Genomic DNA, 244,770 nt, shown 5'->3' with positions numbered 1-244,770 from the left:
CTCCAGTACTCCATCCACTGCACCATCTAGCTGTCCCTTATCCTTCATTTTTGAAGAATATCATGACATCAGGGAGTTGATGTCATGACAAGCATGTAAATTGGATTTGAATGAAGGTTTGCTGTGCTAAGTGACTAGCTTCACTTTCTCCTCCAGAATTATCTGGGTCCAATGGCAATATATGAATCAGGATGACTGGAGACAGCCCTGGATGCAAGGCAATCAGGATTAAATGACTTGCCCAAGGTCACACACCTAGTAAGAGTCAAGTGTCTGAGGGGGGATTTGCACTACTGTCCTCCTGACTCCTAAGCCAGTGCTCTATCCACAGAGCCACCTAGATGCTTCACAGGTGAAATAGAAAGAACTACTAAAGGAAAATAGTACTTAGGGGAAAATAGTAAGGTATTTTTTAAAGAGAGGAAAATAAACAATTATGAACCAAATTTCAGTTGTCATCCTGTGAATCATTTGTTGTTATGTACCTGCAAGGACTGTGCTGGAGATTTATAAAAACAGGTTGGCAAAACAGTACCTGCTTTCAGAGACCATATTCTAATGAAGAAGACAATCTGGAAGCAATCAAATACATAGAAGATTTGGGAAAAGAACTTTACAGAGGGGGGATGTGATCTGAGGTGGGGAACAGTCTGTGCAAAGGCAGGAGAAAAAAAAATATCCAAAGGTCATAGGATGCATGGAGGAGGATAAAGAATAGGAAGACTGAAAAGATAGGAAGGATCAAAGTCCAAAGAGCTTTAGATGCCACATGGGAGACTAGTGTTAATTGGGAATAGAGCAGGATTGGCACCTGGGCAGAAGGTGCTGATGCCACACCCCTTCAGATCCTGTGATAGCAATGCCTTAGAGAGTCTCTGGAGCATGTGTAGGTATTCTGTAACCGCTTCCGATCTTCTAGCAACCTAACAGACAGCAGTCTCTGACTGAAGTTGGGCTCACTTTCAAAAGACCTTAGTCAGCCTTAGCCTCTTTCTCCTTCTTGGTGGGCCTCTGTTCTTGGTTTGACTCTGAGTTTAGTGAGTTACAATGCTGTTAAGACAAGAAACTTCAATCTCTCACCAATGCCTGATCCTTGGCTCTTGAATAAAATAACTTGTTTGCCTCTGTATATTTTTTGAGGGGTTTTGATGTTTTTGTTTTTTGCTTTAGAGGGAGGAAAGTAATCTGAAGGATACAACCTTGTGACTTTCAAAAGAGCAAGCTATTGGGAATACATAGTTCATGATAGATTTTGTGGCCAGTCTTGTATTGATAGGCTAGAAAGTCCAATAGTTCTAAGATGGGAACTCAGCTGATCATTGATACCACTTTTGGATCTGGACATGGCTCATCAGTGCTATGCAGAAACTGTGCTCAGTTGGAACCCACTCAAAGAGTTTGCCCTCAATTTATTAAAAAAATAAATAATCCTCTTAAAAAAGCTAATTGATGTTGTGATTAGTTAAATGAAACTAGAATCTAGTTATTTACTCTAATAGCTTATAATGGGAGAGGACTCAAACAGAAACATTAGAACAGTCATTCTAAACCTCTCAGGGTATCCCCAAGACTCAAAAGAGAGAAATGTAGTGTCTTATCTCTGGGACAGTGAATTGGAGCTTTTTTGCTCCAGAACCACTAAAGTTTATTAAATAGGGAAGATGACACAGTCATATCACTATATTATACCACTATGTTTTGCTTGGTAGTTGACTGGAGGGTCGTTTGGAATGGAGATAGAATTGGCTGCAGGGAGATGGGTGAGAGGTGATGAAGATCTTCAGTATTGTGTTAATGATAATAATAACTTTCTATGAAGCAGTGTGACAAAGGGTATATGAGACCAACCTTGGAGTACAGAAGGAACCTCTGTGTGACTATGGGTAAATAGCTTAGCCTCTCAGTGCCCCTAGAATCTTTTTTTTTTTAAATTTAAGGCAATGGGGTTAGGTGACTTGCCCAAGGTCACACAGCTAGGCAATTATTGTCTGAGGTCACGTTTGAACTCAGGTCCTCTTGACTCCAGAGCCAGTGCTATATCCACTAAGTCACTTAGTTGTCCCACCCCTAGAATCTTAAAAGATTACTAGTTAGAGATGAACTGCTGATCTGAATCAATGGAGATTGTTTCTACACCAGGAGTTCTTCAAATCAATGAAATTACAGATCTATACCTAAATAAATAAATAATGATATATGATTTTGACTTTTTTTAAAGTCTGTATAGTTTATTACTTTAGTTTTCAAGCAACAAGTCATTTTTAAATTAATGCTTCTTCCACTGTTCATAATCTTCCTTAATGAGCAAAATAAAACTCAAATCTCTTGATATAGAACTGTATAATCTGGTAAAACAAATTCCCACTTTGGCAATTTCTGAAAATGCCTCTTTCTGCATTTTCTATTCATCATTTCTCTGTCTAGTGTTTAGCAGAATGTTAAATTTATTTTAAAATAATATTTTTCATGAGAAATCCAAAACCAAAACCATCTGGAGTTTATATAAACTTCAAGATTTTATTTTCATTAAAATTCATGTTAACCATCTTCAAGATTTCATTAATACTACTGTCTCTTCATTCAATTCTATAAGGTGTTCTCAAAGGGGTAAAAGAATTTCTGTCTTTATGGTATAGCATTCACATTGAGGTTTTTTATGTCAAAATGCAATGTAAGATTATTGTTATTCCCCAAGATTGATTTCATTAGAGTAATCAATTGCCAAGGGGAAACCTTTCTCTACAGAGACAAGCAACTACTCTGCAATTTAGAGTTGCTCAGAGCTTCAATAGGTTAAATAATTTGCCCAAGCCCTCCCATTCTGCGGTGTTTTCCCTCTTCAATCCTTCCTCCCCTCAAAAACTCAAATAGATCCATGAACTATTAATTTGGGAGTTTCCTCCAACAGTGCAATTTGTTACTTATGCATGCTTTCCTATCTTGTGAAACTCTTGCTCATGTCATCCTATAAATTCATCACAAAGGGTTCATGCTAGATACCTTCTTATCTCCTAACATTTTGAGGGGACCAATGGAGTACTTGGATTGGCTACCTGTCATCTCTTGTTTTCACCACACTATTAATCTTTCTTCTTTTCCTATCAAACACCCAATGAGATCTTTTACTCCAGTTGTTTGAAGTCCTCATTGGATATATGTTGTAGTCTGCTGATACTTCCTACACTTCTCCATGGCCCTCTGAGTGATATTAATTTTTAATTTTTTAGGAAACTTGCATTCTATTATCTGATGTCATAAAGCAACCTTGAAAGTATGTCAGCATTGTAAAAGACCAACCTTTTATTCCATGGGAACTTTAGAGGTCATTAAAAGAGTTTCATAATTTTCCCAAAATAGTTTAGTCCATTCTGGTCCCTCAAGTGCAACTCTAGGTTCAACTCATTGTCCATTTGTACTGTTTAAGCCAGATTTCCAGGCTGATGGACCAGCAGGATAGATTGTACATTCGTTTATATGGTATTATTTGGTAAGTAAACATTTTTCATCCATTTGGCATTTCCAATACTGATATTCAGACCAAACTGTTTTGAATGTTATAGATCTCTTCCGGAAGGCTCTGCAGTAATTCTAGAGCTTGATGAAATCTGTATATAATGTGAAGAAAGAGCTTTGGAGTGCTTCAATACTGAAGAGAAATCCTCAACATATTTCAAATTGAATCTCCATCACAGTGCCAAATACCTTGGACAAGGACATCTCCTTCTGTTTATGCCTCCCCTGATAGTTATGATCAAAGTGGTACTGAACAGAGAAATTGCCAATACTGGCTCTCTTCTAGACTTCCAACCCTGCAATGATTACTTTTCTAATAATAAATAATAATAACTCATATTTGTATAGTATTGAAATATCAACAAAGCACATTCCTTTTAATCATGTAAAGTATATTGAACAAGTATGATTATACCAATTTTTTCACAGGAACCTTAGAGGTCATCAAGATAACTCTAGTCAGTTAAATTGGCCTTCTCTTTGTTCCTCACCTATTGCAATTCATTTCCTCTTTTCATGACTTATCCATCTTCCACACTATGCCTCATGGTATTCCTCTCTTCCTTCAAAACTCAAGTGTTAAATTATACACAGACTTTCTTGATTTCCCAGCTGTTAGTGAACTTCTTTCTAACTCTCTTGCATTTAACTTCTTTTTTTTTTTCAGAGCCTTCTTAGCAGTCTTAAGGAATCTCTCCTCTTCAGTTGCCTTCATAGTACCAGACTCATCCCAGAGACTTTTAGGTCAGAGTTAGTCAGTCTCTTTCCCTAGCACCTTGCAGCAACCTGGGATTCCAGTCACAGGACCTTTCCAGTGCTAAACAGAAAATATCCCCTCCTCCCTTCATCCAAAAGCCTTTCCCACTGCTTTTGAATTCATTCCCACCAATTTACCAGTCTCCCCAGTTTCTTAATAGCTAGAAATAATAATAGCATTTATATAATACTTTAATATTTACAAAATATTTTCCAAATATTTCATTTTATTCTCACAACAACCCTTCTGCCTAACATTTTTAAAGCTTGATTCCTAATCTGACTTCTCCTAGCCATACCTTCATTTATTCCTGCTTTCTGTCACCCAGGGCTTCAATTATCAATCACGAATTAGATAAGACCTTCACAGCCTAATTCCCTGCTTCCTTCAACAGACCTGTCTCCAACTACTAATATTCTGCCTGGCTTCATTCTCCAGTAGCTAACCAACTTTTAGCCCTTCACACCCTTTCCATCCCAATGATCTAACTCTTCACCCTCTGATGAAGCATAAATTCTGTTCCTCAAATTTAACTATCCACCTACTCTATCACTCCCATTCCTTTTAAGCCTGTCCCATACTCCTCACAATTTGTCTATCCCTACTCCAGATCTGTCTTACCCTTTCCACTGAGTCATCTGGAATGCCTGCTCTATAATTAAAAAATAAATAAAAATTTACTTTTCATCATAAACATTTTTTTCCCCTTCCATTTTTGTACCAAGACCTATCTTCTTCCTAAATGAAATGAAAAGGCTATCCTTTCCAAGCTTGGTTGGATTTTTCACCTCATATCTCTGACTTACTGTTATTAACTGGTATGGCCATCAGAATACTCCTTATTTCTCTACTGCTACACCCACTCAGCATTCAGAAAACTTTTCTTTGAGATTCATGCTTTCTAAATAGATTTCCCAATCTAAATTCTTATTTTCTCTCAAACTCTAGGATATTCTATTTCCTTTTTCAATGAGGGCAGTGTCTGGATCAGTATCTTTCTCTCTAGTAGAACTCCTGCTTTCATACTAGGAGACTTCAACATTCATTCTGTGCTCCCAAAACTACTTCAATTTCCCAGTTCCTCAATCTCCTCAATTTTCAGTTCTGTACTCTTCCATTCCATCTCAGTTAAACTCAACAATGGTTAGACCCTTGATTTGCCTTTGCCCATAAATATTCCCTTTCCATGTCCAAAGTTCCTTCATCTGATCATAATCTCTTATCATTTCATATATCTCAGTGTCTTGAGACCCTTAATCTTGTTCTTTAACATCATCATGATCTTCAATTCATCTACTGCCTATTTCCCAGGACATCATCCCTGCCTAGTTATGTTCTCTCTCCTTTTTTTTTAGATTTTTGCAAGGCAAATAGGGTTAAGTGACTTGCCCAAGGCCACACAGCTAGGTAATTATTAAATGTCTGAGACCAGATTTGAACCCAGGTACTCCTGACTCCAGGGCCAGTGCTTTATCCACTGTGCCACCTAGCCACCCCCTTCTCTCTCCTTTATCTCAAACTCTTGATGAAATCCATTGAACGCTACACAGTACTCTCCATTCCAAACAAAACCTTGCTCCCTTAGCAAACCTATATATACTAGATGCTTCCATTTCCTCTCTTCTCATTCATTTCTAAACCCTTGGTAGTCTGACTTCTTAGCTCATCATTCAACTGAAACTGTTCCCTGCAAAGTTAACAATGATCTCACATTTGTCAAATCTAAAGGCCTCTTTTCTTAATCCTGTCTTTCTTGACATCTCTCTACAACATTTCACACTATTTCTCATCTTTTCCTTTTCCTTCTCTGTGTATATGTAAAGTTAGTCTCATCTAGCTCTATTTGTCTGACTCTCCTTCATTTTCTTTGCTAGATCTTCATTCAGGTCATGGATATCTCCCACAGTTTTGCCTTCTATTCTTTTCTCTTTTCCTTCCCATACTATCTCAGTGATCTCACCAGCTCTCATTCTTTTAATTATTATCTCTTTGCAAATTATGCTCAGACCTAGATATACAGTCACAGTCTCTATCCTGTCTTTTACACATCTCAAATTGGATTTTTCATAGGCATCTCAAACTCAATATGACTAAAACACACCATATTATCATCTTCCTCAAAACATCTCTCTCCAATTTCCCTATTACTCTCCAGGTTTCTCATATCCTTCCAGCTACACAGGCTCATAATCTCAAGGTTATCCTGTCATCATCAGGGTTCAACCAGTAGAGTAAATCTGTTATCAGATCCTGTTATTTCTACCTCCATATCTCACTGATTATTTTTGTGGGAGTCTTTTTTTTTGTTTATGCTTTAGTGAACACTGCAAGGTGAGATGACCATGAAATTATGTTCCTGGTTGCTATGGGGACTTCACAAAACTGAAGATGATTTTGTATAATTATTTCTTGAGTTGCCATGATCAATGAATGTTTTACTTGACTGCCAACCTACCGAAGATGAACTTCTGTTTTTAAGCTAGGTTGGTGTTCAGGATGTAGATAAAGTCTATCCCTATGACTATGATCAGAATGTTTCTAGCATGTAAAGCTTGCTAGATCGTGATTTCCACTGACACAAATTTCCAGAATTTTGCATTACTGGCATACCATAGTAAGGTATTAGAACTGTATTTTTGTGGAGAGACTATACATCTCAGGGATCATCAATATGTGATACAGTGGTACAGTGAATAACTGTCCTGGTAGTCATGAAGACATGGGTTCAAGTTCTGGCATACTAGTTGTGTAACTGTGTACAAATCATAACTTCTCAGTGATCTAGGCAACACGATAAATGCTGAATGCAGACAATGTCTTAATCTCTTTTGATCTGAAGTAGTTTCCTCACCTGAGAATTACCTAGGCCAATGAAATCAGAGGTTCATTCCCTATGCATATAATTTAATATGCATCTATAATTTTGTATCATTTATATTTTTCATAGTACTCTTTTAAAAATATTTATAAAACTGTTTTTGAAAGTCCAATTATATTGCTGTTTAACAAATGAGCATGACTGTTCAAACATTATTTAAAATGACCCTCATTTATTTTAAAAATGCTTAATTTTATGTTAATTCTATTCTAGCATAGAATTAATCTCTGGATCTGGGAAAGGTCTTAGTATCTTCCAATTAAGGACCAGTTTGCTTAAGTTCTGAGAGAGTCATCACTTCTATTTCCACAAGGAAATAGATTTTTAACTTTTTTTTTCCCCTTCAAGGCAATGGGGTTAAGTTACTTGCCTCAGATCTGCACAATTAGGTAAGTATTAAGTGTCTGAGGTCACATTTGAACCCAGGTCCTCCTGATTCCAGGGTCAGTGCTCTGTCCCCTATGCCATCTAGCAGCCTCCCCCCAAACTGTCCCCAGGTAATAGAATTTTGTGGACACAAGAATTCATGATGGTCCCAGACAAAGTATGAAATAGTTGCTCTGTAATTCCACTGATTATTGGAACACTTATATTTAAGCTGAAATTGATTTTTTTGAAGTATCAAAGTCAAAAGAATGCCATAGATTCTAGACAGGATCAGTCATGATCTTTTTAAGTTTGTCCTTGCTTCTGTTAGTTGAAACAAATTGGTTAACCAGTTTAACAATTCAATACATAAATTGTTGAATAATGTTATAACCTGCTTAGTAGATAACTATAATAACTCATATTAATATAGTGGTTTATACTATAAAGTCCTTTCCTAATGATACTCCTATGAGATGAATAATATTCCCATTTTATAGATGAGAAAAATAAGTTTAAGAGAGGTGAAGTGAAGGCCGGCTAGGTGGTGCAGTAGATAGAGCACCAGCCCTGAAGTCAAATCCGGCCTCAGACACTTAATAATTACCTAGCTGTGTGGCCTTGGGCAAGCCACTTAACCCAAATAGTAAACTAAAACCCAGGTTTTTGATTTTCATTACAGTCTTGTTTTAAATTTGGGATTTTGATAGAATATCTTTTTTCCTTTTAAAAACTATGCCTCTTCTTTAAAGTTGCTAATGCCACTTTTCTATCACTGATTTATCTATCTATCTATCTATCTATCTATCTATCTATCTATCTATACATATCTATTATATCTATAGCACTTTTTAAATATCAAATATATCTTTAACAAGTTTTTTTTTTAGGTTTTTGGAAGGCAAATGAGGTTAAGTGGCTTGCCCAAGGCCACACAGCTAGGTAATTATTAAGTGTCTGAGGCCGGATTTGAACTCAAGCACTCCTGACTCCAGGGCCGGTGCTCTATTCACTGTGCCACCTAACTGCCCCTCAAATATACCGTTAAAAGAACAAATTTACCTCTCCCCTTTCAGATCATTTACTACAGTATAAATTATTATATAAACACTTTCTTCTTACATAATATTTATTGAAATACAAGTTCCGAATTAGTAGTATGGCAGTTGGCAACATGCTAGAGAGACAAATCAGACAATTCTTAAAAATAGGGTAGAAGAAGAACTAGGCATTCCCAGTTCACCTAACAGAAAGGCACCTTCAGGGGACCTTTGAAGCACCTTCAGATCTTCTACCTAGGAAGTCTTTGTGTCTCCTATCATGTGGATGAGGATAGCCTCCTATAATTAACTTCCTGAATCTTTGAAACTGCCAAGACTGCTACAATCACCCTTCTCGTTCTTCTTTTTTTCTGTTGCACCCAGAGGGTGAAGGTCCCAATTCACCCACAACATTGGTGCCCTGAACAATTCAGTTCAGATGAGAGGAGAAGGACTTTTTCTTCCTCTGCTTTCTTTTCTTTTAGCCTAATCTGAGGTGGTGAAAGGGGAGAAGCAATATTATGTCTTCCACATGCTGAGAGAGTAAATTTATATGTCTATGATTTTAAATTGAAGTAAACATTTCTGTGTCAAGTTAATCTTACTGTTATAGTAGTTAAATGGAGTGAAAAGGACTCCAACTATTGGAGGATCATTGGTGAGTACTGAACCGTCTGTAGTCAACCTCCCCATTCCCCTTCAAAAATACCAAACAACCCTGAGGGAGGAGTAAAATTTAACCTACCTGACCAGCTGGGCAGTGAAGGATGAGTAGCCAGTGTTAGAATTATGTGTAATAAAAATTTAAGGAGTCAAAATGGCAAGAAAAAAGACTATCCCTTCTCCCTCTACACAATTCTTCCCCAAAGGTATAGAAAATACATTGAGCACTGTTGGTTGGAGTTGTGAGCTAATCCAACCATTCTGGAGAGCAATTTGGAACTATGCCTCAAGGGTAGGAAAACTGTGCAAAACCTTTGATCCAGCAATATCATTACTAGGTGTGTTACCCAGGGAGATCATAAAAAAGGGGGAATGAATCACATGTGCAAAATGATCTATAGCATCTCTTTTTGTAGTGACCAAGAATTGGGAATTGAGGGGATGCCCATTAATTGGGGAATGGCTGAACAAATTGTGGTATATGAATGTGATGGAGTACTTTTGTTCTATAAGAAATCATGAACAGAGAAAATTCAGAAAAGTCTGGAAAGACTTACATGAACTGAAGCTGAATGAAGTGAGCAGAACCAGAACATTATACACATTAACAGCAACATTATATGATTATCAGCTATGCAAGATTCAGCTCTCCTCAAAAGTACAATGATTAAAGATAATTCTAAAGAACTTGTGATAGACTTTCACATCCAGAGAAAGAACAATGGAGTCTGAATATAGACCAAAGGATACTATTTTCTATTTATAATTTTTATTTTGTGCTTTATGTTTTTCCCCTTTCATAGATTTTTTATCTTTTGTTATGAATCTTCTTTCATAGCATGATTAATACAGAAACATGTTTAATCTAGCTATACATATCTAGCTATGTTTAACATGTATAACCTATACCAGATTACTTGCTATCAAAGGGAAGGGAGAGGGAAGGAAGGGAGGGACAAAAATGTGGCAACTCAAAAATCTTACAAAAAGGTGAATGTTGAAAAATATATTTGCATGTAGTTGGAAAAATAAATTTATTTATTTAAAGAGAAAAAGAAAGAAAGAAAGAAAGAAAGAAAGAAAGAAAGAAACAAAAAGGAAGGAAGGAAGGAAGGAAGGAAGGAAGGAAAGAAAGTGCATCATAGTGCATTGTAAATCCAAGTTAAAAATCACTGTGAGTATTTTCTACTCCAAGTTGGTAATAGGAGGATGAAAGGCCCTGTGGACCCTGGGGATAGGGTCTGACCCAAAGCATGTTGCTGGGATCATTCCAGTGCCAATAGACTGACCAAGGCTACTACAAACAAGTAGGAAGAGGCTCTCGAGGCTTCCCTAAACTAGTGTGGAGTATGGGAACAAGTACAAAGTAACAGATCTGCTACTCACTATTCAGTTTTCTAAGAAAAGTTCGTAATAAATTTGAAAAAAATTTATAAGAAAAATTAATTGAGGAGGAGGCCAATTGTACCTAGTGGTAGAATTTGGTACCAGGCCATAGGCTGTGTCCTAGCCTGAGATGGAAGCTAGTATTAAGTTTCTGCCCTAAACCTGCAGTGGCTTCATGGCAGGAACCCTAGTTCAAAAGGGGAAGTCTAAAGTTCTGTTACTTTAAAAAATTTTTTTATTTATTTAAGACAATGGGGTTAAGTGACTTACCCAAGGTCACATAGCTAGGCAGTTATTAAGTGTCTGAGGTCAAATTTGAACTCAGATCCATCTGACTACAGGGCTGGTGCTCTATCCACTGCACCACCTAGCTGCCCAGGTCTGTTACTTTTAAAAGTTACTTTCCTGTTGGCTGACAGTGGCAGCAGCTAATGAAGCTTCCAACCAAGGATAAACATATTACCCATGAATAACCATAAATATGTCACTCAGATTGAAATCTGGGTCAGGAATTTACAGAACCCATGAGACTGTCAACATGGGAAAAAAAGAAAAGTGACAAATGCCAAAAGCCCATAGGATAACAGGTAGAGTAATGAATTCTTGGGGAAACTGAACTAGTCCAGCAATTCTGGAAAGCAATTTGGAAATATGCGCAAAATTAAGCTATTAAACTGTGCCTGCTCTTTGAACCAAAGTATTACTACTAGTTCTATACTCCAAAGAAATCAAAGAAAGAAGAAAAGGACCCATATGTATAAAAGTATTTATAGCAGCTTTTTTGTGGTTGCAAAGAATTGGAAACTGAGGGAATATCCTAACTGGTCAATGACTGAACGAGTTATGGCATATGAATGTGAAGGAATATTACTGTCTTATAAGAAATGATGAGTGATGGAATTGAGATGGTATGGGGAATTGAGTTGGTGGGAAGGAGAAAATATGAATGTGAAAATAAAACAATTAAAAAAACCTAAAATTATAAAATCAATGGTTGAATAAGCAAAGACACCATTCATAGAAACTACCTTAAAGTTTAGTTCATGAAGTCAGTGTATAGCTCTATGTAAAAATAAGGCACATCATTCATTAGGTTACTTCTAGAAAGAGATGGTGGCTCTTTCTTTTTTTTTTTTGAGTGAAAATTTAGTTTATTTTAATTATTGCACTAATCTTGTTGTGAGAGCAAACATAAAAGCCCTCCTCCCCCCCAAAATAGAGAAGCCTCAAAAATAGTGAGAGGGAAAAAAAATGCACTTCAGTTTGTGTTCAGATTCCATCAGCTCTGTCTCTGAGATGTGCTGCCTTCTTTATCATAAGTCCACCAGAGAAAGTGCTTCAATATCTTTTCCTACAGTCACTATTACTAGCTATATTTACCTCCATTCTATTCCTCTCCACTTTCATTTATTCTATCCTCTTTCTCCTTTCACCTTGTCCCTGCTCAGAAGTGTGTTGTATCTGATTATCTCTCCCACAATCTTCCCTCTTTTCTATCATCTACTCTCCCTTCCCATCCCCATCCCCCTTATCCCATCCCTTTCCTTTCATTTTTCTATAGGGTATGATAGATTTCTATACCCTATTAAGTGTGTGTGTGTTATTTACTCTCTGAGCCATTTCTGATGAGAATGAAGGTTCTCACTCATCCCCCCCAGCTTTCCCCCATTCCACTCCATTGCAAAAGCTTTTTCTTGAACTTCTATGTGAAACATCTTAGACGCTTCTTCTCCTTCCCCTTCCTCCCAATACTTCCTTTATCACCCATTGACTCCATCTTTTTTTTTTTAGGTTTTTTCAAGGCAAATGGGGTTAAGTGGCTTGCCCAAGGCCACACAGCTAGGTAATTAGTAAGTGTCTGAGACCAGATTTGAACTCAGGTACTCCTGACTCCAAGGCTGGTGCTTTATCCACTACACCACCTAGCCACCCCTGACTCCATCTTTATGCTATATTATATTATATCATTATATTCAACTCCTCCTGTATCTTGTCTATATATATTTTCCTTCTAATTGCTCTCATAAGGTTCATATGAGTTATCAGTATCTTCTTCTCATGGAGGAATACAAACAGTTCCGCATCATTAAGGTCCTTATATTTAGTCCTTCTCATCCACCCCCTCTATGCTTCACCTGAATCCTTTACTTGGAGATCAAACTTTCTCTTCAACTCTGGTCATTTCAACAGGAAAGTTTGAAAGTCTCCTGTTTCATTGAAAGTTCATCTTTTCCCCAGAAAGAGGATGTTCAGTTTTGCTCGGTGGTTGATTCTTGGTTGTAATCCAAGATCTTTTCCCTTCCAGAATATAATATTCCAAGCCCAAGAGCCCTTAATATAGATGCTGTCAGATCCTGTGTGATCCTGACTGTAGAACCATGGTAATTGAATTGTTTATGGCAACTTTTAGTATTTTCTCTTTGTCTTGGGGGTTTTGGAATTTGGCTATAATACTCCTGGAAGTTTTTATTTTGGGACCTCTTTCAGGAGGTGATTGGTGGATTACTTCAATTTCTCTGTTTCTAGGATCTCAGGGCAATTCTGATGCATTATTTCTTGGAAAATGAACTCTAGGCTTTTTTTACTGGTCATGACTTTCAGGTAACTCAATAATTTTAAAATTATTTCTCCTGGATCTAGTTTTGAGGTCGGTTGTTTTTCCAATGAGATATTTCACATTTTCTTCTAATTTTTTGTTCTTTGGTATTTATTGTTTCTTGATTTCTTGCGAAGGCATTGGCTTCCTTTAGTTCCATTCTGCATTTGAAGGAATTATTTCCTTCAGATAACTTTTTTATCTCCTTTTCCAGCTGGCCAATTCTGCTTTTTAAGACATTCTTCTCATTTGCCTTTTGTGTTGCTTTTTCACATTTAGCCTAAACTGTTTTTCAACATTAATTTTCTTCAGTTTTTTTGTATTTTACCAAGTTGCTGACTTGGTTTTCATGATTTATCTGCATCTCTCTCATTTCTCCTCCCAATTTTTCCTCTACCTCCCTTAATTGCTTTTCAAAGTCTTTTTTTTTTTTAACTCATCCATAACCTGAGCCCATTTTCTATTTTTCTTGGAGGCTTTGGATACAGAAACTTTGATTTTTTCATCTTCTAAGTGTGCATTTTTGTCCTTCATGGAACCAACGTAATTTTCTGTGGTCAGATTCTTCTTTTTCTATTGTTTGCTCATTTCTTCATCCCATGACTGATTTACCATACTTCCAAGGTTTGGGGACACCCCAGAGGGACCTTAATTCCTTCAAGGTCTTATGAGAGGCTCTAACTGCTCTCCTGCCTGTGTTCAGGCCCTCCCTTCTGCTCTGGAATTATGAATATGGTCCCTACTCGGTTATGGTGGTGTGGGAGCCCAAACTGCAAGCTGGATCTGAGTGTAGGCAAACAGCTGAGTTCTGCTCCAAGGACAGCAGAGGGACTTCTGCAATCTCCCCCAACCCCCTTATCATCTGTGGGCTGCACTCTGGAAGTACTGGGTTGCTCTGCCAACTCCCACTGCAGGTTCCCACCACAGGGATGCTCTGAGGCCGGTGCTCTGCACTCACTCTGGTGTGGCAGAGTTCTTTCATCACCCTTCAAGCTGTCCCTAGTGTTTCCTGGGCCAAGAGCTCTGGAAACCACCCCCTCTGCCATGGACCCAGGTACTCACAGGGGTCCAGCCCCATGGGCTGTTCCTGGAAGACTGGAGCTGGTTTGCTCCAGACCCATTGCCCTGCAGCTCTTTCCAACCCCCAGTCTGGTGAAACACACCTTTCCCATGGATCTTCCAAGTTGTCTTGAACTGGGAAACTGTGTCACTTAGTCTTTCTGTGGGTTCTGCCTGTCTAAATTTTGATAAAAAAATATATTTAAAAGTTTTAGGAAAGAGGTAAATAGGTTCACTCTACATATTTCTAACTTTTTTCTTGTGTATAGCTTTTTGTTTCTCCAAACAAATTCCTTGAGATCTAAAAAAAAGCAATTTTTTTTCTGCTTATGGAAACCAAGTGTCCACTTGCTATGGATTTATTATGAGATCAATAAATAATCAACAAACATCTATTAAATGTTAACAATGTACCAGTCATTGTACTAGTCCCTAGGAATAATTTTAAAAAAATGAAGTCCTTGCTTTCAGGGATTTTATTGGGGCAGCATGTATATCTTTAATAAATACAAAATATACACACACAATGTAAATGCAAGGTAATTTTTGTGGGGAAAGCACTTGGGGGTAATCAGAAAGATTTCATGCTGGAGATGAAATTTGTGGTGAATTTTAAAGGAAACTGGAGACTTTTAAAATGTGGGACTCAAGGAAAGAGTACATCCCAGCCATGAGAAAAGACTTTAAACACCAAAGATTACTTTTCCCTCCCCACAAAATAGTATCAAGAGTTCAAGAATAATAATTTTAATTTAATTTAAGGCTAAATTCTTCATAAAAACAGCAAAAAATCCCAAAATTTTTTTAAGGAGAAAACAAAAGCTAACTGTAGTAGATATCACCAAAGCTGTAGTGAGACTGACCTCTAGTGGCCACAAGCAAGATAGGAAATAATAGCATCTTTTACAATGTGAATAGGCCTTAGCAACTCTGACTCCAGTGCCCTGTCCACTCTATCACCAAATCTTTCAATAACATATGGAAATATTAAGTCTAAAAATTTTGAGAAAATTTAAGTAGGAGCATGGGTGGAAGCTGAAGGAACAAATTTATGTTTTATTTAAAGAAAAACTTCCAAAAAATTTAAAGCTACACTAAAGTGAAATGGATTGACTCACAAGGTGGTAAATTCCCCCTTTCTCAAGTTGGTCATTCAATAAAGGTTGGTTAGCCACTCATCTTGTTTGTAGAGGGAATTCTTGTTCAGATATAGCTTGGACTGGATGGCCCCTGAGTTCTCTTAAAACTGGTTCTTTGGCAGTCAGGATTTAAACCCGGGCCTTCTGTCTTCAGTAGAGCATTATATGGGGGAGACATGGTTAAAACAGCAGTTATTCTAAAAATGATCTGGGAATTTAGTGGACCGAAAGCTCAGAATGTGTCAGCAGCATGAGAGAGCAGCCAAATAAGTGATACTGAATTAAAAGGAATTAAATGAGGTGTCATGGTGTTCTGCCTTCATTATAACTCATCTGAAGTACTGACTTCAATTCCTGACACTCCAGTTAAAGAACATTGCTAAGTAAGAGAATGTTCAGGGAATAACCAGTCCATGAAATATGAGGGGAGGAATGGACATAATAGCTTAGTGTAGATTTTTGAAACCCTGTGATATGGAGGATCCATCAGATTTTAGCCCCTAAGGGAAAATCCAGCAAGCAGTAGGTAGAAATTGTGAAGGAGTTAATTTGGAAGAACTTTCTAACAGTGAGAGCTGATCAAAAATGGGATGGGCTGCTTGAGGGTTGGTGGGTCTCCCTTGGAGGTCTTCTACAGAAGCTAGTTGACCACTTTGTCATATACATTATAAAGCAGATTCCCTAGCATATGGGCTGGACTTGGATAGCTGCAAGTTCCTTCCAACTTTAAATTCTATAATTCTTTGAGTTCAGTGCACTAATCTGTCCTAGCCCAGTTAGAGCATTATTATGTATGTACTCACAGAATGTTGGAGGTGGAAAGAACTTTACAACTCATCCAGTTATAGATTCATGGATTATTAGAACTGGAAGGCAAAAGAGATCACCTAATAGAAGGATCATATAAAGCTGGAAGTGACCCAGAGGTCAATAAGTCATTTAAGAGCCATTAAAGTCATTTTACAGATGAGGAAACCAAGGCCCAGATGTTAAATGACTTCCTCAGGGATACAAAGTTCTCTCTCTTGAGAATATTTGTAGAGTTCCAGGGCTCTATTCTTCCCATCAGTATCACCCCTCACAGTTTAGAAATATAACTACCAGGAGTTTAATGACTTAAATAAGGTCCCAGGGTCATAGTTGGGACTAGAAGTTACCAAAATCCTAGGTTATTGTTCTTTCTGTTATGCTCTTCAGTTTATCTTCCTTCACAGGGTCTTAAAAAGGTCCATATAAATGCTCAATTTAAATATCTGAATGAATATGTATATGTGAAAAAGCTCTGAAAATGATGTTAAACAAATGAAAGATATTACTTTTATAGTGTTCAAATTTTCCCTCTTTCTCTTTTTATAGACAAGGAAACTGATGACCAGATCCAATGATGTAATTCAAGGTTACAGCAACTTGCAAACATCAGAGCCAAGCCCTCTACCTTCCAAACACCTCTATCATACTAGGCCACTTTACATTTCTGACTTATATGCAGTAGCAGGACTCAGTGTAGAATTTAATTTTTTTGGCAAGGTAATGGGGTTAAAGTGACTTGCCTAAGATCACACAACTAAGTAAGTAGTTTGAGGCTGGATGTGGACTCAGGTCCTCCTGAATCTAGGGCTGTGCCACCTGTTGAATCAAACTGAATAATCAAATCTTGCCACAGCCTTGGCCAAAATATTTCAATTCTGAGAATATTTTATTCAGTATTTAATAGTTTCAGAAAAACAAAGATTTAATTCTGGTTCACCAAAGTTTATTAACTGATTTAAACAACAAAATTTAAACCTGCAGTTTAATTCAAAAACAAGGTATTCTTCCCCTCAACTAGCCAAGGAGATTTGTGATTTTTTTTTTTGATAGTGTGATTTCACTGGTATAGGGAACTCCCTTTGAGAAAATTTCTCTGCTGATTAGCAACTATTCTGATTATTTTTTTTTAACTATTCTGATTATTGAGCCAATCTTGCATTCCTGTTATAAATCCCTCCTGGTCATAGTATATATTAACTCTGTGATATAGTGCTGAAAGCTTTTTGCTAGTATTCTATTTAAAATTTTTATGACATTCATCTAGAAAATTGTTCTATAGTTATTTTTTTCTATCCTTGGTTTAGTTATCAAAACCCATATTTGTATCATAGAAGGAATTTGGTAGGATTCCTTAACCTATTTAAAAATTTCTCTCTCTCTCTCTCTCTCTCTCTCTCTATATATATATATATATATATATACATATATAACTTATTTAATATTGGCCTTGTAATTTAAATTAAATTTGAAAGAGTTTACTTGAAAATTCATCTGGTCCTGGGGATTTTTTTTTTACTTAAAATTTTGAGTTTTACAATTTTCCCCCTAATTTTACTTCCCTCCCCCCCACTCCCCACAGAAGGCAATTTGTCAGTCTTTACATTGTTTTCATGGTATACATTGATCCAAATTGAATGTGATGAGAGAGAAATCATATCCTTAAGGAAGAAACAAAGTATAAGAGATAGTAAGATCACACAAGATATCAGTTTTTTTTTCTAAATTAAAGGTAATAGTCCTTGGTCTTTGTTCAAATTCCACAATTCTTTCTCTGGTTACAGATGGTATTCTCCATTGCAGAGAGCCCCAAATTGTCCCTGGTTGTTGCACTGATGGAATGAGTGAGTCCATCAAGGTTGAGCATTGCCCCTGTGCTGCTGTTAGGGTTTACTGTGTTTTTCTGGTTTTGCTCATCTTACTCAACATCAGTTCATGTGAACTGGGGATTTTTTTTTAGTGAGCTCAATTTTTGATTTGTTCATTTTCTTTTTTGAAAGTGGGGGAGTGGGCAGCACCAGCCCTGGAGTAGGGAGGATTCTAGTTCAAATCTGTCCTCGGATACTTAATAATGACCTAGCTGTGTGATCTTGGGCAAGCCACTTAACCCCATTGCCTTGCAAAAAACCTAAAAAAAGGGAAAAGAAAAAGAAAGTACAGTGGGGCATCTAGATGGAGCATTGGACAGAATACCAGTCCTGAGTTCAATTCCAGTCTCAGATACTTGATACTAACTGCCTGACCTTGGGCAAGTCACTTAACCCTACTCACTGCCTTAAAAAAAGTACAGGGTTATTTAAGTCTTCTATTTTCTCTTTTGCCAATTGGGCAACATACTTTTACATTCATCCATTTCTCTGAGATTTGATTGGCATAGAGTTGGGTAAAATAGATCCTAGCAATTGCTTTCTTTCATCATTTACCCTCTCCCGATGGAGCTCCTGGCTTCACCCCTGATTTTATTGGGAAGCCTCTGGTTCATCCTCATTCAGGGAACGCTTCCTCTTGGTTTTGATGCCCATCCTTTTAAGCTCAGTTCCACTTTATTTTATATTTTTAGGGTTTTTTTTAGGTTTTTGCAAGGCAGTGGGCTCAGTGGCTTGCCCAAGGCCACACAGCTGGGCCATTCTGAAGTGTCCGAGGCCGCACTTGACCGTGATCCTCCCGGCTCCAGGTTAAACCCTGTTTCCCAGTGGTTTTGGTCCGAACGGGGCTGCTTTTGTTCAGGGCTTTTCCTGCCTCGGTTCGGACGGGCCATCTCACTGAAAAGGTCCAGTTCAGTCCGGGTTCGGCTCACCTCAGAGGCGGGGGGGCAGCGCGGAGGCGCCCCTCCCCCGGCCGCACCCCGGGCCCCGCCTCGGGGGCTCCCGGGCTGCTGCGATGCTGGCTTTGGACCAAGGGCCGCGGGGGCCGGGCGGCCCGCCGGCCTGGAGGCCTCGACAGCGGCCTGCCCCGGCCCGGCCTTCCCGGCGCTCCCCCAAGTTCTGGCTGCCGCCGGGGAGGCGCGTCTCGGTGGCCCTCCCGGGGCAGAGCCCCTCGGTCCGCCCAAAATGGAGGGTCTGGGGGTCCGGGTCCGCGGGGCGGGATGCGAGGAGCCGGCGGAGTTTTGGCGCCAACAAGCGGCGCTCCTCCGGCCACCCACGGCGGGGACCGCGGCCGGTTCCCATGGAAACCCCGGGGCAGAGGGACGACTGAGCATGCGCGCACACCGCCGGGGCGGGCTCCGCGGCCCGCCGGCCCCGGCTCTCGCGAGAGGTTGCCCGAGTGCGGGAAGAATTTGAAATCCAGACGTTCGGGAGCGGCGCGAGCGGCTGCCGCGGGCCGAGCCGGGGCCGAGCCGGGGCCGAGCCGGGGCCGAGCCGGGGCCGAGCCGGGGCCGAGCCGGGCCGAGCCGGGGCCGAGCCGAGCCGGGCCGAGCCCGCCGCCATGGGGGCGGAGAAGAAGCTGCTGCAGGTGAAGGAGGCCTTTCAGCTGGCCCAGCTGCCGCACCAGAACCACGCCAAGCTGGCGGCGGCCTTGAGCCGGACGTACGGCACGGTGAGCGGGGCGCGGGCGCGGGGCCACGGACGCGAGTCTCCCCCCAGTGTCTGCGCGCGGATAGGGGGGACCCGAGATCAGATCCGGCCTCGCGCGGGCAAAGCCGCCCGAGCCCGTCTGTACAGTGAGCTGGAAGAGACAGACAGACAGACCCCAAGGGCTGAGGCAGCGGCCGCCCGCCTCCCTCCTCCTCCTCCTCCTCCTCCCCCCCTCCTCCCCCCTCCTCCTTCCTCCCTCCTCCTCCCCCCTCCTTCCTCCCTCCTTCCCTCCTTCCCTCCCTCCTCCTCCCTCCTTCTTCCCTCCCCCCTCCTCCCTCCTCCTCCCTCCTTCTTCCCTCCCCCCTCCTCCTCCCTCCTTCCTCCCTCCTTCCCTCCTCCTCCCTCCTTCCCTCCTCCCCTCTTCCTCCCTCCTCCCTCCTCCTCCCTCCTTCCCTCCTCCCTCCTTCCCTCCTCCTCCCTCCTCCTCCCTCCTTCCCTCCTTCCTCCCTCCTCCCTCCTTCCCTCCTTTCTTCCTCTCTCCTTCCTCCCTCCCCCTCTCCCTCCTTCCCTCCCTCCTTCCTTTTTATTTTGCAAGGTAAATGGGGTTAAGTGACTTGCCCAAGGCCACTCAGCTAGGGAATTAAGTGTCTGAGGCTGAATTTGTACTCAGGTCCTCCTGACGCCAGGGCTGGTGCTCTATCCACTGCCCCACCTAGCCACCCCTCTTTCTTCTTTCTTTCCTTCTTTCTTTCTTCTCCTTCCTTCTTTCTTTCTTTTCTCTTCATACCTCTTTTCCCTTCTTCCTTTCTTTTTCCTTTTTCTTTCTCTCTCCCTTCCTTTCCTCTTCCTTTTTCTCTTTCTTCTATTCTTTCATTCTTTCTGTCTGTCTTTCTTCCTTCCTTTTTTGTTTTGCTTGTTTGGTTTTGCAAAGAAAAACAGATGATGGGAGCAGTCTAAGGTTGGGGTTTTGCATCTGGATGGTCCAGTTGACCTGATTGGGCAGGGGAAGAGATGGTGTCAGCCTTGGAGTCATGTTGACCTGGGAAAGAACTGAGGTGTCACAATGAGGATGACAGACCCTATCAGAGAGATGGAGCATAACGGATTTATGATCAGCGAGGAATGGTAGATCATGAACGTACACCGAGGTGATGACCAGGTCTAGGGCAGCTAGGTGGTGCAGTGGACAGAGCACTGGCCTTGAGGTTAGGAGGACAGGAATTCAAACCCAACCTCAGACACTTGATACTCCTTGGTTGTCGGATCTTGGGCATGTCGCCTAACTCTGACTGCCTCGCATCCAGGGCCATCTCCAGTCATCCTGATTCCTATCAGGCTACTGGGACCCTGATGGTTCTGGAGGAGAAATGATGACTTAGCACGGCACCCCCTCACTCAAATCCAGTTCATGCACTTGTCATGTTGTGTTCTTCAAAAATGGACCTTACCTGGAGGAGAGCATGATGGGGATGGGAGCTGTGAGATACAGGGAGTTTTCTAACTTCTTGGTCCCTGAGTGAGTGAAAGGACAAGCTGCCCCAGGGTGGAGGGCAGGCATGCATGAAGATGTAGTGATGGAAAGAGTGAGGAGGAGAAAAGGTTTAAGCTTAAATCAAGTGTGTTCATTTTGGAGCCATTGTGTGGAAGGAGGAGTGGGCAGACCTGGAGTGGGACTCTGAAGCCCAGAGGTGGGAGAATGGGAGGGAGGGAGCAGGGGAAGAGGAGGAACAGGGTTTATGTGTGGTGCTTGGGGTTCAGAATCCTTGGGTGGGGAGGGTATTTGGGAGCAAGAGTAGACTAACCTGGGAGATAAATTCAGACAGAATACCAGGGATTGGGAAAAGGATGATTGAGGGGATCAGGGAATAAGATTTGTCTATCCCTTTTCTCTCTGTCCAGATCCAGGGATGGTGCTGGACTCTTGTGCTTAAATATACCAACAGTCCTCAATGATTAATTTTATTCATTTTTAGACTGTTTTTCAAGTTAAAATCATCTCTGAGCCCCTCAAATTAAAACATCAGGATAAGAAAATAAAAAATAGACTTGTACAAATCAATGAAAACCCTAATGGCAAAAACGGATTGTGACAGTGAAAATTCATTCTAGACAAAATCTTTGGATAAGTAAACAAAAGCACCCTCCAACAGGATTATTTCTTTTAAAAGAACATGAACAGCAGTTCCTTTTAATATTAGATGGTATCTTACATAGATTGATTGGTTTTTGAAATAGCAGCCTACAGTCTTGCTCCCAGGACTTCTTAGCCCCCTGCAAAAAGTGTTTATATGTATATTTATAAATAAGTGTGAAATCATATTTAAGCAAAAGTGATTAGTTGTAATTTGTTCAGTTCTGATTTCACCAGTTGAAGATGTTTGGTATAAAAGGTTTGTCTCTGTATGTTGAGGAGGTTGGATTCCATGACCTCTAAGGTCCCTTCTAGCTCCAGATCCAAGACCATTTATTCCAAACCTATCATCAACTGCAGTGGATCTTTTGATTCTCAGTTTAATATTTTGCTCTATATCATGTTGCCTGCAAGTTTTGTGGAGGTTTTCCTTTATCTGTACCTTGGGCCCACCAAGAAAGAAAAAGAGAAGAAATAATAAGAGCTCATTTTACTGAGAGGAGTCTAAAGCTTAGTGAGGTTGACAGACTATTAAAAAGGAGAGGTTTGGCCCTCTCAGGTGTCTTCCAGGTCTAGATCTGGGATCCTTGTTCTTTTTCTTGACCAGGGTTAGATGTTTGTGATGTTATTAGAATGGGATGTGGGAAGGCAAGGGAGGGCTGAAACTCCAATAATGACTGTTGTAGTGGAGGATGATTTGAATAGGAAAGCTTAGAATGATGATAATAACTTAGATCTACTCATTCCAGAGTGTGATTGAGAGCCTCTGGGATCTACTTAAGTCTGGCCTCTTACTGGGGCAAGTTTTGTGACCCGCTGCAAAGTCTCCCCTATCAGTAATACTGAAGAACAGTTGCTGCTATATGTTATTTCAGGTCAGGATATTGTATATACAGCATTTTACCAAATGTTTTCCTCACAACTCGGTGAGGTGGAGTCATTCTGACATACCCCATTTTTACATATGAGGAAACTATTTTTGTGATTTTGCCAACACAATAAGCATCATGACTGGGATCCAAACCCACATTTTCTTACACTAAGACTAAGATTTTTTTCATTGTACTTTTCATTGCCTCATGTGGTGATAAATGACATATCAAAAATAAGTTTTTATGATAGAAATGAGACTCCTACCCTCTTTACAGTGAGTTCATTGATTTCCAATACTTTAGTTTTGGAAAAATATGGGTTTTTTTAAAGATTTTTTGAATTTTGAATTTTACAGTTTTCCCCCTTCTCTTACTCCCTCCCACCCCCAACAGAAGGCAATTTGTCAGTCTTTACATTGTTTCCATAATCCAATTGAATGTGATGAGAAATAAATAATATCCTTAAGGAAGAAACAAAGTATAAGAGAGAGCAAGATCAGACAATAAGATATCAGTTTTTTTCTCTAAATTAAAGGTAATAGTCCTTGGTCTTTGTTCAGACTCCATAGTTCTTTCTCTGGATACAGATGGCACTCTCCATTGCAGACAGCCCCAAATTGTCCCTGATTGTTGCACTGATGGAATGAGCAAGTCCATCAGGGTTGATCATCGCCCCCATGTTTCTGTTAGGGTGTACAGTGTTTTTCTGGTTCTACTCATCTCACTCAGCATCAGTTCATGCAAATCCCTCCAGGCTTCCCTGAATTCCCATCCCTCCTGGTTTCTAATAGAACAATAGTGTTCCATGACATACATATACCACAGTTTGCTAAGCCATTCCCCAATTGAAAGACATTTACTTGATTTCCAATTCTTTGCCACCACAAACAGGGCTGCTATGAATACTTTTGTACAAGTGGTGTTTTTACCCTTTTTCATCATCTCTTCAGGGTATAGACCCAGTAGTGGTATTGCTGGATCAAAGGGTATGCTCATTTTTGTTGCCCTTTTGGGCATAGTTCCAAATTTCTCTCCAGAAAGGTTGGATGAGTTCACAGCTCCACCAGCAGTGTAATAGTGTCCCAGATTTCCCACAACCCTTCCAACGATTGCTATCCTTTTTGGTCATATTGGCCAGTCTGAGAGGTGTGAGGTGGTACCTCAGAGAAGCTTTAATTTGCATTTCTCTAATAAGTAATGATTAAGAGCAATTTTTGATATGACTATGGATTGCTTTGATCTCCTCATCTGTAAATTGCCTTTGCATATCCTTTGACCATTTGTCAATTGGGGAATGGGCTTTTTAAAAAAAAATTTGACTCTGTTCTCTGTATATTTTAGAAATGAGTCTTTTGTCAGAAATGTTAGTTGTAAAGATTGTTTCCCAGTTTAATATGTTTCTTTTGATCTTGGTTACAGTGGTTTTGTCTGTGCAAAAGCTGGAAAAATATGTTCTGAGTAACTTGTTTTCAAGCCTTGTTCATCCTGTAGCAAATATGTTATCATCCTGTCTGAAGTCTCCTCTGGCCTGCTAAATCCAGGTGCCCCCTCACCACATCCTTGTATCCTGCCTAAAGCCTCCTCAAGGGTCCTAAGTCCATACATGCTCCTTCCTACATCCTTGCACCTCTCAAAAACATTTTTGTTTACCTCTCCTTATTTGAGGACCCTACCCTTACCTCACCCCCCCCCCCAGTGCCCATTGTGCTTCAGTGTCCAACCTGCCTCTCACCCTTGGGGCTAGAGCCCTTCCCTAACCCGCTTTACCTCAGCCTAAAAGTAATTCAGAACATAAATAGGTTGTTGATATATTTTAAGAGGGATTTATTTTTGTTTTTCAGGTAGAAGATAAAACAGTTTTTTTTAAGGAGTTCATTCACTACCTTAAATATGCTATGGTAATCTATAAGCGAGAACCAGCTGTGGAGCGAGTGATAGATTTTGCTGTTAAGTTTGTTACTTCCTTTCATCAATCAGAGAAAGAAGATGATGAAGATGATGAAGAAAATTCCCTTATAAATTATTTGTTCACTTTTCTCCTGGAGGTATTATATAATTCATTATTAAGATGTTTCAGGAATGTGTTTATTGAGGAAATTTCCTGAATCAATGTGGTCTTTAGATAGGTACCATTTAGAAAATGGAACATGATTTAGGAAATATATGTAAACATTTGGAAGAATATTAGTTTCCTAAAACATATAATCATCTATGTAGAATATTAATAATATGGCCATTTAAGATAAAAATTTGTTTCTCCTCTAGTATATATAAGTATATATGTTCTCCTCTAGTATATTTCTAATGAGAAAACTAATGTTCTAGTTTAATGTAAATATTGTTTAAATAAATAGAGTTTTGCTATGAAGAATCAGTTGTTGAAGAATCAATTCTTTAGACTAGTTTTATTTGGACAAGGTCTAAAGTGTATCTAGAAGGGCACATAGATAAGGCAGTTATAGCTTTTTATAAAGTGTCCTTCATATTTTCAGAAACTAAGAGATAAATTTCTGAAACGTATTTGTGGACTTTTTCTTAGAGAAAAAATGAAAAAAAAGTGACTTCTATAATGTATCCATTGATTAAAATTCTTGATTTCTTTTTGTTTTAGTCTCATGAAGCAAATAGCAATGCAGTTAGATTTAGAGTGTGTCATCTTATAAATAAACTTTTGGGAAGTATGCCGGAAAATGCCCAGATTGATGATGATTTGTTTGATAAAATTAATGAAGCCATGCTTATTAGAGTGAAAGATAAAATTCCAAATGTGAGGATTCAGGCAGTTCTGGCTCTTGCTAGACTTCAGGATCCCAAGGATGATGACTGTCCTGTAGTTAATGGTATGTGCAATGTCTTGATTCATCTCCAACTTCACTATTATCATGTATTTTTAAAGTTAATTGATGTTGTAGAAGCCTAAAGTGTTTGAAATGTGGGAATATATGTTTGTTTCCCAGATAACAACTTTGAGACATTTTTTGAGAACTCTTCTGGATAACCCTTTAAAAGCTTTTAAAATGGACTTTTGATATTACTTGAATTTGTCCAAAATCTAAGCCACCTTTATAATCCTAACATCTTTAGAATAATTTCTTTTCAACAATTTGGAGTCAAAGGATCTGAGTTTGAATCCTAGCAATTTCATTTAGTTTCTGTATAACCTTGGTCAAGAAACTTACTTGGAGCCGCAGTTTCCTTGTCTGTATAGTGAGCATTGGTCCAGTGTAAACTCCATGACCTCTGCAACTCTAGATGACCTGTTTGTAATCTTAACTGTGACTAGTTTTTAACCACATTCCTTTGTGTTGACTTAGGAAATCGGCTTATTGAAAAAATAACTTAAACCTAATTAAATGTGACCTTTTATGCTTCACTATTTGACTTGCTTCTAAATTTTATTTATCAAATATTTTTGTAGGCTTGACTCTTTACTAAAAATGTTTTTTGATATCTTTTGTTTTTACATTCCTAAAATTCCCTCCCCGCTCCCTTCCAGAGGGCCATATAACAAATTTTTGGGTCTTTATTCCTTTAAAAAAATTTAATATGTAATTTGTACTGATTTTTAAAAATTATTTCAATTATAATGATGTTGTGGACTGTCAGTGTTAGTAAGATATGTGTTGGCCTCTGTATAGAAATTGAATTTAATTATTTAAATTTATTGAACATGGCAATATTTCATGTAAGTATCTATTTTGAGTCTTCTACTTAAGTAATACGAACAATTTTTTAAGCATACCTCTTTCCTTTATTGTCTTTCTTCTTTATTATCACACTTTATTCTGAGGTTACCTTTCCTTTATAGTGCATGTAATAGCTTCCACTATAATGTGAATGTTTTGAAAGCGTGGACTATTTTTATCCTTTTTTTTTGTATCCCTCTGCATAGTATGTGTTTAAGTATAGGTTTATTGACTTTTTTATCCAAGTTTGAAATTATCATTTCAGTAATATTCAATTAATATTTTTAGACATAATTTTCAATATTACATATTGATTGCATTAAGAAATATTTAATTTTATTGCTCACTCCTTGTAATAAATAATAGCTGACATGAAGTTCTTTGCACTTTTTAAAGTGCTTCATAAACTTTTTTTTTTAGGTTTTTGCAAGGCAATGGGGTTAAGTGGCTTGCCCAAGGTCACACAGCTAGGCAATTATTAAATGTCCAAGGCCGGATTTGAACTCTGGTACTCCTGACTCCAGGGTCGGTGCTCTTATCCACTGCACCACCTAGCCGCCCCTTCATAAACTTCTTATTTGATACTTGGGCCAATCCTATGATATCACACTCACAAAAAAAAACCCAATGAAAATATGATTATTTCTATTTACAGATGAGATAAATAAATTCATTTAGGTGAAGTGATTTAAGGTAATACAAGCTAGATTGGAACTCTGATCATCCTCTAAATCCCTTGATCTTTCTTCTTCCTCCAGAGGAAGAGATCAATGACCTATGAAGATCAAAAGAACTTGTATAGGTTGCTAAGGTGCCCTTTACTATTTGGTGACCCATTATAGTCATCAATTGTACAAATATGCTTTCTTTACTGAAACTATATTCATTTTGCATGATTTTGAAGTATTTTTATAATACTTGCAATTTTGTTAAGTTCTTTACATTGCCTTCATATGAATAAATAAAATAATTGCTCTAGTAATTCAAATGATGAAAAAATCTGAAAATAGCTAAAATATTTTTTGCTTTTTATTTTAAAGCATATAGTGTCTTGCTTGAAAATGATTCCAATTCAGAAGTGAGGCGTGCGGTATTATCTTGTATTGCTCCATCAGCAAAGACTTTATCAAAAATTGTTGGGCGGACCAGGGATGTGAAAGAGGCTGTCAGGAAGTTGGCATATCAGGTATTTGAAATTTAAATATATTGTGTATGGATATTTTTAAAATAAAGAGTCCTACTTTAAAGTGGAAATTTAACTTGAAAACTATTTAGCAATATAATGAAGATCTTCCCACCTACATGTTCACAAAATAATTAAATTTCACATAAATCTATTATTTTGCCAATTTAATTGATAGCAGTCAGTTTATAGAGGTGTGCTTATTTTTTGTTTGAGACAAGGGAGTTAATATAAAATTCATTTGTATAGTAAACAAAAGTAGAGTGAATTTTTATATTTCCAGATTAATGAAACTTAACTTTTGTCTGTCAATTATTTTTTAAGGTTTTAGCTGAAAAGGTTCATATGAGAGCTTTGTCTATAGCTCAGAGAGTAAACCTTCTTCAACAAGGGCTTAATGACAGATCAGGTAAGCAATGTATATGAGAGTTTAGAAGAGTTGATGCTAGTTTTTGGATTAGCATACCTTGAGGGTAAAAGTCATGCTTTGTAAATCTTAACATCTCCCTTAGCATTTAGTACATTTCTTTGCCTATAATAATTGACAATTGTGCACTGTTTTAAAGTTTGAAAAGTGTTTGTATTATCTCTTATGAACAAACCCATGAGGTAGAAAACAAAATATATGTTAACTAAAAGAATCCATCTATATTTGCTGATTCTGTAAAATTCTTATCTCTTACAAAAAATAAATTAAAAGAGTCTACCTAACAATCTGGATGCCTTCCTTGATTTGCCCTGTCATTGCGAGGGTACCAGTGGAATACCCTGGCTAACCCTGGCTATTTTCTTTTGCCCACAACACTTGAAGAGCCCACTTTTTTTTTGTTTACATTTCCTTGATTAAGTGTCTAAGTCTTGTTCTTTCAAATTCTTTAATTAGACGTTGTAACCTGCACAAACCCGCCATGAACCTCTCCATTGCCCTCTGTATAAGATAAAGTTTAAGTTCTCTGGAAGGCAGTAGCTTTCTATATCTCTCTGCCATTTAGCTTTATTGGAAATATGAGCCTTTGTTTTCATGGGAGCTTGGAGTGGGTAAAGAGCTCTGAAGTTTCCTGAAGGAAATTTAGCTCACTCTTCTCTGGTTTGATCTTGGCCCAACTCATTACTCTGTACTGACTATCACAGATAAATGAACTATGGAACACACTTTATAGGATGTTAATCTATTATATGTTGTCAGAAGTTTTCATCTATTTGTTCTTTTCTTTGTGATATACAAGTCAGCTACTTTGAGTGATTATAGATCTCTTCCAGGAGACTACAATATTCTTTGATTTAGAGCATTTAACCCACCAATACAAAACTAGCAAATGGAAAACCTCACTAACTAAAAGACTCTCCACTGGATGTTTTTTTGGCAAGACTATATCTCTGTTTTAAGCTTCTTGATGTTTATGATTAAAAGTACTTTGAATAGTGTTATTTTTGTTGTTATATCTTACAAAGAGTGTTGAATGATCTCACAATATTAATAGGAGATATCTTTTAAATAATCTGTAGGTGACTTTGCTCTCCATATTTTTCCAAAATCAAAAAATAGTGAACACAATATTTTTTATTTCCTATATCTTTTATTGAGTTTTGAAATATATAGCTCTTCTTTTTGAATATAACTCTTGAAAGCCTGCTTATTCTTTGCTAATACTGTTATCAAGAATGCTCTTGATTAATATATAAATTTTGTATACTTTGGAGAGCATGTATATAAGTCAATAGTTAATAGTTAATAATATTCCCTCAGTTGTTCTTTTGTTATTAATGATCACCTGAACATTAAATTTTGTATACTTTAGAGAGCATGTACATAAGTCAATAGTTATTAATATTCTCTCAAGTTGATTTTTGTTATTAATGATTACCTGTTAACATTAATAGTTAATATTCATTAAAAAATTTTTTTCTACATTTTCTCATTTGTAAAAGCTTTGTACCTTGATCCCTCAATGTCTTCACAATGTCTTCACTACCTCCAGTAGTAATCTCTATATACACTTGGCCTTCTCTGCCTCTTTTTCCTATTTTTGTTCTCTTTAAATGTCATTTTTACATTTCCTATAAACAGATCTGGAACTGTAATGTGTAAGTGTAGTAGTTCAACTCTTGATGGAAAAAAAAACAATTATAATAATTTTTAAATCTTTTTACATATTTTTCTAATATCCAGATTTTTTATTATGTGTTGATGATTGCAATGGGGATAGTTGAAATTGTGACTTTCTATCATCATCCTGGGAAGAAATTCAGAGTACAAGTCCTAGGTTCAGGGATAGCCTATATTTTTATTATAGTATCAATTTTTGTTGTATATTTTTTTGTATTGTACATTTTTATCCTTAGGAAATTTTCCTCACTTCTCCCATTTTGATTTTTTCTATGTTCATTTCACTGAAATGAAAAAATTTCCCCTGTCTTACTGAATACAACAAAGACAGGAAGGAAGCTGCTTCCTTGAAGGTTGCATACCCTATTTTAACATACCTCTATAATCCAAATTCTATTTTAAACTACTCCTTAACTCTTTCAGATATGGAAACCAGATCTAAGTGGTTCAACTACAAACAGGATAACTTGAAAATCAGGGCAGTAGACTGAAGAAAGGAAGCAGACTAATATTTTTTGTCCAGCTTAATATTAACATTTTCTTATTATTTTATAAATACGTTGCTTAATGAATATTTTGGCTTCTAATACATTATTCAAATTCGTTTTCCTAGACTTCTTCCAAGTCCCAAAAGTCAAGGGTAAAAATTTATATTCTTTTTATTATATTCCTGGCATTGAGACCTAGGCCCTTGATTCTCAAGGCAATTCATAATTTTTCTTTGTGCTCAGAAGAATATTTTTTACTTGACTTTGTTGTTATCAGAAACCTTTAGGGAATTTCCAAGTACTAAAAGGAAAGTAAGTAATTTAGTTTCTTTTCAACTTTAAAGAGTTTTTAAGTCATAAGAAAAATATGTAAAAGACTGAAAGATGTTAGATGATGGTATTTTCCATATTATTAAGAGGTTTATATATTAGAGGTTTTTATTTTCCACAATGGTATTTTGTTCCCTTTAGACTTAAAATGATTTTTTTCTGATCAGTTGCTATGCAAATTTTTATCTAAATTTTTATAGAAATAAACATAACAGTTAATCCTTAAAATAATAAAGTTGAATTGTGAGGAAATAACCCTCTTTATTTTAAGAAGCTGAGAAAATTAAGAGACTAATTCATAGAAAATAGATTTACAAGCACATAAACACTTTGTTGAGGGAAGTATGAATCAGTATAGATGCTCTGGAAAGCTATTTGGAATTATGCAAATAAAATAAGTTAAAATATCTATACCCTTTGACCAAAAGTTTTCACTATTAGCCATCTGTCCTAAAGAGGGTATTGAAAAAAAAAACTCCATATATACTTCAATATTTTTTATAGCTACATTTTTTTGGTAGCTTTCTGGATATCTGGAAGCAAAATAGTTGTCTATTGAGAAGGGAATGACTAAACAAAATGTAATATGGGAATGAAGTAGAATATTACTATAAGGTTAGAAATGACAATTGTGATGAATGAAGAAAACAGAATTACATAACTGATGCAAAGTGAAGCAAGCAGAACCAGGAAAGAGATATAAATGGTTACTACAATAATGTAAATAGAACAGTAATCACTAGGAAATAAATGGAAAAAATAACAAAGCAAATCATGACACCCAAAGAACAATTTTGCTTTTTTCCTTTTTTTAAAAAAAAATAAAAAACAAATCTTTGTTATAAGGGATGGCTCTTTGAGGGAAGGGAGAAGAATACAAGGGAAAATATAGATAACCTAAAAACAAAATATTAATAAAGATCGTTTTAAAATAAATTTACATAATCTCCCTCTATTTTGGCCTCTTCCTACCTATAAACATGTTTAGTGCTACTCTTTCCTGAAAGAAAAATCAGGAATAAACTATTATCCATTATCTTTTCTCATTTTCATTACCAAGATACTTGGAAGTCATTTATATCTATTGTCACTCTCTGAATTTTTAAAAATTTGTTTTCTAAACATTTTTCTTTCTTAGCTTTTACAGATTTCTAGGTGACAGTGTATAGAGCACCAGACCTGGAGTCAGAAGACTTGAAATACATTTCAAATTTGGCCTCAGACACTAGCTATATGCCTTGGGCAAGTCATTTAACCTATTTGCCTCAGTTTTCTCATCTGTAAATAAGGTGAAAAAGAAAATGGCAAACTACTCCAGTATCTTTGCCAAGAAAATCCTAAATGGGGTCACAGAGAGTTGGACAAGACTAAATAACGATATTGACTTTTTCTTAAGTTCCTATTACATCTATTATATATTGTCAATCATTTTTTCCTGGTTTAGAATTGTATCCAAAATACTGATTATCCTGTTGCTACTTCCATCTTCTGAAAGTTTTTCACTAATAAAATTAGTGCCCTGCTTATATCAGAATAAGACTTTAAATGTAATTATTGGGAGTTCCTTTTATCTCCTGGTTTTTGTTAGCAGTATAGAGAAATGCTAATTGGGATTATTTTATATCCTGATAACTTTACTGTAGTTAGTAAATAAATCATATCATATCCTTATTCCTTCAATTTATTTTTCTTACCATTGCTTAGTTAGTATTTCTAGAATTAATACAACAAAATAGAATCAGTTTTTTGATAGCTCCTCTTTAAGAAAAGGTCATTTTATTCCTGTTCTTTCTCATGGTGTTTTTTAAAAAAATAAACATATTTTATCAAAAGCTTTTTTCTGCTTCTATGATAGTTATTAATATCTTGTTAGTATAGTTTCCCAAATGTTTTTGATGATAAGATAATAAAAATAATTTTAAAAGAGAATAGTGAATTTGATGAGAAGACCAGTTTGAGCTAGCTTGTTTTTGTGTGACTTTGGGCAAATCACTCAAACTCCTAGAATCTCAATTTCTTCATCTGTTAAATGAACACAATATTTATTTGTTTCTGCCCTCCTCATATAGTCAATTGTCAGCATTTAGTTCAAATCACCTTTGATAAAGTCTACTGTGGGCCAAACACTGGGGATACAAAGAGAAAGATAAAATCCTGTCAGCTCTCAAGGTTCTGATGTTTTGTTGTGGGGAGGAAGAGGGGTGATAATAGATGGAAAGGAATAGATACAAAAGGAAGGGGAGAGCACTAGCCCCCATAGTTACCATTTAACATGGTAACTGCTCAACAAATAACAGAAAATGTAAGTCTAGAGTTTAGGAAAGAACTCAGGGCTATAGATACTAGGTGGGGGGTCATTAATGGAGAAATGAAGAGTGAACCCTTGGAAGTAAATAAAATTACTCAAGATTAAAAATGGTCCAAAAATAAAAAATACATTTATTTGCTGTATAGCTTACCTTTATTAGGTGTAGTGGGTTTTTTTTGGTTGTCTTTTATTGGTTTGTTTTTCTAGTCTCCCCTCACTTTTATTAGAAATAAATAAATAAAAGGAGACTTAATTTCTAGATCTAACATTTAATTGTTTTCTTGGGAATGTTATTTTACTTCTGAGTCTCATTTATCTCATTTACAAAATGAAGGGATCATTCTTGGTAGTCTCTGTGACTTTGAGGATAATGAATTGACTAAACTAAACTGTGTTCAAAATATAGACAAGTAAAAACCAATTGGAGATTATGTGATATTTTTAAATGTCTCTATGAACAGAGGCTGTGAAAGAAGTTATGAAGAAGAAACTTCTTCAGACTTGGTTACATTTTACTGAAGGAGATATCTTACAGTTTCTTCATCGACTGGATGTTGAAAACTGCCCTGATTTGGCCGACTCAGTTCTGAAGGCCATGTTTGCCACCATTCCTCTTGGTGAACTGATGGAAGTCTGTAAAACCAACGATGGCAGGTACTGGAGGATCCTTCTTTTTTGACTGTCTCTCTCTCTTCCTCCTTCCCCCACTGAGTGGAGTCATGAGCTTCTTGACAGAGAGGGAGATGCAATTAAAACGTGGAATGGGGGAAGGGCTCTGTTTCTGGCTAGATCACTATATGGCTATGATTAGTGGAGTACTATATTTAGTTTTATTTTCCACCACTTTCAAGATGAGATTCTGATTTTGCTTTGTCTTTTGTTTTTCTAAAGTTGTGTGACTTTTTATTCTTTTCTACATAGAATTTCTGTTAGATGTGTAGTATAGTTTATTCACTTTTCCTTTTTCCTGTTTACTGCTTTGGTTTTATACTAGCCAACTACTTGCTCCAGTACTGTGGAGCATTGATCATTTGACCTTTTTTATCTTAAATTTATCAGTTCCATTCTTAAGGGTGGGGATGGGAGAGGATAAATAAATTAAAGTGAATTTATAGTTTAAAAAAAATCAGTTTGGGGGCAGCTAGGTGGTGCAGTGGATAGAGCACTGACCCTGGAGTCAGGAGTACCTGAGTTCAAATCTGGCCTCAGACACTTAATAATTGCCCAGCTGCATGACCTTAGGCAAGTCACTTAACCCCATTGCCTTGCAAAAACCAAAACAAATCAGGTTAGATTTTTACTTTTCAACTATAAATTAATTGCCTTTCTCCTTTTTTCTTTAATCAAGGAAATTAATCCCTGTGGAAACACTAACTCCTGAACTTTCTTTGTATTGGAGAGTACTCTGTGAATATCTGAAATCTAAAGGAGATGAAGGGGAAGCTTTCTTAGAGCAGATTTTGCCAGAAGCTGCCATCTATGCAGAATACCTGCTAAGGTAAAAATTTCCTTCCTTTTTTCCTACTATCATCAAAATATTGGTCCTAGGAATAAAATATAAAGCTTTCTCAAATGCCAATAGGCTTTGAAAAAAGAAGAGAATATTTTTGTAGTAACACTATTTAATATGTTATGCTTGAGCATTTATATCTGGATACACTTGTAGGGAAAAGTATCATGAATGGCCCTGGTCCAGTAACTGATGTTAAAAACCAGCCTTTTGTTAAACTTTCAAATGAAAACAGCTGAGGTTTACCTAAAATGTAGCACTTACATCCATCTCTTGAGTCTTGCATCAACCCTGGACCTGGGGTACTGCCAGTATTTTTATCATCTCTGTCAGCTCAGTGAGAAAACTGAGACTCAGAAAGGTGCCCTTGGCCATCCATTATCTCCACTAACAGCTAAGGGGACAGTTTTTAAACATGGGACTTAATGGTTCCAAGTTTAGCACCCACAGTTGGACTACATGACCTCAATGGCTATGGTTCTGTGTTTTTTTATTTTGGTAATGTCCATAGTTCCTAGTGAAGTAATATAGCCATAGTCCTTCTTGGTCTATATTTGTCCAACATTTTGAACTGGTGGTGCTCTGGGAGCAGATGGTCTGTGAGCTCCCTCTTTGAAAGTCTCTTCAAGGTGAGCCCAGCTGCTCATCTGTCTCTTTTTCAGTTCTTAACACTTTCTCTGCATATTCCACTCCAATGACTCACCTCCCTGACTTTCTTTAGGTGCCAACTAACATCCTGTCTTCTATAGGATTTTTACTGGAATGATAGAATTATGAAAAAGAAAGTTGAGTGAATTAGAGAATCCCTTTTCAGGAGACATTCTAAGATCCCGGAACTCTTAAATGATTGAAAATTGTTGATTTCATGGTTACTAAATTTTACTATATATACCAGTCATTATGTTTATATAATTAGGGGTTTGATGCCACATTCTTTTACTTTGTTGACTTTGTTCTTTTATTAAAAGTAAATGCAAATTTTCATATTATGTCAAAAAGAAAACCAGCATTAAGTGGGTAGCAAATGCTTAGTAAACATCTGATGATTTGACTTGAGGGCAAGGTGGTGTGTGCTTGATAATTTTGCCCTTCTTATCTTATTTGATTTTTACAACCCCGTGAAGTAGGTGCTTTTATCATTTTTCGAATGAGGAAACAGAGGTTGACTTATCATTTTTCGAATGAGGAAACGGAGGTTGACAGGTTGAGTGACTTAATCAAGTCACAAACCTGGTAAATATCTTAAACTTGGATTATCCTGGCTATGAGTCCAATACTCTACATTTATCAATCATCTGTTTTCTTCTTTTGGTCTTCAACTAGAGGGGTCATTGAGTGTGAAGTTTAAATGTCTCTATAGGGGGAGTTTGACTTTTTCCACTCCATAGAAAGATTTCTGAATGGGAGGAATATTTTTTAATTGATATTTTATTTATTTTTCTAATTACATGTTAAAGTTTTTCAAAATTCATCTACTTGTATTTTTATCTTGCTCATTTTTCTACCATCCTCCCTTTCCACTCCTCTTTACAGTAGTGAACAGATTAGTAAAAGTTGTACAGGTTTGTTTTTTATAACATATTTACATATTAGTCTTTTTGTGTATGAGGAATTTGGACTAAGGGAAAAGAAAGAAAACTGGAATAGGGAGGGAAAACATAAGAGAAGTTTTTAAAGAGTGAATCCATTCAGATTCTTGGGATGGTTTTTTTGTGTGTGTGTGTCTTTTTGTTTTCTTCTCGATGTGGATGGTGTTATCCATGAGATCTCCCAGGGTTGTCCTAAATGGGAGGAATGTCTTTTAAAGTAACCTCCAGAAATAGGCAGTGATTAGTAGTGTTGTAGCAAATTTTCATGGACTTGTATGTAGGAGATGGTGTTTGAAGTAGGAAAATAGTAATTGGTTCGAAAATCTGGCTTCCATCTAATTACTAAATGACAAGTTGTGAATTTACATTTCTATTAACTTAGTAGAACTTGACAGTTTTCAAAAATTAATTTTAAAACCATTGATTTCTTTCACCTCCTAAAAAAACCATTGGGATATCAAGAAATCCTTACCTTACTAGTATTCCTTAAAGAAATTATATTCCTTTCCTTACATATCCAAATTGTGTGTATATTTTATCTTCTGAAATGAATGTAAGTTTCAACTCCAGGAACTTTTTTTTTTCCTTTTCTAACTTTCTTACAACTCCTCTAGTGCTTTGTAGGTAGTAAATGTTTAGTAAACATCTGATGCTTTGACTTGAGGGCAAGGTGGTGTGTGCTTGATAGTTTTGCCTATGTATTATCTTAATTGATTTTTACAACACCCCCATGAAGTAGGTGCTTTTATCCTTACTTTTTGGGTGATGAAACTGAGGCTGAGAGGTTGAGTGACTTAATCAAGTCACAAACCTAGTAAATATCTTAAACTTGGATTATCTTGTCTACAAGTCCAATATTCTATCCATGACACCAGATTGTATTTTGTGCTAATATTTCCTCATTTTAAATTGAAAGCTGAGTCTCAAATTAATTTAAACATTTCTGAATCATTTATTATTTTTTTAAATCTTGTGATGATGATAATAATCTTTCCAGTAAATGGCTTCATTATAAGTTTATCTATGTAAGTTCAATAATATAAATTTAAAAAGAGACTGGACTTTTTCCATGACCTTTTAGTGGTTTAAAAAAATATATTCTTGATGTATTTTAAAAGATTTTCCCCTTTATTCAATTCTTTTTAATTTAGTTATATTCAGGGCATTCCAGTTGTTACTGAAGTAAATAAAGGAGATTTTGCCTATATTGAAAATTTGATGACAAAAGAGTTTATAGGTCAGCAGTTGATTCTAATGATCAAATCCTTGGATACTGATGAAGAGGGAGGAAGGTAAGTCTAAATATATATCATTCATATTTATTTTGATCCACTTGTTTCTTGTTCCTCTTCCCCTCTCCAAAAGGAAAGTACATTTTCCTATTTTATTAATGAATTAACTTTATTTTTATTCAGTTTGCTTTTAGCATAGACTTTTCTAAGAAACAGTCAGATTCTCCAAACAAAATACATTTTCTAAAAATAGTTAAATGAAACCACCTGGATAGGATAGTATGTTCATTTCAAATTTAATTTTATAGATATAAAAAAATACAATTTATCTAGTTAAAACATTACTGTAAATAGTTGTTTTTATTCATGATGTTCTTTTCTTATTCAGCAATAGTACATCTTTTTAAAAATTTTCCATCTTTGAAAAAATCATTCCAGCAACTTGTCATATTTTAAAAATAGTGATTTAACTATAGGATTTTGTCAGTCTTCCCATTTAACTTAATGTAAACAAATGGTCTCCTTTAAAAATTATTTTACATAAGGTAGAAGTTTGCTTTTTGTTTTCATAATTTTTTTCTATAATTGTGTGTTCTGGAAGAGGATACAGATGAATGTAATTAAGAAAAGAGATGACACTTACAAATCAAGTATATTTATACTGTCCTAATCAAGTTAACAATTTTTTTTAATGCAGAAAGCAATTATTGGCTATCCTGCAGGATATTCTTACCCTACCAACTCTCTCGATTTCCTTTGTTTCTTCCCTGGTTGAGAGACTGCTTCATCTCCTTAATGATGATATTAAGAAGACACAAATTGTAAGCAATTTTCCTTTCTGTAAGAGTATTATAAATATTTTAGACAGTGTAGTGTCATGGAGAAAGTAATGAACTCAGTGTAGGGAGGATCTGCCTCTGACACAGTTCAGTGACCCTGGGCAGGTCACAACCCTTTGTTTGTTGCTCAGGCAACTCCCCAAAACTTATCTTTTAATTGAGGGAGAACTTACCATCCCTGGAGTGGTCCCTTGTAGCTAGTACCTGTGAATGGAGAGTTGTTTGTGCTGCCTTTATCATGTTGAAATTGGAACTTGATTATGGGTCTGTGCTCTGATAGCTTTGTGTGAATTAGTTTGGTCTCCTCAGCCAAATTGTAAGGATCTTGATGATAGTGCCTGTTGCTTTTTTTTTAATTGCCCATAGTTCCTAGTGAAGCACTACAACCATAGTCACTCTTAGTCTATATTTGTCAAAATATTTTCCACTGGTGTTGACTTGGGAGAGCAGGTGGTCTGTAGGCTCCCTCTTTGAAAGGCTCGTCAAGGTGAGTTCAGCTGCCTGGCTGTCTCTTTTTCAGCGTTTGGTACTTTCTCTTACTGCCTGTTCCAACAGCTGACCTCCTTTTAAGTGCCAGTGCCTTCTATAGGAAGCCTTCCTACACCTTCCCTCTATTATGATTTCCTGTTGTTCCTGAATGTAGTTGTCTCCTCCATTAGTTGTTAAGCTCCTTGAAGACAAAGGCTGTCTTTTGACTTTGGTATACACAGAACCTTGAAGTGTCTAATTTCTGTTTGCTGATTGATTGAATGAGAGAGACTGAAAATGAGAGTCACAGCTTTTACTTTTAGTTCTTATATCTTGTTTTGTAAGACAATATAAAAGGACATTCTCATCTTCACTTTTCATGGAATTAACAGGAGATGAAGTCTAGATAACTCAAGGACAAGAAAATTATGTAGAAAAGAAGCAAAATTTAGCTTTAAATTGTTTAATCTTTAGCACTACTAGTAACTTTAATTTTTCAAGCCTTGACTATGAAGAGCAATAAACCCTTTTCAGATGTTCTTTACAAATGTGTGAGTGTATATATAGTCTTCAAAGAATTTTTGAGATATTCTATTATATTAGTTCTTTCTCTGTCCTCCCTCCCCCCAGTGATCTAAAAATAGTATAGTTTTAAACAGCAATGTTTTTGTTTCATTTTTCTTTGAAATCTGGATAGGACATTTTTTTGTGAAGTAGTTTTATATATTTGAATGCAACAAATCTTTGTTAAGCAACTGTTGTATACAGAATAATGTGTTAGGCACCAGGACACAAAAATAAATTCAATCCAAAGTGAGAAGATATATTTACCCAAAAAGTCATATTACAAGTGATAATTTTATAAATATTAAAGTAGGGTCTGACAAAGCTCCATGAAAAATTTAAGAATGGGGAGAATGTTTTCATCTTAAGCAGAAAGAAATTTCATAGATCAGTGGGTCTTAGATTTATGTTACCTGGTTTTCCTATTATTTAATACATGAAGAAATTCATAGGGGTGAAATGGACTTGCCTTAGACAAAATAGTAATTAATTGTAGAGCAGGGATTCAAACCTAGAATCCTGGGCAAGGGAGGGCAAGAATCATCCTGAAGATGTTAAAAGTAAGTATTAGAATCAAGTAGATAAAATCTTGCTGTATCAGATTAGAGAAATCCAAATATATCAATAAACATTTAAAAACATATATGAATATTCCAAAGATCTATACTAAAATAATTTTAAAAATTTAAAACTCTCACATCTTCATAATATTACTTGGGAAGCAAACATTTCTCTTCCTGCATTTTTATATACTTTACATAAGTTACAAAAAAATCTTGATTTGTTATCTTTAAAAGACCAGTTACTGAGAATTAAATAAATCCAGTGAAAGTGGAAATGAATGCTGTGCATACCATTTACTACAGGGCAGTTAAGTTTAGCATCCTGAAATCTAACAGGAACCAGAATAGCATAGTTTCTTACATTTTGAACTTTATCTTATAGTTTAATAAGCATATTAATTGTTATTATGCAAATCTGGGCATTTTCTACCATAGTTTCCAAATTATTATTTATAAGATATACTCTAAATCTAACTACATTTCTGTTTGCTTCATAAAAACATTTAGAACAAATAATAAGAGGCATTATAGATTAATCATCTCATTTGATTTTTCTTTACAATATGTAAGCAAGTACACTTGACCAGTTTAGAATATTATATTTCTTTATGAAAAATGTTCAATTCATTTTGTAAAATATAACCAGGTAATGATTGACTTTAAATAAATACCTTGTCTTTTCCCATCTTTAGTATGACTTTAAGCATCTTTCCATAGCCATTGTAGGCATTAGAGATAGCGTGACAAAGGCATGGAAGCAGGAACCAGCAGGATGAAAATGTCATAGTATAGTTTATGTGGACTATAGGCCAAGTAAAGCAAGTAGTTTCAGGTGAAGTGATAGATATGTTGGATTGAGATGGTGGAAAGTTTTGGATGCCAGGATCAGGAGTTTGTACTTTATTTTTAGGCAGGAAGGATCTAGTTTACTAAATACTTAGTGATTTTTTAAAAAATATAGTAAGTAATTTGGACAGAACATTATTTTAGACAAACTATTCTGGCAGGATAGAGGATGTATAAAAGGAGAAGTTAGATAAGAACTAGATGATATAGAATAAGAACTAAACTGGCCTGTTTGTGATAAAAGTGAAAAGGAAAGAACAGATGAGAGATTGATTGCTACTGTACAGTTAGAACTTGTCTAGTAAATGGATTTACAGAATGGGGAAGAATTAAAAATGATCATCTTATTAGCCTGTGTCACTTGGAAAATGGTCAACAAAAATAAATAAAAGGGAGAAATAAATTTTGAATATACAGTACTGATATGATAATGCTAAAATGTGTTAGTAGATAGTTCAAAGTTATGGCCTAGAGTTCTGGGGAAAAGTTGGGAATAGGATTATAGATTTTGAAGTAATTTGCACAGAAGAGATCAATTGAGAGTCAATGAGACCATCAATGGAGAGGAAGCAGAGAAGAGAATCAAGAAGAGAACAGGAAAATAGGAGAAAACTTGGAGAAAAATAGGAGACCCTTGAAAGAAAATAACCACTCTGATTTCTATGTTCAAATCAGGTTACAGAAATTATTTCAGAGATTCGGGAGCCCATAGTCACTGCTGATGTTTCTGAAGATTCTGCTGAAGCACGTAGAAAAGAACTGAAAGTAAGTTCATTTCTAACTGAATAAAATAAATAGTAAAGGCCGGTATAATTTTTTAACTTCTGAATTTTGTCCTAAACATGATCTAAAAACTGTGTTTTGAGGGGAAATAGAAAAAAATTATAGCATACCTAGAAATTCACATTTAGTGGTTAAATACCATAAGATCAGAATCTTGATCAAATTATGTTTTTAAAAATGAATCATATATTTTTTCCTTTTCAAAATTGGTGTCTTTCTGCTTGATGTGATTTTTCTACATTTTTTCTTTGAATTGTTTAGCATAGGAAGCCTACCAATGTCACTTTACAAATTTAATAAATGTGTATTTTTTTTAATCCTTATATCTTTAGCTGGCAGAAGTAAAAGTAAAGCTTATCGAAGCCAAGGAAGCTTTGGAAGAATGCATTACTCTACAGGATTTTAATCATGCATCCCTGTTAAAAGAGAAAATAAAAGAACTAGAAGATACCAAAATGGACCTAATAAAAGAAACAGAACAACTTGAAATTAAGGAAGTTCACACAGAGAAGGTACAAATTGGAAGCTGTTCTCATATTAAATTTCAATTACTGTTAATCACTTTAACTAAACCTTCATTTTCCTTAATTAAAGCCAGAAATCTTGCAGCTTGTGTTTTGGACTTGGAGAGTTTCAGCAGCATTGTGGTTTAGCCATAAGACCTGCCATTCTGGCTTGCTTTCCTGGTTCAGAATTGGAAAGCTTTTATTCAGCTGCTTATCCTAATTAGCTTATATGTTATAAATTTATTTATCCTACTAATCATAATGATCTAAGTCTTTGTCATTTTATTGCCTTCTCATGACTTCTTCCTTTTTTTCCATAATAAAATGGGAGGGTGGATGGGGTGAGAGGTTGAAGGGCAGTCCTCTTTTCCTACCCCTTCCTGCCTTTGCAAAAGAGATCTGGTTATTCTCTTTCAAATCAGGTGTAGGTCATCATGGCAGTGGAGCTTCTAATGTCATTCCCTCTAGCTAATGAATTCTTCATATCAGGTCAGCTTTAGTGCAGAAGTAATTTTACATAAAAGAGCTAGATTATCCTTTAACAATTTTAGCTGTCTATTAATATTTTTAAAAACTATTCCTTAAACAAGCTATATTCTTGCCTTGTGAGAGTGTTAAGCACCTTTGAACAAATCTTTTTTAAATAAGGTTCCAAATTGGTTTCTTCATGCCATTTAACACTAAAATTTAATCAATATAATATATTCTTTCTTGTATTGAGGTGCCCTAGGACCTTTTAGTATTCTAGTACAATTGTTTTGAAAGTCTATTGTTGTTTCAGAGACATGGAAATGCTTGTTAAGAATATTTTTGTAAATTCTAGATGAAGTTACCATACTTGAATTGCCTTAAGTCATGTTTTCTTTTAGATTAAATTTTAAGTACATGCTTCACTATCTAATGCATGGCTTGGAATTTGATTTTCACAGAATTTCATGATCTTTATTTTCTTCAGGTTCAAAAAGTCTTAAAGTATCAGTATGTGAAATACTTGAAACATGATTTTCAAAGTTCTTACTGAAAAGGATATGGTAATTTAAAAATGCTATCAACTGCTGGTTATAATTGGGAAAATATTGGTATCTGCCTTATGAGCAGAATCTCCTTTATTCTTTAACTGTATTTTAGCCATGATATTTATTAATTCACGTCCATTTTGCTAATTCATTATAAATGGTGTTCATAGGATTACATCAATATGTCTTTTATTTTTTTCTTTATCAAGTGCTTGAATTAGATAACTACTCAGTGCATCATCTACTTATTTATCATAGTTTGATTTTTGAATTTCAAAGCCTTTTTAAATTTAATTTAAACTTATTTTTGTTAAATGTTTCCTAACTGCATGTTAAAAAATTTTAGTAATCATTTTTTTCAATATTGAGTTCCAAATTCTCCACCTCTGCCATCCTTTCCCCTTCCTTGAGAAGACAAGTATTTTGATATTGGTTGTACAAGCAAAGTAAAACAAAACAGTTCTATAACAGCTGAGTTGCAAAAGAAAGCACAAAATAAAACAATAAAACTAAAGTTTAAAAAAATTGCTTCAATCTACAGTCATAATTTTTTCAGTTTTCTGGAGGTAGATAGCATTTTTTTAGTGTGGGTCTTTAGGAACTACCTTGGATCATTGTCTTGATCAGAATAGCTGATTCTTTCACAATCATTTGTCTTAAGGGGGCAGCTAGGTGACACAGTGGATAGAGCACCGGCCCTGGAGCCAGGAGTACCTGAGTTCAAATCTGGCCTCAGACCTTAATAATTACCTAGCTGTGTGGTCTTGGGCAAAGCACTTAACCCCATTTGCCTTGCAAAAACCCAGATAAATAAGTAATTAAATAAACAAGCAAATAAATAAGCAAGCAAGCAAATAAATAAATAAATAGTTATTTGTCTTGAAATATTGCTGTTGCAGTATACAATAGTATCCTGATTCACTCACTTCACTTTGTATCAGTTCATATAAGTCTTCCTAGTTTTTTCAGAAATCATCTTGTTTGTCATCATAGCAGAATAGTATTCCATCACAATTATATATCACACCTGTTCAGCCATTCCTAATATATGGGCACCTCCATTTCTAATTCTTTGCCAAAAAGAGCTACTATAAATATTTTTGTTCAAATACTTTATCCTCACTTTGGGGGATATAATGCTAAACCATAAGGTATGCACAATTTTGTAGCTGAATTAGTTAGAAATTGTTCTCTAGACTGCTTGGAATAGTTAATCAATAGTACATTATTATCCCAATTTTTCCATGTTTTTCCTAGCATTAGTCATTTTCCTTTACGGTCATCTGAAAAGTTTGAAGTAATAATCTTAAGGCTATGTTAATTTGCATTTCCTATTTAGTGATTTAGAGCGTTTTTTCATGTGACTATTGATAGTTTTGATTTTCTTCTGAAAATTGCCTGTTCCCATCCTTTGACCATTTATCAACAGGGAAGTGGCTCTTATTTTTATAACTTGGACTTATATGTTTGAGAAATGAGGTTTATATCAGAGAAATTTGTAAAACTTTTTTTCCCCATTTCTTATTTTCCTTCTAATTTTGGTTGTGTATTAGTTTTGGTTTTGGAAAACTTTTTAGGTAATTAATTTCCTCTTCATTTAATCTGGGCAATTTATATTTTTGTAAATAATTATCCATTTCCCTTAAATTGTCAAATTTATTGGCATACAGTTGGGCAAAATAATTCCGAATTATTACTTTAATTTTCTCCTCATTGATGGTGAGTTCACCTTTTCATTTATGATACTAGTAATTTGTCTTTCTTTTTTTTTTTAATCAAATTGACCAGAGGTTTATCAATTTTATTGTTTTTTTTTTCATAAAACCAGCTCTTGGCTTTATATATAAGTTCAATAGTTTTCTTGCTTTCAATTTTATTAATTTCTCCTTTAATTTTTAGAATTTCTAATCTGGTATTTAATTGGGGGGGGTTAGGTTTGTTTTGTATTTTTTGCAAGGCAAATGGAGTTAAGTGGCTTGCTCAAGCCTACACAGCTAGGTAATTTGCTCAAGCCCACACAGCTAGGTAATTATTAAGTGTCTGAGGCCAGATTTGAATTCAGGTACTCCTGACTCCAGGACTAAGCACTCTACCCACTGCACCACCTAGCCGCCCCTAATTGGGGGTTTTTAATTTGTTCTTTCTCTAATTTTTTTAGTTGCATGCTTAGTTCATTGATTTCCTCTTTCTCTAATTTATTCATGTAAACATTTAAAGATATAATATATCCCCTGACAACTGCCTTGATTGTATCCCATGGGTTTGGTTATATTGTTTCATTATTGTCATTATCTAGGATGAAATAATTAATTCTTTCTATAATTTGTTGTTTGATTTGGAAAACTTTTTAATTATCAAATTTAATTTAATCTAATTATCAAAATTATCCATTTTACTTCTGTAATCCTTTCTGACTTTTATTTGATCATAATCTCTTCCCTTTTCTTTAAATCTTACAGGTATAGTTTGCCATACTTCTCTAATTTGTTTATATTCTTTCTGTATAAATCATTTATCTGTTTTGATATTATCTTACTGTACTATGTGAGATGTATCTGATGTATGCTTGGTTTCTACCTAACTACTTTCCTGTTTTCCTGGCAATTTTTATCATATGTTGAGAGATCTTTCCCCAAAAGCTTAGATCTTTAGGTTGTCATTTACTTTCTATTGTATATCTGATCTATTCCATTGATATACAGCTGTATTTCTTAGGCAATGCCAGATTGTTTTGATAATTGCCACTTTGTAATATAGTTTGAAATCTGGAACTCTGGGCCACCTTCCTTCACAATTTTTATTGATCCTTTTGATATTCTTGACTTCTTCCTCTTCCAAATGAATTTTATTACTATTTTTCCTAGTTCTTTAATGAAATTCTTTGTAGTTTGATTGGTATGGCAAACTACAAAGAATTTCATTTGTCATTTTAATTTTCATTGTGATTGTTATGGCACTAAATTAGTAAATTTAGTTAAGCAGAATTGTTTTCATTTTTATTATATTGGATTAGCTTACCTATGAGCAGTTAGTTAATTTCTCTGTTTAGATCTGTTTTGGAAAAGTCTTTTGTTATTTGTAAATAAACTTTCTGGATTTGTCTTGGCAGATAGACTTCCAAGCATTTTATGTTGCCTGCAGTTATTTTAAATGCAATTTCTTTATCTCTTCCTGCTGAATTTTTGGTAATGCTGATGATTTATGTGGTTTTTATGTCCTGCAAATTTGCTGAAATTGCTAATTGTTTAAACCTTTTTTTTTGTAGACTCTAGCATTCTCTAAGTAAATCATCATATGACCTGCAAAAAGTGATGGTTTTTGTTTGTTAGTTATTTTAATATCTTCAATTTCTTTTTCTTCTCTTATTGCTATAGCTAACCTTTCTAGTACAATGTTGTATAATATGGTGATAATGTACATTCTTGCTTTATCCTTGATACTGGGATATTACTGGAAGGCTGCAAGTTTTTCCCCCTTACAGATAATAATTGTTTTTGATTTAGATTGATACTGCTTTTTATTATGAGAAAGGCTATATGCTGTCTGGCCTCAGATTCGGAGGGGGTGACATCTTGAGGCCCCCTGGGGCAGGGAGAGAAAAGGACAGAAGCAGTGGCAGACAGGAGGTCCTGGTAAAAACTCATTTCTCCTCATCCAAAGAGTTCTTTTTCCGGATTGTTGCACGAACATCAGGTGACTTTTGAAAGCTTCCCCTTTGGTCCAGTTGGAGCCAGAGAGGAGAGACCTGAAGGTGGGAAGGCCCAAGTGGAGTGGAGGAGTCGCTAGAATGAGTCCTAAGAAAAACAGCAAAAGGGCAAAAGCCACTGTCAAAGGAGAGCAAGCTACTGGAGGGGCTTTAAAATTTGATCAGATGGAAGAGAAGCAAATACAAATAGTAGTGGAGCAATTAATATCCTTAACTATTCACAAGTGGGGTCTCCAGGGAGCTGAAGGGGTGGATGAGGTAGGAACTTAGACCTCGGGGTGGGGGGAGTGCCAGCCTATCTGTTGCCCAGGAGGCTGAGCCAGGGACAGGCAGTGGCATAGGCAAGAGAGAAAGGAGGAAATATGACCAGAAGGGCAGGCTGCTTAGCAGTGGGGTAGTCCTATGTGACTGCTTCAAAGGACAGTGTCCAGTCTGCTTCTACTTATACCCCATGTGCAGCTCCAAGAGATTTGGAGTCAAATATTGCAGGAACCGGGGCTGCCTCTACAGGAAGACCAAAAATCAATTTGGCAACCCACTCAACACCTTAGCATTCACCTATCCTGACTGTGAGGCCTAGCAACCATGGGCCACATCTGCCTCCCTTTTCTTGGGAGAACCCAAAGGGTTGCTTTGTTAGTGAGTTGAGCTGACCTGGCCCTGGGGAGTGGCAAACCTTCCAGTGCCCCTGCCAGGTCAGGGCTGAGCAAGCTCAGCTGCCATTGTTTTAGGGCTTTGGTGCATAGGAAGCAGAAGTCATTCCTGCCCTGTCATCCTCCCTGGAGCCAGTTCAGTTTCTGAAGCCACCAGGGGCTGCCTCTATTTTTTTGTTTCAATTAGCACCTGGCAGTTAACAAACAAGCAAACCAACCAAACCAAACCTGGGGATTTATTTTCTGTCTAGTTGTAGCACTTCGGAGTCTTTCTGTCTTTTTTTCTACCATTAGCCCAAATGCTCATACTGGGTTCTCATTGATAAATTCTTTAGCTAGTGAGATTTTTCAGAGATGAAGTAGATAAAGATTGTTTAAGTAATAGCATTTAAAGAACTAAATAAAATCCATTTACAAATGCAAAAAAAATTGCTTTTCTTTTTTAGTGTATTTAATAGGAGTGGATGTTGTATTTTGTCAAACGCTTTTTCTGTATCTATGTAATAATGATTTTTTTTGTTATTAATATGGTCAATTATACTGATAGTTTTCCTAATATAGAACCAGCCCTGCAATCCTGATATAAACACCTGTCCATAGTGTGTGATCTTTCTGATATATTGCTGTACTTTCCTTGCTATAGTTTATTTAGAATTTTTGTATTGATATTCAGTAAGGAAATTGGATTATAGTTTTCTTTCTTTTGGGGGTTTTTTTTTTTTGGTTTAGGTATTAGGATCATATTTGTGTCATAAAAGAAATTTGATAGGACATCTTTATTTTAAATTCAAATAGTTTATATAATATTAGAATTGTTCCTTAAATTGTTTGGTAAAATTCACTTGTAAATCTACCTGGTTCTAGAGATTTTTTGCTCAATTTCTTTTTCTAAGGAAAGGTTATTTAATTATTTTATTTTCTCTTCTCTTAATCTGGGGAGTTTATATTTTTTGTAAATACTCTTACATTTCACTAAGATGATCATTTTTACTAGTTTGTAACTGGGCAAAATAATTCCTAATAATTGCTTTAATTTCATCTTCATTGGTGGGGCATTCACTCTTTTCATTTTTGATAATAGTAATTTGGTTTTTCTTTTTTCTAATCAAATTAATCAATAGGTTATATATTTTGTTGGATTTTTCTATAATATTACCTTCTAGTGTTTTTTATTCTTTAATTTTATTCTTTTGATTTTTAGGATTTCTATTTTGTTGTTTAATTGTGGATTTTTAATTTGTTTTAATTTAGATTTTTTTAGTTGCAGGCCCAATTAATTCATTAATCTGCTCTTTCTCTTTTACTGATGTACACAATAAAAGAAATAAATTTTCCCCAAGTACTGTTTTGGCTGAATCGCACAAATTTTGGAACATTGTCTCATTGTTGTTTTTCTCTATAATAAAATTCATGATTTTTCTTATGATTTGCTCTCTGAACCATGAAGTCTTTAGGATTTGATTGTTTAGTTTCCAATTACCTTTTTATTTTATTTTATTTTATTTCATTTTATTTTATTTTTTTAGGTTTTTGCAAGGCAAATGGGGTTAAGTGGCTTGCCCAAGGCCACACAGCTAGGTAATTATTAAGTGTCTGAGACCGGATTTGAACCCAGGTACTCCTGACTCTAGGGCCGGTGCTTTATCTACTGTGCCACCTAGCTGCCCCCCGCCAATTATCTTTTAATCTATGCTTCTATGACCCTTTATTAAATGTAATTTTTATTGTATTATGATTTGAAAGGGGTGCATTTTATATATTTGCTTTTGGTTGTGAGGTTTTTTTTTTTGTAAAGGTGCCATGTATATCTGAGAAAGTCCTTTCTATTCCCATTCTGTTTCCTGTTGAGGAATATTATTTCTAACATTATATTCATCTTGAATTCTTTTTTATTTATTTTAACTGGGTCTGTATGTATTGGGGAACTGATAGAGGAAAGGGAGAATTGGGGGAGATGGTGGTAGGAAGTAAAACCCTTGTGTGAAGGGATGCAGGGAGGGAGGGAGGGAGGGAGAGAGAGAGAGAGAGAGAGAGAATAAAATAGAATAGATAAGAAATATACTATCTGTAAATTTGAATTGTATGAACTCAACTATAAAACAGAATAAAATAGCATAGTGTATCAAAAACCCAAATCTCACAGTATGCTATTTACAAGAAACATTTTTGAAATGCACATGGAGTGAAGGTAAGTGACAGGAATAGAATCTCTTATGCTTCAACGGAAGTTACAAAAACAGTGGGGATAACAATTCTGATCTTAGACAAAGCAAAAAATAGATCTAATTAAAAGAGATAAGGAAACTTTCAATTGCTGAGTATCATAGACAACGAAGTGATAATAATGATAAAACATATATGCACTAAACAGTACAGCATCTAAATTTTTAAAAGAGAAGGTAAATGAGTTATAGGAGGAAATTGACAGTGAAGCTACACTAATGAGTAACCTCAACTTTTTCCTTTCAGAACTAGAAAAATCTAACCAAAAAAATAAAGAAGAAGTTAAGTTGGGTGAATAGAATTTTAGAAAAGTGAGACATGATAGGCCTCTGAAGAAAACTGAATGGAAACAGAAAGGAATATACCTTTCTTTTTTAAGCAGTCTATGGCACCTGCATAAAAATTGACTATGTATTTGGGCATAAATACCTTACAACCAAATGCAGAAAAGTAGAAAAACATCTTTCAGATCATAATGCAATAAAAAGTTCATTCAGTAAAAATCTGTGGTGGTAGACTAAAAATAGAACTAATTTTATAAATATATTAGAAAATTGATTATTAATAGGGCAAAAGTTTTTGAAACCTAGAGGTTTTAAGTTTCTAACATTGCCATTAAAAATATTTTTTTAATGTAATTTGCATTGCAAATTCTCTGGTATCAGCTTAGAATTTAGCACTTCCATTTGAGCTCTGGCTAGATATAAATGACTTCTTGTATAACTTTATATATGTGTATAATGAAACATTCTCTTTTATTCTGAATATTTTTATTTTCTTTGATTTCAGAATGATCCTGAAACATTACAGAAATGTCTGATTTTATGTTATGAGCTTCTGAAACAGATCTCTATTTCTACAGGCATAAGTGCAACCATGAATGTTATTATTGACTCTTTGGTAAGTTTGCAATACTTTCTAAAGTTTTATTTTAGAATTTTTCTTTCCTCTTCTCCCCTTTTATAACAGTATATTATTTAATATTGAAAAAGTATGGGAATCATCAATACTTTTTGAGTATAAAATGTATCCTTGGCAAAATATTAACTATGAAAACCAGTGATTTGGAGGAAGGGAATGTCTTTCAAGTTAGAAATGAATGTGAGAGGGGCAGCTAGGTAGTGCAGTAGATAGAGCACCGGCCCTGGAGTAAGGAGTACCTGGGTTCAAATCTGGTCTCAGACATTTGATAATTACCTAGCTGTGTGGCCTTGGGCAAGCCACTTAACCCCATTTGCCTTGCAAAAACCTTAAAAAAAAAGATAAAAAAAAAGAAATGAATGTGAGGTTTATTGAGCCTTGCATAGTTAGAGCTGAAGATGTTCAAACAGATCAGAGTATATTAGCTTCTTTAATCTTGGGTTCAAAAGGAGTTTGTTACAGAAATACAAACAATCTATTTATGAAATAATTACACCTATGAAATGGGAGTTGTTAACCTTGTGTCATGGACCCTTTTGACAATCTGTTGAAGCCTATAGACTGCTCAGAATAATAGTATAAAAGAAAATGTAATGAACCAATTTAGGTCAGTTTGATTATTGTGTTAATGTTTTAATGAGTTTATATGGAACTGCATTTATATATATATATGTGTGTGTATATATATATACACACACATATATATGTTTTCAAGTGATTATTATTTGTTAAAAATTCATTATATTCATCTCGGTCGTTTTAATATCTTTTGATTTCTTTTAGATTCTTCCTGGAATAACAAGTGTTCATCCTGCAGTGAGAAATATGGCTGTTTTATGCTTAGGTTGCTGTGGTCTACAGAACCAAGATTTTGCCAGTAAACATTTTGCATTGTTATTACAGGTAAAATTTAATTTTTGTCAAGATTTCCTTTATACGCTTTTGGGACAGAAATGTGTATCTGTTGTAATCATACTATGTAGATATTCTTTAGTTTGGTTTCTGTTCATTGAAATTCTTGCCCTTTTTCCCCCCTAGATGGTTTCAGGGCTTTCATTAGAATGAGAAGATCTGTGCTTGTGCTTCCTTTAGAGTTACAATCCAGACCCACTACCTTACTCACATTTTGGGTGTTATTGTTTCACTTTGATGATTTTCTTTACTGAGTAATTGTTGAGTCCCTTTCTGGACTCATAAGTTGAGTCTCACTTCTAGATTCCCTCAAGATCTCCAAGTGCTTCGTTTATTCACCAAAACACCAGTGCCTAAATACCTTTCTGGTCTCTAATCCACTCCCACTCCTGTGGCACTTAGTAAGATAAGACTCTGGTGTTCAGGGACACCAGGTAAAGATAATTCACAATGCTCCCATATACAGTGGTTCCCAACATATCCCCCTTCTTATTTTTGAAACAAAATTATTGCATAATGAATGCCACATAAATTGTAAACAAAAGTTCAAAAATAGTATACACAGATGTCAATTTAACAAAACCAATATTCCCAAATTCCTTGAAATACATTTTATCCCCAATTTACAAAGATTACAAAGTTTTTCTTTTGCCAACAAAAAACTTTTCAAAGCAATCAAATTCAAAATCTAAACTAAAAGGAGTAACTTTTAACTTTACCTAACTATTTCAGAGTTTAGACACTAACACAAACGCAGAAAACAATTCTTTTGTATTTCAAACTCACCCAAGTGAGATTGTTGGACACCCTGGCCAGTACCAAAATCTGAAAATATAGAAACATTTTCCCACTTCTCCAGGCCAGTAGAGAGATCTAAAAACATCCTATTGATGATTAAATACACATATACAGGTGACACACCAGTTAAGACCGGTCAACAGAAATACAAGTCATAGGCACAGGCTTCATTTGAAAGACAAAATCCAAATTTCCCAGTCCCAGAAAAAAAGTCTTCTTCCCCCCCTTTTCTTAACTAATTGAACCACAAAGTTTCCCAATCAATAACTTATTGAAAAATATAGTCATTGCCCCGCTCCCCCTTCCTCCCCAAACCAGGAAGAAGGCATGGGGGTCCCTTGATTTCTAAAATAAGCTTTTTGAGACATGGGTTTGAGTTTTGAAGTTCCAAAAAGAAAGATTTCCCTTCTCCCTCCCCCTCCCTCTGCAGAGTGTGGGAATGGCAGAGAATGAGAGAGAGCATTTGAAATTACTTAAGATGTTGACAGTACAATCTGGAGTTGTTGCATTTTGTAAACAGTAGTCAACACCATTACAAACTGTCCAATAGCATGTGACACCTTCACTCTCAACAGAGTAAGTGTGTGATTCACAGCCTTCTGCTGGGGGAGCAGCGCTCTTGGTCTCAAAGCCCCCAGCTATAGGCTGAAGAAGTGAATTGTCCTCAGGCTCTAAGTCAGGGTCTTCGGCAACAACGTGAAGTCTCTAAAGTTGCCCATAGGTTTAGGGTTTGGATCAGGTGTAATCAGGCTGGCAGCTGTAGCCAAAAGGAGGACTCCTGCTGAGCAAGAAGCTTCACCTGGGGCACTGCCTCAGAGACTCTACTTCTTGACTCCTCAATGTTAAATACTCAATTCTTTTCTCAATTTCCCTGGTACCACTTTGTTTAAAATCAGCCCCTTAAATAACAAATCAACTGTTACTTTCTCCAGAGTCCTCTACTCTGGGATGTTGCCTGGTTCTCTTGCTTGTATCTGCTATGTCCTTATTCTGGACTTTACTCAGATAACACTGCCTTTATGTGTCTTTATGTCCCTTTACGGGTGCCATAGTTTAGTCCCTGTTGGGTGCCATATGTTGAGTTCCATTTCTGAACTCCCTCAATCTTCCCCAGGTGAGTGTTGGAGGGTTGGAAAACAAGTTTTTCCCTCAAGATTTCCAGGTGCTCCATTTATTCACCAAAACACCAGTGCCTAAATATATTTCTGGTCTCTAATCCACTCCCACTCCCCTGATGTTTAGTAAGATAAGACTCTGGTGTTCAGGAACACCAGGTGAAGATAATTCACAATGCTCCCATACACAATGTAATGTTATCTAGAATAGTTGTTGGTCAGTAGAAATTAGAGAAGTTTAGGAAGGCCAATTATTGAAGTTGCACTGTGTTTAGAATTAGAGTTGGATATATTAACGCAATTGCATGCACTAGGATATATGGTTGATCTTTTCCAATTCTTGCCATCAGAAAGTTAAACAGGATGTACTTAAAGATCTACAAAAGTCATATTTATATAAAGTAAGTTATGAGATCCTTTTTCTTTTTGTCATTTTTTGAATGCTTTTCTTGTTTTTGATTATCATTGGCTCTTAACAGGTAGCTTTAATTTTTCTAATATATTCTTGTGTTCCTAATAGTCATCTGTAAAGACTTCAATAATACACTGGATCCATGATCTCATTGAGGAGGGAATTCCTGACTTTTCTCAATCTGTGCATTTCTGGACTTCATAAATTTAATAAATCTTCCACTTCTAGAGGTTCTACCCTACATACTCAAATCCTGTCTAACTCTATTGATATTCTATGGGTACAGTACTTGGCCTATCATCCTCTTATCCCTTGCATTCAGTAACTGTCAAACTTCACTCTTTTTCTTATCATAAATACAAAAGAGCAATAGAAGAAATTTCAAATGTTTGTCCTGAAAGAGGGGAGCGACCCATGTGAACATATTGGGAGGTCTGTTGTGGAAGGGAGACTAGGCTTAGGCCCAAGTCCTTGAGTAGTGATAGAGATTGATTTGGATTTGTAATTTTGGTCAGTTGTAGCTTTAGATTTGTAATGTAATGAAAACTTCCCAGTAATTTGAACTACTAAGCAGTTAATGGATTACTTTAAGAAGTAGTAGTTTTCCTTTCTTTGAGTCTTTCAGCCTTGGTAACTATTTGTTGAGGATGTGTTGTAGAGAGTATGATTGGTGAGGTACTCCTAGATAAGAGACCTTAAGAAGTCCCTTTCTTCTCTGAATCTGTCCTGACTACCAGATATCTCTGGCTTTATGTCTTGCCAACTCCTCAAACTCGGCATGTTCAAAAGGGAATTTGGCATCTTTTCCCCTAAGATTACTTTTCTTCTAGTTTCTTGCATTTTTATATCAAGCACATTGCTATCCTATTGCTCATCTAGGCTCTAATTCTGGATATCCTGACTTAATTTTTCCTCATTCTCCAACACCAGAATGAAATTATTTGCAAGGTACTCTTGATTCTCCCTACATAAAATATTTTGTTATTTATTTCTCTGCTCCAGCTGCTTGCACCCTGGTTTGTATGATCATCCCCTTTTACCTGTTATAGTTTCCTGACTACTCTCTCTCTCCCCTCTTTTATCCCTCTTTTACATAGCTGCCACAGTAATCATCTGTAATGCTCAGAGATGACAATATTAATGCTGCTCAAAAACTTTCAATATATATTGTTTAATGTAGACTCCTTAGCTTGGCATATCTAAGACTTTCTGTACTTTGGTTCCACCTTACCCTTTTCAGCCTTATTTCACATTCTTTCTCTTCATGTACTCCAAAGTCTCACTATTCCTTAGGATTATTCTACTAGTTCTTAACTTCCTTTTTTTAGTATAGTCCATTTCCTTTTCCTGGAATGTCTGCTGATCTCTTCCTGCCAAAGCCTCTTAGATGCCACCTCCTCTGGAAAGCCTTCCCTAATTCTTTCCCTTTTCTCTGGATCCCCCAACTTGAAGTCATCTCTTTCTCTTCAGATTTTTCTAGAGCACTTTATTTACACCTTATCTTTGTCCCATTTGCACCTTCTGTTGTATCCTTGTGTGCTCCATCACTTCTAGCCCTAACCTACTCAACCCTCCTACCAGGTGTCTCCTGGGATGTGATTTGTTGGGGGGTTTTTTTAATCCCACCATTTATCATACTTCCTGCACACAATTACTTAATCATTGTTTGAAGCATTGATTCTTTTTTTTTGAGATATCCCAATAGACTTCTTTTGTTGAAGTGAGAATCATTAGTGATTTTTGACAGAATTACATTCCTTTTCCTTTGCTTTGACTTAGGTTTTGCAAATTGATGATGTCACAATAAAAATAAGTGCTCTCAAGGCAGTTTTTGACCAGCTAATGTTGTTTGGGACTGAGCCATTTAAATCCAAAAAAGTCAAGGACCTTGAGAGTGGAGAAGCAAAGATAACTGAAGGCAGTGATCCTGACCATGAGCTAAAAATAAAAGCAGAGGAAGAAGAGACTGCCACTGCTAAGAACATCCTGAAGCTTCTGGCTAGTTTTTTAGACAGCGAGGTAAGGAATAGTTGTCATTCTGTTATTGTTATTTTTGTTTATATTTATACATGAATTCTCTAAGTATTTATCATATACTTTTACTACATTGTAGAGTGTCTCTTAAACCAAATATTGATAATTACTTCTAATATTTGTGTGCTCTTATTTTCAGAGGAATAAATACTATTTAGGGATTTCTTTGGGTTTTTGGGGGGCGCTTGGGGGGTTGGAGTTGTCGGAGAATGCTGCCTTCATGCCACCATCTTGACTCCACCCCTGTACTTAGGGATTTCTTTATTTTACTTTCTCTTTTCATATGTAACTTAAAAATTTTAGGACACATTTAGGATTTCTTCCATATTCTTTAAATTACTTTAGAAACATTTCTTATTGTTTTCGGCATGTGTGCATTGTTTCTTTTCTCCCAGAAGAATTATAAGTTCTTGAGGGCCAGCAATTATGTCAGATGGTCTTATATCTCACTCAAAACTAGAAAAGAGTTGTACATACTACAAACACTTAAGAAGTACTTAATGATTGAATGACTTATTCTTATTAATGACTTAATACTAATAAATCCTGGATATTAAACATTTTGTTCTTTTTTCTTCTAAGAGAATTTGAAGAAACTTTAGATTGATTCATGAATATTTCTGCCAAAGGATTATATTTTATGGTCATCATTCATTTTGCAAACATTTCTTTAGAACTTACCATATACGAGATATTGTGTTAAGACAATGGAGAATTATAAAAATGAAACAGTTCCTACTCTTGAGGAGCACATATAGATAGATACAGAGTAAATACATATAGAAGAAAGAAAAAAATAATTTCTATGGCTGATTTAATGAATATTTTAGATTAAAAAAATTATATTATTTAGGAACTAAGGGAAAAAACTAGCTTTTAAAAACTTCTTACTGTAAGTTCTTTGGTTGTAGGGATCCTTGTTGCTTACATGATATTCCTGAGCACTCAGCAAAACCTGGTGAAAGTCCAAGCCGTCCAGAGGCTCAGTTAATTTTTGTTACATTTTCCAGTACTCTTTGTTAGTGAAGCAATAAAGGCTGGAGATCTGGTTAGTGGAGACTGTTTGCCCAGAGGATATTATAAAAAAAAAAAACCATACTGTAATAGAAAAGATATAGTTGGAAGGCCTGAAGACGACTATTGCCTCTGGCACTTAGCAGCTGAGACTTTAGGACAAATCATTGACCTCACTCTGCAAAGTGCAGACTTGACTGACATCGAGGTTTCATCCACCTCTTCTCTTTAAACCCCAACTTTTTTTTTTTTAAGATTTTTTTGCAAGGCAGTGGGGTTAAGTAGCTTGCCCAAGGCCACACAACTAGGTAATTATTAAATGTCTGAGGCTGGATTTGAACTCAGGTACCCCTAACTCTAGGGCCAGTGCTCTTATCTACTACGCCACCTAGCTGCCCCTAAACCCCAACTTCACGAAATCTTATTTTCTAACCTTTCCCCTAAACTAACTTGTATTTATCTTGTATATGTTACGTATATTCTTCTTTAAGTCCGTGTCTCTCCCAAGGTGTACATTTTTAGACCAAAGGCAGTTTGATTTTTGCCTTTGAATCCTTATGTTGCACAGGGTCCAGCACATAGTGAACCCCTAATAAATACTTGTTGATTTGGTTAATTGACAAAGAGGTTCATTGGAACAAGTTGAAGAGTCGATCAGAGAATCCTAGAGTTAGAGCTAAAATCTAATACAGGTCACCTAGTCCAACCCCATTGCTTTATAGATGAGGGAAGGAAGGCCCAGAGAAGGTGCACAAGGGCACACAGTAAGTAGCATCATCAGTAAGCACTGTCTTCTTTGCACTAAACTACGTGCTGCCTTATACCCCTGGTCTGTCAAGCCTTGTTTGGAAGACCCTTTAGTTTAGTGGTTTATTTCTTCTGTGCTAAGACTTAAGAAGCAAACCAGCTTTTCCAGAGGAAAAAAAAAAGCTTCATGACATTGAAAAGAAAAACTCCTGTAGTGCACAAGTTAGATTATAGAGATTTTACTAAAGTTCCAAAGACTTCCTAAACTAAAAAATGGTTGGAAATTACTCAGTAGCTTCTGAAATCAATTCTATCTCAAGAGAATCTAGAATCTAGTTCTATTCCAAAGTAGGAAACTGAAAATCCTTAGATATTGTGTGTGTGTGTGTGTGTGTGTGCATACATACATACATACACATATAAGCATGCATGTATTTAAATATGATTATATACATTTTTCATAATTTATACAGCTTTAAATATTGTTGTGTAATTTGGATAGATTTTAATGTATGAATTCACTTCTCAAATGACTTTGACTTCTTTGAGCTGTCAAAGGGCTGTTGCAGAGTTAGGAAACTACTTCATTTTAAAAATGAGAATAATGATATTCTTCTTAGTGATATGAAGAAAACACTTTGTAAACTTAGACTCTGGAACCAGTTTATATACAGCTGATCTAAGGTTAAATTATGAATTAGGCAAAATTTATTTTTTCTGCTCTCTTTTTACATTCTACTTCCATAGCATGGTCTTTTTTTTCTTTATAGTTTTTGCTAGGCAATGGGGTTAAGTGGCTTGCCCAAGGCCACACAGCTAGGTAATTATTAAGTGTCTGGGGCCGGATTTGAACTCAGGTCCTCCTGACTCCAGGGCCAGTGTTCTATCCACTGTGCTACCTAGCTGCCCCATTATAGCATGGTCTTTTAAAAAACTAGGTTAGGTGGATTTTGAGTATTGTCTTTGGGCAGTAACAGTTAAAAATGCTAGGGCTGTCTCCTTGTTTTTCTGAGAAGTTAAGAAATAATTGTACCATTATCCTTTCTGTCATTATCCAAACCTGTTTCAGATTTCCGAGCTCCGGACAGCTGCTGCAGAAGGACTAGCCAAACTGATGTTCTCTGGGCGATTAGTTAGTAGCAGACTTCTTTCTCGTCTTGTCTTATTGTGGTACAATCCTGTGACTGAAGAGGATGTTCAACTGCGACATTGTCTAGGGGTCTTCTTCCCTATATTTGCTTATGCAAGCAGGTGTTTGAATCATATTAATATATTAAAATGTATTTTTAAAAATTGCTTAATTCATCACTTGAATTGTAGACGAGTGAAGACAAAGAAGCAAGAAGATATCAGAAGCACTTAAGTATTTCTAACTTTATAGAATAAATACATTTCAGCAGAGGCTATTTTAGTCAATTTCTATGAAATAAGTCTTCTTCCCCCACCCTTCATTTCCCCAGTAAAATTAAATATATGCTGACAAAAATTATCACTAAATGGAATAAGTTAGAAATTTTGTTGTTGTTTTTGCAAGGCAATGGGGTTAAGTGACTTGCCCAAGGTCACACAGGTAAATTATTAAGTGTCTGAGGCCAAATTTGAACTCGGGTCCTCCTGATTCTAGGGCCAGTACTCTATGTATGCCACCTAGCTACCCTAGAAGTTAGAAATTTTAAGTCAGAAGAGTCTTGAAATAGCTTAATAAGAATTCTTTAATTATAAGTTCATTTTTTTCTTTTCTTTTTTTTTTTTTTTGCAAGGCAATGGGGTTAAGTGGCTTGTCCAAGGCCACACAGCTAGGTAATTATTAAGTGTCTGAGGCCAGATTTGCACTCAGGTACTCCTGACTCCAGGGCCGGTGCTCTATCCACTGTGCTACCTAACTGCCCCCATTTTTTTCTTAAATGTTAATTTTTCCTACTTAACATTTTGCTAAAACTCATTTAAATAAACTTGGTGAGACTAGTCAGTTATCTCAAGACATTTAAGGACAAAAAAAATGGAAGGTAGAAAACAGAAAAGAAAAATAGTTACGAAAATTATTATATCAAATCACTTTCTCCATTATGGAACCAGCACCCTTGAACCCCTAACATCATGGTCAAAGATGTTTTTTATGAGGGAATAGAGATGGCATTTAAGAGAACAAAGATGGGAAAAGTATCTTGATTAAACTAATTAAACAATTGTGAGGGCATCAAGGGCTCAGTGAAAAGAATCAAAAAGAAGAAATACCAAAAATATTGGGAGAAAAAATTCAGAACATTTGAATCATCTGTACGTGAATAAGAGGATTCTTGAGTTAGTAGGGAGCAGGCAGACTTTTCCAAGCTATTTTCAGCAGACAAGGACATCTTTGCCATTTCAGTCTCCTGAAAGAAGTAGAAAATATAAGATCCTAATCTGCTTATTGTTTGTTGATTATTAATAAGCATTTATTTTGGCAGAGCAAAAAATTATGGTATCAGGTTTTAAAAACGAAGTGTCTCCTTTACAAACACTAAAATGACTAGATTATTAGTTAAATAATAGCTGTTATATAGAGCATTTTAAGATTGACAGAATAATTTACATGTGTGTCCATATTTTGCTTTCACAGCCTCTTAGGAGGTGTAGGTACTATTGTTCTTAAAAAAGATCAAATTGGCCCAGTTTGAAATGGATTAGGTCAGAAGCCCCGATGGTAATCAGCAGTAATGAGCAGTGGATCCACTAATGCCTTCTGCATTTCCTACTTGTCTAAGATAGGGAAATCTAGTCAAAAACAAAACAAAACAAAACAAGGACATGTATGGGAGAAGGGATTAAAAGAATACTTGCATAACTGTTAATTTTGTATAAGTAGTTGCTGTCTACATTAATGATAAATGCAATCATAGTTAGTTTTCCTTTTTAAAAAAATCCTTTTTTGCTACTCTTAGAAAAATATTTTTGTAACCTTTGGGGAGTAATTTCTCATCTAATTTTTCTTAGTTGAATTCATTTGAGATCTATGACTAAAAAGATTTAGATTTGAAAAAGACATTGGAGATTATCTGATCCAAATTATTCACTTTACAGTTGAGAAACTAGTCCCAGAGAATTTAAGAGCTTACCTGAGGTTACTGAGTAAATTATAGAACTGAGATTCAGCTTCAGATTCCAAATTTTGTTCTCATTGTTCTTCACTGTTCATTTTACATGCTTCATAAAACTCTGCCAACTTCAGGTAGCTGTCCACTTTTGTTGAGGTGTGATGGGCTCGCATGAAACTTCTCTGCCCAGGATATTTAGCTGTCAGGCTAATCTATACATTACTGGAGTGAGCTTTGTAGGTTTTATTTGTGAATGTTCTTGGTTTTCTTCTGTTCTTAAAAAACTTGAATTTCATAACATTTTAACTCACAATTTTCTGAAACAGGACTAATCAGGATTGCTTTGAAGAAGCTTTTTTCCCAACTCTGAAAACACTTCTCAATGCACCTGCATCTTCTCCTTTAGCTGAAATAGATATTGCTAATGTAGCTGAACTACTTGTAGACTTGACAAGACCAAGTGGATTGAATCCTCAAGCTAGAAATTCCCAGGACTACCAGGTAACTCTATTAGCCCAAAGGGGAGGAGATAAAGGGCTATTCCAGGGGTGTGTTAGGGCTTAGCTGTGATATTCCAGAGCCAGAGCTGAGAGAAGACCTGAGTTGGTGTCCAGGTGGCATGCAAGCTCTCATGTTTGCAGCAGTCACATTTGGTTTTATATTGAGTCCTTTGAAGGGATAAAAGTCATAGCTCTCTCACTTTTCAGGAACATATAACCAGTCTCACAAAACATAGGCCCTTGGAGATTCTCTACACTAAGCACTTGCCCAGTGACTCTGGGAGCTAGGTGAATTTTTTTTAACCATTTTACTGGTGAGAAAACTGAGGCATCAGTAGTCACAGGGTCACAGAACCAAGAACTGAATCTTGGATTTCTGACTTTCAGGCCAGTTATCTTTTCACTCTTCCACACTGATTCATTAATTCATCTTGAGAGTTCCAAAGTTAAACAAAATCACTCAATTCCTTTTATGGTTATCATGAAACAAGGAAAGTTAGATGTTAAATGTTGAAGTGGTTAAGATGAAATGAAGAATCCAGTTTCATAAGTAATCAAGTATTTATTTAGAGCCCGCTTTTGTTTGTAAGACATCGTGCCAGGAGGCATTGGGCACTAAATTTATGTGGGGAGAGAACAATGATAGATTCTCAGAATTCAAAGGACCTGAAAGGACATTCTTTAAATCCTATACATTGCCCCTTTACAAATGGAAGCACCTTCCTAAAGGAGTCAGTTTAGTCTTACATAACTATAATTGTTAGAAAGTTTTTCGTTAAACTGAACTGAAATCTGTTTTTCACTTCCAATTCATTGCTCCTAGTTTCTCTTTTCCTAAATATTCCTAATTCTAAAATTCATCCTTTTATGGAATGTTTCTGATTGCTTCATTGTCCTGGTTGCCCTCCTTGGGGTCCACCTTCACTATTCTTCCTAGAACGAAAAGGCCCAAACAGAATACATTCTTCCAGGTATGACTAGGGCAGAGTAATAATATGTCACTTCTCTTAATTTTGGATATAATGCTTCTATTAACATAGCTTATGATATCTAATAAAAGGTGCTAATAAAAGGCAGTGTAGGATCTGGAGACCTAAGTGATCCTATGTAGTCCTGTAGGAATTCAGACAGTGAGCGAGATCATTGTAGCCAAGATGATAAATGCAAGTCTCTTGGAGGAGGGCATAGCATTCAGTCTGGGATTTGAAGGACAATTATTTCTCATATAAATGGAAAGAGAAGAGTGTCATTCTAAAAGGAAATATGCAAAGGAATAGTGGTAAGAATGAACAAGTTATTTTTTGGAAACTTTGGGATTAATTTGAGGGAATAATGGGAAATATTGAAAAATTGGAAAATTAAGTGGGGTATAATATACCTACTAAAGGAATTTGATCTTGAGCTTGTGGGCAGAAAAAAAAAAGTTGATGAGAGTTATAGTAAATCAGTATTTTAAAGAAATTAATCTTCCTACACATTGTAAAACAAGTTGCATCATTAAGACATTAGAAGAGTTTAGAGATTTATGAGGATCTGAACTAGATAGACCAGTGAAGGAATGGATAAAGCCTTTGTAAAGAAAGACTTGGTCACTAACCATATACAAGGGATCAGGGAAGAAAAGAAGAGTAAAAAGTGATTCCCAAGTTTACAGTTTGTGGACGATAAAGCAAGATGGCTGTTGACAAAGTAAATCAGGATATGTGGCATTTAGAGTGAAAGCATAGCATACAAGAGTATTCCGTGATCAGTTAAAGATTTGGATTAGATATTGTAAGAGCTTCTCAGTCAAATCAATCATTACTGCATCTGATGTTCACATGCACTTTTCTTTTCCTTTTCTAGGCTTCAACAGTACATGATAATTTAGCAATAAAAATTTGCAATGAAATCTTAATAAATCCATGTGCACCAGAGATTCGCATTTATATAAAAACCTTGAATTCTTTAGAACTCAGTAGTAGTTCTACAAAAGAACTTTCTGTATTATTGGATGAGATTCTTGAGGTGTGTAAGTAAATTAAAATATCCCTTGTTGTAGCAAGTGTAGACATTTAACTGGAAAATGAAATGTTTATCTTTAAGGAATGTGTTATTAGAACCCTTTTAACCAATGGAATTTTTTTTTAGCTTTTTTTTTAACAAAGCAGTGGGGTTAATGACTTGCTCAAGGTCACACAGCTGGATAATTATTATGTGTCTGAGATCACATTTGAACTCAGGTCCTCCTGACTCCAGGGCCAGCGCTCTACCCACTGTGCCACCTAGCTGCTCCATACAATAGAATTCTTAACCAAATTTTGTTTTTGTTTTTGAGAAGCAAATTTGTTTCTCTGTAAAGGCATTTGGTTAAATTTGATATCATTTGGAAATATGATCACATACCCTGATGTCAATTTAATGCTCTTTTTTGAAGGGAGATTTAAGAATTTCAGCTAAATTATATTATAATCATCTTCTCAATTACAGGAAGTAAAAGATAGAACATGTTTGAGAGCCTTAGAGAAAATCAAGATGCAGTTGAGAAATATCGGACGTGGTGACCAATCTCTAATAGCACAGGACACTGATAGCACCACCAAGGCCATAAATCGAAATGAGGAAGGTAATCATGAAAATAAAAAAAAAAACTATAGCAATTTCTGTCTTCTCAAATATGGTTTGGCTTAAGAAGTAAATGGAAATATTTTTCTAATTGGCTCATGTAAATACAATATCTGTAAGAATGTCCTAAAGAATGGAAAGAACTTTAAGATGATCTAGAATAATTAATTCATTTTATAAAAGAAGAAACTAAGACCCAGATAGGGCAAGTAATGTCTTGCCCTAAAGTATATCCATCTCCAGTTGCTTTTCTCTATTTCTAATTTGTACATCCTTGTCGGCATTGTTTTTTCTGTTAATCCAAGCTCCCTGAGAACAGGTGCTTGATTAATACTAATGCAATGGTAACAGAAGAAATAAATATAAAGTGAACAAATACATGGTTGCTAACAGTGAGGCTAGAAGTGGAGAGCAGCGACATGTGGAGTTATTTCTTAGAAGAGGTTCACAAAGGAAGTGGTGCTGGCAGAATAGAGCATTGGGCTGCCCCTAATAAGGAATTCACTGTGGGGACAAAAGATCAGTCTCACAAGAATAGGAAAAGAGATCTGAGTTGAGTGGACTGCAAAACATGCCCAGGTCCAAGGTCCTTTATCCTTGTCAGAACTTATGGAGCATTGGGTTCAATTTTCACTGCCAAGATTTAAGTCAGATCTTAATAAGCTAGAGAGTAGTCAGAGAAGGCAACTAGGATGGTGGAAGCCCTGAGTCTGAGTCATCTGAGGGTTACATGACAGACCTGGACATGTATAATTGAAAAGATCAGGGGAGGCACAATAGTGGTCTCCATGTAGTTGAAGACTATCATATGGAGCAGAGATTATTAGTCTTGGGTGGTTTTCGTTGTTTTGATCATGATGGTTGGAAATTGTGAAGAAGCCAGTTTAGATTTGATGTCAAGAGAATCTTCCTAACAATCAGAACTGTCCAAAAGAGGAACAGGCTGCCCAGAGGACTTTGACTGGAAGCTGGGTGTGTTGTAATGGATTGGATTATTCTGTGTTTCAAAACCTAGGCAACACCCTCAGCTCCCACCTCTTCCCTCAACCTTTGTCATTGCCGCCATCACATTTCTCTCTCCTTCTCTATTCACTCACATAACTGCCTCTGGCCACACTGTGCAGAAGTTTCCTTTCTTTGCCTCTAACTCCTTCCTTTTGGCAATATATAAGGGGTTTTCTAAAGCAAAGATTCACCCGAATCATCGACCATCCTGTCCAACACAAATGCTCTTCTTGCCCTGTAAGTCCAGACAGCCTGGTTGCCAGTTGTCCTGTCCAGCCTCATTCTGTTTGACCTCCCTTCACACTCTGTGTTCTAGCCCAACCTCACTTCCTGCTGGTCTTCCCTCTCCATGGCTGGAGGCTGCCCCTTCTCTTCTCTGCCTCCGTATTCATGGATCAGGCCTCCCCTTGGGCCACCCCTGCTCCAAAACTACATTCTGCTTATCATTTGATCATTTTATCTCTTTGTGGCCTCTAACTGTGTGTTCTCTAGTATTCAACATATGTTGTGTCATATAGTGGACCCTTAAGAAATATTGGTTGATTCTGTATGAGATTCTGTCAGACAGCATTGAGGATAATTTGATGTTATCTTGAAGAGTACCATCACTATGTAGAGGCATCCAGCAGGCTCCAGCTGTCTGAAATCAAAGGACTAAAAAAACACCCGTGCTTAGAAGTGATAACTTTTCAGTATAAATTATAGTTAGCATGTCATTTCTAGTTGATAAAGCCAAGCAAAGTAAGCACATTAGAAGAATTTGATTTGTTATTTGTGTTTTTTAACAGAAAAGAATAAAGATATGTTCCAGACTCCTTTTATAACTAAAAGTAAAGGTGTTGAGGCACTTAAAACCACTGTATCCAAGACTAACAAAGGTACTGTAGAAATTGTTTTCTCTGATTTACTTTGAAATAAAACATGAGTTGTTTTTTAGGTACAAATTATATCAAATATAATGTCATTTAATTTAATATTTATTTTGAAATGTTGCAAAACATTTTAATTGCTCTTTAGGAATAAGGATTAGAAAATGTCACTGAAATAACTCCATTTTTTCCTCTTTGTTCCTATAGCCAGTATTAGTTTTTCTTAGTTCTAAAATCATATGAGGTGAAAATACCTTTCATGCTATGCTTTGCTCTTCTTATCAGGAATGATGAAAAATTATACATTGCCAAAAGTTCATAGATGTTTAAGCATCTTAACCTAAGTTTTAAAAGATGTCAGCCAGCAGAATTCTTGATTTTAATTTAAAGAATAACTAATTTCTAGTTAACAGTGAAATGAGGTTCTGCTTTCTTGCATTAAATAACTTTGTCTCCCTCATGCACAATCTGGCTCCTCAGGTGCTGGTGAGCTTGTGTCTTGAGAACCTCATACGCTCTTTAAAGAATTGCGAACTCAGGGCTTCCCTTTGAAGCAGTAACATGTGGAGGTGGCTCCTGGCCTCCTCTTTAGCCAGGCCTGGGCCACTCTGCATGGGGAGGAGCTGGAGGTAGGGTGGGGGGGAGAGCATTTGGAATCAAAAATTAAAAAAAAAAACAAAATCCTTCACAATGATGAGTTTGCCCCTATTCTCACTGTCGGAGAATTATGCATGCTTTCCTGGTCTTTAGTGATCTATACTGATGGACTGGTTAGGAAGATAGAGCCTCTTCTGTTCGAGGTCTCCTTTTCTACTAATGTTCACAGAATCTTGAGAATTGGGAGGCCCTTGGACTTTGGGGTCCCCAGTCGTCCCTTCCTCCTCTCTTCCTCAGGCATTAGATTCTGTTTGTGTACAGGCTTCTGCTCCATAAGGTTTAGGGGAATGGGGACAAGACAGAGACTTGGCTGTAAGACAAATATTATTTAGTGCATTCTGGAGGGTACCGGGTGAGGCCGATGTGAGATGAGCAGAAGAAGCATGGTCCTGGGACAGGAGATCCAGGAAGGCTGTTTGGAGGGGGCCCATCGAGTTGAGTTTTATAGAAATTGGTAGGAATTTAAAAGGGGACGGAGGGTACTGCATATGTAGGAAACAACATGAGCAAAGAAACATCAGGAGTCTGGAAAGCAAAGGATATATTCAAAGTGAGAAAGCCCAAGGAAGCCAGAGGGAGGGACAGCAGATTGCGCCAGACAAGTGGATCTCAATGGTACCTGTAATGTAAGGTGCATTTTCCTGTGAGTAAACTATTCTTGACTTTTCTTAAAGGGCGGAGAAAAGTCACAGCTACTTCAAGATCTGTAAACAGAAGACGTCGGAATGCTGAGACAAATTCTGAAAGGTATATATGGAACAGACCTTTTAACTAAGCTTAGTCTGTCCATCTTTCTTTTTTGTTTTTAATAGTTGTGGATCAAGCATTGTAATTCCTGCTTCATTTTCTATATAAGACATACACATGTCAGGATAATTAGAAAAAACCCAATACCCAACAATGGGGGAGGGAGTATATGGGACAGACCTTTTAACTAGGCTTAGTCCCATCTTTCTTTTTCTGTTTCTAATAGTTGTGGATCAAGCATTGTAATTCTTCCTTCATTCTCTATATAAGACATACACATCAGGATAATTGGAAAAAAACCCAATACCCAACAATTGAGGTGGGGGAGTGTGGCATAAGGAGCCAGAGCCCTAGATGTGGGGGCCAGAAGGCCTAGTTCACACCCTGCCTTGGACATTTGCTAGAGGGTTAGGGGGCGGTGAGGAGGGACAGGAGATTATATTTTCAAATTGCTTTACAAACTTTAAAGTACTATATTATCATTAAACATCCTATATTCAAGTTCAGTAGACTCTACTGTCCCTCTCCTTCCCCATTACCTCCCAGGTGGCTCAGGTTCTTGGCCTAGTTAGCAGCATTTTCTGTAAGGTTGTGTGTTGAGCTACTGTTCTTTGGTTTGGTGTTTATTGTCGTATCTTCATCTAACTATATATATATATATATATATATATATATATATATATATATATTCCAAAATTAATCATCAAAAATTACAAACTCACTTTTCCTGAATTGGTTGGATTCTATCAATAACATTAGCTATCACTTATATAACTCTTTAAGATTTGTGGAGTTCTTTGATACATGATTTCATTTGACACAATAATTCTGAGAAATAGGTACCACAACTATCACCATTTTCCAGATGAGGAAAATGGTAAAATAACTGGAAAAGAGACTTGGTCTGTGTAAAAAGATTGCATCATCTTATTTCAACTAAAAGTTAGTTATAATAGTCAATTCTGCTGTTTGTGCTTTCAGAAAATCGTTTTCTTGTCGATGTTGGCTAAGCTCAGGTGAAAAGGGGCTTTCTTCAGATCCTGATAATTAGAATAATGTAAAATATATGAGATAAGAATATTTAGAATTTCTAATTTACCTTTTGAAATTGTCCTTTTGAATAGCTATTAATAATGATATTTCTTTGCTGATGGTAGCTACTTTTGATTTTTGAGACTTTTTAAAATGAAATTGAATCCATATCCCTTTTGATGTAAAGGCAACATTGAGCTGTTTCCACCAACACATCTAAGTTTTTTTGTATTTAGTAGAATACTGTTGGGTAACAAAAGATTAAGGATAGTGTCTGTGTTATTTCACTAGTATTCCAGAGGCTTTAGCCCTAGTGCTAAATTAATTGCATTAAACTGAAATGAGTTATAGAAAGGTACTTTGTGGTAGCAAGAGGTTTAGAAATTTTAAATATGAATGAAGCATTTTAAGTTTATAATTAATTGTATTGATGGATTTTAAATTCATTTTTAGTGACCATGAAGTACCAGAACCAGTTACAGAGACGAAGGTGAGACTCCCAAGACGAGCTAAAACAGCAGCTTTGGAAAAAACAAAATTAAATCTTATACCTCTTCTCGGTGAAGAGGACAACTAATAAATGAGACATAGTGTGTTCTTTTAAAATTTTACATTCTTTTCTGTTTTAATGGCTTTTACAATTTTTGGCAGAAACATGATTTAATTGCTTTTATATTTGTTGTAATAAAAATTATTACTTGTATTTTTAATTGACCTGTAAACAAATTTTCATTATTTTAATTCTTTAGTATTCTGTTCTATACCATCTTCCTTCAGAGTTCTATTCATTCTTTGACTTAACTCCTTCCCTTTTCTAGACATTGCTTTTTTCCCTAGATATTATATTGTTAATTATATCTATCAAAATTTTTAAATGGAAAAACTCTACTTAAATGCTGTTGTTCAAGGTAATTACTGACAGTTTTCTCATTTATAAAATTCAAAGAATTTCACTTTCTATTGTCTGTGTAACTTATTTTCTCAACAATTGACTCAAAGTAGAAAAATATGAAAAGCCATACATACCCTATTAAAAAAAATTGACACCATGTACAGGTTTTGTCTTAAGGCAAGATTGCAAATCCTATGTCTCTTAATCTATCTGCCTCCTGTCAGTCTTCTCACCTGTAAAATGTGGATAATATTTGTTCTGTTTTGGCAAGGAGCTGTGCCTATCCAGTGAAAGAATTCATGAGAAGTGTTTTATAAAATGTCAAGTCCTAGAAAATTAGCATTAACTGTTGGGAAATTTATGGGGAGGGAAGCTCTGAAAAGCCGGAGTGAGATGCTGTTCTACTTTAATCATTGGTAGCAGCAGGAAGCCACTGCCTTCTGGTTCTAGAAACCAAAGCACGTGAAATTGGAGATGGTTCTAGTTATGTCTCAGGAGTGATCTAGGTTAGAATTATTAAAAGTCCCAAAGCTCCTCATCTAGGAAGCTTCAGACACCAAATTGGAGTCAGTAACTCTGTCCCCTCCTCCAGTTCTCTTCTCTCCTCTCTTTAGCAGTTTCTTCAGAACTGCTGCTGATAGCAATGAAGAAACTGATGTGAGGGCTCAGAGTGTCCAGCAAAATGAGAGAAAGCAAAAAAAAGCAAGCAGGGCTGGAGTGTTGATGATGGAAACCGAGGGTTCCATCCTAACCCCATTGTGAGCTTGGCATTGCCAGGGCTGCCTTTGTGCTAAAGGAGGAAGCATCGGGGCTCAGGTGAAGGGTAGATGGCGGGAGGGTTGACTCCCAAACCTATAGTGTCCCTACAATTCCAAACATGGAGCAGCATTCCCTTTTAAAAGGATGGTTTTTAAGGATAAAATATTTACAGTAGAAACCAAGATCATTTGAAAAGGAGGGAAAATGATAACCAGAAGGGGAAAAAAGCTCAATATACTGAAATAATAGGATGTAATTTGTGGGGAGAGCACTGGATATGAAGTCAAAAGATGGGTGTGAATCTTACCTTCACTACATGTGTGCTCTTGCACAAATCACTTGACCCTCTGGTTCTATTTCCTTGTTTGTAAAATGAGATATTAGGTTAGGTGACATTAACATTAAGGAACTGAATGTCTTGTATATCTAAATCTTGAATAGAATGCCAAAAATAAAATGTTCAGTGATAAAAATTTTTTATATGCCCTATTATTGCTTTTTACCATAACCCCCCAAGCCTTTGACCCCATTTAAGCTAAGGTGTCCAAAATTATTGTAATAGCATCTTCACAAAAATCGGATCAGTTAGTCTTCAAATTGTTTTGTTATTTTCAAGGTTTTGTTTTCCCATTTTTCCCAAATCAGAATTAGGCTCTCCAAATCACCAGATCACAAGATGATGGGGGCTGGGGCCTGGGAGTGGCATTATATTTAATTCTTGGAGGCAGGGCCCTGTGGAAGTTATCAGGCACAAAACACTGATAGGATAAATCACTAACTGATCCAATAGAAATTGAATAAATACTATGGGGATATGGGTTGCAGTGGCAAATAATAGTATGAGTGTAGAAGAAAGCTGCTTGGAGTGGTTCAGGTAGGAGAGACCCACGGGTTAGTTTAATCGGCGACCAATGGGAGAAGTGCCTCCCAAGTGGAGTGAGATGAATTTTTGAATAGGAAATTGGTATAAAGTCCTGGGTACTTTATATTGTCAGAATAGGTATTCATCGTGAGTTAGAGTTGAGGTGGAGAGGTAGTTACTATAGAAAATGTGAGGTGGAAAGAAGAGATGAGATCCTAGAATGCTAACTGAGGGATTAGAATTTAATTTAATGAAATGGGAAATCTCTGTTGGGTTTTTTGAGCTAGGGAATAATGTGGCAAAGGAAGAAGGTAGCTGAGGGGAAAAGTGGCCTATTTAATCTCCATAGATCACACTTTATCTCTTATCTTTCTGCACATATGCAGAGTGTCTCCATCAAGACCCATCTCTGTTAGACTCTGAGATATAAAAACAACTCACGAAACCTCGATTCTGTTGCGGGGGAGAACATGTTTGTATTCAAGAATGTGTAGAATAGAAGTTTGGTGACAACCAGGGGAAATGGAGAAAGGCTTCTTGTGGAAGGAGTGCTACTGCTGACTCCGGAAGGAAATGGGGTTTTGAAGAACTGGAGAGGAAAGGGAAAGCATTCTAGGCAAAGATAAAAGGTGGAGTGTTCTAGGTAAGGAACCGCGAGAAAGGCATCCCTTGCCACCTATGCAATATAGAACCCCTACTTTAATGAATCAAATTCATCGATTTAGCACCTGCTCTTTGCCAAATATCAAATACAAACACCAATGACGACCCTTGCTCTCAAGTTTACATGATGATAGAGATCTCACTTGGGAGAGGAAGGGTCTGATCTGAGACTTCGTTAAGTGGGACAGTTGACACCCCTTTTCTGGAGGCACTGGTGGTTTGATCTGATCATGGTTCTTGAAAGAATAATGAGTAACTACCTCTTGGTCTCTAGAGGTCCAATTTTGAGGGTAGCTCTGAAGATTCAGAAACCTTTCCAGCTTCCAAAATGTTTCCTAAATTGTTTGATAAATTTTAATGCACATCCTTAGTCAGATGGTATGATGTGCCCATCCCATTGCTAATGAACTGCTTGACTCCTTTGAGTATTGTCAAGTCTACCACTCCCAGTTTTCTCATCCCTGACCAGTTATTCCTCCACCCACTTTCCCCCTCCACTAGAATTGTGTCCTATTTAGAATTCCTGCCAGCTTGTATTACAACGTTAATACTCCTTCCTGTCTTTTTGCATTCACAGAAACCTAGATTCTTCCCTGGAAGATAAACATTCCCGACCTCCCTCCCCACCACTTGATAGTCTTTCTTGTCTTGACACTAGACCTAGAGGAGTAGGCACAACCTCCTTCCTCTCAGTCACCTTCAGACCTCTTGTCATCATTCAGCAGCTGTTCCACCCAGACTTATACATCCTTGTGGTTCCTTGGTTTTTTCCCTTGGCTTCCTCAAGGAACCATATATCTGGTTCAATCTTCTTTTCCATCCCAACTCCTTGTTCTGATGTTAGGAGGCTTAAATGTGCATGTTGATGTCCATTTGTACATCTATTCTGGTCTCCCTTGTTTATACTTTCTGAGACCTCAAAAAAGGAAAGAGGAGTGAAATTTGGGATGCTAAATTGAGGAAAAAGGGAATTTCTAAAGAATGTTTTCAATCCTTTCATTGAGGTATGTGATGAGATTCTCCTGATTATTCAAGAAGAGAATTATGGAGTACCTTCCTATGCCATTTATTTTTTATTAAAGTTTTACTGTATTTTAATGCATCCCCTCTCCTAAAGCCCACTACTCTGGGGCCTGCTCCTTATTGGTAAAGATAGATGCCCTGCCCTGGGCCTTTTGAATGACCGAGTCTGGACCTTCTGAAACTAGCTGTCTCCTTCATGTCTTCCTTCTGCTTCCTGAAGTGGGGGTTGGCCTCATCCACCTTCAGTCTTGAAGCTGGAAGCCAGAAGGCCCTGAAGAGAATTGGCAAATGGAGGATTTGAAGAAATCTGGTAATAACTGTAAGTTATTAGAACCTCTCTGACAATGGCCAGTCCCAGCCTGCTCTTTGCCTGGATGCTGGCATGCCCTCTAGGGTAGCAAAAATCCTGTCTAAAAAAATTCCATCATGGAGAGTTCCTAAAGAAATACACAGTGATAGAGATCCGTCTCTCACAGGAGCTTCATTAGCTAAACTGCAGCACCTCCGTCGTGCCCATCACTTCCAGCAGCTCAGGAATGGTTGAGAGAGGTAATGGGGTCCTTAAGACCACCCCTGCTAAATTCTCTGAGTAGCTTGGTGTTCCCTGACCAAAACCCTCCCTTTAGCTTTGCTAGGCCTTAGATCCGACCATTTGGTTCTCAAGCTCAGTCCTTGTGAGACTAACAGGGACCCAATCCCACTGTACCCGTGGGGGGGGGCAAAGACTTCCTCCTGCACTACCGTATTGGGTCAGCACAGAACGGATCAGACTTACCAACTTGTCTCAATCTCCTTCTTTAGAAATCCCAGTTGAGCCTCAGCTCTAAGATCACTCATTGGAGCCGAGGCAGAAAGTTTTCTTTGAAGTCCTGCTTCAGTCAATCCACAGTGGAGTCCTGGATCCGCCTGAACCCCCTTAAAAGGGCAGTGCCACCCACTTGGATTGTGGAGCCCACCCAGCTGAGGTAGACCATGGCTCCAAGAAACTGGACCTGCGCCGAGGTTGGCAGTTATACCATCTAGGAACTTTTGTTTTCCCCTCCTTGCTACTTTCACCCAATTGCAATGGTTTGTGGAAGCAGCAATTTTTCTTTCCTAAATGCCTAAATATATTCAAGCTTTTTAAGTTGTGGTTAGTGATGACCTTTTGCTCTTTGAGGATAAAATTCCTGGGACTGTATTTGTTTTGAGTTTTACTTACCAGGTTAGATGTCTGAATTGACCTAAAGCCAATAATAAAGCATGTGTGACAGTTTAAGGACTGCTAAGGTGGTGGCACGACCTTGGTAGGATTCTCTTGACTCTATTTCCCCCTTATGCTTATTTCCCTTTTGGCAAAGAAAAATCCCCCACCTGGTGTATCTTGAGCCTCGCCTTTAACATCTTGTGACTTATAAAACTGGCAGAGAAGACCTGGAATCAAACACAGCTAAGGAAGCTGTCCCCTGCTCCTGGTCTCTGCACTTACTGACTGAAGGGAGGGAATATTGAGAATTGTGATTTTCATTTTGGTTAGCATAATATCTGTAATTTCACAGTAATAATTTAGTTTGTAGAGATCCTTTTCAGAGGCAGGTTCTGAGTCTGGGAAAACAGAAAACCAAGGAGCCGGCATAATTTGTTTTAATCAGGATGACTCCTGCATTCTTTTGCCTGGATTAACTTGTACTCGAACCCAGCAATAACGTACCCCCAAGACTATACAGTTAACTCGGCCGCTCCCGAAGAGCTGGAGGATGCCGTGTAGTCCTGCATGGAGGCTTGTCCTGGGAAGATCACTCAGGCCCCAGAGCTGATTGGATTGTTCTATCAGATAGTCTATCATCTCTGCTCCCCAGGAGGAGTAATCCCACGATCTGCATTCAGTTCCTTTACCCGTGCTCCATCATGTCCAGGAGATGGCACAGTAAAGCTGGTTAACGGGGCTGGGCACGACCCAGCTACAGTTGGCCATCCCCTCAAGAATCAGGGAAATGGATGGGGAGTCCCTGGTGGCCCAGCCACGTCTTGGTGACTGATTCCCCAGCATGTGTGTGACTGGCATTAGGCCAAGGGGTTCAGGCTGACAGAGGAGGAAGGACAGATTACGGTCTCTACCTGTGCCTTTGTACAGACTGTCCTAGAAGATAATAGCAACTAACATTTATATGGGGGCAGTTAAGTGGTTGGAGCACCGGCCCTGAAATCAGGAGGAGCTGGGTTCACATCCAGCCTCGCTGTGACCTTGGGCAAGTCACTTCACCCTGACCGCCTCCCCTCCAGGGCCATCTCCAGTCATTCTGATTCCTATCTGTCCACCGGACCCAGATGTCCCCGGATGAGAAAGTGAGGCTGTGACTTAGCACCCCCCCTCCCATCCAGTTCAGTTGTTGGTCATGACACCACCTCTCTGGTCACAGACTTCGAAAACAAAGGACAAACATCTTCATTGCTGTGTTAAGCATTTCATCCTCACAACCTGGGGAGGTGGGCACCATTTTTATCCCCATTTCACAGATAAAGTAACTGAGGCAAACAGTGTCCCAAAGATCACAGAACTATTGCCTTGATTAGAGATTTGAACTCGAGTCTTCCTAACTCCAGATTTGGGTGCTCTTATGCACTGTTCATCTTGCTACCTATTTTTTAGCCTCTAGTAGAGAAGGGGAACCTCTGGCCCAGCCAAAGTGATCTGGAGCTGCCAAGGTCACCACTGGCTGGGATTCAAAATTCAATAAATCTTGCAACTTTTTAGGGGTGAACTAATTAAGTGTTTGACCAGATATAACCTGTGAATGATATTATCAATATATGGCCCCTGGTCCCTCAGTCTTGCCACTTCTTAGAATACAACCCTCCCTCCAAGAACTGCTCGTGCGCCACTTCCTTCCTTCCGTGAGCTCTCCCTGATCTCCTAGTTGTCAGTACTATTTTCCAAAGGCGTACCTGCTTGTGGATGGGCATCAACCTAAGCTCCTCAAGGGCAGGGGCTGACCAGGTTGTCTTGTCTTGGGTTCTGCAGCATCTACAGAGAATGATGCTTGTTGGCATGCACTGAAAAAGGACAGATGCAGGTGTGAGACTCAGGACACTGGATGGTGCTGTGAGGGGACTGAGACTAACTGCCCCGTTAGGGAAAGGTGTGTTTTGTTTTCCTTGGGATTGTGGAACTTTCAAGACATGTGCAGCCTCCATCTCTAGATAAACGAGAGAAATGGTCGAGGGGTGGGGGCATCTAGGTGGCACAGTGGACACAGACAGCACTGGCCCTGGAGTCAGGAGGACCTGAGTTCAAATTCAGCTTGCCTAGCTGTGTGATCTTGGGCAAGTCACTTAACTCCATTGCCTTAAATTTTTTTTTAAATTTTTAAAAAATCAAGGGGGACAAGGTGGCAGATTCTTCAGAGGAAAGAAGAATGATGCAAAAGCAGGTAGAAAACCAAATATAGAATCCATCACATATAAATTAGTGACTACCATTTGGCTGGTTTTGTAATTCATGCTTCAAAATAAAATTCCTTATGGTGGGCAGCAAATCTGCGAAACTGACTTAATAATATAAAACTATGAAATCCTCACGAATAAAGCAACTGGGAACAATTAGGTGGTGCAGTGGATAGAACACCGGCCCTGGAGTCAAGGACCTGAGTTCAAATCTGGCCTCAGACACTTAATCATTACCTAGTTGTGTGGCCTTGGGCAAGCCACTTAACCCCATTGCCTTGCAAAAAACAACAACAACAAAAAAACCCCAAACAAAACCAAAGTGACTGAAATGTCTGCATTTGGAATGCTTCTGTAAAAGTTTTTTTACTTAGTCTGATATGTAACATACAGTATCTAAACTGGTTTCTTTAGCTTTGTTAATGTTAACTATTTGATTTTTCTGTGAGAAAATATACTTGACAACCATCTAGTCCCTTACGTGACACCACAATTTTTAAAAATATGATAATTTCATCACTAGGTATGAGAGTCCTGGAGCTGACATCAGGAAAGCCTGGGTTCACATCCTCAGACAATTGCTGGTTGTAGAACCATGGTCTGGTTCAGGGACTGGGCAACACTTGAAGCTGTAGGCAGATTGAAGTTTCTTTGGGCCTAAGGAACTCTCTTACCAACGAGATCACTGAACTTCTGTGAACAGAATTCCCACCAGCAATGGGAACTAAACCAATGGTTTTCTGAAATTGCCACTCACCAGAATTCTAAAATTGAATACACTAAATTGGAATTCCTTTCCACAATTATAGCTAACATTTAAAATAAATATAAATTACTCAGAGAGCTTTTCCACCCCCCCACATACACAATTATCAAAATTTCTTTTATTCCCAGGACAGAAAACTGATGAGTAAATTTCCAACATATTGAACCTTTGTTTCAACCAAAAATTATGCATCAAGGACCAAAAGTATATACACTTTATTTTGATGGTTTTTTGTTTAATGTGATGTTTCTGAGAAGAAAAAAAGTACCATAAAGACATCACTGAAGGAATTGTACTCTATAAACCAAAGAATCATTTGCCATGAAACACTAGATTCCTACCATACAGTCACTAGAGAAACCAGAAACACGGGGTATCTGAATGGATGTGGAGCTGAAAGAGATGATTGCATGAAAGATATAAAATGAAAAATTGAGAAGCAATTTGTAAGGGATCATAGATTTAGGGCTGGAAGGGACTGATGAAGTCATCTAGTCTAAACCTTACATTTTTAATATAGAAACTGAGGCCCAGAGTGAAGCGAGTCGACCCAGTTCATATAGGTACTAAACAGCAGAGGCTAGATTTGAACCCATACCTTCTGACTCCAAATTTACTACTCTGTTTCCACTGCTTCATGCACACAGATGTGCCTCAAATTCCTTCCAGAAATCATTCAAAACAATTACAATTGCACCCTAGTGGAAGGTTTTATAATTTCCTGGGGGGTGGGGTGGGGAGTACTAATAAGAAACCTTCAAATGTACCATGACAAATCACCTTGATTTAAAAGGCATTTGAAATATACTGTTGTGTTTTGTTTTCCAAATGTCTATGTTTTTGTTTGTTTTGATTTCACCCCCAATCATCTAGTTGCCAGACTGTCCAAATGGAAAGAATCCATGGTTGGCTACCAGCTCCAATGCTTTTCCTTGGTCTAGGTCAACCAGACACTTTTGTAAAACAAAGTCAAGCAGTTCTTCCTCTGGCCATACTAGCTGTATGATCGTAACTTCTCAGTGGCCTGGCAGCAATCTAAGATGGATTATTAATTCAAAATCTGTATGTAGATTTTAAGGGATCTATGAAATTATACATGGGGAAAAATACATCTTTATTTCAATATAATTGTTTTTCTTTGTAATCCTATGTATTTTATTTTGTGCATTTAGAAACATTATTCAATAACCTGCCAAAGGTTAAGAACAACAAAAGGAATAGAGCCCCTGCTCTAAGTGTTGTTATAAAGCTGGTCTCTGCCTTGGTTTAATGGTTCTTTCTATACCCAAAATTTTCAATATTGATGAAATCTGAGGTCTGGACCAAAAACAAAGCCCAAACCAAATAATCATTGCAGAGGCAGCATTTGGGCTTTGGGAGGAGAGTTAACAAAAACCACTGCTTTGTTTTAGGAAGACCACCTTTTATATGCTGCCAATCTTCATTTAGAAAGGTCAGAGGTCTTCAGAGAAACCATGTGGAATGTATCTTCTAAATAGTGACAATGATCCATCTACCTGCATGAAGGGCAGCTAGAAGTTGGCTGAATGACAACCTTGAGACTGAATCCATAGAATTTTTTTTTCAGATTTGCCATTTTCAGAACATAAGCAAAAACTCAAGGAAGAAGATCAAGTGGCTGAAATCAAATGAGCTAAATCCACTTCTAAAAGGAACTAGGTGAATGGAAGCTATATCATGAATGACTTTCCCAAACATGTGAAATGAAGGAGTTTTCTTGGGGAGACAGCTTTGTCTTGCCTTTTACTGCTTTGCTCCGAGGTAGTTGGCAGGCAATCCGATGAAATAACATGTAAAGCACTTTGCAAACCTTAAAGCGCTTTATAAATGTAAGTCATTATTATTGTCATCATCATCATCATCATCATCATCATCATCATTATTGGCATCCAATTGCTACAAAATCATGTACGGATCAGGTCATCAGCACAAACCTTTAAAATATTTGCTCTCCAAGTCACATATTACATTATATATTAAAACTTTGTGCACAAAACAGAACAGAGACAAAATCATATATTTAAACTCAAAAAGACATACAAAAGTCACAAAATACTATTAAAAGAGAAACATCAAGTTCCATTTGTACTGCAAAATTCCACGATGATCAGGTGCAAAACATATAAAAATATACAAAGAGTAAATCAAATGAATAATGCTAGTGATTTAATATAAAGACAAATCACGAGATTGGAAATATTTCAAGAACAAGAAATGCTTATCGTTCATCAGAAACAATGTCGATGTACAAAAGGGGGTAGTGCAAGAACGCTGCTGCAGCCTAGTTGTTCTCCTCGCTGGGGAGCTGGCAGCTCCGAGCCGGCCGGCTGGCCACAGGGGGAGCTGGGAGGCCCAGGTTCCACTCAGTGGGCTGAGTAAGGCACGTCTTAATGGGCTTCAAAGGGCTACTTGCTGGGTTCATGTCAGACAAACCCTGATTTTCATCAGTTTTCATTTGTAGCATGCTGGAAAAAGAAATGTAATGCAATTTAGTTTCATTTTTATATCAGAGTGAGCAAATGAACTTTCTGAACACAAGTTGGTTATTTGGCTTGTTTTCTGAACCAACCTAGTATGGAACAGTAAAAAAATAGAAAAATTATTCTACTAAAATGGCATTTGCTTTTCCAGTGCCAGATGTTTTTATCAAACTGAAGGAATTCAATTCAGTGAAATTTATTAAATACCTATTAGCTATCAGGCACTGAGGAATACAGAGACAAAAACCCAGAAGTCTGCTCTCCAGGAGCTTACATTCTATTAGGGAGAGGACAATGGGGACTTTGGGGGGTTGGCATTTGCAAAGAGAATCAAGTACAAAATATAGACAAAGAAGGGAGAATTGGAGTGGAGTTATGAAGGAAGCTTGGGATTCTTTGAGACAGAAGTGAGGCATTTCCATCGCAGACCTCAGATTTTTTTTTTTCCCAGGGAGGATATAGAACAGCCCCAGCATGCAGGCCCCATGGGCCGGGGGTCAGAGCCAGACAACTGAGACATCCTAGATTTTATTCTATTTTATTTGTATTCATTCTCTTCTCAACAAAGAATGACTCAAAGCTTCTCGAGCGGGGTTGAATGGTGGAGGGACATAACAAACCTGTGGGAATATCAATTTGGCAGCAGTGTGGAGGATGAGGTGCCGAGAAGAGCCGCCGGAAGCAGGGAGACCAATTAGGAGTATTGGGACTATTGCAAAGGTCCAGGCAGGAGAGGATGAGGACCTGACTGACCTAGGTGGGCAGAGAGAAGGGCAGGGACATGAGACATGTTGTGGAAGGATAACTGACAACCCTTGGTACCATCTATGGAGGGCTGCAGGCTGGCTTACTGTGGGGGAGTTACACCAGGCGCCTACTCAAATGATGAGAATGAGGTGTCTTTCCATAGAGGGCTTCCCATCACAGGGTAGAGCTGAAAAGCAATCTTAGAGATCAGAATATGACTCCCACATGAAGACCACAAAAGTGAAATGACTTGTCCCAGGTCACACCTTCAAGAGGTGGAGCTCAAGTTCAAAACTGGGTCTTCTGACTTAAAATCCAATGTTCTTTCCACTAAACCATGTTCATGGTCTGGCTTCCTGGCCAGATCTAACTGGGACTGGAGAAGGGAAAGTCATTTCATTTCTCCACTAGCAGGGTGAGAGGTGGGGGAAGGGCAGAGGCCTGAGGCTCAGCTGGCCCTTCCAAGAATCACCTCAATCTCTTCCCTGGGCAGGGTCTCTTTTATTCCAATTGTCTTCCCCCAATCACCTATAATCCGCAATGTTCCAGAATGTTCATGTGTCCAACAGCTGTAGGATGATATAACAAAACAACATTATAATAAGGAAAATCCTAAGGATTGTAGTTACGGTTCAAGGTTAAACTTTATCTTATCCTTCAATAACCAAGAAGTGATTAGCCTGATAAATGTGATCAGTGGTAGACTCTTCTGTTTTGATGGCAACCCCCCCCCAAAAAAAAATCCCCAAATCCTAGACTATTCTGAAAGAAAGAAAATGCTCATAATTATATTCTAGATTTTCTGATGCCTTCTAAATGATGAAAGGATTCTGTTGCACTTCTGGCCAAGTTCAGGACCGCCAGACTCTGCAGGTGCTGGACAATGCCCTTTCATCACCATCACGTTGCTTTTCCTCCATCGAAGATGATCTGGCAACCTGGCACTGGCATCTCCCTCCAGCCCTACACCCGCAGACCACGGGCCCTGGCCACCAAAGAGGCACCTGTCCTCAGGGCCCAACCTAGGCTGGGCCCTGTGCTAAGCATCCTCACACCACCTGGAGAGGCAGGTGCTGTCATTACCCCCCTTTTACAATCGAAGAAACTAAGGCAGCTTGCCCTTGCCCATAGTCACCCCCAGGCTTCTCTTTCTTCATATTTCCCCTTCCTCAGTAAAACAAGCTACTTGAGGGCAGGGAGTAGCCTCAATTTTTATCCCACCCTTGGCTCTGGAGTCTCCTGACAGTTTTCAGGGGTTAGGGTTAGTGCTCGGGGACCGGTGCTGCATTTCATGCCATCACCAACATTTATTATTAATAAGCTGAAGTTCAACAGGTATCATCAAGCATCCAAAGTAAGAGAGCTTCCACCAGGGCTTCATGTACCTTCTAATAGCAGCTTCAGAACTGAACTGAGAAACAGGATGACCCACAAAAGGGGGAAAAAAATCCCTGTTATAAGCTGGTCTTCTTTTATTAACATAAATGGTCTGATTTAGAACAGGAGAGAAAATCAGTGATCATTCAATCCAAGTCCCTTGTTTTACAGATGAGTATAATGAGGTCCAGAGAACAAGACTTGGGGCAACTGGCTTTCACTTAACTCTCACAGTACCACAAGATGCTGGTTCCTTTTTACTTTTATTTTTGGACTATGGCTTAAGACATAGGAATGAAAGACTCCTGGCCATGGAGAGAATACACTTATGGGCTGGTGAGAATGTCTGGATTTTGCAACCTAGTCCAAAGAGTTTTAGTTTGAAAGGGATGCCTAGAGCATTCCCCATTCTAGATGACATAGAAAGTAACAGGAAAGACAACCTCAAAATATTACCAGACAAAAATTCAAGACAGGATCTAGCAATAAAATCACTTTGAACACTGATATTAAGAAAACACAAATCCTGGGTAACAAAGAAAGTGGACTAGAGATGCTAACACAAGAAGGAGGCATGTTTGACTTCCAAAGAATCCCTGAAAGGTGGTTGGAGACCCAGAACTGAAATTTGGTCATGGGAAGTTATACGTTATTCAAAAAGTATTAACAGCAAAAAGGAGAGTGGGCAGAATTGCTCATTAAGAAAACATACTCATGTGCAGAAGTTCACAACCCAGAGAGTAAATTCCACAAGCTAATGAACATTTGGGTGAAAAACAGAAACAGATACAAATGATATTTGTATTGGCATATATTACAAACCAACAAAAACATAGATGGTAAGCTTAGAAAAGCCACAGGCCTGACACATAGTCAAGGGGAGGATTTCATTTATTATAAAATCTGGAGCTTTCTGCCCAAAGCTGAGTAGCTAAGAATTTCTTGACTAGTTTAAATAAAAATAATTTAATCCTTCAAAATGTGAAGGAATCAGCAAAGGAAAATTATATTCTGTATCTGATTCTCACAAGGAGGAACTGGAAGCCAAGGTGAAAATAATTGTGAGAAAGTGACTGACTACACTATATTAGCATTTGGGATAGAGGAAAACCAGGCATGGCCTCACATGTACCCCAGATTTTATAACACTTTTAAGTGGTCCAGAGAAATAAAAGATAGGACCCCATGATCCAAAATTCTGCAGTAGTCCAACAAAGTAGGATGGAAAGTTTCTAGAATTAAAGTTTTGAAGACAAAACAAACAATGTAATTTTGTTTAGAAAGAAAAGGTATGGGGGAAGTTATCTAAACAAATCAGTATGAATGGATATATAGGGGAATCATCAAATTAAATGTACAAAATATAGAAGGGCAAATAATGGAGGACCAATATGAAAGCATGATCTATTCTAAGAATTAACAGACAAAATTTGTTGTTAAAGACAAAATAATTTTTAAAAATTTATCCTGGAGAAAATGATTTAAAAAAAAAAGAACAACTGCTTGGAATGGATGAAAAAATAATAGATGATAAAGAGAAAGCAGAGCTTCTCAATTCCCATTTTGCTTCTGTTTTCTCAAAGAAAATGATTTTTGGATGAAAGTGAACTAAAACAATTGATTAATGAGTTCATAAAGAAGACTAAGGAGGCAGTAAAAAAGTTCTCTCAAATATCTAGCAGCCTTTAATGGTTTCAAGTCACTCAGCCTAGGAAGAACTACATCACAGATTATTGTAAGAACTGGCAAATATATCTAGTGAAGTCATTGTTTTTTGGGAAAGATCACAGACAACAGAAGTGAAAAAAGAATAAATGTTAGGAATTTTTTTTAAGAAAATGTAGTTTTAGATTGGCTTAGATTCCTAGAAAAATTCTAGAACATTTATACATTTAGAACTGGAAAGGAAGTTAGAGGTCCAAGTCCAACTCCCTTATTTTATAGATAAGGAATAAAGCTAAGAGAAGTTAATGTTTTACTCATGATCACCCACAGCTTTTAAATGTCTGAGACAGGACTGTCTCCAAATGCATCACTTTATTCCATTTCTATCAAGCTGGGAAAGGCTTAATTTGTGTCAGTGACAGACTGTTATTCAAGGAACAGTCCAGTTAAGGTCATATTGGGTTAGCCACAGAATGATCAATTTTTCAACCACAGTAATTCTTGAAGAATATCTAGTACATTGTACTGGGGTTTCTAGTTTATTTGGCTGGTGATGCACTTGAACTGATGAAATCATAGATCCTAAAATAATGAAGTAAACACATACATATATTTGTTCAAAAGTACAAATATATATGTCTATATATCTATATCTATCTATCTATCTATCTATCTATCTATCTATCTATCTATCTATCTATCTATACACACATACATAGAGGACAAATAAAAACATCAAGACCATGGACCAGAGTTGAGATCCAGTCTAAAAGAACTTTTGTTCCAAACTTTGGTGTTTCTATATATATGGTTGTTAAGACAAAAGGATTCAGAGAAGGCAATCAAAGATGTTAACATCCACAGAATTATAGCAGGCTGGTATATGATCCTTTCCAGACCACCAGAAGCTCACTCATCACCTTTCCAAACTCTCCACCTGACAACCCTTCTTTCATGGTCTCTTTGGTTCTTGCCTATACCATCAAGTCCAATGACTAGAATTTCACGATTCAGCCGTATAGCAGGATCAAAGTCAGTAAGCAATTATCAAGTACTTGTGTACAAATACAAGTGCTGCACACGAAGTGTTCAGAGAAAGAAAGACCTTCCGATGAGGCCAAGTACTTGAATCGAAGGGAATTCCTGACCTAGGGGGGAGGCCAGAACACAAGCTTGCTTTATTCAACAAATATGGAGAATATAATATGAAATTTCTTAACCTGAGATCTACAGATCCTTAGACGATGAACTAGGATGGAAAAAAATTTGATAAGTATAATTCTATATAACTGATCTTTTTAGTAATCCTAAACATTTTACATATTTAAACCGTATTTTGAGAAGGGTTCCATAGGTTTCACCAAACAGTTAAAGGGATTCACGATATTAAAAAAAAAACATTAAGAAGCCTTGGCATGTTGGAAAAAGCATTGTATTATGAACGGAAACCTAGAATCAAGTCTAAGATTCTTTAATTATTAATTGTATGAAACTAGCTAAGTTGTTTTTGGAGAGTATGGTACATAAAGTGTATTTGCTATGGAGTCAGAAGACCTCTGATCAAATTCTGTCATCATAAATTGTGATCTCTGTCACCTTGGGCAAGTAATGGAGCCTTTCTAGGTCTTCTATTTTGCATTTGTAAAAGGAAGACATTAGTCCAAAGTGGCTATTGAGTTGCTTCCCAGCTCTGAATCTATGACAGTATGATTAACTGTGTAGTGGAAAGTGAACTTAAAATGAGGAGACAGACTTATATTCAAGGTTCCATCCCTGAGCAGTTGTAACTGGGCAAGTCAATTAATCTGAGCTTTATTTTCCTCAGCTGTGAAATGGAATAATATCAACACAAAAAAATTTAAACACTTAAATGATTATCAACCTCATAGGGCAGTAGGGGTGTTTTGTAACATGTATGTTACTTCATCTGTTAGAGAGATGGAAGGATGCATTAGTGTAAGACTTATGAACTAACAGTTTATGATGGTCAGGTTCAGGTTCACAAATCAGTATGAACAAAGTATGTGCCAGTTACCAGTGCAAAATGATATGGGAATTCAGAAATATTTCATAAAGTTGATGCCATCTGAAGTAAGTCTTTAAATGGTCTAGTTTCAAGAGAAGAGATGGAGGAAAGGGAACATTCAAGCAAAGGGAACATTCTGAATAAGGAAAAAAAGGCAGAAAATTCAAAAGTGTGTTCAATAAATGTTAAATGATTCAATTTGGTTGGAGAACAAGCTAAGAGAATAATGGGACACTAAAACCATAGATTTAGAGGTGGGAGAGGTCTAAGGTCATCTAGTCCAATACTCCATTGCCCCCAACTCCTTTAATATGCAGATAAGGAAACTGAGGTTGAAGGACATCCATAAACAGTGGAAAAAATCAGGTCTAATGAATCTAGAATTATGGCTTTCTTCTATATTATGCTACCTCAGATAACTGGGCAACTTTTAAGCCAGCTAAGACATTAGAGAAACATCATGTGGAAATAAAATTGAAAGATTCTTTAGTCTAATTTTCTTATTTTGTAAATGTGGGAAATGAGCCACAAGATGAATTATTGGCTCAATTCCTCACACACAGAGCTTAAGTGTATGAGCCCCTCAGATCTATACCTCACTGCTTTTGATTTCACTTGGCAAAGGGAGGGGTGCTATCAGCTGGTGAACAGTAAGGATGACACGACCAGAGCAATGCTTCAGTAATGGACTAGAAAGAGCAGACACTGATCAGGCTATTGCAAAGGGCGGGAGGAGAAAGGAACTATGATAGGGCCAGTGTAATTAGAATGGAATGGAAAGAAGACACTCAAGTGGCACAAGTATCAGGATTTGTCCACTAGATGTAAGAGGGCCAAGGGACAGGAAGACAAGAGCAATATGCCTAATGTTTCAAGGCTCATTGATAAAAGAGAATGGTGGTGTTATTAATAGAAAAAAATGAAGTCAAAGATAATCAGTTATTTTGGAATTTGATTTTGCCCTCTGCTATACTTCAGAGGATTGTTGAGAAGAAAACATGCTGAAAATCTCAGAGTTCTGGCATATGAGATCACCCTATGAAGCATTTTTTGCAGTAATCAACATTCAAAGTATTCTGGAGATTTGTGCTAATAGTCGCATTTTTTTTACAGGTATAGGGCAAATGAATGTAACTACATCATATTCTCATCTATTTAGATAATGATGCCATTCCTGAAGTAGCAAATTGAATTTTGGATAAATGTTTTCATTGACTGGACTATGGGGAACTATGCATTTCATACACTTGCCTAAAATTTCCTTGGAAAGGGGCTGGTTAGGTTTGGTATGGGGTATCAGGGTAAAGGCTCAAGAACTCTATTCTTATGGTCTTTCATAATTTCATTGTTTATGTAGGGGTAAGACACTCGGGATTTGGTAATAAAGCAAAGCCACAGTAACTGCTAAGAATGCTATAAAGACAATCATGGCAGATAGGTCGTCAAAACATGACAATTAAAAATGACATGAGTCTTCTGAATCTTATAAAAGGCACCCATTCTTCAGGTCAATGTTCTCAACCAAACTCTTCATGAACCCTTCTAGGCTGTCTTGATAGATATACTGAAGTGGTTTGTCATTTCCTTCTCCAGCTCATTTTACAGAAGAGGAAACTAAGGCATACTGTGTGAAGTGATTTGCCTAGGGTGGTCACCTAGCTAGAAGAGTCTGATTCCAGGTCCAGTGATCTATTCACTATTATTCCTAATTGTTATCCTCAGGAAACTGAGGAAAATAGAGGTGAAGTGACTCCTCACATGGCTAGTCACTGAGCTAGATCGGAAATTGGATATTCCTGACCGGGTCACCCAGCTGAAGCTGACCTGAGGGGTACAATCTTAAACATTTTTGAACTTTAGAGATTGTGAACCAAAGAGATAATGAAAGTAGAAGTTTGACATTTTTTAGATCTTAATTACTTAGTAAAGATGAACTTAATTGGGTAAGGTTTAGTTTCTGAATTTATATTAGATGAGAGCAGAGATAAATACAGTAATATCTTCATGGCAAATATCCAAAAAATGTGGACAGTACAGATTCACAACTTTTTGTATAATCATTCTTTCTAGAGCCAGACCAAAGAGAAAGAAATGTATGGATTCTAATAAACTTGGAGAACATTTGAGGGTTGGCTTTTGGCAGCCCAAATTCCCTACACAGTGTCCTAAAAACTTTCACTTTAGTACCAATGTTTTTGATTTGTTCTGATTTACCTTTTTTTCCTCCTTTAGCCATCACCAAGTAATGTTATAATGGCTAATTCTGCTAACTGGAGAAATCAATGGGAAACTAGAACTAGGTCAAAAAATATCCTTTGCTGAGAAGTTCTTTGCTCTTCCTAGATAAATCGTATATTCAAACAGACTTTTTTTTTTTTGGCACTTTAATTCCATGATCCTAAGTTTTTTATTTGGATTTACAATGCCACATCATTTGTTAAAAAAAAAAAGCATATGTAAAGGAAGAAATAATTATAAGATTTAACAGAGTAGGAGAAATGGACCTGTCAGTTCACAGATTGCAAGGGGGTAAAATAGCTGGTCAAATTTACAGGGGACCTTTTGTTGGCATTGGATGCAGGAATCTGTTGCACTGTACACACAGATCTGGTTCACTGTCCCAGAGTAAGAAAGAGCACTAGTGTACCACAGTTTGTGGCCCCAGGAGAATGGGGACCCTGGTCAAAGTTTCAGGGTAGAAAAGCTCACAGACTTTCACTCACAGACCAGAGCACAGGCCACTTGTGCTTATACTCATAAACCAGAGCAAAGGGCAGAAAAGGAGCAAATACACTTCTTGGATCACATCGCCTTAGAAGAAATGAAAACTTACAGACCCCTCAGATGTAGCTCTGAAAATAGTTATGGTCTTTCATAATTTCATTGTTTATGTAGGGATTTGGTAATAAAGCAAAGCCTCAGTAACTGCTAAGAATTCTATAAAGACAATCATGGCATATTAGTAAGTCAAAACATGACAAAGAAAAATGACAAGAGCAGAGGCCAACTTTAACATTAAGATAGACAAGGAATAGGCTAGGAAAAAAAGAGCTAACAACAACAAAAAAAGGAATCTGACCATGGAAATTTACTATGACAAGGAAGGAAGATCAAAACACAAACTCAGAAGATAACAAAGTCAAAATTACTACATCCAAAAACTCAAAAGAAAGCCGTGAATTGGTCTCAGAACAAAAAAGAATTCTTGAAAAGACTCAGAAAGGATTATAAAAATCAGAGAGGAAGAGGAAAAAATTTTTTTTGGGGGGGAAATGATAGATGAACAAAAAAATCATGAAAAAAAAGAATAGTTTGGTAAGAGGTCAAAAAATGATTTTTATCCTTCATTCTTAAGGAAGTCCATGACATGAGGAAGGTAATGCTATGACAAGCAAGTGAATTGGAATTGAGTGAGGGGGGTACTGTGCTAAGTCACCAGTCTCACTGTCACCAACAAAGCTATCTGGGTCCAGTGGCTAGAAATGACTGGAGATGGCCCTAAACCAGTTGGTAAGGTGGATAGAGCACCTAATCTGGAGTCAGAAAGATCTCAGTTCGAATCCAGTCTCAGACACTTACCTGTGACCTGGATAAGTCATTTAACTCTTATTTGCCTCAGTTTCTCAGTAAAATGGGTGACACAGTAGAGAATGAAACGGCAAACTACTTCAACTACAATGTTCTAGGTAAATGTGCTACATTGCTGGGGGGGGGAAGGCACAAAAATGCTTAAGACAACAATATAAAAAAAAACAATACACCAACTGCTTAAAAGAGGAACAAAAATTCAATGAAGAGAATAACTTCTTAAAAATCTGATTGAACCAAATGGAAAAACATATGAATTAAAAATTCACTGAAGAAAAGAACTTAAAAAGTTGAATTGGCCAAATGGAAAGGGAGATAAAAAAATAATTCCTTAAAAAATGATATTTGGGCATGATTCATTAGAAAGCAATAAAACAAAATCAAAGGAGTTAAAAAAGGGAAAGATGTGGATTCCTTATTAGGAAAACTGACCTGGAAATTGATTAAAGAGAGATAATTTAAGAATTATTGAACTACCTGAAAGTCATGATCAAAAAAGAACCTAGACATGATGTTTTAAAGAAATTATTAAGAAAAACTCCTCTGGTATTCTAGAACCCAAGAGTAATTTAGAAATGGGAAGATTCCACTAATACCTTCTTGAAGAGAGATCCCAAAATGGAAACACCAGGGACAGTCAAAATCCAGAGTTCTCAGGTTAAGAAAAAATATTGCAAGCAGCTAGAAAGAAACAATTCAAATATTATGGAACTACATTCAAGGTAACAAAAGCTTTAGCACTTTTTATACTGAAGAATTAGAGGGCTTGGAATATCATATTCCAGTGGGCAAATGAGCTAGGATCACAACTAAAAATTACCTACCAAGCAAAACTGGGAAAAAAAAACAGGAGGGGGAAAGGATATTTAATGAAATAGAAGACTTCTAAGTATCTCTGTTGAAAAGACCAGAGCTGAATAGAAAAATCTGACATTCAAATACAAAATTCAAGAGAAGCATAAAAAGGGATACAGGGAAGAGAAATCATATAGGATTCAATATCGTTAAACTGTTTAAATTCCTACATGGGAAGGTGATATTTGTAGCTTCTAAGAACTTTATAATTATTAGTAAGGGTTTGAATTCAATATGATGGGATATCTAAAAAAATAATGGAGAAAAAGGCACACATTGGGAGAAGGGTGAAGAGATAGATTTGAGGTAAATCTCACATAAAAGAGGCATGAAAGAGCTTTTACAGTGCTGGGGAAGATAAGAAAAGTATGGGGAGCGCTCTCATGAGACTTGGCATAAAGAGGAAATGACATACATACTCAATTTGGATATAGAAATCTATTTACAGGAAAGCAGGAGAGGAAGAAGATAAGAGAAGGGGAGGGGCTGATAGATCAAGAAAGACATTGTCAAACACAAAATAGGATGAATGTGGTAAAAGGAGAGAGTGGAACAAATGGGGAAAAAATAGGATAAAGGGAAATAAATACACAGTAATCATAACTGAAAATTTTTTTTACAAGTTTCTCTGATGAGACTTTTCTCAAATATATAGCAAACTGAGTCAAATATACAGGAAAAAAAGAGCCATTTCCCAAGTGATGCACGATCAGAAGATATAAACAGGCAATGTTCAGATGATATAATAAAAACTATCTATAGTCATATGGCAAAAAATGCTTTAAATCACTGATTAGAGAAATGCAAATTACAGCAACTGAGCTACCACCTCACACCTATTTAGATTGAGTAAAATGACAAATGCTGGGAGGAGATGTGAGAAAATTGAGACATTACTGAATTGATGTGAACTGATTCAACCATTCTGGAGAACAATTTTTGGCATTATCCCTAAAGGGCTTAAAAATTCATGCATGCCCTTTGACCTGACAATACCTCTATTAGGTCTATATCTCTATGTACAATAATTTTTATAGCAGAACTTTTTGTGGTAAAACTGGAAATGTAGGGAATCCCTGTCACCTGGGAAGTGGTTGAAGAAGTTGTGGTATATGATTATGATGGAACACTTTTCTATCATAAGAAATGATAAGCAAGATGCTCTCAGAAAAATGTGGGAAGATTTACATGAATTGATGCAAAAGTAAGCAAAACGAGAAAAACATTTACAAATAACAGCAATATTAAACAGATGATCAAATGTGAAAGATTTAAGTTATTTTAATTAAGACAATGTTCCAAGACAGTTCTGAAGGATTCATGATGAAAAATGCTATACAACTCCTAAAGAACAGATTTAGTATGAATACTGATTAAAGTAACCTTTTTCGAACTTTCTTTTTCATATTTTTTGGGGTTGCATTCTCTTTTACAACCTAATATGGAAATACATTTTGTATGACTACACATGAATATTCTATGTCAAACTGCTTGCCTTCCCAATGAAAGGGAGAGGAGGAAAGACAAGAAAAGAATTTTGAACTCGAATTCAAAAAATAAATCTTAAAAATTATTTTTCCTGTAAGTGGGGGAAATTAAAATATTAAAAAAAAAGAAGAAATGCATTCTCCAATTTCCAGATTACTTTGTCTGGGAGCAGTGAAGATGGTGAGAAAAAGAGGAAAATGTCATACCATTCACTCCCAATATCCCCTACCAGGATGCAAATGGCTTAATTTTTTATTTTTATGAACAATGAACTGGCATCCTTTAAGTTCTAGATAAAAAAGTAAAGAAAGTAAGCTTGTACCAAAGAAATCTGGGAAAAGTACACACTAAAAGAACTAGAAAATCTGGAAACTCATACTCAAGGAGTAGCAGTTTGGCTTTTTTTTTAAGTCAGCTAAGAAAGAGGAGCTTGGTGACTCTGAGTACTTACTTATGAGAGAAAAAGCTAATCTGGAGTCTACAGTGATTAAGAGGAACTGGAGACTGGTACTCATAGGACTTCCAATAGCAACTCCAGCGTCTTAGTAGATCATATTCTAAAGACTCACAAAGCAAAAAAGCTTTCAAGAACTTTAGGTGAGGTGAAAGAGAGAAAACAACTGACATTTAACATTCTAACAAGAAAAAACTGACTTAAAAATTCAAGTATAACAGCATGGATAATCCATCATGCTATATGCAGAATGTACTGACTGCATTAAAATGACCTCATCTTCTAGGAAAGGATCTTTTGTTGACCTAAGAGTTCTCAATTCAATGACCATTTTTCAATTATTGAAAAAATAGCTATATAAATTTGAAAAACAGTAACAAAAACAATAAAATCAAACATTAAAAGTACAAATTTGAAACATTAGAATAAATAAATTACCAAAATACAATTTTGATGTTACTATAGAATTTTTGAAAAAAGAATATTTTAATACAAATATATCTTCTCTTTACTTAATAGATGAATAAGCTCAGAGATTGAAACATGCCTAACTAATCAATAGTTAGTAAGAGAATGTATGATAACTTATTTTCATGTTACAAATCTCACATTCTGCCCTCTACCTAAGGTATACTAAGGTTTACCACTTAATTCCAAAAAAATAGATGTTTTGAGTAGACATCTACACTATATACATAAACACACATAACACATACATATGCAAACATATGAACACATACTTAAATATAGACATGTAGACATAAGTATTTCTGAAGACTGGAAATGGAGGGTTAACAGTGCTCATTTTATTGTCCATTAAGTTGGCAAAATGAACAGAGATGACATACAGGAAGCAGTTAGGTGATAAATGGATAGAGTGCTGGACCTAAAGTCAGGAAGAACCGAGTTCAAATTCCACTTCAGGTACTTCCTAGCTAGGTGATGCAGTTGTTTTCCTTTGTTCCAGAAAGAGACCACTGCATCCATGGTGGTGATGCCAGGGTATATATGTGGATTGGATTTGAGTGAGAATGTGCTGTGCTAAGTCAACAGCCTCACTTTCTCCTCTAGAACCATCCAGGTTCAGTGGCCAGATATGAATCAGTATGACTGGAGATGGACCTTGATGTGAAACAATCAGGGTTAAGTGACTTGCCCAAGGTCACACAGCTAGGAAGTGTCAAGTATCTCAGGCTGCATTTGAACTCGGGTTCTTCTGATTCCAGGACAAGTCATTTAGCCTCTGACTGTCTCAGTTTCTTCAACTGTAAAATAGGGGTAATAATTGTATCTATCATCCAGGGTAATTGTGAGGATTAAATGCCCATAGTAAATGCTATAGAATTATAAGAACTTGCTTTTATAAACTCTCCACAAATTATTTTGAAAACCTAATTTGTTAAATTGGATTTTTAAATTTTTAAATGAAAGGGGTTACAGCTTCTTTGTTCTTTTTCCAGAGAAATGAAACACATACTTGAACAACATAATGTCTCATTGAGGCAGCATGGCCTACTGATAGTGCGTTGGGTACAGAAGTAGGAACTGGATCTAGACTTTTTTGACTTTTACATTTAACAGTTATATGACTAAGGGCAAGTCATAACCTCCAAATTCCTAAGAACTTTACCAATTCTACAACAGATGAGTTCCAATATGAGCTAATAAAGTAAATTTCCATTCTGAGAGCTCCCTATTTGGAAGAAATCACAGAGCACTTGTGTAAAAATAATGCCTTACATTTAACTTCTAATTAAGAGAGCAGTGTGTTTTGCTTTTTAAAAAAAAGTCTAGCTATTAAAAAAGGATTATAAAACATCTAAGAGTTTTCCTTGACAGGATTTGACAATGACAGAACCACAGACTTAATAATTAGAAGGGACCTTAAATTATATTTAGTCTAAACCCTCTCATTTACAGATAAGGAAACTGAGTCAGGGATATTAAATGGTTTGTCCATGTTTTCACAAATAATGACTCCAAATTGGGCATTTTTCATTGACCATGAAGAATTGAGAGAAGATAGAATGGTCTTTTGGTCTCTTTGCTAAGGAGAATGATACTTGGGCTAAGAAGCATAAAATGAAAAAACTAGACAGGGAAGTGAAACCCAAGATAAATAAAGATTTAATAATTTTCACTAAGTTCAAAGTCACTAGTCCCAAATGAACTACTACATACTAGTTTTCCTGAACTACTGCGTGAACTTTGAAAGGTCATAGTAAATGGGAGAAGTGCCCTAGGACTAGATCTAAGTAAATGTCCATATTTTCAAAAAAGTAAAGAACTAAATGCCTGCAAACTATGAACATGTGAACCTAATGAACAATAAAAAATACTAAGGTTTTATTACGAAACACATTATCCAAAACAGGCATTCTGAATTTGGGATTCATCATCTTGTTTTTAAAAATATCTTAACTATATTTCAACTGGTTTCCTTTATATAATCACATGTATTTTATTTTTTGCATTTAAACATTTTTTTTTGAGAAGGGGCTCAAGGTCTTCACCAGACTGCTCAAAGGGTCCATGATATTAAAAAAGGTTAACAACTTCTGATTTCAAGAATAATCAATTCTCATTGTGATCATAAGGAAACTCAGCTGGAGAAACTAGAGATGTTTCATCTGGAGAAGATTTAGAAGGGATATAATTTTGACTGTCATGAAGAATGGTACTAAACATATAGGATTAACAGTCAGGTTCCCCTTCTTCCCCTGATATTAGGCTAGATCCTTTAGATCAAACAGAGTAAGATGGGTTAAAAAACTAAATTCATTTAAAAAAGGGGAGGTAAGATTATAAATTTGTTTAAAAATGGTATGGGAGATTTGGAGGACTACAAGATTGCTCTAATTGAAGAGGATGATATAGCACTCATAAAGGTTAATTTAATCTTAGGTTGCATTCAGAAAGGTAGAGTATATATTAGTTCTTTTGTTCCCTCCCCCACATTCTTTGACATAAATTTGCTCTTTTATATGTGGCAAATATTCACCCTATCTCTTATATTTGTGTTCTCAGGATTATTTTTTGACATGACAATTTAGGAAAAGAACAGCACAGTTGGTTATCAAGACCTACTCATTTTACTTCCATAACATCTCATTTTATCATTTTCCCTTCTCCCTGGTTCTGCTTCTCCCACCTTCATACAGGTTCTCTTTACCACTAAGTCAGGGCTATTCCAATAGCCTCCAATTAGTGTCCTTCCCCCTCTTAACTCATTACTCATACCCCTTCTATCGTAATCGTCTTTAACTCTTCTTTGAATCTGCAGTTCTGTTGGGTTTCAACTTCAGGGAACAACGTAGCTCCCCTCCTCATCGTGCTCCTAATTCAAGCCCTGGATCTCTTAACCTCCTCTCTCTGATGAAGGGATTAAAGGGTAACATTCTGAACTTCTAAAGCCTTCCTTTATGGAGGATAAAAGTATTTGTAGCTTACTTAATTTCCCATCTGTAACTCTGCAACTCCATGGAACAAGATGACCCACCTTGGATACTGCCCCTTCCTTTCCAGCTTCTTTTTGTCTTCCATTGCACTATAAGCTCTCTCTAGACTCTAGCTCAACTGAGAATAGACACTATCATTCTTTTTCTAATTTGTATCCCCAGTACTTAGCATAGTGCCTGGCACATATTAGGCACTTGTAAAGTCTAAGCCCATTATAATCTTACATCATCTTGTTCTTCCATCAATTTATGCTTTGCCATTCTTCTTCAAGCACTAGAAGTTCCAAGAAAACGGACTGATTCTCCTTATTCTTGCCTGGGCTTTCCTACTTGCAAGCCTTTATTCATTCTCTTCCCAATATGTGGAATGCTTGCATATTACATAACTCAATTAAAATGCTGCCTTTGCTTTAACCCCATGTCATTAAATGAACTTCCTAACTAAGACTTCACATAGTACTTTCTCATCAATTTGTCAGGTAATATAATGTATTATAGTTATCTCTATTTGGTTCTTAATCTTTTATTGCTGATAAACCAAAGCAGGGACATGCCTTATCTATTAAAACTTGTCAGAAAGCACATAAATGGTGAATGAAAAATATTTCTAGTTAAAGAGATCATTTTTTGAATTTTGAAATCCATTAATACCATTTATTGGTACTTCATTATATGTCAATGTCTTATTACTTACCTTTTTCCATTGTATATTTTTTCTCTCTAGGACATTTTTAAAGGACAAAGGCTCTGCTTTTATATTGTTTTGCATCTCTCAATGACACTAAAATATCTGCCGAGTCCTATAAATATATATGTATATCTATCTACAAATAAATACATACATACATATGTCAAGTATATATGTGTATATATATATATGTATATATGAAATTTAACATGTGGTCTGTACCACAATAAAAGTATATTAAAAATTCAAACCAAATATATTAAACTATGTCTCAAATTTTATGAAACCAAGATTCATGATAATTCAAAAACAACAAAAAACCCAAATTCCTAAACAAATATTTCATCAATAGAATTCTTTCTTAATTTATTAAACATGAGTTCCAAATTTTTCTGACAATGTTTTGTTTATCCCCAAGACTCTGGTCACATATTATGCTATGGTAAAGAGTAATGAAAACAAATCTAATAATACAGTTAAAAATAATTTCAATGAAGAGAATAAAATGGAGAATACTAAGAAGGATGAAAAAAATCTGAAATAATGAAGCTTAAGGAAACACTTAAAAATCAGAAGCTAATGTAAAAATGGTACTTTTTAAAACAAAACAAAACTAAAATGTCTTACAGAAAAAATAAGGAAGGAAAGTTATCAGCAAAAGGTAAATAAAAGTCTAAGTATAACAGGAAGTTCTGGAAAGAGAAATGAATATTTGTATATATCATTTTAAAATGAGAAAACAGTATGAAGAACAATTCTATTAAAAAATACCAATTTGAAAAAAAAAGCTGAAATGCAAAAGGTCTTTCTATATCCATTAAAGAAAAAGCACTGAGACAGTTTTCATTTTATTTTTTTCTGTAATGACCTCATATTTGCTGAGGTATAGCCATGTCCAAAGAAATTTCATGTTCTTTGCTTGAGAAGATATGCTAATTAGGCTTTAAGGATCAAACATGATATCATATTAAAACTTTATGCAGAATATTTTACCTCTGGAAACTGACTGTATGAAATGAGGATGCTGTATTAAAAGTTGTGGGGAGAATTAAGCTTAATTATTCTATTTCTTTATAGATTTCCCCTTTTATTGGTTATTTACAAAAATTGACATGGTTGTTCATAATTATTGGATATTCATATTTTTTCAAAATTTATTGCAATCCTGTCCTTGCCTATGCTGAAAAACAGAAAACATATTTTAAGTTCAATTTCTTTATTATAATAACACAGATATTATTTAAAAGACTAGTTTAACTTATTAGTTAGCATATTACTAAAATAAGTATTTTAAAATTTTGGTTTCCAAATAGTTAACTATCCTGTTTTACTATGTTAAAGCCCCAAAGTTCACTATATTTCCACATTTATGCTTTCTTTTAAATAAGTTATTATGCCTGTTTTTATTATACAATAACAAAGTTTAAGTCCTCAGTTTTAAATTTTATAGCACAGTTATATAATAATAACACATAGTATCAACTTGTTCATTCTCAAATTTACAATCGCACTATTTCTTGTTAATGAGACAATAGGAATCACACCAAAATATCTTGTACTGCTTGGCTTCATTGCGTAAATAAAACAAATTTTGCCAAAGGTTAGACCAACACTGAAAATCAAACTTTAGCCAGAAAGTAGCATTCTGCTTATGGAAAGAGTCTCTGAAAAGCACAAATACTGTGTTTCTTATACTTGATATGGTTTTTGATAGCTTGGTTTTAGTTTCTGAGTAGAAGCAAGTAAGGAAAATGAAGAACCTAAGCTGAAAGGCTTCTCATTATCTAATTGTTAAGTAAAATAAGACCAACTCAGCACCCAGGACAAGGACAGGAATAAGGAGTGGCAACGTGGATGAGATTCACACTCCAAAATAATTGTGATGTCTTACCAGCTGTAGCTACCACCACTGCTCTGGCACTCTGCCTATGTGTGTTAAGTGAAATACATTTAAACCTTTAAGGATGAAATAATTTAATTTCTTTAATCAGCTAATTAAGATAAATTTTTGTGCAAATGTCTAGGTAATTTTTTAAAAATAAAGTTATCAACAAAATTAGTCTCATTCCACCCCTCTACAACTAGATCAAAATGTCTATGCCTTCTCTTTTTAGTTCTTGTCTGAAAATTTGAAGATACAGGGCAAAGCTTATTTGAAATTTAACAACCTATTCAGCAGTTATAGCTTTTCAAATGTTTTTGAGAAGGAAAAAAACCTTACAAAGTGTTTTTTACCTATTTACTTATACTTTATTCATGAAACCTACAATGAAATGTTATAATCAGGGAGACAAAAACTTACCTAGTTGATATTTTGAATAATAGTTTGCCATTTGTCCACTGTTACAAGACTGTTGCTTATGTCTTTTTGTTGACATTTCAGTGGTCTTCCATGAGGGTCTTTTTCTTTTATTCAATTTACTAAGAACTTCAGAATTATCAGAATTATCATTCTTATCAAATTTAATATGTTTGTCTAATTTATTGCCATCAAGTTGGTTAGCAAAAGTGTCAGATGAAGAATTATTTGCTTTGGATTTTTCTATTGCTTCAGATTGCCTTTTAAGAGAATTTTGTCGGGTGGAATGGGATCTTAAGTTACAGAGCTTTGCATCTTCAATATAAGTCTGATGATTACTTCCACTCTCAACAGATTCAGGAGAATATATGATTGTATTTAGCTGAAATGGATTTCTCTGTTCAATATGATTGATTTTCCTCAAAAATATCCTACAGTCTTTAAAGGTTTTTGATCTCCAAGAACTTGAGCACACTTTTCCTTGTCTTGATACTTTCCCAAAATCTTTATGGCTGTAATGGGTCTCATCATTCTCTTTAGCATGTAATTTTAAAATACTTTCTAAACTAGCATGTGTGCTGTAATCAGGCAACTCTACCTTCTGTTGCAAAAAAGCTTCCCTGATTTCAGGTGCTAAGACCAACTGCTGATTTTCGGCTGTGCTTTTTCCTTGAAGTGTGATGTCAGCATTTGTTCCCCCTGCAGTCTTATTTAAAAATTGATTCTGGCAGAAAAATCTTAAATTTCTTCTTTTAGATTTCCAATCAACTGTTCCATGATTGTGAAGCTTTTTTACTTGTCTCCATCTTTCATGCTGTAGTCTCTTGAATTCAGTTCTCCTCAATCTGGCTAGTGTGAAATTACTTTTCACATTTAAGACTGGAGATCTAACAATTTTACGCAATATCTGCAATTTCCCTGCTGATTTTGAAGGAGAGGATAGTGCAAATTTTTTAAAGTGCTTTCTGAAAAGGCCAGTATTATGATCAGATTGTTTGCTTCCAACTTTGATTCCTCTGGTATTGATTACTTCCAAAGGATTTCGAGCATTTGCTTTTCTAACTAGTGAAAGAGACTGTGTTTCTGTTGTCTGCATAAACCATGTACAAAGCTCATTCATGTCACACTTTTTCTGAAAAAGCATTTTTACAGGTGAGACTTCAAGTTCTAAAAGGCAAGTTTCCAAAGGGCTTGGCACTTTAAAACTACCATCCTCTTCTAAGTGGCCTCTTGCTTCATGAAGACAATTTTCTGTTTCATTTCTACTCACTTGCACCCAAGCATTAGTTATCTGCTCAAATCTATTGTTTAGCTCCTCTAACAAGGAATCATTTGAAGTAGTAGTTGCCCACCACCTAAGTGAGGGGCTTGATGAAAAAATAGGATCCAAAGATACTTCATTAATAGTTGTGAATTTACCATCATCAGGATTCTTTTTTATATTAGCTAAATTTCTACCTCCTGAGGTTTCTTTGGAAGCTATTTTCATATTTGAGTATTTGCATTTTTCTTTTTGATCCTTAGTTTTCTGGAAATGTAGTTTATATGATTTACGTAGCAAGTTGTTTCTATAAGCAAATGAATTAGAAGATGCTAGGGAATGTAAAAAATGCAATGATGGCTTTCGGTCCCTAACAGAATGCCTCAAAGGTACTGGAGAAGCCATATTCTTTGATCTCTCCTCAAATAAATCAGTTTGAGTGCTCTTTGTTTTATCCATTTTATTGCACTGATATTCATGTTTCTCTTCTGATAGGGTTTTTTCTAGCATGCTATCTTGATCGATAGGAGGCAAGCAGCTGCTTATACACACTTTTCTTTCTTGAGGTGAAACTCTATTAACAGTCACAGAGATGCCAGAGATTTTAACTTTAGCAGGTCTACCAGGTTTCCTGATTACTGTCAAAGGCTTCTGGCTTGTCCAGATAATATTGCTGTAAGGGTAAGGTAACACAGATTTGTTCTTGATAGGTCTAATGTGTTCATAGCCAGATGCAAAGATGTCCTTTTCAGTAGTCAAACTTGGTATGGTATTCTTTCTTTCACCCAAACCAATTTCTGTTGTTTTATTATGTTTCAGCCCATTATATTCATGCAAAAAATCAGCCCTACCATTATTTAAAGATAAAGTACTGCCTAGGCTACCTTCTGAAACAAGCCTTTTAATTCTTCTTGACCTTCCATAAACAACAGTCACTGTGATACTTTTTCTACTAATACCCTCAGTTAAGCCTGACACTAGTGATTCTGTGCTTTTCTTCCCCACACTGATGTGCTCACTTCTACGTATAGTGCTTTCTATCTTATCAACTTTAGGTTTTGGTGGCCTTCCAATGGGTCGCTTAACCTGTTTTACAACTTGAGGACCAATTTTTTTAGGCCTACCTGGTTTTCTTTTTAAAGATGATTCACTAGAAGTGTTTGATTTATCCAAACATTCTTCTTGTTGTTTACAACTATTCATATCAGTTACATTTGATGAACAGGGTTCTAAAGTTTCTTTTGCACAATTGGGTTTTTTTTGTTCTCCTTGTGAAGTATCATTTTCTGTATTACAACTGTAATCACCAAAATATGCATCTGGAATAGTCTTATTTTTTTCAGTTTCTTTTCCTATTGATGGGCTAGTTGGGTATTTTTCAAAAGAACAGAGGTTTGCATTAGATGCACTGACGGATGTTAAAGTATATTTGACTCCTTCACTACTATTAACCTCTGAGAGAAACATGAGTTTGATAGGACTAGAGTAACTGGAAAAAGAATTTTCTACAGCTTCAGACCTGGTCTGTGAAGTCAAACTATCCAAATCTAAGTGGTTTTTTTTGAGGCTATCAAATCTTTGATCCATTACACCTGCACGTTCTACTGTCACAAGACAACTGCTTTTATTATTGCTGCTGGATGACACTTTAGAATTTGATAATAAACTCTGTTCTTTACATGTTTCACTCACACAAAGGTCCAAATTTCCAGTAGCATTTTGGTCTTTACAATGAACATCTTCCTTCAACTTCTTGGATATTTTATATCCTTCTGATAATGGCTGATTATCCAATGTATTTTTGGCCATATTTATAGTATCTTCTAATCGTTCCACAACAACCTGTAAATTTGTATTTCTTGCAATTTCATTTATGTCTATGCTTTTTGACCTGTCAACTTGAAGATCTTTCATGGTGTCTTTTTCTGTAGACTTCTTGGCCTTGGGAGATTTTTTAAATACAAAATTATTTGTTACGTACACAGAATACCATCCAGGAGGCACAATATTTCGCCTAGTTCTGTTTAAAAGTCCAGTAAGATCATCCTTCAGAGGAATATGATTTTCTAACCTAGAATTTTCTCTATGATTTTGTATTTTCTTTTCAGCTATAAATTCTTTCTGTGATTTTGTTATGATCATTTTCTCTGGGGGTGTAGCTGTAAAGCTTTCTGAAATTGTGTCAAAATTAGAGTTCGTTTCCAAACTATGAAGAGGTAGTTGCAATGATTGTATTTCATAAACTGGCAAAAATGAGGATGCTTCTTCATGATTTGAATTTTGAATGACTTTAGGATTTTGGAAAGCAGAGTCTTCTAAAATGTATGCTTCTTTGTTGTCCATTGATACTTTATCATCACTGCGGATCAATTTCTTTGAAATTTTTTCAGATGACTTTTTTCTTGCAAAATTTTCATCAAGGCTAGCAATTTCTCTCTTTATTTGTAAAGACTGCCTTCTAAACAAAGATGAATCAGGAGAATTATGCATTGCAAACAAGGTTTCCTGACGCTTTCGAAATCTTGTCTGTATAATTTTATTTTCTACTTTTTTATCATGTTGACTCAATAACTCCATAAAACTATAATCACTAGCCTTTGCATTATGCAAAAGAGATGTTATTAAATCACCTAATCTTAGATTATCACTTTCAGTATTACTATCATTACTAGATACTTTTATGAGATTTGATATATCTGTAGTTTCAATTGATTTTAACTTTTCATTAATTCGCTCCATTAAATCTTGAAAAATTGTAGTACTTTCACTTTTGTCAATTTTTTCATGATTTATAAAATGACTGTTTTCTTCTGCTATGAGCAGAGAATCATCTGAGTTATCAGATGTGTTTGCTTTGCGTATTTTACCTTCATGTTCATAATTGCTATTGTTGTCTTCTGCTGGTATGAGAGATGGAGGCTGATTGATAATTGCTTCAAGTTTGTTGTTTTCTAAAGCTGAAATGCCTGAGATTGAATCTTTAAGTTTTTCAAAACCTTCAGTTTGTATGGGTGATAATGGTGGTGGTGAAGGGCTCCGAGATCTGTTAGCATCTTTAATATTGATTGACAGATCACATACTTCAGGTAAAGAAAGAGGAGTATAAAAAGTTGATCTTGTAGAATGACTGTTACAGTTTTGTATTAATCTAGAACAGCACCTGTGGGGATTGTAATTGTTGGCAATTTCTCTACTAACTACTGTCTTAATGTGCTCAATAGCTATAGTTTGGCAAGATAAGCAATGAAAATCTTTAATACACACTGAAAGAGGTGCTAAGCCAGAGCTTTGTCTTTCATTTTGTAAACACCCTCTTTCCGTTAGTCTATATTCATCACAACTACAGAATAGACCAAGCAAATCATCTTCAGTGAGGGATTTTTGGGATTCTGAAGAATTGCAACTGCAAAGTGAAGAAGCATTTTTCTCTTGAATTAGAAATTTCAACATAGCCAAAATTTGTTGCTGGTGATATGTGCACAATGATTCCAAAACTTTGTTTAATGTTGATTTTCCTTTTTCCATTTTAGTAGCTTCCTCTGATTTTGCATCAAGAGTTGAACTAAAAATAAAATCAAACAAAAATAATAAATGACAGTAAAAGTATCAAAAGTATATGGGGCTAAACAATAATCTTAATACTAAGAATGAAAAAAAAATCTTTTGGGGGGGTTCTTTGGGTTTCAAAATACCAATACTATAAGATTTGCAATAGGATAATTTTTTCACTTATTTTAGAAATATACATCAATGTAAATGAAAGTTGATAAAAGTCAATGAAGTAATATGGAAAGAGATTATGCAATGTCAAACTACTATTTTAAACCAAAGATTAATAATTGTACATAAATATTAATATTTGAAAAATATTTAATTTCTCAAACATCGTAATTATTTCATAGCCCTTAATGGTAAATGCTTTATCATGACTTTATAAGATTTTGTAAAGTAGACATTTTAAAATTATTTAATAATTATTACTGGGCCATATTCTTTTTGTACAATTAAAGGAAGATAAAAATATTATCTTTAATATAAAGAACTATAACATTAATAAAATATTAATGAAAATTAGACGTCTACAAGAAAATATTTATGCAATTTGGATCTTATAAAATTCAGATTTTCTCACCTAAGGTTAAGTAAAGATATTCTTACCTAATAAAATTTTGAAGGTATTTAAAAATATTTTTATTAAACAACTTTTTGTAGTGAAAGAAAGTTACTTAAAGCTAAATATATTACTTACCTATAATTATTTAATTAGAAATGCTGGAAAAATGTTCATAGTAGGAACTAATAAAATCTATCTTCAATTAAGCACAAAATCCAGTGTTGTATAGCAACTAATAAAGATGTCTATGTGTATTTTCACCCAGTACCAGTAGCAAGAAGAACAAAATGTTAAAAGAATTCTGTTTCAGAAAAGTATGTATTTATATTAAACATATCACCAAACTCTGAACATGAAACTAGCCTTTCACTTATACTAGATATCTTATTTTTTCTTTATTTTAAAGCCCATTTTGTTGAACTTTTAAATTAATATGTGAATTTGTTGATAAATTAAAATATATATTTAAGCTTAATATTTAGGTATATATTTCTATTGAGGGATATTGTGTATGTCTGAGTATCATTACACATATTTATTAATGTGTATTAAAAAGACATTAAATGTAAACATTCATTATTTGCCCATTAAATACCCACATTTAAGCCTAGTAGATAGATACATGTAGCTTGGAATGTTTCATCTGAAATACATTTTATTTTTGTTATAAAAATGTAGCAAAGGTGCTTCAACAAATTGAGGAAATGTTTTTTTAATAAATCAAATTTTAGTACTCACTAAATTTCTTTTCATGCTGGTGTGAATATACTTTACTGGTGTAAATTTATTTTATTATCTATGCCAAACTGATATCAAAGTTGGAAGAATTTACATCATAAGCAAACAAACACACTGAAACTGTCATTCCTTGAGGGAAATAATTTGATACTGGGGAACCTGACATGTTTAAAAATAATTAGAGATAAACATCAAATTATAGAGATTGTAATAATGGCACTGTCATCCTAATTCCATTACCAAACAACTACATAAGGCTATACATAAGAGAAAATGGATAAGAAAACTAAAATATTTACTCTGATTAACATATGATTTCTAATATTTTTCTATGCTTTAAGAAAAGTGTCTATATTTCACAAAATAGCAAAACTGAAAAAGTATAAATACATTAATTCATCCACTGTAATAATTTTGTGTGCACATACATAAGAATTGTATTTGTGTATGTATATATATATATGTAAATTGTAACTTATTAATATGAGAAAATTGTCCTACAAATTTTCCAAGAAAACGTTTCATATTAGATTTAAAAAAATTCATTTAATATCTTCTGGGGTACCAGCTTTTGAAATGGCCTAATCCTATAAAAATCAAGTAGATGATTAAAAATTACTCAAGTTTTTATTTCATTTAAAAAGTATTCAAATATTTAAAGATGTTCATGTAACATACTCTTTTTTCAGGGTTTTCTATACAGTTTAAAAAGGGATTAAAAAGGAAATTTCTTTAGTCTTCCCTTTAAAACTGTAATTTCCTAAAATACACATAATACTTCAATACTTGCTTATTTATATACAGAATCTTTTTTACAGATTCTTTGATATTGGAATATCAAAGAAAAAACTAGTATGAGAAACACAAAAACTCAAAGGAAAGAATTTATTCTTAAATAATAATGTGAAATACTACCAAATATTCTTCCATACAAACTCCTCCTATACCAGTTTTTGGGATGGTTTCTTTTGGTACATGAATTTTTACTAGAGGTATTCTTTTTCAGTTATCAACAAAAAACATTTAATAATTTACTGTTACTATTTATTCTGTATACCTCAAGTAATTAAGTTCTAATTGAAGTAATTCTATAAAGTAAATTTATTTTTATTTAGCTTTAGTAAAACTGTTCCCTAGAAGTGAGTCAAATACAACAATGTAGTCATTTTTTCTCTTCTTTTTTACTGAATGAGCAAATCAATCACACACCAGTGTTGTAAATTTATGTGCAAAAGCAATGAAGTGCTTTACTACAAATTACAACCTAGAAACACGTTAACTGAACAATTAAAATTCATACAATCAGATTTAGGTATATAACAACACAAAGAAGGAACAGAATTACAGTACATTTACAACACAAGACAGATACATGGAATTCATTAGAAAATATTGTAATAAATAATTCATGAATTATAGTGCAATTGATTTATGCATAAATATAACTAATTGCCTAAAAATCAGTTTATATTAACAAAATCTGTCAAAATCAAGGCAGCCACAGAGTTTTACTAAATTACTGCGACAATGGAAATACTGCAATTAAAAAACAAATACAAGTATTTGTACTGTAAACAACTAAAAAAAATCAGTCTCACTAAAGTTAGTATACAATTTAATATAAAATTGTCATTAGCTACCAGAAATGGTTTAAACAACTTTACTGAGCAGTAGTTCTAAAAACAGAGGCACTGTTTTTTGTTTTTGTTTTTTTTTCTTTTTAATATAAAATACTTGAGAAACATTCAAATAAGTAGAAAGCGTATAGGGGTTGCTTTCACCTTCATTTAAAAGTCTGCTGAAACTGGATTTTTCAGAAAATTGTCAATTAATAAGTAGTGACTGGTAACTGAATTATAAAGTAGTTCAAAAGTATAACGTAAAGAACATTTTAATGGAATACACTGGGGAGAAGGGGAACCCATAAATTTCCCTGCCTTTCCTTGTTTGTAAAATCAGAGGTTAGCCCAATAATCAGAAACAAATACATTTTGCTTCTTTTAAAACGGTTATGGGTTGATCATTATCTATAGACTATCAAAAAATATTTTAATATACTATTTCTGACCAAAAATAAATAATGCAAGTACTAAAATGCTGCAAATTAACTATAATATTACCTATAAAACTACTGATCACCGTGAAGTCAATAGTAAAATGATCCCTGATTTTATGAATCCTGTCAATTTTTGGTCAGGTCATCTTTTAAATGATATAAAAAGTGTACTGCATCTCTTCCCTTTACTATAAACTTCTCAATCAATTTATTTAATGTAAATATAGTGTGAGGAATAAAAAAGGTCAGTACAATATAAATATTAGGCAACGCATTCAAGTCCCCAAAGTTTTGCAAGTAAAATTCTATATAAAGAGGTCACAAAATTGAAACTTTTCTTTTACTTTAAACTTGTTTTTGCAATGGGAGGGGATATATTAAATAATCGATCATCGTTCTGGCCCTCACAAAATATGGCTTAATTCTTTAAAAAGAAAGATGACCCTGACATTTGCTGTTTTGTAATCTATTAGGTATAACATTTCCTTTAAAAAAGTATGTAAGGATTCATATCCTATTACCTATTCTATAGGTAACAATAGTTGAAGAGGGTTCAATATAGACCTAAGAGACCAAATAACTAACAACTTGGTTGTGCCATTTATTTTCTCATTTGTTACTTTAAAATATATGAGCAGTTTTTAAGGTTAATGACTGAATACTCAAGTCTTATTATACATGTGAGCATTAACCTTCACAAACACAAGTGTAAAAACCCAAGTATTTGAGTTGGTACATTTCTTTAAAAGTCACTTTAAAAGCCCTGCTTTTGGACTTAGGAAAACTGTATTAGAAAAGTCATCTAAAGCTGAATCTTAACAAAGAAAAAGGACATTAGTTTAGTAATGAAGTTATAGAAGAAAATCTCTACTCTTTTCATGTAGGGATTTGCTTTTATAATAACATTACCCAAACTGCATATTCCTTTAAATCCAACATGGATACTAAAAAAAAAAAAACAAAACAAAAAAAACCCACCCAAACCAAAAAAAAAAAAAACCAAAACTGCTTATGTGAAGGTAACTGGTCTCTCCTAGTATCTAATAAAAGTTAAAATGTACTACCCAACTTCTAACTACCCAATTAATTAGGAGTTTACATTAATGAAAGTTCAAAACAGCTTCAGTGTTTAATATTTGTAATTCTATTCAAGACCCTGAACAAACTGCAAATTTGGTTATTAGCAAAATGAAAATGTATCGCCCACCAAAATGAAAATCTGTTATTCATTTTGATAAACTGAAAATGTTTTGAAATGTCACAGCAGCAAATATATTTAAAGTTACAGTGAGGTTTTTCAATAGTAGGAGTGTGACACAATCCTTAAATTAAATTTAAAAGTAGTCATAACATCAACTAACCAGCACGTTTAAACCAAAAATTACCATTCTCAAACTTTCTCTGCACATTATAAACATGCTCTAAGTTGCATTCAAGCTTTCTTCTCTAACCTTACAAGTTAGCTTATTCTTCAAACTAAAAAGAAAATTAAGTCATTTTAATAATTAAATTATTATATGTTCTTAGTATTCCATCTTATATTAAAAGGACTCTAAAACTGTTTGGGGTTAACTCTGTCAGTTTTTTAAAGTATATTTTTTTGTAAACCCCAATTTCTTGCTAAAGCAACAGTAAATTATAAATGTCCTGTTTTGTCTATTAAAACATACATTTAAATTTTCTTTTATAATTTTAATGGATGCTTTGAATGTATTTTGTCTTCTACAGAATGTTCTGTAGTGTACTAATACTGCATGCATCCATTTTTCCTTGTATGGATTAAAGGTTTTTCTTTTTAAAACATTTCCTTTGATTTACTTGAGGTGCTTACAATAACTGTAAATATTGTTATGTAAAATGTTTATAAACCATTAATCATTTATTTCCATAATAAGATGGTTTAACTGAATGGCTGGGGTAGTCCTTCACCAATAAAAATAATGCTTCACATGACATTTACTTGTTTTTCCACAAACGTTTTATGCTATTGACTACTAAAGAAAACCTGAATTTTTTTTCACCTATTTATACAAGGATTAAATAGAAACTATCAGAATTAAGTGAGGAACTCTATAATTCTGTCCACAGTGAAAACCCTGAATAAAACTTTTTTTTCAAAAAGGCATGTATGTGGTTTTTGAACTGTAAAATTTCATGTCTCCTGTCAAAGTGAGCATATGTAATTCCCACACGTGTTTACAGACACACACACACACATACATACTTGTGTGCACACACTCGCGCGCACACACACACACACACGCACACACACCATTTTGCTAACAAGTAATCTACACAGGCTTGCTGCTATTTTTGCAGCTGCCAGTCCCTGAATCTGTCATATTAAATAACCCAGTGTCCGGTAATCGGAGTTTCTTCTTCGGCGGAGTCTTCAGTGTTCCAGATCTTTCCTTTACCTTGTATTCTAAAGTGCTGTGAGGTACCCCATAAATTCCTTGTGCTTTGGAAACACTCATTTTTCCACTCATTACCATTGCAATAGCCTCTTCCATTATTTCATGATCATATTGCCGATAGCGGCCACGTTTTTTCCTAGGCTGCTTATTATCTTTGCGATCCAATCCATCTTCTGTATTTTCAGAGTTTCCATCAACTGTTCCATTTTTAGAATTAAGACACAAAGGAGAGAGGTCCCCATGTAGAAAGTAAGAGTCAACATTTGAATGAGTTACAGGCCCAGAACATTCTATTTTGTTCTGTTTAGGGAGTATATTTTTCAGTTTTTGAAGAGCTGATCCTTCTAAGACTGAAGAGGTTTTGGAAACTTGATACATAACATCCAGAAGACCAGAACCATCAGGTTGTGGTTTTGAAACAGAACTTACTCGTAGCTGAGGAATTTTTAACTGTACAGTAGGACTTGAAGTTTCATATTGAAGGCTTTCATTTTTTTCTTTAAATTGAGTGACCATTCTCTGTAGAGTTAACTGGTGGAGGTAACTGGAAGCTGTTGGGAATTTTAATTCTGAGGTTTCAAGTAGATTGAGTTTACTTTTTTCTGTACGCTCTGCTTGAGCTCTTGCCCATAAGGCTACTTTTTGCAGCACTGCACAAGTTTCTTTACTGTCTTTATATGAGTAACTATCATTGAAATCTCGAGTTTTGTTTTTAAAAGATGCAGGCTTTCCTGCTGGTAAGGCTTCTAAGTGGAGAAGTAAAGTTTTTTGAGGTATGCCATAAAGTATGCCTGCTTTATTTATGTCCAGTGCTCCAGACTGAATGTCTTTCAAAGCTTTTGAGAGCAAACCATCTGCAAACTCAGCACTTCTTTCCACATAGTCCTCTCTGTCTCTGTGTAGTCTCCTGGATGGATGGAATGAAACGATGGTAAACTGATGCATGAGAGACTCTCACACAGCTATGGAAGGGGAGGGTCCACTCCTTTATTATACTCCTTGCTTAGGTAACATCACTGCTTCTGACACTTTAAAGTCTTTGAGACGTGGTAGCTACTCCTTATCATAACAATTGCTATAGTCCTGGTAGGACAATGTGTCAATCATACGGTGGTCTCTACGGGCAGACCTTCCAAGAACTTAAAAGTCCTAACTCAGTAATGCATAATATTCTCATGCTGTTTCTATTCCCTCTGATAGATGCTTGCAGAGCAACACTGATATAATTTACACAATTAGTGTTCCATTATTAAAAATACCCAAATCCTAAAGGAGTTTTTGTTAGTAGAAACGTGACGTTACCGCTAAACAAGTAATAAAAGAGTCAACCCCTTTATAGGAAATTTATAGGAACATTACCAAACACAAACATCCCACACTTCCACAAGGCTAAGTTTTCTAAAACTAAAAACTTAAAATTTTATACTTAACTATAACCCATATACTTTGGAAAATAAAACTCAGTTTTAGATATTTTTAATAATCTATTTATTTTTCTTCTAACTAATGTATCATTGTAAAACTTCAAACTCATACATCTTATGACTCAAAAATACCTGATATTCTTAGGTGAAACAAAGTTCTCTATTATGTATAAGTGACAAAAGGGTCTTGCCATAGCTAATAAAATGGGAAGATATCCAAATTATAACAAAATTCAATAGAACAGCATTTCATTACTGATTATTTATTTAAATTAATTTAATGGCAGCTTTCAACATATAAAAAAACTTTATGGTCACCGCTGAGTATATATATCAAGCAGTTTGCCACCATCATACACCTAAGGAAGAATAAAAATCAGTACTATAAGTTATTTTTTTCATTAAGAATTATTAGATACAGTACTTTTAAAATTTGTTCATGTTATGTTAAAAATTTAAGTATTGAAGTTAAATGTTCTGTTCAAAATGTTTCCTAAATAAATTCTTGAACTGAAATTATCTTTTGCAGTCCTGCTTCTTAGTTTGCATTCTGTGATTAAACTTGCATTTTTAGCAACATGAACTAAAGTTTGGTGATTGTTCTGATAACTTTTCTTTAACAGAAAGAGTTAAAAAAAAAGAAAAGAAAGAAAAAAGACAAATGAAAGGTGTGATATAGACATTTATGAGTGGTAAAAATTCTGAAGAAAAACGATGTATAATGTACGTAAGTATACTCAATATATCATAAAATTTCTGTCTTCAAGATATATTTTTGCATCAACTAATAATTATTTACTAGATGTGGCTTACCCAGACATAGAATTTTCAGAAGATAGATCACATGTCGAGGACTCTTCAGATCTTGTGCTGGTTTTCTTTGTAGAGAGATCTAAAACTCCATCCCCTGTAATTGATCAGAAAAGAAAAAGATTCAATAAAAGTTTTAAAATGTAGGCACTTTTTTGTCACTACATTTATTCAACAATTTATCATTCTTCTATTTCTACTTCTTGCTTTTAATGTTCATTTAATGGCTTCCTTAACACAGAGTTAACTGTGCTAAGATAGGCAGTGATTCTTTGGCAAGAAAGGAATAAAGAGAAAGTTTTATCAACTGAAAATATTCAATTCTGAGACTATTATGGAGAATTGGACAAAAGAAAAAATACATGTAAATCAGTTCATTAGTGTTCCTATTACAAAGGTAATTTAATTTTATTACATAAACTTCTTCAGTTATTCTTTCCTAATTTACTTTTTTTTTTTAAATGAGCCCCTGATCCACTTTGTAGTTTTTATACAGTTGCCTTCTGGGGAGAAGAGTTTTGTTTATGGAAAGAGAGAGATGCAGGGGAAAATAGAAAAGAAAATACGAGTAAGAACACAATATTTGAGAAAATCTTTCCAAATCGCACAATTTAAAGTAAGGTATTCCAGTTTTTGGATACTATGATTATATTTATTTGTTAGAAGAAAGGAGGAAGAGAGAGAAGAAAAATTAAAAACTCATTACAGTTCAATTATCTATTGAATGGTTTTTGAACTATTTGTATGTGGTACTTCAAAAAGAAATGGGCAATCATTAATCCCACTAAATATCTCCTAAATTCTACAAAAGCAGACAAAATTATTGAATAATTATTATTCAAGATTGATGAATGCAAAATTAAAACAGCAACATTCTATTTTTTTAATGTGGTATGTATACTAATTTTATTGAAGCACTGGTCCTGGAGTCAGGTAGACCTGAATTAAAATTTGGTCCCAGACTCTCAAAGAGTGATCCTGAGGAAGTTACTTAATCTTTTGTCTGTTTCATTTTCCTCAAATGTAAAATAAGGATAATTAACAGAACCTATCTTCTAGGGCTATGATAAGACTCAGTTGAGAGAATATTCAATAAAGTGCTTAGCCCAACGTCTAGGACATAGTAAATAACTTGTTTCCTTACTTTCTACAATATATTTTACCATGTCCATTTTATGATTCGAATCATATAATTTTTACTTCCTTGAATTGTTCAAAGTTTAAAATTATTTTATCTTTCCTTTTTAAAAATACTGTTGATCGCATTGGTCACTGAATACAAAATTTTCAAGTGAAGAACACAAACACTTCCTCTCCTACTCTCATTATAATAGTTTCTACTGGAAAACAATCTATTTTACAGTAATACACTTCATGATGTTATTCATGATGTTATTACCAGGAGCATATTAAGGTAAAATCTAAGCACTCTGTATTATAATTAAAATGTAGTTAACATGCTACTTGAACATTTTGCTTTATGCAAATAAAATTTCAGTGTTTTAAACATGTTCTTGATTGAATGAAAAAGGTCCAAATTATAAAATGGAAAAACTGTGATACAGATCACTAAAATAATGAGCCCGTTTAAACATATTAAAATTAGCGTGTTATAGAAATCCATTATTTCTTAGAAAGGTATATACTTTTATTAATTTTATAATGTTACAAAAATAAAAAAAAACCTAAGCTAATGTACAAAACTTTATGGTTATAAGCATCACTTCAGTATCTATGTGATCATTACAAGAAACCATTAAAATAAATGCATATTGTCTTGGCAATAAATAAGATTTTTATATTTAACAACTGAATTTAAATGACTATATGTTAAAAATATTTAATGCTAAATAGGTCCTTATCATTGCAATGAAACAGTTCAATAGAATCAGAAAGTCAATGTCTGCTCTGACACTAAATAGCTAACAATATGACTACAGAAGTCACAATTTCTATAAGCATGTTTCTTTTGATTACAAAATATATATAGTGAATCTTGTAGTACCTACCTCATAGATCATAAGGAAAACACAATTACAATGTTATTTTTTAATCATATTTGTTATACAAAATATTCTAAGCTTCTTTGTGCAGTGTTAGGCTAGAGGATTAGGCTATTAAAACTCCTGGACATCTTGTAAGTATACATATGTATAACTGAAACCCACTAGGAATGTTATATATTGGTTGAGATCCTAGAGGTCATCTAGTCATGGGATCACAAAGTTAAAACTTTTTACAGATGAGAAAACTGAGGTCCAGAGATATTAAGTGATAAATACATTTTCTGATAAAGATTTCAAATCTACACTACTTAAGAAACAGATTCTACTTTGTAAAGAGCAATTTCCCCAATAAATAAGTGATTAAATGATGACTAGGTAATTTTCAAGTGAAGAAATCAAATAGTTTAAAAAACTTCATGGGAAAAATCATCTAAATTCCAAATAAATAAGAAAATTGTAAATTAAAACACTGCATACCTACCAGAATGGTTAAAAAAGACTAACATTGTTGGAGGGACTAAAAACTAAAAACTCCTAACAAAAACAAACACATTTCAGAAGCTGATTCTAAAAGATCTAAGCAAGCTAGAGTGTCAATATTAGCAAGATTAAATTTTACAAGAACAAAGATTTTTATAGAATTTTAGAACTGGGAAAATATAAGCTTAGAAGAAACCTGTTTCATCAGGATAAAATACCAAAAACTTCTACAGGTAACAATCAGACTAGTCTGAAACAGAGGTATTTGTAATTTCTCTCTACACTTAGTGCTAACTAGATAATATCTAAAATACTGCTTTAAATTCTGGATATAATATTTCAAGAGACTTCACTAACTGAAGATTATATGGAGTAGGTTAAACAGTAATTAACAACAGAATTAAGCCATACAACTATTGGTTAAAGGAAATAGGCACATTTGGCTAGGAAAAGAAAATGCTTGAGGGAAAAACAGTTATCTTTAAATATTCTTAGAGTTCCATGTCGAAGTGAGTTTACATTTTTCTACTTAGTTCCCGAGGCATAAAGAAGAAATGATGGGGATTACAGAAAAGAAGATGAATTAATGTTGAACACAAGTACAAATTTCCTAAAATCTACAGTTAACTAAGCAGAGCCTCACTTGGATATGGCTAGAGGACTCCTTGTCAGGGATGCTTAAGCTGTAACAGAATTATATTCTCAACCTACTCTAGTGAATAGGGTTGCTTGACTTTATTATAGTAGGTCATTTCAGGAGTCTTTGATTATTTCACAATAGTTACTACCAGTAGGTAGTGTGACCACATTTACAACAAAAGTAGAGGAAGAAAAATTAAAAGGTGCAGGTGAAATAATAGAAGTGATCACTTCTTTTAATTTACTACTTTGAATTTATTCTGGTCTTAGAAATTAGATATACTAATTCTTTTTATTTTTATTTTCTTTTTTAAATTTATTTAAGGCAATAGGGTTAAGTGACTTGCCCAAGATCACACAGCTGGGTCATTATTAAGTGTCTGAGGCTGGATTTGAACTCAGGTCCTCCTGACTCCAGGGCCAGTGCTCTATCCACTGTGGCACTTAGCTGCCCCCCTAATTCTTTGTAGAATACTTTGGTTGCAAAGTAAGATTAATAACTACTTTTTGGGGGGGGGTTGATTGAAGTACATAACTTTACTTCCCAGTTTTCAGCTATATATTAGGTAGGTAAAACATTAAGAGATAAGAAATATTTTATTTGTGTTCTGAATATTCTTCATAGAATTTAAATTGTGAATCACTGTAGAATTTAGAGCTCAAAAAAAATGTTGAGTGAATATACAATTTGTTCCTTTTCCTTGGGAAAAGACTAATAAGAAGACATGTTACAAAACAAAATGCTATGTGAAACAGTAAAAAATAAAATTCATATAAGCTTTTTAATGTTTTCAAATGCTTTACACACACACACACACACACACACACACACACACACACACACACACACATTTATATATGACCCTCAATACAATCCTGTGAAGTAAAAGTAAGCCAAAATGTCCAATGGTGATCATTTCATAATGTATATAAGCAATATTCTTGAGAAGAATATTTTTATGGGATAAAAATTGTGTTTTTTAAGTGCTGTTTTGATATTGGCATTTTGTTTTTAAATTGCTTGCACTTTTAATATTGGTTTTTCAATGACAGAGAGTTTAGTTCCCTTTTAGCAATCTTTTCAATTATAATGCTGTAAATGAAACTCCTCCAAACGGCTATGGATTCTTCTGAGTAAATTTGTAAGAGATCTCATAGTGATGAAAATAACAGAAAACAACGGTGCATTAGAAAGTATGTTTTGGAGTCAGTAAATCTGAGTTTAAATTTTAATTCTGCTTAATATATCTTTGTTTTAATTTCTTAATGTATAAAATGAGATGGACTAAATGACCTTTAAGATGTATTTAAGCTCAAAAATCTGAGCTACAAGAGAACCCTTTTCTTGAACCAGTCTAGCTATTTTATAACTTGTGAGGAAAACTGAATTATTAAATTTAGAATACAAATGACACTTTTAATTAAGTGTGGGGGTGTGTGTGTGTGAAAGGTTAGTAGGTCGCTGTAAATAGTTTTGAATTTTTTTTGCCAGCCTATAACATTTGCATTGACTCCAACGAGATTCTTTTTTTTAAAACAGGTTTTCTCTTAAGATTACAACAACTTAAGTTATTTAACTAAATGTCTGCTTAAGTATCTAAACAAACATTTAATAAGAGCTTAAATTTACTATTGGCTTTAGAGATAGTCTCTTCTAAACAACAAAAATTTTATAAATAACTTTTGTTATTACCCTCATTTTTGAATATTCTCCAACCCTTCCCAACATGCCATCTCCTGTAACAAAATTTTTAATAACAAAAAAAGCTCAGCAAAACATTGTGTTTGAATTTGTACAATATTCCAAACCTTCCATAAAGACTTTCTTATCAAATAGGAGGTATTTTAAGACTTTTTTTCATGATTACAGTCAAATCTTATATTTTCTATATATCTATATCTATATCAATCAGTTATGTGACCACAAAAATATGTAGAAAATTGCTATGAATGCCTGCCCATTTCCTACCTATAGCTTTGTTGAGGGCATTTTTCAATATGTGCAGTTACCTTGTTATTGTTGCAAGTAAGAAAAAACCCATTACACTTTTAGCACATTTGCAGTCCTGGTCACTTCTACGAGTATGTTTAAGATCATCTGGTTTATTTGGATCTTATGACAACCTTTTTGTATATTCATTTTTCTCAATTTTTTTTGGCTATTTGACAAGCAAAATTGCTTTGAAGTCTTCCACTATTTGTCTCCATAATGTTTTGCAGTTTAACTAGTAGGTCTAAACTGGAGTTCTATATAGCTGACATCTCTGCTTGGCACAGATATTAAATGTTTGCAGGCTGAATTTCTGGAGCAGTTAGTTCCTTTTCACAGCTACATACAGATGTATGCTGGTTAGTCTTAAGGAAAACATAAAGGTCACTGTTTTTCTTTACTTTTGACCATGTACTTATTTTGGTTCAAACAAGTAAGATTGAAATTACTATATAATACAATGGATATATTTAAATTTGGTATTATAGATTTGCCTATATGATTCTGGAATGGTTATAAAATATGGCTAATATCAAAATAGTTATCTTTATGTCTGAAGATATGCTCTATGTTCTATTCCTTTCTTTCATTTTTTTTACTGAACCATATTTTCCAATATGGTTTGTATCATCCTCCACTGCACTCACAATTACACTAATATTTTTAAGTATTGAAGTATGTGTTGACTTAATTTGGAGCAACCTCAACAATAAATATTATTTATTGGAATGAATGGTGGCACAGAAATCCAATTATCTTTTTTTTTTTTTTTAGGTTTTTGCAAGGCAATGGGGGTTAAGTGGCTTGCCTAAGGCCACACAGCTAGGTAATTAAGTGTCTGAGACTGGATTTGAACTCAGGTCCTCCTGACTCCAGGGCCAGTGCTCTATCCACTGTGCCACATAACTGCCCCCACATCCAATTATCTTTACAGCGGCTTATTCTCAAAACTGTTTGTTTTAAAAGTTTTGACTTTTATTTTTTATGCCACAATCATTTTCCAGGTTTCCCTTTTCAACTCCATTATAAGCCTTCTCTTGTAACTAAGAAAAAAGCTTTTAAAATTCAAACACCACAAACTGCCATTGATTTTATACACACAACTATCTCTATATAATTTCTGTGTGTGTGTGTGTGTGTGTACATATTATACACATACTCATCCTGAAGGCTTTTTTTCTCTCTGCTGAATGACACTATGATAGTAGTTGTCTTCAACCCCCTTATTCTATACCAAATCATTCAGATCTTCCAAAATTTCTCTAAATGCCATTGATCTGTCATTTCTTACTGCATAATATTTCATGTTACCCTATTTTTTCAGTCATTCTCCAATTTGTTACCAGTTCTCTGATACTATCAAAAGTACTGCAGTGACTATTTTGGCACATTGGATCTTTGTTTCTGTGTCTATTTTCCATGGGGGCTATGCATAGTAGTGGGTTCAGGGTATGGACAGTCTAATCACTTTTCTTTCAAAACCCCTCCCCGCAAGTTGAAATCAAGAATAGTCAAGACTGTTGTTCCACGGCAATATTGACAAATCTTTTCAATGCCATGCTGCCGGAATGACTCCTGCTAGATTTTCTTTTAGCTTCTAGTTGCTGACATTGTTGTTTGGGGGGGGGGAATTTGATTCCTAATCCCCTTTCTTCCCCACCACTCCTCAAATTTTCTTTGCTAAGTGTAAAAGAAGAGTTGCTATGAATATTTTGTCCTTTTTTTGTTGTTGTTCTTTCATATCTTAGGTACTTTAGATGTGGTAGTGGTATTGTTGGGTCAAAGGATTATACAGTTTAATGATTTTCTGTACCCACTTCCAAAACACAGTGCCTTCCAGAATGGCTGGACTGAATCACAGCTCCACCAAGTGTATTAATGTGTTTGTTTTCCTTCAGTTCTTCTAAACAACTGCCATTATTTTCACTGTCATCTTTGCCAAACTCTGATGAGAAGGTACCTTAAAATTGAAGGTAATTTGTATTCTTTTTGTTGTTGGTGCTTGTATTTGTTCATATGGTTGCTGACAACTTTGACTTTTTTTTACTTAGAAAACTGCCTGTTCAAATTCTCTAACTACTCAACTCTTGGGAAATATTTTTTGTACTTATAAATTTGAATTATCTCCTTATATCTTTAATATCTAGGTATGCTTACATAATTTTACATCTTATAATTGTATAAATCTTAAGGTATTCTATTATGAATCACAATAGTGATTATATGATTAGCAATCACCTCAGGATCCTCATCTGTAAAATCTTAATCCTCTCTAATGATTTTCTTTAAAGAACCTAGGAACAGGGGCAGCTAGGTGGCGCAGTGGGTAGAGCACCAACCCTGGAGTCAGGAGGACCTGAGTTCAAATTCACCCCTAGATACTCAATTATCTAGCCATGTGATCTTAGGCTAGTCATGTAACCCCATTGCCTTGCAAGCAAGCAAACAAACAATCAAATGAATCTAGGAACAATACAACAATCATCTAATTCAACATAAATATTAAGTATTCCCAAAGTACATATAATAAGACTTTAAGGCATGGCTGTGTGTCCACATCACTTGGGAATTTGTCTAAAATAGTACTGGTGTGAGTATAGTTTGCAGATGTTAAACAATTAGAATTAAATGAATATTATATTTGAAGAAGAGATGACTTTCAAATGGGACTTGGCAATAGGACAAAGAAGGGGAAAGTATCACTTCATGCTTCTTTAACTTCCCTGTTTCCAGTCTAATATTCCTGAAACACCATTTTGGATCACTTCATTCTTTTGGTCGAATATCTTAATGCTCTACACATAAAAGTGAGATTCCTTATACCAAATTTAAAGCCCTCCCAACTCTGGCTCCAAGGCTGAAACCAATCTTTATGAACTTATTTGCAATTATTCATACTTTCAAACATTATATTCCAACCAACTTGTGTAGTCATTCTTCTTAAACCCATCTTGTACTCTTATTTTCTCTCTCACCTAAAATACTTTGTCCTTTTCTCTCTATGTATCTAAATTCTACTCATCCTTTAATAGTTAGTTCAAATCTATTTTTTACAGTGCTCTCTGGATCTCTCTCATCTTTCATTTATCATTTATTCAACAATTTGCCAATATTCAAAACCATTTTAAAACTGTTCTAATCATAATACAACTTCTATTATTATCTTGAGGCAGCATAGTATAATCAATGGAGAGCTGGCCTTGTATTCCAGTTCCACCTCAGTCACATAACAAGTTGTGTGACTCGTGGCAAATCATCTAACCTCCAGGTGTCTGCAGGTAATTCTGTAACAACTGTAAATTGCAAAGCAAAATAAGCAGTGGCAGATGAAATTCTTTCCTAACAGTTTTCCATGAACTAGTTTAAATTCTACCAAAAAGTTACTTTAAGGTAGAAATTATATATCATAATTATCCTTTATGGCAATGGTCTCCAAACTTTTTAGATCATTTACCTCTTTTAGTAAAAAAATTAGTATACCCTCATTTATATATATAACTTATAAATATCATATGCATGTTCCCATATATTAAAAGACATAATGCAATTTTTTAAAAGTTTAAAATAATGATGAAATAAATTAGATTAGAATTACTTTAAATATTTATTTTATTTCATTATTTTTATTAATGATATGGAAAACTTTTGTACTTTCATTAAAAAATTATGGAATCCAATACTTTGGAAAGTAAACTACCTCACCTCTATCTCATTTAGTCCCTCTCTTCCTTCAAGATAAAGAAAGTTTTCCTGATCCTTTCAACTGCTAGAACTCTCCATTTTAAAGGTCTAGTTATATGTTTATTGCAAAATGTCTTTTGCAAGGGCTACCATAGTTGAAAAAGACACCTCAAAAATAGAGATCCAAATGAAAGAAACAAATGGTAGCTTGGTTAATAAATAATATTTTTCAATCCTATTCATCACATATTGAAATCTGGCTAGTAAAATTCCATCTTCCCTGTTCCTGGGAGGGATAGGTAGGGTATGCTTCCTGGAAGTCAGGTGGCAGGGTCAAGAGGGTAGTTCTTCCAGTTGGGGAACAGGGGGTTATGGCAGGGCTAGATAGTAAGGGACGGTGGTATAGTATAAAAATCACTTGGATTTCAGTTAGTCTCCTCCATAAGACTTAATTTCTTCAAGTTAAAATGGTAGGGGGTAAGCTGGATGGAAGATATTCCTTCCATCAATGGGTCTTTATATCCTATACTCAGATAGGCCCTGATTTCCTTGAGATTGCATTCATCATTTAATTTCAATGTCTGATTAAAGTCAATACTTCTCTCCTTTGCTTGATATTACTGCTACCTGCTCCTGATCTCACTATGCCTTCTGAAGCCTCCCTTGATCTCCTAAAGTGTGACTGGAGGAGTTGGGTAATAGGGGGGGAGGGTAAATGATGACAGGAACATGATAGGTCAAGGTGGGAAAGGACAACCTGTTTATGGAGGAGTGCCCATGTTTGGGAATTCATGTTAACCTGTACCAGTCACAGTCAGGGAGAAGGGAGAAAGAAGTGCAGAAATAGGCAGTAGCTACAAGTACAATAAAATGAATGCTTTTCTTTTTGATTCCAATTTTCTGTATATGGCAATGGATTATCTTTGTATAGCAAACAGTCATGAAAACATTCAACTTTGGAGACCATTGGTCTAATGGATTTTTATAATGGACATCTTTTGTATAATAATTGATGACTTAATATCTGTGATTGGGCAATTATTAAAATTATGAAAAATCTAGTAGTTATGTTTTACTTATGAGCTTTGCTGAACCATTTCATTTTCCATATGGTTTCTCCTACACTGTCACCCATTTCTTACTTTTTCTAAACTAGGTTCTTTCCTTTCTTCAAGTCCACTTTCCTCCCAAATGATATGTAACTACCTTGAACCTATTACTGGGGTTTTTCCCACCCTGTCTCTCTCACATGCATGCCATGCCTTCATAGATTAGGATTTCTGGAAAAAACAAGGAGAGAAAACAATCTTAAAAGTGTCTCAATTGTAAAAATAACCCAACCTTCAAACTTAACGTATTTCATAGTTTAAGATGCAAGATGAAATCATTTAGCATGAAAAAATTAATGATACCTAATCTCAAATGAGTCCTTATTAATGCACAGTAATCCATGTTTTCAATCCTTCATCGATCCTATCACACATACCCCATATTAGCTAATCCAGACATTCTCTTCATGCTACCCCATGAGTTAGTGAAAATTGTGAATCACATTTTTAAAGAAATGCTAAAAAATGGTAGAGGTCCAAAGCAAAAATAAATTTAAATAGAGATTGGTATTATAATTGTTAGCTTTCAAACACCTTTGCAGTCCCCTTATATTATCATTTATAATCTGACTGAAAACTATTAAACTTTATCTTACTCTAATTTGTCAATTTATGCTAGATTATCAACTTTTTGAAAATGAATCAAAAAGGTTTTACCATTTAAGAAATATTTTACACTATTTCAATTGAATGTTCATGTGACACAGGCTCTGCCTTGAACCATACCTTCCTCTGTTACTGCTTCAGTTTGCCAATGTTGTTCTTTGGTAACCAGAAAAGAACACAATTCTCTAGATGAAGTCTGACAAGGATAGAGTTTAGTGGGAACATCATCCTTAGATGGTGTATCCTTAGATACAATGCTGTTCTTTTTTTTTTTTTTGCTTCTGTGTCACACTGCTGACTCATATTTGGTCCTGAACAGGTTCAATACCCCACCCCAATATTTTTCTCAACAAGTGCAACTTGTCCATGTCTCCATTTTATATTTTTTTAGATCCTAGTACATTAGATTTATACTTAATTCCTTTTATTAGATTATGTTTAAAACTATAGTTTGTCAAGATTCAGTGTTTGAGCTACTCCTCACAATTCTGTGTCACTACAAATTTGATGATGGTGCCTTTAATGAAGGTGGTGATGAAAAAGTTAAACAGATCCCTAGGGCTATTCTGCCACAGACCTTCAGCAATGCTGACAGCAGTTCTGAATCCTGATTCTTTTTTCATCTAACCCAAAGCTCTCCAACTTCTCCACAAGAATAGAATAAAATACTTTTATCAAAAGCTTTGCTAAAAAGCTCTCTATTTATTCATTTATTATTTTAATAATCCTACCAAAAAAGGAAGAGTCATGTGTTATGACATTTTTGATAAAACTATGCTAACCCACAACTTCCCTATCTTCTGAGACTCTTTAATGCCTTCTTTCTTAAACTATAAATTCACTTTGCATCAAAAATATATGCATGTCCCAACAGGCTCTTTTTTCTGTTCTCTATATACTTTAAAGTTATGTACCATGGGCTAATTATTTTTACACAGATAACTCAATCTTAATCTTGAACTTTAGTTCATCATCAACAGCCTATGGGACATATCTTTACTAGCATCTGAGACTCAGATGCTAAAGGAGAATGCATTATTTCATAGTATCAGATGCTAAAAGAATGCAAGAAAATGGTAGAGGTTTCTTGATGGCACCTCTAGTATTATACGTCACTTAAGATTTGTGCTTTCAAAAATCATCCTTTTCCTTTACTCCACTCCCATCATTATCTCTCTCCATTGCCCTAGTTCAATTGCTCTTCAATTCTTACCTTTGAGTACTATAAATACCCGATTGTTTTCCTAGTTTCTAATCTCTCTTCTTACATAGAGCCACACGATTAATATTCCTAAAACATTAGGTGTGTGATCATGCCATTCCCCTGCTCAAAAATGTTCAGTAGCTTTCTGTTGCCTAAATGATGAAATAATAAATTTTGTAACCTAACATTTAAAATTATCAATCAGGCACTAATATACTTTTCAGACATTACTCCCCACCTTTAAATCCTCTCTATTACACAGTAAAACCATTCCACTACTTCCTCTCCATGACATTTCCCAACTTCACATTCACATTTCTCATCCATAGGATTATGGCAGGGCTAGATAGTAAGGGACATGATTTCAAGATTCAATTCTAAAAATCTTTCCTGATTTGTGAATCACAAATAATCTGAGTAATACATGTTAAAGAACTTTAAGATTCTACTTCATACTCAGACTGGCAAAGATGATAAAAAAAAAATGAAAATTGTTGGAAGGGTAACAAAGACAGGCATATAAAACTTCTATTGGTGAAACTTGAGTCATTCTAAAAAGCAATTTGGAATTCTATACCAAAAAAAAAATCACTGAACTGCACATATTCTTTGATCCAAATATAACACTAGTAGGTTTATAGCCTGAAAATCTAAGAAAGAGGGGAAAAGACCCATATATACAAAAAATACTTAATAGCAGTACTTTTTGCAAGCGCAAACAAATGCAAAGTAAGAAACATCCACAACTCCAGAGAACCAATATGGAAGCATATTACTTGCTCTTGACAGAGGTTTGTGTCCATTGGACACAGACATGACACGCGTGTAAATATTTGCCTTGCTTAACTTTGCTTAATTATTACTTTTTTTTAAACTTCTAAATGACACCTTGGGGAAGAGAAGACAAATTATAAGGCTAGTAAGAAAAACAGATCATTATAGCATTTGAAAAAAGGGGATAGTTTTGAAACGAATGTGCTGAGTTCATCATATAATTTAGAAAAAAATATCAAAGCAGTATTTCATATACAAGTCCTTTCTTTTTTCCCTTATGAAAAGCTCATGTTTTCAATATTTGCCAAATTCAGAAAAAATTACTAAAATAAAGTTTATTAATCTGATGTTCTCATTAACAATATTGAGAGTGTTAATTTAATTTAGTTCTTCAGGATTCACAAAATGATTTAGGATGAAATCTTTTTTTAAAATATCACTTGGTGAAAGATAATGTTAGGAATGTTCTGTGGTACATGATACACAATAAAGTGGATATTTAATCTTAATCTCAATGCCCTATTCCACTCCTTTCTATGACCTTAGTTTACTACAAGTTCACCACAAGTTTTATACAACTTGCTGAAGGGTTTCTTTGATTTCTCCTGACATCTATCTCACAGAGATCATTGGATCTATGCTTATGCCATGTCTCATCTACCTTTTTTTCCCCCTTCATTTACCTGTTAATGTATTTTTATTCCTGTTCCTCTTCAAAGTTCCTCAGCAGTTCTATGTTACAATTTTTCATTTCCACTATGTTTCTCTCCACTGTCCTTTGAGTAAAAATCCTTTTTTAATTCTTCAGAGATTTTCCTATTCCATAGTTTACAGCCATACAAACAGGAAACAAGCATGCTTCATTTTTGCTCAGGTCAGTCTACAATTTTTTTCTTTCACCTTTTCTGTTTGGGCCTAACTCACAGCCCATATGTTCTGTTTGTCTGTATATCTATCCAAATACATGACATGATGTGCCAACACAATATTACATGAAAATAAGAGCATGAGGACTTAAAAATGGAGAAAAAAGCCCTCAAGCCTTCTCCCATGCCAAAGCTCTACCATGACAGTAGTGAATAACTTGGGTGTCTCCTTGTTTTATATTTTGCCTTATCACAAAGTCCTTGAACATTATTTGTTATATCTAAAGGAATCTTAAGTGATTTTGACATAAGGATGGGAAATATGCTGTTGGAAAAGTACATTTATTTGGTCATTTTGCTCTTTTTAAAAAAAACAGCAAAAAAATTTTAGTGGGATTTTACATACTTGAAATATTTCAGTTAAATGACAGATATGCAATGGTTTATGAGGCAGAATGGAAAATAAAATGATTAATTCATGGTATTGCTGACCTAAGTGGAGGGAGCAAAACCTTATAATATGCTTTTCACTAAGTTCATCATTCTCCACTAAAAATCATAGATACTAAAATAGAAATATATGAAATTCCATGCAATTTCTTTTCATCATCTATAGTACTTTTTACCTGACCAATTATGTTAAGAATTTTCTTTAGGGGGAGGGCAGCTAGGTGGCACAGTGAATAGAGCACCGGTCCTAGAGTCAGGAAGACCTGAGTTCAAATCCTGCCTCGACACTTTGAAATTACCTAGCTGTGTGACCGTGGGTAAGTCACTTGACTTCATTGTCTTGTAACCCCCCCCCAAAAAAATTCCCCCCCCCGAATTCTTCCAATGGTGTTATTAAAAGTAATTATTTTAAGTGAGCATAATTTATGAAATTTGAAACCCACTTACTGTTACCCACACCTCATATGTGAATATACTTCTTTTGGTAAATTCAGAATACAGACTGGTGGGTTAGGAGAAAATTGTGAGAGGAAAAATACTCCAATGGAATTTGAGCAACTACTAAATGTCTATGTCTTTTGGATTCAGAGAACCCAGACCTATCTAGACTTTAAAAATGAAAAATTCTGATTTCACCCTCTTTCTTGTAGACTCAGCTGAGTATAAATGGGAATAATGTGAACTAAAGCTGGCTAAGGCTAAGTTTGTAATATTCTAAAGATAACAGAAACCCAAACAAAGGGAAGGGCCAGACTGAGTAGCAAGACTAGTAAAGAGGCTATTTCTGTCTTCCAGGGAGCTCAGCTTGACTGGATCGTAGAATAAGAAAAGTAGTGATAATGAAGCAATACTAGAAAAGTCATAGGATAATAAGTGGTTCAAGGAGTTACAACTTTATTCACTAGGGAATATGCAGCCCCTAGTCTGCTGGACTTTGTATAAATAATTCTGGTAGTTGTATGAAGAAGGGATTGAAGGAGGAAAAGAACAAAAGTTGGGAAAACCTATTAGGGGACTATTATTGCACTCGTCCACACTAGTGATAAGAGCTTTCAGGAGGTTAGCAATGAAGATACAGCAAAGGGGACTCATGTCAGAGATATTATTGGAAATGATAGAATACATAAGTAGAAAGAAAGTCAAATAAAAATCTAACGTCTGATTGTGGAAGACAAGATTAAAGTAACAGACAGAAATAGATTGAATAGAGATGTTTTGTAGGCGTAGAGTTCTGAGCTTAGGTCGGGGTTAGAAATACAAATTTGTGGAATTGTGCATAGAGCAAATATATAAGTGGTAGCAGTTAAAGTGAAGAGACTTCCAGGGGAAGGAGTATATATAGTGAAAAAGATAAAATGTCTCAAATGCCAGATTTTTGCTGAATATCCATATTTTAAAAGATTTGCCTTTGATCTGGTAGAAGTCAACAAAAGTAGGAGATAGGACAATGTGGTACCTCTAAATAATCTTAAAGATAAAAAGGATATGAACTAAAGAGTCCAGTTTACTTGCATTGGTATGCTTTGAAAAGTAAAGGGTGAAGCTAGATTGCAAAGGACTGAGGAACATAAAAACAAGAGAATTTTAAAATGACCAAATGCTCTTGGGTTATCATTTTAATAATAACTTTTATGATTTTTTAGATTGAAAAGGATTCCAGGGAGGAAAGTCTTTTTTTACTTAAGAATTTTGATCATGATGATGACTAACCATTATTCTAGATGGGCAATGATAAGTATGCTACTTATTCTCCTGACAAGTGTGTGTCTCCTAATAATACTTCAGATTCAGTATAAGAATAAGACATACATTTTTTGGTTATGGTCAAATGTGGAAATTTTACTGTGCTATGCCTATTTGTAAGAAGAGGTTTTTTTGGGGGGGGATAATAATAATGTTTATCCTTCATTTTAATTGTATTTTTTTTCCACTTAACCTTTTCACAAAGGTATGGAAAGAACCCCCATAACAAATATCAAGGAAAACGAGCATAATGGAAGTTGTCTTAACACAATGTCACTTAATTGTAGAAATTTCCTTGTTACTTCAACTCATTCCAAGTCTCTCTTTTATCACTGAGTGTATTGAAACACACTTATTTTTCTTTCTTTTTTATGTGTTTTTCTTTTGCAACATGGCTAATTTGGAAATGTTTTACATGAAATTACATATATAATTGATATTATGTTGCTTGCCTTCTCAAGGGATGGAATTTGGAGCTCAATATTTTTTTTACTAAAAATTAATGGGTTTTTTTTAAATGTAATCTGGAAATATTTAACAGAATAAAACTTATTAAAAACCAGTCAATTTCTTAGAGCACAATGGTTAATATATTCATACCATAATTTTTTAGTCATTTTCTTATTGATGGGCACCCCTTTAATTTCCAGTTCTTTACCATAACAAAAAGAGCTGTTACAACTATTTTTTACTTGATCTTCCATCTTCTGGGGATAATAATGATGTTTGTCCTTCATTCTTGAAGAAGACCATGACATCAGGAAGATGATACCATGACAAGCATGTGAATTGGATTTGAGTGAGAGGGTGCAAAATCACCAACATGACTTTCTTCCAGAGCCATCTGGGTCTAGTGGTCAGATCTGAATCAGGACAACTGAAGATGATCCTGGTTGTGAGGCAAAGGTCACACAGGTAGTAGGTATCTGAGGCTGGATTTGAACTCCTGTCCTCCTGACTCCAAGGCCAATGCTCTTTCCACTGCACCATCTAGCTACCCCCAGGGGTGTAGACCTCATAATAGTGTTATCTCTGAGATTGTATAGCTTAATGATTCTGGGGACATATTTCCCGATTTTTTTGCAAAACGGCTGAACTAATTCACAATGACATAGAAACTGCTTAATGTTCTTGTTGTACTACAGTCCTTCCAACATTTTTCATTTTCATCAACTTTGTAAATCTATCAACTTTGTAAAGTGAAATCTAAGAGAGTTGTTCTAATTTGCATTACTAATTCATTAATGATTTGGAGCATTTTGGGTTTTTTTTAGGATTTTGCAAGGCAAATGAGGTTAAGTGGCTTGCCCAAGACCACACAGCTAGGTAATTATTAAGTGTCTGAGGCCGGAATTGAACTTGGGTACTCCTGACTCCAGGGCTGGTACTCTATCCACTGTGCCACCTAGCCACCCCTGTTTGGAGCATTTTTAAATTGATCTTTTGATGGTTAGGATTTCTTCCTTTTCATCTTTGCCTATTCCTATTCTTTGACTATTTATATCACCTGGGTTAATTCTTCTCCTAAATTTGAATCAATTTTTTCTACATTTTGCAAATAATAATAATAATAATAATAATAATGATGATGATGTAATGGTGATGATGGTGATGACAGGCATTTATGTGGAATTTAAAGTTTACAAAAATACTGCTTGTACAACGACATTATGAGATGTATATATATGCTATTATTCATATTTTACTGATGAGTAAACTGAGGTTGAATACTGAGTTTTGACAGGACACTTTATATTCAGCTACTTGCCTTTATGATCATCTTCTGTACATGCCTTTAAAATTCTTAACCTGCTTAAAGAGAAACTCCTAGTGCCAGTACATGGCACTAACAAAAGAAATTTATTTTCCAAATATGAGATTCTTGTCATTACCCATTTTATCTAAATCATATTTTTTGAATCAGGAATTCCCTGCTAATGTCACATTTCATTCCTAAGTAACCTTCTACAAAATCTCTAAGTTATGATAAAAGTCAAATTTGCTTCCTTGCATAATATTATTTAATTCTATCCTGAACTATATGTAGTGTATAATGTTGGATAACATGAGTATGTTGCATTTTTCTCACTAGAATGTAAACTCCTTGAGGGTGTAAGATCTGAATCTTAATTATCTCTGTAACTGCCCCAGCAGGTTGCATTTAATTAGTAGTTTGTGAATGAATATACAGACTGGAGAAACAAAAATGTACTTGAAACCTACGATTTGACACATTTACAGTACTTTACAATTTACAAATCTTGTGGTGAGCTTCCTTATATGCTCAATTGGAATACATAAAAATGATGTTTTTAAAGACCAAAATAAACTAAATGAGACCAAATTACATGAAAATAAGAGACAGAATGGCACCTATCAGCAAAGGGACAATTGAAGTGAGAAGTTATTCATGTGTTAATTCTAAATGTAATCTAAAGAAGGGTGAAAAAAACTGGAAAATTTATAGTAGCAATAAAAACCAAATTTATTCACCAATATGTTAAAAAAAAAGTGTTTTTGTAAATAGGGGGAAACATAAAAATCTTCATTCCTTTTTGGTTATCTTTCCATTTTTATAAATAGTATCTTTTTATGAAAAGAACATCAATTCACTGGGAAATAATTCCATTTGGCCATAATATAAAGGGTGTTGCTAACAATAATTGTAAAAATCTAGTTTCAAATCCTTCATTATACTTGCCAGTTGTATAACCTTAAATTTTTTAAGCTTTCTGAATCTTACTCCATTTAGAAAATGAGATTAATATTTTAAAAAATTCACCTGAGAGTATATATGTATATGAAGAAAAAGTCTTTGCAATCCTTTATGAGCTCTGAATTAATGTGGGATCAATATTATAGAAAAATTTAAAAATTTCATAGTATTTTAAAAAGTATATAATAAAATTAATAATCCAACTATAGCCTTAAAAGAAATGTTCAGCATTACAATTATAGTGGTCATTCTGCACAAGCAGCATGAACCCATCAAATATTCAAGTGGTTAACAATATTGTTACTCTGTTCACCTATTAATATGAAAGAAATAATCATGTCTTCTTTTTTCAACTCATTTCCTCTCCCTGGGACTTAGGTTTTTTCATCTAGAAAATGAATGTTTAATTAATTTTACTTTTTAATGTTTTTTCTCGTTCTAGAATTCTATGATTCATAGAGATGGTACCAAGGAAATACTAATACTTCCTGACTCTCTCTCTCTCTCTCTCTCTCTCTCTCTCTCTCTCTCTCTCTCTCTCTCTCTCTCTGTAATAAAGTAGAATAGCAGATATATAGTCACAAGTGCACTGAATCTGAAATTTGGTTCTGCCTTACAATATATGCAATCTTGGACTTATCAGGGGGCCTCCCTGGATCTCATCTTTAGATGAACATGGAGAAGATTTTATCAGATGATCTCTTAGGCTTCTTCAAGCTTAGGTCAGGGTTATCTATCATTATCATAATCTATCATTATCTCTTTCTGTAAACATTAATAAGCCTTCCTGGCCCACACCACTTTCTTACTGGTTTTTCTCTTGATACTTGAGTATGTCATTTTTTTCATTTATTTGGTTTTCCCTCTATTTCACTAACTAAGCAGCCTTAGGGCAAAGAGCAAATATTTCAATTATTTTTAAAATTCCACATTAACCAATCTTAATACAGTACATGTACATGTTGATCACATACTTATCTATATGCTAGAACTCTAGAAGCAGTGGACTCAAATCATTGCAAAATACAAAGAAATAATTCTGAGACATGAAACATGGAAGAACATGCTCTTTGGAGCGTCAAACCTGGAGACTTTATTCATTCTGGAACTAAACTAAAGGGACAAAGAGAGAGTAACAACCTCATTTCACAGGACCTAATTTTTAGGCTTTCAATTCCACAGAGTTACTTTGAATATTGCTTGTAGTACTGTTGCCAAAACTCTATAATATTCAGCAAGCTTTTATCAATCATTAGTGGAATGTTCCTAAAAGATTTTATACAGCAGACTAGATTTAGTGAAGAAAGTGAAGAAAACAGTATTTTATAAGGCAAATAAAACCATGTTTTGCATCAATAGATTAGAAAGTATCACTACTACCTTAAAGTAATAAGAAGATAGAGCTTGAAGCACATATAATCCAAATTTAAGAAGATATGATTATACCTCAAAAGGAAAAGAACTCCAAGTGACTATGATAATTTTTAAAAAAAGGTTCATAAACAATAGAAAAAAGTTTATGGTAACTGAGTAGAAAGAAAATTAATTAAATTGGTATTTAAATAACCCAGCACAGTATTTTTCCTCCATTTTCCACCAGCTACACAGTTTTGGGGCCTATTTGGAACTCTCTAACATGCCAACCTGGTACCATCCCTTCCATTCAGGCTTTTTTAGCTTTGCCCCCTATCAAATCCTAAGCTCCTTTAGGGCTGGGACTGACCTTGTTTTCAATTGTATTTGTATCCCCAGATCTAAAGTATAGTGCTTGGCACTTAATGTTTATTGACTAACTATTGACTCTTCGTGGGTGTGAGTGATAAATATGTGCCAGAAATTCTTAGCAGTATAGCTCAGAAGAAGAAATAATGGACCAGAATTAGGAAATCTTGTAGTTTCAGCTTCACAACAACTTAGTTTTACTGCTTGAAAATACAATCACTGTCATCTTGTTTCACAGAATAAAGAATTTTATAAAAATGTATATTTACCTCTTCTGCTTAAGATTTTGTACCTATCTTCACTGTTGCTGTAATAGTAAATAAAAATCTACATAAATTTTGATGTCAATAGAAGTTTTTAATTTGGTCACAATTCAAATGGTATGATATTTTTATAGCTTGGACATTCTACTACTGTTGGCAAAATTTCTTAACTTCCATGACACAAAATCACAGCTGTTAACAATGCATAGCTTTGAGACCTAGGAACCTAAGGTTTGGAACTAATATTAGAATGAGAAAGTAGAGAAAGCCCTTACATTTGCGGGGCTGGAGGAAGCTTCTTGCTGGAAAGTAGCACTGGAGAGAAACAGGAGAGGTTTATGAAGTACCACATTAGGTAAGAAACAAACTACATTTTATCCAAGGAGAGGGAGCCGGTATATAAAAGGGATTCTTTATATGGTATGTTATCACATAAAGTAACAAATCAGGTAAGTGGAATGTATTGCTTTAAAGAGGTTAAATCTGAATAGGGGAAATGATGGCTAATGTCAGAATCCGAAGGAATCACATATAAGAGGGAGTGGGCATGCTTTATATGGTTCTGAGGTCAAACTAAGACCCTCAGTTTGACATTATAGGCAAGTAGATTACAGCCCAGTGGAGGAAGACTTCTTCAACAATGAAAAAGGTTAAGCAAAAGACTGTAATTCCCTAACCAGGATCTGGATAATATTTCTGGATGAGATTGCTCTGTGGAAGCAACATGATATAGTGCAGAAGTGTTAAACTTCTGGCCGTTGACTACATAAACCCACAACACACCTGAATTTGGCCTGAACCAGATTAAAAATGTAACTGGATCTTTTAAGAAAAAAATGAAACAGGCAAACAAATAAAAACACCTAAAGCATAGATAATGTCATTATTTTAAAACAATCAATGATGCCCCCATTTCTATTTGAGCTTGATATCAATGATTTAGCAGTTCTAGATAAGATTTAAGTTTGAAATTTGTTTTATATACTTGTGCTAAGTCATTTAACTTTTTATAGTCGCAGCTATAAAACGTAGATAATAAATACCTACCCTCAAGGATATTGAAAGATTCACAAAATGAAGTCATAAAAGCACTTTGCAAAACTTAAAAAGCAAAGTATATAAGCTATCTTTGTTGTTACATGCATTAAAATGTATCATCTTCAGATGAAAGTAAAGCAAATGAAGGGTAGACACAATCATTTGACAAAATCTAAAGTTATTTGAAAATATCTGTTAGATCAAAAGCAGTTACTCTGGAATAATATAGCTACTTGGCCCTAGCTCAATAATTAAGTGCATGATCAGTTGGTTTTTATTAAATGCCAATGTTCCCAATGTTGATTATATGATGTTCTATAAACTACTGAAGCTGAATCTGAATATGAGTTCCAATACTGATATATATATAATATAGCTTCTTAAAATACTTATAAAAGTGTTTATCTTCACATTCTTTTTAAACTTTCTCTTAGCAAAGTCAACAACTATATTATAAGGACATTGGCAAGACTGCTTGAAATCTAGCAAGAGGTTCCCTTTCCTACCTCCTTCAGTCTTCTGGCTCTAACTAGGCCTTGGCTCCCATTCTGATGATATGATATGGTTGCCTCACTGGCTGCTCTTTCCACCACTTTCATTCATTTCCATGACTTGATGGTCCAGGTAGGAGAGTTGGAATTTTCCTTACACAAAACTGCCACTTCCAGGCTCTCCTCCCTCTATTACTCAAAGCTCTCTCCTCCTTTGAGGTTCATTCAATCCCTATCTACCATTCAACCAATAATCCGTTGTATAACATTGTCCAATACTGTTGTATGATGACTTCCAGGACATTTCCTTTCTTTCCTCAATGATTTCAGAGTCAGAAGCATGATCTTTCTCTTCTTCTTAACTCCTGCCCTGATATTCCAACCTCAAAATACCCAGTTCCTTAAACTTAACTAATTCTGTGTGACCAACTCCTCTATTCCATACTTAACTTCATATAGATATGGTCATACCTTCAACTTGCTATCACTCATAAATGCACTACCTCCACATTCCTGAATTGTGAAATTTTCTTATCCGATTACTATAGGTTATGATTCTCCATCTTCCTTTGCTTGAAGTCCCAAATCTTGTTCTTCACCTTGTGATCTCAAATTACTCAAATCTTAGGTTCTTTCCAAAACCACACTGCCTGCATTGCCTATACTCTTTTCCTTTCCTCATCTTGAACCCATGGTGACCAATTCAATTCTATATGTTCAGCATTATATCTTAATTTATTGCTGATCTTGCCCTAAGCCATTGTTGATTCATTCTGATTCCTTTCTTACTTGGAGAAAATCATGAAACCATGAATAGATCCAAAATGGGCCCTTTTCGCAGCAATTCCTTTTTACCTCCCTAATTAATTTAATATACTACTCATTTTACCACATTTTGAAAACCTTTTTAATTCCTCCTAAAATTCTCACGGTTCCTTTCTTCCCCATTCTTTCAGCTGAAACTCTTGCTTCATATCATTGAAAAAACTGAGGATATTTGGCAAGGGCTCCCACTTCCCCATGGCAAATCATCCAAAATGGCTTCTGCCATCATCTTTTCCTTCACTTCTCTCTCTAGCCTTTTTTGCTAAGACAAATTTTTCCATATACAGAAAGGAAGTTCTTTCATCCTATCATCTCAGACTGCCAATTCTATTATCTCCAGTTCCTCACTTATCTTCAATCTTTCCTTATCTCCTGTGTGATTCTCTATCTACTCCTTCAAACATGTCCATATTTCCTTCATTCTTAAAAAATGCCTCACTTGATTTGTCCATCTCTATTACCAATATTTTTCCTCCATTTTGTAGCTAACTCTTTGAAAAGGTTATTGTTTATAATCAATGCCTCCACATCCTTACTTCTAACCCTCTCAACTATCTATAGTCTAGCTTTCCATTCAATGGAAACCAGTCTCTCCAGAGTTATTAATGAATCTCCTAATTGCCAAATCAAATAGTCTTTGCTCAATTCTCATCCTTCTTAGGCTTCTGTGATACTATTCTATCCTGGTTTTCCTGTTATTGTCTAACTAGTCCTCAACCTCCCTTGCTGGATTTTTATCCAAGTTTTGTCTCTTAAAAACAGAATATCCTTAAGAGTTCTGTCCGGAGTACTTTAGTCTTATCTATTCAAGAGCTGAAAGAGTATAAGAACTCTCTGGAAGGATTATTGCTTGGTTTAACCTACTACTAGAACATCCTTCCATTATTCTACTATACTTTATCTCCCCCGTGCTAGTCAGGATTATTGCATCCAGTTATGGATATCACATTTTAAGAGTCATATTAATAAATAATATCTGTAGATGACCAAAATGGTGAAATATTAGAAAACTGTGATACAAGGCATTATTGAAGGAAAATGGGATTATTGAATTTTGCAGAAGGGAAAAATCACAGCTAAATAAAACTAAAGCATGTTAACTATTTTTCTACTATTTAAGGGAATATTATCATGATTTTATACAATTTGATGGGGGTGGGTAGGGAGTGAAGTATGATGGTCCCTTGCTTTTTACAAAATTTTACTTTTTTTTTGTTGTAATCCTATATAAAAGGGTAATCTTGCTGGTACCCTCACTTCCCAGGTGAGTAGAACAAGGCAGATGGGCTGTTTCTCAATGGTTCCATAATGATTCTCCTCTCATTTCCAACTAATTAACTGAGGATGCTCCATGGTAGGAATGAAATAATAGTATTCTTTCTCCCAATATCCCTACTATCTTCTTTCTACAATTCATTAGTTGAAGTCATCTGTACATTTTCTTTCCTTCATCCTCTTATAATCAAGTTCAATATGTCCATTATATTTCTGAGCTTCTTAAAAAAAAACAAAACCTACCATCTTCATGTCTGAAATTATTCAAATGCCTTTCCTTTACATCTTCCCCAAGTCTATCCCAGCTGTAAAATATAGCAGTGAGAAATAGCTTTCTTAAAGTTTTTTTTGCTAACACTTCTCTTAAGAATCTTTTAAAACTGGGGCAGCTAGTTGACATAGTGGATAGGGCACCAGCCCTGGAGTCAGAAGGACCTGAATTCAAATCCAATCTCAGATACTTAATAAATGCCTAGCTGTGTGGCTTTGGGAAGTCACTCAACTCCACTGCCTTAAATAAAATTAAAAAAAAAAAAAAAAAAAGAATCTTTTCAAATCCCCAGAATTTTTGCAACAAACTAAAAAGCAGTTCCCATGGCTTTAAGATGCCCCCCCCAAATATTCCAATCTCCTTTTTTTAACTGATCTGATTTAAATAAAATTATCTGTCATCTTTAAAGCATCTGGAATTCTACCTCTTTTTGACAAATTCTCTCTCTGTAATAATGTAGAATAGCAGATATATAGTCACAAGTGCATTGAATCTGAAACTTGGTTCTGCCTTACAATGTATGCAATCTTGGACTTATCAGGGGGCCTCCCTGGATCTCAGTTATCTCATCCTTAGATAAACATGGAGAAGATTTTATCAGATGATCTCTTAGGCTTCTTCAAGCTTTAAATCTATCATTATCTCTTTCTGTAAACATTAATAAGCCTTCCTGGCCCACACCACTTTCTTACTGGTTTTTCTCTTGATACTTGAGCATGTCATTTTTTTTATTTATTTGGTTTTCCCTCTATTTCACTAACTAAGCAGCCTGAGGGCAAAGACCACATATTTTAATTATTTTTAAAATTCCACATTAACTTAATACAGTACATGTACATGTTGATCATGTATGATCAAATATGCTAATAAATTATATAAGCTTTTCTCACTTTCCAAATAGTTACTTGCTTTTGGTCATATTTCTTCTTAGTACAGTATGATTATACTAATGAAAGAATAAGTGATATTCAATAAAATTAATTCTGACAATAGTTAGAATATCTGGAAAGAGACAATCATTCTTTTACCAAATTTTAACAGTTAAAATGAGAGTTTTGGCATTGTCTTGAAGGTTGTAGTTCTCTCTACTATACATTGGAAGATAAGAGTAGTCACATATTAAATGTTTTATCTATAAACAAGCAAAGGAGAATAAGTTAAAAAAATTCAGATTCCTAAAATCATCATATATAATATATATTACAAAAGTCTTACCTTGTTGAGTATTTTGTTCTTGAGTTCGATTCACAGTGAGGTCTAGGGGGCCTTCCTGCTCTTCCTGAAGGGAGTTTTCTATTTGATTCATTTGGATACCTTTACATATTAGACTTGGTCCAACTGAACCATTTCTATTCTCTTGAATTTTACCACTTTTTGAAATGTATTCAATTGCAAACTGACGTATCATCTTTTTCATTAATTCCTGAGCAACTAGGGGAATGTTAGGATCACAGTTCTGAGGAAGATCTAGGAAAAAACATACATATAACAAGCATTAGAAAATAGAAATATTAAATATCTATATTTATGATTACAGTTTTTCAAAATTACAAATCATGATTAAGTAAAACTTTTTAGAATTAATCCCCAGTTTTCTATGGTCTCAGAGGCTTTCCAATATAAATTTTTATATGAAATTTAAGTTTATATTAGCATATCAACCCAAAACTTGGAATATATCATCATCATCATCATCATCATCATCATCATCACCATCACTACCACCACCGTCAACATTTGAAAACAAGTGTTTATTACACTTTAAAGTTAAAGAACAAATTGGTCAAAAAGTGAACAGATTATCTAAAGTGTTTTTAAAAGTTTTCAATAAATTTCCAGTAAGTACAAGTAGACAATAAGTTTGTTTCTACTGATAACTTCTACAAAAATAATTACAAGACTCTCCCAGTAAGTATACTACACGAATAAAAACATTTTACAACTAAAGCAAGATAGTACAAGAATTTCAACAATTTATCCCAAATTTTGGTGTAAGAAATCAAGAGCATAGAATCTGCATGTAAACTTAATACTAGGTAGAACTATTAATGAAAATATTTCCAAATAATTTAAAGTACAATTACTTAATTGTTGATAGTGGTAGTAAATGGATTAAATAAGGCAAGAGAAAACAAGAAAGAAAAATAAAGGCTGCAAACTAGTTCTCCTAACCCTCCTCCTATTGTCTCTACCCCCACCAATTAGCAATTTACATTAAAGGACAAAAAGTCATTTAAGAATCTTTTGAAACACTTTGATGTTCAGTTTTTAAGATTCATTTTTACTAAGAATCATATAGACTTGTCATTAAAGATTCCCTTGCATGGGCTATGTCAGCAAGAATAATTTCCTGATTAGAAAATGTCCAAAGAGGATTTAAAATGCTACTAATCTCCAAACTGTTTCTTAGATAGTACATAACCAAAACATGTGACCATGGGATCTCCCTTCAAGATATGTCAATTCATTCTGACAGTTTGCTGAAAAGGTATTTCATTGAGAGAACTATGAAGAATCATGTTCTTGAATAGGTAAAAAGTCATTCATATTGAATGAAACTTAAAACATTGTATCTGCAGAGAACAGTTAATTTTGCTATTTTTTACTTACTACCACCAATCTGGAATAGTGGAAAGAATGCTAGTTCTCAAGTTCAAATTAATATACTTACTAGGTTCTATTATTACTAGAGTGCCAGAGAAATACTAAAGATAAAGGAAGTGATAGGGTTTGCCTCTGGTTGAAAAATATCATAAGAGAATCCCATTAGGATGGAGTATATTGCTTAGCTGTAGCTACCCAATGGTTCTGTACAATATGCTCAATCAATCAAAGATCTAGGCCAATTTTCCTTATTTAGCTGTTGATAGAGATTTATGCCTATGTTCCTAGATTTGCTAAGGATTTTTTCCTAGGGAATTTACCAGGAAATGTTTAAAGATGTGGAATATATATCAATCAGAAGCTATTCTAGGGAAACAGCTGAATATAATATAGTATTAAAGGATTACAGGACCTATTTCTTAGTGTTAAAAATTTTAAAAAATTGAGTTCACAATTAAGTTCACTGCTAGGCCATTCAAAGAAGTTGGATGACTATTTAAACAATGAGTTTGGAATCAAAGATTGCATTTATGGATGGATTAGTCATGCTTTTCCCAAGGGAAGAAAGCTTTAGTAAAACCAACACACACACACACACACACACACACACACACACACACACACACACACACAAACACACACGAAAGGGATTATCTAAAAACAGGATTAATCCATTGCCAAGAATAAGTGAAAATTTATTACCTTTTACTTACTTTCCTTCCCTTTTCATTTCTATCTAATAACAGGATAGTGATCAATCTTGGTGAAGATTAAAAAGTGTAAATGGAAAACAAGTTTTCTTTAAGCACTCAAGTTCTCTTCCTGACACTTCAGAGTAGGAAATTAGACTCAAGCAAACAGAAAATTTACCAACTGTCTACTTCATTAACTATTTATTACTGGGCAAATTATTGGGAAAACTTATTGGTGTTCATGAAAATAAGCCCCATTTAAAAATCAGATTGGGGCATGGTGGATAAATGGTTTTGGAGTTAGGAGGACCCAAGTTCAAATGTAGCATCAAAGATATACTGTGTGACCTTAGGCAAGTCATTTAACCCTGTTTGCTTCAGTTTCCTCCTCTGTAAATGAGCTAGAAAAGGAAATGGCAAACCACCCCAGGACCTTTGCCAAGAAAACCCTAAATGAGGTCACAAAGAGTCAGATCCAACTAATCAACTAAACATTAATAAAAATTAGAATGCCAAGTAATACTGCTTGCTGTTCTATGTCAACAGTCAAAAATGGGGCAGACTACTTTGAAGACCATATTTATTTGCAGGTAATGCCTTCACTCTCAGAATGGGAATAAAATGGCATAGAATAAGATCCAAGAAAATCCCCAAGAACTTAGTAATAAAAATAGTAATACTTAATGTGCAAAATTTTTAACAATTAGAAATAATATGACTGTGAAATTAGTCTATTTATTTATATGCTTTTCCACATTTACTGAAAACAGGTTTTTTTGTTGCTGTTTATTTTCTTGGGTCTGGAACTTGTTTCCTGTGAACTACTTTGTTCTCTCTGATATGCTTACTATGGTATGCATAATACTTTTTATGGTATTTGGTTTGGCATATCTATGTGGGCATTTTTCTTCCTTCTTAAGTATCCATAAACAGTCAAGAGTTCCTAATTTTTGTATATTAAGTCTTGGTAAAATAATGCAAATTCTTCTCTGACATTTATTTTCTTATTGAGTTCTCAGATTAGCTTTGTTTTCTGAGGTTTTGACATTTAACTCTATCTATACTGGTGATGAGTTCTATGTTCTTTAACTTCTTTTCCAACATAAGAGAATCTAGAGTTGCAAAGGACCTAAATGTTATCTAGTTTAAAGGAATAGTTTACTTGTCAGATCTATGAAAGGGAAATGTAGAAAGGGAAGCAGCTTATGACCAAAGAAGAGATAGAGAACATTATAAAAAACAAATCGGACATTTTTGATTACATTAAGTTAAAAAAAACCTTTTATACAAACAAAACCACTGTAACCAAGATCAAAAGGAATGTAGTTAATTGGTAAACAATTTTACAACTAGTGTTTCTAACAAAGGACTCATTTCTAAAATTTATAGAGAACTGAGTCAAATTTATAAAAAAAAAAAGTCATACCCCAATTGACAAATTGTCAAAGAATATAAAAAGGCAATTTTTGGATGAGGAAATCAAAGCTATCTATATAGTCTTAGGAAACTGCTCTAAATCATTATTGATTAGAGAAATGCAAATTAAAGCATCTCTGAGGTACCACCTCACATGTCTAAGATTGACCAGAAAGGACAATGATCAGTGTTGGAGGGGATGTGGGAAATCTGGGACACCTGATGCATTGGTGGTAGAGCTGTGAACTCATCTAACCTTTCTGGAGATTGATCTGGAATTATGCTCAATGGGCAATAAAAATGTTCATACCTTTTGATCCAGCAATACCACTCCTGGGGTCTGTACCCTCAGGAAATCATGAAAAAGGGTAAAAATTGCATACATCAAAAAATATTCATAGTAGCTCTGTTTGTAGTGACAAAAAAGTGGAAAATGAGTGAACTGGGGAAATGATTGAAGAAATTATGGTATGTGAATGTGATGCAATGCTATTGTTCTAAAAGAAATCATGAGCAATGGGATTTCAGAAAAGCCTGGAAAGATTTGCATGAATTGATGCTGAGAGATGAGCACAACCAGACGAACATTATACAAGTTAACATCTACATGGAGTGATGATCAACCTTGATGGACCTGATCACTCCATCAGTGCAATAATTAGGGACTATTTTAGGGGATCTGTGGAGGAGAATACCATTTGTAATCAGAGAAGGACACTATGGAATGTTAACAAAGACAAGATTGTTATCTTCGATTTTTAAAACTTGTATGAATTATGTAATTTTGCTATCTCTATTGTTTTCTTTCTTCCTTTTGGATCTGTTTCTTCTCTCACAACACATTCAATTTGGATCTATGCCTAACATGGAAGCAAGTGTAAAGACTATATCAGAGTGCCTTCTGTTGGGGGGGGGGGGGGGAAGGGAGAAAATAAAATTATAAAATTCAAAACCTTGTTAAAAAAAAGACTGGTAGAAACTACCATTGTATGTAATTGGAAAACAAATAAAATATATAATTTAAAAATATTACCTAGTTTAACCTCCTTATACAGATGAGGTGGGAACAAAGATGAGATGACTCACCTATTGTCATCTAGTAAATAATGTAGATGGGATTTGATCTCATATACCTAGCAATGCTCTCTAGTTATATTGCTGGTGACACTGTCAATCAAGAACAGGAAGACAGGATCAGGCAAACAGAAAACTGTCTGCTAAATGTTTATACTTCATTAATTATTATTGAGCAAATCTTCAGCTATTTTACTTTTCCTTTAACCAACAGTATATAGCCTTTGTCCTAATGGTACCTTAGGATCTCCAAAATTTCTGGAGAATGTGATGCTATTCTTTTTTAAAATAACCTTTAATCAGATTAAGTTACAATGAAATATTTAAGGTTCCCATGGGAATCACATGAATATATATCTGGCCTCTTGGAAAAGTTTTATAATTCTAACTGAAGAACACCAAGAGTTTTCCCAATAATTTGCCCGATGAAGTAAACAACCATTAAGTTTCCTATTTGCCTGAGTCTGATTTCCTTACTCTGAAGTGTTAGGAAAAGAACTTGGGTGCTTAAAGAAAAATTGTTTTCCATTTACCCTCTTTAATCTTCACCAAGCCTGATCACTATTCTGGCAATGGATTAATTCTATTTTTAGATAATAACCCATTATTTACACACACACACACACACACACACACACACACACAGGTTTTATTGACACGATAAAATTCAGTAAAGACCAGTGCTATTCAAATCGATAAACTGGTAGTACTCTTCTTCCTTTTCTATAGAAAATAAGATCACTTATAGTAAAGAGAAAAGTCATCAGAGAGAAATTTTTTAAAGTTATCTATAAAAAACACGAAAGAAAAAATACCAGAAAAACAACAGTTGAGCAAATAAAATAAACTGTCAGATGAGCAATAACTATTTTATATTTTCCTTTTACTAAGACAGTGGAAAATACCTCTTGAAAACATACTTTACCTGATATGTTAACAGAGGATCACTGATCTCTACAATTGCATTCACTGAAGAATTTTAATAAATCAGATTCAAATAATGCAGGAAGATTTATTTCAAGGATTCATCTTGATCTTAGTTAATTTGGAGGGGGTATCAAAAAGTGCAGTGAGCTCTTATATAATCTGCATCTTTCAGGAAATTGGAAGACTTGATAAAGTGCTTCTTTGGGTGTGGGGGGGACTGGGCAGAAAAACAGTCGTTTATCCCTTTTCATTATTTCCATCCACATGCTCAACATACATGCAAACCATTCTCAAAGACTTTCTAGAAGTGAGAAAGGTGAAACTTTGAAATGTTTGCTGGCACAAAGTGCAACTGCAAGAGAAACAATCCTTGAGTTTCTAACATTCCCTGGGTACTACAATTGGCGGGTGACACCATAATGTCTCTCTTCCTTGAAATACATGATCACTCAAGAGATAAGCATAACAGTTCACATAAGCAACAAAAACTAGATAAAAAAAAATAAAAACTTCAATCTTCCTTTTCCCCCCTCAGGTTTCCCATAATACTTCTATACCCCTCCCTTCCTTCTCCAAAGATCTCACCCCAAACTTTATTTGGGAAAAAAGGTTCTTCCTTATGAGCTCCTTCTCTCCTATTCTATCTCAAAACCTCTTATTTGATTGGCTTCATTTAATATCTATTAGGTTCTTTCCTGCTGTCTACAAAGATGCCCATGTCTCCCCTAACCTAGATATTTTGTAATCACTTTTCTTTAACTACTAGAATACTCCTATTTGGTGTCCTTTAACATTTCCCCTCTTTAAATTCCACCCAGCTGCCAAAGTTAATATTCCTAAAGGCCTGACCAGAAAGTTCCATTGGTTCACTATTGACTCTAGGATCTAACACAAGCTCTTCTCTTCAGTATTTATCTCAAATCCAGTTCTAATCTGCCTTTCCAAGATTTTTTTCACTTCACTCCCCTTTGTGTACTCTTATGTTGCAAACAAATTAGCCTACTTATTGTCATTCATTCAAAATACTTAATGCTTTTGCAAAAGCTATCCCTATTGCCTGGAATATATGGCTTCCTTCCCCCTTCAAAGTTCAGTTCAAGTGACACCTTTTACAAGTGGCCTTTCTTACTCCACCAAGATTCTAATGCCTTTTGGACCTCGAAATACTTTGTAATTTTATGTACTATTTATATAGTTATACACCTACATAAAAACATATAGTACCCACAACAGGGACACATTTCTCCTTGAGTTCAGGGGCTGTTTTAGAATTGTCTTTGTATTCCTATCACAGCATATGGCACATGGAAGGAAAATGATCATTGTTGGTGGAACAGTGGCTTCCAAATCTACTTAGGGTAGTCCCAGTCTCCCTCCTGAGCCCTAATCTCACCTCTACAACCTACTAATTAACTTTCTCTTAAGAATATCCCATAAGGAATTCAAAATCAACATGTGCAAAAGTTATTTCATATATATGTATACATATGTATATAAAATAAGTTATATATAATTCAGGCCTTTCCTCTCCAAATCTACTTTTGTTCCTAACTTTCCTATTTGTGCCAAAAGGGATTTCACTTCTGGAATATATTTCTATATCTCTTACATCTAGCATGATGCCTAAAAATGAGTACTTAATAAATGCTTAACTGAATTAACAAATGCAAACTATAGAAACTTAAATAGATAGTACTTTTCTAGATTTTATTTTACATATTGGTCTGAACTTTCAATAATTCCAAGTTACTCCTTGATCTGAAAAAAAGCAGGTCTGTGATCTTAAAAGTCTAGGAGCTATTTCCAATAATGTGAATTACACCTGTCCATCTCATGCAATTCTTTTCCACGTTCCTCCAAAGCTGAAAATAGGGGATCTACCTAATATGTCAGAAACATTGCTCACTAATCTCTTAATATTATAGGGTACTAGTGTCATACTCTAGCTGTACTCACCTGTCCTATGTAACCAGGTCATCTTCTCTTCCCTTCATAAAATTCTTTCATGGTATCTTTTGGCTGAGTAATCATTTTTTTTGTAAGGCAAAGGGGGTTAAGTGGCTTGCTTAAGGCCACACAGCTAGGTAATTATTAAGTGTCTGAGACCGGATTTGAACCCAGGTACTCCTGACTCCAGGGCCGGTGCTTTATCCACTACACCATCTAGCCGGCCCCATGGTATCATTTACTACCATTCTTTGGAGTTCCCCACTGATTATACATTCCAGATTGCTCATATATATCTTGTGCTTTTTGGTAGTTCTCTATGTGATTCATCTTTTAGTATTCTAAAGAAATGATTTTATTTCAGGCTTGTCACATGCTCATATAGGTGTGCACAAACATGCATTTATCTATGTATACATTTATATGTATATATGTATACATGTATATTTGATGTATACATCATATATTTTTAGATATAAATAACTATTAAAAATTTTTAATTGAAAAAGTAGACCTTTCTCTATCATGGGAAGATTAGAATTTCTTGCAATTTTCCAAAAGAAACTCAGTCTACTCTCTTTTCCCTGATGTACCCATTTCAATGACTATTCATATGACTTATCCAAGAAGCTTATTCTTTTGGGTAAGCTTCCTAAGGTGTTGCTTCAGATATAAAGTGTAATCTGGAGAACTTGCATTCTCTATTCTTAAGCCCTTTCTTTGTGGACGGATGAATTTGTTGAAGAACATTTAAAAGTTTTAAAGGGTGATGGAAAAGGTCTCAAAGAAAACTTAGTGCCTAAGGACCATCTTTATGAAAATATTAGCTCTGTTATAACCTATGCATTTAATATAATAAGATACAAGGTAAAGAAGGGAATCTTAGGCCAGAAGAAATAATTTTGATATATAGTAACAGTCATAAATATATGGACAGCAAAATTTCTTTATTTACCAAACCTCTTATATTTTTTTTAGGTTTTTGCAAAGCAAATGGGGTTAAGTGGCTTGCCCAAGGCCACACAGCTAGGTAATTATTAAGTGTCTGAGACTGGATTTGAACCCAGGTACTCCTGACTCCAGGGCTGGTGCTTTATCCACTGAGCCACCTAGCTGCCCCCAAACCTCTTAATTTTTGACATTTTAATACTATTAATTTGATTACGTGCTTATCTGTGGAGATTAAGATTTTAAAACGGATGAATCACCTAGAAAATCATGAAAATAATGATTTCACATGAGAATTTTCTTTTAATTATACACATCAAAATTCAAAAACCACCATCATTATGTTCATAGAAGTTCATAGAAGGCCTATCCCCAGACACCAAAGGTTAGTAGAGTTGTATATCTTTTCTACTGATTGTAGAAAATCATGTCAACAAAAATTCAGAATAAGTAAAATCAACTCGAGAATCAGTACTTTTCTTTTTTCTTTTTTTAGGTTTTTTTTTTTTTTTGCAAGGCAAATGGGGTTAAGTGGCTTGCCCAAGGCCACACAGCTAGGTAATTATTAAGTGTCTGAGACCGGATTTGAACCCAGGTACTCCTGACTCCAAGGCCGGTGCTTTATCCACTACACCACCTAGCCGCCCCAGTATTTTTCTAAAATGTAGGAAATCCTTCCATGGCCCTTCAAGAGTTGCAGTCACCAAATAAAATAAAGTAAAAACATCCTTCTGAAACTAGTCACTGACTACATTCCTTTGTACAGTGATATGTTTTGCAACAGATTTCTGTGAGAGACTATGCTCCCTTAGCAAAAATACTGCTTGTTATTTGATGATAATTATTTGATGTATGTAAAAAGCAGTTGATTGGTTAATACTCATCCCTACTGTTAAGTGATTTGATGACTGAAAATAACCTAGCCATAATCTGACCACTGTGATGCTCTAAGCAATGCTGCTAATCAACTGATGGATTGAGAAGCAACTTGTAAAAAAACAAAAGAACCAATACTGCATAGTAGATAAAGCAGCAAGTAAAATCTAAATTTATTGTGACATTCAGAAAATGCTGTGGATTATGTGAAAATTTCATATTTCTAAAAATACAACTAATTTTACACATATTTATTCTTGGTGTAAGCATCATATAAGTAAATTTCTGAACTTTGCAGTTCAGGCTTAGATATTGCTGAATTTTTACCTGATAAAATAATCAAGGAAAGGCATGGTTATCAGGTAAGATTTGTTACCAAGCTACAAACTCTCTTAATTTATTGATATTTTCTAAAGAATTTCTATGCTTGTGCTTATATACAATAGCAAATATTATTTGTCTTGTTTTGTCTCTTTTCTTTAAACTGTGACATGAACAAGAAATAAAGTGTATATACTACACACAAGAGCACAGATATGTATTTAAACTGACTAAAATAAAAAAAAATTACACATTATCTGAAAGGTTGTTCTTACTTCATTTTGGTTTCCTTCTCAATTCTTAACTTGGGATACCGAGATATTATTCAGGACATTTATTCTCAAATGGTAAAAAGACTACAGTGATATAGAGTAATGTTGCTTAGACTGATCTTTCAGTAAAGTTTTCTTTAAAAATTACCTGTATAAGGTGATAGATATTGTACTGTATTATTTTCCCACATACTGCCCTACTGATAAAGACAGAAACATTTAATACAAAGTCACTTCCAGTCCTGATTTTAATGCTTTTGCCTCCTCTCCTCCTGACCTCCTTCCCTAACTAATTTTGCTTCTTCAAAGGTTACCTCAAAGTGATCTGAGTCTTCTCTCCAACCTCTTATGCCACCTAATGAAATCATTCCTCTCTTCTATTGTCCAAATTTCTCCAGATCTGCTCATTTACAGTATTTACTACAGAATCAGCATCCCCCCAATAGTATATATATCCTTCATAATATTCAGATTCCTTACAATAAACAAAGGATAGAATAGTTTGTTGATAAAGGGCAATTATATTTTATTTTAGTCAACAAAATTTACCAGCTAAATACTCTCCCTTCATCATTATCACAAAATGAGTGATTATTTTAAATTTAAATCTTAGCTTGTATTAGGGAACAACAAACTTTATTTGAAATCCCAAAGTGCATTTTTTTTTTTAAATTTAGGCAATGGGGTTAAGTGATTTGTCCAGGGTCATACAGCTAAGCAACTATTAAGTGTCTGAGGCCACATTTGAACTCAAGTCTTCCTGACTCCAAGGCCAGTGCTCTGTCCACTGAGCCACCTAGCTGTCCCATTAAGTACATTCTTTAAACCCATGGCTGACATCTCATTTTATATCTTAAGGGCCTACCAGAGTATATACTTATCTCAGTAGACATAAGATTATAAATCATTCCCAAAAAAACCTTCAACAAAAAATTTCATGGGAAAAGTTAACTATTAACAACTAATAGTAATAGTAACTCCTAGTCACCATTTGAAACTTGAAAGCTAATGCTAAAAAAAAGATAATGGCTGCTTTTTTCATAGGAACCTAAAACTATTATTACCTTTTGGGTTTTTTTTTGGCAAGGTAATGGGGTTAAATGACTCACCTAAGGTCACACAGCTAAGTTAAGTATTAAGTGTCTGAGACCACATTTGAATTCGGGTCCTTCTGACTCCAGGGCTGGTGCTCTTCTACTGTACCACCTAAGTTGTTCCTATTATTATTATTGTTATTATTAGCAAGAAATACCATCAGCCATACAGATCTTTCAAGAGACATGTTTCATCTTTGCTGATGTAGTTATCATCGTTATTTTACATTTAAGGAATGTAAGAAATTATCATATAATTAATTTTATTTTGTTCAGTCATTTTTCAGTTGTATCTGACCCTGTATAATCCCATTTGGAATTTTCTTGGCAAACATACAAAAGTGGTTTGCCATTTCCTTCTACAGCTCATTTTGCAGATGAAGAAATTGAGACAAACAGGATTTAAATGTCTTCACTAGGGGCAAAGAGGCAGTAAATGTGTAAAGTCACATTTGAACTCAGGAAGAGCTGTCATCTTCCTGACTTAGATCTGGCATTTATACACCATCAGGATATTCTAAATCTGGAGGTTTTTTGAATACTTATTTTTTGGTTTTTGCAAGGCAATGGGGTTAAGTGACTTGCCCAAGGTCACACAGCTAGGGAACTGTTAAGGATCCGAGGCCACATTTGAACTCAGGTCCTCCTGACTCCAGGGGCCAGTGCTCTATCCACTATACCACCTAAATCTGGAGTTTTTAAGACTGTTACATACTTTTCATTTATCATAATGCCACTCAGTAAACATTCTTAGTTATCTCTCAATTTTAAGAATATTAAGAATTACATATTAGCAACAAGACCCACATTTTTAAGGTCCTCTATCACAATACATGTTTCCCTTCCTTCTTCAAGCAGGATTTACCAGATAAGAATTTCTTCGTACTTAGGTTTTTACTCTGCTGCCACAGATAGAAAAGCAACTACAAAGGTCTTATGTTTAGCATTAGTTACTCTAAAAGACAACTGATGTTCTTTTGGGTCAGGAAGCTGTATTATCATAGCAACCATAGAAGTACCAATATTTGTTACTCTCTAAAATTCATCACTAAGAACAGTCAGAGATCCTTAGGGCTATTCTAATCATATCACAAAAACTGATATGCCAAAAAGTTCAGCTTCTTGGGTGAGATGGATTTACTATTTTCCTGTCTTTCACACACAAATATTCATACCAACACACAAGCACATAGTTATGATCCTGGGTCTAATCATTCCTTTATATAGATTAAAGTTTTCTGTGTTTCAGTATCTTATTCAATTAATACTGAGCTATGAGAAAAGCTCCTGACTTGGACTTTGTGGATCAGTGGAAAATTCTAATATACAGAATACTGAGTCAAAGGTCTGCCTTTATGAAATAGCTAACTTCAGGTAAATCACTCTTGATCTGTTCTTCCATAAAATGAAGATAAATAAATAAATAAATATATATATAGTACAAGTTTGTGAAGATATACTTTAGTAGCAGTAATAATGATAGTGAGCAAGGCTATATATACCCTTTTTAAAAAAATTTTATTTAAGGCAATGGAGTTAAGTGACTTGCCCAAGGTCACACAGCTAGGCAATTATTAAGTGTCTGAGGCTGGATTTTAAACTCAGGTATTTCTGACTCCAGGGCCAGTGCTCTATCCACTGCACCACCTAGTTGCACCATTTATACCTTAATGAAAATACGAATAAACATTTTCAAGATTAATAAGCACTGAAGTCAATGAGAACGACAAGGCTGCTATTATTATTTATAATGGGATAAATAACTTGGATTTTATAGCTATTTGGTTTGTTAGATAGGGACAATGAATGTAATTTACTAACAATTTATTCTTGTGGATAGAAGGACTTTTTAGTGTTTATGTCTTTTGACTTACTTGGCTTTGCCAACATTTTGCCCGATTTACTCTCTAGTGGGGCTCAAAACCAAAAGCATTAAGATGCATGCATTATTTTTATTAATAACTTATTTTTGTCATTCCCCCTTTTCATCAACCAAATTTGGTACTACCACTCATATCAAGACTTTCCTGATACTTTCCCATTTCCCCTTCTTCACATTTCTTATGGACTCTTCCTGGTTCTGTACTTTATATTTACTTCCATCCCCTCTGGTATCACAAAATTTTGCTTACATGTCTTTTCTTTCTCCTTGTGAGCAGATTAGTCTAATAATATCTGGAATTTGTTGCAGAATCAGAAATCTCTTGCTTCCAGTTCTATGGTAGACAATATTTTTATAACAACAATTGGTTCACTTACTGAGTGATTGCTTATGCCATGTGTGGGGCTCAGTGGTTTGAGGTTACAAAAGGAGGCAAAAGACTGTCCTGGCCCTTCAAGAGCTCAGACTTTAACAGGAAGACAAAGAGCAAACCAATATAGCCAAACAAGCTGGATTTGGGATCACTAGGAAGTCAATGAGAGAAGGCAGGCTTAGAATCAAAAGGAATTATGAAAGGTTTCATGTAGAAGCTGGGATTTTAGTTAGGCAATCCACAGAACTAAGGAGGCAACAGCCAGCCAGAGAAAATACCCAGAGCTGAGAGATGGCATGTCTTACATGTACAGCAGCAGAGATCAGTGTTACTGCATCATGGAGTAATATTGATGAAGATTGGATAGGGAGGAAGGGATGAGGTTATGAAACGTTTTAAATGTCAAAAGATTTCTGTATGTGATCCGGGAGGCAAGAATGACATTGATAGCAATTACTATAGGGCAGTCTCCCAAATTATGTTTTGGCAACATGAGTTTTACAACAATATTTCTATTTTGATGGAATTTCTCTTAAAAATATTAGATTTGAAATAATTCACACATTGCCTTTAGGCTATGACACTCTAAAAGGATTTCTAAGTCATAAGCACTAGCCCAGGTCTGCAGATAAAGGCAGGGTTCAATGCTGCTTAATAAATGACAATTGGATGTATGCTAGAGCACTGAATAAATCTTCACTCCTTCCTTCTGGGGGAAAAAACTAACTTAAGGATAATATATTAAAAAGATGGAGTTAATGGGTAAGAAAGGAATGTACTGGGGAAAAAAGGGAAAGGAGAGGTAGAATGGATTAAGTAATTTCAAATAAAAGAGGCAAGAAAAAGCTTTTGCAATGATGTGGAAGGGGGGAAAGATGAGGGGGAATGAGCCTTCACTCTCATCAGATGTGGCTCAGAGAGGAAATAATATACACACTCAATAGAGTATAGAAATCTATCTTACCCTAGAGGAAAAAGGAGAGGAAAGGGGATGAGTGGAGGGGAGGGTGTTGTAGGTAATGGAAGAGAGGGAAGATTGTGGGAGAGGGTGGTCAGATACAACACACTTTTGAGGAGGGAGAGGGGGAAAGGAGCGAGAGAATAGAATGGAGGTGGGGAGGAATAGGATGGAGGGAAATACAGCTAGCAATAGCAACTGTGGGGGGAAATGTTGAAGGAAATTCTCTGACAGACATGATAAAAAAGACAGAGTTGATGCTATCTGAATACAGGCTGAAGTACCCTCTCTCACCTTATTTTTCTTCATGTTTCTGTTTCTTGGGGGGGGGATTATGTTCTTGGGGGGGTTATGTTTACTTTTACAACATTACTACTGTAGTAATGTGAAAAAAAATAAAAATTTAAAAAACTAACTTCAATCTCCAAGTCAAACAAGTCTTGTCTACATGATAGGCATTCTTCAAATAAAGTTAGTAGCAACAATCAACCTTGAGAATCTTCCCTTTCAAAGACCATAAATATTTCCAAACCTCCCATGGTATGATCTTAACCCTAACTATTTCACTTTCCTGGTACCCTACTTCTCTAACTTATCAATGTCTGCTCTACACTGTAGTGTGCAGAATGGAATATAATTCTCCTAATGTAGTCAGACCAGAAAGGACTATCATCTTCCTAGCCCTAGTGAATATTATACCTCTCAAAGCAACTTAGATCACACTGGCATTTTTTGGCTACCATATATCATACTTGTTCTCACATAAAGAGGAGTGCTCTACTAAAAGTTCCTGAATTTATTCATACAAAATGTTATGAAATCAGGTACCCTTTCTTTCAAGTTGATTTTGCATCTGAATCTTTCCTTTTCCTATTTCCCCATCTAGCAATTGATCCCTTATAAAATGGAATTTTTTTAAAAAGTCAAAAAGCAGGTCAATAAAATTATAACCAACATATCAGCTAAGTAACAGAGCATGCAATGTTCCATGCCAACAACTTCATACTTCTACAAAGAAAGGAGGGCAGTGTGTTTTCATACTCTTCCCTGAAGGCAAGCTTAGTCATTAATTAGTGTCCAGTTTTTGTTTCCAGTTACTCAGATGTAGTTATTATCTGGTGCTGGTTATGAGAAGCTAACTTTCTGAAAGATTTTTAGATATACCCCTTTCCTTTTAAACTTTATCTTATTAAATTAACTCAGCATTCTAACCTGTTGTAATTTTTGGATCCTCAAATTATGATTTTATATATATATTATACATAGTTTTTTTTTTTTTGGTTTTTGCAAGGCAAAGTAATTAATAAGTGTCTGAGGCTGGATGTGAACTCAGGTACTCCTGACTCCAGGGTTGGTGCTCTATCCACTGTACCACCTAGCTGCCCCAATATATTCTTTTCATAGTTCTAAAACTGATATCCTAAGCTACATCCAAAACAAAATAAATTACAAAAACCAGACTTTTCTAATGACTAAAATGGAACAGAATGTCCCATAAGTTAATGTCCCCTTCTGGGACTGGATAACTATCTGATAGTGACGATCTTTCAAGCACAAAATTTACTAAAATATTATTATAAAAATAGTAAATATAAAGATAGAAATATGGAGATATGTGAATTGATGCAGCAAAGGGAAATAAACAGAACCAGGAAAATAATTTCCCCCAATGGTAATAACAATGAAAATATAAAGAACCATAAATTTTTTTTAAGGTTTTTGCAAGGCAAATGGGGTTAAGTGGCTTGCCCAAGGCCACACGGCTAGGTAATTATTAAGTGTCTGAGACCGGATTTGAACCCAGGTACTCCTGACTCCAGGGCCGGTGCTTTATCCACTGCGCCACCTAGCTGCCCCAAGAACCATAAAATTGAACAATGTACAATTATAACTAAGTTTGACTCTACAGAGATGAGGAAAAAAAAAGTCATAACAATTATAATATGCATAGTACTTTAAATGTTGCTGTTTCTCATTTGATTCACATTAAAATCCCTAACAGCCCATTTTACAAATGGGGAAACTGAGAAAGACAGGAGGTAAGTTACTTGTCCAGGATCACCCAGTCATTAAGTGTCCCAGTTAGATATGAATTCAAGAAGATGAGTCTTTCTTATTTCAAGTATGGTGTTCTACCACTATCTACCTCATAATGGTTTCTGATGATAACAGATATTATCTCATCTTAATCACCAAACAACCCTAGGAGGCAGGTCTGTTATTATCTCAGTTTTATAGAGGAGAAAACTACAAATATGGTACATTCTAGATATAGAACACTGTATATTGCAGTCAGATTTCAGCTGATTTTTCTAGAATTATTTCAGTATTTATTTGCTACAAAGGAAGCTATTGGGAAAGAAATGGGGAAAGTAATATTCAGAAATAACTGTGATATAAAAACAAAAGGAATTTATAAAATTTATTTAAAAATTTAAAAATCAAAAAAGGAATTTCTAAAACTATATTTTGTAATTTTCTAAAAGATCATGAAATTATTAGATCAAATAAGAAGTGTTAGCTATTGAATGTAAATTGTTACTAAAGCACCTATGATTTTGTTTTATCTAAAAAGAAAAAATGATACTACTGATAGGCTGAAAAAAGCAGTAAGAAAACTTTCTATATCTATCTTATTAATCCAATTGCAATAACCAATTTAATCAAAAGTATTCTATTATTATCTGTCAAAGTATGGAAAGAATTGACTTTTGGATTAAATTAGATTAAACTGAGTTTTACTCTGTGATTCACAAAACATTCATATACACAAAATATTCATATACATCAAGTAATGATATTTTTCCTATCTACATGTAAGGAAAAGCTTTCCATAAAGATAGAGGCACTGATCTTTATTGGAAGTTCTTGGGTAAAAAAATCTTCATCTGTTAATACAGTTATCTTCTCTGAAACTTACAATCTTGAAAAGTGACTAGCACACTCGGAGGAAAAAGGTCCTAAGCAGGATTAACTGATTTTAAAACCAGTTCTCACTATCCACTATACCACACTTTCTCTTAGAAAGAAAGCTAGAATTTTCCCAAAGATATGACTCTCTTTTTTAAACTGTATGATTAACTAGATTTTTTTAATGATGATAAAGGGGGCGCAATGCCATTAATAATCTAATTCAAAAATATTTTTAAATGCCCTTGTATATTTAAATATACTACATCCAAATTTCTGGAAATTCAGAACATTTTACTCAAAATATATTAGATAACTTTATTCAGGAGGATCAAGAAAAGCATTTCCCACTCCAAATTACCCCTTGGAAATGGGTAAGAGTACTTTTCAACATTTTCAAATTATTTAAAGCTGTTCTCTAAAAGCCACTAAGTTTCTGACTTATAATTTCCCTTTTTGGCAAAACTGTGTGCCTAATGAGAGAATTAGTTCAAACTTTGCCTTGAGGAGAGTAAACTGTGAAAAAGCCATTAGTCACAGTACTACCTGGAAAAGTTACCACCTTAAGCAAGTTATTAGCGCTCTCTCCCTTCACAAAGATGTATACAATTATCTGCTTAAATATTTTACCTAGACTGTATCCTCTTTGAGGTCTAAAATTTGCCTTTCTTCACATCCTTAGCAAGCAGAAAAATTCCTAGCACAGAACAAGCACTTAATAAATGTTTTCTGGATTGGACTGAATTTACTGCATCTTGAAAAATTCCTTGTTGTTCATAGTCCCAAATGACATGATTTTACTATCAGGTTTTATTATACTTATGATCATTTGTTTATTTTCTTGAAGTAGCTTTTACAGTAGTATACAGTACTTTTTATAGTAGAGTAGCTTTTACTATTTTTATAACTTCCTTTGAATGGACAATGTCCCACTTTGTGAAAAAAATTAATGAAAAAGTTAATGACAAAGTTTTGTAAGTACCACAAACCAATATAGTATGTAATTTACAGTTGCCTATCATCTATAGAACTTCAGATATTTTAACTGATAACTTCTGAAGTTTTATTATTTAATCTTCCTATTACAAATCAGATTAAAGTGTCTTAAGTTTATAATCTTTGTTTTTGTATGTTTGTTTTTGTGTAAATACTATGAAGATATTACCTATCAGCTCTCACTTACACAGATCTCATTACCTCTTCATATTGTAATTCTAAAAGAGGCTTATTAGGCTTACTCAAAGAATGGTGAGATAAATGGCATGTTTTTTCAGTATTTTTTTTTAAAATATGTAATAGGTTACATTTTCTTCTGCTTCTCTAGTCTTTTCCATTTGTTATTTAATATTTCTTGTTATCCCACAAAGTTACTAACTTCTATATAGCATCTCTTGCTTGGGTAATGTCTTGTTGTTCTTGTGCCATGCTGGTAATTTTTTTTTCCAAGTCTAAACTGCATTTTAGCAGTATTTTTCAGTTATAGACAACAATAGTCTGGAAGATTATGTTATTTTAATGAGAATTAATTTTTCCCCAATTTTCCTGACTGCAAAATAAGGGAACAGTATTTAACCAAGGAGATTTATAAGGGTAGTTGTTTATAATATTTAAGTCCACACTTCATGAGATTCAGAAATTGGGTGACTATCTCGAAAACAGTATAGTACGATAGAAAGAATACTGGCCTATGAGTAGACTGACCTGGATTGCAGTCACTAATATAATTTTATACAAATCACTGTATCTTTTCCTACATTTTGAATTCCTCATCTTTCAACTGAGGTCATACTAAAGGATATCTAAGGAATATTCTCACTCTAATAATCTATCATTCTATGGTCAGTCTTTAAAAAGAAAAAGTCTAAATCATAAACTTTCAAGAGGAAAAATTTATAAAAGCCTTCATTTGAAATTAAAAAACAAGTTTTTCAAAAGCAGTAAGCTATTCTCCATTTGTAATTTTTACTGAAATATAAAAACCAGAACATTTATTCTATTGAACTGATTAGGAACAAATATATAAACAAAGATAGGTTTTTGTTATGTAATACTTTTAAAATTTAAGTACTACTTTATTTGGTCTTATAATTTTAAATAATATAAGTAGCATGTATACTTCCATTTTCTGGAACATACTATAAATATGAGTAGACTTAAACATCTTCCATCTTAGAGGAACAATATAGAGAAATGAAAATAAAACAAAAAACTTCAGAACACTGAGAATCAGGTCAAAAGTTTTAAAACAATCATTAGGCTATGTTGTTTTCTATAGGGTCACAAAATATCAGTGTGCAAAGGAATTCAGAGGTCATTGGACTCTACATACAGATCTGAAAAGAATCCCTAAGAGGTCATTTACTCAAATCTCCTCTCTTACAATGAGGAAATTGAAATCCAGTTAAGTTAAATGAGTTGTCCAAGATTAAACAGTGAAGCTTGGGTTTGAACATTGGTTGTCTGACCCCAAATCTAGGCCCCTTTCCACTCAATAATATCCTTGACAATAAGTCATGCAATCTTTACTTAACCAAAGACTGAACTTGGTACATCTGAGACAACCCTATTATGCTTTTACAAGTGTATTTCTGCTGAAATGTTTTGTTTCATACTAAACCTATATTTGCTCTCCAAGATCCAAGCAAAGTAAGCCCTTTTCCAAATGTGGTCATTCCCTTCAAATATTTTAAAAGGGCTACTATCCCCTCAGTTCAACATCCCTTTCTCCTTTTTCAATTTAAAAGCTCAATTCCTTCCATTTAATTTTGCACGTAGTTATTTCTAATCTTTCCGTGATCCTGGCTCTTCTTCTCAGGGACCATTCCATAAGGAACACACTTAAAGGGTAGTACCCAGAAATGACTACTACAATGTCATCAAGATAAATTACCTTTGGAGCTAGTTTTCTTCTTTCTGGACACTGTGCTTCCATTAACAGACTAAGATAGCATTAGATTTTTTTGGTTGTCATATAATAACACTGACTAAAACTGATCCTTAATTTTATTAAAACAGCCATATCCTTTTGACTAGATTTTTATTGTCATTTTTTTTTTAGGTTTTTGCAAGGCAAACAGGGTTAAGTGGCTTGCCCCAGGCCACACAGCTAGGTAATTATTAAGTGTCTGAGACCAGATTTGAACCCAGGTACTCCTGACTCCAGGGCCGGTGCTTTATCCACTACACCACCTAGCCGCCCCATATTGTCATTTCTGAAATAAGTTAATATATCACCAATTCTCACCTAATACACATAGGATTAAATTTATCAACTTTAATACCTTTTTTTTTATTTTGTTACATAGGGCGATGATTTTCAAATCTCCCTATCGTTCCCCGAGATGTCTGCTGACCTCAAACCACATCTCCAATGGTGTGGATATACAAAAATGTATATTTCTTTTTGTTCTTTAAATACTTTAGGATCCTCAAGTGATTAGTTAGAGAGTTCTTAAAGTCTTTTTAAATTGGTCTTCAAAATATTATCACTGTGTAAAATTGTTTTCTTGGTTCTGTTCACTTTTTATCACTTAATTTCCATTTTAATCATCATGTCTGTCCATCATTTGTCAGGGCTGTCCAAAATACAGCCTGCCTCTGGGTTTATTAAATGCTTTAGTAAATGAAGCTGAGCTACTGCAGAGTTCTCATTGAAATAGCAAATCAATAAAAAACTTTAAAAAGGATGGACAGCTCCGATTTATGCCACAAAAATATTCCATTAAAATTTATTTAGCTACCCCCCCCAAATGACAGAAATCCCATTGGATCTAGTTCTTAGCTTTTTATTTTCTTTTTGTCCCTTTTAATATCCCTTCAAGATCTGAAAGTTTGTTTTGATTACAACTAGAGGGTATCGCAAAAATCTTAAAATCTTAGTGCAGGTTTGCTAACTTAAATAATTTAGAATAAGATTTAATTGCTTAAAAATGGCACTAAGACTTCTATGACATTTAATATTACCCTTTGATTCTTTTTTTCTTATGCCCCTTTGATTCCTTTTTGACTTTGATGTATTTCCACACCAAACTGAAGATATATTACAACTTAGATAAGAGTAAAATTCATCTGATGCCCATCTCTCTAGCCCCATCTCTTCTTCTCACAATTTCTATGAGAAATAGCAATTTCTATCCCACTTTTCTAAACTTTTGTACTCCCTTCAAACCTTTAGAACAAAACTAATCCAAATCTAAGCTACTATTTTTCTTATAACTCAAAACCCTTTGATGATATGAAAATTCTGCTGATAGAATGATGCCTCAAACTAAGCAGAGCAAATTCCTACCTTGGCTATGTCCAAAAATACACATCTCCTTCTGTACCTTGAACTCATCATCTCACTGTCAGGAATTGGACAGCATGCCTCATCATTAGTCCTCTGGAGTCATGTCAGCATTTTACACTGATCAGTCCTTTAAAGTCAATTTTCTTTAGAAAGTTCTTTCATATTTTTATTGTTACCTTACATGAGGTCATATTTAGTAATGGATTTTTCTGAGTTTACCTGAAGCACATTTTGAATAATGATTTTTATAAATAATGTAATATTGGATTCTGTATTCTAAAGCATTCTACCAATCTTTTGTCAGGGCAGCTAGATGGTGTAATCATAGAAGTCAGGAAGATCTGTGTTCAAATCCGGCCTCAGATACTTAACACTTACTAGCTGTGTGACCTTGGGCAAGTCACTTAACCCTGATTTATATCTGGCCAGTGGATCCAGATGGTTCTAGAGAAGAAAGTGAAGCTGGTGACTTAGCACAGTATTATCCCCTCACTGAAATCCAATTCATGTGCCTTTCGTGGCATCATCTGATGTCATGGTCTTCTTTGAGAATGAAGGACAAACATCATTACCATCTTCTGCTGTGTGGTTTTTTTCTCCTTTTGTGGAAGAGTTAGTATCATTCTTTTTTTTCTTTTTTTAGATTTTTCAAGGCAATGGGGTTAAGTGGCTTGCCCAAGGCCACATGGCTAGGTAACTATTAAGTGTCTGAGGTCAGATTTGACTCCAAGGCCGGTGCTCTATCCACTGTGCCACCTAGCCGCCCCGAGTCTCATCCTTTATGACTAATGATTGTATATTTTTCTTCATTCTATTCTCTTACGCTTATTCCTCTCTTTGCTCACATTAACACAGAATTTAGCACTAGTAATCTAAAATTGATACATTCTGTTTTAGTTCTCCTTTCAACAAGGAGCTGTTCATATCTCAGTACCCTTCCCTTTTTTCATTTTAAATCTCCATCACCCACTTTCTGAGGTTGGAATTTGCTTTGTTTATGACTAATTCCTTCGGGAAACCCTCCCTTGTTCCCCTTTCTACTGTCCCAGTTCCCTATTGAGTTGTGTGTGTGTGTGTGTGTGTGTGTGGTGTGTGTATTCTACCCCTCCTCTATCCAATGAGGATGTATGTGAGGTTCAAGTGATACTTGTTTTCTATGACCCTTATTTGCTTTTCAATATTTGCTGAAGTGATTGTATAAGAGAACTGGGTTTGTACTACTTCCTCTCATTCTGTTCTCTTATCATTCTTCAATGTTCCAGTCTCCTTCCATGACTGAGCAAAAACAATTGATTTAATTTAGTTAAGATCAAATGTTTTGGGGAAGGCACTCCAAAATTACTTGCATTAAAGTTCACTACAGATGGTTTCTAAGGCTTTTCAGAACATTGAGATCTTCCTCTCCCTAATGGCTCTTAAGAATAAGTGTATTTCCAAAAAAGACAGTATGCTTTATCTCTGATTTTAAACTTCCATTCTTTTACAAGTGTAAGCTGATAGTCAAAGGGTTTTTTTCCCTCTTTCCTTTTCCTTTAAAAAGTATTTTTATTCTTTAAAAATATCTGGTATCAAATTCTTCAATCTAATAATAATTTTTATGTTAGCCCCCATGTTAAAAGTGATGAGTAATTTCAATAAACCTATATCACATAAAGGCCTGAGTCATTTTTTCCTTGCTCACATTTTTTTTCAAAAGTTTGATTAATATCCTTAATTTGGCAAAACCAAATCCAAAATCACCCATATTTATATTAATATCTCTAAAGTAAATTTATGCTAATATGGGAAATATTTATTACAGTAGCAATACAAAAAGTACTCATATACAAGAAACAACAGATGTTTAAATTATGGTCACAAGAATGTCACAAACATACAATCCGAATAGGAACCAAAGAAGCTATTTATCCCATATTAAATTTAAAATTCTGTCTACAAAAATTTTCTATTAACAAAACAAATAGCCTTTTTCTGCTATTGCTATCATTGATATGGCAGAAAGGAATACCAGAGGCATGCCAATTTGCCATATTATAGCTAAGAGTCTTAACAGGACCATAAAGTGACCCTTTGCCAGACAAAGTTGGCATATTGCTACCTCCCCTCAAGCAACTAACCTGAGTGAGATATAAGCCTAAGTGAGATATAACCCAGGATTATGGGTTTGTCTCCAACTAAAAGTGAGTCATGGAATTTTCTGAAATCTTCAAGGATAAGTAAGGTGTGAAGTTCATTCAAAAAAAGAATAAAAAAAAAAGGTGGAAACTAAGATTAGACCAAGAAGAAGAGCTCAATAATGCTCTGGCTGTCACAAGGAAGACTGCAATCAAGGGACTATTCTCCCAATCACTCAATAAAGAACTGATAAATGGAAATTATAAAGTAAAATATACCTTTAAAGATTCTATTACTTCCTAATTCCAAGAAATGAAATATCTCAGCATCATTAATATGGTGTCTCATTGGTCACCCTAGTTTAAGCTAGTATAGTAGGAAAAAGTCAGAAAAACTATGTTGAGAATTTTCTCTAATAATAAATTTGAAAGGCAGCGAAGTCCAATTGTTTACTATGCTTTTTACAAATGGGAACAAATTTCAAATTTCAACAAATTCATTTGATGCAGAAAAAAGGAGAGAACAAGAAATAAAAAAACTTTAAAAAAATGAAATAATTCTTTAAAAAAAATACCTTAAGTATGATACTGCTATGCAAGAAAATCTAAGAGAGTATTTGGGAAAGGAAAAATATTATGTTTTGGTTGGTGAAGGTGGGCTTTTTTTTAATTACTAACAATTCATTTCAATCATTAAATGTATACCAATTGATACAAAAAGAATTTCTAAAATCCAAGATTGCTTAAGAAACACCTTGAGTAAAATTCAGTAAATTGTACCAAAAACAGTCATTCAATTAATCTCACTGGACCAATAATATTATATCCTTAAAATACAGATAGCACTAATTTTATGTTAAAATTGTAGAGGGCAATAAATATGATTACTATATGGAATAACTAGACAAGGCATACTACATTTACAAGCTAAGTTACTTTTCTTTAATTTCATAGAATTACAATACATTTAAATACTCAGGGAAGCAGAGAAATATTAAAATATGTTTATCATCTTCTGTGGGTTTGTTAAATCTCTCTATGTTACCAATTTCATATAGAAAATTCATTAATAGAATACTTGTACCTAAAGTCAAGTCAACAAGGAAAGAATACTTACATAATTTTCCCTCAGCATTCAAATTCTCATAATATAAATTTCTAACTTTCAAGGCTGAATAGGTTTAAGTTAATAAAAACTGGCAATATTTTTTGTGACTTCTGATATATATATAGTTACTCAGTCATACTGACTTAATGATATGAACTTACCCATATCATGGGAATTTTTTTTTTTAGTTGTACGACTATCAGGGAGTATTGTTTAAATGAAATCAAACTTTTTCAGTGTTAACAGATCACATTGTAAGAAAATACACAAACCTGGAAAAATATTTGAGAAAGGAATTATGACTCTCCATAGATTTGGCCCCCACCCTCACAGCTGGATTGGTATTATACTCCCTTTTTATTTTTTGTGTATATATATTCTATTTATAGACACATAGGCATATACTCTCCTTTATTTGAACAGAATGTAAGCCCTTTGAGGGCAGGGACTGTTATCTTTGTAGTCAGCTCTCAGCACTGGAGCTGGCACATGACAGATATTAATAAATGCTAATTAATTTTAATTGATAAAAAAACTCAGAAATTTTAACAGTTAAATACAATAGGAAGAAATATCTCTTTCGCAGTATTAATAGAATTGCCTTAACCCTCCTAAAATCTAAGTCTCTTATATTTCATATGACTCCACTTGAGAACTTTTTGTTGTTATACTTTGCTTTTAATACTTAAAGAATACCATTCAGTTTTATAAACAAAGTCCATTATATGTGCACATGTGTGCATATTAAAAGCTGTGACAATAACTAGAAAATTAACTTAATTACAACATTTATATCATCCTGAAATTTGAAGTTAGATAGAATAAGCCATTGAACCTAAAATATGAAAACAGACCCAAGATTTTTAAATTACCCCCCAAAAATGTTATATGTTTATGGTACAACAGGAAATCTCTAACTCATATTTTCTTGGAGGAGAAACTCTCATGTAATAAGCAGGGTAGCCTGTACCTCAAATCCCTCAAACTCGACCAATTTGTCTGCTATCAAAAATGACTATATGAGAAACAATATAAAGACTTATTTCCCAGGATTCTCTAATTCTCTGAAATCAAAAAATACATTTTGCTTCTCATTCAGGGATTTGGTTAATGGCAGAGAAAAAGGAAAAATTAAAGTCATTTAAAAAAAAAGCATAAAGTACACAAAAATATAAATGATGGGTAATGGCTTGTTAAGTTCAGCAAACAGAAATCAATGTTTTTAAATCATCCAAAATATGTTTGAAGCCACTAATAAGGTTCTAGTTTAACAATGTTACAAGGGGGGAAATAAGGCAATATTATATTAAGCCTGAAAAATACTGATGAAATAAAAATTTAAGGATAAAGACCTAAGATGCCAAAAATGTGGAGGGTAAGAATCCTGAAAAGTCCTTCTAAGAAAAGACTATTAAGAAAAAACAGGAAACAGCCAAATGGAGAGGCCACTGAATATCCAGGAACACTCACCCAACCAATGGTAGAAGACCTCTTGTAGAACCAGATGCTTGAAACAGCTGAAATGGCATCAAGTTTTTATTGATTACTCTTAAAGGGGTACTATAGCCTAGATCAACTCCATACTACAAGTAAATAAGCATTAACTGCTTATTTTGATTGATTCATTGATAACTTCAGTTATTAGCACTATAAATATCTATCATAAAAAGAGAGTGCAACATGGGCTATTTCTAAATCAAACAAAAATCCTTACAATGGATATTTCATCATTAACTGAGATAGTATGAAAATCCCCACAAAGGAATTCTGTCAATTGCTAAAAATCTTTAAATCCTAAGGAGGAATATTAAAAAATTGTCTATAGAACCAGTTTAAATGTGTGGTTATTATTAATAATAAAAAACATACTTTAAAAAATGCAAAAATTTTAATGGCGAGAATTTCTTTTTATGCATACATAGTAGCTTCAAAGTTCTTAGAATTTGGTAACTGTTTTCCCACTTTTCTCTATTAACTCCTAAATGGAAAATTTTTAATTATACTAATACTACTTTTAATAAGAGAATCATTTGCTTGGCTCCCAAATCAAGACAGGATATATTCTCTTTACAAAATTATATGATCCAAAAGAATTCTAAATAGAGATTCCTGATTTAAGTTCATCTGAACTTATCAAAGTATTACATGTATTTGTTAGTGGTTAAACAAAAGGAGACAAGTAGGTTCAAAACCTAGATTATAATCTAAGGACTTTTTCTAGGAACTTAAGAGGCAAAACAAAGTTTTTCCAAAATCAAAGATTTCTTGAAAGGGTTCATTTTGTAAAAACTGAAAAGTTTTAAGTGAGATAACTTTAACAGTTAACATATTTTATATTTTTTTTTAAAAAAAGAGCAAGCTGAATATAATAGAGATCTGCAATTTCCAATATACTTCTCATTAACTGTTCTACTTTGTGTATGAAAGTAATAATTTTGTTTGGTTTTTATAAAATTGAGAATGAAAAAAACTTAAAACTGAAATTGAGCTCTCCATCAAATGCTAATATGAGCAAGAAAACAAAAGGTTGATTCCATGGTTCTACAGATTATTCCCACTACTTTAAGAAGAAAACTAAGCTTGTTCTATTGGGGGGCGGGGGACAGACTATGAAATGATCGAGCATGGCAAACCTTGTTTAGTTTGCATATTTCAATTAAACAGAAGGCAAATGAGTTTTTTTAACTTAAAATTTTTTTAATACATGCCTGCATCAGCATATATAAACATTCTCATTTTAGTACTGTAATAGCAAACAAGCATATGCTCAAACTGAATGGTAGATCACTGGAATGAAAGGTTGCTAGAGATAGCTGTAGCAACCAAATATATTCATCACTTACTGAGCTTGAAGAAATGTTTGACATCTTGAAATCAGCAACAAAATAAGAAGGGCAAGAAGCATATATATATATACACATTAGTGATAGTTGTCTGTGGCAGAAGAAGAAAAAGTATGATAAAGTAAGATTGGGAAAAGGTATAAGAGTCAAATTCATCAGAGTTGACCACTAAAGGAAAAATACTGGTAAAGATTCTGAATCTGCTGCTGTCTCTAAAAATTAGAAAAAAAGAAAAATAAAGGAAGACATAATGGGGAAAAAAAGTCATTAAGAATAAAGTTTATATATGATGGAACCTTTTCATTAAAAAAATGTGATTATTCTATGCCTTGGCTAAAGTTTGTGTTTTTAAAAACTGCTTGTATTACCTTTCTTTCGAAAGAGTGCATTTAGATAATTTTCTGCTTGGCATTCAATCTTATCAGTGTTGGACTGGCCCTGAGATGATAGTTCCTCTGTAGGTGTTGACTGTGAAGAACCAAGAGTTGGTGTACAATCCTGGAAAATAAATAATAATGAATGCTAAAAATTTTTTTGAACATCACTACCAAACATACTTGATGTACAGAAGGAATCCTCTACATAAAAGGTTACAAGTTTTTAAATTTTCCAATTTATCTATCTTATGGTTGGGAGAATTTAGCAAAATTGCATCTTAATTCTTCAGTACTTAATTCTTCAGTAAAACTAGAAACAGAAGAATTAACTCATGGATCAACAAATATTTGTATACTTATTTTGGTCCCATTAACAACAGGGCACCTGATTATACCACAGGTATAATATTATACACAATAATATAATATAATATACACAGATTAAGTATTGGAAGGAATCGAGACCAACAATTACAACTCTCTCATTTGAAATAACTGAGGCCCACAGAGTGAATTGCCCAAGGAAATCTAAGTATAATGTGGCTGAGTCAGGATATGAACTTGGCTCTTAAAACTCCCAACTCCAACATTCTCCTCTGAACCATGTTCTCTCCCAAATTTTAGAAAATCATGCTAATTTAGGTAAAAGACATTTATTTAGGTATCAGGATTTGCTTTAGTGTTGACCAAACTAAAGCTCCCCATACACCCAATACATCCCCCAAAACCTGAGTAAATTTGAAATAGACTCATCTTCATCAACCAAGGAGCAAAAGGGGAAAAAAAGAAGGTTCAAGTTGACATTTATTGGTCTTGTCATCTCCAAGTATGATATAATGTCAGACTTCTAAAAAAAAAGCAAACTTGAATTTTTAGCCAAATCAAATAAATACCTGTTATATATCCATTGTACAAATATTTTCCAATCCAAATTAAGTAAATTAATAAATAAGTTAAAATTGTGTAAACAGTTCAGAAATAATGTCATAATATTCACACTTACACTGACTACTTCTTTCTGGAGATTACAAAATGAACATTTTTCATCCATAGACCAGTCAGTCAGCTCTTCTGGTTCACAGTCTTAAGAGGAAAAAAAATGTTAATTAAACACACTGACTTAAAATGTTCTAAAAAACAGATAATCCTGCATAGCATCAGTTTACATTAGTATAAAATCAGCTACTAGCAGCCTTAAAAAATTAAATTCCTAAGTTATTTGTACCACTAAAGACAGTGAAAGAGCAACAATTTGAATAATGGGAATAGTGTGAATAAACTAATAATATAAAATACAAACTATAGTGTAGAATTTAAGATCATGAAACTAACTTAAATACCATAATAAAAATGAATCAAACCAAATACAACACAATTTAACTAAATTGTATAAAATAAATTCCATTCAGATTCTTGAGGCAAACAATACAAAATATGTGCCTGCATCAGATAAACTTACCTTTCAATTCAAAAGCTTACTAGTTAGAATTACTGCTAGAATTACTCCCAAGAAATTATATTATATATGTGTATATATGTATATATGTATATATGTATATGTGTGTGTGTGTGTTGTGCAGAAAGAAACACACTTCAAAAAGATCCTTTTGCTTAGGAAATCCACAAATGGAGGTTCAACATGTTACATTACAAACCAAATGGTATCTACTATGAACATGGTCTGATAACAGATTGCCCTAAATATATCTGAGTTTGGAAGAATCTGAAGATAGACCAAGTTAAGTGATATTTTATTTTTAAATACTATTACTTGAAAAATTATGGGCAGTTAATAATTAGTGGAAATTGATGACAGTTTGTGAAATGACCAGTGTAATCCTAAGAAGTAATTTATAGACAGAAATAATTTCCAAAATTATATATAGTACAACATTCTGATAGAATTTAAAATGAAACCTCACTACTGTTTCAATGAATTACTAATGATTACAAGAAGAAGCCATCTAAGAAAACTACAATCTGATCTGAAGACAAGTAGTTTTTAACAAGTTCTTGTGAGTCTTCAAGTCATAATTACAATAAATGTAATTTCTAGTATGAAGTTATAATAATAAATCCAATAATATGACTGATGAGAATTTTAGGAGAAAGTCTTCTGCGAGTCTGTTTTTGCTAAGGAAAAAAAAAGTATATGTATATACATAGATATACACATCTCTCAGTCATAAACTTGTCCTTTATACTTAAGTGATTACAAAATACATTTCACTTAACTGCCTATACTACTATTATATAGGATGCATAAAAATCTTACTGGCTTGATCAAGGGAAAGAGCACTAAGACCTGGGTTCAAAATATAATATAATATAATACATATATATATATATATACATGTATGTATGTATGTATATACATATGACACCTTTGTGACCCTGAATAAGTCATTTAAAATGGTTGGGACTCAATTGTAAAATGAAGGAGTTGAATTACAGAGCCTCTGGGGGTCCCTTTCTAGCTATAGATCTCTGATGCTATGATACATTCACATTAACTAATATCTCTTAACCTACTTCCTTTTACTATGTCAACAGTATATATCAACATGTGTCTTCATATCAACATGTTAAGAGAATAAAAAAATGCATCCCTAGTAAATAGTTCCAAGAATTTTCAAAGATTAATCAAGTGTATAATATATTAAATTTATTATACCAGTATAAATTTATCACATCAGCATAGACCCTGACCACATAGGCTAGTACTTTTATGGATGTATGTATTTTTACTGTTGCAATGAAATGAAAAACTGGTTTTGTAAACATTAAGAACTGGATTTTCAACTCTTGGTTTAGACACTATTTAGCTATATGACAGGGCAATTAACTGTAACTGATCCTAAGTTTTCTCTTCTTTAAAATGGGGATTCGAACAATTGTCTATGTTCATGAGATTCTTATAAGGAATAACCTTTATAAATGCTAAGGTGTAATTTTTTTCTTTATATGGTTCTTTTTAAAAATTTAATTTTTTCCCCAATTTATGTGCAGTATTGCTATTACTTTGGATAAAGTACATTTTCCCATTGCATCTGCTCATTTAGACTTTTTATTGAGAGCATCCTGCCTGTTCATCATTTCCCATAACAGAACAGCCTTTCATCACAATTTGTTCATATCACAATTTGTTCAGTCATTCACTCACTGCTGAGCATCCCTTCAATCTCCAGCTCCTTGCCACCAGAAAAGAGCTGCTATAAAACATCCCTATACATATAGGTTCTTTTCTTCCCCTATTTCATCTCTTCTGGAATACAGACTAGCAGTGGCACCACTAGGCCAAAGGGTAGGCTTTGGGCATATAACTATTTCTTACAGAACAATGAAAATATTTTATTCATTGTTATTCTAACAACCTGAATTAAAAGTCGATCTCGTTCCTTCCAACATCATAATTTTAACAACTGAAAACAATTTCATTTATTCTAAAATTTTATGATTGCACTAACAGAGTAATTCATTCACCTTTAAATTAAAGTAACAAACAGTTAAAGATTAATAAGTATCTGAGGAAAAGTTTATACTACTTTCTCCTTTATTGTTATTCAGATATTTCAATAGTGTCTAACTCTTCTTGATCCATTTGAGATTTTCTTAGCCAAGATATTGGGATGCTAGTTCAATGTCCAGCTCATTTTACAAATGAAGAAAGCAAGGCAAATAAAGTTAAGTGAATTCTAAGGTAACACAGTGAGAAAATGTGCCTGAGAGGTCAAATTTGAACCCAGGTCTTCCCGAGTCCAGTCCTAGGCTCCATCTATTATGCTACCTAGTTGCTCCATCTCTTAAAGACTACCAGGCTAGAATTATAAGGCCAAGTTAACCAGGTTTGATTAGAAGTTAAGACCATTAAAAAAAAAACCCTTTAAAAATTTGCCATCAAGTCAAATACATTGAATAGTTAAATGATGTATTCTTTTCAACCCCCAAAGTCTCCAAACTTATGGGAAGAGAAATGAGTGAGGATCAAGGCAGAATGAGAGAGAGGTAAAATATCACTTAAAACTTTGCCTGATCTTCTGCAATAGTCTTTTGACTGGTGCTTCTTTTTCTTTAATTCACCTTCCATATAGCTTCGAAAGTAACATTTCCAAAAGCACAGGTCTGACCACGTTAGAAGAAAATTAAGAAATTCCAACCAAACTGACCTATATCCTATTAGTTCCTAGTGTCCATAAACTTGTAGAGTTGCCATACTACCTGGAATGCACTTCTTCACCTTTAACTCTTTAGCTATCAATCAAAAGCACTTAATAAAAGCATCCTTACTAAGTGTACAATTAAAAATCGGTCCTTACCCTATAAAATATTTACATTCTATTAAGAAACACAATGTGTGTGCACTCGCTACATAGTGTACATATACATAAATATATACAAAATGTATTTATGTATGTTATGTATATGAATATATGTGTATGTACATACAAGGCAAAAGGTTATTTTGCTGTACCAAGTTGGGGAGGGAGGGAAGGAATTTGTAAAGGATTCATCTAAAAGGTGGTATTTTAAAGGAACTAGAGTTTCCTAAAAGGAGGGAGATGTCTATCTCCTTCCCAATTACATTTCTCAATGTAATTTTTTTTACATTTTGCATAAAATCAATTTCCCTCAAAAAGAATATGTTTATTGAGGATAGGGGCTGTTTTATTTTTGTCTTTATATATCTAATGATGAGCACACAATAGTTGGTTAATAAAAGCTTGCTGGGTAATTTAAAATACTTTGTGATATATGGGGGAATAAGTGAGAAGAAGAACTAGGTCAATATTTGGAGTTTTTTTTGAAGCTATTTTTTGGTTTGCTGAAAATTCCTCTTCATGGAAATGCATCCAGATTCTGGGGGAGGGTTCATACTACACACAAATGAAAGATAGGTTATAAACAAGAAAAAATATGATGAGGAAAGTTAAAATAGGACAGGGCTGTTTATGAACAGAGAGAATAACTTCTATAACAATAAAGAAAAATTTGCATCTTAGGTTAAAAGGTTAAAACCCAAAGGCACTTCTCAGAGTCATTCAATCCAGCAACAACTCTTTGTCCCATGTATTACAGAGAGGTTCCAAACTTAAAACAGATTTTCTTCTACGAGTTGGTTTGTAAATCCCTTATTTGGAATCTGGAACACATTTTCCTATGGAAACAATGTTTTAAGTGGTGACTAGGTTCCCAAGCTTGCCTACAAAAGCCTATTTAATGCAAATGTAACAAATGGTGTATATTAGAAATAAAAAGAATTGAAATATTGTTTTTAAAGAAAAATAGTTTCCCCTCATTATGAATGCTGGTTTTTTAGTGAAAGGAGTTTTAGAAGACAAAGAAATATATGATTACATTTTTTCAGGTATTTATGAGTTCTTTCAACAGTTTTAAAGGTTAATGGGATTTATACTTTTATTATGTACAATTTCACCTCTAAACTTGATAGGTTTTTTTCCTTAATTGAAATATATCATAAGAATTACTCATGGTCAAAATTACAATCTTTCAAAATAACAAAAGAAGGAAATGAAAAGAGTAATGAGAAAAGCAACAAAATCAAAGTTCTTGAGATGTCAAGGGCCCAGAGAAATAGAGTCCAACCCCTCATTTTACAAGGACCTTACAATTTAAGGCACAAGTCCTCTAATTTCGAATCGAATATGTCTCCTCTTGTGTGCAATGTATGGGGAAAGCCTGAGGAAGAATTAATTAAGCTATAAATGATAAGAGAAATATGTAACAACATAATCAATTAAATGCACATCATAACTATTTACATTTAAACAAATAAATAATTCAAACCATATAACTCTTCACTCACTCCTCAAAGCTTTCCTAAGGATTCATTACTGGTTCAGTCATTCTTTTACTGACTTTCCTCTTACTTGGTCATAGCAAGAATATACCACTTTCCTAGTACTATTTTGTTGTGGTCTACCTTATTTCTTAATGGGTTTGCCATAGTTTTTTTTTTTAATATTCCTCACACTTATCAATTTTAATTGCCTTGCAAGAATTGTATCATAAAATGTGCAATATGGCATGGCTGATGCAGATCTGGCCTTGGGGAACGGAGAAGATCTAGGTAAAAGTTGACCTCTGATACATACTTCAAACAAACAAAAATGTCTTAACAGTATATTTATTTATTACAGTTTTTTCAAACATTGCCTTTCATTGGGCACTTTAGATTGCCTCTAGGTTTTGGGGGGAGAAGAATATCATTATGAAAAACTTTAAAAAGAGAACTTGGTTTTTAAAAATATCACTTGGAATCATTAGGTTAAATAATACCTGGGTTTAGTAACTTTTACTGCTTAGTGTGGTTTTATTGTGACTAAAATACTAGATAGAAAGCTGGTTTTGAGAAATATGATCAAGCAATAGTCTCTAAAGGACAAGAATAGACACAGTAAGGCAAAGACTGGGAAATACATAGCCTGTACTGGAAATAAGCTTAGGGACCAATGGTTCAGTAATGCTGGGGATGGGACTTAAGAGGCAGAGGAGGTCACTAAACCCTCCCTTGTGGCCTTGGGCAAGTCACTTAAATTTAGTGGCGATCAATTTCTTCATCTTCAAATGAAGGAATATAACTAGATGGTTTCTGAGACCCATCCCACTTTAGATATGTGCTATGAATGTGCAAAGTATTAATATAACCCATGGGTTATAAAATTGTGCATACCCTTTGATCCAGAAATACCACTGGCTAGGACTATATCCCAAAAAAAGGGAAAAGGAGTTAAATTATACAAAAATATTTATTTTTGTGGAAGATAAGAATTGAAAATTAAAGGGATAGCCTATCAATTGGGGAATGGCTAAACAAACTGAGGTTTAAGATTATAACAGAATATCACATTGTGCTATAAGGAAATGACAATCAGGATGATTTCAGAAAAACTTCCATGAACTGATGCATAGTGAAGTGGAACAGGACCAGAAACGTGTACACAGTAATAGTAATATTGCTCAATGAAGAACTGTGAATGATTGAGTTTTTTAGTTTTAGTCCTGAAGGACTAAAGAAGAAGCATGCTATCTAATTCCAGAGAAAGAACTGAGACTGACTAAATACTGACTGCATGTTATTTTTCACTTTCATTTTTTCTTATCAAAATGAATAATATGTAAATGTTTTACATAACTGTACATATATAACCTATATCTGATTGTTTACCCTCTTAGTGAGGGGAGAGGGAAAGGATATAATTGAGAACTCAAAACTTTAAATAAAAACTATTAAAACTGGAAAAATATTCTGATTAAAAATAATACAGTCCTTGTTTAAAAACAAAACAAAGCAAACAATCTGCTTATTCAATGGAGTTAAGCCAACCAGACTTTCTGTTACCCACTACTTGAAGAGTGTAAGCTACTATTTGACTAGAGAATCTGCCCCAACAGCTCAGAAGAGTCAAACTCTTTTTTTTTTTTGCAGGGCAATGGGGTTAAGTGGCTTGCCCAAGGCCACGCAGCTAGGTAATTATTAAGTGTCTGAGGCCGGATTTGAACTTAGGTCCTCCTGACTCCAGGGCTAGTGCTCTATCTACTGCACCACCCAGCACCCCAACTCTTAATTACAATAGACACTAATAATATTTTTAAAGATGTTGAAAGATGATGTCATAAATTAGGGTACAATAAAGAGTTTATGAATGTCTTCTCTGAAATAGTTTACCATAACATCTTTTTATTAAATAGACAAAGTTGAGGATGAAATCTAGTTTAAAAAAGTAAAAAATATTGGTTACACAACTAATTTAAACAATCATCTTTCTCACAGAGAAAAAGAAGTTAAGTAACTCCTTCATTAGTCTAATGAAATGTGGCAGGCAAAATAAAGTTCAAAAATGTTTAAAAACTGAATTTAAGATTATATTATGAATTAACAGATGATGGAGCTTTAGAAAAATTAAGTTTCCTGTATTCTAATCAAATGCTCTTTTTTTTAAGTTGTTTTTTTTTTTTTTGCAAGGCAAACGGGGTTAAGTGGCTTGCCCATGGCCACACAGCTAGGTAATTAAGTGTCTGAGACCAGATTTGAACCCAGGTACTCCTGACTCCAGGGCTGGTGCTTTATCCACTATGCCACCTAACCGCCCCTCCACTACGCCACCTAGCTGCCCCTTCAAATGCTCTTTCTACAAAGGTAACTTTTATAGCTTTTAAGGTTAACAAAAACTTTAATTCTTCTGATAAAGAGTATCCTTCTATAAACCAACTCAAATAATAGTTATTATATGGGGATATGATAAATTTAGAGAACTTCTTAAAAATTAATCCATTATCATAAACAGAATAGTCTTCCATGCCTAAAATTATTTTTCACAAATATTGCAAAAACTAAAAAGTTATGTCCAGAAATTAAAATTTTCTTGAAGTCAGCTCCTTAAAAGAAGTTAATTTAATTTAATCAACATATAACTTAATAACAAGTTTCCATTTGGTTTTGCCTAATTTTGCAGTACAGTGGAATGAGAAATCACATTGGGAATGAATATGACATGGTATAAAAAAGGCCAAATGAACATTTATGTTATTCTAATTGGAAATATTAAAAGAAAAGAAGAAAAAAGTTACCTTCAAATAAACTGAGGTCTCTTCGTAGCCTTGGTCCATAAAGCCCTTCTAAAATACTTTCAAAACCTATTTTTTTTTAAAGAAAAAAAGGAATATATTAACTGTTGGAAATATTTAATTAAAAAACAACAAAACTATCAAGGATTTTTTAGGATATAAACAATAAATAGCTATCACTTAGCATCCAATATGAATTATTCTTAGACTTAAGTGATTTGCAACTACTTAAATTTACTGAATCACCTCATAACCCATAATAATATATTGCTTGGCTATCCCAGGGGCAGAGCCCATGGACCCCAGGGAGTCTATGAAACATTGAATGAGAAAAAAAATTAGAACTTTATTTTCACTTAACATCTCAGTGAAATTTAATATTTCCTTTAGTTATTTAAAAAAATAGAGAAGGGATCCATAGGTTTTATCAGAATGTAGAAAGTATCTGACCTAAAAAAAAAATTAAGAGCCTTCTTTCTGGTCTTCAAGTTGACAAGTCAGAAGAGGCAACTTATTTTCAGAAAAAACCCAAAATTTGAACCTTTAACTGTACCTTAAGAACACATATACACACTTATACATCAATACTAAAGTTTTAAATAGTTCTGTTCAAAATTGTACTGGAAAGAATAATTGAAAAAATTATGGTTCTACATGCCTTTTATTATAAAGCACAACCACAATAAGATCTTCTAAATCCTAGCTATAAAAATATTAAGTGATTTGTTTAGATTTCTCCTGTGAATTTGGACCAACTGTTACGCAAATTCAAACAAATTTTCACTTATTCATGGCCACTGAAAGCCTTAAATAAAATATTATACTTAAATAATCTTAAGTTGAGAACGTAACAATTATTCTACTTTTCAACAATGAGCATTAAGTGTAACATATGTTCTAAAAGCTATATCATTGTGTTTATTTCTGGATATCAAATTCTGAGACATTGACAAACTTGAGATTTCCTACCCCAGACTAATATTACTGTGGACAATGAAAAAGAACTAAGTTATTTATTTGTGTTCTGTTCCACTCTTTGTAATTTTAGCATAGCAACTCTTAATAGTTCAAAGGTAAGGGATTTGGAACTATTACCCAGGGAGGAGAGAGTTGCTTAATAGGAAGAAAAGAACTCAGAAAGGAAGAAGAATTAGTTTAAGTTTATAGCTTTTTATTAAAAGTTTAAGAGCTGGTAAAATTTTGCCCTGGACCAATAATGAACCAGTAGTAGGGCACCACGAACTAAATTTCACATTCAAAGAAGGCAGTCAGGAAGATGAGCAATCTTCAACAATACATGGAAAAATAACTGAAGGAACTGGGAATGTTTAAGCTAGAAAAGAGAAGACCAAGAGGAATATATGATAAACTAGTCTCTAATTTCTGATTAGTTGTTGAGTAGAAGAAGGAACAGATTTGTTGGGTGTTATTCCCAGGGGACCAAAAAAAGAGAGTATCAATGAGTAAGAAAGTTACAAGGAGACTGGTTTTAGACAATTAAGTTACAATTTTCTAATTCTAATAAATAAACATTCAAGTAGGGGCTAGGATGAGTAAACTGTCAAAGTGTTAAAAAGGGCCTTTAAAACTGGGTAGGAATCTGGCTTATAAAACTACTTTGCTATGACCAACACTCATCAGCATAGTACCAGCACAGTAATATCATCATCTGAGATGCCTTTGGTGATAGCTTGGACAAGACAATTTATAGCCTGTCATAAATATGGGCCCACTCAACTCAAGTTCTTATAAATCCGTGGTTCTTTTAAGACCAAAGAGAGAAGATAGAAAAAGAGTAAATAGTTGGTAACTTTCATTTTCTCACTAGAATATAATCTCCCTGAAAATATGGAATTGTTTCCAATCAAATTTTGGAATATAATTAAAAGCCTAATCTTTTGCAATATATAATTTAAAAATTATATAGGCAATCTGTAAGTTAACATATCTGATGAAGGGATGGTGGAAACTAAAGAGTACAGTAGGACATCAATCAAAAACAACACTAAAAATGCATGTTAAATGCCATGTGTCAATGGCTAAGTCAAATGGTTCAAGTTCATAATGCATATATACAAATGCATTATGTCAATTAAATATATATACAACCAATTAAACTATTAAAACCAAGAGGATTATAACACATCATTAAAAATAACAAATAGTCTCTCATACAATCCCACTACACATTTGGTATTTAGTTTTAGAATATATTAATTTTGGGGGCATCTCAGGAAAACTCTTCATAAAAAAATTAGATAAATATGTACACCATAATTTTTAATTTTTTGTGGGGCTATTAGATGTTCTGGCAATTAGAAAAAAAATTGTACGGTTTCATTATTTTGTCATGATATCTGAGGCAATATGAGCTGAGGAGAAGAGGTGGCCTGGAGCTTCCTCTAAGTTAAATATCCCAGAGTGACAGGCTTAAGATGTTAAGAATTATACCAGCAACTCAGACTTTTAGTAAAATAGCATAAAAATGAGTAGTTTATTCCTTTGTTTTACAGGTTTTATCATGTACCATAAACTGAAGAGTGTCAAACAAAGAATTTTACTTCCATCTGTTTAAATTACATTAATTAGAACATGAAAAACAAATTTAATACAGTCTATCCCCTGTGAATAAAAGTTGTTTCTAATTATAAAATTATACATATATAGAAAAGAACTGATCTAGGATCTTTCGGTACAAACCCTACGCTTTATTTCTTGTCTTTTGTATCTAAAGGCTTCCGTGATTCTGCTGGTTTCATTCCTTTCAAGTAAGACACCTCCAATAGGCCAAACTATACCCATTCAGCTCAAAACTCATGCTCTTCAAGGTGGTTTTTTTTTTATCAATTACACTGAACACTTCCATCACAATCCCACAGTACTTATGCATATAGACTTAAATAAAAAATAAAGAAAATCATAATTGTTCTCTCCCTGAAAAAATAAATGAATAAAATAATACTGCTAGCTATATAGCAAGGAAAAAAGGGATTATAACAATTCTGACTTTTAATTAATTGAAAATAATGTTAACTATTATAATATACTATATTATATAGTATATGTTACTCATGGTGGGGAAGGGGAGAAGTGAGAGGGAGATGTAAAAGCAAAGAATCTTTGGTCCAACAAAGTAATTATAAAAATATAACTTTGAGATAGTCTATGAAGGATGATGATAATGCCGGCAGCTCACATTTAAATATCACTTTAAGATTTACAAAGCCCTTAGTACATATAACTTGAACTGATTACAACCATCCTATGAGGTTGTTGGTCCTATATTACCTCTAATTTTAAAGATGAAGAAGCTGAGAGTGAAAGGGGTTAAGTGACTTGCCCAGGATCACACAGTGAGTGTCTGAGGTGGAACTTGAAGTCTAGATTTTCCTCACTTTCAAGTTCAATGCTTTATCTACTATATCCCTTGATCATGGAGTAAGGAATTATAAGCCCCCGAATTTAGAAATGAAAGGCTAAGTTTAATTTATTTGGCCAAAGTCATCATTTTACAGATGAGGAAACTGAAATTCTGAAAGGCTGAATGATTTACACTCAGATTTTAAAGTAAACAGTATAGTCAAAATTTGAATTCTAGCCATTTTTTCCTTTGATGCTACTACCTGGAAAAGATGAATAATTCAGGAATTGAATGAGAAGAAAGAAACTATTTACTCATCCAAAAAATAGAGGATGCCTTTGTATATTCTACTTACAGATATGGCAGAGCTGAATAAAGGGAAAAAAATTAAGTTAATTCTGCTTTTTTATCAGTGACAAGTTAAAGACTTAAATACTTTTATCAAATTAGTAAATGACACAAAGGGGCACAGATAATATTAGACTTCAGTCATAATCCAAAATGATTTCAACAAACCAGGACACTGGGATGAATATCAAGTTAAAAAAAAATCAGTTTCAATGTAAAGACTAATAGACTACCTTCTATGGGGGAGGGAAGTGAGATTAGGGGAAAAATTATAAAATTCATAAATAAATAAATTAAAATAAAAAAATCAGTTTCACAAACACAAACACAAAATAAAAAGATAAGCAGCCTGTTCAAAACATATCCTGGTATTTTAGTAGACTGAAATGAGAGGCAATATCATATCTAGAGTACCATGTTCAATCCTGGGTTCAACATTTTAGGAAAGATATAAAAAAGTTGGAACAATGGAAGGAAACCAGGGTAATGAAAGGTACCAACTCATAGAACTAGAGATGTTTAGACTGAAAAATACAAGACTAATTAATGGGAATATAATTGATCTTCAGATATTTCAAGGGCTTACAAATAAGGCATTAGATAGGCCCCACTTGGTTCAGAGAGTAGAAATAGGGGAGTTAATGTGTGCAAGTTTGAAATTTAGCTTTCCATATAGAAAAGCTTCTTAACAATTAGAGCTGTTATTAAAAATGAAAAAGGGCTTCCTGAGAAGAATAATTACAACTGATACTTATATAGAATTTTAAAATCTGCAAGGTAATTCCACTAGGGGCTTTAGGAGATGATTTTCTATTCAATGAGGTATCAATGTAAAAAGATTTTCAATCAGATAAAGGTTGGGTTCAATGGTCTCTTTGAGACTGATCCAATTCTGGCAGCTGGCCCTTCAATTAGTTAAAGACAAAATTCAAAATTAAGACTAAATTATTAAAAAAGAAAAAGAGATTTACTCTGTGTCAGTAATCACAACAGTACCAAACATATTTAAAAGTCTCAACTCTAAAAATTGTAAACGGATAAAGGTAAAAACATTCTCATTCTCTCTCTCTCTCTCTCTCTCTCTCTCTCCACACACACACACACACACACACACACACACACACACACACACAGACATTCATGCAACACAAAACAACTGCATGCAATAGGGCTAGAAAAGTTTGGAAATTGCCTCAGCTAATAAATGTTGTATCCTCTTGTCTAACAATTTAAAAGTTCAAGTATATTAGCTAACAGTACAGAAAAAGAAAGTTAAGATCATGAGAAACATTTCAGGATACAACAAAAACTTGTGAGGATTTTGCAGAAATCTTGATTTGACACTCAAATAAAGTATAACCATGGACAATAAATAGATGCAAAATTGCAAAGACTTGCCAGTTTATTTGTTATTATTGATATTTGGAGAACTACTACAACTGGACTCCTGAAACACCTTGGCATCTAATGTGTTACATATATAAGTAAGGAAATGAAAATGCCATTTAGGAAAGAAGGATTGGGTCAGGCCAAGTATTTGTAACAGAAGAGATTCCATGCTGAAGTTGACAATTTTAAAGAATAATCAGAGATCAGTTTTTAAATATTCAAAAGGCTATCTTCTTTTTTTGGAAGATGCTGGATTTTTACAGAAAGAGAGAGAGAGAGAGAGAGAGAGAGGGAGAGAGAGAGAAAGAGCAAGAAGGGGGGAAAGGAAGAGAAGAGAAAAAGATAGAAGAGAGGAGGGAGAAAAACAGATAAAGAGAAGGAAGAGGGGAAAAGAAATAAAAGAAGTTAGAGAAAAGAGAATGGAGGGGAGTGAGAAAGTGTAGAAAAGTGAACTGAGGAATGATATGGGGGCAAGGGGGAAAACTAAGTGAAAAAAACTAAGCAGATTGAGCTTCTGTGGGACTAGTGAGTTCTTTTGTAAAATTTCAAGCAAAAGTTAGATAGCATAATAATGTCACGGGCATACTTATGAAAGAACTAATATTTAAATATGAATTGGACTAAACTGCCACTCGGTTTTCTTTCTTTCTTTTTTTTTAGTTTTCTTTTTATAAGGCAATGGGGTTAAGTGACTTGCCCAACGTCACACAGCTAGCTAATTATTATGTGTCTGAGACCGGATTTGAACTCAGATCCTCCTGACTCCAGGACCAGTGCTCCATCCACTGAGCAACCTAGCTGCCCCTAGGTTTTACTTCAATCATAAAGTTCTGTGACAAATTACAATCTAGAAAACTAAAATAAACTAGAAGATGTAATAGACGATATGACTACTAAGATATCACAGGAAGAAACTCCATATCATTATTATTTTGTACTTTTATTTTGTTTCCCAGTTTCATGCAAAAAACAAATTCACTTTTAAAATCTTGAGTTTTGAATTCTTTCCCTTCTTCCCACCACAATGTCTCTCATTGAGAAAGTAAATTATTTGATATAGGTTTAAAATGTATAGTCATGAAAAAATTATCACAATAGTCATGTTATAAAAGCACCCCCCAAAAAAAAACCCTCAAGAAAAATAAAGCTAAAAGAAGTGTGCTTCCATCTATATTCAGATACCATCAGTTATGTCTTTGGGGTAGAGTTCTTTATCATAAATCTAAAAAAGAAACTTTCAAAAGGAACAATATGTTTATGAAGACTTTTCTGAATTTGATTTTTTGCAGAGCTACAGAATATACTAAAAACATTCCCTCCCAAAGTTTTTTATTAAACAAAAAGAGCTTCCCCTTTAAATTTGGCAGTATAACTCTAGGTTGCATTATTAAAGGGAAGATTTGCTAGTCCTTAGAAATGAAAGTTGTGATAGCTTAAAAATAAGTATGAGTTTACTGAGAATAGGCTGTTGTGGTGTAGATTGAATTGGGATGGGAGGAAGTTAATGCTTCCTTCCCTCCTGATCTGAGCAAAGACAATCAGATGATATAGACACAGGACAATCTAAGCTAACTTAGTCCTCAGGTAGCCTGATCTGAGAGACCCATCCAACTGCTGACAGAAAGATAAAAGTAGTTTTTAGGGCTCTGTCAGAGAGCTCTTGAAATGGAAGGGGCGCGGGGGGGGGGGGGGGGGAACCACCCTGGTTGCCTGACAACTTTAATTTACTTGAAAATGACTTTTACTTGACATTACTTTCAAGATTTGTCTAGCAAAGGATATTAGAATGTTCTTAGCAAAGAAAATGTTTATTTGAATCCTCAGACTCTAAGTGATCCAATACACCAGATATGAATTTTGACTAGGGCATAGATAATGCTAAATTATTTCTTTTCTTCTTTACTAGACTTTAAGCAGGCAAATTCTACAGACACAGTAAATGACAAAGTTTCTCATGATAGTGTTGTGAACAAAACAGGAAAATATAAGCTAGAAGAGAAAACTGACAGAATGAGTAGGCTCTAAGAGCTGACATCAACATATCACCTACCAAAAACTAGATGTCTAACAATGTAACAGTTATATGACATTGGATTCAGCAATTATATGTGACTTGAATGAAAGGCAGAGATGACATGCTTATCCAGCATTCTGAGGACATGAAGTTAGAAGAGTAAATGCTGGATTCTCAAATCAGACTTTGAAAAAAAGTCTTAAAAGGTCAAAACTAATTTAGTAAGATCAAACTCAATAGAAATAAATGTAAAAAATCAACAGCACTAATATAGAATAGCTAAGGCATAGCTAGAAATGACAACTTACGTGATAAAAAAGGGTTTTACTAGAGATAAATTCAACAAATAGCATAACATGGCATCCAAAAACACTGGCAAACTTATCTTTTCATACTTAAAGATGACAATGGATCTGCAACATGAAAATCATAGCAGTAATGCTGATCTAATACTGTTTGCCCAATTCATGCATGGGTTCTTGAGCCTCATATGCTGTTACAGAATGAAGGATTTGATTTGTGGGGGAGGGCGTGTGGAGAAAGACACAGACACAGAGAGATAGAGGGACAATCAGAGAAACAGAGAAAGAAAGGTTAGTTTTTTCCCCCAGTCATATCATCCCATCAAAATAACTCTTAACTAATTCACTCACCTGGACAAAAAGAGAGAATAGAACTCTTAGCTGAAAAAATTCTAGCATATTACAGAGTTTACTATCGAACCTGTATGAGACTGAATCATCATTATTGCCATGGGAGTGGATTAGAGATTGGGAAAGATATTTAAGCACTGGTATTTGGTTCAATAAATAGAGACCTTGGTGTCTTGGGAGAAACTTGTCTTCCTTGTCTCCTGCCCCTCCAATGTTTGCCTGGGGAAGATTGAGGGAGTCTGGAAAAGGGACTCAACATTTCCTTCTCTTAAAGTCTTTTTTCTCCTAAAGCATTGCTGCAGTCACATGACAAAAGCTCACTATGTTTGACCAGCACAAAACCAACTGTTTTAGAAGCAGGACCCTAAAGAATGATATACCTCCTGTTCTTTTCTATTTTCCCTCACAGTTTCCCATCCATCAGATAATTACCTTTTCCTCTTGTGCTTCTGACAGTTACACAAATCTATTAATCTAAGAATGGGAAGGAAGGAACCATCTCTGAAGAGCCAGCAAAGTTCTTTCATCAGATGGAGATTCCCAAGCTTTAAAAAAAAGGACAATGAGGTGGTTTGACAAAAAACTGCTTTGTGTACTCTTAACTAGGACTCCGGGATGTTTCCTGACTGATAGTTTTTGAGTAACTAAGACTTTCCTAGGAGAATGTCACCATCTTTGGATTCCTTACATTCTGTGATAAAGGGAAGATTTGCAGGATGGAGGCATCCTTCTTGAAAGGATGATCAACAGGATGAGAGGCAGAGCATCAAAGTTCTCTAGATTATCATTTCTGACTCGGTACACACAAATATCCTTGTGAGTACAATATTTACCCTTTAGAAACCAGACCTCTACCTGAAAGCATGCTTTTTTTCTGGTCACTATTATTACTGGGATGGCTCCTTTGGCAATATATGAGATTTCTTATATCTCTTTAAAAAAGGGGGACTAGTGTCTTTCTGTTTTTGCAAGGCAATAAGCTTAAGTGACTTGCTCAAGGTCACAGCTAGGTAATTACTAAGTGTCTGAGGTTGGATTTGAACTCAGGTCCTCCTGACTCCAGGGCCAGTGCTCTATCCACTGTGCCACCTGGCTGCTCTGGCTTAGATTCCCTAGAATGCTTCAGACATTTTAGAGTTTAAAATATTCAAGTAAATAATTAAGAAAGGACCTAGCTTATCCTAGACCTAAAGATTTTAAGATTAACCTCTGTATCTTGAAATTCTTCTTAAAAATGACACTCGTAAATGTTTCTGCTCAGATTCATATCGAACTAATGTTATATTCAAAAAAAAATTATTCTATTACAAAGTTAGTCTCCTGGGAAATTATCTTCTAATTCCTCATGTATACTACAGTTGATTCCTTAGGAACAAGGAATCTGACACTGAGCATGTTGTCAGGAGATTCTGTAGCTCTTGGAAAAGCCAGAGCCATTTCTCTGACCAAGTCAGTTTAAGATATTCCTGCATCAGGCTATACTGTTAACTGCTGAATGAGTTGATTCACGTTTGTATATGGCTTTGATTGACTTTTCCTGAGGGATACAGGTGATTCTTTGGGAAGGTGACTGGGCTGGAGAATGTTGAGTCTATAAATGCAAATTGCTAACTGCTCTCAGATAATGTAATATATGAAATATATAAATCTAAGGAGTGTTAGTCATGATCTGGTAGAGAGGTACTTCAGTGGCTTCCTGACTTGCATATTTAAAGCTGTTAAGGAAAAAATATATTTTTCCCATCAGCCATATACACATACAATCCAAAGTCATATCTCACTATTCTATTAGAATTTTCTTATTTTATCTATAAATACATCTGATTAAAATGGAGGAGAAAAACAGTGAAAATTACAATTATTCATTCTTTCTTACTCTTGTCTATGTCCTCTCATAAATTTCCAATGGAGAATCCACTCAATTTGCCAATAGGACTTTCTCTAGGTCTTCTCCTATTTGGTGTATTAACAGTACAGTTTTAGCACCATTTATTTTCTCTTGCTAAATGATCCAATTTGATTCTTTTGTGAGAACATAATTAGTATTGCATCACAAAAAAATTTGTCTAAATTTGGAATTATGCCCAAAGAGCAATAAAATTAAGCAGACCCTTTGACCCAGCAATACCAATCCTGGGTCTGTATCCTGAAGAGATCATGAAAAAGGGTAAAAATCCCACATGTACAAAAATATTCAGAGCAGTACTGTTTGTAGTGGCAAGGAATTGGAAATAGAGGGGATGTCCATCAATCAGGGAATGGCTAAATAAATTATGGTATATGTATGATATGGAATATTAATGTTCCATAAGAAATCATAAGGGACAGAATTTAAGAAAAGCTCAGAAAGACTGCATGAACTGATGCAGAGTGAGATGAGCAGAACCAGAACACTATAGACCTTAACAATAACATGGGGTGATAATCAACCTTGATGGACTTGTTCGTTTTAGCAGTACATAATCAGACAATTTAAAAAGACTTGTGATCGAAAATACCATCCATATCCAGAGAAGGAATGTGGAGTTTAAATGCAGATCAAAGCTTACTATCTTCAATTTTTTAAAAGCTGTCTTCTATATTACGTCATTTTTTCTCCTCTCTAATGTTTTCTTTCCTCCATTTGGATTTGATTCTTCTCTCACAATAAGATCACTATGGCACTATGTTTAGTATGAGTATAAATGTAGAGCCTATATCAGATTGCCTTCTATCAGGGGGAGGGAAGGGGAAAAATGGAAAAAACCTTACAAAAAAAATTTTGATGAAATTAAAGAAAAGGAGAAAAAAAGAAAAATCATCTAAAGAATTAAAGGAGTAACTTATCCAGCTGTACAAAACCTATCTAACAGTTGGACATCTAGAATAATGTGTTTTAGGTGGTTTTAGGAAGAATTCTGATAAAATTAAATTAATCTAGATTAAATTAATCTAAATTAATCTGGAGTATCTGAGTATTTTTAGCCTAAAGAGAAAAAGGAAGAGTTAATGAGAACTGTCTTCAAATTATATAGAAAATAAATTAATTTGTTTTATTTGAACTCAAAAAGAAAATGTAGAAATGAGTTTAAAGTTGTATAATGACAAAATAAGCTTGCTGTAAGAAAAAACTTAGCAACCATATCCAAAAATGGGGAATAGCTGGCTGCCTTGAGAAGTGGTTACTTTTCTCCTGTCTCCAAGTTGGTCTGAAATGTTCTCCATTCTAACTTCTGCCTTCTAGTTTCCCTGGGTTCCTTTCAAGACTTACTTCAAATTGAATCTTCTGGAAGATGCCTTCCTCTATCATAACCTAAAATATACTCCATATCTGGGGTCAAGGACTATTTTTGCCTTTCTTTGTATTTTCCCATTAGTTAAGGCAATGTCTGACATATAATTTAAGTAATATTGTATAAAAAATGCTTGCTGACTTGACTTAATGTCTCTTGGATTTTATCAGTTATTATTATTCACAAGTGTAACTTTTATTTCATATATATATATGTATATATATATATATACACACACACACACACGTTAATGCTTTTATAGCCTACAATTTTGTCAACATTAATAATCCTGGTTCTCTAGAATTTCATAAGTAAATTGCTAAGTCACCAACAAAGTGATACTCTTTTTTAAAAAAATCTCTTCCTTATCCATTTTATTGGTATTGAAAACATTACATCAAACAATACACAAAAAAGAGCTGTCTTTGCTTTATTCCAATAAATACTAGGTAAACTTTTTTAATATTTAGATGGTATAGGAGATTATATCCTCCTACATTGCTAAACTGTTTTACAGTTTACAACAGATTTGATTTTGATTTTCTCAATCACCACATGAGCATTTATGAAAATGTTTTATAACCTTTAAAAAATTTACAATAAAATTTTTTAAAAAGTTGAACTTAGAAACCAAATAAGATGAGCATTTCCAAAGCATTCCCCAAACCAGAAGATTAAAAATATATTTATAATAAAGGTACACCTCCATCCAAGTATAATAAAATTCTACACATTGATTTCCAAAGCTCTTTTGCTGATGTTTGTTACTAAGCTTTCTTCTGTTTTCTTTTGTGAATTTTAACAGTTTAAATAACCTATTTTTTCATTTCAGTAATCATTTTGATATTCTCACCACCCCCACCCCAGTCTACCCAACTGCTCTAACAAGAACTGAAAACAAAAAGTTAAATCCTTATAATCAAGTAAATATAAATGGACAAAGCAAATGTCTAAATAGCCAAAAATATGTCCCATTCTTCACCTAGTCTCTATCCCTATTTTTCTTTTTTTTAAAAAGATTTATTTTGTTTTACAATTTCCCCCCTAATCTTACCTCCCTCCCCTACCCCCCACAGAAGGCAATTTGTTAGTCTTTACATTGTTTCTGTGGTATACACTGATCCAAACTGAGTGTGATGAAGAGAGAAATCATATACTTAAGGAAGAAACAAAGTATAAGAGATAGCAAGATCAGACAATAAGATACAATTTCCCCCCCTAAATTAAAGGTCTTTGTTCACACTCCACAATTCTTTCTCTGGATACAGATGGTATTCTCCATGGCAGCCCCAAAGTGTCCCTGATTGTTGTAATGATAGAATGAGCAAGTCCATCAAGATTAATCATCACCCCCATGTTGCTGTTAGGATGTACAATGTTTTTCTGATTCTACCCATCTCGCTCAGCATCAGTTCATGCAAATCCCTCCAGGCTTCCCTGAATTCCCATCCCTCCTGGTTTCTAATAGAACAATAGTGTTCCATGACATACATATACCACAGTTTGCTAAGCCATTCCCCAACTGAAGAACATTTACTTGATTTCCAATTCTTTGCCACCACAGGACTGCTATGAATATTTTTGTACAAATGTCTATCCCTATTTTTAAAAAGAGAAGTAGCATATTTCATTATTAGTCCTCTACAACTGTGGTTGTTCACTGAGTCCTCTACAACTGTGGTTGTTCACTGTACTGATCAGAGTTCTTTAGTCATTGAAAGCTGTGTTTCTTTACAACACTGTGACTGAGCAAAGTTTTCTTTGGCTTCTGGTCACTTCATTATTCATTGATTTATGTAAGTCTTCCTGAATCAGCTCGTGTAGTCATTTTTTTTTGGTGGTGCAAAAACATTCCATTATATTCATAAGCCAATAAAAATGTTAGGGATTCCCTAAATGAGCATCCACCTTACTAAATCATCCAGTTCTTTGACACTAGATAAAGAGCTATTACAAGTATTTTTTACTTATGAAAACCCATTTTTTGATCTGTTTGAGGTACAGACCTTGTAATAGTGTTATCAGAGAGCATATAAAGAGTAATAACCACTTAGGATCTAATTCCAAATTTCACCAAGAGTATATTATTAGTATGCCTCTTTTTTTCTGCAGCTCCTTCAACAATTATTTTCCTTTTACTGCTACTTTTTTTTGGGGGGGGGTCAATATAACAAGAATTTGGGCTAAAAAGAATTGCTTTAATTTGTATTTCTCTAAATGCTTTGGAGTATTTTTTTGAATGCAAATTCAAATTCCTAAGATTTTTCCCCTTATCTCTTCATACCTCTGAAGTATTTATCAACTGGGAAAATGATTTTGTTTTTATACATATGAATCACTTCACTTTATAGTTTATGAGATTCTGAACAGAAAATTTGGTGCAAAGGTCTCCCCCCCCACAATCAATTGTATACCTTTCAATTTTGACTGCGTTAATTTTCTAGATTCATTTTAATTTTATGTAATCAAAATTCCCCATTTAACTCTCCCCTATCCAAATATATAATAAGTACTTCCCTTCCTTCATCCTTTTTTATATCAAAGTTCTGTATCCAATTTCTACCAGATGGTTTCAATTTCTAAGCAGTTTTTGTCAAAGATTGAATTCTTCCTTGCTCCAAGACTGGCAACCTTTGGGTTTCTCAAACATTATACTTGTTTGCTTCTGCATATTATGTACCTCATCTGTTCCAATGACTGAACTCTATGGCTTTTTAAACCAGTATCAAATTCTTTTAATGATTAATGCTGTATAGTACAGTTTGAGATCTGGTACTGTCGGGTCCCTTTCTATTCTACTTCTTTTACTTCATTATTATTACCCTTGATATTCTTGACATTTTGTTCCATCAAATGAATTGTTCTCCACCCCACCCCCAGTTTTTTTATGTTATTTGTTTTATTTATTTATGTTTATTTTATAGAAGAATCTACATTTTCCTCTGGCACTGTATAATTTAGGTTTTGTTATTTTTACTATATTGAAATAATTATGTTTATTATGTTATTATGTTATATAACTGAGTAGTTATTCAGTTCTTCCTTTTATTTCTGTAAATGAAGTTTTACAGTTACATAATTCCTTGGTGAATTCTGATAAGTAGAATCTTTTGTGTCTTATATATATATATTCTTATAGTTATTTTAAATGTCAATCTCTTCCTACTGGACTTCATGAGTAATATATAAAAAGGCCAAAATTTTCAAAGGGTTTATTTTCTATTTTGTTATTTTTCTGAAATTACTGTTTCAATTAATTTTAAGCTAACTCTGAAAGAGTTTGCTAAGTAGACTATATTAGCAAAAAAATAAACAAACGAAAAACCCAACTCCCCCTAAAATTAAAAAAAAACACCCATTATCCCCTCCCCCTTCACCTATACTTATTTCCTCATTTTTTGTCCTATTATTATGGCTAGAATTTTTAGCATAATGCCATATAACATTGGTTCATTTAATAAATGTCCTTGCTTGTCTTCTGATCTTATGGGAAAGGCCATTAAAAATAACAGGGGTCTTCATTTTAGCTAGATACTATTCACCATTTTAAGGAAAAATATCTTTATTTCTATACTTTTTACATTTTTAAAAAAATTTAAGGCAATTGGGTTAAGTGACTTGCCCAAGGTCACATAGCTAGGTAATTATTATGCCTGAGGCCACATATGAATTCAGATCTTGACCCCAGGGCCATTGCTCCATCCACTGTGCCACTGAGCTGCCTCATACTTTTTACATTTTTAATTGAAATTGGCATTGTATTTTGTCAATTTTTTTTCTGCCTCTATACTGTCTATAATATTTGTAGTTTTCCTAATATGGAACCTACCTTGTATTCTTGGTAGAACTGTCAGTCTTCTTATCAGTCTTCTTTTATATATTGCTATGGCCTCTCTGCCAATATTTTATTTGAAAATTTTACATTTGATTTTCCTTGTTTTGACTCTCCCTGGTTTAGATGTCAAGTTCATATTTATCATACAGGAATGTGGTAAACTGCCCTCTTTTTACAAACTATATACAGTTAATTGTTATAATACTTGTTTTAAAAACACAAAATAGTTCTAATATACTTGAGAAAAAATTATTTCAAATTCCAGGTTTGTTTTTGCATGGTGTTTTTCTGTTAGATGCCGTATTAATTCAGAAAACAGTACCAATTCACAATAATTCATAAGCCACAATACTTTCAGTACCCATTTCCTCAAGAAACCTTCAGATCTTTGTAAAAGGGAAGTGCCATATTTATTATATTTTCTGGTAGAAGCTAAGGGTAAAGAAGGATTGGTTCAAGCTACTATCACAACCATCCTTTCCACCATAGTCTCCAGTCTAAGGCCCAACTTGTGCAATGATTTGGTAACCTAATCCAGTAGAAAACAGGGTACAAGCCAAACAGCCTAAAGCTGTGGATATCACCACTATTTAATGTAGTTTTTATGTATTTCTTAACCACTAACCTAAGTTTCTATCTTCTTAATATGTCACTGATGAATTTTTTGATTATGCCCCAGACCCCATTTCCCCCCTTAAACCCTGCAGTTTTGACACATGTTATGCTATAGCAGAACTGATTATGATATTTGAATAAATTATTTTTAGATGACAGAATTAGTTTGTAAAACCACTTTTTGAGGGTTTTTCCTTTTTATTTCATTTATAAGTTGACTTGCTCAATTTTCCCTCGCACTGAGTCTTGAATCAAATTCTCAATTTTACATTCTGTTAACTTACAGATTTTATATTTTTGCAACTATTCCTTCAATTTATTTCATTTAACACTTTAGCATAAAACTGAATGAATTTTCCTAATTTTTCCTTTATTACGTTATAAATTCTCCATTTTCATTTTTGACAGTAGTAACTTTGTTTTCCTTTTATCAGACGAGGTAATAGTTTTGCTTTTTTTTATAATGGTTTTAAACTCAGTTTTATGGAACAAGTCAATGTTTTATTTGCTTTTGATTCTGTCATCCCTTCTATCATTATCAAAATTTTTCTTTTAATTGATTTTAGTGGTATTTATCTGTCTTAATTCTTAAGTCCCACTCAGGCTTTTTTCAGATCCTGATTATGTCAGATGGTTTCATTCTCCCTTCTCTTTAAATCATAAAAATCTAAAGAAAAGATGCCAAGATTCTCTTTTTTTATTGACTCTCACAATGACTCTTGATGACATTAGGGATTCTGAGAGGATGCTAGGGGCTTTTCTTATTATATAAACATTTCATTCTTTTGTAGCACCTTCTGAAGTATGTTACTGTATGTTTCAAAATTTCTATTTAGGCTCATCTTTTCAAAAAACAAAATGTTTGAAATTGGGCAGCTAGGTGGCACTAGTCCTGGAGTCAGGAGGACCTGAGTTCAAATCCGGTCTCAGACATTTAATAATTACCTAGCTGTATGACCTTGGGTAAGTCACTGAACCACATTGCCTTAAATAAAATAAAATTTTAAAAAAAATTTGAAATCATCGTTTTAATTAAAAGATTCATTTTTTTCCCCTCTGACTTTACTCAGTTTTGTCAAGTATGCAATTCTTTGTTATAGTTCATTTCTTTTGTCTCTTGGAATGTCATAGAGTCCTCTTATCCTTTGTACAGTAACTTTCTAGTTTCATGTGAACCTAATAGGTTCCTTCTTTCTAGTTGCTTTACATACTTTTTCTTTGACCTGGAATCTCTGGATTTTCATAATGAAATTACTAGTTTTCACTCTGGGATTTCTTTAAGGTGGTGACAGGTGGAGACTTTTGTTTAATATCCTAATTAATAGGTATGTCATCTTATGGATCTGAGGGTTTGTTTGTTGAGTTAATTCTCTTCTGAGTGTATGTATAGTTTGATATCTGTGACACTTCCTGTTCCAGGTATATAACTTATGCTCCTGACTGTTCTTTAAAGTATAAGGTATCTAGTCAGTTCCTCATAACCAGTCCATATATTCCCAGTGTCCATGGGTCTTTCTAGCTGTCTTCTTGGACTGATTTTGGCAAGCAAAAGTTCCTAAGTTTCTCCTTGAATTTTTCACTTCCATTCAGGAGCTTAGTGGGACAATGTCCTCTCATTTGCCAGTCTAGTCAGTTCTAACTAGGAATTTCTTTAGGACAAAAAAAAAGTCTTCTCTTTTGTAGATTCATATCATCTAACACATCTCTAATACCCACATAACAATTACTTAATAAATGTAGAATTAATCATAATAATATTCACCTAGACATTCCTGATTAGGCTTCCTGTCTCCTAGTGAACTTCTTTCATCTTTCCTAAGCCTAAATTTGTCTTCAGATTAACCTATACAATTAAAATTATGGTGCAAGGAGAGAAAGTCTGGGTTTTAAGGTTCAAGAACAGAAAAAAGCCAATAGTCCAAGAAAAGTAGGTAAAGAATTAGTTAGGGGCTTATTTTGAATGCTGGTACCTGAACAAAAGTACTACTCTGATATCTGTTTATAACATAGAAGTGTGATCTTGGGTTTTCTTTTTTTCTGGAATGTTTTTGATGGGGTCATGGGGTTAAGTGACTTGTCTAAGATCACACAGCTAGTAAATATCAAGTGCCTGAGTCCATATTTGAACTCAGATCTCCTAACTCAAGGCAGGTGGCTCTATCCACTGTGGAACTTAGTGCCCCGACCTTAGGTTTTCAAAGGTAGTGTCAATGAAGTAAAAAAGTTGTGGAGACGACATCTTACCAACTTGAGAAAATAGTACTATGTATTTAGTGACAATCTGTTAAATGACTACTACTCATTCAGATGGCCTATGAATTCCTTAACCTTAGTTACTCACAAATGCAATTTGCTAAGATGTGAAAGGAATACAATATGAACTTGTATAAGATAAAATCAATGCTTGAAGTTATTTGGAGATTACTGTACTGAAATTTTAAGAGGCATTTCTAGAATTAAACCTGTTTTATACCTAAAAATGGCTGGAAACATATTACCTTCTCATTTTCATCACTAGTCAAAAACTTCATTGGTCTAATGGTATCATCACAAGGAATACAGAATGAAACAACTTCTATACCACTATTCTTTTCCCTTGGGTGAGTTAGAAGGAATCTAAAAAGTCATGTACTCCAGAAACATAATACATACCTTAATAAGTCTCCCTTATACAATATCCACTTTTCTACCTTTGTGAACTTGAGCATTTCTCATTTCACTACAAAATTCACTTTCCTCACCTATAAACTGAAGCAGCTAGACTAGATGATCTATAAGTGCTCATCTAACTTCCTCAAAAATACTTCCAGTGACATAAGGATTGCTTCCTAAGGAAGTCCATTTTATTTTGGAGACTGGTATAAATGCTATGAAATTTGTCTTTAAAGTTGAGCTAAATTCTTTTTACAATTTTACATGTCACTCAATTCCATTCCTGGAGGTCAAGCAGGAAAAGTTTAATTCCTTTTCTAAATGGCATCCCTTTACACCACCACATGGCTCCCTTAAATCATTTCTAAATGAATAAAGGCCCCAATCTCTTCAATCAATTCAGATATGGCACACTTCAAAATCCTCTTAGTTTTCCAATCAAAGTTTTCAGGATCTATAGTGTTTATGACCCTCCTAAAATGTTTTCAGTAAAACAATACTACTTATGTGGTCTTACTAGAATACAATACAGCAAAGCCATTTAACCTCTCTCATTTTAAATATTGAAAGAATGATAGAATCTAAGAGTGGGAAGAAACTTTCAATAATTAGTTCAACCAATTCATAAAACGAATCTCTACTATAAACGACCTATCAAGTGATAGGCTTCTGTGAATTCAACTTGAAATTGCTTTAGATTTTTTTTTAAGTAGTTATAGCCCAGTGTTGATGGCACATTAGATAGAGCACTGGCCCTGGAGTCAAGAGGACAGACTGAGTTCAAATCCAGCCTCAAGCAGTTGACATCTATTAGCTGTGTAACCTCGGGAAAGTCTCTTAACCCTGACTGCATCTCATCTAGGATCATCTCCAGTAATCCTGATTCATATCTGACCACTGAACCCAGATGAGGTTGGTTCTTTGCACAGCACCTACTTACTCAGATCCAATTCGTGTGCTGGTTCATGACATCACCTTCCTGACGTCAGGGTCTTCTTTGAGAATGAAAGACGACAACAACTCCTAATGAATTTGTATTATCCAAGTCCTTAAAAAAATTTATTTCTAAAATAATAATTATCTTGATTCCAGACATTTTGACTGGTTGACCTCCATGCTTAGAATTCTCTTACTCCTACTAATCTCTACATCCTAGCTTCCCACTCAAGCCTCAGCTAAACTCCCACCTCTGCAAGATGCCTTTCTTAGTCTCCCTTAATGCTAATACTTTCCCTCTGTGATTATATCAAATTCATGCTGCATATATCTTATTTGAGCAGTTTGCATGTTAATTCCCTCATTAGACTGTGAACCTCTTGAGAGTAGGTTCTATTTTTGCCTCTCATTGTATCTCTAGCACAATGTCTACCACACAGCAGCCACTTAGTAAAATGCCTGTTGAGGGATTGGGAGACTGGCTAAAAAGGAGGCAGCTAAATGAGTTAAAGGAAGGAGCTACTACTGAAAGTAGGGAAGGTATTTCACAGTCTTGTCTTACTCCAAGATCAATGACCCAACCCCTGTCAGCACACCCTGCCTTGCCACCTACCCAATTCCAGAAGTCATCAGTACAGGCACCTTGAGTGAAAAATGAACAATTATGACAGAAAGCCTACTGGTGATGATACTTAGTGTGAGACAGACATCTGATCAATCTCTAGTGGCTGGAGGAACAACTCTGATGTCTGTGCATACCTAATGTGATAAATAAGACTGAAAAGACCTAAGAAGTAGGAGTGGCATTCTCCATCATAGTCTCCATTATCCTTCAGTTGTTAAATGATAAGAAGACTAACTTCCCTTCAATGATATCCCCATCCTCTGCTCCAGTTTCCTTTGTCCAGCTGGACCAATTCAAAGTACTCAGAATATTTCTGCAAAGGCAAAGAGTTATCTAAGGAAGGAGACCAGGTCTAATTCATTTCAGTTATATTTTTATCAAGAAGGAAAGCACACTTCTTCTCACTTCTGTCCCAACTATTACATGGCTGGGAGATGGAGGGTAAATACGTATGGATTTGTTGTGTTCAGTATTATCCATATTCTCTTTTTTTCCTCCTATTTCTTGTGTGTTTCTATACTAACAAGAGCAGTCAGAATCCAAGTTGCTGTTTTATTTTGACTTTCACAATTATCTAGGGTAGGAGGTGAAATGAGTTGCTAGTTACCTTAGCCTTAGATGACTACCAAGGGAAGAGCACTCTCTCAGACTCGTTCTGACCACATGTCCTCTCCAGCTCCATTGCCTAGAACTGAACTCTTTCCTGTGCCTTCCTTCTTTTGGGGATGCCTGTCCTCTGCCCAGGGCATACTCTGCTCACTTTACTTTAATCTACATGTTGAATAAAACTTGCTAAATGTTGTACTTTAGAAGGAGCTGTTAATATACAGTTGCTCTTCTTCTCCAGTTCCTTCTCCCTAAAATTCTTATTTGAAAAAACTAATTTCCCTTGCCATCCAAGGTCTAAGTGATTCCATTAGCACCAAGAGCAAGATTATTCTGAGGTTAGAGGGCACATTTAGCACCTACTTTATGGATGGGTTACATTATTTTTCCTTTCTTCTAAACTACAGATTTAAACTTTTTTTTTTTTGGTGTTGGCTTAGAATATATTTGGAGACATCGCCTCAATAGTCAACTTCTTTCTCAGCTTGGCAATTGAGAGTTCCATTTTTTCTGATTCCCTAACTGTATTGTTTCTTGTACTTGACAAATAAAAGAGTTGGAAGTAGACTATGAGACTGATCTTGGAATTTAGTTGTGCAGTTATACCTTATGTGGCTGACAAATATGGAACTAGAGTCACTATCTTATCCACTCCCTCTCTCTACCTCCCTTTACTTTCTAATTGTTTTGCTTCATTGTTCTTGTTTCACTGCCAGTATGTTTTTAGCCTAACAGAAAAGGTATTTTCGTTCTAAATAGGCATATGATAACACCTGACACTCCTCCTGGCTTAGGAGTGAACCTTTATTTTCCAGAAATGCTTTTAATCAAATTCTGAACAGTAACTTTATAATTAAACATTCTGCAATGTCAGGAAGGTGAGTAGTCTCTGTAGAACAGACTTCTCATTTTCATGCCATCATTTGTTTTCCCAATACTATGATTTGTAATTTTGGTTTTTTCCTTCATGACTTGTATGTCCAAGTTTTTAGGGTTTGTAGTGGATAATTCTGTGTAAATGAAGCATTCTGGCAAAGGTTAAAGCTTTGTGCTTCCCCCTTTCCTTCTCTTTCTTGGTTCTGAACAGTTGATTCCCCTTTGGATTCCAATCTCCTCTAAGTGCATGGTTTGTTGAGATCTGCACTAACCTTCCATAAAACTCTTGGCTCATTTGAGTTTCTTGCGGTTCCTTAGGAATTGTGGTTGACCTCAGTGTCCTAGGCTCTGATCAGCAATCTGGGTGAAAGTCATAACCTTGTAAAAGCTTTTTAAAAGTCTGTTTGTTTTTATTCTGAGTTATGAAAAGAATCTGACTGATGGCAAACATATTCTAAACATAAAACACAGAAAAGTTTCTTAGGAACTTATCTCTTAAAAATATGGTGGATCTGTTTGAGTGTCAAAATTTTGAGATGAGAAAAGTGGCTCTCCCCTCCTTTCTCCCATTGTAATCCTACCTCAGTTTTAATTACATTCTTCCAAAGTACTGCTCTATATGCTCTTGAAAAATTTAGAATTGGGGGTAGCTAGGTGGCACAGTGGATAGAGCACTGACTCTGGAGTCAGGAGGACCTGAGTTCAAATTCAGACTTAGACATGTAATAATTACCTAGCTGTGTGACCTTGGGCAAGTCACTTAACCCCATTGCCCTGCAAAAAACAAACAAAAAAAGAAAAACTCAAAACTGTATGGAAATCTGAATACCAGGTTTCACTGGGCTCTCTTGGTATATCAGAGAAATCTTGATCCAATTCAGAAACTGCCATCTAGTGGATTCCAACCAATCAACCACTCTAATAAAACAAAACATTAAAGATTATTCTGGGATTCATTGGGAAAAAACACAACAAACACAAAAAACAACAAAAGCTATTGACTTGATGAGCAACACAGATTGAGAAGGGAAGGCCCTTGGAAATTACCTAGTATACAACCTATTCACCTAGTACTGAGGAAGAAGTTGAGGGTTTTATATATTAAGTGATGAAAGCTAGTAGGTTCTTTGAATTCAAATCCAGCTCTTCTTCAGTTTGCCATGATATATTCTTGATGAAGCCATGCTGACTCTTAGTAATTATTATAGTTTTCCTTTTTAACAAAATCATAAAACTTCCCTTTAACAATACAATTCAGAATTTTGCTCACTGGCACTTAATTGCAATTATTACCTTACTCCAACCCACCCTCTTTTTATTTTCTGAAAAGCAACCCTCCTCCAATCTCTTCCACCATTATTTTCAAAAGTCAGAGATAGTTTCTCTGCAGTCACATTTGTCAGGCTCTTCAGTACCCCCTAGTTACAGATGTTCCAGGAATGATGACTTGATCTTTTTTATCTAAATAGATTCTACTAGGAATGCTGGAAGAAATTGTGGTATATGAAAATATTACTGTGCTGTAAGAAAGGATGAAAGTGACTGTTTCACAGACACCTGGCAAGATTTCTATGAAATGACAAAGAATGAAATAAACAGCATCAAAACAATTTACATAACACACTGCAAAGACAAAAGAACTTTGAAAGACTAATCCTTCTCTATAATGAAAACCTAATGTAAACCCCACAAAGTCAGAGGGCAAATGATTAACATACAACCACCTTCTGACAGAAGTGATGAACTTCAAGTTACACAATGATACATACATACATATATATATATATATATATATATATATATATATATATATATTTCAATGTGGTTGATGGAGAAATTTGCTTTACTTGACCATACATATTTTCCTTTATTTTTCTCCAAACAGGGCTAAGGGAGGTGGAGAGAAAATTCAATTTTGTTTTAAATTAAATTGCAAAACAAAAAAAAAAAAGCAAGGGAGGGGAAAAAGTAGAAGCTACCACTTTATGTTCTCTACATTTTCATGTTTCAGGTAATTCTACCTCAGTTCTTTAATAGAAAGAGTTAAGAACATTCTATTTTCCCCTTCCTGTTTATGAGGATATCAATTAAGAAATCACTCTAATCATGGTTGATGACAGTAAAGGCACTGGTACTGCATTTAGATATATCTAGGTGTCACAGCAGATAGAACTGCTTGACTTTGAGTGAGGAAGGCCTGAGTTCAAATCCAACCTCTGGCACTTAGTAGCCTGTGATCCTAGAAAAGTGATGTAAATCTGTTTCCTTCAGTTTCTTCAATGATAAAATGGGGATATTACTAACACCTACCTAATAGGATTACTGTGAGGATCAAATGAAATCACTTAGCAGAGGGCCTGCTCTATACTTATATAGTAGACATTGTAGAAATGCTTCCACCAGACCCTTCCCAAGTAGTAAATGCTTATTCCCTTCCCCATCTTGATCCTTGCTGAACTATTTCAACTCTACATTGTCCTTTTCTCCTAAATCAAACTGCTGATTGTGTCTTACCAGGTCTCATCAGCTTTGGACCACTCCCACTCTCTAAGGCCTTCACTCTCACACATGTGCTACTGAACAAAATTACAGAAAAATAACACAACCGTTCTGACTGGGTTGACAAAAAAATTTATGTAACACAAATTGGGCTATCACTGCTGCTAGGCAATCCTTAGACACCTCCCCTTACCATTTTACTATCCCACTAACCAACCTTTTCATTCATCTTCAAATCTCCCATGGTTTCTCTCCTTAAACTTTCAACTGAGAATCTTGTCATATTTTCTGAAAAATATGAGGATATTTGACAAGAGCTCCTTTGTCCCTCGTTATTTCATGTCATTCATGTCTTTTGCCACTATTTCCCTCTTACCCCTTTCTCATGCAAAAGAGGTGGTCCTTTCTCTTGCACAAAGGAACCCATTACAACCTGTCTCCATTAACATTTCCATTCACTCACATTCAATGTCCCCATCTATGGTCCTCTACCCTACTGCCTACCAAACAAGTCCAAGTCTCTCCCCCATGCTGAAAAAGCCCTCATCTAATCTTTCCATCCCAGATAACTATTATCTTATATCTCTTATGCCATTCACAGTTAATTCCCTACAACCTGGTTTCTGACTTCATCACTGCACCAAAACTGCTCTCTCCAGAATTAGCATTTTTAATAGTTAAATCCAACAGTTTTAAAAAATATTTATTTTATTCTTTTCCTCAATTACATGAAAAAACAATTTTTAACATTTGGAGTTTTTGAGTTCCAAATTCTGTTGCTTCTTCCTTCTCTCCCCTCCCTGAAATGGTAAGCAATCTGATATAAGTTATATGGGTGCCATCATGCAAAACATATTCCCATAACTCAAAGTAAGAGGAAAGAAAGGAGAGAAGAGGAGGGAGAGAAAGGAAGAGAGGGAAGGAAAGAGGGAGGGAGGGAAGAAGGGATGAAGGAAATGAAAAATAATATGCCATCAGTTCTTTCTCTGGAGGTAGATGGCATTTTTCATCATGATTCTTTTGGGTTTGTCTTGGATCATTATATTGCTAAGAATATCTAAGTCATTTCCAGTTGCTCATCATACAATACTGCTGTTACTGTATACAATTTTCTCCAGGTTTGGCACACTTAACTCTGCATTAGTTCAATCTTTCCCAGATATTTCTGAAACCAGCCTGTTTGCCATTTCTTATAACACAGTAAGTCCATTGATATTGCTGGATCTTTAGGTACTCTTCCAAATTTTCAGAATGGCTAGATCGATTCACAACTCCACCAATAGTGCCATTAGTGTCCCAGTTTTGCTACATCCCTCCAACATTGATCATTTTTCCTTTTCTGTCACAGTAAACCAATCAATAGGTGTCAAGTGGTACCTCAGTGTTGTTTTAATTTGCAGAGCATTTTTCATATTACTAAAGATAGCTTTGATTTATCTGCAAACTTCCTTTAGGAAATCCCTTTGGGGATAACCTTAGGGAAATAACTTGGATTTTTAATAAACCTAATTCAGTTCTCTCTATATTTGAGAAATGCAGGCTTTATCAGAGATGCTTTCTATTAAAAAGTTCCGCCAGTTTCCGATTTCCTAATAATTTTGTTTGTATTGGTTTTGTTTGTGCAAAAACTTTTAAATTTAATATAATAAAATTATCCATTTTACATACATTTCATAATGCTCTTTTTATCTTATTTGATCCTTAATATTCTCTTCTCTATAGCTCTTACAGGTAAATGATTTCATGCTCTCTTAATCTGCTTAAAATATCAGCCTTTACGTCCAAAATCACGTAAGCATTTTGACCATATATTAGAACATAGTGTTGGATTATAACTAGTTTCTGTCATGCTGTTTTCTATTTCCCATCTGTTTTTGTCACTCAGTTTTTGTCCTCAAAGCTTGGATCTTTGGATTTAACACTAAATTACTATGATCATTTACTACAAAGTACTGTGAACCTAATCTATTACACTAATCCTATTTCTCTGCCAGAACCGGATTGTTTTGATGATTACTACTTTATAATACAGTTTTAGGGCAATGGCCAGGCCACCTTCTATCATATGATTTTGTTATTGATATGATCAACTATGCTGATGGTTTTCCTAATAATGAAAGTCTTGCATGCCCGGTTTGATTCCTACCTGGTCAGAGTATATGATCTTTGATCTTTGTGATATAATGCTGTTCCTGGCATTTGGTTGAAATTTTTTGCATTAACATTCATTAGGAATCAGTCTAGTTTTCTTTCTCTAATTTCTTCCTGGTTTAGGTGTCAGCACCATATTTGTGTTTCCATGGGATTTGGTAGCATTCCATCTATTTTTCCAAATAATTTCCTTAGTTCTGGAATTGTTATTTAAAGGTTTGGTGGAAATTCACTTGTGAATCCATCTAGCCCTGAGGATTTTTTCTTAGTAGTTCATTGATGGCTTATTCAAATTTCTTTTTGTAAGGTGAGAGTATACAAAAGTATTTCTTTTCCTTTTCTGTTTTTCTGAGCAACTTATATTGTAAAAATATTGATCTATTTCACTTAGATTATCTGATTTATTGGCATATAATTAGGTCAAAAACTACTAATTGATTTCATTTCCTCTTTGGTGGAAGTAAATTCATTTTTATCATTTCTGATTCTAATCAAATTAACCACTGTCTTAGTCTTCTTTATTATTTCACTGTTTTCTTACTTTCCATTTTATTTTCAGGATTTCCAATTTAATGTTTGATTGGGAATTTTTAATTTGTTCATTTTCTAGTTTTTTTAGTTCCATGTTCAATTCAATGATCTGCTCTTTATTTTATTGATCTAAAATTTAGAGATGTAAAATTTCCCCTAAATACTGCTTTGGCTGAATATCATAAATTTGGTATATTCTTTTATTATTGTCATTTTCTTAAAAGAAATTATTTATTGTTTCTGTGATTTGTTCTTTCACCCTTAGTCTTTAAGATTAGATAGTTTGGTTTTCAATTAATTTTTAGGCTTTTCTTTCCACTATTTTTTATTGAATATAATTTTTATTTCATTTTTTCCTACTCTTTTTTGCAATTGGCTGTTTTTTATGCCCAAATACATGGTCATTTTTTTGTGTAGGTACCAGTTACCACTGAGGAAAAAGGTATATTCTTTTCTATTCCCAATCAATTTTTCTCTTTAAGTCTATCCTATCTCATTTTTCTGAAATTCTATTTACCTCCTTTCTTTCTTCTTTATCTTTTTGGTTAGATTTATCTAGTTCTGAAAGGGAAAAGTTGAGTTCCCTATTAGAATACTTTTCTATTCTATAACTCATTTAAGTTTATATTTTAGATGCTATTGATATTACTTCATATTCTATGACACCTTTTAGCAAAATATAATTTCCTTCCTTATAGTTTTAATTAGATCTTCTTTTGCTCTGTCTGAATCATGATTACAATCATATTTTTTAACTTCTGTTAGAGTATAATAAGGTTCTGCCCCAGTCCCTTACCTCTACTTTGTGTCTCTGTGCATCAAATGTTTACTGTAAATAGCATATTATAGGATTCTATATTTTAATCCATCTGCTAAATCTGCTTCCATTTTATGGGTAGACTCATTAAAATTCTCATTTTTTTCTTGACCTCTCCACAGCCTCTGACACTGTTGATAACACTCTTTTCCTTATTCTTTTCCCTCTAGAGAAAGTTTTTCGTTCTCTCCTGGTTCTCCTATTTAACTGATTGCTCCTTCTCAATCTCCTTTTCTGGATTTTCATTCAGATCATGTCCATTTACTGTGGGTGTCTGTACCACAGAAATCTAACCTGGGCACTTTTATCTTTCCTGGCAATACTACTTCACTTAGTAACCTAAAAAGTTTCAAAGGACATAATTAAGATCTCTATGCTGATAAATTTTTATAAGTCCCACATCTTCAAAAGACTTTCAGAAATCTCAAATTGGATATCCAGTAAACATTTTAAACTTAACTTTTCCCCTAACCCTTCCCACTCCTTCCAAATGTCCTTATTATCACCAAAGGTACGATCTTCCCAATCTCCCAGGCTGGCAACCTGAGTGTAAGGAGTTAAGGATGATAATGGGAATATCACCTGACTTCTTACTATACTCATTTCTCCATATCCAATCTGCTGCCATGGCCCATCAATCTCACTTTTGCAACATTTCTTGAATATACACTTCCTTCTCTCTGTTTATACTACTACCACCCTGGTATGAACTCTCATATTAGCTTTCTAGTAGAACTGCTTGCTACAAGTCTCTTCCCATACTAGTCCATCCTCCATAGTGATCTTCCTAAAGCACCAGTCTTACCATGTTATTCCTATATTCCATAAACTTCAGTGGCTCCCTATCACCTCCAGATTCATATATAAAATCCTCTCTTTGGTATTCAAAACACTTCATAACTTATGCCCACTCCTTCAAAAAATATTCCCACCCCCAATTCAGTGACTCCAGCCTCCTAAGCTGTTCTATGAACAAGACATTCCATCTTGTCACTCCATGCTGTCCTCCATGTTTGAAATGCTTTTTTCCCTCATTTATACCTCCTGATTTCCCTGACTTCTTTCAAAATACCAGCTAATATATCACCTTCTACAGGAAGACCTTCCCAATTTCTCTTATTTTCCTCTGTTAATTACTTCTTATATATCCTGTATATAGTTTGGTTCATACTCGTTATGTGGTACAAAGTCTAAGAGTCCCATGTTTATCAAAGCATTCATAGCACCAACTCTGTTTAAAAAAAAAAACCACAAAAAGAAAAACTTAAAAGTGAGTTGCTCATCAACTGGAAATAAAGAAATTTCAGTATGTGAATATAATGCAGTATTATTTTGCTTAAAAACAATAAAAATAAGGAACTCAGAGAAATGTTAAGATTTATGTGACCTAATGCAGAATTTTTAAAAAAAGGAATAATAAATCAGCAAATATTTACTACACAAGATACTAAAGTTGCTTGGAATACAAGTAAAAAGAATGAATTAATCTTTTCTCCAAAAAAATTACATTTCAATAATAGGAAAGACAACATATACATATTATATATATGTAGGATAAATATTCAACATTCCCCATCAGACTTTCTATATATCACAGGTTGTATAAAATATTAGATAGAGTTTTGTAAAAGCTGCATAAGACAGGAAAAGCCAGAAGGCATATTAGCCTATAATCAAATAACCCAATTTTTGCAATGAAAAACTATAACACCCAATGGTGGGAAGAAAAACCAAAAAATTTTATGTGATGTGTAGGCTTGGGAAAGAGGACCCTGGAGGCAGACAGGAATTAGGAAAAGTTTCACACAGAAGCATGCAGTTTTAGAGTTACACATTGAAAAGAACACTCTCACAGACACATGCGTGTGCGTGCGCACATGCACGCACGCACACACACACACACCACACCACATAATAAGGTAAATTTAAACAGTAAAAGATAGCCAAATTCAGATTAACTGAAAGTAAGATAAAACTTTCTTCTCAACTAAGAGATGGAAGAACTATGAGTAAAAAACACTTTTGGATATGACTGGATTGTTGATCAGTTTTGTTTAAGTGTTTTTCTTTGTGAAGGTAAATTGGGAGTGGGTGGGATGAATATTAGAAAATGGTGGAATTAAAAACAATAATTACTTAAATAAATTTTTACAAATTCCCATCTAACTGGCATGGTTGAATCAAAAAGGGTATATGGCAGGAATAGCCTATGATCATATATACTAAAATTCCAGAGATGTGGGGAATTACAATGAACTAAAGCTATGCTATTAGAGTAGTTCCTTTTGTTAGCTGATTTGGCTTAACATTTTCTTTCAAGGTTCAATGCATTTGTAGGTTGCAAAAATCACTATTGATTAAAGAAGAGTCAATTAAAACAATGAAGATACTATCTCAACTAGCTAACATGACAGAATATGAAAATGACATGCTGGAAGGGCTGAGGAAAAATTGGGACACTCATGCACTATTAGTAGAGTTGTGAACTAATCTAATGATTCTGGAGAATATTTGGAGCTATGTCCTAGAGGTGCCAAAACTGTGCATAACTAGATCTGTATCCCAGAGATCCAAGAAAAGAGAAAGGGACTTATTTGTACAAAAAATATTTGTAGCAGTTCTTTTTTTTAAGGGGCAAAGAATTGGGAATCAAGGACATGCCCATCAATTGAGAAATATATGAACAAGTCATGGTTATGACTGGGATGGACAAAACTGTCTGAGGATCAACTGATTAAGACAATGGTCCAAGATAATTCTGAAGGTCTCATAATGAAAAGTTCTCTCCATGGAGAGAACTGGTAAACTCTGAATGCAGACTGAAACATACTTTTGAAAAATTTATATATTATTTTTGTTGCTTTCTTTTGCAACATGGTTAACATGGAAATGTTTGGGATGATCTTAACATGAATAATCAAAATCAAAGTTCTTGCCTTCTTCTCAAGGAAGTGGGAAAGATGGCAGAAAGGGAGTGAATTTAGAATTTAAATTTTTTTTTCTTTTTTTTTTAACACACTGCAAAGCAGTGGGGTTAAGTGACTTGCCCAAGGTCACACAATGTCTGCGGTAGAATTTGAACTCAGGTAGTCCTAACTCCAGGGTCAGTACTCTATTCACTGTGCCACCTACCTTCCCCTAGAACTCAAAATTTAAAAAAAAAATGGTTGTTAAAAATTCTTTTACATGTAACTGGGAAATATTTAATGAAAATTTATTTTAAAGTTGAAAGGCTTTTACATATATGATCTTACTGGATCACATTACATCAATACAGTTAAGTAAGTAGTATAAATTTAATTCCCTTGTAAAAAAATATGGCTCAGGGTCATTAAAGTGATACAGAAGGAATAAGAATGGATCTCTAACCCTCAAATTCTTCTGATTCTATGTTCACTGTTCCCCAATATGCTACCTGCTCTTTCCATCAAGCAACTCAACAGCAACTTTAAAAAACGATTTTAGGTTGTTGTAATCTTTTCTTTGTATGAGTGCTAATACAATATTACCTTCTACTATGCTTCATTCTCTAATAAAGTATTTTCAAATATATTACAGGTTATTTAGATTGGGGGGGGTAGTCTGGAAACTAGCCCACCCATTTATAAAACTGTAACTATGAAAAAAATTGCAATTCAACTTCCAAGCAACTTTACAAACAAGACCTGGTGGCAAACTGAGGGCTTCCTATGAATACATTTAAATATTCTATTTCCCAAGCCCAGACAGCTTTGTAAGGCTGGCCAAAAAATAGTAGCTTTTCTTCTGTTTTCAACTCTGAATCATTTTATCTGGAGCACCGCTAGGTCTTGATTTATTAACCTCCTGGCTTGTTCTCAATGTCCACCTTACTTTCAGATTTCAGTAGACTATTTTGTTTCCAAGTTCCATAAAACATTACCTTTCCCCCATGTCCACAACCAGAAGCTTGAAACTATTAAAAGTGTTTGATGATAACTAAGTCTATCCTATCCCACCGCCAACCCTTTTTACCAAAAATAACTTTATATAAATAAGCAGAAATCTGATCTAATTTCCATATTTTTATTTTCTCTATACTTGTATTAGGTCAGCTGGGGGCTCAGAAGATAGAATACAAGTCCAGGAATTGGGAAGAATCATTTTCCTAAATTCAAATCTGACCTCAGACATTTATAAGCTGTGTAACCCTGGGCAAGTCACTTAATCATATTTACCTCAACCTTCCTTATCTATAAAATGAACTGGAGAAGGAAATGGCAAACCACTCCAGGATCTTTGTTAAGGAAACCAAGTGACTCACTAAGAGTCAGAAACTGCTGAAACACAACAAAAAATTACTTGTTTATTCAGGGTACAATGATTTGCTGGGTTCCCCCCCTTTAACTAAATTTGATAGGCAGATGGCACTACTGCTCTATACACAACAAATCTTTTAAATAATTGCCTGGGGAACTGAAAGGTGAGTTGCCCAGGGTTACATAGCCAGAATGTTTCAGAGACTAGATTTGACTTCAGGTCTTCATGATTCCAAGGTCAGTTCTTTATCCATGGCCAACAACACTGCCTCTTAGATGATTGATTAGGACTTCATTACTAAAAAACAGAGAAACAAAAAATTCTCCCTGTATAAGTGAGTTATTTCAAAAAGCTGTTAATTTCTCATTTATTATTAAAGCAGTACCTTTGGTTCCTATCTAAGCCATACAGGATATTAACTCGAATATTATCACTGTAAGCTACTTCCCCATTAGATAGTCAAAGAATATTTTTTTAAAATGGTTCTCAAAAATACTCAAGCTATTAACAGAAATATGGATGACTGCTTCAAAAAAATCACTAATATGAGTAGAAATGTAAATCAAAACACTTGTTAAGTTTTACCTTATACCCAAGCAATCTGGCAAAGATGACAAAGATGAGAATAGTCACTGATAAAGAAGTTGAGGTAAAAGACATTGTACTTAATATTTAGTGGAAATAAAGTCTATTAAGATTATGCTAAGAAAGAGTTTTTTTACAGAGGTAAAAATTATAGGAATATTGATGTGTAAATTTAACCAGAGTTACACATTTCACTTACATAAAAAAACTTGATAATCCAAATAAAATTATAATTCTAAAAGTAATTTGTATAGGATTGTTAAGTAACTGATAATTGAGAGCTAGGAAAATTCACAGAAGGGAAAAATAAAATACTGTCTCTGGCTAAATAAAGGAATATTAAATAAAAAATATTTGCATTTATAAAAAAGCAAAACTCTATGTGTACCGAATCAATCATCTGTGCCGACTATTCCTAGTTCCAGCTCTCTCCACATCCTTCAGCAAATTTAAAACAATTTATCTGAGGTAAGACTAATGACAAATGTTTAGAAAAACAAGACACGAGATTATTAAAAACAACCATAGCATAGTAAAGAAGCATGTAAAGTCACACACAAAAAAAGTTCTGGTAGTATTACAGTATTAGGCCATATAATTATGTTCAATATATGGTAAAAAAAAAGAAATCTTATATAGCTAAAGTTCTATTCTCCCATCCCCCATAAGTTTAGCACCTAAAAGCTGTTTAAGTTCCTTTCCAACACCTCCTACTCAAAAGATATTAAAGAGGGATCACTGCAATAACATGGTAAAAATAAGTTTAGTAGTGAGGAGGAGAGAGGATAAAGTATCAAGTGAAAGAATTTTTAAAAAGACATATTTGAGCTCCTTTTTGGTGGTAGTAGTTAGGCCAGTGGAGCCTAAATCTGCATGAAAGAGAAGCAATGACTCCTCTAAGACTTTGAAGGAAGTTAATAGGGAAAGGGATCAAGGACAAAGAGAGAGGATGAGTATCAGTGCCTAGAGGGGAGCTCTTTTTTTCTGGAACCAGAGGAAAAGTGATGAGAGAGGATGATGGTTCTGAGGGGTTTGATGGGATGAGGAAAGTTCTTACTGCATGGTTTCAATATTCTTAAAACAGAAGAGAGATCTATATACATACATACATACATACATACATACATATATATATATATATATATATATATATATATATATATATATATGCTGGTTGTGGTATATTAGTGGCAAAAGTGTTTAAGGAAAAATATTGTTAAGTTACCTTGTGAAATGAGAATGGAATCAAAGGTACAATAAAAGGACATCAAGATAAAAAAATATAAAAAATTTAGACAATGAGGACAGGGATTTCTAATTGAATCTTTCTTCAATGACCAAACATATTATAATGCCTTTAAGCCATCATTCTCACTAATTCTCACTGTGTAATAAGAAGACTGATTCTAGAATGGGAAACAAGAATCTGAACTACTTTGGCATTGGCTAAAATAGAAACAAAGAAAGGATACAAGGGACATTACTGAGAGAATCCCAATTACTTGGTGCCTGAATATATGTGGAGGTTAAGAAGAGAATTTAAATCATCAGGCAAGGACAAAAAAAAAAAAGTCAAAGACAACAAAATTTGAGCCCGGTTCCAGAAGATGATGGTAAGCTTCTCTATATTATTATGAGGTGAATCCACAACAAAAGAATATCCCCTAAATTTTCCAGAGTCCCAAATATGTTTTGCAATGGTGATACACATTTGAAATAAAAATACACTCTCCCAAAAAGATCATTTTGAAGGGAACAACATTCATTAGGCCATATTAAGCTCTAAACCACACACACATATACATAGAGGCTATATCTATTCAAAAAGTGTCAGTCTTAAACCCAAAGACCTATACTAGATACAGTAGGACTGACCTTTTAGACACTGGTAGCCAGAACATCTTTTTCCATGTGGTACAGTCCTTTTTCAAGGGGGAAAGTAAAGAGTGAATCATAAAATACCAGAGTCAATGAATGAACAAAAAAAACAATAGTTAAATTAGGAATGATGATAGTTAATAGCTCTAAACACTAAAAATATTTTATATTGTAATTTTGCAGTTCAAAAAAAAGTATTTTTCTCACAACCCTGTATACAGAGGTAGAATGGTATAGTAGAAAAAGGATTAAGCTTGGACTCAGAAGACCTGGGTTCACATCTTGCTTCTGCAGCTTAGAAGTTACATATTTCATTTCCCCTTTCCTAGGACTTATTCTACTATTCTAAAATGGATACAACATTTTTTGTAACACCCAAAACACATAAGTATTGTGAGGGAAGTACTTTGTAAATTATAAGGCATCACATACATTAGAGCTGCCTTTAGTACTTTTGAAATTTAACAGAGGTTAAATTATTTCCTCAGAATCAGATAGCTGACATGTGATGTACCCAGAACTCACTTCCAGGTTTTCCGAGTCTAGATCCTGTATTCTTTTAATAAGGCAGTATTAGATGGCAATGGAGAACACAAAATTATTCTAAGTATGATATACAACTAGCCACTTATATAACACTGTAATCAATGAAAATACAAGGTGTGTGTGTGTGTGTGTGTGTGTGTGTGTGTGTGTGTGTATATATATATATATACATATATATATATATATATATATATGCCAAAGACAACTATGACATAGGTTCTACCGAAAGCCCTTAGAGGAGCAGGAGAAAGAAGCTTTCACTACCTACTACAAACTTTTTTCATATTATGACAAGTAAAATAAATGTAAGCCTTTACCTCCAATGTTTATACATTTTTTAATAGACATGAATATTGTAACTGAAAAGGACATCTCAAAATACATGGTTCCAAATGGAAAAACTGTATTACTTGCCACATTTTTTTAAAACTAAATCATGTGAGTCATTTTGTTTCAATTCAATAACTAAACTATATTCCTTTAAGATCTACCAGTTATTCTTTTAGCCTAATCCAGTTAATCCAAAATTGTTTCATTTTCATATTTATTCAAAAATTAAAAACCTACTAAAACTTCCTACTTGGAAGGTTTTTAAACAGGTTATAAAATTCAGTTTTTAAGGTTTTGATTTTGTCCCTTAAAGTATACATATATGAATTGGACAATTAAGTGTCGCAATGGATTGAGTGCCAGCTTGAAGTCAAGAAGATTCATTTTTCTTAGTTCAAATTTGTCCTCACCTAGATGTGTGACCCTGAGCAAGCTGCTTCACCCTATTTGCCTCAGTTCCTCATCTGAGGAACTAAATGAGCTGCAGAAGAAAATGGCAGCTCAATTCAGATTCTTTGCCAAGGACCCAAATGTGGTCCTAAAGAGTTGTACACAACTGAAATACAAAATAGATTCTGAGTTACTTTATGTGTAACACATGGTTCTAAGTCATTAAAATCACATAATGGTAGGAACATACAAGATAAAAATGTTTCCAAACATCAGTTTTAAAAATTCTCCCTATATAAGTTATTTCAAAAAGCTGTTAATTTCTCATTTTTTATTATTAAAGCAATACCCTTTGGTTCCTATCTAAGCCATATAGGATATTAACTCGAATATTACCACCAAAAGCTACTTCCCCATTAGATAGTCAAATAATATATTTTAAAAATGGTTCTCAAGGGGTTTTCTAAGTGGTGCAGTAGATAGAGCACTGGCCCTGGAGTCAGGAGTACCTGAGTTCAAATCTGGCCTCAGATACTTAGTGATTACCTAGCTGTGTGGCCTTGGGCAAGCCACTTAACCAACATTGCCTTGCAAAAAAAAAAAAGGAAGTGAACATAGTAGTTATTCAGGTTTAAAAAAATGGTTCTCAAAAATACTCAAGCTATTAACAGCCATATGGATGACTACTTCAAAAATCACTAATATGAATAGAAATGTAAATCAAAACACAAGTTTTACCTTACACCCAAGCAATCTGGCAAAGATAACAAAAGATGAGAATAGTCACTGATAAAGAAGTTGAGGTAAAAGACATTGTAGTAACATTTAGTGGAAATAAAGTCTTTTAAGAAAGATCTCACTGCTAAGCAAATATCCCAAGGAAGTTCAAAACAGAAGAATCCAATATACACATGGCAGCTCTTTTTTTGTAGGAGCAAAGAAAGATCTGGAAACAAAGTAAATAAATGTCCATGACATGGCACATGAATGTGAATAATTCTTCTATACAAATTGAGTATGAAGGGCAGAACCAGGTAAATAATACATAATAGCTACAAGGTAAAATGAAAAAAATAACAAAATAAAAAACTGAATGCTGTGAAATTATGACTAAACTTGCTTTAAAAGATATGAGAACATACCTCTCTTACTTGTAAAAAAGGTTAAATGACCACAAATAAAAAAAATCAGTATATGCTTTATTTTATAACTTTAAGCACTTTTTTCCCGGTCTTTCTTTTTATTCTTTATTATAAGGAATGGTTTCCTGAGTAGAAAGAGGATATGAATATACTGAGAATTAAGGTGACATAAAAACAAAAGCTATGATTGGTTTTAAAATATCACCCTTAATTGGAGGGTAACAGAGTATGTGGATTTTTTTTTAAATAAAAAAGGTAGCCAAGGGGCAGCTAGGTAATTGTCTGACTCTAAGCAAATTAACTTTCTGTCTGCCAGGGGCTGCTAAGTGGCACAGTGGATAGAACACCGGCCCGGAGTCAGGAGGACCCGAGTTCAAATTCAGCTTCAGACACTTAATTACCTGTGTGCCCTTGAACAAGTCACTTAACTGCCTTATCGCTGCCCCCTAAAATAAGACATAAATAAAAGGTAGCATAGTCCTAGACTTGTCACTTGTCAGAACAGAAAATTCAGTGAATTTGAGACAATTGCCTTCTTTGAAAAGAAAAATCCCTAAAATTTTTAAGTCTGACAGTTATTTTAAAGCATTCTGCCAAGAGACATTGACCAGTCTTTGTGAGGAAAACACTATAGAATTAGAAACTGGAATATTGGTTATGTGAGGTAAGGGAAACTTGCATCAACTTTTAGTTTGTATACCTTGGTAACTATAACAAGAAGGATACTTAGTATCCTCAAAAGAAACAGTAAAGTTCAAAAGAGGAGTGCCTCGGGGGTAGGATAGTAGATCTGCACTGTATACAGAGTGCCACAAATTCATGTCTACCCATTGTGCTTAGTCCATTCCACCAAAAAAATGAAAGGGGGATGGAGAAGAGAGGGGAATTTGGTGGGTCAAAAGAGGAGGTTCTTATTCATTAGCCCTTGCTCAAGAACCCAGAACTAGAGAGGCTTGCCTCATACAACCAAAAAGAGGGGGCAGGGAATAGATACAAAAGGAGAAGGAAAGGATTTTCTCCAAGGTACCTACACAACAATACCTAGCAATAAGTATAGTCAGATTGCGTAGCCAGATGTATACTTGACACAGAAGGGGAAAGTAAATTAATTTTCTATGAGTTTTGTTACTTTAGAGGTTTTGTGTTCCAAAAATGATTTCCTTACATAAAGACACACGAGGGTGCTCTAATCAACTAATAATGGAAGCAAAGTGGTTTACAGAAAAGTTTTTTTTCCTATTTCTTCACAATTATTTTCTATTCTTTTCTGTTAACAGATAGGTGCTAGAATATAGTAGTTAATAGGCTAAGTAAAATACTAACCCTTATGTATAGTCACCTGCTCTAATAAATGAGGACCTTTAACTGCTTTTATTTTTATTTTTTTCCTTTGAGGGAATTAAATAAGTGCCCAGATCTGATTCACAGAAAAGTTAGATAAAATGAAAAAGGAAAATCAACTTTTGGCAATACATATTTTTTAAATTTTTATATTATTTTAATTTTTTCCACAATTACATGTCAAGATAATTTTAGCAATCATTTCTCTAGGATTTTCAATTCCAAATATTTCTCCCTTCCCTCCTCTCTTCCTAAAAATGGTAGGCAATTTGATTTAGATTATACACAGTTCCAACATATAGAAAATATATTTGCACATCAGTCAAGGCTGTGAAAGAAGAAATTGATCAACAGGGTGAAAAAAATCCCACGATTTCGAGATGATCATCAGTTCTTTAACTGGATTTAGATAGCATTTTCCATTGTGAATCCTTTGTACTTGTACTGGATCACTGTGTTGTTGAGAAGAGCCAAGTCATTCATAGTTGATCATCACACAATGTTACTGATGTTGTGTACAATGTTTCCCTAGTTTTGCTCATCTCACTTTGCATCAGTTTGTACATGTGTTTTTTGGCAATACATATTAATGAAAGAGGTCATATAGAAAGAGCTTTTGTTTAAACATTATACCAAGTAAAGGTTAACTGAATCCTTAATATGTGTGAGGTACTGTTCTAGATGCAAGTACACACAAACCAGCAACAGTCTCTGCTTTATGAGAAGCTTATAATCTCATCATAAGGAAAAGATGCAAAATGCATACAAGTAATGGGGAAGGAGGGCCCTTTGAATCAAAGGAGTTATTCAACTTCTATGATCCTCAAGTTTTCTTATCTCCCATTAGGCCACATTCCTTCTGACTTCTCTATCATTCCCCAGTATTCTCTTCATTTTGAAGATCACGCTCATCCTAGAACTCATATCCCCCTTACTTAAACCTCCCAGACCTTCCATCGAAGAAGAAATTCATTCCACCACCCCCCCCACATTTCCCATCAGGAAAAACTACTCCATATTCTCCATCATCTCCCCTTCCTCCTAAGCTCTCACTTTCAGTATCTTTTTAATACTGTATTGCCAGTACTTATTATAGTTCCTAGATCAGAGAAAGCACCTCTAAATCTATTGGGGAGGAATGAATGTTATAAGGAAATGCCAATAAATGCTATGATAAAAAAGTATAATAACATGGTAAAAAGAATGCTACATTATTGTAGCAGAAAGAATTCAAGTAGAACAACATTAATGAAGATATGAAGGCAAGAAAACAATAGATAAAAAATTATGATGTGGTTCAGTTCTGCCAGAGTCTAGTTTACTGTGAAAGGCAGTAGTACACAACAATAAGATCAGAGAAAGAGGATATAGTCAGACTCTCAGACTTTCAAATGTGTTACAGAAACAAGAAGATGCAATGTGGTAAAATATAGTCAAGTAAAAATAGTTAAGCTGAGGGGCAAGAACTATGATAGAGAGAAAAGGATGGAAGGTAAGACCGTAAAGGTAGAAAGAACCATAAGGAGAAGGAACATAAAAGCATGAATGAAAGGTCAAAGTAAAGTTTTGAGGCAGTGTGACACTAGGAGGAAGAGGTGACTTTTTACAAGACATTTCACTGCAAACCAAAGAGATTTTGGAGATGATGACAAGCTGTAACAAGATGACATTTTGAGTTGAAGGATTCTGGCAAGAAAGCCAAGTGGAAGGAGTTGAGGAAAGAGGTCAAAGCTAGAGATTTAGATCTGAATGTCATACACACAAAGGTGAAAGCAAATGACAACATTACCAGTGGTCAGTAGGTACGTTGCCATAAAGGATCTTTCCTGAGAGCACAAATTTAAGGATTACTTTGTGGGTAGGGTCAGGAAAGGTTCAGAATGAAGCCTCAAAGGAATGATGAGAACCAGGAATATAGTTCCTAAGAAGTTAAGAAAAAGAGGTTTCAGCATTGGAAATATGCTATAAAGAGGTCATAGATTTGACCAAGCATGTCTGGAAATTTATGCCAGTTCAAACTAAGATAAATGAAGCCCTAAGGAGGAGTTTGTAAACTTTATTGCTGAAGAACAAATAAGCTAAAGACAAGCCTTGTTTACTAAGTGGAATTAGAAGGGGTTGCAACTTCTGGTTACCTACCTCTGACTGACATGGTTACATACTCAAAAATATGCATTATACATACTTGAATATAGAGCTATATCTATCTGTTCATATACATATTCTACTGAATTATATAATTTACCTGTGGGGAAATCGAAGGTTAAATAATAATTATAATGATCCAAAACCCCCCACTAAGGAGTCTTCTAAAAAAGCTAGTTTCCTTTATGCACTTAAAATATGGAGTTCACAGATCATTAACTACAGTTACTGTAGGGAAGGCAGAGCAACAATGTTGCACCCAAGTATTAGCACCCGACATATCTATTTGGATACATTTATATTCTCAGCTAGGAAATTGTGATTAATGAAATTAGATCTTCTCTATTCTCATTACTCTTCAGAAATGGAGTAGAATCCCATAGCAACAGCAGTTCTGGTTTTTTTTTTCCCTCCTGGACAGGACCAGTCAGTGATTTAATCCTCATGTCAGAACTCACTCTTTCTGTAACTTGCCTTGAAAACTCACCTAGAGACAGATATCCATTATGTATCTTCTTACCCAGACCTTCTCAACTAAGTAATACTGCCCTCTCAGCCTTGAGAAAACAACTGCTACAGAACTTTTCCTTTTTTGTTCCCTCCCTGAAAAGACATTTTTGCTTCCTAAATATCTTTTTAAAACCATTTTTTCATTTTCTACCTTGTATATGTAGTTACAGTTATTTTTCATTTTGTTAGACTAGAAGAATTTAAGCTCCTTAAGGACTGGATTTTTTCCTTATCTATTTTTACATCAAATGCAGTACCTTGCACAATCTATGCTCTCTAGTGAGCTGCAGAGGAAACCTTTGATACTCTCTTAAGAGTTAAATCCCTAGTCTCTTAGTAATGGAGCTACTTTTGATTTTCCCTAAATCTTGCCCATTTTTATGAGAGAAGAAAAAATGCAAATAATTGATAGTTGTAGATAAGACAAACATATAGCCAATTCTCTTTCCTACTGGTAATCACTATCTGATACTGGAAAGGGGAAAAAAGAAGGTTCAGCAGAGATCTGGAGGCAGACAAGGAAATAAGGCTTTAAGAACTGACCAGTAGATGGAGAACAATTTAAAGACTCAAGATAGGGGTTCATAACCAAACCAGCTATGTGGCTGAAAATAAGACAGTTGTAAAATTCTGACATTACCAGAGTATTTTAAAAACCATAAAACCCAAAAGCTAGTATATTTAAAACAATATTCATATAGCATTTTCAGAAAATATTTCACAAAAGTTCCTTTTGGATACCTGGTCACAAAAGAAATCCTTGTGGGTGATTTTAAAATTAGGTAAGACTGTGTATATACAATACACAAACAACATACACACATATACATACACATACAAACACACACACACATATAGTTTCACTACATATATATTTTTTTCACTATATAAAATCAAATTACTCAATTTATCCCAAAGACAATTAAAAATGAAACCTGAAAGGGAACAACAAACAAAACAATGGAAGATTTAAAAGATTTTTATAAGAAATATTTTTCACTATCAAAGAAAGAGCTACACATATGAATGCTAATATTGCTCAAAATACTTTTTGAAAGAATGAGACAAACACCTGGACTATATCATATATGCATATTAGTGCATTCATGAGGAGATATTCTGAAGGTGACATTATTTTAGGCAAGGGTTTTGACATATTGTCAAGGAATTAATTCTCAGAAAGGGAAAAGATAGAAGTGCTAAAAAGATTTTCTATACTATTACCAAACAAAAGATTATCAACAAGGCAATATCAGTAACAATTCAAATACTTCCTATTCTACAAGATTTAAGAAAAATCTACATACTGATCAAAGGCATACTTGAAGGCTCTTTCACAAAAGATTACTTTACAGCAGACCACATTTTTTAGTCAAACAACTGACTGAAACAGAGAATAAGATCCCACTATGCTTAGTGATTAGTATTTGAACTGGTAAAGGAAAATTTTACTTTTAAGGTTCTTCTCCTACAAGACATCTTCCATATATGTGGAATGATAATCATATATAAGATTCTGAGTAAATGTACCTCTTTTTTGATAGCCCTCCTGAGGTAGAAAACAAAAAAAAAATGTCAAGAGTGTTTGCCTCAATCATTGGAGGATGTCTAACACAAAGACCAAATGAAAAAGGTAGTTAAATAAGGCACCCCAGATGCTCCTACTTGCAGAAGACATTACAATGATTGTATCAAGAACATTTCAATACCTAAATGTCTGTAATCATTTAGAAGAGTTGTCTAACTATCCACACGCAAAAACAACTAATGAATGATGAATAACTGAGACTACCTTGGGTGGACACTCCTGAAAGTTTGTCCATCACTACATATTATCTTGGAGAGGCAATGCAAATGGATAATGAACTAGGCTCAGAATTAAAGTGAAGAAAAAATATGATTGACTTCTGGAAACAGCAGTGTTTTAATTGCAAGGATGTTGTATAGCTGCGAGTTGTGATTCCATTCATTGAAGGAAATAAGTTGATGCTCACTCAAAGGCCAATAGAGAGTGCATGACAGAAGGTTGAAATGCATTACAAATGAATATACAGGAATAATAGTAATAGTGTTAAAAAATCTCTTGTAGATATAAAGAATTTCTTGAAGAAATATTCAAGACTAAGGGAAAAAAAGCTAGGGTAGCCATGTGGCAACATGAGGTAAATAGGTGAAAGTTTATATACCTCATCTTCATCCAAATCAAGAAAATCCCCAACCATGTTGGGTGGCATCCCCAAAGGATTTATGGGAGGGCATGGTCAGGAGTAGAAGAATGGATAGGCATGAACTTCTTACAATCTAATCATCAGAGAGAGTGTGCTCAAATCAATAAGATCACAAATCCTTTGAAATACACAGAGATATATACAAACACACACATATCAAGAACAGAGCTAATTATAATAAATTAACATTATGATAAATTATATATGGCATAATGATTGTACATTACAAATCGTGTAAATACTTGGAAGGAAGAATTAATTTTTAGTTGAGTTTTAAAGGGCAGAAATGGTTACTGAGAAGAGAGATCTGACAAACTGCTACGTTAATTTAGGAAGGCTTATAAAAAGAGACAGGAAAATAATATGAAAAGTGCCATATGTCTTGAGCTAACCCACAAAAGAAGGTTAAAGAAAGAATAAGCAAAGTCTTGTAAGGTAGGAACACCAAAAGAATGAATTAAAGACAAGGTTAGACATTTTCAGTCAATATACAAAGGCACAAAGAGATACCTTAGGGTTTTAAGCTATGTAATCAAACTAGCTATTGAGAATGACTATGTAGGATTTAAAACAAATAGAAAGCTGGAAAGTCAGCAGAGACATGTCAGTAAGCTATATGTGAGATTATCAGGATCTGGACAAAGGCTTCAGTAGAAGTGAGTAACAGCCGAATCTAAGAGCTATTGCAGAGGAAGAATTGTTAATCTGCCAAGGAAATCAATGGAAGGAGAAGAAATTGCTAAAGTTCCAAGTGGGTTTACCAGAGGAAACTGGAACTGAACGATTCCCAACTATATTTTTGTTTCTTTTTAGTAGAAGGAGGTAGGGTAGGCAGGGGAAAAATAAAACAAATCTCCAAGTATGGCCAAGTATCTCAGATGATGCAAAATTCACAACTAAAATTTCAATTCTCAATTTTAAAAGTATTATTTGCCATCCAAGATACAAAAGCTGGTCCAACTAACCTATTACTATTTTTCTAGTGATGGTGATAAGTTTATATCAACCATTTTCACTGTCACTCTTGCAAATTAAAAATTTGCTGTGATGAATGCAGATATAGTCACAGAATAGGAAAAAAAAATAATCAGGGAACTGAAATGGTATTGTCTGCGCTATATGCCCTAACCAATGGTTCATAATTTTTATGCCTCACAGCACTAAAAAAGGGGCACTTAAAAAAAAAACCCAAAACACTACAACAATGCTATGATGTTGCAATTAAATGGGAATCACTACAGTAGAAGATCGAAAAGTTACATATCCAAAATCTACATACCTTTGCTGTTCCTCCCAGGATTGCACTGTGGTGGAAGAAGCGAAGGCCAGGGCTGGAAGTCAGACAAGTCAGAGGAACGTAGGGGGGCACAGGAACAGCCGCTTATCTCGTGCACAGCCAATCAGGGTGGGGTGCGCACGTGCGGCCAGCCAAGGAAAGTAGCGTGGGCAAGGAGGGGACGGCACCACGCAGAAATCAGGCTATGATATGTTCAGACCAGTCTGTAGCCCATATCTAACATCTGCAAAAATACAAAATTCGCACACTGCTTGGTCCCAAGGATGGCAGATTTTTGATCTTCTACTGTATAAAATGATCCAGAATACAGTATCTCAAAATTTGCATGCAAAAATTCCTCAGTAGTATTCCCTCCTCCCCTCCCTTAAAAAAAAATATATATATATATATACTGAGGCACAGAAAAAAAAGACAAATTGGTCCTGTCTAAACCACCAAAAAACTTCTCCTTAACACAATTCTGGATTTCAAGCTACCTAATAATAGCATATCTATATAATATCTCAATTTACCTAGCCATGATATGGATACAATAGTGCTAGGATTTAAATCCAAGAAATAGAAAAGGAATCAAGAGCCGATTTTTATCAAAGTCAACTTTTGGACCAAAAAACCTCGAATAGACACTCCCCCACCCCTACAAATTCCAAGTCTTGTTATAAGAGGGTAGGCTTTTGTCCAATGCTTTTCATAGCCAGACTGAGGAAAAGCTGCCTATCCCCCTTGGGTCTACATTTTTACCTCCCATTCTCAACCCCACTACTCCATTGAAACTGTGTTCTTGAAGATTAATGACAGTCTCTGACTTGCAAAAGTCAATAGTCTTTTTTCAGACTTCATCTTTTCTAACTCTTCTGCATTTGACAAAGCTGGCTATCCCAACAACATCCCTCTCCCCTTTCAGAAATTCTTTCCTCCCTAAGAGCTTCAAGACACTAATTTCTTCTAGTTCTCTTATCTGACTTGTCCCTAAGCATGGCTCTTGTCCTGGATCCTCTTTTCTTTCCCCTCTGCATTCACTGTCAATAACCTCATAGACTATCATGGATTCAAGATCATCTCAATACAGATGAGTGCCAAACTCACATATCCAGCCTTCATTTTACATCTGAGCTTCAGCCCTCATCTTGCACCTGAGCTTTATCACCTAGATCTCCCCACAGGCACCTCAAACTCACTATGTCCAAAAGAAACACCAAACTTTCCCCTTAAATGCATTTCTTTTCCTAATTTCCCTATTTTGGTAAAGGACAGCTATCTTTTCAGTGAATCAATGCTTTGAAATGTTACAATACTCCTTTGGGGTCTTCTCATTGCTTCACCTCACAAAACTCATCAGTTTCAAAGTATAATCTAGTCTCCTTCCTTAACTTAAATCCCTCATATCCCCACCCTGGTCTCCACTCCTGTGAACAGAACTCTATCTAGTTCAGGGTCTCATTATCTTTTGGCTGGATTATGGAAATGGCCTCTTAATAGGTTTCTATGCTTCCAGGCTTTACCTTCCTTCAACCCATCCTGCAGGAGGTTAACAAATTATATGTAAATTCACAAGTCTGTCCATATTATTTCCCCTGTTCAACAAGCTTCAATAACTTCCTACTGCCTGCTGGATAAAATACAAACTCCTTGTTTAGCATTTAAAGATCTTTATACAATGGATCCAACCTACCTTTTGCAGACTGATTTTATACTACTTGTCCTCTGCCTCTTGGAATTTCTAGATCCATTGCTGACTCAGTTTCCAAAGGCCACTTCCTACAAAAATCCTTCTTCACCTTGAAATTATTTAACATGTAGTTTGTATTTACTTAATTTTGTAAATGATTCTCCTAATAGAATATAACCTCCAAGAAGGCAGGAACTGTTTTTTTTCCTGTATGTGTATTCCCAGCACCCGGCACATAGCAAGCATCAATACTTGTATTGAATTGAATCTGATTAGAACTACTAAGGACTGGTTGGAAGACAGGAATCGGTTAGCACAATCTAGATATTTATACACTTAAATCAATAGAATTCTACTACATGTGCACTAAAGGACATCAGAAGAAGAGGCTAATATTTAACTCATTCTCGAACCTCTGCCCTGATAAACTCATAGTGCTATTAGGTTAGATGAGTGGTCACTTTACAAATAGAGGCAGTAGCGAACAGCTCTGGGAAGTGAAAAAGCTCATGGGAAGAGTAAGCAGGAATGATAAGAAAACACAGAGAAAGATTATAGGAAATAGAGTGGTTTGTATCTGGCACTGATATTTTTTTTTAGTGAACACATCTTTTGTAGTATTATATGACAAGGAGATATCATATGTACCCAGTTTCCTCATCTCTAACACTGACTAGTTGGACTAAGATGATCTTTAGGGCCCAAACCTAAACTTTTTACTATCCTATGAAATAGTCTACACATTTATCTAGATTATTTGATTCTTTGTTTCCTCTTCCCCTTCTTCTTAGGGACATTTTCTTTTATTTATTTACACCTCCAGAGAGAGAGGCAAGGGGAGAAAAAGATAAAAGCTCAAATGAGTCATTTAATCTGATGTCCATTTATATCTATCATAAAAGGATGGAGAGAAGAAACTGAAACTATGAACTAAAATCAGGTTGATAACTTATCAAATTATGATGATCAATTTTATATTATTATCCATTAGCTGTTAAAACTTAGCTGTTGAGAGAGACTTGGTTTTTAGTGCAAATATGCACAAATCAATTATTATATATGGCTTATGCAAGCCACAACTTTTGAGGGTCTCAGTCTCCTCTCCTTTATTTGCTGCCTACATCACAAGACCAAAGGAGATACTAGGTGTAAAAGCAATTTCCAAAGGGGGTGGGGAATATTACACAGAGCAGTGTAGTTAAAAGAGCACTAGATGTAGAATCAGAAGATTGAAGTTTAAATCTTAGTTCTGTTTCTCATTATCTATGTGACCATAGGCAAGTCACTTCCCTCTCCAGATCTAAGTTTGCACAACTGTAGAATGAGGAGGTTGGTTTGGATTAGACGATCTTCAAAGTTCCTTTCCAGCTCTAAATTCTATTATTTCATGAAATGTAAAGTATTATCTTTAGCAGAATTAAAAAAAGAGAAGTAGAGCATTTATTTCAGATTGGACTTTCTTCTATTTTTAGTTTTCAGAGCTTAAACAAAGAACAACTAGAAAGAGTTCCTCAAGAACAAGGAACTGTCTTGCTTTTCTGTATCTTCAACCCTCCCCCTTTTAGAGTTGGTACACTAATGAACACACAGTTGACATTCAATTAAGTGTTTGTTGAAGAGAAGAATGTACACAAGTGACTGAATAGTGGAGGCAAAATACAGAGGGGGAAAAAATGAAATTACATCATCTCCCTAGTTCTTAAAGAGTTCCAATATTTTACAGAGGGAGACAAGATTAGATTGCAGAGGAGAAACCAAAAAGGTGGCACAGAGTAGCAATAAACTTAATAGTAAACTAATAGTTATACCACTACAATTTCTGGAAGCTAAAATACTTCCTTCTTTTCCAAGTCCAAGATAAACTGCTTAATTGTCTCAGATAATTATGAAATGTTATGATCACCAAATTAAACCTATAATAAAATAAGCTTATTTCCCTATTCGCTACCTTGACTAGAGAACATAATAACTGTTATGAAAGAATGAAGTCAAATTATTTCAACGAGAAAGGACAGATTCAGAAACTCAGCGATACTCTGCATTTACTGTGTAAGAAAGAAATGTTGTTCAGCATCTCTTTCTTTATAAAACAGTCTTTTTAAGATCATTTTCAGAGTCCTCCAAGTTTTTGCAAAAAAATTTGAAACAAAGTACTAAATTAAGAATGGGGGGGTAGATAAAAGTAGATGGCTTTCATTTGGTAAATGAATTAAGGATATAATTAATTTAAACATTACCATAGTGAGAGAAAACTCAATATTGTGCTATATTCAGCTTCAATATTCATTAGTGGCTTTGGATATTGTGATATTAATGTAGTTTAATAACAAAATGTATACATCACATTTTAAAACATCCTTTTTAAAAAAAAGCATCGACTGGCCTAACTAGGGGTTAAACCTTATATAAACTATGGCTGATTTTGAAAGTTTTCAAACAATAATAATCATCAACATTTCTTTAGTGCCAGGCACTTTGCTAAGCACTTTACAATTATTATCTCATTTTATCCTCACACCCCCCCCCCGGGAGGTAAATTCTATTATCACCCCCATTTTACAGATGAGGAAACTGAGGTAAACAGAGGTTAAGTGACTTGTCCAAGACCACACAGTTGGTACATGTCTGAGGCCCAACCTAAGTCAAACTCGGCTCTTCCTGTCTCTTAAATCCTATCTCTCCTCAAAATGTTTAAAACCACAGTGCCTGCCTACACTCTGATAAAAACAGTTATCAGACAAGGCAATGCCAGCTCTAATTTTTTCCAACAAGTTCTAAGTCTATTTGAACACCCAGTAAAGTAGAGCAAAAGTTGTTCCGAACTTATTTCACCGATCAAATCATAAATGATAGTTTTTAAACATTCTTAAAGTCAGACTTTGAAAGGGGGTGGGGCTAGTTGGTGGCATTTCAGCTTTCGGAGGACTCATCTTCCCAATCGTTCCACTTAAATAATGGAGATGAATGGAATAACTAAACATCCTTCCCTCCTTTTTTATTTTTTTTTTTTGTAATATGCCTTGTTCGAAAATTACAGTGAGGAGGAATGCAGCCTCGTTAGAATTGAACCTGTCAGGATCAGAATTAACCATTGGAATAGTTTTTTTTTAGCTTCAAGTGAAAATAGGTTTTTCCCCAAGTGATTGATTTCAATGAACAATCGCAGAAATGCGCCCATACTGCGTTCAAGAAGCAAAAGAAACTCTCTGCCCTCTTCCCATGAGCATTTCTTTAACAGCTAAAATATCAAAATGAGCCAATCTGATGCTTGAGCAGACCTCTGGCTACCCCGAGCCCTCGACCTGCCTTCCAAAATGCAGCAATATCGCCTTATCCAAACAGTACGCCTAAGTCGCTAATGAGGACCCTCTCTGCCCGTCTCCACTCAGGAAAATGAGGTGTCTTCTCCTAAACGAGTGGGGTGAGCCAGAGGGCACGAGAACAGATGGAGCGGGCGAGGGGCTGGCTGCTGCGCCTTCTCCGGGTCCTCGGCCGTGGCGGAGCGGAGCGACCAGACAATACAACCCCTCCCCGCCCAGCCCGACCCCCTCCTCCCGGGCCTCCCCGCGCCCCTCCTCGAGCCCGGGCCCGGGGGAGCCGACCTGCCCACGGAGCGGGCCCCCTCCCCAAGGCGCCAAAGTTTGGAGGCGCCGGGTGCGAGCCGGGGATCAATTAGGGGAGAGCCCGAAGCGGAGCCCGTCACATGACACCCAGGGAGACCGGAGCCGTTGGGGCGTCCGCAGGGGGAAAGGGGGGGCGCCGTCGTCATGGCAACGCCCCCCTCCTCCGTCCAGACTTCCAAAGAGGGAGGAAGAACTTCAAATCCCAACCGTCAGCGCACGAGCGGCTCCTTCTTAAAGAGGTACGCACACCCCCGCCCGGCCCGGCCCGGCCCGCCCGGCCTCGGGAGGGGGCACAGCCTCGCCCCCCGGCTCCCCGCTCTTCTCCGCTTGGCATCCGCGCCCCCTCCCCGAAAGCGCCCAAGGAGCCCCCCCCCCCACTTCTCCCTCCAACTCCGCCGGCCGCCCCCCGCGGCCCCCCGGACTGCCCGCTCGGCCGCTGCCCCGGACTGCCCGCTCGGCCGCTGGCACAAGCGGAGTTTCCCCGGGGACCGTCCCCTCCCGGGGGGGGGGGGCCGGCCCCGAACTAACAGCCCTGCGGGGACCCCCCCCCCCGGACAAAAGGAGCACCGCGAGCCGCCGCCTCCCCTCGCCCCCGGCCAACCGACCCGACACCGGGGAGGGAGCGACTCCGACCCCCTCGGCTCCAACTCCTCGAGGCGGCCGCCGCGCGGGGGCCCGGCAGGCGCGGCCTGCGGCTCTCTTACCTACACAGTGCATGAGGCGGTGGCGCCAAGAATCGAGTTCCCGCCGGAATCCTCTCCTCTCCGCCGCGCACCGAGGGCTCCGGCACTGAGCGGCGGCGGCAGCGGCGGCGGCGGCAGCAGCGGCCATTCTCCCTCTTCCCTTGTCCATCTGCGTCCCGCGTCACGCGCCCTCATTTACATACGGGCGGCGCGGGCACGAGGCGGGGGGCGCGAGCCCCGGGCGCGCGCGCCACCCGCTCCCGCTCCCGCCGCCGGGGGTGGGGGGGGAGGGGGCAGAGGCGGCCAGGAGGAGGCTTGATTGACACGTGTCACTACCTACCCCCTCCATTCCCCGGAGGAGGCGGGCCGGAGGCGGGGACGGAGGGAGGAGGAAAGCCGTCGCTCCACAGGCCCCGCCCCCCCGGGTCCCGCTCCCCTCCCCCCCCTCCAGGCACCGGCGCGTTAATGCCTTCTGCCCCTCCGCCCCCGAAGCTGAGACTGCACTTCCCAGGCTGCCGTGCGCCTGCAGCGCAGCGAGCCGCCCCACACTCGGCCTCGGTGCATGCTGGGTCTCGTAGTCCGCGGGGTGGGGGAGGCCAGCTTTGTATCGCGCGGCTGCCCGGCCCGCTCCTCCTCCCCCGCTGGCCAGATGGAGCCGAGGGACTGTGCCGCCTCGCGGGCGGCGATGCCCGCTCTGGCATCCCCTTCCTGCCAGCGCCCCTGGGACCCTGCGAGTGGTCAAGGAAGCAGCCGCCCCACGACCCTTACCCCCCCCCCCCAACAAAAAGGACTGATTCTTGCTGCCGAAAGCCCCGGACTATTGCAGAAAACGGACACAATCTTTCTAAAAGAGCTTTGCCCGAAAGTAGGTTAGGAGCGGAAGGTGGTTCATCCCTAAAGAGTGGCCTTCTCAGAAATAAGGATTGCAAAGAGAACTGAAACTCGGGAAAACTTGGCTGGAGCAACTTTTGGGTATTGACTTCAGTTACGTTTTTTTAGTAATTTTTACTAAATTACATTTTTTTAAACTAATTTTTACTAAATTACCTCTTTTTACTAATTTTTGCTGCATTTTTACTAATTTTTACTAAATTACATTTTTTAGTAATTTTTACTTAATTACATTTTTTTACTAATTTTTACTACTTTTTTAGTAATTTTTACTAAATTATATTTTTTACTAATTTTTACTAAATTACATTTTTAGTAATTTTTACTAAATTACCTTTTTTTACTAATTTTTGCTGCATTTTTAGTAATTTTTACTTAATTACATTTTTACTAATTTTTACTAAATTCCTTTTTTTAGTAATTTTTACTAAATTACTTTTTTAGTAATTTTTACTAAATTACTTTTTACTAAGTTTTACTAAGTTATATTTTTTTACTAATTTTTACTAAATTTCATTTTTAGTAATTTTTACTAAATTACTTTTTTTACTAATTTTTACTAAGTTACATTTTTTTACTAAGTAGCGTTTTTTAGTAATTTTAGAGAAAAGATATCAACAGTAGCCTAAAGTTTAGAAGTAAATACATAGAGAGAGCCTTAACAAAATCAGGGCAAAGGGACACACTTGGCCTCAGTCATGTGGGAAAGAAAGGGGAGTGGTACAGAAAAAAGCATTGACTGCATCTGCCCCATCATGCAGGCCAGGATGAAGGAGAGCACAATTTTAACAGGCCCACTAGGGATGCAAAATTAGCTAGTTTTGGTATCACATGATAGTACCTAAAGTTTTGTTTCCAAGATGGGAAAAATTACTTATTCCATATAGTACATAGATAGACAAGTGGATATGGACCCAGGCCTCAGGTTTAAGTCCTTTACCAAGTTTTAGCTTGGTAAAGGTCTCATTTTCATTTTTTTTCTCTAAAATAGGAATAATATTATTACTTTCCCCGCTTACTTCACATATTATACGGAATCCACTTTTATAACCTGTAAGTCACTTTGTAAATTTGAACTATTGCTTCAAATTCCAAATACTGTGCTGTCATTTTTTGACAGTTTATTTTGTAGGTTAATCCACACTCTTTATTTCTATCTACAGTAATTTATCGTCCATTAGCAATCCAAAAGGAAATACTTGGAAATGAAATTTAAAGCAAACTTTTAGTAGAAATTCTCAAATGTTTTTTGAGACAAGTGATATGTCAGGTGAAGCAACTGATTTCAGTATTTTTAAATTTTCTTTTTGAATTTCAATTATCTTGTCATTGGAACTGATCATCAAGAGTTGGAGCATTCCCAACAGCTCTTGGGATCTATCCAAAAAAAGCTGGGAGAAGGAAAAGACTAGATGGAGAACAGTAAAATCCACAACTTTCCTGTTAAACTGGAGGACACCATGCTTCTCCTACTAATCCAGGCTCAAAACCTCAGTGTTCTTCTCAATTTCAAACCTGCCCTCTTGATACCTATCTAATCTGTCATGGAATCATTTTTGTTTGTTCCTTTACAACATCCCTCGAGCAAGTTCCCTCCTTTCCACTCACACCACAAACAAACAACTTATTATAGGCTCTTACCTGAGCTGTTGCAGTAACTATCTAATTGGTCTCTTTCTATTTTAATCTGTCCTCCACTCAGTTGCCAAAACAGTGTTCCAAAAATTCATATACATTCATTCAATCAATCTCAGTGGTTCCCTATTGCCTCCAGGATCAAACATGGAGTCCTCCATGTGACCCTTAAAATCTTTCACAGTCTGACCCTTTCCCACTCTTTTCCCTTGATAACATTGGTTTCCATTCCACTCATTCTTTAATCTGACTTTAATCTGACTGCCTTAGCCTCTTTGCTGTTCCCCTTCTATTACTGACTCCATGTCGTTTCATTGCCTATCTGCCAGGCTCAGAAAGTTCTCTCCCATTTGCCTCTGCCTTTTAGAATCTCTGGTTCCTAAGAGTCAAAAGCCTTTCCCAGATCCCTCACCCCACCACCCTACACCAAGATGCTGTAGTCCTTGGTTGTCCTTTGCATGTTCATCCATGCCACTTCATCCAACTTAACCAATATCTTTTAAGGGCAAAAGTCAAGTCTCTTGCTATTACTATTAGTAACAGAAATATTTAAATTATTTCTTAAAATTTACAGGATGCTTTACATATGCAGTATGCCCCTAAAGTCTTAGAGCATTTTTTTAGGGTTTTTTTTTTTTTGCAGGGCAAATGGGGTTAAGTGGCTTGCCCAAGGCCACACAGCTAGATAATTATTAAGTGTCTGAGACCAGATTTGAACCCAGGTACTCCTGACTCCAAGGCCGGTGCTTTATCCACTATGCCACCTAGCCGCCCCTTAGAGCAGTTTTAAACTTTAATAGCTTAAATTTATTTTCAACTTTAATAATTTAAAACTGCCCTAAGATTTTTTGGGGGGCATCATATATTCTCACTTTTCTCCTCAACCACCCTGTGAAAGATACTGCCCCCCCCCAAAAAATATGGACCTGTGATTTCTTCTGTTAGACAACTCTCCTACTGGCAAGTAAGGGAATAGAGCACCAACCCTGGAGTCAGGAGGGCCTGAGTTCAAATCCTGCTGAAGACACTTAATGATTGCCTGTGTGACCTTGGACATGTCATTTAACCCCAGTGTCTTGCAAAAATAAAATTCCTTTTCCCATGGAAACTCTAAAAATGTTCTTCAGCTTAGTCTTAGACTTGCCTGAGGCCATGAGAGATCAAGGTTGTGACTTGAACAAGGTGATATAACTAGTATGTGTCATTTCAGGGACTGGCACTCAGGTATCTTGAGTCTGAGGTTAGTCTTCCATCATCTCTATCATGTTGTCCTTCATAATTATTAGATGGGGAAACCGAAGCTCATGGTGAAGAGGCTTTGCCTTTGGACATATAATGAAACGAGTTCTAGACTTGGGATTCAAAGATTTGATTTCAAACCCTTGATCCAGCACTTATTGACTGTGTGACATTGGACGAGTCACATAAAATCTCTGTTTTGAGTTCCTCATGTCTAAAATGGGGATAATAATCCTGTTCAACCTATCTCAAATGTAATGAACTTCAAATGAACAACTAGGGTCAAGAGCCTTCTGTAGAACCATGTAAAGTCAGCTATTATCATGTGTTAAAAATAGACCAGAAAGATAACTGCATCTTGCCCTACAGTATCTGTTGAAGAAGATAAAACAATGACATTCTACAAAGACCTCGATAAGAGCTTCTAAACAAAGCCAATATCAAGTTTGATATTAATTGATTTCAGTGGAAAGGTGAGCTCAGGAAAAGATAATGAAAAATGTGTGGGGAAATGTAGTGCTTGATTTAAGAAAATGAAAAAGGCCCAGTGCCTATAAAATTAGAAAGGATGGCCTCCAAGGCCCTTTCAATTGGAGACCTAACATCTTATGAACCTTCTCATTAAGGACATGGAGTAAAATGTACAAAATGAAGAAAATACAGGCTAGGCTGTATCAAACTCAAATAGATTAAAAATCCCTTCCAGCACATATTGACTTGGAAATCCACAAATTATTAGCATTATCTATGTTGTACTATATTTTTATTTAGTCAAACATTTCCCAGGTACATATGATGAATTGACTCTAGGGCTATGAATGGCACTTATTAAAATTAAGGGTTATTACTCTGGACTTGTACTCAGAAAGACCTGAGTTCAAATCTTGACTTAGATATTTATTGGCAGTGTGATCCTGGGCAAGTTATATAACATTTCTCAGGTGCAATTTCTTCACCTAGGAATGGGAATAATAATAGCACCTACCTCACAGGGTTGCTATGAGGTTCGAAGGAGGTAATAAAAGTAAACCACTTTGCAAACCTTGAAGTGACATATAAATAGAATTACTACTTAGGGAAGAAATTGGACACTGATCAGATCACAGACTAACAAGTCACTTATTTTCTAATCTTTGTTACAAAGGAGGTCCTGCTGAGTAATAAATATTATAATAAATATTAGCCAGCATGTATATGAATGGCACTTAATACTTTCCAAGCACTTTATAAATACAGTTATCCTCACAATAACCCTGGGACGTAGGTGCTATTATCTATATTTTATAGATGGATGAGCTGAGGCAGGAAGAGGTTAATTGGTTCAGAACTATATAGCTCATAAATGAAAGTAAATTTGAGATATCTGAAGATGGATTTGGATTGAACTCAGGTCTTCCTGACTCCAAGTCAAGTCTTTTTTTTTTTGCAAGGCAATGGGGTTAAGTGGCTTGCCCAAGGCCACACAGCTAAGTAATTATTAAGTGTCTGAGGCCAGATTTGAACTCGGGTACTCCTGCTCCCAGGGCCGGTGCTCTATCCACTGCACCACCTAGCTGCCCCCCCAAGTCAAGTCTTCTATCCACTTTGTCACTTCTTTGCCTAGGAGAGGATAAAACCATATTCAGAAACAAAGGTGACATAAAAGTGGAAGAGGTGACAAAAATAAAAAAATGAATAGCAAAATATAACTATAGTTATATTTATAGACTATAGTCTATAGTGATGAAATCATTTATTGTTCTTTGATAATTATATATGTGTGTGTGTGTGTGTGTGTGTGTGTGTGTGTATTTTGAGCAATTTGAGAAGGGATGCAAGTATAAAAATATAATAGTTGGATAAATTTCTGATTCCATATTAGAAAAACCTATGAGCATAGGAAAAACATGATTTCTTTGAAAGATTTTTAAGGTCACTAATCCAGGATGGAAGGCATCCTTTGACAACTGATCCAGTATGTTAGAAGGATGGCAAAATATTCATTCATATTCTGAATTATCAATGCCATACACAAATAACATGTATTTTCTGACATCCAAAATTCCCTTCTGTACAGTAGAAATTTACAACTATAATATTATTATAAAAGTTTTAATTCTTCATGAAAAGCTTTGCAGTGAAAAAGATATCTATTTTTTGATAAATTTTAATAAATGATTAAAATTATATATTATAGATCCAAGACAATTCCAAAAGACACAGAATGGAAAATGCTATCCACATCCAGAGAAAGAACAATGAAGTCTGGATTTGAATCAAAGCATACTATTTTCACTTTTTTGTTTTCATTTTTTGAGTTTTTTTCCTTTCTCTTCCTTCTTTCACAACTTGACTAATGTGGAAATATGTTTACATGATTGCAGATGTATAACCTTTATCAGATTGCTTGCTGTTTGGGAAAGGGAGAGGGAGGAAGGGAGGGAAGGAGGAAGGAAGAAAAAAATTTGAAACTTCAAATTTTATAAAAAAGTGAATGTTAAAAAAGATACAGGTAATTGGAAAAAATAAAATACTATTTTTCAAAAAATCCTATACATTATGCTTGAGTATTTGTTTTAGTTTAGAACTACAGATATTCTCCTCTTTAATAAGGGGGAATTTGATTAGACAATTGTTTTTTGGTCATGGAACACTGATTTTCTCTAGAATATTTCTAATCAGTCATATAATCATCTTATGGTAAGATATTGTGCAAGCACCTCGAATCATTCCCAGTTCACAAGCCAAAGGTTCCTTAAAATTTTTCCTAATGGAATTTAGACTCCATATCATATCAGATATATAATTTGATGCAGTTGCCCTTTCATACTGCAGTTAAGCAATTTAGAAACACCAAGATAATTTGTTCTTCTTTATATGGTTCCATTATATGCCATAAAATGGTGTTTTTGTTTGCCAGGAAGTACATGGAAAAGCACTGAAGGAAATCTGCTCAGAATAACAAAATTTCACATATTTGGAAGCAAGATTAAAAAAAATGAGTTGTAATCATGGTGCAATTTGGCTGTCAGAACATGTCAATTAATCTTTATATTTTCTAGGCTTGACACTAGTGCTTCTAATAGTGACATTTAATTTTTTTTTATTTGCAATAATCTTTCTTGGTTTAGCACCTGCATCTGAGGGACATCTCAGCAATTTTTCTCTTAACCTTCACTTAATTCCAGCATAGGACATTTAAAATACCCTATTTAGGATAAAAACGTGTTTATCTATATTTAAGTTGTGGCTTGTATACTTATTGAAAATTATTTATTTTTTAATTTATTTAGAAAGGCCCACTCTATGAATCTTTTCCTACCACACTGTCAGCATTGCTGCCAAATTAAGGGAAGCACACTTATTTACAAAAAAACCCTCAAAAAATAAAAAAAAAAACCCAAAATGCTAAAACTCACTAGTTCACAAAATATTGACTAATGTACTGTTTTGTACCATTCTCCAATTCTGTCTTCTTCTAGAAGAAGCCTCTTTGTATCCACTTGAAATCATTCTTGAAGCCAGAAATATAATACCTTCATTTTCTGTTTCTACCAATTCAAAATTTATTATATTTTCAATGAAGATAATGTGATCCCATTTAATCCAAATTGAATGGTTCAGTCTCGAAGTCAAGTTGAAAAATGCTGTCTTTACTACTTCCTTATCTTCTGATTCTATCAAAATTAGCTTATTAGGGTTTTTTTCCTTGTAAACTTATTTTTACCATAACATTTCCATTCATGAAAAGACCTATCAATTTTAGTTTTCTATTTTTTGTTGATACTAAGTAGTTTCTAGAATAGTTAGAATATTGATTCCATATTTCTTTCTAGACCTGCTGCAAAACTAACTGCACATACAGTACTTATTTATCTGGTAAATTCATAAAACTGAGATTTGTTTTTCCCTTGTATATTTCTTTTAATGTAGCTGTTTCCAATACAATGGAGAATAATCAGTTGTCCAAACATTGTGGTGTTTTTTGGTCCTATGCAGAGTTGTATATAGTTACTTTTTTGGTGTGACTTGAGGGGATTAAAAAAAACAATAACCTGCCTTGCTTAAAAATATCTTCAATGTCTTGTCATAATACCTTCAATTATTGCCATCAGAATAATTTCTTTTCTCTCCAGAGGGAGTATCACAAGTTTCTCAGATTAATTTGTTGTGGCCTGAGAATAGAAGAAATAGAACCAGAAGAGACAAATTTGGGGGGGGGTGGCTTAATCTAGATCATAGACAGAAGGAATCAAAGTGGGAGGAGTGAAAAGGAAGAGATTTGTGGAAAATTTTAAATGAAGTCCAAAAATGAGTCTTTAAGTCTCACTCTCACTGACAAGAGTTCTAGGGGTAACCTTAAAGTTTTGGGGGAGGTTATTTTTTTTAATGCTATCAATTCAAACCCCTATTCCAGTGAGTTTTCCTTAGTATCAAAAAATCAATGATTAATAACTCAGTATCATTTAACTAATAACATTTTAAAAGGTTATTTAATGAGAGGAAATAGCAAGAAAAAGCAAGTAAGACAGTGTAGTTGAAGACTGAAAAAGGCCAGGTTGTGAAAGGTTTTGAATGGCAAACAGAGGGTCATTTTTGATTCTGGAGGAAATAGGAAGTCTCTGGAGTTTATGTTGGGGGATGGGGGTGAAGAGGGGTAGAGATCGAAGTTAAGAGGATCAAGGTGATACTTGGGGGGAAAAAGCGCTCTGGACACTAGGTGAATGATAGTTTATGATGGGGAGAGATGAGGCAGAGAGGCCAACCAATAAGAAACTGATTGCAATTGTCTAAGTATGATGAGGAGAGGTCAGTAGTATTAGGGTGGAGACAAAAGGGACATTTATGAAGAGATATTTTAAATGAGAAACAGACTGGACAGCAGATTGTATATGTGAGGTGATTTTCAGCAAGAAATACAGAATAACATTCAGGGTGAGATCCTGCCTGAGTAGGAGGATGATGGTTCCTCCAAAATAATGGGAAAATTTAGATGAAAAGATTTTGAACCTGAAAACCTGGAATTAAAAGGCTTCAGGAGCTAGGTAAATGCTTGATTTCCCTCCCCTAAGAAGACTTCGATTACTAAAAAAAAAAATTAATCACCTTAATTTAGATTTACTAATATAAAATGGAAAAGTAAACTAAAGATCCAACATTGCTTTGAGGTTGGCTTAAATGGTTCAGGAAATAGAACTCTTTAAAGTAATTTCAAATAGCAATTTCAAACCAAGGATGAAAAGGGTCTTGAGATGTCATTTTTTTTCCTAACTAAGGCAGGACTGCTTTCAAAACAACAATATCAACAATCTCTGGAAAAGCAGTTTACATTCTAGAATGTGACAGATCTTACATCTGGGAAGTTCTTAAATCTAACCAGAATCTCTCCTGCTGTAATTGAAACCACTTTCCTTTGTCTTGTCCTTAGCAACAACTGAACAGCTGCTACCACTCACTGATACATAGCTTCACCCTACTTTCTGTCAGGAGCAGAAGGGGATATTGCTTTGGCAGCAATACTGTTGCCTACAGCCTAATTTCCCCCCTGGTGGGCTTCTGTAGCTCTCCTATTCAGATTCTCATAAGCAGAGCTTTCCAAGGTTTGATACAAGTAGCTGAATTGCTGTAAACAGTGTTTAATGTCCCATTTATTCCTGAAGGGCCTTTCAGGGTTCTCATTAAGATCCAACCAGACCCAAACTCTGAATTTGAAAGAGAAAAACAAAACAAAACAAAACTTATATTGTATGATGGTGGTACAGAGGGAGTATGTGGGAATGGATGAGGGAGAGGATAGTTAAAAACAATAGAATCAATAATGCATCTACTCTTGTATTTCTGCAGGCATGTACATATGTCATTCTTTCTACTCTCTAGAGTCAATTAGGACAGTTGGCTAAAAGGCTTTACCCTCACTTTGAATAAAAAGTTATTTCCAATGTAGACAAAAAGACAATCATAAACAGCAACAGGCTTTGCCCAGCCATGCTTCTAGCCTCATATTTATAAACTTAAGTTCCTTATTTCTTCATTAGGTACCCACTCTGGATAAGAGACAATGAAAAGAATATTGAGGAAAAATTCAGCCTATTTTTACCTCCAACTTCCTACCAAGAGCACATATTCTCCCAAATAAGCATTTACATATAAAGTTGAATGCACTTAAATTATTTAATAAATTTGCCATTTTATCTCCTTATAGCTCATTTCTGACTACTCAAGTTTTCCTGGCTTAAGTAGTAAGGGCCCTTTATTCATTACCACATGAGAAACCTCCCACAAACTCCGTTTAAAATACCTGCTTGTGCCATTCAAACCATAATCCCCTTGTCCATTAACAGGCAGTAAAATGGGTTAAAATATTACAAACATGGCCTCAGAATTTTTAAAAGGAAAGGAAAAAAAAAAGACCATTCACATCCCCCCCTTTTTTTTTTACCTTTCATCCAATAATGGGATCTAAAAATAATTGGCAAATTACATTGAAGTTCTGATTCTCTGGGAACTCAAGCAATATGAGACAGAAGTTCAAATCTTTAAGACTAACATTTTGCAAAATGAATAAGAGGAGTTTGTTTTAATATTAGAATATTCAAGACAGACTATAAAGAGCAGAAAAGTGATAAACATCAATCCATCTTTAAAAACTACAGCTAATGAAACAATTACTTCATGATGTTCAGGGATCTAATTTGCTCTGCCCCTATATTTATTGGTAAACCTGCATTATGCTAAGACATTTGGTTTCCTCCTATTTGGGTTCTTGTTGTTATTTTTAATATAATCCTGAGAGATGCTTTTTTAAGGGTTAAAAATACCCCCAAACTTTTCCCTTTAAAATCCAGTTTTCAGGAGTTTATTTTAGCATTCCGAGGTTAAAAAAACTATACTTAACTATAGATAGGGGATTTTCCCATAAAGTGTTGGTTTTTGGATCTCATATAGGACCATACATTGAGAGTTGGAAAGGACCTTAGATACCAATAGTCCAACCCTCTTATTTAACAGATGAAGGAGAGATTAAGTAACTTGTCAAAGGTCACACAGTTAAATGACTACAGATGTTCCAGTTCTAAATTCACTCTTCATTAAATATATCATCTTTCCTCACTTTCTGTTTCTGAACTAATACATATTTTTTTCCTGTCTTTTGTTTTTACTGAGTCACTATGGGAAACTACAGTGTGTGGAAACTTCTTCACCAATGCAGATCTGTATTTTAGAGTTGCCTGACTGAATGGGCAACACCCATTCAGTGATTAAAGCCAGATAAGATCTTAGTTTAAAAAGGTCAAGGTCTCCCACTGCATCCAGAGCCATCTCCAGTCATCCTGATTTATATCTGACCACTGGACCCACATGGCTCTAGAGGAGATAGTAAGGCTGGTGATGCAAAGTCCTCCCTCACTTAAATCCAACTTACTTGCATATAATGGCAATGCCTCCCTGCCCTGATTGTGCCATGGTTCTCTTAGAGAACAAAAGCAACAGAATTACCTAGGACAATATGGTGACAAAGGTGACAATATTGTGTCTAAAGCAGGACTTGAGCCCGGTTCTCTCTGACCCCAAGAATGGAATCCTGTTCATTTTATCTCTTTCTTCTGTTCTTATGTTTTGCATATTAAATGGCACAATTTATGACCCTGCTGTTTATCAGTGCTTTGGATAAAGACAGAGATAGCATATTTATCAGATTTATATATGACACAAAACTGAGAAGGATGATTGGTATGTAGAAAACAGAATCAGAATCCAAAAAGATCTTGACAGGCTGTTCATAATTCTATTCAAGTAATTAAAGCTCTCCAAGCCTCATTCCTGTACATAAAAAATTATAGAATCATAGAACAACAACATCAGTTAAGACCATCTTGGACAGGATATTTGACTGAATCTGATAAGATGAAATTTAATTGGAATGAATGTAAAGTCTTATTATTGGGTTCAAAAATCAACTTAATAAATCCAAAATAGGAGAGATGTGGCTAAAAAGTTCTTTGCGGTATTTTGTATCTTTTTTGTATTCCCAACGTTTAACATGGTGTCTGATACATAGTATTGTTGTTCAATCATTTCAGTCATGTCTGACAATTCCTGACCTCATTTGGGGTTTTCTTGGAAAAGTTAGTGGAGTGGTTTGCCATTTCCTTCTTTGGCTTTTACAGATGGGGAAACTGAGGCAGACAGGAACATCCATCTAGTAAATACCTGAGACCAGATTTGAACTCAGGAAGATGGATCTTCCTGACTCCAGGCTTGGGGTTCTATCCACTGTGCCACCTGGCTGCCCAATATACTAGCTAACACATAATAGGGGATTGATAAATATTTATAGATTGATTCCTATGATATAGGGATATAGTGAATTGGCAAGGTCAAGATCAGTAAAAAAGTAATAAAAAAGTCAAAAAAAATCTAAGAGGCATAGTGTCCAGAATTAAGGAGGTAGGAGTCCCAATATACTCTTTCCTGGTCAGACCATACTTGAATAATCTATTCAGTTTGTATTCCACACTTAGGAAGCACATTTATAAGCAAAAGTGAATCCAGAGGAAAAGATAAACAAATGATGAGTCTGGAGATCATGTGATATATGGAGTTACAAGAATAACTTACCATAGAGAACGGGAGGTTTGGGGTAATGAGTATGATAGTGTCAAGGGTTATCAGGTAAGGGGAATTCAGTTTAGTCTGCTCTGACCTCAAGAGACAAATCTAGGAGAGGTGGACAGGAATTTCAGAGGCAGATTTAGACTTGATTTAAGACAATTCCAGCTGATAATCATGATCACCTTGAAGGTAACCAACCTCTCAAAGGTCCTCTTAAAGAAAGGACAGGAAATGTCGGGTTTGCTTGCCATTATAAAGCATGAAAATTTAGTCTAGGGCAGTGATTTAGGTAGGACTCAAAATTCAATAAATCTAGGAGTCTTTTGGGGGTGAATCAATTAAATGTTTGACCAAATATAGCAGGATAACTTTCAAGTTGATAATTCAGTATGGCCCATGGCAGGAAAAAGTTTCCCCATCCCTGTCTTAAAGGGTGAAACTAGATAGATTTGACAAAAGACATTAGAGCTACTAACACTGAATTTCTGGAATCTCTCAGTTTCACCAAGCTTAGTGATAAAAAATCTTTAAACTGGCCAATTTTGAAAAAAATGTGCCTTTTAAAGGTATCACATTCACACATAGATCTTACTGAGAATAAGGGAAGGAAACAGTAAAAAGGATCATTTAGAAGGAACTGAAAGTTCTTTTTAGCCTTTCCCCCTCCCCTTAAAGTTGTGACAGTTTCAGAGATGTGTACATAAATGCCTCTGATCTGTTCATTTCTTATTCAGCCATTCATTAAAACCTTTCGTGCATTTGATCAACTTTTCTGCTTTATTTGGATATCAGCTACTAATTACAAAACCCTTATTTTGTTTTAACATGCCCTAACTAATCATAACTTGAATTAGAAATTTGATATTTCATAATATATTCATTTTAGGGAGAGCAGGATAAAATGTTCTTATCAAGGCACTAAAAATATATATTAAAAAAACTAGATCAACTTAGTTTTGTTTGAACATTTCAACTGCAATGGTGAAATCTTTAGACATTTGAGTGACCATAGATACAAGCTGAATTATAAAACAGTTTTGCAAATTTGCTTAAGTTACAAAGACAGTATTTATGCAAACTTTTTTAAACCAATTTTCCAAAAAATCTAAGAAATTAAGTCTATAAAATTCCCACCAGTAATTAGAAAATTTTATTTTGTTACATCATTGATTAAGCTCTCCAATTATGATGGGAAAACCTCTCCTTTTTGGCCACTACTATAGATTCCATTTGAGAAATGAGGATGCTAGGTGACCACTTTAATAGCTCTGGTTTGATTTCTGAAAAACTTTTTAATGCTAATATGATAAATTTGGCAATTCAGTAATTGAAGTAATGTGGATGGATTGTAAGTTTATCTACCAATTCTAAATAAATGGCTTCAATTCACCACAGTGTTCACTTTGAAATATCTGTCTGTGAAAATCTTTGTTGGAGATCCAACAAGATGTTCATTACTATTCTTGCTTAATTATAATGCATCAGCTCTTCAACTATTAGTATCTTAGAATTGTAATCAGTTTTTTCTTCAAGAGCTGGCTACAATGGCAGAGACTGGAAAGATCTCTTTGACCAAAATAAGTTTTCTTTGCCATCATGGGATATTTCATTATCCTCTCTAGAGACTGCTTGATCTCTGGGAATGCTCCTCTATCCATACTTTCCCTAAATTTATTGGTGACAGCCATTGCTGTCCAATATACTAATTTATTTTAAAGAGATAGCTCCATGGCATAGTCAGCAGAGAATCATGAAGGCAGGTGCCATGTCTCTGTGAGCTTTGTGCGGTGAGTTGCTAAATGAAGTCATAGGGTAGGGTAGATTAGGTACCAGCCCATTTCAGATTTGCACCAAATATTGTCCTTTCCACATACTTACAGGAGGAGGAGTTAATATAGTTTGCAAAGGGGACTTTCATTTTCAATTTTTAGAAACTTAGTTTATCCACACTTAAAGCATCCAAATTTTTCACTGCCTCTCATCTGACTTTATGAGACTACATCATGTGTTCTTGGGAACAATAAGAGTTGCTTCTAGCTATAGCACCATTTCCAACATAAAATTTGAATTTTCTAATTCTACCAATTCATAAAAGTTCCTGGAGCTGTGGTACTCACCAACTTGTGCCTGCCTGCTTGAAGGACATAAAGAAAGGAACAAAGAAAAGGAGTCTGTAAAAGTGTTCAGATGTAGCAAGCAGGTTGATATTTGAGCCTTGTCACCATTTCTGCTGTAGTTTTAGGCTGACCTGCTGTAGTTGGGTGTGGTTAGGAATTGTGTTGAAAAAGGTAAATATGTGGTGTGTGGGTGGAGAGCAGGAGGCTTTACTTCAGGTAAAGAATAGATGAGCATTGACAGAAGAGAAGGTAAGGACAGAAATGAGACTATGCCACTTCAGAGTGATGGGGTATGGTGAAGGAAAAGAATAAAAATAATGCACATTTATTTGACAGGATAAGTCTATGAGATGTAATTCACAATAACCCTAGAGAGGTTTAAATTATTATATCTTCATTCCTCAGATGAGGAAATGGAATCTCAGGGAAGAGAAAGAATTTACAAATGTTTTCCAAGAAAGAAGTAGAGGATCCTTGGATTGAATTATGTTTACAAAAAGGACAAAAAGAAAAGGGGTTTGAGGGATATAAGTCAGATCCATGTACAGTGGAGAAACTGGAAGAATGGAAAACTATAAGATTACCTGACCTAATTGTTGATGTGATATCAACTCTATATTTTTGAACTCATGTTATCTTATTTTGATTCAGTATTGTGAAGTTTCTTACCTGGGGCATTCCCCTCTCATATCTAGGAGCCTAATATAGTTCCCTTCTTCCCTCTCTACCCCCCACCCCCACTCCATTCAAGGATCTCTGAAGGTTGACTAAAAATGATAGCTTCTTCTGGTACCTCCACTGTTCATAGCTGTTCAATAGTCCTTGATGGCCTTGTGATCCCAGGTAAGTATAACTGTGAGTAGACCCCTTCATTCCTCTCTGGATTTTGCTCCTGATTTTCTTTACTTCTTTCATCAACATGCCGCATCTGCCTTCCCATCATGGAAGATCCCTTTGCCCCTATAGCCCCTTCATCTAATTGATGAACACTCTTAGAAGACCCATTTTAAATGGTCTCTGTCCTTTACTTTCTTGACTTCTCTATCTACCATGTCATCTTTTCTAGCCACCATTTCTCTATCCACCTCTCTCTCTCCTCACTTTTCAGCTTATTTTTATTTTATCCTACTCAATAACCTCCTTGAGGGTGGAAACTTCATCTTTTTTCTTTTATTTATATAACAAGAGGTCATGAATTGTTTCTGACTTGTTGACTGATCCCTCCAATGCAGAGTATAACTCCTTGATACTTGGAATCATCTGCTTAGGGTCACTCAGACTATCTTAATCTCAGCTAGCTTGGATATAGTTGCTAGACACTTTTCCACATAAAGATACTTTATGCTGAGAGTTCTGAGCCAACTAGGTGGCACAGTAGATTACAGTCAGGAAAATTTCCTGATTTAAAATCTGACCTCAGACATTTACTAGCTAGGTGATTTGGGGGCAAATTAACCCTTTCCCCCCCTCACTTTCTTCATATGTAAAGGGGCAGCAGATGGCACAGTGGACAGAGCATCAGTCCTGGAGTTAGAAGAACCTGAGTTCAAATCCAGCCTCAGACTCTTGACTCTTTCTAGCTGTGTGATCTTGGACTGATTGCCTCAGATCCAGGCCATCTCCAGTTCTCCTGATTCATATTTGACCACTGGACTCAGATGGTTCTGGAGGGGAGAGTGAGGCTGGTAACTTAGCACAGTACCCTATCACTCAAATCCAATTCATGTGCTTGTCACCTTTCTGATGTCATGGTCTTCTTCTTTAACAATGGACAAACATCATCATCACCATCGTCATCTGTAAAATGAGATGGAGAAGGAAATGGCAAATCACTCTAGTATCTTTGTCAAGAAAGTCCCAAATGGGGTTATGAAGAATCTGACTTGACTGAACAGCACATCAACACCTAGTTAGGAAAGACAAGCAGAATACCCAAGTTTAAGAGTACAGCATTTCTTTTCTGATTCTAAATTTGGTTGAAAATCAAAGCCTTCGGTTATGGATAACTGTCTAAATTAATGTTAAATATCTTTAGATTTTTCTGTTTTGCACATATATACATATAAAGTTAAGATAAAACAAAAGATAAGTTAAGGAGAAATTCTTGTTTTTTATTAGACATATCTGTCAGGAATCTGTTAAGTGTTTCATTTTGGTTGGTGACAATTTCAGTCTCCTTATTTCACAGTTGCACTCATTTTGTGAGACAGGTAAAATGAACCTACTCAATTACTGAAAGAGTGGAATGAGGGAGAAGGAAAATAAGTTGATTCTCTGATGCCCATGAATCTATAAATTCTGATTAAAATTCATAGCCTACAGAATCTACCCTCCCATGGGAGGGGTCCAAGTATGGCTAGTGATTCATGACCTGAGGTGTAGAAGTGACTGAATTCTTGGTGAGTGATGCAGTTTGCAGTAGGTACATAATAAATGCTAGGAGCCTGATTTCAGTTCTGGCTAGTCAGTTTTGCATTAATAGAATTAGAACTAACTTAATAAGAAGACCTAAAATGTCATATTCCCATGAGCTGGCAAAGCAGATGATTTAAGCAAATTCCTGAGTTGAGTAAGGTACCCACCTAGAATAGAAGAGGGAGTAAGGAGAACAAGAATAAACTGAAAATCCAGATTGAACTGGTTATCAGGGTATTTATGGAGCTTAGAGGAGCAGCAAAACTCTATAGTAGAGATGTAGTCCAAGAAGTCTTTAGAAGCTCAGGAAACAAAATTAAAGGGAATGAATTTGAGGAATGAACTATTTAATATGTATCTCCCCCTCTCCCTTCTTTGCCCTCAAGAAGTTTATGGTGTTTCCTGTAGCCTTTCTCCCATCCCCACCCTCATCTTCTCTCCCTGCCATGGATGTGGTGTGGCTGTAGTACTGAGGAGAATCTGTTATTTCCCTTTATGACCCAGTCAGACCCAATTGAACTCTCCAAATTATAATCTTGGGTGGAAGCTGTGGCTTATAGGGATGACAACTGTAAAGGCCTCTACCAGTTTTGGGGAGCAATTGTTATTGATTGTCCTTCATCCTTGAAGACTTCCAATAACATGAGGAAGGTAATGCTATGACTTGCAAGTGACAGATTTAAGTGACAGAATGCTATACAAAGTCACCAGAATCACTTTCTCCTCCAGAGCCAACTATGTCCAGTGGCCATATATGGCTCAGAACAACTGGGGATGACCCTGGATGCAGCAGGAGACCTATGCCATTTAAAAGTAAAGTCTTTTTCAGGTCTTAGTTCATCTGAGGCAATGACCTTCAGTCTGTATATTATGGTTGGCTTCTGTTTTCTTTCCTTTGGCTTGTATCCCTTTTCATCTAGATGACATTGAGTTAAAGATGTCTTGAATAATGCATTCTCTTTTCCATCCATAATTAGCTGGAGATGGTTGAGGATTCAGAGGATGTAGTTTGGGGTTAAGGTGTGAATAATTAACCATCAGAAAACTGAGGGACTCGGACTCGATCTCTACAAAAAAAAAAGATAAAGGGCTTTCAGTTTTAATGCAAGTACTCAGGCTATTAGTACATAGAATAAATGATAGGTTTTATTTAATCTGACAATGGGTGCAAAAAGATTCCTATATAAACTCATAAAGAGTCAAAACAATAATTCCACTTCCCTCTCCAGGGAGTCCTCCTATATGTGTTGTCTCCTTCTAAGAAAATGTGAATTGCTTGAGAACAAAGATGGTCTTAATTTTCTATTTGTATCCTCAGCATTTGTCATAATGTAAGAGTTTAATAAGAACTTTTTCACTCATTTGATAGAATGGCAATATTAATTTGATTTATAGTTTCAGAGACAGGGAAAGAATAGCTATTAGACTAAGGAAGTTAGGAGAGAAAATGTTTAATCTTGTTTAAGTATAATCGACTACAGAGAAGCATTCACCAAGGCTCTTGGTGTCCAGAGTTCCAAAGAATAAAGGATTAAGTCTACACCGGCATCATCATTGGTTGGATAGCAAGATGGTTGGAAAAAAATAGTCTGGGATTAAGAAAATACATAAGACAAATGGTATTTAAAGGTATATTTTAAATATATGAAAATACAAAAATATAAGAAAATATAAGTATCTCAAAAAGATACTTACATCAAAAAATAAAAATCTTAGCTTTCTGGATAATTTTTATAGCTTTTTTTCTGGGTGGGGAGCATGGTAGTCAAGACAAGTGAGAAAATTCACCCAATTTTATCTGTGTTGATTGTAACATAGAATCTCAGATATTAGGATGACAGATTCTAAGACTAGGCTCATCACCACTTTGTGTGTGCATATGTATGTATGTATAATCACATATATATGTATTATACTTTAAAAATTGTTATTATCAGCTCTGCTAAACTTTTTGGTAATCACTGCAGTCTCTTGTTCCTTCTGTTGTTGATTCATGCACAGCATGAACCACTTTATCATTTCATGTTGTTGGATCTGTGCCCCTCACAAACGTAGTCAGATATGGTTGAGTTCTTACACTTGAATAAACAGTTTTAAAAATAGGCTGTGATTATGTTTGGAATCTTTGGATTTGAGTAATTTTCAGTACTAGAAAGTGTTTTATCTTACTGTTGGATAACATAGTGGCATCTATTCTCACAATTTAGTTGTGTTCACTTAAAAAATCATCCAGGCTTTTCTTGATGGCTTAATGAAAATCCACCAGAGAACTAATGCCAGTCATATCTGTACACATATGCATGTGTATATGTATGTATACAGACATACTTAATTTTTAATGTGTCTTCATGATTTTATCTGGGAACAAAAGGAAAAACAATAACAATACTCATCTAGAAGACATTTTTTTTTCATTATTGTAGAGTGCTGTTTCAGACTCTGTGAGAAAGCAAATTGATTCATTCTCCTCAGTACATACTTTTTGCCTCTTTCTTCTTGGTTTCTGCTTTGCTGCCCTTTCCCTACAAGGCTGTGCTGGAGCCAGCTTGAAACATGATGGAAATCAGTAAACACTACAAATCATGGCTTGATTATTTTGTTGATTTTTTTCCCAAAGCAATAGGGTTAAATGACTTGCCCAAGGTCACACAACTAGGTAATTATTAAGTATCTGAGGTAGAATTTGAACTCAGGTCCTTCTGATTCCAGGGCTGGAACTCTATCCACCTAGCTGCTCTGATTGTCTAGGCTTAAAGAAATTTGTTAATTAAATTTATAAGGGTGTCATGAGTACATGTTTTCCAGAGCGTCAGTCTTCAAACATTTATCAGCATCTTTCTGCCTCCCTTCCTTCCCAATTAGAGAACATCTTCTTGCTTCTCAGCCTTTCTGCATTCTACAGCTCCCTCTTCAAGGACAGAAAATCTTCTCTAAAACAACCCTGGAGCAAGAGTTGAGGAAACTGAAAATAAAAGAGGTAAAGTTATTTCCCCACCATCACACAGTAAGTAATTCAAACCTAGGTTTCTGATTCTGACTCTTTTCATACCATCATGTATAAATTTTGCTCCATCTTATCAGCACTTCATTTATTTCTCACAACTATAATAATTTACTACTCCTTTGTAAATCCTCATGTCTTTATTTCTATTTCCACATTTTCTTCTCAGATAATAGTACTACTACTACTACTACTACTACTACTACTACTACTACTACTATTAGAAATAATATATTTCAACTAGGATAATAGTACTACTACTAATAAATTTACAAAGCATCTTGCATACATTATTCCTTTTATTCTCACACCAACTCTATGCAGGAAATACCACAGATATTATAATTACCATTTTACAGAGAAAGTAATTGAAGATCAATGAGCAAATAAGAGAGGCCATGTGACTTGTCTAGGGTCAACTATCTAATTAGTAAGTGTCTAAGGCAGGATTTCAGGACAGGTTTTTCTGACTAGCATTCTAGTCTCTGTCACACTGTCTCTCCTTATATCATTAGCTTCTTCAAGACAGGAACTATGCCTTCTATTTATTTTGTAACATTTTAGCTACTAATACAAAAAAGTTTCAAACTTTAACCCTCTGGTGTTTTTTCAAAAAACAAAGCTGCTTTTATTAACACTACAAAGATGAAAGGCAACATGAACTTGTGGATAGATAGGTGGCCTTGAGTCAGGAAAACTTCTGACACCTACTCATCATGTGACCCTTGGCAAATTACTTAATCTTTTAGTCCTATGGATAATTCTCCAAGAATATAAACTGCAGAATTTGTATAAACCTGTATTGACAGAGTTTCTTTACTAGGAGTTAATAGTGGTTAGACTCCTTCAAAAAGTAAAGCGCACAGTTATTACATAACTGAAAAAATTGAGATCACAAGAACAGTTGATCAGATATGATTTTTTTAACTGGGATGATAAGGAAGCTTTTTCCTTGTTATTTAGATTTTTATTTAATAATAATGCATTGGTAGAAGGTTATGGGAGTGGCTAAGGTGGCCCATTGCCAGGCACAATCAGGAAGAAGTGAGATCAAATAAACCTCAGACATGTACTAGCTGTGACCCTGGGCTAGTCAGTTATCTATCTTTGCCTTAGTTTCCTCATCTTGCATACATTAGCAAGTAAAATGAACTGGAGAAGCAAATGGCAAAATAATCTAGTATTTTTGCCAAGAAAAGTCCCAAAAGGGTCACAAAGAGTTGGACATGACTAGAAAACTGAACAGCAGAGCTCTCTGTATGCTAAGAAGAGTTTTATTCATAATACTGATCTGCACATTATGCCTTTTCATAAAGCATTTGAAGGGGGAAGATAAGGTGATATCCAAGATCCCTTCTAGTTGCCCTCCAGTCTTTTCAGTTGGACCCAAAGGAGAAGACTCTCACTGCATTCACACAACAAACAGAACCTCTTTCCCTTGCCTCTATATGAAAGACTTGTTGGTTGATTGATTGATTGTTTGCTCCAGGCCTCCTTGGCTTTCAGCATCAGCCATCCAGTCTGCTGTAGTCTGCTTTTACCTTTGTTCTTCATGTTACTTATAAACCTCTTTTGAGATGCTATTGTTTTATGTGAAAAATGATACTGAGAAAAACACTTTATTGTTTGGTAATTTTATACAAGAATTTACTGAAATGTGGTTTTGCTATTGTTTACTGAAAGAATGAAGATATTTCCATCAACTCTTCATTAGAAGAAAGCAAACTTTGAAGTGGGATTTAAACAAACTTCTTGAATTAGACTAGAAAACATCATGGACTAGAGGGAGAATTTCCTCCATATGAGGGTCAGTTGAATTAGGAAGGCAAACCAGGGAAATGCATTGGAAATAGTAAATTAGGTCCCATTCTCTACCTCAAACAATTGGACCTAGGGAGAGACATGATTGCTGTCTTCAAATTTCTGAAGGGCCATCTGTCATATGGGAGGGAGATTAGTCACATTTTGTGTGAACTTGAGGACAAAAAAAAAGGATAAATGGGTAGAACTTACAAAAAGGTAATTTTTGACTCAGTATTAAGGAGAGCTTTCTTGTGATTAGAGCCATCAGAAAATGGAATGGAGTTCCTTTTGTAGTAGCAAATTCTCCATCACTCTCAAGCAGACTTTATTTGGCCATTTGTTGTTATTGCTGCAGTTGGGGTTTCTAGAAAGTCTAACCTGATTCCTAGATGCCTTTCCAACTTTAAGGTTCTGATTCTGTGTCTTTTAAGTGTCATCTTGGACTAACCATTGAATATCTCTGGGCTACATTTCCTCATTAGCCAAATGGGAATAGAGATACCCTTCTAATGCACCCTTAAGGATTTATTGAAAAGACTAAATAAAATAATATATGTAAAGTACTTTGTAGCTATTCAGATGTGGTATCTGAATGGAAGACTGGAGTCATGTTATAGGGCAAAAGATCCCAGAAACAGACTTTGCAAAATTGTCAAGTATAAGATTACAATTATAATCATATTTTAATTTTTTAAATTGAGAATATTTATTTCTTTAGCAAAATGAGAAAAGAATATAATTGGTGAACAGAGAGTTGGAAGAGTTAGTGCAATTACAAAAGTGGAGAGATCACTGGAGAGGGCAACCTGGGTTTGAATCCTGACTTTGGGATTTATTACTGTTATCTTAGAGGTAGTAGCTTTGCATCTGGACCACAGTTGCCTTCTGGAAAATAAGGGGTTAAATTAAATAAGTTCTCTAGTTCTCTTCCTCTTTCCTCTCCCCAACACACACATAAACACACACACTCTTTTTGTTTGTTTTTACAAATTTACTTCTAGTTGGTTAATGAAGTTAGTTTATAAGAAGATAATAACAAACAGTATGTATAAAACTGGGGATTTCTTCATCTTATGAAAGAGATGAGATCTAGTAGGACTCCTGTGGAAAGCTTCAAAATTATCTGGAAATATTTCTGTGATGATGTTTTAAACAAAGAAAAAATGCAACATACTTTAATATCTTTTGAAATAGCTGATGTAAGGCAATAGCTACTCCCTCCCCCTTTCTCTGGAATTTAAGGAGGCTAGATACGGTGGAACAGCCTCAAGAAAATGTATGTATATATTAAAAGAAGAAGGAAAGCAGCTGCTGGGGATGAAAGCCTAGAGTTGGGATAATGGACTTTTCAGTACAGTCAAGACTATGAAGTATTT

General features: G+C 35.0%; 2 protein-coding genes across 11 annotated transcripts; one reads left to right on the top strand and one right to left on the bottom strand.

The window, feature by feature from the left end:
- The first annotated feature begins 19,606 nt into the window (after positions 1-19,606).
- Positions 19,607-68,369, top strand: NCAPG (non-SMC condensin I complex subunit G). Of its 2 annotated transcripts, XM_074229728.1 has the most exons (22): positions 19,663-19,741; positions 24,142-24,263; positions 24,564-24,767; positions 25,334-25,562; positions 27,449-27,594; positions 27,916-28,000; positions 33,286-33,478; positions 34,173-34,322; positions 37,075-37,215; positions 37,853-37,976; positions 41,111-41,200; positions 41,551-41,730; positions 50,112-50,222; positions 51,027-51,146; positions 55,260-55,499; positions 58,345-58,526; positions 60,676-60,850; positions 62,695-62,856; positions 63,319-63,454; positions 65,247-65,336; positions 66,659-66,731; positions 68,217-68,369. In XM_074229728.1, exons 3-22 carry the CDS (start codon positions 24,618-24,620, stop codon positions 68,338-68,340), a joined length of 2,901 nt encoding a protein of 966 aa, XP_074085829.1. In that variant the 5' UTR covers positions 19,663-19,741; positions 24,142-24,263; positions 24,564-24,617; the 3' UTR covers positions 68,341-68,369. The 2 variants fall into 2 exon arrangements, with proteins under 2 accessions (XP_074085828.1, XP_074085829.1); XM_074229727.1 differs by lacking the exon at positions 24,142-24,263 and having other exon boundaries at positions 19,607-19,741.
- Positions 68,370-72,446: 4,077 nt separating this feature from the next.
- On the bottom strand, positions 72,447-221,885 carry LCORL (ligand dependent nuclear receptor corepressor like). 9 transcript variants are annotated; one of them, XM_074229719.1, is made up of 8 exons: positions 221,723-221,885; positions 171,880-171,945; positions 164,294-164,373; positions 163,282-163,411; positions 135,482-135,733; positions 110,121-110,214; positions 97,301-102,120; positions 78,543-78,637 (listed from the first exon to the last, which is right to left on the bottom strand). In XM_074229719.1, exons 1-8 carry the CDS (start codon positions 221,868-221,870, stop codon positions 78,624-78,626), a joined length of 5,604 nt encoding a protein of 1,867 aa, XP_074085820.1. In that variant the 5' UTR covers positions 221,871-221,885; the 3' UTR covers positions 78,543-78,623. The 9 variants fall into 9 exon arrangements, with proteins under 9 accessions (XP_074085825.1, XP_074085820.1, XP_074085819.1 ...); XM_074229724.1 differs by lacking the exon at positions 97,301-102,120 and having other exon boundaries at positions 72,447-78,637; XM_074229718.1 differs by lacking the exon at positions 78,543-78,637 and having other exon boundaries at positions 79,872-102,120.
- Positions 221,886-244,770: the final 22,885 nt, after the last annotated feature.

Source organism: Macrotis lagotis, chromosome 3 (genome assembly GCF_037893015.1).
Source record: "Macrotis lagotis isolate mMagLag1 chromosome 3, bilby.v1.9.chrom.fasta, whole genome shotgun sequence".
Lineage (NCBI taxonomy): Eukaryota > Metazoa > Chordata > Mammalia > Peramelemorphia > Peramelidae > Macrotis > Macrotis lagotis.
This window is presented reverse-complemented; position numbering and strand designations above follow the sequence as displayed.

Excerpts from the sequence above, each read along its gene's own strand:
- NCAPG (XM_074229727.1), top strand. The coding sequence starts at position 19,631 with ATGGGGGCGGAGAAGAAGCTGCTGCAGGTGAAGGAGGCCTTTCAGCTG. Across the intron at positions 25,563-27,448 it reads TGACTGTCCTGTAGTTAATG|CATATAGTGTCTTGCTTGAA; the intron begins GTATGTGCAATG and ends TTTATTTTAAAG. Across the intron at positions 60,851-62,694 it reads GAAATTCCCAGGACTACCAG|GCTTCAACAGTACATGATAA; the intron begins GTAACTCTATTA and ends TTCCTTTTCTAG.
- LCORL (XM_074229718.1), bottom strand. The coding sequence starts at position 221,870 with ATGGACAAGGGAAGAGGGAGAATGGCCGCTGCTGCCGCCGCCGCCGCT. Across the intron at positions 171,946-221,722 it reads CCGCCTCATGCACTGTGTAG|GTTTTGAAAGTATTTTAGAA; the intron begins GTAAGAGAGCCG and ends AAAAAAAAATAG. Across the intron at positions 135,734-163,281 it reads TGCACTCTTTCGAAAGAAAG|ATCTTCCTCAGAACTGTGAT; the intron begins GTAATACAAGCA and ends GTTTTTTCCTAG.